Raw genomic sequence first — 245,194 nt, 5'->3', positions numbered from 1 at the left:
ACAGTCAGAAATCACATCTCCTACACAGGGCAGGGAATAGATGCCCATTCCTCGATGTTCACATCATCCCCTCGCAGTCTGGAAGCTGTGGCTGACAAGACCTATTATTTTTCCAGTTATCCAAACTGTCTGCATCGTAACAGCTTCCTACTTCAGTCGAGACAGTCTGAAAAGTTTAATATCATTTCAAATCAGAGTGCCAATAAAACTTGACATTATTAATATGATGTCAAGGGGTTTTCCAACTGCTTAGGGAAAAACAACGTGTCCCATTAAACAAAGCTCCCTGCATTGTGAAATATTAAGTGACTTTTCAACGAGTGCCAGCTGGAGCTATTAGTTTTCCTTTGGTGCTGCTGATGTGGAGAGGAGGTCTGGCTGAGAACCTTTTATGAAGACATTAGCTGGATCCATGCAGTCGGGGAGGCTTTTGCTTTCCGAGGGGCCGCGCTCGATCTGGGCAGCGTCTGCCGGGATGAATTATTAAAGGCACTAAATTCGTTTGGAGGGATGCGCCTCCCCCCGTAATGCACTGGTTACACTGGGGAGTCTGCAGCCTCTACTGGGACCTGGAGCCCCGATTTCCATAAATGAGCCCAGCCCTCATCTTCCCCAGCTGTCCCCATGGGAGATGGGGAGTGCAGCTGCTGCTGTCATAGAAGGCCTTGGCTTGGAAGGGATTTTGGAGATGTTTGGTTCTGCCCCCTCATATGGACAGGGGCACCTTCCCCTATCCCAGGCTGCTCCAAACCCTGTCCGGCCTGCCCTTGAACATTTCCAGGGATGGGGCAGCTTCTGGCAGCCTCAGCCCCTGAGCACAGAGCATCCCTTGCTCTGCCCTGGGCTGATGGGGTTGGTTGTGCTGGGGGCACTGACCAGAACAGCCCTGCCTTGGCTCAGTGCTTGTTTTCCAGGCAGGGCTTCCCAGGGAATCCTGCTGCTGCTCCTGGAGGCTGCTCAGGCAGCTCACAGCCGGTGGGAGGCCTGATGTTCCTGCAATCCTTCCTCTGCCTCCCAGTCATTGTGAGAGAAAATCGCTTCATCTCTTTGTCCAGACTAAACATGTTCCGCACACAAAAAGTTGAAACAGATCTTTTTTAGCAAGCCTTTGGTACCACGCCCGGGACCAAGCGGGGATTTGTGTGCTGCAGGCTTTGTGCAGCACATGAAAGCCTCAGCTACACACGATGTTTATACGGGGCACGTGTTGGTGCATGTTCTCAAACACACCCCTGAATGCTGGGCTTGGCTCTGCCTCCACCTCTGGTGTCCCCACTGCTACAGTAAGGAGGGCTTTGATGCCTCACAGGGGAAGTGAAGGTATTTAATTTAACTTTTATGAACTTCTTTGACAATGCAAGAGCGCTGCATATAAAGCTGGGTTTCAGGGAAGTCGAGGCAGTGATGTCCCACTTTCATCTCTGAGAGAGATCCCACATCTGAGCTCAAACCCTCCAGCCCCCAGGGCTCCCAGCCAGCCGTGCTTGTGCCTTCAGGCCATAACTATTTTTGACACTTTTAGCCAATAAAATCTCAACGCCCTGTTCCCATTCTAATGCAGCAGGACCAACAGCTTTGCTGCCTGAGCCATAATGCTGCCAGGAGCCAGGCCAGGGCTGGACAGGAGCCCGCAGCCAGCTCCCTTCCCACGGGAACCACCATCCCAAGGGTACAACCATGTCTGGAGCTGGAACCTGCCCCAGCAGCCCAGCCACTGCCCTGGGGCTGTCCCTCTGCTGGCCGGGGGCTCTGTGCCCAGCCAGGGCAGCAGCACTGGCTCCAGGGGTGGATGCTGCTCAGCTCCCCAGCAAGCCCAGCTCCTGGAAGGACAGCAGGCAGTTTTTAGGCAGCCTTCAAGGGGGAGGAAGCTTCTTGCTGCCTTTTACCTGCTGCACAACCTTCCTTCACCTTCCTTCTTTTAATGTCTTAATCAAGAGGCTGATAAAAGAAGTGATCCATGAAAAGGACGGGTATCTTGACAAGGCACAGAGGCTTGTGGCAGCACTTTCCCCACAGATCAGCATCCTCCACGCGACGGAGAGACAAAAAAGGCAGATTTTTGTACCCTTAAGCTTCCACCACTGCAGTTCAAAAGACCAATCTTTACAGAAAATAAATTTAAAGGAGAATTTTTGATGTATATGATGGTCTCTTGTGGTCGACAGGAGTGCTGCTGGCAGTATATGGAGTTATGCAAAGCCAGAGTTGGGATTACTTAAAAGTGTCTGTAGTTCTTTGATTAACCAGTGTGTATTTTATTTTTTATATGGCACAATCACAGCTCTACATTGATAATATCTTGCTATTATTGTTCGATACGCTGAGCTCCCCCTTTTCCTTCAGCATGAGGCTGCTTTTTAGGGCTCTATTTAAAGAATTCACTCTCTGCATATTAAATGTGTGGGTTTACAGGAGGGTTTGTGCTCTCGGGTGTATTTTGGTGCGATGCTGAGGGCTCTGGGGGCAGGGGAAGGGCCGGGCTGTGCTGTGGGAGCCTCTCTGGGGAAGCGCTGCCAGGGAGGCCCTCAGCATCCTCCTCCCCACGCTCAGGGTGGTGTTGGAGCTGCCACAGCAGGAATGGTGCTGATCTTTGGTGCTCTGCCAGCTTTGCAAGGAGGACTGGAGGGGTTCTGAAGGGCTGCAGAAGCTGAGGGGCCGAGCCAGCCTAATCAAAGCCTACTTAGGATCATTCGCCTTGTCCATCCTCATAATCCTCGTATCCACATACAGAAGCAACCAATGGCCCTCAACCTTCATAAAAGCCAGCACATCCTGAAAATTATCAATGGCGCCCTAACTGGCCTCCCAGCACCATCAAGTATCTCAACATGATGAAACTTTGGGTCTCTATTAGGTGTTTGCTTAATCACTCAAATTGTCACAGGTCTTCTGTTAGCCATGCACTGCACAGCAGACACCAACCTGGCCTTTTCCTCCGTCGCCCACATGTGCTGAGATGTGCAATTCAGCTGACTCATCCAAGGGGTGAGGGCTCTGCTCTCCTGCAGGCCCTGCTCCCTTCACACCCTCTCAGATCTGTGGTGCTCTGCCAGCTTTGCAAGGAAGACTGGGGATGCTCTGAGGGGCTGCAGCAGCTGAGGGGCCGAGGCAGGGGATGTGAGGGCTCTGTGGGCCCTGCTCCCTTCGCACCCTCATAGCTGCTCTCAAGTCTGGCTGAGGCCATGGCGACAGCAGAGACAAGAATAGCTCCCTTGGGAAGGCAGAAGTGAGCAGAACCAGCCCGGGGGTGCACTCGGAGCCTGCTGCAAGGGGAAGTTCAGCAGCTGGAGCCAAACCATAGGAAACTGAGCCTGGGGTTCCTGCCGGGACCTGCTGGGCAGCCCGCTCAGAACCCTGCTCCCAGCTAAGGCTCCTAAACCCTCTAGGGTTTATAGGCTGAAATACAGGCTGAAATGTGGGGCAGGCTGGTTTCCCCGGCTTCCATCCAGGCATTTATTTCTATATTTAGTTTGGATTTTCCTTCTGGCCTTCTGGCTGCCCACACAGCAGTTCCTGAGCATTGCCCGAGCCCTGGCCTGTTGCCATTCCTGTGATCCCTGTGTGATGTGGATGGGGAGGAACAAGCTGTCTGTGAGGTTTCTCAGCCTGTTCTAAGGGGAGAAGGGAGCACTCTGCATCACCAGAGGAAGGGGCATCCTCTGTGTCCATGCTCTGACTTTACACAGTGATGGTGTTAATGAAGGGTGTGACAGCCTTGGCTCCCTACCCTTGGGGCCATCCTGGGAGAGGTGAGAACCTGCCCATGGTGCTCCAAGAAGGAAAAGGAGGATGTGAGATACAGGACCTGGTTGTGTGAAATTTGTTCGGTGCTGTTGGATCAGAAACGAGGGGAAAAGAGATGCTCAGCTCTTTCATTATTTGCCTCCTTTTATAATGCTTCCACTTTAAATAAAAATGAAGGTAGAGAGTAAATTTCACATCCAAAGATGGGTGTCTGCTCCTGAATAGGATCGATTTAGGGTCAGCGCTTCAGCGGCGCAGGATTTGGGTTTCAAAGGTTCCCAGCCACTCCTGCAGTCAGGTTTTTCTAAAGGGCCCAGCGTGATGACATTTACAGCCAGGATTTTCAAAAACAGCGTAGTACTTCAGATGCTGAACTCATGAAAAATCCAGTCATTTAATTTGTTAAATGAGAGCGAAGGTCTCTTCAGATAATCTCGCAGTCATTGTGAGAGCGAGGCAGTTCTGTGGGAAATGCAGCCCGTTCCCAACTGCAGCTCCTTTCGGGAGCAGGCTGCCCTGGCCTGGAGTCACTTTGAAGTGAGCTGGAAATGCAGGGAATGACCTGAGGAGTGCCAAAGGCCACCCGATGGCAGTCAGCTGGGGTTTGCTTGGCTCCTCCTGGGAATTCGGAGGTGTTTGCTCTGTGAGGAGCACACCTGCCCGGTGAAGGAGCCGTGCTGGAGCCCAGGATGGCATTTCCCAATTTCCCCGTGCCTGGCACGGGGACGGGCACTGCGGAGGCTGCCGGAGTGAGCGATGGCTCTCTCAGGGCAGATAAAACTCTGGTGTGACAACTTGCTCCTAAGATTTCAGGCGCATCTTTTCCTGAAGAGACTCCAGCGGGCTGAGCACTGTCTGGGGATGCACAGCTTGGAATTCATGGCTCCCTGCAGCCACAAACTGCCTGCCATGAGGACAGGGCACTTCATCTGCCTGTCCTGCTCTGCGCCCTGGGCTTGGTGATGCCTGGAGCCATTTGCAGTCCTCGGGGCGCAGGAATTCCTGTCCTGACTCCTTGTTTTGGATCTGATCCCAGCTGGGGAGCAGAGTTTCATTGCTTCAGTCCGTGGGCATTGCTCCCTGTGTAGCTGTAATAACCCTGGAATGGGGAAATAACAGCTCCCTGTTATTTGTTCCCTGGCCCCTTTGCCCACGATTGGCTCTGAAAGCCAGAGCAGCACATGCAGACACGGGCCTGGCCACATCGAGGGGCTGTCACCTGTGTGTGTGCACGGGGCTTTGGGAGGGGGCTTCCCTGGACAGGACTGCAGGTGTGGGGTGTGTGCCCACGCAGCTGAGGAGCTGAACCTGTCACTGGCCTTTAACTGCCTGGGAGCTGATTCTCCTCTGTAATAAATGCCTCCTACAATTAACAGTCGGTTGGTGGTTAATTAATGAAGCAATAGCAGCAGAACAGAGCCCTGGCACAGGGCAATGGGCTCCCACCGCCCTTATGCTGAGCTGTCCCCCAAACCAGAACCAAGTGTGGTGTGAGGAGGGCAGAGCAGAGCCCTGTCGTGCCCAGGCTGACCCAAGTCTAACAGCACAGATGGGGTGGATCGTGTCTCCTCCCTTCTCTCCTTCCTCATCCAACCTTCTGCTCTGGCAGGAGAGGGCAGTGCAGTTTGGAGTGATGCCAGAGCTTTCTCAGGGTTTCCTGGGAAGGAGCATGACAGCTGTGCTGGTGATGGAGAACATCCCTTCCCTCGCTGTTCTTCCCTGTCTGCTCTGGGGGCTGTTGTGTTAGAGGTGACTCCAAGCATGTGAACGCCAGCTTCCTTCCCTTTTTTCCTTTTTTTTTTTTTTTGTTTTAAGTCCCATTTTTCTGTCTTGTCAGGTCTATTTAAGCATTTAATGAGGTGAGATAGTACCAATAAATTTAACACAGCACAATAACTCTGATGTGGGCCGCAGCCTAATAAACTCCCATCCTTGGGCCGGGAGGGCCATCCAGATTGCATCTGGAGTGATTGCTTTGCTCAGGTGTTCCCGAGGTTGAGCAAGGACTTTGGAGGCACTGCCACAAAACTGAGGCTGTTCACTGAGAGGTTAGAGCAGGTTTGCTGAGGGCAAAGCTGGTGGTGGTTAATTGGCAGCAGGGCATAGAGGAGAGGTCTTTCTCACATTTCCAGCCCCACTTTGTCCTGTACCCCTTGCACCATCCTGGGCAGAGAGCTCAGGCTCTGCCCGCCTGATGGCTCTGACGCATTCGCCTCTGATGAAATACTCAGGGATTTTTGCACCATGTTGCACAGTGTAGAGAGATTTGTCCTTTGGCTGCTTTGAATGTCTCCTGAATGAGTAACTTGGCAGATTTTTATTTTTTTTATCCCCTTCACTACTTGCAAATCTGTTTGCAAGCAGCTTGCTTTCTCGGGGGAGGACTTGGAACGATCCGCTGGCTCCTGCATCTCGTTTACTGAAGCATCCCTGGCTTTGGCAGTGCCTTCTCTCGTGCTCAGAGCGGGCTTTTCTGGGCGGGGAGAACAGGGAAAGCCGGCCTTAAATTTCATGCAGGGGCATCTGCAAGTTCAAGACTTATTCCGGCACTTTGGCATGTTCATTTGTGGCTAAGGGAAAGTTATTTTGGAGTACGAACTAATTGTCTCTGGCTTTGCACGTGTTTGAGGATTTTAATTGTGTCTGCAGCCTGATATTGCCCATTCATCAGGGCCAAGAGAAGCGATAGCTGAATTATCCTCCTCCATGCAGTCCTACAGCTCGCAGCAGTAGAGAGCAGGAAATTGAAGGGAGTCTGGGGGAAGTGTGTGTGATCTGGAGCCCAGGGCCCTGGCTTGGCAGAGCTTGGCTCGCCTTCGGGAGCGTGGCTTCCCTAAGCTCCCTTGTGCTGAGCTGCCTTCTCCTGGCCCTGTGCTGAGGGACGTTCTGCGAGAGGTTTATTACAGTTTTCAATTCAGCTCTGCTGCAGTACAGTAGAAATAACACAATCCTGCCTTGCCTCCATCTGCTCGGGGGGCTGAGGTGCAGAACAACCTTTAGCTCTGCTGGTGCTCTCACTGCCAGCACTGGGGGATGGATGGATGGATGGATGGATGGATGGATGGATGGATGGATGGATGGATGGATGGATGGATGGATGGATGGATGGATGAGGGATGGATGGATGGATGAGGGATGGATGAGGGATGGATGGATGGATGGATGGATGGATGGATGGATGGATGGATGGATGGATGGATGGATGGATGGATGAGGGATGGATGGATGGATGGATGGATGGATGGATGGATGGATGGATGGATGGATGGATGAGGGATGGATGGATGGATGAGGGATGGATGGATGGATGGATGGATGGATGGATGGATGGATGGATGGATGGATGGATGGATGGATGGATGGATGCTCTGAGGTTCCCTCCCTGTTCCTCTGAGGCCCTGGTGTGGCTGGAGAGGAAATGCTGTGCTTGGACACCACCCTGCTCAGCTCGGTGCTGGTGCTGGGCTGCAGGCTCTGTGCTGCAGGGAGCATCCTGCCAGAACTGGAATGTGCTCCTGATGCACAAAACAACCCTGTGCTGCCTGGTAGCTGTAATCTGTGATGCTGCTTCTACCCTGTCATCTCATCCATGGCCATGGGAAATTAGGGATTGTCCCAAGATTTGGAGCAGAGAAAGGAACAGTGGTGATGGCTGCCCTGGTCACTGAGCTGGGTGGGGGTGGAATAAGGGACAAGGGCAAGGATGCCAAAATTACCTGCAGGATATTGGGTATTGTACACAGAACATCCAAATGTGAATCCAGCACTCAGGTTTATCATCATTATCTGCTCCAAACAAGTCCAGGGATAATTCCCTGCTCAGAGCAGGGAGCCTGGTTGCAGCTCAGTAATGGATTCAGCAGTTCTTTGAACTTGGGGTTGAAAGACAAGAGTCCCTTCAGGTAAGAGACAACTCAGAACACAAAAATGCCTGAACCGCTGGGTTTGGGGGCTGCAGAGGTCATGAACTCTGCTAAATTCTTTCAGCCTCGGGTGCTGGAGCTCCATGAGACAAAGCTGGGGGAGAAGGAAAACATTCCTGGTGCCCCTGTGCCTCCACAGAGCAGCAGCAGCAAATGTTTCCAATTACCCTGTGGAGTTTGCATGTGCTGGGTTATTCTGCTCAGTGCCGGAGGGGCTGGATTCCCTCACTGCTGCGGAGAGCCGGTGAGCCAACAGCCACAACCGTGGAAAAACACAAAATCCAGCTTGGCCTCGCATCACAAAAATAAACTCTACCATGCAGAGGGAAAGTGAGAGATGTGGAGGGCATGGATGGGGACACTGCAGCCCCTCCTGGGTGAGAGGGAGGGTACTGGACAGCGCACTGTGCAGGCAGGGATGGGTGCAGGGGCATGTTCCAGGAGTATTAAACACCTTGTGGGATTTCCTGCCTTTGAAAGTCAAAAAGGATGGAATGGTTTCTTAAACCCAGCTCTGTGCCACGCTGTCTTCTTTGAGAGGATGAAGCAGGGAAGGGTGTGTGGTAGGTTTCCATCATATCACTTAAATCCGCTGCCACCAGGCGAGGGACGTGTTCGGAGAGACCTTGAGGAAAGGCATGGGGAACAGCTTGAAATATCAGGGAAGCTTTAGCACAGAGATGAAAAGCAGCAGGAGAAAGTGGCCGGTGCCCATGGAGCTGTGCAGATGGACAAGAACAATTTTGTGTGTGAAAAATGAGCTGGCTTTGCCTGGGACACAGCAGAGGTGGGAGAGTCCCTGCGTGCTGGAGCAGAACCAGCCCTCGGGATGGAGCTTGTCTCGACCCTCTGCAGCCCACAGCCACAATCAGGCTGCACCCAGACAGCTTCAGCCCTTCCCTTTCGGGTGCCCGAGTGCAGAGCCAGCAGTGGGGAGCACAGACGCTTCTGGAGAGGCAGAGCTCACTGAAGTACCCGGTGGGTGCAGGGGCTGGGCCTGCAGGGGGCTGGGAGCCCAAGGGGATGTCAGATACCCCGAGAGGTGCCCCCTCAGTGCTGATGGAGCCCCAGTGCTGAACACCCTGGCTGTGGGTGAGTGTTTCTTTAAAGCAGCCGCAGTGATCCTTGGCTGCCTGACAACCCCCACGTGGTGGCAATGCCGTATGTTTGGGCTTTAACCCTCCATGGAGTGCTCCAGTTCCCCCACGGTTCGATTTTAGGGTGTTTTTGTTAGATCCAGCTCCAGCAGCTCTCCCCTTGGCCGTGGTTGCTGGGGAGTGCTCTCTCCTCTCCAGCCCTTTGTTGCCGAGGCAAATCAGGAGTGTCTCAGCTCCCTCGCCTTCCCACACGCTGCCAAGTAAATCCCGCAACTTTCTTGGGTGACGACATAAATTTGCAATGGTGTTGTACAAAAGCTCCCTCCGAACCAGAGCTGCCTGGCATCCGTAACAAGCTTATCAAAGGGTTCCTTTGCAGGGAGATCTGAGCCCTCCAGGTTTTGATTCAGAGCAGGTGAAGGCAGAATGTGCTGGAGCCTGATTGAAATGTGCGAGGTCAACAAAATAGAGCCGAGAGTGCACAATAATTGGGGAAGAAGCGGCAGCCTTGCTTTCTGCATGTGTTCCTGTGATCCCTCGGCTGTAATCTCCCATTTCCAAAGGGAAGCCTGTCTTGCATACTTTATCATGGTGCTCATTTGCACAGGAGGGCTCCTTCTGCAGAAAAGGGAGAAAACCCAAGCTAAAACCATCACTGGCTTTATTCCCTGCTGTTCTTGTGCAGGGAGACATCCCAAAGGGCTGTGGGGAGAGGAGCAGCGTGGTTTCCAGCTCTCATTTTATGGCACCCTGCTTCTTTCAGAGTCTGATCTTTTTTTCTGGGATGCTGAGGAAGGGGTTTCTGCGCTCCCTTGGAAGTTGAAAATCCCTGGAAGGATGAGGCCTCAGGGCTGAAATAGCTGGGCTTTTTGGGGCAAAACTATTTGCCAGCCCAGATTCTTGCCTGGTCTTCTCCCTGGAAGAATTTACAGCTTTGGGGATCTCTGGTCTGGAAGAGGTAGGAATGGGTTTATTTTAAGTGTGTGCTTTCCCCAAAGGCTGTAACACTTTGTAGGAAATTCTCTGTTCCTGAACATCTGTGCAAATTAAACCCTTCCTCTGCTTTGGAGAGTGCATTTGAGGGGTTCCCTCTCCTCTGCATTCTGTCTGAGAGGGAAATGGATTAAAAATAAAAAAAAAAAAAAACAAAACCAGGGGAGGGGGAAGAAATCTGTCCCCTTCTCCCTCCCTCCCTCCCATCTGTTGTTTAATCACCAGCTGTTTGTCCTTAAGCTTGGATTACAACCTCTCCAGCAGCCTGCTCGGTGCGGGGCCCTTGCTCCTCACACACAGCATTCCATGAGCACTGCTCCGGGGAGGAGGAAAATCCAGGGAGTTGTGAGCCTGTTGCTTGGTCTGCTGCTGCTGAAACATTAATTTGTTCCCTCTGTGTGCTCCTGCTTGAGATGCCCCTGCTGGAAGTGCCTGTGATGGGGCCCAAGACAGTGCCTCTCACGCTGGGGTTGAAGGGTTTGAGGTCATTGCTCTCCCTCCCACAGGACAAGGGATGAGAATCAGCCCTGACCCGTGTGTGGTGTCCCTTGGTCCCTTGCTGCCCTCCCAGGCTGTGGGAGATGAGAGGGCTCTGGCCTTGTCCAGGTGTTTGTCTCCTGCAAGGAGCTATGGCAGGCACAGGGCTACCAGTGCCCTATCCAGGAAATGGGGAGCCAAGAGTGACGCTGGGATTTCAGGATGGGTGCCAGCTCTGCCTCCATCTAGAAGAGCTGGAGAAGTCAGCAGAAAACCAAGGGATTGCTTAACAAGCTCTTTAGTGCCACTGAACGTGCTGAGCTCATCTGGGGAGGCCGCGGGCGCCAAGTTTGCCGTGCCATGGGCTCAGTGCCGAGGTCAGGAGCCATCAGGCATCCCTCTGCTCCCCATCCTCCTCTGGGGAAAGGCTCATTCAGGGCAAGAGGCATCGCTGTGCTCCCACCTCCTCTCCCCTGCTTGCAGCACGTCCAGCTCCATCCTTGCATTGTCCCCCACTTTGCCAGGCCCGCAGCTCAGAGCCGGCCGGCGGCAGTGACGCAGATCCAGCTGCACCCCAGCTGCCTGGAGCCAGGGCTGCCAGAGCCCGATCACCAGCGCACACACGGGATGGCTGCAGCCAGCAGGCTGATTAGCAAACATCCCCAGCAGCCCCAGCACCCGCACGGAGCCCAGCCCCGCTACAAAGAGCCGCGGGTTGAAAGCGGCGCCGGCTCCCCGGGCACGCGGCGCAGCACCAGCAGCGCCTGCCAGATCATCACTAATGATACCCCCATCAAATGTAAACTATTCTTAGACACCTGTGTCAATCGGGGAGGACAAGAAGAAAGCAGAAACCCAGAGCTGCAGAACACAGCATCCAAAATATTTTTATAGATTAGTGCAAGCTCTTTATTTCCGAGCAGGTGAGGTTCAAAGGAAAGCAGGGCACGGCGAGCGGCCCGGCACACAGCGCTGGGAAAGGATTGATTTAGCTCTGTTTGTACTCCAACAAAAAAACCAAGGGGGGAGGTGGGGCTGAGGATTTTGGGGCACAGCTCGCAGTAGGGGTGTGGTGGGGTTTCTTCCTGGAAAAGCTGGAGATGGGATGGGACACTGCTCCTGTGTCCTGCAGGGGAACCCCAAGCAGGTGTTGGACATGGCATTAGGTATGTTTGGGTGTGGGAGGACAGCAGGAATTCGCTGTCCTGGTTTGAATCACAGCAGAAAGGAGACCTCAGAGCTGGGGGCCAGGGTGAACACTGGCAAGGCTGGTGTATGACCTCAAAAGGGCTGGCTCTGATCACCTCATCCAGCTCCAGTGCTGAAATCAGTCTCTGGAAGAGGGGACCTGCTGTGACCGTGGGGTCACCTGCTTTCACTCCAGGGGAAGTCTGGAAAATGGCTTTGAAATGGGGCTTTTCATCTCAAATTTCCTGGGAAACCCAAGAATGCAGGAGAGAAGAGCTGCTTGGAGTCAGGAAGGCCATACATTCACTGGTTAATGCCTCACCAGCAAAGAGAGCTTCATTACATGGGGCTAATCATTTACAAGCTGTATTTTTAGATGTGTGGCTTTAAGCTCATTACCTCATGCCCCAAGTATGTGGCTCAGCTTCCTGGCTCCAGGGTGGGGTTTCTGGTTGGGTCTTTGTGCCCCTTGACAGCAGAGATTGGTCAGACAGTGAGTGCCAAAGCCAAGCTCGCTCCTTCCTGCCTGGTAACCATCAGTGCCAGACTCTGTCTGGAAAGAAAATTCATTCTGGGAGTGTGGGGATCCCACAGTGCTCGAGCTGCTAACAGCATCTCTCCTTTGGCTTCTGCAGAGGTGGAAAGGCTCTAAATCAGTAGCAACCTCAGCCTTTGCCTTGGAGCTTTTGGGGATGACCCAGGAGAAGCCTTAAAAGCTACCTAGAATAACCTAAAATGGATGGTGACTGCCAATTGTTCCTTGAAGGTGGAAAATGTGCTCCCAACCCATTAAACCCCTGGGACTGGATCTGGGATGGGTCTGTTTTTCTCGGTGTGGTGATGCTGTGCTTTGGTGCCACAGTCAGTGAAGGCAGGAGATGTGGGATCAGGAGAGTTCTTCCCTTACACAGCACCACTTTGGTTTTTCTTTCCTGTTACCTGCAAATGAGGAATGCTGCTCTCCCTAGCTGTGCATTATTCCAGCCATTCCAACCCCCAGCTCCCCTCTCCCTGAACTAATAAGGAATTTTGAGTAGGTTCATGGCCTTGTTTGTTTATATCTGGCCTAGAAAATGCTTTCCCTCCCCCTGCCTCTCTTGCTAAAATGTTTTCAGAGATTTATTCGTAAGCCTGTAAATACAGAGTAAATAGCTTTAATTTAATTTACCAGCCTGCTGTAAGAACTGTATCTGTAAACAGGAATTCCACCAGTCCCTGCTGAGTGAAGAAATGTCTGGGTGCTCCAATATTTTCTGGGGTTCTTTTCCTGTTTGTTCCCCTTCCTAGGGAAGAAGATTTTTCCTCCACCTTGTAGAGGCTCCAGAATCTTTGCCTGTGGGATGCTCTGAGCACAGGGCAGATACTTTGTGCCAAAGGTGACAAATTCCCTCCTGACCCCTGAGGAGGAAAGGCAGCTAGCTGATCCTGAATGGGGCCAGGGCTGGCCCAGTTTGAGGTGCCAGAGCCCCAGAGGGCATCTCCCACCTCCCACCCACCTGCGCTCCAGAAGACGTCATTTCCATATTTTCTCACAACTCTTGGAGTGTTCCTGGTTTCTGGAATGTGCTTGGCAGGCTTTGGAGCCTGGCTCCTTCAATAAACAGTGTCTCTGCGGAGCCGCGAGCGAGGCGCGGGGTTTTATGAATGGGGAATGCTGGTGGCATATGGAGGCAGCGCTGAGCCCAAAATGAACGTGAGAAAAGAGGGAGAGGGTGCGAGCTGCCTGCAGCTCGGCGGCGGCTGGAGGAGCCTGGATGGGTGCCCGGGACCCTGCGGAGCCCGGCAGGAAGGGGCGGCTCTCTGGCACCCAAGCTCTTGGTAAAAGAGGGCTGGTGATGGAACCAGAGTGGAACCTTCTCCTCTCCCATCTCCAGCTCTGCCCACCTCCAGCTCTGCCCCGTCCGCCTCCCCTCCCTCCTGGCACCCAAGCTCTTGGGAAGACAGGGCTGGTGATGGAACCAGAGTGGAACCTTCTCCTCTCCCATCTCCAGCTCTGCCCCATCCACCTCCCCTCCCTCCCGGCCCTCTGGGGGAAGCTGCTCATTCCCAAGGAGCTCTGGATGCTCAGAGCGTGGCCGGGATCCCGGAGCAGGATGGGTGGGAGCGCAGCAGGGCTGGCAGCCTTGGCACATGGGGCAAGACAAACCCACGAAGGAGGCACTGACACAGAGTTTGCTGTGCCCTGTGCCGCCCCCAGAGCTGGGGCTGGCTCTCTCCCAGTCCATCCAGTGCCACTCGTGCTGCTGGGCCCATGGCAGGGCTGCAGTGCTGCTCCGGGTTGGATGCTCCCCGCAGCTGCCTGCGCCTGCTCTGAGCTCCCAGCGAAGAGGTTTGCCAACTGCGATCTCTTATTTTACATCGATTTGTGAGGAGGTTCCCCCACGCACCCCTCCCACCCGCCGCCGCCTCTGACAGCTTATTTAGAGGGGGCTGGTGCCCAGAGGTAGAATTTGCAAACAAATAACTCTCACCCGACATGACAGTGCGGAACAGGCTGCGACAATCCGCCGGCGCTCGCTGACGTGACAGTGACAAGAGGAGTTTTGTGCTCATTAGTTTTCCCAGCATAAAGACTCCACTCTGCCCGGCCTTCGCCGCGTGTCACCGGGAGCAGGCTCCTGCAGCTCCCTCCCAGCTGCTGTGCAGATGCTGGGGCTGCCTGGGGCTCTGGGGCCCCCTTCCCCTCCCCAGGGAGCTGCACTGGTGCTGCTGAGCACCAGCCTGGTCTCTGCAGCTGCACGAGGGTTTTACCCCTGGCTGTGCATTTAGGACATCCATTAGGATGAATCCACCTCTGGTGGAGTAAGGGAGAAGGGAGGGGATGAGGCTGCCCTGCCTCTGGTGCTTAGTGCACATCTGAGATGTTGTTCTTGTCTGTGGGCACAGCAACTTCTGCACTGACTTTCCTTACTTTTAATCTGAAGTATTTGCAGTTACCACGAGTTGTCTTCTGCAGTCTGATCTCCACTGCCTTGTTATGATGGGAGTGTGGGTGGCGGCAGGGGAAGAGAAGGAGTAAATCCTCCCACCCTTGAAACCGCACAAAGGGAATGCAGAGACCCTCCCTGGGTCTGTGAGGGCTCAGTGGGGATGGAGGGACTCCCCAGTTTCATAATTTACTATTTTAACTCTTGGGCAGTCTGTCTGACAATGCATCTGCCCACTTAGGGCCACTTACCTGATGGAAAATCCATTAATTCTGTGATTTCAGTTCTTGGGGGATGGAGGAACCCCTTCTCCACCCTTCTCCTCTCCCAGACTGCAGCAACCAAATGCCTCAGGGGCAGCAGCTGAAGGTCCCCAGCCCAAAACCGCCCATCTCCCCCAGAGCAGCTGCTGAGGACACCTCTCCTGCTGGGGTGCAAGCGGGCTCCCATTTTTCCTAATTAGTCATGATGTCTTGCCCATCACAGGAATAAATAGCAAGCTTTCCCTGAGGGTGTGAGATGAGAAGCACTATTTATCGTTGCTCTCAGAGGAAGCTGACAACATGACAGGTGAAATATCAGGAATAATTAAGAAAAATAAGGGCTTTATGTACTTTATTGCACCACCAGCAGGGATGTATTGCCAGCGACTCGTGCACCCTTTCATGTGCCCCCATCCTTTTCTGGGCTGCACTGCTGTGTTTGTGCAGTGCCTTGTGTCCAGGGCTTGGTCACCACAGGCCATCCCCCCGGGCTGCCCAGTGCTCCCAGGCTCCAGTTTCAGTGGTGGCTTCACCCTGCTCTCAGGGTTCCTGCTCTGAGGTGTGCAAAGCTGGGTCACAAACCAGTCTTTTATAGCTCCTGCTTTCCAGTGAGCTCTTTGTCCAGGAGACAGGAAGGAAAAACCCCAGTAACCTGTGTGTGACTTGGGGGTTTGAGGTTTTTTCCCAAATTTCTGGCCTCAGAAAGTGGCTGAGCCCCTGAGATGTGCTGTGCCAGGGCTGCAGCCGGGCTTGTGCCCTGCCTGGGCTGTGAGCTGGTGCCTGTGCTGAGGAGAACATGAGGAGAACATTCCCCACTTCCATGGGCAGCCCCACGGCAGATGATGCACAGGGGAGGGGAGCAGCTCTGGTGACCTGGTTTTCCATCTCAGCATTACCTTGCCCTGGGAGGGTCCTGGTTTGCTCAGGCTGGTGCTGGGCTCCGTGGGCTCCTCGGGAATTCAGTGCCAGCTGCGTCCCACCCTGCTGGGAGATGTGCTTGGTGATGAGGCCGGACAGCTGGGGAGCTCAGGAACTGTATCTCCTCAAACAATGTGAAAATCTGATTACAGCAAGTGTCACTGGGCATCACTTAACTCTTCCTCTGCAGCCCCAGCCTCGCCTGACAGCCATAATAGATCTCTCGGATGCATCCTACATGGGAATAAAGTGCCCAGTCAAAAGCGCTTAAAATCCCTCAAGTTTCGGGTTTGCTGATCTCATCTCCTCCTGGCTCGGGCGCTCTCGGGGCCACCCAGCCCACACCGAGCCTCATTAGGGCTGTGCAGACACATTCCCAGGCGTGGGCAGTGAGATGTGTCTGGTTTTTGGCACTTGGGAGAGGAGCCATTGTGTGCCACAGCCCTCGTCCCCTCTGGCCATGTGCTCCCAGGGCTCGCTGGCTTTCTCTGAGCCTTGTGAAAGGGACCTTTTGTCAGGGGAGTAGAAATCCAGCAGCAAACAACTCTCAAATTGGGAAACACTGCTCTTGGGGCACTTATATTTAGCTCTCTTGCAGCACTGTCCCTTCAATTTATCCTTGTGCTTTTGTCCCTTTAACCACGGGCACCGGGGTCTGAAAGAGAAAGATGCCGGTGAGGAGCAGCAGCTGCTTCTTGCAGAGGTGAAGGTATTTTTATCACAATGCCCGAGAAAAACGAGCTTGTTTCCTCCACCCTTCAGTCCAAATCAGCCTGTGAAGAGGCTCTAGAGGAAAGAGAAGCCCGTGTATGTCTCTCCACAAAAGCATCGTGGAGACAAAGCCGCGCACAAAGGCTGGAGAGGTGAGTGAGACACACAGGCAGGGCTTTGTCCCAGCTCGGTGGCCTGCTGTGACTCACTGAGAGGCTGAGGTGCTGCCAGGGAGGCAGGAGAGTCATGGATATTAATTTAAAACATGCAGGGTGGCCGGGATCCCAGCCCAGGCAAGGGAGAGGATGAGGGCCGAGTCACAGCGAGCCAGGTCCCTGTCAAACCCAGCCTGGTTTTTGTTCTTTTAAATATTTATGGGGCCCTGTAGCACCTTGTGCTGTGGCCTGCGTTCCCTGAGGCTTTGGAATCAGATAAAATGTCCAGAGCAGGGTTTGCATCTCTGTGAGATGCCACTTCAGAGCCAGTGACCATTGGTCACCCCCTGCTTTGGCTCTCACACTGAGGGTGCCCCAGAGCCCTGGGGAGCTGGGCAGGGTGGGGGTGGCTGCTGGGGCCTCTGCTCCACCTGGAGGGTCCTCGTTGGGATCGGGGTCTGCAAGGAGTGGGACGTGCAGGGACCCAGGAACCACCTTGCCAATGGAACACCCCCATCTCCAGGGGTGCCAGCTTTGTCCCCCTGCTCCCAGAGACAGACACCCTGCAGGAGCAGCCACCTCATCTCCTCTTCACTGGAGCCCTGGCAAGCTCTGGGGAAATGCCCACAGCTCACCAGTCCTGCTGAGGATAAGCTTTCTCCCCACCCTTTCCCTATCTCTAAAACATTTGTTTTTTTTATCAGGAGCTGGCTGGGAGCAAGTCCAACAAGTCTTGAGTTCAACTGTGCGACCTCTCCGCTCCCCAAGCAAATCAGCCCAGATAAGATCTGGACCTCTGAAGCCAATTGTAATTTAATACAGCTTAAATTGCAAACATCCAATAGTGGCAAAGGAAATATGATCAAAGCCATTGATTTTTTGTAGTGACACAGTGTCTTTTTGACTAATTCCCAATAATGAGAAAATTGAAACCTGTTTGCAGATATTAGAAGCCTAAGTGGTCAAGTAAATAATTAGCAAGCCACTCATTTAAGCTCTGAGTATGAAAGACCATTGAGGTCCTTATTTTCAAGTAAAATGCTGAAAGATGCTGAGCATCTTCTTGAAATAAAATGGAGAAAAAAATCACTTCAGGCAGAGAAGATGGATTTCTGCTGGGAGAGCAGGATGCTTACTGTAGAGAACAAACAGCTTTTCCCAAACTGCATCAGTGCAGCACTGCTCATTTTCCATTGTGCTCCCTGCATTTCTGGCCCTGGGTTAATGGTGGAGCACTAACGAGCTGGCCTGGCAGGCATTCCAGGGAAGGGCCAGGTGATGCTGGCAGCAGCCACACACAGGGCATGTTTGGGTGCCAGAGGCAGCACAGGGCTGGGTAAGCAGAGCCCTGAGGTATCCCTCCCCGAGGAGAGCGTCCTGGGCAGGGCACATTTGGCCATTTCCATCCAGGAACGTCGCTGCAGTTGAACGTGTTTGATAAGGGCTGTCTGTGGTGCCACAACAGAGGGGAATTTGAGCGCTGTTAGAGCCCTGCTGACTCCCCCTTCCATCTGGAAAGGGCAAAGTACACCTGGGAAGAGGTTTCAAGAAATAGAAGCAATTTGTTCCCGCTTCCCTGCGAGAGGAGCAGCTCCTGCCTGCGCTGAGCGCGGCATGCCTCGCTCTGTTCCCTCTCTTTGCTGGAGGAAAATCTCTCACCTGGAGACGGGGGCACAGGGAATCCATGGGGCTCGTGCAGCTCTCGGGGCGCTGCTCTGTGTGCTGCAGCTGCGGCAGACGCCAGAATTTAGTGGTGTGTGTAAGAATTATGGCCTGGAGGGCATGAAAGTGAGGTTTCTGGTTTCCCCAGCAGACAAAATACCTGCCTGACTGCAGGCCCTGCAAAGGCTTGGAGCCTTTCAGAGCTGCCAGGCATGTTCGTGGGAAGCTTGCCAACCGCCCTGCGGAGACAACATTCAGGTTTGTCTGGATTTCCACGTGCTCTCAGGTGTCAGGATTTCTGCTGGGTATCTCAGCTGCCGTTCCAAGCGCAGGAACAGAGTGGCCGAAAACCGGGCTGCGGCCGATAATGGTGGCGGCGACGGCGGAGCGGCGCTGCCGAGGGCACGAAGCCACCGATTACTGTTCGTGCCAGGCCCGGGCTCACAGTGGATGTCCTCAAAACAGCCGCGCTCTTCCCCGGCCCTTCAGCCAGGAATGAAAAGCCTTTCATGTTCTGCGGGGGCGGAGAGCACAATTTAAGCTGACCTGGCTCCGGCTGGGATTCGAAAGGTCACTTTGAGTACGGCGCTATCTGAGCCCATTGATTTAAAAAAAAAATAAAATAAAAAAAAAAGAGCCCCGGCGCAGTATGGAGGGGGCAAGCGGGGGAGAGGAAGCGAAAATAGCTCTGGCAACAGTCATTGTTTAAAACCAACAAAGAGGCACTGAAAGGCTCCCCGCTCACTGCCGTCAATAGCCAGGCCAGGGCGAGGGCTGGAGAGGCTGCCCAGGCCAGGAGCCCCTGCCCAGCCCCGCCGAGGGATGCACAGGGGCAGGATCAGGGGTGATGCAGGACTGGGAGGGTAATTCTGCCTGAGGGAGCTGGAAAGGGGCTCACCCTGGAGGAAACGGGGATCAGGGGGGCCCTTGGGGATCTGCTCACAGGGAACAGGGACAGAAGGAGAGGGAACGGCCTCAGGAGAGGCTTACGGTGAACAGCAGCAGGAATTTCCCCATGGAAAGGGGGCTCAGGGCTGCCCAGGGAGGTTTGGAGCTCCCATCCCTGGGGGTGTCCAAGGAAGGACCGGAGGTGGCACTCAGTGCTCTGGGCTGGGGATGGGGCACAGCTGGGACCCCATGGGGGCCTTTTCCACCCTCAGTGATTCTGGGATTCCCTGGACAGGGCACGGGAGGATTGGCAGCTCCCTCCTGGTGGGCAGGGCAGGTGTTCAGACAAACCCAAAGGGAGTCTGAGGAACCAGCCATGGCTGAATCATTGCCTTGAAAGCATCCGAGGCCAGGAAAGGAACGATTTGCCCTAAAGAGCTCAGCCCACTGTCAGCTGCTTTGTGAGCATTAGTGAATAATAAGGAGCAAGAGCAGCATTAGCCCTGGGTCCGTGCACTCATCTGTCACGTAACAAGGGAAGTATTGGCACACTGTCATGTTTCAAACAGTGCTGATCAATGGGTTTAAAAAAACAAACGCTGCAGCCTGGCCCCTGCGTGCCCAGAAGCAGCGCTGGCTGGGTGGGGGGCTGGCAGTGCCAAGGCAGCTCCGGCCCACCCACCGACCCTCCAGCTGGGCAGGGCACAGCCCCTCTGCTCTGCCCACGAGCAGGGAAGGGGTGGTGGTGGAGACCCAGGTGCTGTCTTAGTCTCTGCGGGGCTGAACACATCGGTGCCCAGCTCAGTGCCCTGTGAAATAGGGACAGTGACATCTCAGAGGTGCTCTGGGGTGCTGAGGGGACATCAGGGCACCTCACCGTGGCTCTGCAGCTGCTCTGGCCTGGGCAGGGGTGGAGCTGGCAGTGGGAGAAGCCATGCAAGTGCCATGCTCTGCCTTCTCTCCATCATTAATTGTAGTGGGCAGCCATGGATGTTTCTGTGGCCAAGAGGGAAAAGGGAACACTCAAGCTTTTGACTGGATTAGACAGCAGGGAAAAAGAGGATTTTGCCCTGGCTGGTGGTGAGCAAAGGTGGAGGCAGCACCTCCTGGTCTGGGTGTCTGAGGGAAGAACAATGAAAGAGCAGAGGAGGCTCTTCCAGAGAGCTCACACTGACAGGGGCTTGGGAAAGTGATATTTTCCTATTGACTCAGAGGGGGCTCGGACAAATGGATTGAGGGACGGGAACCCCTCTGCTCCAGACACAAGCCCAGAGGATGCACCCAAGGAGGCAGAGCTTTGCACCAGCAGGAAGGCGCTCAGCACAATCCCTTAATGGATTTATTCCTTCAATTTCCCTCAGCTCTTCCAGGCTTTGGATATAAGCAAGGAAAGCAAGTTTAGGCACAGATTATAAAAGTGATGGATCTACAGAAACAGGAGAGGTTTGAAGGGCTGAAATTTACTGCAGAGCCTGGCCCAGAAATGACCCTCTTCCTCCTCCTCGACATTTTTTGTCTCTTGTGCAGAAAAATGCAGCTGGTCAGTGTGACAAGTGGAAGCTGGAGCTTTGTCATTGCTGTGCGATGCTGAAACAATGATGTATGGCTGGCGATAGATCATGTTGGGTTTCCGGAGAGCAGCGAAGACGAAGGCATGAGACTAATTCATGATGCATGAACACATTGATCTTCCTGGCTCTGGAAATACAATGTAATGAACCCCCGCTAACAGATCATTTTTGTGCCACTGCACTTCACTAATATCTAATGATTTCACCTTGCTCTCAGATAAAATATAATTGTATGGGAGTTCCAGCTTTGTTCTTTAATACTCGCATAGAGTTAACGAATTATGTTTTCCTCTGCAGCTGTCGGCAAGTTGAGACAAGCTTTCAAAAGCCCCGCAATTACCAGGCTAAGATGCATGTTTAAAACCCCGTGTGTGTGTGTGTGTGTGTGTGTGCGTGTGTGTGCTGTGTTTGTGTATAATGGCTCCATGCACGGAGCCTGGTGTGCTGCTGGGGGCTGAGCAGGGCAGGGAGGACACGCAGGATGCTGAGCAGAGGGTGGCAGTGCTCAGGGACTTCTGGGTCTCATCCATCCAGCTCAGGGAATGGCAGGAGCCTTGCAATGGCAACCTGCAAATGCTGCTGTTTGCAGCATCCTGGCTGGTGGCCGGCAAGCCCAGCAATCCCATTGGAAAGCAAAGCTTTTTGTTTATCTCCCCAAGTCCATTTGGAGATCAGCCTGCCCCTGTCTGCCCCCAAATCCCCAGTCAGGCAAAGCCTTTTGCTTAAGAAGATAAGTTTGGGGTCCTTTTGTGAGCACCCCAGTGAGATCTTTGCCCTTCACCTCAGGGAAGGTGCACACTGAGGTTTCCCCTGCTTGTTGTGTGTCCGTGGCAGCCTCTGTGTCTCTCCCAGCCTGTGCTGATGCCCACAGCCTGTCTCTGGTGATGAACAGGAAGGATGCTCCCCAGTGAGGAGGAGGGCAGGAAGAAAGGAGAGGACAGGTAAGCACTGAGTGTCAGCAGAGCCTCCTTGTTATGGTTTGAGGGGTTGGAGACCCTGGTGTGTGTCCTGGAGCAGCACCAAGAACGCTCCTGGGCTCTCAGCTCTGGCCAGCAGCGTGCCAGGGCCGGCCACTTCTCCCTCTGACCCTCTGGCAGTGTTTGCCTTGGCCCCTTACTTACAGTGCTTGTCCCTGCCCCCAGCTTTCCTGGGGCAGGGGGTAAACTCCTGTTTGCTGCCCAGCACCTGCTGCAGCTGGGTCCCAGCCCTGGCTGTGCCTTTGGAGCCCACGCCAGGAGCGAGCCGGAGCGCAGATGGGAGCTGAAGGTGAAGATGTTTGCGAATTCTTCAAAGCGAGCCCGGCTGGTACAAAAGGAGTCAGTGAAAACCTAACTGCTCCTGACAGGGAGAGCTGCAGTAATGCTGAACCTCATTTGAAATTCCCTCTAGGCTAAGTAAGGCTCTTCCTTTCATGTGCGGAGTTTGGATCCCTTCTGGGAGACCTTTCCTCTGCACCGCGCTCCGTACGTGCGGTGTTGACAGATGATTAAGATGTGAAATCTCTGAAATCAGAGGAACAGCCCCAGTTTTGCATTGTGTGCTCAGGTGTTTATTCACACTGGTGTAATCACCTCAGTCTCACTCTCTGGCTCAGGACCTGCTGCAGCAGTGAGGTACAGAAGGAAAGCCAGTCCTTTACTGGTAGTGGTGCGTTTATAGTGGATAGTCTTACTGGGTTTGCTGGTGTCCTTAGAGGTCACTTGATGAGGCTCACTTTGTCCAGATGAGGAGCAGAATGTTTTAGCAGACTCAAACCCCGCACTGTGATTTGGGGAACCAGCGACTGCTGCTTCTGCACCTCTTGGATGTTTCCAAACCCCAGGGTCAGACAGCACCACTGGGATGGAGCTGGGTTTTTGGGAATTTAGGCGAGGCAGACAACACCCATGAGACATCATGTGGTGGGGAAGATAAGGCCTTTGATGGGATCAAAAGGGGGGATTTTTTTTTCCTCCCGGCAGCTTATATAAAACAAACAAACAAAAAACCCCAAACGATTTGCTGTGGTGCCTGTCTGGAGCGTGGGGCTGGGCTGGCAGTGCCAGCGTGTCCCTGGCTGCTCCCAGCAGATGCTGACACTGAAACCTGAGTGCTGGGATGGTGAGAGGAGCTGGCCCAGCCCTGCTGCAGGACACAGGCTGGGCTCACGCGTGGGCTGTGCTGAACCAGTGTTGGTGGTGCTGGAGCCCTCCTCACACAGGGCTGTGGCTTCCCTGGCACTTGTTTTGATGTCTTCCTTCCTCCCCTCCCTGTGATCTCAGTGTCTTGACTTTTCCAGGCACTTTTCTCCTATAAGAATATTAAACACACTTAAAAAACACTTAAATGCTAATGTGAAACCTGAAAAGAGGATGTCAAATGTGCGAGGCACTCTGAAGACATGATGTCTCTGTAGAAGGGTTTGACCCCAGTAATCTAATTTGCTTTACATTTAAAATGATACTTCATTCTCCTATTATAAGGCTCTGTGTCATTGGCTCATAAAGATTACCATTTCTTGTCTTCCAATTGTAATAAATCCTATTCAAGCACCCTCTTGATTTGAAATTTGTCACGACAACATGCAGAGGGCACAGTTCCTGCAGTTTATGGCGCGGGTGCATTAGATCCTCATCTGCAGGAAGGATGATGCAAGAGCACAAAATGATTTGTCCCTTTCCTTTCTCAATTAGATACGTGTTTAACAAAAAAAATTTAAAAATCTGAATTATAGCTCACTCCTCATTCTGCAGCAGTAAAAATGGGCTGGCAGGGGAGCCAGGCTGGCTGGATTGGCCCTGCTTTCCCCTTACACTGGGGAGTAATCTGGTTTCTTTAACACCATCTGAAAATATTTCATCCTGTTTCAGCAGACTGGGGAGCTTTAACCTTTCTGGTTGTGCTTGTTGGAGATGAGAGGAAAGTGTTTGGAGCCTACACCTTGTCAGGCACTAAATGCCACAGCAGCAGCTCCTTGTGCCAAAACACAAGGCTGGATCTGGGGCAAAAATGAGACTTTTGGGTAAACTCAGGTGTCCCAGGGGTGGAAACGCCCCTGCCCCATATCGGGGGAGTCAGAGCATCATCTCTCACCCCAGCTTGGTGTGAGCAGAGCTGGAGCCAGCCTCTCCTCTTTAGGGCAGGGACAGCAACACATCAGCCCTCAGTGCCATGGAAATATTCCTTTTTTTTGGGAGGTCTTGAATAAATCCATGCAAGACACTTTGCTCAGGGAGAACTTTTATACTTTTAGTATCTGTTGTTCCTTAGGGTTTGGGGTTTTTTTATTTTTTTAACAAAGGTTTTAGTTGAGCAAAGAATCCCATCTGTATGGCTTTTTTATTAAAAGATAAAAAGCTGGAGTTCACAGGAGTTAGCATTAAGTCACAGTCCGCAGCAATCCGAGGTACTCGCTGGCTGGGGACTCTCTCTGTTTATTTCAAATACCCCTTTATCATCCTGTTGAAAGAGCCCTGTGCTCTGTAAAGCTCAGCCAATTGAAAAAAGAATCAGATAATGAAGACTGATGCTGCACTGATGACAGCCCCTCAGATCTTCAATAGGATGGCTCCAAAATCAAAAGACTTTTGCGTTTTATTGTCACACTCGTGGCTCAAAAATAATTAAATGGAATCTTTTGGCTCTAGAAACAAAAATGAAAAATTTAAAACAGCCCCCCACACCTGCAGGAAAGGGGCTAATGGGGATATCCAGCGGGCATTGGGCTGGATTCTGTGTGAATTTGCAGATTGTGCAGATTCTGTGTGAAAATGTGGCAATGGCAGCACATGTGTGGTGGAACAGAGGTGACACCACCGCGCTGGGTGACAGGAATGGCACCAACCCCAGAGCTCCCAGCCTGATGGAGCTGGAGAACCCCACGTTCCCTTGCCCTTGGCACCGCTCTGAGCTTCAGCTTCCCTTCCACCTCTGGAAACTTTGAACAAATTCGTTGCTCATTGCAGTGGAAGGCAGATAAATAAAATATATTGGGAGCGATTTGTGCTGTAACTAAACCCTGAATTTATAGAGGGAGAGCGTGGCCAACGACAACTTTGTCACAGCACATGAAAGCCTGGAAATCGGGCTTTGCACTTTTACCTGATCTCAAAAGAGGCATCTCCAGACTCCCCAGGCTGGGCACGGGTTTGGGGAGCAGCTCTGTGCTCACATTGGGGGTCCTGCTGGAGGAAGGGACACGGCACACCCGGCCCAGATGGATTTCAGGCAAGGCATTAAACCCGAAATGCTATAACTTGATTATTTCTTCTGCGGGGTCCTTTTGACAAAACTCCTCCATTTTCAAAGAGGTACACAGGATTTAGCCCCGCGTCGCTTTCATGTGAATTGTGTGGCTAAAGTTCCATGCAGCTCTTTGAAAATTTCAGAGCCGGCGCTTTCCCCAAGATCGACAACTGTTTTATTTCTCTTGACAGAAAATGGTGAGAGAACAAACACTGCCAGGGTGGGGGAAGCAGTTTGGTCGTGGGCTCTGCAGCACCTTTAATGTGAGCCTCAAAGAGCCACACAGGAATGGCAACTCTGCTGTACCTGCACGAGTTCTGAGGGATTGTCATTTCCTGGGAGGGAAAACTTGGGTGGCTTTGGGTTCTTTTTCCCTTCTTACATATAGGGATGTAGAGAACAGCACTTTGGGTCCCTCTGTCTATACATGAAACCAAGGAAAGGGAACTGATTGATCATTGGTTTTGTAGCCCCATCTGAAAACATTTTCTACCATAAATTCTTCTGCAGTGGATGTGATTGGTGCCAGTTATTTGTAATCCTTGGGTGATGCTGTGTCCCCTAAGACCATTCCCAATGGTGGCAGAGGCAGGACTGGCACCAGCTTGCACCAGGATTGCTCCAATCCCTGGCCCAGTGTGTTGGCAGCAGCTGCTGCTCATCCATGGATCTAAGGCTTCATCCTGCTTCCAAATGCCACGCCAAGCATGTCCAAGCCACTGTCCTGTGCTGTGCCACAGGGAGATAGAGCACAAATCGCCTTGATCCTTCTCCTGCCTTTCTCTCTGCGTCTGAAACTGTGGGGCTTGGCTCTGTCTCTGGAAATATACCACAGATTGGAATTCTCATTTTTAAGTTCATTTCTGCTCTGATTTAAAGGCTGAATTAACAAACAATGGCTTATTTGGTTTAAAATGCAAAAACACCATCTGGTCTTTGAGATGTGCTAAGCCGCAGCGGGGGGAGCCAGAATGACACATGGGAAGGGTCTCCAAGTGGCACGGGTGAGGCTCCCAGGAGGAATTCCTGCCGCTCCTGACCCGTGTCAAGGCAAGGAAAGCTGATCTTTGGAGTGGGCATTGCTGCAGCTGCAGCTGGTAGCCTGGGGACAGCTCCATTTCAGGGGATGCTGCGCTTCAGCCTCGCTGCTGGCAGCTCAGAGCAGCGTCCTGGGAGCTCTCCTCTGTCCCTGGCTCCTCTCCTCGCCCCAATGCAAAGTTCTGGAGGGGCTTCCACAGGCATTGCTGGCCCTTGGGTTTTCCCTGGGCCACAGGCTTAATGAAGCCTTGCTCCAGAGCTGGCACAGGGCTTTCCATCCCTGGCATCCCTGGCACAAGTGATTCTCAGGAGTGAGTGCCCACTCGGCCAGCGGGACTCAGGGATGACCTCATCCCGTAAAACCCTCGATTGCACCCCGCGTGCCCGTGGCTCAGGTCAGTCTCTGTGGTCCTTCATGCCCAGCCCTGTGCCCACCCTCCCCGTGCCACTCCCGGCTCCGTGCTGTCCCTGGCTGCTGGTGATTTGATTTAATGCAGCTTTCAATCACTGCCAGCGGGCCTCGCGCTGCAGCGGCATCACTGCTAAACACTCTGTGACAAATAATGTGAGGCTAAGCTTCCAGGACAGAGGAAATCGCTTTCCTCTCGAAATGAGAGCTGATGCATAATGGAAGGCACTAAGACGTCTCCAGCAGGAGCATCGGCAGTTTGAGCCCGTCCCGAGTCCCCGTCCGTCTGCCGACGAGACGCGGGAGGTGAGGGCAGTCATTTCCTAGAGTTCAGCATTTGCAATTTGCATTCTATAATCTCCCGGCCATTTACCAGCGGATAATTTGTCATGGTTTGCTTTAGCTGTTGTGATATTGATATTTATTATGCAAATTGTATTTCCTACTACTTATTGTCCTCACCCTCGGAATCCTTGAATTATTATAAACCTGTTTAGTTAATAGGGGTTGTCTCTGCATTGATGCCTGAGCGCAGCGGGTCGCAGTGTGGGATATCCTGCAGGGGGGCTGCCCTGGGTATTTGGGGACAGGCACACACATTTAGGGATGCCTGGTTATGGGATGGCACAGCGGCCTCTGGAGCTGCTCTGCTGGGTTTGCTGGGGCTGGAGTCCTTCTGGAGAGGAGGGAATTTAGGGTCCCAGTGTAAAACAAATGCTTTCTCACTAACTGGGGTGAAGCTGGCTTAGTTATGGGATTGTGATGGTTATGGTGGCACAAAACTCTACTTGTTGAGCAGAAAACAGATGTTTGGCATGACTATGGAGCAGAAAAGCTTGTCATCATGGGAGACAGAGAGTGGCATGGGGAGATGGTGATGCCTGAAACCAAGTCCCCAGCAGAAGCATTTTGGTTTTTCTTGATTGTGAAACCAGCCTGGTTTCACATTCCAAAGGGTGAAAGCTCTCTCCAGCCCCACAGTGTGACTCAGTGCTTGCCCTGGGCGGTTTTAACCTCAAGCTTGGCAGAATCTGGGATGATGAAGTTGAACTGACAATTCACCTGCCTCAGGTTAACTTGGAATAACCTAATTAATAAGGTTGGGAATATTCGACATCCTCTGCGTTTGCTCCATTAACGCTTGCATGGACCCGTTGTCAGCGATTCCATGGTTCCATTGCTGGTGCCGTGGGTGGGGGGAAAGCTTGGACCCTTCCCGGGCGGGGTGAATCCCCCAGCGACCCCGGCCGCTCCGTTTGCCGTGTGTTACGGTTCAGCTGAGCACTCGGGGGGACGGCAGGGCGCAGTTCCGGGGCTTTACTCGCCCGTTGGCTCCGTTTAAATCCGGTGCGTGGGTGAGAAATCCGCAGAAAAGGTGGCTTGGTTGCCGGGCTGCGGTTACCGAGCCCCGACCGCCGCCGCCGGGGGGCTCGTGGGCTCCGGCCGCTCCGCTCCCCCGGAGCCGCCGAGGCTCAACACCGCCTCCAGCGGCGCGGGGCCCGCTCGGCGGGGAGCGGCACGGGGAGGGGACACGGTCCCACCGGGAGGGTGCACCGGGGCAGAGAGGGGGCACAGACGCTGGGGGACCGCACGCTGCTGAACGCGGGGATGCCGGGGGGGACACTGCGGGGATGCCGGGGGGGACACTGCGGGACGGAGAGCGCTGGCGGGGGGGCCCGCGGGAGGAAGGATGCTGGGGTGGAAGCAGCTTTGTGGGGTACAAAAGGGGTGAAAGCTGCGGGTGGGGCCCGGCGGTGCGGGGCCCAGGGGCGGTGCGGGGGCGGTGCGGGCCCGGGGCGGTGCGGGGTGCGGGGGCACGGCCCCGCCTGGCGCTCCCCGCCCGCCCGTGCGGGGGTCGGGCCGGCCGCGCTCGGTGCCGCCCGTAGCCAGTTCGGGGGTCGGCCCGGCCGCGCTCGGTGCCGCCCGTGGCCCGTTCGGCGCTCTCCGTTCGGGGGTCGGCCCGGCCGCGCTCGGTGCCGCCCGTGCCCCGTTCGGCGCTCTCCGTTCGGGGGTCGGGCCGGCCGCGCTCGGTGCCGCCCGTGGCCAGTTCGGGGGTCGGGCCGGCCGCGCTCGGTGCCGCCCGTGCCCCGTTCGGCGCTCTCCGTTCGGGGGTCGGCCCGGCCGCGCTCGGTGCCGCCCGTGGCCCGCTCGGCGCTCTCCGTTCGGGGGCCGGCCCGGCCGCGCTCGGTGCCGCCCGTGGCCCGCTCGGCGCGGGGCGGAGCGTGCCGCCGTGTCCCCGCCCCGTGACGCGCCATCTCCCGCGGGCGGCGCGCGGCGGCGGCAGAGCGAGGCAGGTGCCGGCGATGGCGGGTCGCGCCCAGCCCAGCGGCCCCGCGGGCAGCGGCGGCGGCGCTCCGGGGCTCCTCCCGCTGCTGCTGCTGCTCCTGTCCGCCGCCGCCATCATCCCCCGAGGTAGGAGGGACGCGGCCCCGCGCACGGGGCTCCGCGCGGACGGGCGGTACCGGGCGGGCGGCGCGCGGAGGGGGGTTCGCGCTCGGGGACCGCGGCGGCGCTCGGGCGGCCCCGGTTGCGGCGGGTGCGGGGCGAGCCCGCCCGCCCTCCTCCGGCCCGGGCCGTGCCCGGAGCGCTCGGTGGTCCCGGGGAAGCGCCCCCGGCGGCGGGAGCGGCGGGCGGGCTCACCCGCGCGTGGCGGCGCGGGCAGCCGCTGCCGGTTTCCATGGAAGCGGCTTCTCCTCTGCCCCGGGGGGTCATCAGCGGCCCCGCAATTAAAAACTAATTGCTTTGCGCGCCCCCTCTATCTCCCCCCTCTCCGCCCCCCCGGTGTTTGCGGCGGCGCGGGGATGCTGCACCCCTGCGGGAGCGGGGAACCTGTTGGAATCTGAGTGGAACTTGCGCGGCGCGTCGCTCTCCCTCTTCCTCTCTCTCTCCGTCTTCCTCGCTTCCCACCCTCTCTCTCCTTGCTCTCCCCTCTCCCCCGGTGCCCCCTGCCGCAGCCGCGCCCCCCGCCCAGCCGGGCGCGCTCGGGGCGATCGCTCGGGGCTCGGGCGCTGCGGCTGGAACGGGCGCTGGTTCAGCGTGGCTAACGAGGCTCCCCGAGCGGGGCCGGTTGGGTTCTCTCCGCGGCACCCTCGAGGTGCGGTGCCCCCCGGCTTTGGGCGATCCCCCCACCCCGCCTGGCTTCGCTCCCCGCCGAGCCTGGAGCCGCAGCAGCGACCGGGCTCGTGTCCGGTGGCTTCGGTTCGAGCATCCCCCGTTAACGCCGCTCACGTTTCCAGTACGTCCGTGGGGCGGCACGGTGCCACACGACCGTAGGAGCGGTGCTGTGTCCGGGATGTTTGGGAAGAACAAGAGGCCATTGAACGATCTGTTGAATCCCGCTCGTAGGAAAGGGGGGACGAAGGGGCCGCCAGCCCGGCGAACAAAGAGCTTTATTCACGGCCTGTGTACATGTCCATGCTTCCCCGCTCTTCCCGGGCGCCCTTTTTGGTGGGGTGGTGGTGGGGGGAGAGCGCCGGGGTCGTTTGCAGCTTGTTCTCCCCGCGACCGGGGCCGGGGCCGTGCCCGCCCGCCGGCTCCGACCGGGGCTGCGCCTCCCGGCTGCGCTGGCAGCCCCAAGGGCGGCTCTGCCCCGCTCCTTCGGCCCGAGCCCGTGCCGGGGAGCCGGGGCGAAGGAAGGGAGCCAGCGCGGCGGCTCTTAGGAAACGCTCCGCTCCGGCTCCCCGCGCCCGGGCTTCTGCGGGCGCTGTGCTGTAGATTGCCAGGTGTCTCGTCACAAGGTGCTGTTTGTGTGTTCGGTGCTTCTCGCTGCCTGGTGAGCTTCCCGCCGGTGTGACCTGGGGGACCAGGTTGGGAATACGAGCCCGGCTCCTGGCCGGCCGCCTTCATCCTTTGTTTTGCTGTCTTGCTCACCTCAGTTCTCTAAGAGCAGTTTTTAGCTGGAGGCCAGTGATCCCCGGCAGGCTCAGCCTGTTCGCGGCTGCCCAGCCAACGGGTGGAACTGTGATTTGGGGTCGCGGAGCTGCTGAAGGGAAGCAAAAGCTGGGCTGGATGCTGGCTCGCAGTGGCTGTGCCTGACCCGAGCACCGGGGTGAGAAGCACCGCGCGGCATGCGCTGAGGTTGTGGTAAGACGGATATTTTGTGGTTGCGGTGCTGTGTTGTGAATTGCAGGATAAGATCCCAGACTGTCTGCATTTAGGTGAAATTTCCTTACAGTTGAGGACCTTTTTTTCCCTTTTTCCCCCCGTTCTCCCCCTTTTCCAAGCTAACAGTGTTAGCTCCAGCGTTCTGCAAAGAGCGAATTAGTGTGAGGCAGCAGCGTCAGCGCAGAGTGCTGTGGCTGTGGCTCCCGCACGGCTGCCACCCGAGGCACAGCGGTGCCGGCGCTGTGTCACCGCCGTGGTGGCACCCCGTGATGCGGAGCGTGGCTCAGGGTTCTGCTGCCTGCTCTCACCGAGGCGGCTGGAACAGCAATAGGCAGCAGTGAGGCTGGGTTTGGGATGAGCCGTGCAATCGGGTGGATCCGTGTGTGTCCGTGGTTCCTCTCCAGCCACTCCCGTTGCTCTGCGGTTCGTGGAGCTCCTGATGCCCCTGTGCAGCAGGGCGAGGGCTGAGGAGCGCTCTCGGCTCACTCTGAGGCGCTTGGGCAGCGCTGGGCTGGAGCTCGGAGTCTGTCTGTGCTGGCACTCGGCACTTCAGGGACAGCAACTTAACAGCAGGAGCCTCAGGAGGTGTTTGGAGACGGTGTTGGCGTGGAGCCGTGACCCGGCCGTGGCACGGAGCTGCCAGGGCTGCTTGTGGCTGCAGCCTCCGTGTCTGCCGACACCAGACCGGCCCGGGAGAAGCCCCGTGAAGGCAGGGAGCGCTCCCAGCGCGGCTGCGCTGAGCCAGGCTCCTTTGTAAACACAGCGTGAGTTTCCAAGGAGCCTTTGTATGCAAGCGAGGCGAGGCTGCTCGTCCCTGGCCTTCAGCAACACGCGCTGCGTTCTGCATGCGACGCAAACACCGGCGGGGAAGGGGCTGGGGAATAAAGCGATCCATCTGGGTTGCAGCTTGGGCTCATTTGTCTTGCGTGTAGGCAGTTGAGCCCAGGTTTATAAGCACGACAATCTGGTTTGAAACCACTGCCAAGGAGGCTCCTGAGGATGGCGAGGCGAGGAGATCGGTCGGCTCCGTGCGTGCTCGGCTCTGAGGAGGGGGTGGCTGTCGGCACCTTCTGCAGGATGGACATCCCCGGGTGGACGCTGTTGGATGGACACCGCTGGGATGGGCGCTGCCGGTGTCCCTTGGCACGGGTGGCCGCTGCTGGGGGCAGAGGTGGCTGCGGTGACAGGAGGCCGGAGAAGAGCCGCGCTCCCCGGGGACCCCCCGGCCGTGCTGCCGATGCTGCGCTGCCGTCGCCTTTGTTTGCCTTGCGCTGTCTTTCCTGGTGTGTAAATAAAGGAGGCTCTGTAATCAAACAGCGCTGGCTCCGTCGGCCGGGCGCTTGGCGAGCCTTCCCCGGCCCTGCCAGCGCCGGTGGGGCCGTGCCTGTGCCATCAGCGGTGAGCTCTGTGCCCTACTGCTGCCTGGAAAATGGGTCAGCTCCTTAACCCTGCGTCTGCCCGGAGTCAAACCTGTGTTCCAGCCTGGATACACCCTCTGCTTGAATGGACCATCCGAGCGCTCCTCAGAAAAAGCAAAGCCACCTTCCTGCGTGTAGGCAGAGTTTTCTGGATGTTTCTCTTGAATGGCTGTTTTTCTAGGGATTATTGTCAGACTTTGTATAGGGGTTTTGACAACCTGTTCCTCTTCTGGGTGTTGGTGGCACTTCTGTCAGGAAAGCAGGGGCTCCCTCCTGTATCCAAACATTTCGGTTCCTGTCTGCGGTTCCAGATGTGAGCAGGCTCCAGGAGAGGAGCGTGAGGCTGCAGCCTTCCCTGGAGCTGAGCCAGGCAGTGAATGCTTAACACAGTGCATTGAGAGCACAAGCAAAGCTGGACACACAGCCAGGGTCTACCGAGAAATTGGATGCTACATGTTGAAAAAAATGAGTTGTGCTTGTTCCTCCGGGGGACATTGTGAGGTGCAAACCCACCGGCGCTAAATAAAGGGACGCTGTGGAAACCTGCCACGAAGGAGAGACTCTAGGTGGAATGTTGTAATTAGGAGTGGTATGTACTTGTTTAAGTTCCATAAATCAGTCTCTTTCCCGGGCTGTAATTGCCGGCTGCAGGAGCAGCTGCCGTGCGGTTCCTGGGGAGCTCCGCCACGAAGGCTTTGAAGGTCGCCCAGCGTGGGCTCGGCGTGCTGGGGAGCAGGGCGGGCTGGGCTGAGCGCAAGGGAAGCGCCACGAGGCTCCATTCGCTCTCGGCCCTGGTAATTGGGAGCACAGCGAGCTGTGGGCCGGCCCTGCCCCATGAGATGAGCTGTGGTTCAGCCCCGAGCTGCATTTAGTTATTGCAGTTTTTAATTTGCCGTACCGTGGCTGCAGGCGACTCCTCTGCTGGCCCTGCCCATGCGTGACCTCCACCCGCCTGCTGTCAGCCTCTTTTGCTGTGGAAACAGTTTTTCTTCTTCCCGGTGTCCTCGGTACCTGTTGAACCTCTCGGTTTTCCTGCTGTGTTGCGCATCAGGCTCTCACATCTTTGCAGGGCGTTGGGTTGGGTGTTGGGGAGCCCTGCAAACCACTGTACGCTGCTGGATGAGGCTCTGGAAACCCGAGTTTCGTGTCAGTGTGTTTCACCCATCCCAGATTCCAGCGAGGAATGCAGATCCCCAAGGAGATTTGCCTCTCGGGGTTTCTCAGAGCCATTGCTGAGCCCACACCACACGCTCACCCGCAGTGTGTGGCTGGTGGCTGCTTGCATTTGAAACGCTTGCCTGGGACGTACCAGGGACATTTGCTGCCCTCCACTCCTGGTTATTTTAGACCAACAATGTCCCTCTGTAGGACTGGGCTGGCTATTTTTACCCTGTGGTGTGGTTTTAATTTACTGTGTTCTTCTGTGGTTTAAAAACTTGAGCATTACAAAGACTCTGCCCTTACCAAATTCTCAAGGTGAATCAGTAGAATATTTGATACCCCATTAAGTTCCAGTCTGAAGGATCAAAGAGATACTTAGGCACATCTTTGCTCAGAGATATAAAACTTTTGTGGGCTGTAGCTTAACTGGAAAATGTCTTTAGTTTTGCTTTTTTAGGTATTTTTTTGTCCCTGGAAGTGCTGGAGCTCCTTGGTGTTGTTGTTTCTGACAGTCTCATAGACTGGTGCTGCCTGCTGGCAGCTCTGTGCTGGCTTTGCTTTGGTCCTGCCCCAGTGACACAGCTCAGGTCCCCCTCCCCTCCTAGGGCAGTTCCAGTCAGATGCCAGCATTGGAAGGGGAATAGTCTCTTTACAGTGAACGACTGCCAATGGGTTTTAAAGCCCAGGTGTGCATTTGGCAGTGGGAAAAAGTTGTGTTGGAAACTCTGCTCCTCTGCCAATCCCAGCTGTGAAGTTTGCCCTCAGCAGTTACACTCCTGGCTGAGCCTTCCCTAGGAAATGTCCCATTTTCTGGAGCCCTTGGCCATGGGGGATGGAGATGTCTGCCTGCAGATCAGGGAGATGCCAGTGAGCCATCAGAGCCAAGGCTGCCCACAGGGTCACGCTGCCTCTTGAAGTTGTGCTCAGCCTGGAGCAGTTGGGTGTATAAACCCCTGGGTTCAGGTTACGTCTGGAATAAACTGCTCTGATCTCGTGGTGTCCTCTTTTAGCAGTTAGTGAGCCTGCACCTGATTTATGATCTCCTCCAAGGTCTGCTTGCAGAATGGAAATGTCACTGCATGCCCCACGCTGTCAGCAGGGCTCTGGCTGGAGCTCTTCCCTTCGCAGGGACGCCCTTGGGTGCTGGTCCTGAATGTGGTGACTCTTGGACTGAGAGCCCTCAACATTTGGTACAGGAACAGGGCAGCAATGCTTTTATGGAGATGAAATTCTCATGGAGAGCAGGGACCACACTGGGTAAGCTCCATCAAGGCTGGTCTGGGAGTGCTGTGCTGGGGTGGGGGGCCCGGTGGGGTCCTGTCACCCGGGGCTGTGTGACACCTCATCTGCGAGGTGGGAGCACCCCAGAGCCCGCTCCCACCCTGCTCCGGCAGTGTAGATCCCCTCTCCAGAGTGTGACAGGAAGAGAGAAATATGAAGCAGCAAAGTGACATTCCCTCCCTCCCCTTCTCCCCCCGTGCAGCAATAGAAATACGAGCCTGAGTCTGCAGCGTCAAAAGAGAGATCAGAGTAATCGGATCAAGCATGAGGAACTGCTTGTTGCTGCTTCCCTGTTTTTAAATGAGGCTGCCTGGCAGCTTCCCTGGCAGAGCACTTTCAACATGACTCGTGTTCAGCTTTGGAGCTGGGGTTGCAGCAAAGTCGGGCTCCGTGAGGATTGGGCTGGAAAGGGAACTTTGTGCGTAGCCTCTGGGCTAACACACAGAAATAAAGGCTCCCTGTGCCCCCACGGCCCTGGTTCTGTAGCCGAGCAGAGGCACATCTGTCCCCAGTTCTGCAGAGAGAGCGCTCTCGCTTTGTGCATTTATCGCAGTGATGCTGCTCTGGGGTGTGCTCCGTGATGCCAGTACATCCCTGACCTTGGGGAAGCACAGTGACTGTCTCCAGAGCCATTTCTGCCTCGCTGCCCTGGTGTGGCACGGGATAGCTCTGTCTGTGGAGAGGTGTTGCAATGGTGCAGCTGGGTCAAACCAGGGGGGAGAGCTGCTGGCCCAGCTGCAAAGGCTTCTCTTCATGCAGTGTCTGTGTGCTGGCTGGGTGCAGGTGGACGTCCGTCCATCCATCCATCCATCCATCCATCCATCCATCCATCCGTCCGTCCGTCCGTCCGTCCATCTGTCCATCCATCCATCCACCCCAGTCTTTGATGCTGGCACTGCTCCAAGCACCTGGTTGTTCACCTGCACTGCTGCAGTGCCTGTGCTCACAGAAACCCTGCATTGCTCTATGGAGTCTGGCTGTGAGGTTGTTCTGCTAATCCTGACTGGTTTCCCAGTAATGACAACCTGAAATATCCACATGTAGAGAGCTGTTGCTGTAGCTGGGTCTGTTTTGCATTCTCATTCTGAGCTATTTGGCTCGGAAACATGATTGGACCCCTTTGCCTGTGCTCCCATTGCCTGTTTGACGTCTTCATTCCTGTTGGCTGATGCAGACATGGTGTTGGAAGCCTGGTGGAAGCAGGGAAGCTCCCAAGGGTTACTGCTGCTGCTTTTCCCACTCTGTATGGAATTAGGTGCCGTTTTCAGCTGTTTGAGGACAGGCCTTGCCATGCACTCACGGGCTCTTTGAGCAGAAAGCACGCTGTGCTGGTTTGGGTGTCAGAGCTCTTACAAAGCCCTTGTGCCAGATCTCTGCCTTGCTGGGGAGGGCTGTGGCTGACGGGGCTCTGTGAGATCCCAGGGCTGCTGTCCCTGCTGTGGTTCCCCGTGACAGCCTGGCTGGGCTCTTCCTGCACTGGGGAAGCTGCTGACAACCATCAAAGCCCCGAATGCCTGTCATCATCAGCCCTCAGCTTTGTCAGGCGGAGCTGCTGGGGACGCTTGGTTTGTCAGGACTCCTCGGAGCCAGCCAGGCTTCCCAGGGTGGGCTCAGCAGGAGCAAACACAGCCAAACCCCTGCTTGCCTTGGGAAGAGTTGTCGTGGCGTTGGCTTGACAGCAGCTCTGGTTCTGCAGGCGCATCCGTTCCTTTGCCACTCTCATTTGTGCAGTCGGGAGGAGCAGCGTGTGGCTCCCCAGTTTGCAGGAGGATTCCTGTCCTGGAGGGTGAGAGGCACAACAGATCTCTGTCTGGATCAGAGCTCTGTGACAGCCCTGTGCTTGTGGGGACTCGTGCTGGGATATGGAGCAGGAGCTGTGTAACCTGCTGCTGCTCCTTGTCCACAGTCACTGTCCAGGTGGATGCAGGGGGGTTCTCTTGGTGCACAGAATGTGAGCGTGATTTCTCCTTTGGCTCTGTGGCACCCCTGTGCCATGCAGCTGCTTGTGGGGACTCACTGGGATGGAGCAGGAGCTGTGGAACCCGCTCCTGATTCTTGTCCACAGTCACTGTCCAGGTGGATGCAGGGGGGTTCTCTTGGTGCACAGAATGTGAGCGTGATTTCTCCTTGGGCACTTTGCTGCCCTTCATTTGCTGTGATTTTACAGGCTGCTCGGGATGAAGACGTGCATCATTCAGAGTCTGTCTGCAGGGTCAGGGCACACCGTGGCTTTTCCTGCCCTGCCGCAGTCACAGCCTGGTTTTCCTCAGCTCCCGGTCTGTGGGTGGCTCCAGAGGAGACGTTACTCATCCCTGAGTAGGCAGAAGCACCGAGAGCGAGTCCCACGCTGAGGTTGCTGAGCTCTGGCCACACAAACAGCTTTTCCTTCGATTTAAAGGTCTTACAGCCCTAATCGTTCCCTGGAATCTTTACCAGAAGGCGCAGGTTTAATCAACTCCCCGAATCCATAACTGCCAGGTATTGCTTCCTCAGCACGAGGAGCAGAGCCGTGCCTCTCCCTGGGAAGGGTGAAGATTAAAGTGGGATAGACGGGAGATTAACAGTGTTCCCCTCAGACACCGCCAGGGAACGGGGAGACGCTCCGAGAGGAGGAATAAAGGAAATTCTTGGAGGCAAATCACTTACTGCTCTGTAGGGATCCGCGGAGCCTTGTAAACAGAGCCTTTACAGCAAACCCAGTGCTCTGGCTCTTAAATCACTCTGGGAGAATTTTGGATGCACAGTTAAAGGATGCTCCTCCAGGCTCTCATTAGCAAATTGGATCCAAAATTTTCGTGTTAACACAACATGATGTGTGTGGAATGCAGCTCAGGAAGGTCGGTCCGGCTGTTGGGTCTGGGATGCTCTGTTTTCTGTTGAGGTTGGGTGGGTCTATTGATCTCATTGCTGTTTTGGAAGGGGGAGGTTTAGCAGAGTCCCATTAAATGGAATTTCAGTGTTTCCTTCAGAATAACTCGTTCTAAGTTCCTACAAGAGTAAATGTCTTGTGGACAACGTGTTGTACTCACAAGCCACTGCTTCTTCCTCTCCTTCCCCTCGTGCACTGCATCCCTCTGAATCTGACTTCTTTGGACAAGGCAGGAGAAGGAAATGAAAATAGCTCTCCATGGCTGATGGGGCCTGTGGGGTGTGAAAATCCTGTCTGAAGGTAGGGAGTGACTGAAATGATCCTGCAGGAAACAAATGAGGATTAATAAGCTATTTTCAGCCTGGCCATTTGCTTCTTCCCAGGGAGAGCCCGGTGGAGTGACCAGTCCAGTGGGTGTCCTGAGGGAGAGGGGATTTTGTGCCGCAATAATTAATGTGGATGTTGGTGGGTGTGCATGCACAAGGAGGATATTGGAGGAAAGTGGTTTTGGGATTCTCCTCCTCCTGGATTTCACTGCCCAAGGAGCAAATCTTGCTGAAAGCTGTCCCTGAATCCTCTGGGGAACCTTTGGAAATGCAGCTCCTCGTTGCTTCATGTAAAATGTCTTTGTAGCAGTTGAGGATGCTGGCGTCCATTAAAGACACAATCCAAAGCCATGTGAGAGCTTTAATAACTTGGTATTTTTGTTGTGCCAAAAAATCCAATTACATACGGAATCACTTTTCCTTTGTAAAGGTCTGGGAAAGTGTTTGCCTGAACTGCTGTGGAAGCGGCATTTCAGTGAACCAGCTGAAAAGTCACTTTTGTCACTTTAATGGGTGTAATAAAACGGTCCATCCTGGGGGAGTGAGGGAGGGCGACAGAAAAGCCTCTCTGAAATTGGGATCTTTTAATTTTAAATTGGTTCCTCGGATTTACAAGGATTTCAAAGGCAGATGGAGAGGGAAGAGCTCTGGGTAGCTGTGGAAGCAGCTCGTCCCTGTTTTTCTGAGAAATGTACAGATCCCATGGATGGAGTGTTTAGGAAATGGACATGAAATACACACGTATATACAGGAAATGCACAAGGCCAAGCATGGGAGGGTGTGGATGGCTGGGGGCTTGTGGCTTTGGCAGGCAGGGTGGCCCTGGGGGCTCAGCTTGTGCTATCAGTGATCCTGGAGTGCCATCACTGCTTGTTTCCCACCCAATGTGGTTCCGTTTGTCTGGTCTCCTCCTGGAGTGACTTTTTTCAGCCTTCATTTGTCCAGATTATCAGCATGCAGAGGAGAGCTGCCTGGTATTTACATGATTTAGTTGTAAATATGGTTAAGTGTTGATAGATATTGTTGTCATAAGTGCTTACAGCTCCTGGACTGATTACTGAATTTCTTATGTGGAAATGTGTACAAGCTCGGCGTGCGAGCAGCTTCCCAGGGGAAGTGTGAGGAAGGAGCCTGTGGTTTCCGTGTGGAAATCAAAGCCCAGATGTGGCTGCAGTGGGTGAATTTATGGGGGAAGTGCTGTCGGGTTTGGCTGGCAGCAACTGGGGCTCCGAGGCTGTGATGGAGGGAGAATAAAAGGCTCTTGTTGCCTGTTTTTGGGAACAGATGCTGCTCTGTGGAACAACTATTCGGGGCTGATATGCATAGGGAACATCTGTAGGGTTATACACCAGGGCTCCGGCTGAGGGATGTTCATCCCCGCCACTGGGCTGATGGAACAAATGTGTTATTTGCTGGTAGTTTTATTTTTAATTGACCGATAGGCTGTGCTTGAGCCGCCCTTGTTTAACAGTCTTATTTCCAGAATGCTTTACATCCCTGCTCAGAGCCCTGAATTAGCAGACGAGTGTTTCTGGAAGCGTCTCTCTGAACGCAGAAAGCCTGGATTTGGCAGAATCCTCTCCAGGGGGGTGAGGATTGCGGAGGGCTCTGTGATCCCGATCACGGTCCTGAGAACCTGTGCATCCTTTGTGTTTGCCTGCAGAAAGGCAGATTTGCGGGGTGGTTTGGAGTTGTGAGGTCGGAGCAGTTACTGGGATAAAGCACGGGAGGAGAGGCCAGCTGTGCTGTGCTGTGCGTGGAGGGGATTTGTGGATGCGATGTTCAGCTCAGCGCTGAATTTAGGGCAGAGATAAAAGCCTCTCCCCACCCCGGAGTGCTTCTGTGCGTAATGCCAGCACTCAAATCCTCGCTGTGCTTGGGCTGCGGGAGAGAGCCCGGAGCTGCATCCCGAATGCTGCGTGCGGAGCGTGAGAGGCAGCACGTCCTGCCCGCCCTCCCCGGTGTGCTCCTCGCTTCAGAGCTGCTTTTGGGCAAGCTGCAAGGACCCGTGCGTGTTCCCTGCCAGGCAAGAGCTGTCCCTTTGGAGGGAGCTGGGACAGCGTGCCCGGATCCGCTCTGGCACCCGGTCTGCCTGCCGTCCCCTCCATCCAGGACTGTTCTGCCTTAAAGGGGGAAAATCCCCCAAAAACCCTTGTGGGATCAGGAGGGAAGGGAGAAGAGGAGCCCCAAGTACTTAGTATGGGCAGTGCGAGCTTTGCGGAGTCACACATCCAGATGGATTACATGAGGAACTTGACATCTTGTTTAAAAACAAATCATTCATTATGTAGCAGTGAATAATCAAGCATTACAGTTTCATCTCTGGAGGTTCCTTTTTTGGTTGGAATTTTGATAGTTCAGTAATTAAAAGCTGTAAGCTATTACACTGTCTACATGTTGATCAATTGGTAATTAAAAAGTTGATGATAGATATGGTATTTCATGGGACTGCTTGGTTACGGTCAGATTTCCTTCGTGTGTTTTGAAAATTGTCGTTTAACTTAACACTTAAACGTTTTTCAATATTCATGGGCTGTTTTACTTGATTTTTATAAATGCCTTTTAATGATCACAATTTGCATATGGTAATTTAGAATCAGGGAATCGTTTAGGTTAGAAAAGCCCTGTAAGATCATGGAGTCCAGCCATTAACCCTGCACTGCCGAGGCCACCGCCAAATCCTGTCCCCAAGTGCCACATCCACACGGCTTTTAAATCCCTCCAGGGGTGCTGACCCCCTCTAGGCAGGGCTTTAAGGGGAGGAATTTTACCAATATCCAACCTGAACCTCCCCTGGTGCAGGATCTGCTGAGCCCCCACGGCTGAGGCGCTTTGGGGTGAGCTGGATAACACGATCAGGGATAAAGCAGTCCAAAATGAAGGAAAACTGGGCTGGTAATGGCCTCCGTGATGGAAGATTCATTGCTTCAGGAGTCTAATCTGAGACCAAAATGAAGCCCAAACCTGACAGTCTTCAGAGCATAATGCAAGATTTACTGCTCTGCCACGCTCAAGAGATTAAAAATAAAAACAGCCATCCTCCAAACCACCCTTCCCGTGCCTGCAAAACTTAGGGAAAACCAGGGGGTTTTGCTTCTTTTGAGTGAAAAACCCCAAAATAACCCCAAACAGAATGGGCTCATCCCTACTGCACGCCTGAGGAGGTGCTTGGTTTGGGTTGTGCCTCCTTCGTGGTGATGCATCCCTGGCACTGGACTGGTCCAAGGAGCCAGAAAGCCAAACCCCCAAACAGCAGATCCTTCCAAAGGGTGAACTCCATCCCAGTCCTCACCCCTGGTCCCTGGGATGTCCTTCTGAATCCAGGACAGAGTGATCTGCATCCTCCGGCTGGTTCAATGCCTCTAGTGGCTTCACCTGCTCGCTGGGCACAGGGACAGTGTTGGGGTGACCAGTTCTGCTGGAGATGCTTCACATCTGTCCTGGAAAGCCCTTGGTTTAAAAACCACTTTGTCCTGAGACACTTGTTGCTTTGTGACAGCTGGTTCCAGTAATTTGTTTTTATAGGGCAGTTTGTAGTAAATGAATGACACGTTGAATATTTTAGCGAGATTTTAGATTATCTAAAGAATGTTTTCCGGTTTACTAATTGGTAGATAATGCTGAATACATTGATGCTGACATGAGCAAATGGATGTAAAGTGATTTTGAGGCGAGGCTCATTAGAAGATGCTCTGATTCAGTCACCAGGAGATGTCAGCTCGTGGCCGCGTGCTCGGACCCCGCCGTTCAGGGCTGCTCTAATTGCAGGGACGTGGGGCTCTGCCCACAGCCCGGTGACAGGTGCTGCAGCTGCCCTGGGAGAAGGCAGCAAGGCAGTGATTAGTGATCCTGAGGGGCTCCTTTTGGCCTCCGTGCCATCCTCAGCCGGCCAGGGCTGGGTTTGGAATCAGATTTCTCTGGAAAGCACCAAAGGGAAGCAAACCAAGGGTGGCTGGGCATGACTGAAGGTGTGCCCAGGTGAGTTTCTGGGGCAGGCACTGTATTCAGAGGGATTCCCAAAGGCCTCATTCTCATGGTGGTACTCACAGAATACACTGCAATGTGCAGGGAATTCCTTGGTGATCAGATCCTCAGAGTGCTCCTGGCAAGCAGTGACAGTCCAAAAGCACCTTGCTTTAACCCCAGAGAGAAGGTGGGTGTTGTTGTCTCCTCAGGTAATAAATCCCTACAGTGTCTGGTGCTCCACGTCCCATTTATTGTACAGAGCAGGAGATTTTTCACTCCCACAGATTAGGATCTGCCTTTTTTTGGGTCTTCCATCAACAAAATTAACTTTTCCCTTTCTCTGTGCATCTATGAAGGATGTTGCTTTGCTCTCTTGCAGGCAGTGTCTGAAGTTCTGATTTCACAAAGCTGGATTTGCTCAAATCTCTTGTTTTCATTCCCTGCAAACAAAGGAGGGGCAGTTGGTGCCTGTGCAGCTGCAGCCCAGTGTTAACCCTTTGTCCTTCAGGCTTTGTTTCGTGTGAGAAATCATGGGAAGGTTTTACCAAATGTGGTAATTCTATGGGAAAAGCCCCTTATTTCATGTGTTTGGGAATGCTCAGAAGTTAAGGGATTTCTGTAAGGTGATTGAGTCTCAAAATGCAGCCAAGTACAGTGGGCAGCAAGACTGGGAGAGTCTAAGAATATTTGGGCAAAATACCCAAACCATCCAACCCAACCAACCAAAACACATTTCTTACTAGTCTGAGGAGAAATGGAGCATTTGGGGTTAACTTTTCTGGGAGTGAGTCCTCAATTTCCCCAGGCTGATCTCTGCAGACACATGGAGGATGAAAGCTGCTGTGGGAGGAAAATGAGGGAGCAAAGTCCTTTACCAAAGCCGCTTTCCAGGCAGAGGATGATCAGGAAAAGCTCTTCCAAAGGGGGGAAAAAACCTCAAAAAACCCCAGGCAATGAAGTTTCAGCTTTCCCCTGTCACCACAGGCTTGCCAGGGGCATTCAGATGGTGGCTGGTGCCTTGCTGAATTTTCACTAATGTCTAAAATTAATCAAAATGAGCGTTATCCATTTAGTGCATAATCCCTTCTGTAGGCTGTGTGTAGGCATAATCAAGGGATGCCAAATGTATTCCATTACCTGGGATATTTGGGGATATTTTTATTCTACTCAAAGTAATCTGCAAGATCTGATACGAAGAGACACAAAAGGTTAGTTGAAAGCAGACAAGAACCGAATCATTGACTTGAGGAGGAACTGCATTGTGCAAGCTGTAATGCTCCTTCTTATTCATTACTGCAATTATAATTATGGAACCCAAAGTATTTAATTGGCCTCCCAGACTCTTCACACTGAATAGATTGCATTGTTACCATTTAAAAAAAATATCCTCTTATGCATTGCAAATACATGTGCGTGTTGCTCTCTGGCTCTCAAGAGGTTTCTTTGTTTATGTGATGAGCGATTAACTGAATTAGGGATCTCTGCTGTGCTGTGTCAAACCAGAATCCAGCGGAAGGAGAATGCTTGCCGGATGTCAGGTGGTGGTGGAAGCTCTGGAAACAGAACTTGGTGCGTTGAGAGCACCAAGCCCCAGTGGAGCGAGGGCTGTTAGGAGTTGTCAGGAGTACAGAATTCCGGAGGTAGGGTTGCTCCTTGGGGCTGCTCTGGTCTCAGGGCAGTGGGGCTGCTGTGCCCCTGCTCCAAGGTGATCCTGCCGTGCCTCGGCCAGGAGGAGCTGGCTCAGGTTGGCTGGGTTTGTGTGGCTCTGTGTGCGGAACAAACAGCCGCGTGTAATTGCCAGGCAGTAATTCCATCCGTGGGCTCTCCGAGCGCGGGCAGAGCCTGTTTGCTCTCCGTTAACAGCGGAAAGGTGAGGAGAGGTTTGTTTTCCCGCCCTCATCCCGCGTCCCTCGTGCCTCCCAGGCAGCGTTTATCGTCCTTTCCCGGTCCTTTAGTGCTCTCACAAATGGAAGGGCAGTGAGTTTGGGTACGCAGCCCATCCAAGCCGCTCTTTAATGGAGCGTTCCGCCGGAATTGCCGCTCCTCTGCTCTGCTCCTGCTGCCTGAGCCAGGCGGAGGGACGGGGCTGGAACCGTCACACACAGAGATGCTGTGTGTAACACTTGGCAGAAGGACCTGAAATTGGATTACAAGCTCCTATTCCAGCAAGTAAACGTCCACGGTGTTTTTTATAGCTTATCTCTATTCATCTCTGTTTGCAGGCTCTGCTTGCCAAGCGTTAATGTAAACACTCTATTTTGAGACGTCGGTCCATTTGCCTTCTGGAAATCCTTCTTTTATAGGGTGGTAGTAAAGTCTGTGCATAAAACCAGAATAGCTCTGTGGTCATAACTGCACTGATGCAGCGTGGCTGGTGGTGCTGGCCACCTTACCTGGGGTCCTGGCCTTGCAGGTGGGGCGGCCAGGGCAGGGAGATCAGCTCTGTGTGTGTATAGATATATGTGTATGTATACATAGATATGATTTTCTGTCTCCCCAGCGAGGCTGCAGATCTCTGGTAGTTGAATTTGAAAGAATTAAATTGACTTTCAACTTATTGGACTCGCTTCCAGTACTCTGCTAGAACAAATTCTGCAGAGTTGGTGCTCGGTGCAGAATGGATGATGGTTTGAACTCTTCAGGGGATTTAGGGAATGGTTTTATTGTATTGTTGGTTTGGCTGAAAAAATCATAATGGAAACATCACCCGAAAGAGATTAAAAAGAGAAAATGAACCAATCTTGTGTGTCCAGCCAAGCAGTTGCGTATTCTGGTGGTGTAATATGTTGCACAATATTTTGGAAGAAACTGTAAATTCTGGGAAACATGGCCTGGAAAATGTGCGAAGAATCCCGGCATTCTGTGAATGTGCAATCTGTGCAGCTCTCCCAGGGAACTGGGTGTCAAGTACTTAGGAATATTTACTGGTTCAGAGCCTTCTCGTGTTTATTTTGGGCTGCTTTGTGATTGGAAAAAAGCGTGAGGATTGAGATACTTCCCTGCCTCCTTGGAGAGGACAGACAGCAGTGAATGAGGAGATGAAGGCGGAACTTCCCAGCGGAGAGCTGTTTGTATGGGAATGAAATGGAAATGCGCCTTCCTAGCGTCAGGAAACCTGTAAATAAAACCTGCTTTCTTCCTCTCTGTTTGCTCCAGTTTCCCGAAAACTTGTTTACATATTAAAGGGTGTTAAACTGTCTTCCTTTGTGGCCGGTCTCACTTAGAGCTGGGCTGAAGGAATGGGAATGAAAGGCTCCCATCGCTGCTCTGGATAGTGGGACCAGCCTGGTGGCAGTGTCTGGGAATGGATTGGGCAGGACAAAGAAAAGGTTGTTTTTGTGTTCTGGCATTGCCGTGAGGTCAGGGAGGGAAGGGAGGTACAGGAGAAGCTTCCTAAACGCATCTGGGGTGGGGGGCAATCACTGAACAGGGCACCTTCCTGCTGCCCTCTGCCTGTCCACGGTGAGAATTGAGGCTGTGACTGGTGTTGGTGTGACTGTGGGGTCTGCAGGAACTTGCTCTGCTTTAAGAATTTTGCCCCTTTGACCACAAGAAAGGAGGGCTGAGAGGAAGGAAGGAAGGACATCCCTAGAGGTGTTGCAGACCTAGGCTGGACAGGGCTTGCAGCAGCCTGGAAGGGCAGGGAGTTTGGAACAGGGTGGTCTTTAGGGTCCCTTTGAACCCAAGCCATTCCTGATCCTGTGCCACAGTAAAACCATGGAATTACATCAAATTTGAGACCCAGTTGTGACGATTTCTGAGAAGACTCGTGGTCAGGCAGGAGCCAGTGACTGAAGGATGCTCAGGTGATGTTAGGAGGGGAAGCAAACTGCTCAATCACTGTTCAATAAACACATTTTTACTGCTCTGTAGTTTTGATGTTCCTTGGGCTCAGTTGAGGCCTGGCTCTGCAGCACCTCTGGCTCTCAGCCACCAGGGACCTTGGCACCAGGTGTGCTCTGCGTGCCACTGTGAGCCTTGGGTGCCACCAGCCTCCTGCTGACAAATGGCAACTCTTGCTTAATTTTTATCCCCAATTATGTGGCTCCAGGACCCATTTTTCAGGTGGAATGTTGGAGCCATTAAGAAGAAATAAGCAAACTCTGCTGCATTCCATCATTCTTGGCAGGTACCCAGTGGTCTGTAGCTGTAATGTATGTGCATTTCTATGCAGGTATTTTTCATAAGCCTTGTGCCTGGCACTGTCTGAGGCTTTGTTTGCTGGCTTCACCCAGGGCAGGGATGGGTGCTGAGTGAATCCACAGCCTGGGGCTGCTGTAGAACTGGTGAGGAGCCTGGCTGTCCTTCCCCTCTGCTCTGGGACACAATTCTGTGTGAGCAGGCAGGATTTCTGCTCTGGGACACAATTCCTCCATTTGCAGGGGATCCTGTAACATTCCTGGCAGCTTTGCACGTGTTTATCTGTCCTGGCACTTTTGTGTGCCTGAGTTCTGCAGTTATTGTGTCTAAACCTCCCTTGCTGGAGAGGTGTGTGCAGTGAAATTGCTCACTGGGATTTGTCAGGTGTGTGCAGATTGCTGGGCCAGCCCAGAGCTCCCCAGCTCCAGCCTGAGCCAGAGAGGAACACAATTCAGCCCAACCCATTCAAGATAATGTGATTTGCCGCAAAAGTCTGTATTTTTAGGATGTTTACTACAGAGGTCTGAAATTACGTGGGCAATTTGTTGCCCTTGACAAGAGAAAATGTATCTCTGGTGAAATTTCATACTAAAAGCTATCTTTTAATGGACCTTTTCTTGCGGAGCCCGGAGCTGTAATGGCAGTGCCTGCTGTAAATCACCGGGCTCCGGGGACAGGAGCCGGGCTCAGGGGGCTGGCTCTGCTCCCTGGGGAGGGTTCTGGCTCTCAGACACACCTGGGCTCTCCGTGGTCTGTGGGGAGGGAGAGGAGCCCTCCTGGGCCGGGCTGGGGCTCCTGGGGTGTCCAACCTGTGCGGGGCAGCATCCCCAGCACACCTGGGGCACATCCCCAGCACACCTGGGCTGTGCAGGGCAGGGCAGCATCCCCAGCACACCTGGGCTGTTCCCCCAGCCCCATCCAGCCCCCTGTGTCCCGCTGGAGGCTCCCAGGGGATGCTCAGCTGCTGCCATGGGCAGCTGTCGGAGCACAGAAATGTGAAAAAGCAAAGAGCTCTCACATCCCAGGGACTTGCTGGGACAGCTCAGACGCACTGGCTTGGCAGCCCTAGGCATTAATGCTGGGTTTTGTTGACCCACCTGTTTGGGGGAGGTTTTTAATTGCCTTTTTGGTGGCCGGCCAGCGGGACAATGCCTGTGCATGTTCCTGCCCCTCTGTTTGGTTCCCCCAGCTTGAACACAGAGCGAGCATTAAATTGCCTTCTCAGCAGCGTGGCAGCCTCTGCAAGGGGCGCCTGCGCTCCCCTGCCCCGGCCGTGTCTCACACCCTGGGCTGCCCGGAGGTTCAGTGTGAAGGGGAAAAGCTCAGCAGAGGCCTCAGGAGCAGCTGGCAGCCGGGATCCTGCAGCACTGCTCGGCCAGCTCCCAAGGGAAGGGAAGGAAAAGAAAGGGAAATGTCAAGGAAATTTCAAGGAAAGGAAAGGAAATTTCAAGGAAAGGAAATTTCACAGAAATTTCAAGGAAAGGAAAGGAAATTTCAAGGGAAGGAAATTTCAAGGAAAGGAAAGGAAATTTCAAGGGAAGGAAATTTCAAGGAAAGGAAAGGAAATTTCAAGGGAAGGAAATTGAAAGGAAAGGAAAGGAAATTTCAAGGAAAGGAAATTTCAAGGAAATTTCAAGGAAAGGAAAGGAAAAGGAAAGGGATCTCTGTTACCTGCTGGCATCTTTGGACACAGTCTCCTGAGTGGGAGCTGTGGAGTGCTGAGGTGTGTTTATTTGGGAGCTGTGGAATCCTGGGGTGTGTTTATGTGAGAACTGGGAGCTGTGGGGTCCTGGGGTGTGTGTGTTTGGGTTCTGTGGGGTTCTGGAGTGTGTGTATTTGGAAATGGGGAGCTGTGGGGTTCTGGGGTGTGTGTGTTTGGGTTCTGTGCAGTCCTGGGGTGTGTGTATTTGGGTACTGTGCAGTCCTGGGGTGTGTGTGTTTGGGTTCTGTGCAGTCCTGTGTTGTGTGTGCTCCCCTGTGTGTGAGCAGCAGTGCCCTGCCAGGTGGCTGAGCCGTTCCTGCCCAAGGCTCTGCAGACCCCAGCCTCAGCCCGTGGCTCTGTGCACCCAGCCAGGCTGCAGGAGCTGACTCTGCTGGTGCGTGTTCCCGTGCCCTGACCCCAGGTGCCCTTTTGTCTCTTTCTCAGTTGACATTTTTTGTGTTTTGTAACCTGTCCTTTGCCCCCAGAGCTGGCATCAGAGCGGTTCCAGGTGTGGCTGCCTGTGCTGGCCCCATTTAGGGACAGGGGTGTGATGTCCATGGACTCTGGGGACATCCCAGGGTTTGCTGGGTCCCCTCCCCTGCCCTGGCTCCTTCCTCTGCAGCCAAGCCCCACCAAGCCCTGGGGTGCTCTGGCAGGGGTTTCAGTCTCACTGATGGGATGCTTTCATGGTTATGGGGGTGTTTGTGCAGCAAAAACCTCTGGATCCTGTTGTTCCAGCTGAGCTGAAGGGATGGGTTCCTGGTTATGGGATGGGTTCCTGGTTATGGGGGTGTCCCTGACTTTGGGGGGCTCTGAGGGCGGGTATGGCAGGTGTGCAGCACACCTGGGCTGTGGGCTGGAGCAGGGCTGTGGCAGCCAGGGCTGGGGCTGCCAGCACACTCAGGTTTCCTTGATGCAGGCAGAGGATAACTCTGACCTTCCTCTGAGGGCTGTTAAGGATTAATGTTTGCACAGGGCTTTGAGTATGTCAGGCTTTATGTAAATAGCAGTTATGGCTCTTTTATTAATTCCCTCCCCCAGGTAAATAACCCGAGCTGTGTGAGGCCAGGGGAGGCAGCGGGGCTGGGGCAGCACCAGGTCCCTGCCAGGGAGGCTCTGTGCATCCTCTGCTGCCCAAACAGGACCCAGGGAGGCTCTGTGCATCTTGTACTGCCCAAACAGGACCCAGGGAGGCTGTGAGGATCCTTTACTGCCCAAACAGGACCCAGGGAGGCTCTGTGCATCCTCTGTTACTCAAACAGGACCCAGGGAGGTTCTGTGGATTCTTTACTGCCCAAACAGGACCCAGGGGGTCTCTGTGCATCCTCTGTTACCCAAACAGGACCCAGGGAGGCTCTGTGCATCCTCTGTTACTCAAACAGGACCCAGGGAGGTTCTGTGGATTCTTTACTGCCCGAACAGGACCCAGGGAGGCTCTGTGCATCCTCTGTTACCCAAACGGGACCCAGGGAGGCTCTGTGCATCCTCTGCTGCCCAAACAGGACCCAGGGAGGCTCTGTGCATCTTGTACTGCCCAAACAGGACCCAGGGAGGCTGTGAGGATCCTTTAGTGCCCAAACAGGACCCAGGGAGGCTGTGCTGGAGCCCAGAGGTGCTGTTTGCAGCCCTGCCCAGCTGTGTGGCTCAGTCCTGTCCCCGGGAATGCACCAAGGGACATTTCCATCACCCCTCACATCACCCCCTCCATCCCCTCTTTACAGCCCAGAATTATTCTGGGGCTTCACAGAAATGGTTGTGTCCCTGCAGAACAGTAGCTCCAGGTGTGAATGTCCTTCCATTTTGTGCTGCAGCGTTCTTGTGCAGGAGACAATCCACATCCATCCGTGGTGTTTTGGACTCCACGTTCCATGAATTTGTCACTTGGTTTGCTCTTGATGCGAGGTGTTTAAAGAGGAGGATTAGTCTCTGGGGCTCAGCTCCTCTGCCCTTGTGTTTGTAATCAGGCAAATCATCATTAGCAGAGATCTCAGTGCAGGCTTGGGTGTGAGGCTCACAGAGGTGTTTCCCTGCTCAGTTCAGGAGCTCATTTCCAAAACTTAGTGCTGTGCCTAAAACCACGGAGGGTGGGAACTGGCTCCTTGCCAGTTAGTTACTTAAGTTTGAGAGATCTTCGCATTCAAATTACTTATCTGGAGTGCTGGCAGGCTAATAAATTCCAGGGAACTGTTCTAAATATTGTCAATCTCCAATGTAATCCTATTAAAATAATTGAGTATTTTCAGGGTAAAGAATTCCCTCATCCTCTGTCCCCAACACACATGAGAACACACGAGAGGCAGCCTGGAGTGTCCTGTGCCCACCATGGAGCTGACAGAGCTGGGATTGCCAGCAGCCAGGGCTTGGAGAGGCACAGCACTGTCCCAAAGCCATCTGCCCTCCAGTTCTGTGCATTTCTGTGGCTGTCAGAGGGTTTTGTCCTCTCTCCCTGTCTGGTCTGGCCCGGTGCACGCTGCTATCAGCGGGAGGCTGTTGTTATCTGCTGGGGTTTGTTCTTGGAATGCAGGGAATGCCAGAGTGTCCTGCAGCATGCCCGGGGTGTGCAGGCACAGGGGAGGCTGCGGGGCTGGCTCTGACCCTCCCAGCAGGCTCACAGTGGAATGGGTGCTGGCAGTGCCTGCCCTGTGTCCCCAGAGCGCAGCTGGGTGCCATCCCTGGGTGCCATCCCTGGGTCCCATCCCTGGGTCCCATCCCTGGGTGCCGTCCCTGGGTGCCATCCCTGGGTGCCGTCCCTGGGTGCCATCCCTGGGTGCCGTCCCTGGGTCCCATCCCTGGGTGCCGTCCCTGGGTGCCATCCCTGGGTGCCATCCCTGGGTGCCATCTCTGGGTGCCGTCCCTGGGTGCCGTCCCTGGGTCTCATCCCTGGCTCTCATCCCTGGGTGCCATCCCTGGGTGCCATCTCTGGGTCCCATCCCTGGCTGCCATCCCTGGGTCCCATCCCTGGGTGCCATCTCTGGGTGCCATCTCTGGGTGCCATCTCTGGGTGCCATCTCTGGGTGCCATCCCTGGGTGCCATCCCTGGGTCCTGCTCTTTCAGCCGGGCTGGGGCAGTGCACCTTCCTGGAGCAGCCCCCAGAACATCAAACGCAGCCCCTGCTGCTCTTTCAGAGGAGACAGTTCCTCCAGTTTGCCTTTTGATAATCTTCAAATGGAGGCCTGACCTGAATTTACAGCGTGGAGGGAGAAAACGAGAGGGAAAATATCTCCCGACAGCTCTTAAGGTGTCTTTGACAGCAGTAAACTGAAGAAAATAAGCACAAGTTCTTCCCTTCCCCTTTGCTTTTGTAGGTCACTTGAGGGAAAATCTGAGCAAATCAGAGAACTTCAAAAACAACCTCCAGCCCAATTGCATCCCCAGCAGCCAAACCCCCTCCCACAGCCCACAAACTCGCATTCTCCTTGGCACCTCCTGTGAAAACCAGCTTGGAATAACTCGCCACAAGGAGGACATGAAGTTCCTCGGCTTGGCAAAGTAAACAGGTCTATTTTTGTTTGCACAGGGTTTTGCAGTGCAGCGCCCTGGCAGAGCTGCCCTGGGTCCTTGCCTTGCCCGGATTTACCCAGTTTGGAGGGCGAGGCTGTTGGGAAGGGAAGGTTTGGGGGCTGCATTGGTGCCTCCTGTCACCCAAACCCTCGTGATGCCAAGGTGCCACATGTGCCACAGACACTGGTTTGTGTTCTGCAGAGCAGCAGCAGCCCCGGGGCTCTGTCCCTGTGCTCTGTGATGTGCTCCGTGTCACCCCTGGGCATGGCTTACCCTGGGTTCTGTAGCCATGATATCTTCTGAAAAATCCTTTCCTTGGGAGTTTTCCTCCTGAGAAGCTGGGAGGCCTCAGGAACAAAATGCAAACAATGGTTATCTGCTGCTGTGGGATGCAACGGGTGCATCTGGGATTGGTCTCATGTGGTTGTTCCTAATTAATGGCCAATCACAGTCCGGCTGTCCGGACCGTCTCGATCGGTCACAAACCTTTGTTTTTCATTCTTTTTCTGTTCTTAGCTGGCCTTCTGATGAAATCCTTTCTTCTATTCGTTTAGTATATATAATATATAATATAGTATAATAATATAATATAATATAATATAATATAATATAATATAATATAATATAATATAATATAATATCATATCATATCATATCATATCATATCATATCAATAATATATATGATATATATCATATATATGATATATAATATATGTCATATATATTATATATATGAGATATATATGTCATATATATCTCATATATATATGATATAAAATATATATATGATATTATTTATATAGATAATATAATATATATAAAAATATATAATATAACATCTCATAAAATAGTGAATCAACTCAATGGAGTTAGCATTGTCTTCTCTCCCCTCATCCTGGGAGCCCTGAAGCACCACCCCAGGGTTCCCCTGGTTGCTGCTCTGGGTGAGGCAGGAGCAGGCATGATGCCGTGGCTCGCTGTGCCTGCCCGTGCAGTGCCTGGTGATGGTCTGGGGGCTGCAGGTGGGTCCTGATCTGGCCTGGGGGTGCAGCATTTTCCTCTCATTTTCTCAGCTCCCCACATCCCTTGCCCTTACAAAGCAAGATGGAGTTTATTGTCTAATCACCAAAGCTGCCGAGTCAGGACTTGTGTCCAGGGCGATCGTTGTCGGTGCCAAGAAACAGAACTGAGCAAAATTAAACCCAGACCTGATTAGTGACCTACTTACAGGATGGAGAAGGTGCTGGGATTCGGGCTGAAGCGAATTCAAATTCCCCGTTTCATTGTATTTCCTTGATTAATAATAAGTGAGTGAAATATCAGTCAAGATTTTTTTTAAAGCAAGGAAGCAGCTTTAAAACATTACATTTATTTTACCTTGGGAGAACTTAATTAGCTGTCAACAGCACAACACATGAGTGGTGACTTTTGAATGAAATTATGAAATCTCTGCTCCTGAGGCATTTTTCTCCCTCCTTCCAAGGCAGAGGGAAACACAACAGATATGTTTAGGTAAAAGCTAAGTAATTTTTAGGAGAATGCTTTTTCCTTCACTGTTTTCTTGTATTAATTACAGAAATGTATAACCCTTCAGTTCTGGTTTGAATGTGAGCAACCAGCACAACCAGGTTATTAAATCAGGTTGTGAATTCGAGACCAGGGTCATGTGGTTCTCTGTTTGATGGGCTAATTTCTTAAGTGATTGAACTTCTATCATTCCACTGGATACCATGGTAATTTACTTATTTCACAAATGTGATAAATAAGCCACAGCCAGCAAATCACTCAAATGGTCCTAATTTAGAGCTGCTGGCTTTTGCTGACACATGATGGGAGCGTGGCAGGGCTATCAGGGAAATGGATGTGCTGAGGAGCCAAGGAGAGCGAGGTGGCCTGGAATTAAAATACCAGGAACCATCAAAACCCAGCCAGGTGTCCCAGCAGGGGCAGCTGCCTCTCCTGGGGGGTTTGGTGTGCCTCAGCAGAGCTCCAAGTGTGGCTTTATTTGTGGCAGAGCTTTTCTCAGGGGCTGTGAGCGGCGAAGGAAGATGGATGGATGGAGATTACAGGCAATGGAGTGTCCCAATAACTCTCCTTCCTAAAGCTTCAGAAATCCAGAAGTCATTTGAATGTACCTAAAGCTGGGATTTCAGGAGGGCCTGAGAACAGCAAGAGGAGGATCCCCAATATTGCGATCCTAGGGAAAAATCTGCAAAAAGGTTTGGGGAAATCCTGAGCAGCGAATTGTGTGTATGAGAGTGACACTGAGAGTGGTCATCGGTGTGAATTGCGTGTTTGCAATGAAGTTGCAAAGTGAAGTATCCACATACTTAGGAAACGTAAATGAAATTGACCGAGGAGCGTTCCTGGAACAAATTTGCATTTCAAAGGGCTCCGGTGGGACAGAGCTGTGCTGTTTGTGGCACTGGCTGCAGTGGGCACAGGCGTCCCCCGGGCTTTGGGATGTTTTCCTGTTAAATGTGGGTTAACTGTGGATGGCAGGGATTGGTGAACCTGGATGAAATCCCACCCTTCACCTTTGCCCCTTTGTGCACCCACGGGGACGGGCGTTCACTGAGCCTGTTTGCAGTCAGAGAGATAAAAAAGGATGGTTCTGCCAAAACATTTAATACACAACGTCAGGATGTTCTTTCAGTCCAGCTCTCACCTTCAGCGTCCCTGTCACCAGTCCCCATGGACCCTGTGATTGAGATTCCCTGCTCTTCCAGGAGACAGGAGAGGAAGGACGGAGAGCTGCCCACGTTTTTGTGGCAACTCGTGACAAACAATTTCAAACCTGGCAGCTGCAACAAAATTGTTGGCTGTACCCTGCCGCCACTCTGGGGCTCAGGAATGTGTTTTTGTAGCAGATGGAGCTATTAGTTAGCTGTGCTATCTTGAAGAATTGCTTTCCCAGGTAATCAGCTCTGCTCATTTAGGATGTCGTTTCCCCACCTCGATATGTCAGCGGAGGAAGCAGGAGTGATTAATCACTGCGGCTTGGACGCTGCACAGCAGTCGCGGCGCGGAGGGAGCGTTCTGCGAGCACCAATGCCACAGGGAGCCCAAAGTGCTCTGATGCAAGGCAAACAAGATGGAAAAGATGACCGTGATGCTTCCTGATGGCTGCGCGGCACCCTGAGAGTTTCTGTGGCAACCTGAGGATTTGCAATTCATGGGGAGCCCGGAGCCAGACGCGGCTGGGCTGGGCTGGGAGCTGTGGCATTGCTGGCAGGGCCCCCGGGCCGGAGACGGACGGACAGACGGACGCGTGGACGCCTGCCACGCTCCCTGCAGCTCCGGCCCAGGGTCTCGAAAGGTTCATTAGGAGTCAGCTGTTGATCCCCGCCAGACTCTGCCTCGGTTCGAGCTGGGTTTGCTGGACCGAGCAGCAGAAATTCTGTAAAAGCAGCACATTTTTATTCTTCCAGCTTTAAAGGCTGAAAATGAGATTTTGTTTTTTCAATTACTGATATTCTTAAATTACCAGCAAAGAAGGTTAATCCTTTTTTTTATATATTATTATTATTTTTTTCTGGCAGATCTCAGGCTTAATCCTGCTGGTGGCTGCCTCTGTTTTCATTTCACCCCTTTGAAAGCAATTTGGGATATTTTGCAAGACTTAGTGTTGCCATGTGCCGTATAAACATAAGATGCAAAATAGGGCGGGCTGGGATTTGGGATAGAGGGGCTATCAGCTTTAGCTCTGAAGTGTGACCAAGGAATTTAAACTTGTTGTTGGGCAGCCTCGTCCTGTGAGGAACATGCAGGATTTTCAGCCTCATCCCTCCTTGTAGCAGCCTTTTACCACTCACCTTCCCTGCTGGGCTGAGCACTCCATGGCTTTGTGCTCCTCATGGAGTCCTTTCCTCATGGAGAGGGATTCTCCAGGGCTGGATGTCCTTGAAGGAGAAGGCCAAAGGGACTCATGGGCTCAGTGCATCAGAAAATGGCTGTGGAGGGGTTTGTTGGCTGCTGGGCTGAGTTAGGACAAGCTCAGGTGTGTGGAAGGCAGCAAAGCAAAGCTGTGGTACAGGGAATTCCTGGCAGCTTGGCTTTGCCAAGCCAGCACCTCAAAGGAGCACTGGAACCCCACCAGCTTTGTGACCATGGGCTTTAATCCCCTTTCAGACTGGGCTGTGCAGCCAGTGGTGAACCTGCATCATAAAAATTACAGCAGCGTTAAACCTTGCGCCGTGAGCTTTATGGTGCACGCGTGGTCCCGCAGGAATTCGCTGTGGGAGCTGCTCAGGGCCTTTTGTGTGCCCAGAGCAGCTGCTGCCAGCCCTGTGAGTGTGTGTAGTGCCCATCATTGCTGCTGCTGCCAGCCCTGTGAGCGTGCAGAGTGCCCATCATTGCTGCTGCTGCCAGCCCTGTGAGCATGCAGAGTGCCCATCATTGCTGCTGCCAGCCCTGTGAGCGTGCAGAGTGCCCATCATTGCTGCTGCCAGCCCTGTGAGCGTGCAGAGTGCCCATCATTGCTGCTGCCAGCCCTGTGAGCGTGCAGAGTGCCCATCATTGCTGCTGCCAGCCCTGTGAGCATGCAGAGTGCCCATCATTGCTGCTGCCAGCCCTGTGAGCGTGCAGAGTGCCCATCATTGCTGCTGCCAGCCCTGTGAGCATGCAGAGTGCCCATCATTGCTGCTGCCAGCCCTGTGAGCATGCAGAGTGCCCATCATTGCTGCTGCCAGCCCTGTGAGCGTGCAGAGTGCCCATCATTGCTGCTGCTGCCAGCCCTGTGAGCGTGCAGAGTGCCCATCATTGCTGCTGCTGCCCTGTGAGAGTGTGGAGTGCCCATCATTGCTGCTGCTGCCAGCCCTGTGAGCATGTGGAGTGCCCATCATTGCTGCTGCTGCCCTGTGAGCGTGCAGAGTGCCCATCATTGCTGCTGCCAGCCCTGTGAGCGTGCGGAGTGCCCATCATTGCTGCTGCTGCCAGCCCTGTGAGCATGCAGAGTGCCCATCATTGCTGCTGCTGCCAGCCCTGTGAGCGTGCGGAGTGCCCACCATTGCTGCTGCCAGCCCTGTGAGCGTGCGGAGTGCCCACCATTGCTGCTGCCAGCCCTGTGAGCGTGCGGAGTGCCCACCATTGCTGCTGCCAGCCCTGTGAGCATGCAGAGTGCCCATCATTGCTGCTGCTGCCATGTGAGCGTGCAGAGTGCCCATCGTTGCTGCTGCCTTTGGGAGGAACTCCCTGAGGAGCTCCCCAGCCTCCTCTGGAGCTCCTTGGCGTGCTCTGGATGTGCTTTGGGCTCTGTCGTGGGCAGCTGAGCTCGGTGATGCTGCCCCATCCCAGCCTGTCCCTCTCTCCGTTCGCACTGATGGGCACACAGAGCTGTCCCTGCCTTTCCTGCAGCTCATCCTGAGGGCCTCACAAACCTCCTCCAAGGCACTTTCCCTGATTCTGACACCCCACTTCGTTCAGGACCAGCTGGGTGAGGCGTCCCAGGAATGCAGAGCCCCAGGCAGGCTGGGCTGGGCTGGGCTGTGCCAGCCTCCTCCAGGTGCCCTGGGCTGTGAGTGAGGATATTCACCTCATCTTCTTCCCACCTGGCTCAGTCATGGCTCCTTCTGAAAGATCTTCCTGTTTATTTTCAAAGCACCCCGTGCCTGTAGCAGAATTTTGAAGTTAATTGCCTGGATGCAGACAGCACGGAAGGCGGAGTGTTACAAGGAGATAGCTGGAGATAGAGAGGCTGAGAAAATAACCTCAGGGCATCTGCCTGTGAGCAGGCATGTAAAAATACTAATTTTTGAACTTTTGACTTCAAATGGCTTGTGTAAAAATGTTTAAGTATTTTTTTTCCTCTCAGATTTGATCTTTTTGAGTCACAAGACCTTTTTGTGGTTGGCAGGGCTCCTGTAACATATTTCTTTTTAAATGATCTCTGAAGTTGTTGAGTACACGGGTATGAAAGTGCCTGATGGAAAGCTGTACAATTTGTTCAGGCAGGAGCACAGAATGAGTTTCTTTTCAGTGGAAACTGAGTTGGCTTTTTGAAGCTCCTCTCGCTGCTGGAGAAGAGGTTTTCTATGTGAGGGCTCAGCTCCTGCTTTGTGGCTCTTGCCAGCGAGCCTGTGAGCAGCCCTGTGTGGATGGAGGCGCCCTCGGGGTGCGCGCTGACAGGTACAATTTGGGGCAGCCAAACTGCAGAGTTTCCCAGAACAAAGAAAAGAGAGAAGCAGGGTGTGGGGCTGGCTGGCTGGAGGTGTTCCCGTGGCAGGGCTCTGTCTGTGCCCGTCTGGTGGCACCGTGGCGGGCGAGCTCCCTGCCCCTGGTGCTGTCCTGTTGGGCTGAGCAGGAGCATCCCAGAGCACAGCTCTGTCCCAGGCTGCAGCTGGCTCACAAACGCCTCAGCTGCTGCTCCTGGTGCTTCCCACACTGGGAATGGTCCCCAGAATCCCAATAACGGGGACGGAGCTCAAAGCCTTTCAGACAGGCACGTACATCAGTGAAAACCCAGATCACTGACCATGATGGCAGAGCTGCACCTGCCCCTGTCCCCTGCCCTTGGCAGACATCCTGTGGGCTGCAGAGCTTGTGCGTGCTGGGTGCTGAAGGTGGCTCTGGGGACTCTGTTCCCCTGAGTCTGACTCTGGTGCTGTCTTGTGTGTCTGTGCTCACACGGGGTCTTGGATGAGGGAGGAGATGAGGATCTGACTCCATGTTTCAGAAGGCTTGTTATATTATTTTATTATATATATTACATTCAAACTATACTAAAAGAATAGAAGAAAGGATTTCATCAGAAGGCTGGCTAAGAATAGAAAAAGAATGGTAACAAAGCATCTGTCTCGGACAGAGAGTCTGAGCCAGCTGACTGTGATTGGCCATTAATTAGAAACAAACCAACATGGGCCAATCCCAGATGCACCTGTTGCATTCCACAGCAGCAGATAACCACTGTTTACATTTTGTTCCTGAGGCCTCTCAGCTTCTCAGGAGGAAAAATTCTAAGGAAAGGATTTTTCATGAAAAGTTGTCTGCAACAGTCTTGAGGCTGGAACATCAGTGTGCCTGCCTGTGTCCTTCACCAGCCACTTCGGGGTAAGGAGCTTGGAGCTGAGAAACACAGCAGAGTGCTCCTGGGCTGTTTCATAAATCCATGGAAGTTGTGTTTCAGTCTTGGTCTCATTCTCTGGGAAATGGTGTTGCATGCACCAAAGGAGTTTTTGCTGCTCTCGACTCTGGTTTTGACCTAATACAGCAAAAGGACAAGGAGAAGAGAGCAGGAAAATGAGATGGAAAATGGAAAAGGAGGTGTCTTGCTTGCACGTGGTCCTTGGCAGGCTCCCCTTGGTGACAGGCTCTCACCCCTGTCCCTGCAGCCCTGCCAGCCCTCCCATCACAGCTGAGCACATGGCACAGCGTTTTGCTGAGTCTGGGCCTTAATGAGGGGCCATGTTGGGAATAGAGTTGTGCTCCCATGGAGTTCATGGTGGAGTGTACCTTTAATGTGAAGTGACACTTGTCAAAACAAATGAGCGAGATTTTTATTGCATGTTCACTCGCTTGTAAAATTCGCTAGTCTGCAGTGGCTCTTAATCACCACCACGAATTAGCCAGGTCCTCCTGCAGTTCAATTACTGGTGTGTCATGTTTAAATTCTCCCTTGATGAACTGATGGTGAGATTATACGCACGGCTTCATAATAGGTATCGGGCAAGGTACAAACACAGGAGGGGAGCGCAGATGGTGCCAAGCGCTCGGTGGGCAGCAGGGCGAGGGGTGGTGGCTCTGAGGGACGCGGGGACAGCCCTGGGTCACACGGCCAGCTGGGTCAGGGCAGGCATCTGGCCTGCAGCAGGGTGTGGGAACGTAAAATTTGCTGGGTGGTTGGTCAATGATTTATCATCATGGTTTGTATTTTTGTTTGGTTTTTAGCGGGGGGGGCAGTTCTGGGGTTTGTTCTGTGTTTGTTTGGGGGGGTTGTAGAGGTATGATGGTGTTTGATTGTTGTTTTTTATAGTGGGAAATGTAGAGGAAGGTTAATTGAAAGTGTATTGGTGACACGTGATTTGGATAATGTAGGGATATATGGTTTAATTATTTGATGAAAAAAAAATAGATGCGTAAAATGGAATTTAAATATTAGTTCCTAGTAAATGGTAAAATAGAAATGGCATGTTGAGGTGTCAGAAGGGGCAGACACTGGTGGCCCTGCCATGCCCAGCATTCCTTCAGGTGCCTCTGTGTTCCATCATCACCAGCGTTGGGCTCTTGCTGCTGCTGGCACCGTGCTGTGCCATGCTGGTTTCTGACAGTGCCCACGGCCAGTTTTGTACAAAATCACGGGGCAGGGCCTGCCCACAGGTGCAGGTTGGGGAGGCTGGGCTCTCCCTTGCCGTTGCTCACGGCTCTCCCATCCCGAACGCTCCCGCGCCGTTCCACGGAGCCCTGCTCGTGCCAATTGTTCCATTGCTGGCTGGGGCACGGTGGTCAAACAGAGTGGCAGGTGGAGCAATAGACAGCATTGAGTGCAGTCGAACTGCAGCTGGCTGGAGATGCACTCCCTCCCCCAGGCTGTCTGGGGCTGGAGCTGCCTTCCCCTGGCTCTGCGCAGCCCGGGGAGCTGCGGGCTCTGCACGCCCAGCCCGCCCTGTCCTCACCTCTGCCCAAAATGAAATCCTCAATTACCAGGGAGCCGGTGACTGGGTCACAGTGCTGCGCCTTGTCAGGGAGACAAATGGAGCCCGTTGGGCTGGCAGGGGCTGTGCTGGAGAGACTGGCACGGTTCCTCCCCGTTCCAGAGGCACTCCGAGGCAGCGCAGCCTTCCAGATGTTGTGTGCAGCTGCTGCCTTTACACTAAAATTACGTACAAAGAGGCAAACTCATTGCCTCGTCTCTTATCTGTGCTCTGGAAATTCTCTGCTTACCTTGATAATGTGGTTTTCTAAGGAGCCACCTTGGTAATGACCAGAGGAGATGAGATGAGATGCAAGCAGTTGTAATTGGAGAGGAAATAACATTTAAGAAGTGGGAAATTGAAGATGCTTTCCTGATGCTGAGCAGGTCTAACTGATCTCTGTGAAGTTGCCATAGAAAATTGAAATTAGGGTGTTGAGTCCAGGGCTCCAAACTCCACACTGAGCTGTTAGAGCAAGGTGAAGCTGGCATGGAGTGAGTGTTGCCACATGTCTGAGCAAAGGGTGGTCAATGCCCTGCAAGCCTGGCCCCTCTGCTGCAGTTTGATTACCCAGGAGATGTTCTCCTGTGCCTGTGCTCCACTCAGGGCTAGCAAGGATCCAGATGCACGCATCCGTCAGCCTGGCTGCTGAAATTAGAGGTAACAAATTACTGATAATTAGGGCTGTTTTTTTGTTTTACCATTGCAAAAAGTGAATTTATAAAAGCCAATTTATTTTTATCTCTGGCCTCGGGAACTCCAAAGCAGTTGTGCTTATTCCTAATTGCTTGTTTTATGGGTGAAAATGAAGCTGGGATGTAAACGACGGCGCGGGGGGGCTGGGATGGAGCTGCTGCCACGCTCAAACCACGAGGAGGGAAAGCGGCACTGAGGATTGCCCAATACTCCACAAATTCCACTTTTTATTAAGTTTAACAATGCAACCATTTCCAACCATCCCAGAACTAAATATAGTAATGAAATTTTATTTGAAGTCAGGAACATTATCGAGATATGACTTGATGTGTGTGAGATACTGCACATCACCGGAGTGCTACAGATTGTGTTAAATGGCCCTGAAATAATCTTCAGGAAAGAAAATCGTTTTCTATTCTCCTTGACACAAAGTGTTTGTCACAGATACGCGTTCTTATCCACGTCTTGTTAGTGAAATCATTATACTTTTCATTACAACTTTTATGCAAATATGCTGGTTTTCCTTGATTAGGTTTACATGAATAAGCTGTAATTGTAGGCTGAGGTGATATTAATGCTCAACAATTAAATATGTAATTACTGTGTGTAATTGTGGTGTGAGGGATGGGTGGCAGCCCCGGTGCTGTGCTGGCACAGGGTTTGGGGTCTGGGCTGGGGTCCTGCCCACGTGTCCAGCATCCAAAATACATGGAGAAAGGGAGCTTGAGACCATGGGAATGTGCTTGCAGCATCCTGCTGCTGCCCAGGATAAAGGGCTGGATAGCTCTCACTTGTCTCACTTGCCTTCCTCCTTTTGCCCACCTAAACACGTGCAGCCTTTGAAGTGTGATATTTAAGGGAACTTTTTTCCCAGCAGCTGCTTGTATCTGCTATAATTCCTGTTAATCTCTGTGTGCGCAGGGCTCGCCGGAGCAGCGGGTGGTTCCCCTCTCTGTGGCACTCTGCCGTGTTTGCAGTTGGTGCTGCAGAGGAAATACAGAAAAAAAACCAAAAAGGAAAACACAAAGGGAGAATACTGACCTATGGGTACCTGCTGAAATTGTCCTTTTGGCAAGCAGTGAAATGTGCCTCTAATGGAGAGAGCCTCCCGATGCTGGGGATACCCACGTGCCCCTGTGAGCATCCCACAGGCTCTGCTGGTGATTTGGGGCATCCCACAGCTCTTTTGGTGATTTGGAGCATCCCACAGGATCTGTTGTTGATTTGGGGCGTCCCACAGCTCTTTTGGTGATTTGGGGCATCCTGCAGGCTCTGTTGGTGATTTGGGGCATCCCACAGCTCTGTTGGTGATTTGGGGCATCCCACAGCTCTGTTGGTGATTTGGGGCATCCCACAGGCTGTGTTGGTGATTTGGAGCACCCCACAGGCTCTGTTGGTGATTTGGGGCATCCCAGAGGCTCTGTTGGTGATTTGGAGCATCCCACAGGCTGTGTTGGTGATTTGGGGCATCCCACAGTGTCTGTTGGTGATTTGGGGCATCCCACAGTGTCTGTTGGTGATTTGGGGCATCCCACAGGCTGTGTTGATGATTTGGAGCATCCCACACGCTGTATTGGTGATTTGGGGCATCCCACAGCTCTGTTGGTGATTTGGGGCATCCCAGAGGCTGTGTTGGTGATTTGGAGCATCCCACAGGCTCTGTTGGTGATTTGGGGCATCCCACAGCTCTGTTGGTGATTTGGGGCATCCCACAGGCTGTGTTGGTGATTTGGAGCATCCCACAGCTCTGTTGGTGATTTGGGGCATCCCACAGGCTGTGTTGGTGATTTGGAGCACCCCACAGGCTCTGTTGGTGATTTGCGGTGTCCCACAGGCTCTGTTGGTGATTTGGGGCATCCCACAGGCTCTGTTGGTGATTTGGGGCATCCCACAGGCTGTGTTGGTGATTTGGGGTGTCCCACAGGCTCTGTTGGTGATTTGGGGTCCCCGTGCTGGGAGAGGTTTCAGTGTCAGCCGCCACAGGGCTCTGCTCCTGGAGGTGACCGTGAGCACTGAAATGATGTCTTGGCAAAGGCAGCTATTAAAATGTCTTTGCTGGGTTTTTTTGTTTTTTTTTTTTTTTCTTTTTGCAATCAAGAGTTCCCACGACTCCAATCCCTTTATTTTTGGTTCTGAGTGGATTTTTCTGTTGTTTCTGTCCGATAAGGCGGCGAGGCTCCTCGGGTGGCCCCTTTTTGGGGGTGCAGCCCCCCTTCCCCGTGCTGACTGAGCTGGGACCCAGCGCGCCAGAGCACAGCTCGCTATCTGCAGCCTGAAGAATGAGTTATTGTGCCGCCAAGAATTGTTTGAAGAATTAAAATTGACCCATTTCCTTCAGGCACGGGCAAGTTAATACTCCGGAGTGTTAACATGGTAGGAGTGATTTGAGGAGCATTATTCGTCAAATCCCTGTGCTCATATGTATGTAGGTATAAATAAAAAGGCCTCAAAGGTTGTTTCAGCATTTATTAACCTCTCCTCCTCTTCAGGGGCTTTACTTGGCCAAGGCTCTATTTGGTTGTGTGTTTTTTATCTGAGTTTGTGGAGCTGGAGGAGCAGCTAACCAACACCTCCCTGGGCTGAAACTTGTCTTTGTCCAGGGTTTTATATCCACTACATTTGTGCTAATTTTGTTTTCCTGGCTTTTTCTAGGTAAGTGAACCCGTTCAGAGGTGGGATTTGGAGGTGTTGGGCTCGGACAGCAGGTGTCAGCCAGCAGAAGCTTCATTAGTAAGTCTAGAAATGTAAAAACATGTAAAAAAATGCTCCAACAGCTTTTGGATAATTTCTGGGATTCTCGTGTTTGGATGAAGAAAGGAGGACTCAGAACTCTTCCTCTCACAACACAGTAGGGAGAGCCCAAACAGCCTCTCCTGCCTTGTGATTTCTGTTTCTGATTTTCTGTAGTATGTTTGGGAGTGTAACTCTTCAAGGAGTAATTTTTAAGTGCAGCTGGATTCCTGGGCTTGGGAGCGTTCTCCAGCCTCATGTTGAAAGGGAGCGTGAGGAGGTGGGAGGCAGCAGGGGTGGTTTGTTGTTTTTTTAAATAATGCTTAATCTAGAATTAAATTCAGAGGAGTGCCTGGAGAAAATGAGATCTCTCTGATCAGATGCTCAGAGTACTTTTTGTCTTCTCTAATAAGCAAGAAAAGCTAGTAGAGGGAATTACACGCTGGAAGAGGAATTTTAATAGCAACAGATATGCAAAAAGGGAGGTATCTCAGGTGAATAGGAGGTGGTGAGCAGGAGATCCTTTCCCAGCTCCAGGAACACGAGTTTTTGTGGCTCAGACACAGAGCAGGACTTCCCCAGCAGAGCCAGAGGAGAGGAACAGCTCCATTTGGTTTCCAATGGTGTGGGGAGACTCTCTCCAAAAATGAGCAGGAGGAAGCAGCATCCCCAAGGCACCCAGCCTGGGGACGTGCAGGGTCTGTGGCAGTGACTCTGTTTTTCCCCTTCAAGCCCCCTGCTCCTTTGGCCGAGGGAAGGCATTTCACCTTGGGACCCTTCCTGGCTGTTTGTGTGCTGCCTTTACCAAGGTGCCACCGCCCCAGGCAGCTGAGTGCAGAGGGGAAAATGGAAGAGCCTCCTTTTCCTGAGCGTGGGCACGCTGCAGGAAAACACAACCATCCATCTCATGGTGGGCACAGATGCTCCCAGTGTCTTTTTGCCTGTGAGTGTGGTTAAATGACACGGGATTCTGCTGCAGGTGCCATTCAGGGTCGCTTATTCGGCAGTGCTGTAACTAATTCCAATTAAAGCAGAAAGCTGTTCCCATTTTTTAAAGAAAGAGGGACTTTAAAGGTTTAATTTGCTGCAGTGAGCTGCGGCTCGTGGCCTGGCCATGCAGGAGATGTTCCTTGCTCCAGCAGTGCCCTCCTGAGCGGGGCAGCCCCAGGCTGCATGCCAGCATTCAGAGGAATGGGGATGGAGGCTTTGAGCAGAATGCTGACCTGGGGAGAAGGGACAAACAGGAGCAGGAGCAGGACAAATTGCATTCCCAGGCAGGACCCACTCAGCCCACGAGCCCCGAGTGCTGTGGGAATCCCTTGCGGAGCAGCAGCACCCGTGCTTGTGTTCAAACACGGAGATAAACGCTTCCATCTGAATTCAGCATTTCGGGGCTTTTTCATGGAGTTGCTAATTATTGAACATAACTGCTTATTCATAATTTCTCTTCTCCTGCCTGATAGCCCTAATCCCGTATTTGTGCTGCTGTCATTCCCATGGCAACAGACTGGTGTCTGAGGCAGAAGATGATTAAATACCGAGCAGCACATTAAAATAATGGGCAGGTTCTGGCTTAGAGACTTTCGCATGGGGGCAAACTTCAAAAAAGAGAACACTTTCACAAAAAGCAATTTACTTTGCCAGTAATGTTCTCTATTCCCCCGGCTCTCAGCGGAGAGAGCTGTTTGAGGAGCAGCCCATCTCCTGCTCCTCCCGTTTGCGGAGAAATCCTCAGCTTATGTTTGTGTCATCAGTCTGTTGCCATGGCAGCCTTGTCACAAATGTATCGTGACCTCACAACGGGATGGCAAAGGAGGAGAATGTGGGCCGGGAGATGACATTAGGAATGATCTGCAGCAGGGAAAAAACAGCCCCGGGCCTCGGGAGATGCAGCAGAACAAAACACAGGGAAGGAGCCGGGGCTGGGTGCATTTGCCTGGTCACAGTGCAGGCACCCACCCCATCCCATTATCCCATCCTACCCCGTCCCATTATCCCATCCCATCCCCTCCCATCCCGTCCCATCCCATCCCATTATCCCATCCCGTCCCATCCCATCCCGTCCCATCCCATCCCATCCATCGCATCCCACCCCACCCCATCCCATCCCATTATCCCATCCCACCCCATCCCATTATCCCATCCTATCCCGTCCCATTATCCCATCCTATCCCATCCCGTCCCATCCCATCCCATTATCCCATCCCGTCCCATCCCGTCCCATCCCGTCCCATCCCGTCCCATCCCATCCCATCCCATCCCACCCCACCCCATCCCATCCCATTATCCCATCCCATTATCCCATCCCATTATCCCATCCCATTATCCCATCCCATCCCACCCCATCCCATCCCATCCCATCCCATCCCATCCCATCCCACCCCGACCCTGGTGTGCAGCAGCTCTGCTCCTGAGCCATTTAAAGCCCCAGCTTTGCTGTTTCCCTGTCGGCTCCAGCACTGTCAGGTACCCAAAGGAGGAGCAGGCCCTTCCCTCCAGCCTGTGGTTCAAACAGCTGGGCTGGGAGTGGAGGGCAGAAGTGTCAGGTGTTTATCTTTTTGGGATTTCTGTGTCAGATGGGGACAAGGGAGGAGCAGAGCCCTGGCTTGCTGCAGCACTGCTGCTCTGTGGGGGGAAGGTGTGTTTGCGGGGGTCTGGAGTGACAGGTGTCAAGGTGATGCCTTTTGATGCCTTTCAGAAATCAGACTTTCCCTAATGAGAGCTGCAGCTAAAATGTGAAAGAGGATTAGGCAAGGATTAATAAAGGGAAGGCAGACAAGAGATTTGATTATCTGTCACAGAGATACTGGCTGGGTGGCGTGTGGTGGCAGTGAGGTGGAACAGAAGATTCTGCACACCTGAGCTATCGATCAGTGGGTGCTGCAGTTGATGGTGCTTTTTGCTCATTTGTGCTGACCCCAGAGTGCTGCAATTCACTTCCCAAAGCAGAGGGTTTCCCCGGGAGGGACTGCTGCTCCTTCCTGCCCCGCGGCAGGTGAGGGCTGTGGGGTGGGAGATGCCCAGGACCCCTTGGTGCCAGGTCCAGCAGCCCTGGAGCTCGGGGCAGGTGCTGCTGAGACCCTGCCTGGAGCTCAACCCCCTCCTGAACATCAAACCAAGGTGATAAAAACAGAGAGGCTGCTCCAGAGAGCTGCTGCTGCTCCAATATTATCTCCCTGTGCAGGTGCTCCAGGCGATGGAGCCGCATGCAGGAGTGCCACTCTCTGCATATTTCATGTATTTTTAATAAAATCCTGTAGAGCACTAATAAGATCTTGGTGCAGCTGGGGCTCCAGACAGAGCCAGGGGCCAGGCAGTGCTCTGGGGGTGTGTGTGTGTCGTGCACAGCTCTGCCCACCCTGGCCAAGGGCTGCCCTGGCTCTGGCCTCCCCTCACCGGGCTCACAGGGCAGGTGGAAGATGGGGACAGGAGCCTGATGTGGGGCCAGGCAGCCCAACGAGGGCAGGGTGCACTTGGCTGCCTTGGAAAAGCCTCTGGAGGGGATTTCTGGTGCTGTGCTGGGGCAGACTAGAGGAGCAGCATCTCCTCGCTGTTCATCCCTTGGGTTTCCTGCAGGGAATAAGACGAGGGCTGGACTGATTTGCAGAGTGTGTGCTTCAGCACTTCCTTTCTCTCTCAAGCAATTTCCCTGTCCTCTGGCTTCTTAAGAGCTTAAGGATCATTTTCCTCTTGCAGCTGGTAATGGGAGAGGAGATGAGCATGGATCTCTGCGACCCATAAAGCGTAAAGTCCTGCCTGCCCCTGAAACCTGCGCGGCTTTATTTGCCTTGCCGTGGCTCCTCACATGTGCTGGGGTTTAACAAACACGAGTTTCCCTCTGGAGACACGCTTACAAGGAGGCTGCAAGGAGCAGCATTGTTCTCAGAGCATCTTTTCTCAGCCTTGGCAAGTGTGTGACTTCAAAAAGGAGCAGCAGCAGCTCAGCTCAGGCTCTTTGCTCCTCCTGGGCTCGTTTGCAGCCTGAGTTTGTTTTTGGCTGCATGCTGCAGTGCCTCAGGGACAGCTCTGTGCAGGGAGAGTGCCCTGACAGCTCCTGCCCACGGCTGGATCCTGGTTCCTGTGCTGTGAGGGTGTTTTGGTTCAGGGCCGTGCGGGCTCACCAGCCCTGGGCAGGGCAGGAGCGAGCTGAGCTGGCAGCACAGCATCCTGTGGAAGTAGGGCATCCCTCCCTCCATCCATCCATCCATCCCTCCCTCCTTCCATCCATCCCTCCATCCATCCATCTGTCCATCATCCATCCATCCATCCATCCATCCATCCATCCATCCATCCATCCATCCATCCATCCCTCCATCCATCCATCCATCCATCCATCCATCCATCCATGCATCCATCCATCCCTCTTCCATCCATCCATCCATCCATCCATCCCTCTTCCATCCATCCCTCTTCCATCCATCCATCCATCCATCCATCCATCCATCCATCCATCCATCCATCCCTCCATCCATCCCTCTTCCATCCATCCATCCATCCATCCATCCATCCATCCATCCATCCATCCATCCATCCATCCATCCCTCTTCCATCCATCCCTCTTCCATCCATCCATCCATCATCCATCCATCCATCCATCCCTCTTCCATCCATCCCTCTTCCATCCATCCATCCATCCATCCATCCATCCCTCTTCCATCCATCCCTCTTCCATCCATCCATCCATCCATCCATCCATCCATCCATCCATCCCTCCATCCATCCCTCTTCCATCCATCCATCCATCCATCCATCCATCCATCCATCCATCCATCCATCCATCCATCCATCCATCCATCCATCCATCCATCCATCCCCCCATCCCCCCATCCATCCCCCCATCCCCCCATCCATCCCTCCATCCATCCATCCATCCATCCATCCATCCATCCATCCATCCATCCATCCATCCATCCATCCATCCATCCATCCATCCATCCATCCCTGCTGTTGAGTAACAGCAGCTCCCCTCCCTCCCCAGCCAGCCCTCTGCCTCCTGGGGAATTCATGGCCGAGTTCACTGCGAGTCTATATTTGGCTGAAATATTGAAAAATGCATTTGCTGTCAATGGGTTCCTTTAATATAAAAGGAGGAAGATTTATGGGAAGAGGAGTGCTGGCATCACAAGTGCCTTTTGTCTTTAGTTCTTTACTCAGTTCCATCCCACCCTGGGCCTGTTTGAGCCAGCTGTGTTGTTGGGGAAGGTGAGGATGTGAGGCCATCAGGTAATTTGGATTTCCACCTCTGGGAGATCGTGGGAACACAGGGCAGCACTTACAGAAAACTCACTCACACTCTCAGAGTGTAAAACTCACTCTCACTTATAGAAGACTTTGAGGCTTGTTCCTTTTGGTGCTCTGCCCATTTTTAGCCTTGAGCTTTTTCAGTTGAGGGTGGAGGGGTGGAACCAGGGAGGTGTGACCTGGGGAGCAGCAATTCTTGGCTTTGACTCGGCTCCTTTCCTGCTTGTGCCCAAATGTGTGACGCTGCTTTAAAAAGATGCATAGCTGCCTCTGAAGGATGGAATCCAAAGCTGGTGAAGCTCACGGCTCCCACCTGGGGATGGAAGGTGTTGTTGGCAGTCGGGGCAGCTCTGCAGAGCGTGGGTGTGAGCGAGGTGTGGTGATAAACAGTTGCTGGAGCCGAGGTGCAGAACGGTGTGCAATGAACAGAGGGCAGAGCCAGCAGAGCTGTGCCCCGGCCATGGGCTGAGCACAGACAGTCCCCACATCATCCCCCTGCTGCCCCTTGCAGCTGAGAGCCTTTGCCAGCATGATGCTGATCCCTGGGCTCCAGGAAAAGCCAGAGCTGCGAGGAAGGGCAAAATTAACTTGACTTCTAGAGCCAGTGAGTTGTAGGTGAAGATCTTTCTAGAAAGAAATGTTTAGGGAAGCACTGAGGTTTGCAGCACAGCATTCAGTGTAAGGTCACTGCAGTGGGTTCCATGGTTTGCAGCACAGCATTCAGTGTCAGATTGCAGTGGGTTCCATGGTTTGCAGCTGAGTATTCAGTGTCAGATTGCAGTGGGTTCCTTGGTTTGCAGCACAGCATTCAGTGTCAGATTGCAGTGGGGTCCATGGTTTGCCCCTCAATATTCAGTGTAAGGTCATTGCAGTGGGGTCTATGGTGTGCAGCTGAATATTCAGTGTAAGGTCATTGCAGTGGGGTCCATGGTTTGCACCTGAATATTCAGTGTAAGGTCATTGCAGTGGGGTCCATGGTTTGCAGCAGAGTATTCAGTGTCAGATTGCAGTGGGTTCCATGGTTTGCAGCAGAGTATTCAGTGTAAATTCATTGCAGTGGGGTCCATGGAATGTGTGGCAGGAGGCAGAGGGCACCAGGGCACACGGGGCTGTGGCTCCTGCACAGGAACTAATACACCTCATGGGAAATGGCGTTGGTTCTGTTCTCTCTGATGAATTCTCTGCACTGTGTGGCTAATTGCGCTCAATTACTCGCGCCTGGTGCAGGTGGGTTCAGGGTTTCCAGGCAGGGATGTACATTGATTTCTTTTGCAGGCCTGGAGACAAAAGTCATTCATAAAGGAGGAGGAACTTTGCTCTGCTGTCAGTGTGGGGGGGTTTGCATTTCTGCTCTGTATTGTTGGCAGCTTTTGCATTGATTCAGTTTGAAAACTGAATGAGAAATTAACGTGTTCTGGTGTGGACACATTTCAGCTAAATTATTAAATGAAGTGGTGACTCTTCTCCCTGCATTAAACCAAGAGGAAAACTATAATTAACCATTTCATTGACTGAGGAGGAGTGGCAAAATTGATGTGAGACATTGACCTCATAGATTTTTCTTGCCTGTGCTGTGAAAGTGAGGGTGAGCTTTTAGGAACGAGAGTGGTGAGTCAGCTTTGTTCCCAGAAATACAAATTATTTCAGTTCATTATTGCACCTTTTCTGCTTTATCTCTGCTTCCCCTGGGAAGGATCTGCTTCTGCCTTACCCTGCCAGGATTTGGGAATCCCATCACTCTGGGGCCTGATGTTATCCCTGTGCTCCTGGTGCTCCTTGCTGGCAGGGAAGAGGCACAGCCTGTGCTTGGGATGTCTGTCTGTCTTACAAAGCACCTGTTCCACTTGTTTAGCATAACTGGCTTTCCAGGAAAAATCCAGCAGGTCTGGGGCACAGCACAGGTCGCTTGGTGCCAGCCCTGGGCTGCTGGCAGGTTCTGGCTGTGCTGGGCACCATCCAGCACCACCTGTGCCAGGTGTGCCAAGGGTGATGGGAGGAGCTTCCCTGGCACAGCTGGTGCAGCCCTGGCCCTGCGCCGTGGGGCTCACAGCTGGGGAATTGCCACCCTGGTTTTTTAACATTTTCTAAGCCTTCTGATGTTGACATTCTTGTAGTGAACTTTCTCACACGCTTCCTGTAAATAACTAATTGTTTTGCATTCCTTTATGGAGGAGGAGAGAGTTGATGGGCTGTTGGTCTGTCCAGTGTCATTGGAGAGGTGGCACTGCCACCCTCCAATCCACTGTCTCTTTTGGAAATCTATGAATGTTAGAGTCAAAAGATAAACTTCCCCTTTTTCATTTGCCTTCAGAGCAGCGGTGTGCGCTTGCGTTCTTTGGTGTCCTGCAGTGGCAGGGAATGGCTGGGCAGGTGCCAGCCCTGGCTCGGGGGGAGCAGCCCTGCCCTGAGGGGTGCAGGGTGAGAGGTTGTGGCAGGAGCCAGAGTTGCACCTTTATTGTGCTCCATTGAGCAGATGGCCAGGGGAGCACTGACCCTGGCTGACCCCGTGTCCCAGGGCTGGAATATCTGCATTCTGGGCTGGGATTAGGCAGAGATTACGCAGGAAATCCATGGGAGAGGGAGGGCTGCCAGCTGTGTGCCCAGGGGACCGTGCCGTGGTGGTTGGAGAGCAGGGGGTGCTCTGTGCAGCGCAGGATAATGTGCTTTTCTGAAACGTGGGAGCACGGGGCTCTGTAAAGCTCTGCACGATGGGAGCTGCAGGCTGCCTTCCCCTCTCTGTGAGTGCTGCCATGGTGCAGTGCTGGAGACAGGGAAACACAGAATTTCATCAGGAATACCCAACCACAGGAAAACACGGGCATTTCATCCAGAATAGCCAAATACAGGAAAACACAGGCATTTCACCCAGAATACCCAAATACAGGAAAATACGGGCATTTCATCCAGAATAGCCAAATACAGGAAAACACAGACATTTCACCCAGAATACCCAAATACAGGAAAACACGGGCATTTCATCCAGAATAGCCAAATACAGGAAAACACGGGCATTTCACCCAGAATAGCCAAGTTAGTCCTCTAATACAGGGTTTTATTGGGTACATAGCAGTGCTTCTCTCGCACCAGTGATGGACTCTTAGTTCCCATGTAATACCTTTAAATATCCCAACTGTGCATCTAAATATGTAAAGCACAGAATCCCACAATGGCTCAGGCTGGACAGGACTTGAGAGCTCGTCTCATTCCACACCCCTGCCATGGTTGGGGACATTTTCCCCTGTCCCAGGCTGCTCCAAGCCCTGTCCAGGCTGGCCCCGGACACCTGAGGGATGGGGCAGCCTGTGCCAGGGCCTCTCCACCCTCACTGTTATAGCTGGGTGTCTTTAGGAATAGCTGAGTTATTGCCTCTGCTGATTGCGTGCTTTAATTTCCATTAAGAATTGTTGGAGACTTCGTGGGGCACGTGGTGTTTGGTGTGAGGTGTGTGGGAGGGACGCTCCTGCGTGAGGAGTGAACAAGGGGATGCTTTTTGCCCTGGTTTGTTTTTGCTCCCTTTTGAGCCAGCCCAGCACACCTGGGGAGCTGCTGGAGCCCCTCACTGCAGTGCACAGCTCTGCCACTTGTGAGGGGCTCCCGAGGGAGCAGAGGGCTCGGTTCTGCAGCCTGGAGCTGCTCAAAGTCTCCTGTGGCACTGGGGTCTGTTAAGTGTGTTCACATGTCTCTGTCTTACATGTGGCAGCTCCTTGAACCTTATCAATTTTTAATGGTGCTCTACAGTAATAAGAATATATGATCACTCACTGGGCAGAGGAGGCTGAAATCCCAGCAAATGCAGGTTTTCTGTGAGCTTCTGAGAGCAATATAGCAGGAGGCATTTAAGGCGTGCTGGTGGAAGAAGGTGAGCTATCCATCACCTGCACAATCTTGGATTTGAGTCTTCTATTTAGATTAAACACGTTAAGAAAGATGGATGGTAAACATATTTCAGCAGCATTGTCCCCAAACCAGAGAGGAATATAAAGAGTCTGGGAGAAGGATTCAATTACACTGCAAATAGCTGGGTAGGAAGGGAGCTCGTGGGGCAGGGGGATGTGGATTTATGGAGTTCTGTGATAAAAACGCCACTTTTATTAAACCCTCCCGTTGCCATCACACCTGGGCTGCGTGCAGACCCACCTGGAGCTGCTGCAGGGGTGTTTGTGCACTGCTGGTGTGTGTGTGTGATGGTTTATGTGCATCCCAGCCCCTCCAGCTTCCTTTGGGCTGCCTGTGTTATTGCTGGGAAACCTTCTGTGCCTTTGGGAGGTTGGTGGCTGATAGGTGATATTGGCATTCCCTGCCTTGAGTACACAGAACCGGGAGAGGGAGAAGCCTGACCCAGCCCTTGGCAGTGCCCGTGCTGCTCACAGGCTCACAGGGTGTATTCCTGAGCTCAGGATCACAGGGTGTATTCCTGTACCGTTCTGGTGCAATCAGCCCAGGAATTGGGACTCTGCTGCTTGTACCCACAAAGAAATGAGTTTATTCTTGTGCTTGCAAAGGCCAGGGCATCACGGTGCCTGTGTCACAGGGCTTCCTCGCACAATTACTTGGTGCCCAGGACAAGCAGCAGCAGTGAACTGTGTGTCGTGCCCCAGTGAGAGGTTCAGAGGGGCATTGCCATTGTAAACCCCTTTTCCTGCAGCCTTCCTCGAGGTGTGCAATTACCTGCAAGGTGTTTTCTTCTCTTGAGCTGGAGCTTTGTTCTTGTCCCCCCAGCCTGTGCTTGGCAATTAAGGAGCTGTGTGCTGCCTGTGCTTTGATCTCCGCCTGCCTCTGCAGCCCTGCTGTTGCTGGGGTTGGTTCAGAGAGGGGAATGTTGGCCACTGCTGTGGCCAGGGGCTCTCGTGGCGTTTTGCTGGCAGTGTTTCAGTGCTGCTGTGTGCTCACCGTGCTCCTTCTATGGGAAACAGGCCCCCAGATCCTGCTGGGGTGCAGCCGTGCAGGGAAGAGTTAACGCGTTTGTGTTCTCCTCGTTGGAAATAGGGGATTTTTCTCCCCACATTCTTTGTTCAGCTGCTTTGCCCTTGCTGGGGCTGCTGTGAGGATCCAGAGCTGAATGCTGGGTGAGACCTGAGTTAAGATGCAGGGGAAGGGTGAGCAGCCAGAGTGGCTGTGATTCACCCCAGGGCCCAGCAGGACACGGTTCTGTGCTCGAGCCCTCCCTGCAGTGCAAACATCTCCCATCAGCTGTAGGACAAGGGGCCCCACTGGATTGCTGGAACCTGTTCTGCCTCCTCTGGGGCTCTTCCACTTGGCTGTTTAACACAAAGCAGCTCAGGAGCTGGAAGCCCCAACCCACACTCGTGTTCCCCTGGGATTTCTCCCTCCTGGAGCTTGCCTGGATGCACAGCTCTGCAGCATGGCTTGTCTGTGCCTTGCTCCCTTTCTGAGTTTTAGGCAGGGCTTGTGCAGGTGTTTGTTTGTCGTGGAGGGGCTGGTTTGTGTTTAATGTCCTTATGGCCGTGACTGAGTGCCCAGCAGAGCTGCCTGTGTGTTTGTGTTCCAGCCACCCTGGGCTCACGGGGCCTTCCCGAGGTGCCAACAGCAGCATAACCTCTCTTGAGTGAAAATTCTAATTCATCCGTGTGTCCCCCAGCCTGGGGCAGAGCTGGAGCCATTCAGAGGAGGTGGCCTGGATGATTCTGTAGCCACAGGAACTACCAGAACTCTTCCTGCATTTTTTGTTGTGTCTGTGGCCTGCCAACCATTCAGATTTTTTTCCTCCTTTCAGGTTTGGTGGCCAGCCAACATTTAGGAGGTTTTTTTCACTTCATTGCTCGAGTCTTTTCATTTCACACCATTGCCCCTGTGGTTTGGGAATGTCTGAGTGTGTGCCACGCTTGTGCTGTGAGCCAAGTCCCAAACCTTCCCTCCAGCTCCTGGAGGTGCTGCAGAAAGTTGTGTAGGTCAGCTTGGAATCATCATGCTTGCAAGGAAAAAAATTAAAACTGACTTCAAAGGACAACTCTGACACGGTCAATTAATAATTAAAACAGTTTTTTAATGAGCTGTGCAATTACCTGTGTGTCCCTGGAGATGATAGTTTATGGTATTATTGCTCAGTGCCCTTTCTTTAGTCATGGCAGATGACATCTGTAATTTAAAGCAGGCGAGACATTAAAGTGACAGAACTTTCATTAACCTTGTCTAAAGTTTGTTAATGACAAATGTCTCGTTAAAAAAAAAAAAGGCAATTGTCAAAACAGGAGCCTGGTGCCAGGAGGAGGAGATCCTGTGGCATCGGGGGTGTAGGGATGTCCTGCTGTCCCAGGCTGGGAGCTGCAATGAGTTCAGGTTTAACATCGGACGTGAAATTGTGGCTGAGAATTTGGTTCATCAGATTTAAAACCATGGTTTTGTGGAAGGGCCCTGGAAAAGCGGGGAGGCAGGAGGCCCTGGGCTGGTGGGCTGGATGCTCACTGGGTTGCTCAGTCTGGAATGCTCTCAGTCTGGGATGCTCACTGGGATGCTCAGTCTGGGATGCTCTCAGTCTGGAATGCTCTCAGTCTGGGATGCTCACTGGGATGCTCAGTCTGGGATGCTCGGTCTGGGATGCTCAGTCTGGGATGCTCACTGGGTGCTCACTGGGATGCTCAGTCTGGGATGCTCACTGGGTGCTCCTTCCTCCTGTGGCCGCTGCTGGTCCTGACCAGGCTGTCACCTCCCTGTCCCCAGCTGGAAAAGCCACAGCTCCCAGCCCTCACCTGCCCTGGGACAGATCCTCCTGTAAATGCCTTCTCACCAAATGCCAGTAAATCTGACAGCCTCAACTCTCAGGTGCAAGCTCCAGTGGTCCATTGGATGCCCTGGGGAGTTAATTTGGTTTCCACTGGGGTCCCCATCAAAGAAGAAATTAATGCCAGGCTGCTCAGAAATAGAATTTTTGCATTGTTGTGTCAGTGAAGACACTGCAGGGGAAAAATCATTTTGTTTGGCATTTTTGCAGTTTTTAATATGGAACAGGTAGGAAGTGCCTTGTTAAGTTATTGATTACCTTCAGATGAACTTCCAGGAGTTTATAGCAGCTCACTGTGCCCTCAGACTTTGTTAAACTGGATTAATTTTTGCCTCTGATCCCGTGAGGCTCCCAGAGCTATTAATACTGAGTGCAGCATTTAGGAGCTGTCCTTGTGGCACAGCAGCTTCACATCACGAGAGCCAGGCTTCATCTGCCTGGGAGAAATGTGGTTTCCTTTCCAAATTAACAATGAGGAACGCGAATGCCTGTGTGAGGGTTACACAGCATTTCATGCCTTTGTTTGTTGTGGCAAATTGGATTTAAAGCACTTGCTCCTGCGAGAGGGTTTTATGTGCCCTGAAGAAAGGATTTGCTATAGTAGCTGGGCCCTCCCTCCCCATCACTGTGTGTGCACACAGACACACTCACACACACATATTGTGTTTGGGTGTGTGGACAGAGAAGGCAAATGCAAGATCTGCTTGTTGCAGTGTCCCAGTTTTGTCCCAGTTTTGTCAGAGTTCGGGACGTGGGCTGCTCAAGCAGGGGCAGTCCCTAATCTTGGTGTCTCCTGATTTCAGTGTGGAGTTCCTGTTGGTCTCTCACTGGCATCAGGCTCACCTCTCATCTCGTTTGGGAAGGAAAGAAGACAAGCTGATGTTAGTGCTCATAACCAGGGCAGACTCTCCATTCCATGTCCCTGTCACTGCCCAACAGGAGAAGTTCTGGGGTGAGGGGCCCAGCAGTGTCAGTGTCCTGATGGAAACCCTTTGGTTTCCCACAGAAATTCCCCTGCTCCTGGGCACCAGCGCTGCTTGATAAAGACAGGAGAGAACACAGCAGCTCCTGGGGATTACTGTCATGCACAGAGAAAGGGCAGTGGGGATGCCATCATTGTAAGTGGATTTTCGAGGCACCTCAGGTTATTTACAGCCCTGTCTGCTGCCTGGTGATCCCAGAGATGCTGCTGGAGCCTCTCTGTGCCTCCAAACAGGTCCCTTGTGGCTGCTCTGGCTCTCCTCCCCGGGCAGGGAGTGACCCTTTGTGGGCATTACCCAGTTCAGGTGGTAGCAGAGGTGCTGAAAAGAGAACAGCTATTATGTCTGTTTATCTGAGTAAGACATAATGTGTATTCCCCAGATGGGTGTATCGTGTTGCCAAACTTTTGTCTACAAATTGCTAAAACCGGTTAAGCAGGCACGTTTGCAAATGCACAGGGCCCTAGGGAACACACTTTTGTGTGAAATAGCCCATTAATTTGAACAAAATGTTTTAAATAGTTTTGGATCCTTCTTTCTGAAAGCTCTGCTGCTCCAGCGTGAGGAGTGGCAGCTGACAGATGTGCCAGCACCCCTTTTTCCTTTTTCCTTGTCCTTCTTTATCCAGGATAATGCTGTGTGAGGAGGTGCTGTGTGCCCTGGCAGGATGCTGGATGCTCAGTCTGGGATGCTCAGTCTGGGATGCTCACTGGGTGCTCCTTTGATTTGTGGCTGGCTCTGAATTGACTCTGTGGCAGATGATTCAGCTTTGCCAGTCTTGGAGGAGGCTAAAATAGGAGCAGGTTTGTGTTTAAAGGCAGCAAAACAACCGGTGCCTGGCAAACTTGTGACGGTTGTGGTGCTTCTCGGTGGTTTACAATACAGAAATATCAAACGCTGAGCGGTTCAGGGCTGAGGGTGCTGGGGGGAGCAAGGTTAAGCAGCATCTCACACCTTCCACTTCACATCTCATTATTCATTGCTAGTAGAAGCCCGGACCATCTGTCTCTGCAGAGAGCATTTGGATGTGACAGGCATGGGAGATGTTACAGAACTTTCTCTGGGAGGTGTTTATTTCTGGGGTGCCGTGCCTGTGCAGTGCCCGAGGAGCCCTGCTCTGGGGTGTCAGGATGTCACCCTGAGCTCTCCGGGCCACCAGAGCCGTGGCTGCTGCTTCCCTGCCTCCTAAATTCTCTTCAACTGGCAGACAGCCTCCCAGAAACCCTCTGAGATTTTGCCATGTCTTAGCAGTGCTCCGAGGCCACGGGCTGGGGAGCAGAGTGTCCCGTCAGGATTGCAGCAGTGTCCCTGCTGCAGGTCCTGCCCCATCCCATCCATCCCATCCCATCCCTCGTTTTCCATCAGTTCCCTGCCGTGGGGATGCCTGGATGGGCTGACCCCAGAGATGGGGCTGCAGGGTGTTTCCCTCTGCCCCCCAGCACACACAGCACCCCTGAGAGCACTGCTGCCTTCTTTCCCTACAGTTCTGCTGCAGGGAGACTGAGAATATCAAATATCCCTCTCCCCTGGAGGGAAGGAGCTGCTGTGGGATTTTAGAGTTCTTTTATGTTTTCTTTCAGCAGTGCTGAGGAAAAAGATTTTCTTGGTTCCATCAGTTAAATTGATGCTTGTGACAGACCTAGCAAATACCTTCTTTCCATCTGTTTATTAGGCTTGTGAATTTAAGCAGCAATCAGAAAACCAAACAGAAAGGATGGTGTTGAGTGCAAGGTCCCTCCTGGACAGTTTTCAGTCATCTTGGTGGCTGTGGTGCCGTCCAGGGCGTGTTTCCTCTCTGGAGAAGAAGATCAGTGGAGCACAGTTGGTTTTTGGGGGCTGTGTTAGTTATGAGCTGCAGTTCTGGCTGTGTCTGCAGTGAGCCCAGGGCTGCTGCCAGAGCAGGGCACTCAGTGGGCACTGCTGGCACCGTGTCCCCCAGGCTGCCTGTGCCACTGTCAGAGAGGACAGGGATCCCTGCAAGTGCTGAATAATTGAGGGCCAGGAGTGCAGGGGCCGGGCGTTAAGGCTGGCTACTTAAGGAAGGGATGATGGATTCCTGCAGAATCCTTTTTTCTCACTTTTTGAAGGCGTTTTAGGGAGAGATTCTTCCTGAGGGGATTGAGGTCATCTCTCTTTCCTGTTCAGGGCCCGGTGAATTGGCTCTGGGACACTTTATCTCGGGAATGACACGGTGTTCAGTCAGGGCAGCGTGCGCGCGCGAGCGCCGCTCGGTTTGTGAGCATCAGCAGAATCAGAGATGGAAATGCCTCCGCGCCGGTGGTGGTTTAGTCATGGAATGTAAAGAATTTTCAACACTAAATGCACCGGCTTTTGAAGTTTCTTTATCCTCTGCAGAGTTTTAACTTAGATGGCAATGGGATATCAGTATTCATTTTATAGAATTTTTTCCGGAAAATATTTTTCTTATTTGTGCCAGCCTGGTGTTGTTTGCATTCGGTTCTTCCGTTATCAATAACTGTAGAAGCAATCCGAGCAGAGTTTGCAGAAATTGCTTTGTCTGTGCTTTGCTCCTCCAGTATTTATTGGCTGACACTCTAATGTGATTATTTCTCTGTGTCCCTGCTAAAGACACAGCTTGGAAAGATGCTACCCGAGATGCCAAATCTGCACTTTTCTTTGTATGAATTTGTGAGAGAACAACTGTTTATTACAGGCACCTGATTTGAAAATTATTCCTTTGGAAGATGAAGGTTAAGCAGCGTTGGATTTATATTTGTCACAGATAGGTCTCAGCTCTATGGCAGAACAGTAGGAGTGTTGAAATCCTGGGATGATTTCATGTGGTTGTGCTGACAGGAGATGGTAGGGCAGGAAAGTTTTTACAGGACAAGAAAGAAGTTGCTGAACTTGGCATCTGCAATAATCTCAATTGGCAATACGTGCCTTGGAGCAGAATATTTGGCCACTGAGCTGGAAAATTGTTATCAGTTGTGGCAAGGCTATTTTTAGGCTGTAACATCTGTGGAACACCATTTCCTCAAACTTTCACTATCTTTTGACAAGTCAGCCAGATGTGACTCACTTGAGCATATTGGGTGGAGAGGAAAAAACAATGTGTTGTGTTTACCAGAAATGCAAACATGACCTTTTCAGGATGAAGGCAGTCTTTATTCTCCCATGGAAGAGGCAATAAGAAAAGATGGATTTTCATCATCAGTATTAAACCTCTTTACAGTGCAGTATTGTGGTCCAGTGCTCTCACAGAAATCACGTTGAGGAGGGTTTTGCCAAAACCCAATTTTCTCTCCTTGTTTTGGAGCAGAAAGGGGAGGGAGCCAGTGATGGTGTCCTGATTCTTGCCCCACAAGTCACCTTCTGTCCCAAGGCTTGGGGTTGGCAGTGCCTTGAGAAGCTTTTCTCACCTGGAGATGGGTCTGGCCCTTCCCAGAGCATCACCACACCTTGAGAAGCTTTTCTCACCTGGAGATGGGTCTGGCCTTTCCCAGAGCATCACCAGCTCCATGTGGGAGCAGGTCAGTGATGGTGTCCTGATTCTTGCCCCACAAGTCACCTCCTGTCCCCCTGCTTTGCCACCCGAGGTGCTGCCCCTGGCACGGGGAGCCTGACTGCAGGGCTCACACACAGCTCTGCCTTCCAGTGCACTGCTGATTCTGTCATCATGAGCAGATTTGTGCAGGTAACTGCCAGGATTTGCCAGGCTGAGTTAACTCACAGCGCTGTACTCACGGCTTGGTGCTGGAGCCCAAAGAGGAGGGCGGCCCCAGCACCAGGGGTGGCACTTTGGGAAGGTTTGGGGTGGTTTCTGTAGCCCAGGAATCACGTTTGTACCGTCTAAACCACACTGGAATTGCCATGGGAGGCTGCAGGAGCCCAGGGGTGCATTTTCCTGCTGGAGCAGCCCTCAGCAGTCAGGACATCTCATCCAAACACGGCCAAAGCAATGAGCCCCAAGGAGGTGTCACCTGCCAGGCTCCGGCACGGGCGCTACAGCAGCAGGCAGACCTTGACATTTGATGTCTCTGAAACAGGTTTTGGCTTAAATTCAGTTGTTTACTACTGCAGTCAGGAGCAGATTTGTTAGACAGGGCTAATTACATGTGCTTGTTCCAAAATCATTTGGAAACTGTAACATTTGTTGCTTTTCAAGCGCTTTAAAATATGCAAATATTTCATGCAATGAAGAGAGCTGATTTTTGCAAGAAGCCGCAAATGGTGTTCCAGCCAAATGTGATTTTAGAGGTGGCCCAAAGCAAATCCATGGGGTCCCCTGAAAGGAGCAGGGAGGAGGAGGACGGGGAAGGTTCCTTGGTTGGTGCCAGTGCCTAATCACAGGTGAGAACTGAGCAGGTGGAGAGTTTGTTTGCTCCCTTGGACTGGAATTTGTTAAACAAGGAGTGGGAAGATGACCAGGAGCCATTCCCAGCTCCAGATGAAGGGATGTGCAGGGGGTTTCTCACGGGGGTGCTTCTCATGGTGCTGCTGTGCATCAGCCAAGAGGGGCTGGCCCTGCCTTCAGCAGCACTTTCAGGCTCTGACCCCTCAGATCTGAGGATTCCTGGGATCACAGTGTTTTAAATATCGCTGGGTTTCTGACTGAGTGTTTGGCTCGTGCTGCTCAGACATTCTGCTGTGTTGGTGGGATCCAAGGCTCCCTTCCCCAGGGAGTGGAAGCTCAGCCTGGCCCTCTCTGCTCATCTTGAACAGTTTTACAGAAAACCAGTGGATCTGGGGCTTTTCAGTGTTCTGCTGAAGGTCCAGCCTCCCCAAACCACCTAACTAGATGAGACCCTGATTGTGTATCATGGAAGCAGGGTTGGAAAGTATTTCCTTTAGGTAAGTCCAACCATGCAAAAGCTATTGGAATGTCCAGAGACACCAATTCCTCCCATATTTTAAGTGTGGATAATTTTATAAAAGCCCTCTTATTTTGTTTGTGTCTTTGCTGGAAACCATGTCTATCTGCCAACCCTTTGGAAATGTCATGATGTAATTATTTTAACAGGCAGTCTGTGCTCCTTTATTTGGGGGATATTAACCTTTCTAAACAAAAGAAATGTTAATATACATGGGAGACGCAGCTAATGGGATTTCATTTTTCTTATTAGAACAGACTGGAGTTCTCTTTTTAAATTATTGTAAAAGAATTCAGCAAGTCGAGTAATTGCCTTCAGCTAATCCACGACGGCAAATTTGAATGTGAATATCCAGATCATTCTGTGTGGATGGGAAAAAGTAATGTGATTTTCTTGTTTTTTATTTGCTTTGGCTAAACAGTGCTGAAGGATGATATAAATTCATTGAATTCGAAACAAAGAACATGCTAATTATTAATGCGCCGAGTTGTGATGCGCTGCGAACATGCTGTTTAATTTGCAAGGCCTGTGGTGGCCCGCTTATATTTCATTGCATATTGATTCAAAGTGTGTGTTTGTATGTGGTTTGGTGGTTTTCCCTGATAGCCAGGGAATTTCAGCTGGATTTATGGGCTTTTCCCCCCGGTGGGAGCACGTTTTCAGATCGGGGCACGGCCGCACCGGCTGTGCAGGTCTGGGCACAAATGGATAATACTTTATAGGCCTTGGTGCAGGTTGACTGGATTAATTCAAAGATTAATTTCTCTGTGTGCAGCCTGTCCTCAAGGCCGCCTCCTGCTCACCAAACAGCCCCCGGGCTCGCCGTGGCCTTTCTGGGGCAAGCACTGTTGCTTTTACGAGCTGATGCTGCGATTAAAGCCGCTCCTTCCCCGGCGTGCCTTGCAGTCGGAACGCGTCGGGATAAATATCCCAGACTCTGCAGGGTTTATCTTCCAATCTCGATTTTAAAGGGATACTTCCAAGCTCTCTAATCGCTGGCTTTATCTGCAGCCAACTGGTGTGGTTAGCAGCGCTCTGGAGCTGCCTCCGCGGGGCTCGCGGGAGCCGCGCGCCGTGCGCGCCTACGGAGCGGAGCGCGCCGTGACCCCCGGTGGATCAAGGAGGATGAGTGGAAAGCCGGGCTGATTGCACGTCTGGAAGAATATTTGTGCCTGATTTATGTTCTAATTTTAGCGTTGGGCTTTCTTCACGATAGCAAAATGTCACATTAGCATGGAACTTTCCATCTAATGCGCCGAGAACAAACATCGGGGCTGAGGCCGTCGCTTGGGCTTCCCTGAGTGTCAGGATCCAATGGCTTTGCTACAGCAGAGTCTGGGTTAAAGTAGTGCTTCTGTGTGCAGTTTTGTAGGGAATCCTACAAAGCTCAGAAGTGCTCAGGGAGATCTGCCTGGGGTAGTTAATCCTGGTGTTACAGTGTCAGGATGCTCGTTAGAGGCTGGAATAAAGCAGCCTCCAAAGCCTGATGACTCCCAAACCCTGGCAGTGTTGAAGTACACAGGTGGGGGAATTCCTTCTTGGCACTTCTGGTTTGCGTTGGATTTTGGCTGTAAATCAGAGGGAAATTTTCCTCCGGTGAAAATTGGTGTCGTGGACCCCTCAGTGCCACCCTGTCAGACCCCAGGCTCACCAGAGTGTCAGCTGCAGTGACTCCCCCGAGTGCTGCTGGTGGGAAGCTTCCAAGATCTCATCTTCTGCAGTGTTGGAGGCTGCTCCTCAACCAGTGATATGAAGGAATTAATAATTCATCTTGTGTCTGTAGGAGGAAAATGAGTCTTAAATTTGATTAGTAAATGACAGGTTTCAGCCTGGTAATTTGCAGCCTTTATTAACAAACTTGTAGAACTTATCAATAACATTGTAAGCCGCTTTATTTTGGGCACCTTTATTGTAGCTGGTGTCATTTTTCCCAGGAAAGAAGTGCTGGTATTCCTATCTTGAGCCAAGCTCATTAAGGCTCCCAGGACTGTTCCACTTGTACGTGGTGCCTCTTGCCAGTTATATGCCACAGATGAGTCACAAGCCTGTTTTGACTCCTGGTGGTTCTCCGCCTGCTTTGCCAAATCCCCCAAGATTTCTTTTTGAGATGATCCTCAGTGGTTAACCACAACTTAGAGCCTGTCCACAGATTTTATGTGGGATTTTTGGGTTTCTCTCAAGCGGCGGTATGAGACACGCTGCGAAGAAAATAGTAGCCATATGTAGTCTAGTCTTGTCGAAGTTGTGAGAAGCTGTGGAGTGACTCTTCCAAGTTCTGTTGGAGTTTCCTTGGCTCTGCAGTGCTGATGTGCTGGAAGCACTGCGCTGAGTCACTGACAGGGACTTAAAAGTCTCTTGAATCTCCTAAAAGCCCCAAGACAACTTGAGGAGCAGTTTGTTTTTCTCGGTGTTTGTTTTATTGCCTTTGCACCGTGCTGGGAGGTCACGAACCAGACCCTGCTCAGATGGGGAATGGCTTTGGTTAAATGTGCGGCACTGTGGGTGTCAGGAGGATTTCAGCGAGGAGGAGGAGGGTTCTGGGGCTGTTTGGGAGGCTGTGGGCATGCTGGCACAGCCTCTCTCTGAGCTGGTTTGCTATGCAAATTGGCAGCTGAGCGTTGCGTGGCGCCCGCTTGGGATGATGCTCTTAAAAGTTGTGCAGCTTTTGTAGATAAACACGAAGACATCCGCTTTCAACTTCACATTCTTTAACCTTGTTTTATTCCTTGCCTGGTGCTGACACTTTCAAGGCAGATGAAAATCAGACTAAATTTAGCAGGGAGCAGAGCCCCCATCCCTCCTTCTCCCCCACCCTCCCCATTCCACGCGTAGCATCCGTATCCTTTTGATTAGTTTTGCCCTTGGTTTCTGCTTCAGATGTGAAGTTTTGCAAAGTGATGCTGAAGAGAAGCCTGGGTTTTTTATGAAGTGAGCCCTTGGCGTGCCATGTCTTCAGTCCTTTGCAGAAGTGAACCTGGAGACTCTGTTTCCCCTTTTTGGGCTGTGCCCAGCTCCCTTCCTGTCTTGGCACTTGTGCCCTCAGAGAGGTGGATTTTCTGTGTCTCTTGGTGCAGGATGGAGCTCTGATCTGGAGAAATTCGTGGCTGGTGCTGGTGAGCATCAGTGTTGACAGAGTGTGTGCGTGCTGGTCCTCGCTGCTCCTCCGAGAACCCTCCTCAGACATTCCTCAACTCATTTAGTCCCATAGTCTCATTTAGTCCCTGTTTGAGCAGAGATTAATTATTTTGCTGTGTTGTGATGGCTTTTCGAAGCCGAGCCCTCGGGGGAAGGAATTTTTTAAGGCAGTTGAGCCTCAAGATTTAATTTGAACTCCTGTCTCTGCATTTGGACAAGCAGATTAATTGACCCTTGGTAGGTGTGGGCTCTGCTCCAAATGAGCAAATCCCAGCTGCTTCCCCTGTGCCTGTGCAGATAATGGCTGGGGTGTGTGAGGGGGGACACAAACCCCATTTGTGAGCATGGGCACAGCCCAGCTGAGCTGCCCACAGGGGAATGTGCCCCTTGTGCTGTGGGCTGGGATCTGCCAGGTGCCAGCAGGTTTTTGGGTGAGCAAAAACGCTCCCAGCAATTCTCTTCGTAAATAACAGCACTTTGCATATTCCCTTCTGCTTTTTACTTACGAAAAACAACTATCTGTGCCCTTTAGTTCTGAAACTGAAGGGGTGTGTGTGCTGTTTCCAATTGGGAATGAAACTCGAGTTTCCCCAGCCCAAATCACATTTCTTCAGTGCTGTTTAGATGAAAATTACAAGTTGTGTATATTCTCTTACACAGTTGATGTGTTTTGTAGCTACACACTGATAAGGTTCACGAGCCAAACATAACAGTGGCTCTGCAGTATGATAAATTGGCCCTGGTTTTTAGGTCCTCTACTACCTTTGTTCTCAGTAATCAAATTAAAGTAATCTCTTATTGCAGTATGGCAGAACCTGCACATGCAGCTGTTTTTTATGGTAGCTGCAGGTCCTAAGGTAAGTTAAAGTTATTTCAGTTGTTACTTATCTTTGGAATGACGATCATGACAAATGGCCAGTGTAATTTCTTTCCTTAGTAGATGGATAGAAAGGGAAGATATTGCACAGGCTGCTCACTGAATTCATAAATTTTTAGACTGGAAACACTGAATTGGATATTGAAACACTTAACGTGACAAGGAGACAGAGAATTGTTTTCTGATCTTGTTGGTGCCATAAAGTGAAATTCGGTGAACTTCGTCGGCAGCTTCTTGTTGCAGTGTAAGTCAGGTGGGAGGAGAAATAATGCATGAAATAAAGATGGCTGGGGTTTGTTCTGCCTCTCCTGCCATGGCAAGGGGCATCCTGTGACATTCACTCGCATCCTGTGTGTTTTGGGGCTGTAGGTGAGGGTGCTGGTAGAGCTCAGGGTGTTTCTGGGCAGGGCACACACACTGGGACACCACCAGCCCTTGGGTCAAGCAAATACCAAAGTGCTATCTGAGTCTTCTCTCCAGCAATGTCTCCTTCAGCTGCGTGTTTGTGGTTCAAAAGGGTGACAGTGTTTGGTTTAAGGTACAGACCATGCAGAGAAAGGCTTCCTTTGCTGTCTCTTGGCTAACTGCTGTGGACAGGAGCTGCAGAGAGGACATCCAGAGACCAGAGTGACTTGGCACGAAGCTGCAGGGAGATGTCTCAAGGCTTGCCAGCAGTGCTGATGGGAATGAGCTCCTTCCCCCAGCGCTGGGCTGGCTCCGTGCTCCCCTGCCTGGCTGCCCTCCTTCCTTCCAAAGTGCCAGGAGATGTGGTCAGCACGGATCCAGCTTCTCCCACCGCGCTCCTGCCTGCGTGCTGCCTTGACTTGCAGCCAGGCAGTGCTGCTGTGAGCCCCATGGCTTTGCTGATGTGCCGCTTTTTCTGCATGAAAGGAGGTTTTATTTAGCATGATGTTAATTGGGTGCTGCCCTTCAAAGTATGTCGTGTGATCCCTTAGGTGTGGGGCTGGATGGGAGAGGAGCAGCTCCCTGGCTGCATCTGCAGCTAAGCTTACACTTGCATTTGTAAGAGGGAAGGGAAATTTGGCTTCAGATTTTGCCAGCTATAAAGAAAATATTTTGATACAAGCTCGTGAGTCATCGGAGGTAAAAGGGAGGAAGTCTGAGCACTGGAGCTGCCTGTGGCTTCCCAGGGAGCTGAGTGTGGAATGCAGGACTGAGCTCTGAGAGCAGCTCGGTCACACTGCGGTGCCCCAGAGCAGGGGACATGTGGCACCTGTGGGCTCCCCACTGTCCTTCCAGTGGCACCTGTGGGCTCCCCATTGTGTTTCCAGTGGCACCCGTGGGGTCCCCACTGTCCTTCCAGTGGCACCCGTGGGCTCCCCATTGTGTTTCCAGTGGCACCCATGGGCTCCCCATTGTCCTTCCAGTGGCACCTGTGGGGTCCCCATTGTGTTTCCAGTGGCACCTGTGGGCTCCCCATTGTCCTTCCAGTGGCACCCGTGGGGCTCCCCATTGTGTTTCCAGTGGCACCTATGGGGTCCCCATTGTCCTTCCAGTGGCACCCGTGGGGCTCCCCATTGTGTTTCCAGTGGCACCTATGGGGTCCCCACTGTCCTTCCAGTGGCACCTGTGGGCTCCCCACTGTCCTTCCAGTGGCACCTGTGGGCTCCCCATTGTGTTTCCAGTGGCACCCGTGGGGTCCCCACTGTCCTTCCAGTGGCACCTGTGGGGTCCCCACTGTCCTTCCAGTGGCACCCGTGGGGTCCCCACTGTCCTTCCAGTGGCACCCGTGGGGTTCCCCGTTGTCCTTCCAGTGAGTGGGGCTGCAGCACGAGCTCTGGGCTAACCCTGAGCCCTGTGGATCAATGCTGAGCATCTCCTGGTCATACCTGGGGCAGGCTCCCTCCCTGTGCAATAGCCAGGTGCTCTCCCTGAGGATGAGTGACCACCCTGCAGTCCCCTCCTGGTCTGCACAGGTGTGGCCTTCAGAAACCATGGCCTGTGGGGTCCTCCCATCATCATTTGTCACCATGTGAACTGAGCAGGCATTGCCATGGGTGGGCTGCCACCAAAGGACACGAACGGGGATAACCCTGAGGGTTTCTGCACTGTTCAATGTCTGGGAATGCTCCTCACTGGTGCCTGGAGTGCCTGTGAGACAGGGAAGTGTCAGGGGAAGTGCCTGGGCCACTAATAGCTTTTTTTGGTGCTAGCTGGAGAGTATTGACCTCAGAGAGAAGCTGAGCAGGAGCTCAGGCGCTGGAGAGCCTGGCCAGCATGAGAAGCCTCTCCCAATTGTCCTCCTTGATGTACCAGTGTTTAAACGACGCTAATTTTCTGTTCGCCTTTCATTTGTTGCATGGCTGCTCAGAAAAGATAACTTTTTCCTTTTCCCTGGGCTTCTGGCCGTTGAAAAGAAGCCGTGTGTGGTGCAAGGCGGCTGCAGGAGAAGCGGCTGCTGGGATAAATGGAGGGGAGGGCTGCAAGTGCAGGCAGCTCGGTGGGGAGGCAGGAAAGGCGAGGCTATCGCACGGGCACCAGGTGCTGCCGTCCCTGCCAGGCTCCATCTGACAGCACACAAACTCGCTCCCCCCAGCACAGCATCCTGATTATTAATTTGGAGCCGGATCGGCGTGCAGTGATGTGGTGGCGTGCAGACAAACAGAGCGCTTTGGTCTTGCAGGGGCTGGCTGCTCGGCATAATTGCGGCTTTAAACAAATTCAGTGGCCGGAAAGCTGTAAAACATTTGCAGGAGAGAGCACGCCTTGAATATTCATCTTCTCCGGGTGTCACCGAGTGACATCTAAGAGTAACTGGGCAGATATGGGTGCCAGGCAAAATAGAGAGTGGGGAGTCTTGCTCGCTGATTTGTATTCTGGATGTAAATCTTAAATTAGTTTGAGATTTTAAAGTGGGTTTTTAAATGCCAGGCACATAAGAGGCGGAATTGATATTAATATTAATAGGCTTAAAAAGATATTTAATGCAATATTTGTATAATTTAATTTCTTCATAATCAAGTCAGAAAAGTATCAACTGACCACAGTCTCAGAGACCTCCACTGTGCCATCCCTGTGATGGGTGGAGTGTGACCTTGGGTACCTGGGGCTGCCCTCGGGTTTGGGCTGACCCACACCCCAAATGTCACTTATTTGGCAGTGGTGGAGGGGTCCATATGGTGGCAGAGGCACCACGTTGGTGCCCTGGCCTCGGGGCTGGCGCTCTCCCCGTGCCAGAGCACGGAGGCAGTGCTGGGAAGGCTCAGTCCCTCGGCAGGGAGCCTTGCTCCAAGCAAACAAGAACTTGGAAGAAGTACCAGTGGCATCCTGCAGATATAAATAAAATGAGGCCAGTTGCAGGAGGAGGAGGAGATGGGGAGAGACTGAAATATTAATGAAGATATAAAGCACTGCACCTACACTGAGAGCAGTGCGATGTTCTTGCTCATCTATTCATGTTGAGCTGGCTGGAGCTTTAAATTTTAAAGCCTGGGTGGAGAAGAGGGGCAAGGTTAGGCAGCTCGTTAAGGCTGTGGTGGTGCTCCCAGGCAGCTGAATGGCTCTGAGGGGAGGGAGCCTTCCATCCCAGGGGTCTGACAATTTGGCAATATTTGGCAATATTTGGCAATGTCCCTATGGCTGAGCCTGCCTGGTGGGCATCGGGGTCTGGTGAGGGTTGGTGCAGCTGGAGGCTGGGCTGGTGGGTGGGATGTCTCTGCTGCTGGAAACCTGTCTGTGCCAGTGCCGGGGAGTGAGGGCACGGCACCCTACATAGGCTGTGCAGCTGCAAACCTCAGGGAGCCAGAGATGGGTGGGTTAATGCTCCCTGCCCGGGTGCCACGGGGATCCCTGGGCTGGCAGAACCAGCAGCAAGGTGTTCTGCAGAGAGTGCTGTGGGGCAGCCACCCCTCGGGGACAGTTTGGGGTGGTTTTACAGTTTGGGGCTGGCTGTGCGGTAGGTGCCATGGCATGGTGAGAGCTCTCCATCACCCTGCAGGAGAGATGCGCAGGCTCCTCGCTGGCAGCTGCTGCAGGTACCTCTGCCTGTTTTCCTGTCTGTCTTCTCTTCAGCAAGGAGTCTGCCTCCACCTACAGGAAGCAGAAAGCAAGAAAAGCCCCCAGAGTCACAGAGCACTCTGTTAGCCCTTCCAGGGGAGCAGCTCATCCCTCTCCATGCAGCATGGGCCCTGCTCCTGGAGCTGCTGTGGCAGCCTGAAGGCTCCATGCCTCTCAGACAGCTTTTAATTCCCTGTTCCTCGTGCCCAGGCCTCAACAAGGAAACGCTGACAAGCCAATAATTGAATTTTGGTTGCGTTAGCGAGGCTTCTGCTGGGGCTTGTGCTGAAAGACAGAGCAGACCTTTCTGAGCAGAGCAGTGATGGTGCAGGAAGGTTTGGGGAATCACAGCTTTGAGTGTGGAGCCAATGGCACAGGAGCAGATTGGTGCCCACGTTGGCACTCCAGGCAGGCTGGGCAGGGGCTCAGGGGATGGAAAGGGCTGGAACTTCCATTCCTTCCCATTCCATGGACCTGGCAGTGCCTGCGCTGGGGCTGAGGCACACCATACCCATCCAGTCCTGTTCTGTATTCAGCTTTGTTTGCCTTCTCCCTGCATGTGAATGCGGAAGAGAAAATAAACAGAGCTTGGGTGGCTTCTCCAGGGCCTCCTCAGAGGGAACCTTTCTGTTCCTGTTTCACTCCCAAAATGATGAGTGGCTCTGTAATTTCTCCTGTCCCACTGCTGCCTTGGAGCCATCACTCCTGTTTGGGTGCTCGGTGTTTGGTTCTCATTTGAATTTTTGGGTGGTTTCCAGTATAAGAGACTGTCTGGGACATCCTGGTATGGAGGACTTGTAGGATGGGGCACAGTGGGCACTTTCAGATCTCAGTGTTGCTGTTGTGGGCACTCCCACGGGACAACAGGACAAAAACCTGGAACAGCATCCTGTGGGCAGGCACAGTCCTTGGTGCTCCAGCTCTTTGGAGCAGTGCTCTCAGGTGCTGGGGCAGGATCAGGAGGGCTCTGGATGGCAGGGAGGGGATGCCCACCGTGGCCAGGTCCAGGCAGCCCCCTTGTGCTGCAGGAGTGACCTGTGTCTGTGCAACAGCCACACTCCAGTCCATTGTCACACTGCTGGAACCATGTTTGTGTGTGTTGGGAGGGTGTGCCACGTTTGAGTGATGTCTGGCTGAGAGAAATTCCAACCTCTGCATTTTCTGTGCAGGATACCTGACAGTAAAGCTGTGGGATGACCTTTATCTTTATGAGCTGGGAGAATTAAGGAGTTCTGTATTTTAGTTTAATTAAGCTATAAGGCATAACAGATGGTGCTTTTCTGGGTGATTATTGAATGTCTCTGCTTTGACTGAGAAGTGCAGTAACACCGTGCTGATAAATGCATTGTGATTTGAAATATCTGAGCTCTTAGGGAACACGTGTTGGTGGCCGTGTGTCCTCGCTGCCTGCTGGGCACCTGCCCCTCAGGGTTTCACCGTGTGGGTGCTGATATTTTCCATCCTGTTTGGCCAAGGTGCTTGGCTGGCACTGGCCAAGCTGGCACCTCCTGTGCCCTGGCTGTGAGAGCAGAGTCACCTGCTCCCCCCTGCATCCGTCAGCACTTCCCAAATAGGAGATTCTGCAGGGAAATGTTCTTGTTGTACCAACTGCCCTGAGCAGAGGCAGGTCTGTGCTGTGTTCTTCTAATAAAATTGACAAACAAATTACCCTAGAATTTCCAAAATTACCCTAGAATTTCCAAAATTACACGGATTCAAAGAAGCCCCGAGCCCCAGCGTTCAATCTGCAGGAACATCTCTCTGTAGGGATCACCAGCCTGGTGAGACGGCGTTGGCGGAGCACAGCAAGGAGGGACTGAGGAAGGCACTGGGCTGGAAACCCAGAGCAGCTCCTGTGTCTGCACATCAGGTACACCCAGGGCTCTGGAGATGCTGCTGTTCCAATATTTGCATATACATAACCAGGTCAGGCATTAAAGATGCATTGTAGCACGGCTGCTGTGCAGGACTCGGGAAGCTGAGAGCTGAGGTCGTGGCAGGTTGATTTGCTGTTTGATTTTTTTTTCCCCCTCTATTACATGAAAACTTTGCATGAATTTGTCTATGCTGGGTGTTCCTCTGCGCGCTGGCAGCTGCCATAGTTACTTCAGATGTTAGAAAGCAGCAGAAGCAAGGAGGAGTGTGGAATTAATTGAGCAAATGTGACCAGTCTGAGGCTGTTGGAACAGGGTTCAGGCACTGAATCACAGAATGGCTTGGGGTGGAAGGGGCTTGAGACATCATCTCATTCCAGCCTCTGCCACGGGCAGGGATGCCACCACTGTCCCAGGCTGCTCCAAGCCCTGTCCAACCTGACCATGGACACTTCCAGGGATCCATCTAACCCTGTCCTCTGGCAGTTTCTTCCACTGGTGCATTGTCATCATACCCTTTTCTTTCCCCCGACTTGTCAGGCATGGGAATTGCTCACAGCCTCACCCTGAACTTGTGCTTCCTCAGTATTTCAGATCACTGACTAATATGCCTCAATTTTTCTCATTAATGGAGTATTTGAAATGATCAAAATGAAATAGATTCACTTCCTGGCTGTAAAGTTGTTACAAGGATGATCTATGAGAAGTTTTTAACAAAGCTGTAGTCGTTTTTGGAGAAAACCTCCCATTTGTCTTGATCTTGTGCTGTTACAAGATGATCTGGGATCATCCTTCAGATGGTGAACTTTGAAAACCAGCAGTTCTGCAGGAAAGCCCCAAGTTGTGGTTTCAAAGGGCCTTGTCCCTTCCTGACCTTCCTTCCCTCGGGTTTGGTGAGCCAGTTCCCTTTTCCCCCATCGCAGGGGGGTTACCCTGGTGGGCCACCCTGTCCCTGGCACACACAGAGGGTCCCACGCTGAGGCGGGACCCCCGTGGGCACAGCAGAGCCCCCATGCCCGGAGCTGCCATCCCGGGTGCTGCATTTCGCACAGCACAATGAGAGCCCTGGGCTGGCCCGGTGCCATTTTCGGAGACAATGCCCTGCCTAAATAGCCTGGATCGGGCCGAGAAGAGTAATTGCAGCTATGAAATAATTCCGCAATTACCGCTGTAATTAAGGGCAGTTTGTTAATGAAGGCGCAGGGTGAGCGATGGCTGCGGGGCGCCGCGTCCCGGGCGGGAGGGACGCAGCTGTGGCGGGCAGGACGGAGCAAACGCCACGCAAACCCACACTCCGCGCCGTGATGGAGTGCCATCATTACCCCTGCCCTGCGGGAGCCGGCCAGACAAGGAAAAATAAACTGAAAATGTGATGGTGGCTGCCCGGGGCCCCTTCTCCCGGCCGTTAATGGGATATGCAGATGCCCTCGCCCGGCTGATCCATCGTGCAATTCCCAGCCTCGCCAGCCGTTTGTCAGCAATATCAACTTTGTGCTGCTGAAGGTTTTGTCGCTTTGCTTGTTTTGGGCTTGTTTTTCCACGTCGTGCTTCCTCTTAGAACACAAATCCTCACAGATCTTTCCTTTGTATAGCTTTAAAGAAATTACTGTTAGGAAATGCTGCCCTGCTTGCACGTCTGAATGCAGGGGGAGCGCTGGCTGGAGACCCTGGCACAGCGTGTTTGCAGGGAAGCAATCTTGGAAATACTTTGGTGTGTTGGGCAGGAGTCAAACTAATGGAGCATTTTAAATTGCTGGAGGAGGCAGCTGGCAATGGACACGTTGACCATGGGCTGAGGATCTGTGACGGTTTCCTGAAGCCAGTATCACAGAATCATATGGAATTTAGACTGGAAAATACCTGTAGGATCATTGGCTCCAGCCATTTCCCTAGCACTGCCAACTCCACCAGTAACCTGTGCAGTGATGGCAGTACTGGCATTCTCAGGAAAGTCATTTTCAGGAGCCTCCCTTGTTTTCTGTGTGACCCAAACACTCGGTGTTTGTGGCTCTTGGCTCTTTGTGGGGCTCCTGAGCAGTTTTTCCAGCATGGGAGGCAGGGTGGGATTCAGCCTCTCATTGCCCCTAAGAGGAGCGTGGCTCTCCCAAGGTGACCCTGCTGATGTCTGGGTGCCAGGCTGGCACTGAGCAAGCCAAATTCCTGGTGAATTTCAATTCCAGCTGCTGAAAGGCTTTCCCAGGGATGTCAGGGCCATTGACTTAGACCTGGTGGGAGCAGAGGTGAGGGAGCTTGTGGGAAGGTGGGAATGGGGCAGGTTTCAGGTGTGCTGAAGATTAGGGAGGGTGCTGGTGTTGCTGTGCAGCACCATCACTGCAGGCAGGGCGATGCTCTGTGTTGGGCTGCAGCTGTGGAGGAGGAGTGGTGCCACTTGTCCCCTTTGCTTCATAGCCACAGGGCAGGACAGGGCTGCCAGGGCAGCAGCCAGCCTTGTGCAGAGCAAAGAAAGGCCTCCATTGGTGCAGCTTGTTAGAGGTGGAAGGATGTTTTTGTGCCCAGCGCATCGCTGGGTAGCAGTGCCTCTTGTTTTAAATGGATTTGCAGCCTGCTGAAGAGCCGTGATTTACAACAGCTGCTCAAATATGCACGGCGAGGTCTTGGGGACTGCTGAGGTGTTCATCTGACCATCAGTGGAAAATCATTCCAGCCCCGTGCGCTCCGTTTGCTGAGGCCGAGCTCCACGGGCGGAGGGGAGCCCACAGGGCCCTGTCCCTGCCGCCACCGCTGTGAGCGCCGGTGTGGGTGCGAGGGAGCAGCCTGTCTGCCTTTACACCAGCCTTGTCAAAGGTTTCATAGCTCTCCTGTGTGCTCCGTTTGCTGAGGCCGAGCTCCACGGGCGGAGGGGAGCCCACAGGGCCCTGTCCCTGCCACCATTCGCGGAGCCACCGCTGTGAGCACCGGTGTGGATGCGAGGGAGCAGCCTGTCTGCCTTTACACCAGCCTTGTCAAAGGTTTCATAGATCTCCATAATGAAGATGGATCAGGTTCATTCTCGTTGCCAGTTGCTCTATCAAAATAGCGCTAATTACCGCAGCCGCACGTGCCGCGCGCTGCCATCTTCCTCCTTGGAGCCTACGGCACGTCTCGTGCCGCTCACAATAGATAAAATGAGGCAACTTTTCCCCTTCTATTTTTGGAAAAGTAGTTAGTAAAGGAGAAGGAAATTGATTTTGGTGTCAGAAAGGACATTTCTGACAGGAGCATACTTTGAAATGATTCAAGGCATCTGTTTCTGTTGCAGACACCCAAAGCTGCTGAGAGCGGTACCTAAATTAAACTGTTTAAGATGTCAGCTCTGGGTACGAAGGCAATTTACATCCCGGTAGCACGGTTGGAATTTTTATCGTGTAATGAACTTTCTCACTCAGTTTACGAACAAAGCCTCTCCCACGGTAACTATTTTTGTAGAACATGCAGATCCTCAGGTGCAGGATTGATGTTCATGTTGGGAAGGAATGGGGCAGGGTGTGAAGGTGTGAGCAGGCTTGCAGGAGCTTTGCGTGCTGTCTTCATGGTGGCTGGCTTTGGGACATCAGTTTGGTGCCCTTTGTCTTAATATCTTGGTTTTCACGTGATTAAACACTGGGGAGAAGCATTCCTCCTTCTGCCAGTGGTCTCCCCTATCCTCTGTGGTCTGCAAAGGGTCTGCAGCAGGATCACCTTTCAAGGTGAGCGTTAAATTAATATGGAAGACTTCTAGAGCTCTACAATTACAAGGTCTTTTACTTTCCCCACTTCAGAGCAGATCTGGCAGTTTATTGCCAGAGCCTTGGCTCCCAGCCTGGCTGACCTTGGATCTCTGCCTTTTAACTATCAGCGGGGTTTCTTGTGTGCTGTTGTGGCCTTTTATGCAAAGAACAAGCCCCTGTTGTGGTCACCAGCTTTGCTGAAGCATTTGTGATGCTTGGAGGATGCCAGCAGAGGTGGGAGGCTTGATTTTCCCTTTCACGTGCCTCTCTCATCAGCACTTACTGTGCCCATGAGGTGGTTGGCAATGTAGGAGACCCTTTTTGGTATAGATATTTACCTTTTTAAGGTTTTCTTGATGAACTGAGGCAGATGAGGAGCCCAAGGGAAAGCGCAGGCTGTGTTTGCCTCTGACAATCTGGGACTTCAGGGTCTGGTTGCTTCAGCACCTTTCATATTCCCAGTTCTGACACCTTTGGCAAATGGTCTAGAAATGACAGCAAGGCTGATCCAATCCCCTCAGAATCAGCTTTGTGTCCCTGCTTTATGTACTTGAGTTCCAGCCTTGGCTGCTCAAGCAAAGCATCTGGTTGGCATTGAAAATCCAGTGTTTAGTCTCAGAAAGGGGTGTTACATTTGTTTGGGGCGTGCCAGCATCTCTGCACTGACACAATTTTGGTATTCCTTCACCCAGAGTTAATTTTCACTCAAATTGAGTTGTCTGCTTAAGGGGAGAATCAACACCCAGCTGCCAACATGAGCAGCGTATTGAAGGGGTCACGGGTGCCATGTCATTATCATTTGTATTAGTTTATATTGGCTGAAAGGATGAAAGGGGAAACAAGAATATTGACTTATGTTACTTCATATTGAATTAGCATCCCTTTGCAAAGGGCTTCGGGCTTAACTTGGAGCTGTGAATAGTTCCTGTTCAGCAGAGGTAGGGAGGTTTTGGAGCAGGGATGGATCTGTCCCTTCCCACTGCCTCTTCCTGCCTTTTGCAGGGTATCTTGAGCTCAGTGAGACCTTGCCGTGCTGTAACTGAGTGCAGTTTGTTTAAGCTTTGACTTCAAACAGTGGATTACCTTTTATCACATTATATAATGAATTATTGATCCAGTGATGGTGAATATTCCGGGGAAGGCAGCTGATGGAGGCTGCCCTCGGCCGAGCAGTCTCTCCTGTCCCGGGCTCGCGCTGCCGCGTCTCAGACCAAGCGCAGCTCCTTGGGCGCCGTCCTTGGAACCTGGCTCCAAGGGCACAGATCCTCAGCCGCCCTCAGGCCGCCACAGCTCTCCCACATCAGCATCACTGCTGGAAGGGAGAGGTGAGGCATGAGCCCTGCAGCTGGTGAAGGTGTGGGTGGGCAGCATTTCAGTGTGGATGGGGAGACCTCTGCAGAATGGCACCCTAGGTCAGCTCTGGAGCTTCCTAGGGCCTTTGCTCCTTGGAAAGGCAGGTTTTTGTCTGTGTTTGCTGATGCCAGAGGAGCTGTAGTTTGTGTTTATTGAGTTGCTGGCGTTGAGGTGATACAGTGTGCTGGCACTGTGTGCTGCTCTGGATCTCTGCCTCACCTGGCCTCTGTAGGTGAGCAGACCTTGAGGGACCAGTTCTGACTGCAGGACCTGTTCCCTGGGGCGCTGGGGCAGCTGGCAGAGACTGGAGCACGCATGTCCATTGTCCTCCCGGTGCGGAGGACAGAGATAAAGCACAAACACGAGCAGTGCTGCTGCAGGCTGCCCGGACAAGGTGTTGGGGAGCTGTTTGCACCAAGCGAGGCGCACGGCGCACGGAGAGGAGCGCTGGGCTCTGCTCGCCATCTGTGGGTGCAGCAGATAGCGTCGCTGGGAACAGAAAGGGTTTTCAGTCTGCGAGATGAGCTGCTGATTGTTTTGCTCCACGCAGGCTCCGCGGGGCCGCTGCTGGTCTTTGGCATTCCGGCAGCACGGCCCTGCCTGCATCAATCGATCCCCGCCCGCCGTATTGACAGGCAGCCCCGATAGTTCTCATCTGAAGAAGTGCAGCATGGATAATTAAGCAATGCACTCTGCAAGTTGGTGATCAGCTTCTCGTGGAGGACCAGTAATGAATAAAAAGTACATTAAGTAAATTAAACTCTTGATGCCTGCAGGTCTGTAACTGCAGAGTTGCCTTTCTGAAATTCATTACAGTTTATAGGAGTTCTGTTAATCAAGAGACTCCTGCAGAAAACATTCTGGGAATTAAAGTTTATTTTATTCCTGTGTTGTTTAGGACAGAGACAAGTGGTGTTGCTGCTGATCTCTCTGAATACTGAGCTGGGCTCTGAACCTGGGCCCACTGGATGTGGAAAAATTTAATTTAAGCAGTTAAATGGTCTCATCCCCCACCCAAATATATATAACTACATATAATGGGATTTTATGCTCTTTGTTGGTGACATCCTGTCTTTGAACAGACAGCCAGGCGGATGGGCTCAGTGTCTGTAAGCCAGCCTCCCTTGTGTTTCTTGGTGTGTGCATGGAGCATCCGGGCTCTGAGCAATGCCTGGGGTCTGTCCCGTGCTGGGTGCCCACGTGTGTTTGGTATGTTTGGATTTCTTCCTCTGGAGCGCTGAATCTCTCTTGTTACATTCTGTAAACCAGAGAGAGCCCAGCCAAGCAGGTGCCCTTCTTAGTGTCCAGATGTAGGAGCGTTCTCCAGTGATATGAACACGCTGCAGAAATCATGTTTGCTCTCTAAACTTTTTTTGCAAGCGGCTGCCAACTGCACGCTTGGATGGGAGCCATTTATTTGTAGCACAGTCAATCTTCCCTTAAAGAAAACCACCAGTGAATTAGCTTTTGCATAGTGTTTCAATCAAAGCATTTGATCCTTGTTTCTGCGAGATAATCCTAAGAACTTCTTATTTGGAGAATAGAGGACCGTGATGGATTTAATTCATAAAGGGAAGCAGCCGTAAGGAATGTAAATGTAAGAGGCTGATAAGGTAGGATTTCCTAGTTGCTATGACAACCCCTGGGTCATGAGCCTGAGAAAATATAAAGTAAGTCCTGGAGCTGTGAAGATGATTATAAAATTTAACTGTCATTCTTCATTTGGAGTTGATGGCAAACATTATTTACTTAAGTTTATCTCCAGGCAGGCGAGGATCCTTTCTTCCTCCCTTAAATCGGAGCCTGGGATCACAAATGAATGCGTTGTGCGCAGCCCACATTAGAAGGCGAAGCCACTATTTATTATTCTAACCAGACAATTTGCAGGGAATATCCCTGTAGATTCGGTCACTCTCGACAGAAGCAGAGCTTTTATCCCGTGTATCCCTGATAAAAGGCTCAGTGCAGGGGGATGTTCCCAGCCGGGGGTGCCGGGATGAGGATGGTTCCCCCACCCCAGGGATGCCCTGATCCCTGTTTTCTTACCCTGGAATCCCGTGTTTGGCTTCCACAGGGGAGGGATTGCTCAAACCCGATGATTTGTGGAGCGTGCGCCCTGTCCTGCTGCCTGGTGGGCTCTTCCCTGCCTGCAGGAGGGAACAGGGATCCACAACAGCCTCTGCATTCCCCTTGTGCATTTCTGGTGCTCCCACCTCAGCCACGGCAACTTGGCTTCATCTTCTGCTCTTTGTTGTTGCTATCCTCCAGTTCCAGCCCCGCAGATGAATCCTTTTGCAGCCCATGAACGCTCTGTGCTCTGCAGGGCTGCAGGAGCGGTCCCAGCTGGGACAGAGCGAAGCATGAATGTCTCAGTGCTGACGTGCCTGGGATGAGCGGCTCCAGGAGCATCTGGGGCTGTGGCAGTGGCAGAGCCCGCAGCTGCCCGTCCCCTGCTGCCCCACATACCCAACTGCTGCACCAAGGTGGGTTTGGTCTCCAACAGCCTCTCCAAAGCTCTGCTCCAGATGGGAACCAGGCAGCTCCTGGCTTTCAACGGCACCTTCTGTGCCGATGGGTTCTCTGCACATTTACAATGGTTTCAGCCATTCCTGGTGTCATATAATTTAAAAAATACATATGTGATGAGCAGTTGTGTGTGTACTCTAAGGGATCAGCTGTGGCCTCCAGCCTCTGAGGGAAGGTGGGAGAAAAATTCATACAATAACTTAAAGGATGTTCCAGCTCCAGCATCAGAACGTGTGACTTGAGCACAGAAATCATTCAGCACCTCCCTCTGAACTTTATTTTACTGCCTTTGGAAGACTTTTCTCTGGCTGCTCAGTGTACTCGAGGGGATGAAAAGGGAAGTCACTGGATTCAAAGAATCCACGTGCAGCAAATGCCTTTTGAGGCTTTTCACTGGCTGTGGGATTTAGTGAGATGCTATTTTCGAGGCTGCTCTCACAATTTCAGTTGGGAAACTCTTTCACCTTTGCAGCTTTCATCCTGAAATGATGCTGGTGCAGGCGAGCCGGCAGATTGTGGTAAGGATCAGAGTTTGTAGCCATTACTGAAGAGAAGTAGCTCTGTGCAAATGGAACAGAGCATTATCACTGTACTGGGCAAACCAGACTCTGTTGCTTTTCCTGGGATGGGAGCTTTGTGAAAGCACTTGCCTAAGTGGAAATTGCAGCAACCCCAGGTTTTAATTTTTGGTAGCCAGAGTAGGCTGAGCCTCAGCAGGAGCTGAGCACTGTCTGGGGAAGGCGTTCATCCTTGCACCTTCTCTGGGCAGGCACTGGGGTGTGGTTGTGTTTCTCCATACAGTATTTAGTCATTCAGGGCCACGTTTCAGGAAGGTACATCAAAAGATCTGGTCCAAAAGGCTTCCCCAGGACAGACCACTGTGCTGGAGCTCTGAAGCACAACAGAGGATGAAACGTTGGAGCGTAACAAGGCTGATGAACACAAAAGAGCATTTTTATTTGGTTTCTCATCAGTTCTTCGCTGGCGTTGCAGTGTCTGTACATCGATTGGAGATTTAGCCCTACTGCCCTTGTTATCCCTAGTTTAAGATGTAAAATGCTTTTTTTTTTGCAAGTGTGGAGGCAAAAGGCTTTTGAGTTAATTAAATCTATGAAGAAATGAGCTGGGAGCTGAGCATTGTAGTCAGCCCTTTCCAACCTGAGCCTGGACCCCATGGCGCTGGCCGCTCGCTGTCAGCGTGCCGATCCCTGCCAGCATTCAGGTAGCATCAGATCCCTCTATAAAATGGAGATTTCAAGCAGCTTGCAGGAGGCTGTGCATGTAAACCTAAGCCAGAAATAGCTGCTCTGACAAAGACTGACAGGTACGTGCCATTCTCTTCATCTGGCACATGCTGTCGGCGGTGCCGCTACGGGAGCTGGCAGCAGCCTTGCAGTGGTGGGTGGCAAACAAAGGCTGCTCTCAGAAATATTTTCCACACAAAGTTAGGATTAAAAGCACAGAGCCGATATGAAATACCTGCGATAACGATATGGATGAAGGGAGGTGCTGGCAACACACAACTAAACTGAAATCTGTAAAATGAGGCTTTTTCTTTTGTACTGAGTTTTCCAGCCTTGCTTTCTCACAGGGTGCATTGCCTGTGATCTCCTCTGCCTCCTGCAATTGATGGAGCGACTGGGATCAATAATTCATGGGCACATGGAACGGCGTTGGCTCTGGAGCTGAGGCTGCTCCGTGGCTCGGGGAGATGCTGGTGCTGCTGGTCAGCCCCAGCCAAGCCCTGCCCGCAGCCCCTGACTCAGCTTTGACTCACCCTGCGAGAACCGGGGGTGGAGAGGAGCGCAGTCATCTGCCAGATCCCCCTCTGGAGCTGCCACAGCCCGATGCCAGCGTGGCTGTTCCCCTCCCACAGCTCCTTACGCTGCCTGGGGCTGCAGGCACGCCGCTCCTCAGCGCTGCAATGGTGCTGGTCCTGATGGCTCAGCAGAGCCCACTCACCGCCCTCCTCCGCCAGCAGAGCCCAGCGAGGGCTGCTACTGCCTCCCCATTTTTGGTGGTAGCAGGAATATGGGGTATTTTTATGGAATCTGCTCGTGAACGCAACCTGGCAGGACCAGGATGGTCTCCCCTTCACTCTGCCTCACACGTGTGCACAGCTGCAGCTTCACTTCGGGTGCTCTCCCACTGCCCAGCCTGGCGTGCACTGACAGATCAAGTTTTCCAGGAGGTGGTGGTGGTTATCTCAGGCCTTGGTCATCCCCAGGCTGAAGGATGGTTTATAGGACAGCGTGAGCCCCTTCTCAAGCTGTTCTGTCAGGCTGGCTGGAGATGTGGGAGCTCTTCTGACCAAAATGAAGTTGGGCAGCAATGGGTGTGGGTGGAATCCCGTGCTGACATTTCAGATACCTTCAGCATCAGAATGCTGAGATAATTGAAATCAGAGATAATTGCAGAGCAGCCATGGTAAATGTCATGGGTGCTGCTCCTGTAAGAGCTGAAGCTGTGCAGGCAAGTGGGCAAAGAGTGCACAAACAATGAAGGTTCTTATGAGTAAGTACAGGAGCTGAAGATCAACCTCTCCTCCCATTGCCAACATCTGTTACTGCCAAAATGTAACGATTGTGTTAAATATGTGGCTTTTCAGGCAAATCCTGTTAAACCTCTTTGTGGTTGTGCACTGTGTTGTAGGAGGTGATGACTCTGTTCCTCTGACTCCTTGGGTGGGAGTCCAGGTTAGCATCCCCAGCTCTAAAGTGGCTTTTGGGGTGCTGCTGGTTTGGGTTTGGCAGTCTGGAGTAGTTAAAAACAGGCAAGGATTGGAAAAGGCACACTGTGATCTCCCCTGAGGGCTCCTCAAGTCCTCCAGGTTTTACTTGGCTTCAACTCCAGTTTTGATCTGACTTTTTTTTTGCAGCAGAGAAATGGAAAGATTTGGAGAGGACAGGTTGTGTTCTTATTATCAAATTTTCTTGGTTTGTATTGTCTTCATGTATAGGAGCTACCATTAAAAATTCCCATTGGAAAGGCCAGTATCACACTGATAGTGCTGGCAGAGCTGGGGACTGGCCTGGCATCCAGCACTCCCGTGGTGACAGAACCCATTTTCCAGTGGAGTTTTGTTTCTCCCTATTTGCCCATTGAGTGGGCTCCAGACCCTCAGCAGGACCAGAACCAGAGCAGCTGTGGCAGCTTTAGGGGGCTGCTGGAAAACCCTGTTGGGAGGTACAAAGGCTGTGTTTAATTTATGGAAAAGAAGGGAGGGTAGCGCATGAGAGTCAGAAATTGGCTGTTCTCTTTGTAAGTGAAAGGTCGCGTTACCGAGCACGGCAGGGTGGATTTGTGAAAAACGAGCTCCTGTTTGCGAGGAATTAGAATGAGTAGCTGATTTTTTTTTATTTTTTTCCCCACTTGTGACCTTTAAAGATGCTGCTCGTAGATTGATAAGCAGGCTGATGCTTTTAGCAACCCAATCCTCCATTTCCCTCTCACAGAAGGACAATCTGTCAAACGCCATGGGTGTCACTCGCAGAAAACCTTCCTCTCTAACCCCCGGGGGAGGCAGGGATGTGGTGGCAGGGCCCGAGCTGACAAACAGGAAAATTCAGCATTGTCTTCAATGAGTAAAGACCTGCATTTCCTGTGGTCTGCAGCCTCTGGCTAAGGACTTTCCCTGTGTCCTTTTCCCAGTCAGTTCTGCTTTCTGCTTTTCCCCTGTCCTTGGCAGGGTTGCAGTGCTCCTGCCTGGTGGTTTGGGAAATTTGGCTTTTCCCCCTGAGCCAGGATAGCTACTAGGTGCATTTTGGGGCTGGGAGGTGATGGTTTGGAGAGCCCCATGTGCACTGCAGGTAGCACACGGTACCTGAGACACCTCAGCGCATCTTACTTGGGTTGTGTTTGTAATGGCTGATGGGCTGATGAATAATGGAAGATGGGCTGAACTCAGAAAAATCATTTTCTTAGAGATGGACAGCAGTTCTGTGTGTCCAGGTGTGCCAGGGCCTCCTGGGGGACGCTGAGGAAGCTCCTGGTGCTGCAGGGAGCTCTGGCTTTGTGAGCTTGGCAGTGTCCCTGAGAGGCTTCACTGTGTTTATTCTCTGTTCCTGGAGTGCTGCTGGCACCGAGGTGCTGCGGCTGCAGACGCCCTGTGGCAGCTCTCTCCTGTGTCTGCTGGGTGCGTGACACAGCTGATCTAGATCCCGACAGGAGCAGGATTCTTCCCGGGTGACAATTTGCTGCAGAGAAACCAGTGCTGTTGTGGTGATGCTGCCTCCCGCTGCCCTTGGTCATCCCTTCCCGTTCAGGCAGAAACTGGAACATGTGGCTTTGCTCCAAACCCTGCTCTGAGTGCTCTAAGCCACGTGAGAGCTGTTAACATGGATAATTCCACCGTGTCGTTTGGCCGCCCATTACTGGGGGATGTTGGTGCACAAGTGATTCTCCTGCTGCAGCTGAGGCTGCTCCTGACCTGTTTCTCTGTTCTAAAAAGATTGTTGTCACTTTGTGATGCTGCAGAGCTCACCCATAAGGTATTTTTCCTTGCTGTAATGTGTTGGTGTTCTGTGAGGAACAGCTGACAGGCTGCCCCATGACTCTGAGCATCCACAGTGCCCACATTGCCCCGAGTTTGGCACACCTGGCCACTACCCTGGCAGGCAGCAGGGTGTTCCTTGACCTGCTCTCTTTGATGATGCTCTGACTGCTCATTCCCCATGGGCAGAAGGTGCCTTCATGGTTTCACTTGGGCAAAGCTTCAGTGCAGGTGCTGAGTTCCTTTCTAGGTGCTGTGTAGGACACAAAAGGTAAAAAAGGTGTGGGTTCCCTGTGAGGGGAGCAGGCCCAGGGCAGTCTCTGTCCCACAGTGTCCCTTTGTGAGTGCCACCCTTACATAAGCATGATGCTGCAGCAGCACGATGGAAATCTCGTCAGGCCGGCCAAGTTCCCTGGTTCGGAGCCAGACATCTGGGATTGGGGTTTTCATGGCATTCTTCAGTAGCATGAGGAGCCTCATAAAGCAGCTTCTCTGGGGTATTGTGCCGAGAGCCGCATTCCCAAGCAATTACAGCCGGGGCTGCAGCAGTAATGAGCCCTCGCTTTGGGAAGGGACAGGAAGACAAAAGGGAAACGTTCAATGGAAGCTGCGAAGCCTTTGAACGTGAATAGCTGTGGGCTTGTTAATTGGGATCGCCATTGGGAGCATTCCCTGTTCCCTCCGGCTCTGGCACTGTGGCCAGGCTCCGGCCGGGAGCGCGGTGGCAGCAAGGGAAGAGGGCTGAGAAGCTGCAGCTCTTTGGGGTTTCTCCATTAATGATTTCTGGCCAGGGGGACGAGGTGCAATTGAGCCTTTTTTGGACCAGCAAAGTGCTGCAAGTGGTGTTCTCAGCTGAGCGAGTCTCAGCATAGCAAAACGCTCGCCTGCTGCTTCAGAAGGTTTTGCTTCTTTGGCACCAGCACCAACCCCAGTAGCTGTGGGGTGGCAGGGGATGGAGAAGCTACTCTGACTGAGCTTGGTGCTCCTGAAGATGCCCAGGAATCTTCAGGATTGAAGATCTGGTCTTTGGGAAGCAGCAGTTGGTGGTGGGTGCAGGCTGGTGCTGGTGACAGGCATTGTGTCAATAGCCGTCCTTGTGGTCGAGCTCCCATTTATTTCCAAATCTGGGATTTGTATTGGAGTGTTTCAAAGCCTCCTAATTTTGAATGTTTCCTCTAAAGTTTGGTGGGTTCCAAACAAGAAGTGAAGTTTGAATAAGAACCAGTTTGGCTTCTGCAGTGAGTTATTGCCAAGGCTGCTCAGAGACGGGCTGTTCGTGTCTGTGTGGGTAACTACCAGAGAACATTTTGTTGGTGTTTGTTTAGAAGACAAACAAAAACCCTCTGAGCTGGAGCGAAAAACTTGTCCCTGGGATTTTGAGTGAGAGAACAGGTGCAGTGTGGATTGTGACTCAGTCTGAGGCATGGCACCAGTACAGTGCCAGTAATAACGAACGTTGTGTGTCCTCGTGTCTGCACAAGGCTCTGCCAGTTCTGGGTGGATGATTGCAAACTCGCAGTTTTCCTAGGGAAAACAATTGGTGCAAGGTTCAGGGAATCACTGCTTCCTATCCTGCAGGCCAGCACTCCCAAACGTTGTGGTTGGCAGTGCAAGGACAGATTCCTGGGCTCGCTGATGCCAGAGAAAACCGCACGTGGTTCCACTCTGCCGTGCGGTTTGCAGTTGAGAGTGACAAGTTTAATTCCTTGTATTGCATTTCGGATGGAAAGGAAGAGTACGGCAGATGAATTTCCTTCTTTTCTGATTCCCTCCCCCCGTTTGATTGCGCTATTGTTTCTTTGGGCACATTAAAATAGAATTTGACTGGAGTCGTTATCCGCTGTCCCCGCGCTGCCGCGTGTAATCCTCTTGCAGAGCCCTCCGCTTTGTGCAGCGCTGTTTGCTAATGAGCAGAATGTAATTCTCTTTTTTTTTTGGAAATTACATGAAACAGCATACCCATAAAACCTCCAGATTCAAGATGGCTTGTTTTGCTCTCATAAGCAGCCCAAACTCCACAGCCGTTCATCGCCCGCGGCTGCCACGGGGCGCCCACGACGAGGATCCAGCCCCAGCTGCGGAGGAACCTGTTGTGCTCCAGGATCCATTCCCGTGCACACTGCTTGGATCCCTGCGCTCAGGGGATGAGAGCAGGATGAGATGCTCCCAAATTAAGTACAGGCAGTAGGAAAAGGAAATTTTCAGGTTGGAGTCACCTGCCTCATTGTGGGTGTTGAGCATATGGTGTCTGTGTCAAAGCATTTTTCCTCAAAACTTGGGTGTTTTATCTCGTCAGCTGAGCTTAATGCATTCCATTCACAGGGTGGTTACCCCAGGGTGATGACTCTAAGGTGAGCTGAGGGAGAAATGTGCTTGCAGGGAGGTGCTGGGGCTCAGGCCTGGGCGAGGTGTTGGTGTCACTTTGGATGCAGAACCCAGTGAGTGCCTGAATCCAGTGATTGATGACACCCATTCTCCAGAGTAGCTGCCTGCCTGCAAACCTTTCAGCAGCACACAGCCCTGGCAGGTTCAGCAAAAAAAAAAAATAATCCCCAGCCCAAAAGCACCTTCACTACAGGATGTGCTCAAGTGGCTCCTCAGCAAAAACCCTTTTAACGTTTATAAACCATTTCTAAAAGCCAGCCTGAACCAGGCTGTCATTTCAGTGCCTTGCTAGAAAAATAGCCGTGAGGAATTGTCCTTCATTTGTGGCTCCAGAATGTGGTGTGTCATCCAGTTTGGTGAGAGCAGCATTTACTGGAAGGTCGCGGTTGCTGGGGCTTGAGGAGGGGTGTTCTGGACAGACTGTGCTCACTTAGAGCGGGTTTTATACAGTGCTTTTAAATGCAAGTGATTAAGGGGAGGATTTCTCTTGCTCTCAGGTGCAAATGCAGCTCCTGATTAAAAGTCAACTGCTGAAATCTGAAATTTTCACAACAGCACTGCTGAGTTATTTATTGTGGAGCATTTCCATTGAAAATGAGCCTTGTTTTAAATATCCTACCCTTGATATGCTGAGTGCAAGAGGGCCAGGCTTACAGTTCGTGAAAACTTGGCAAAAACAAGCAGATCTCTTCAAACTGTTGGGGTTTGAGAAAAGAACTGTGAAGAATGAGTCTAATTGAAACTGTTCTTTCAAGAAATGCTAAGCAAATGTCTGGTAGATTTTCAGCTGCTGTTGGCAACATCTGTAAAAGGTCTCATGTCTCCTGTGACATGGCAGCAGGAGGGTTGGAGCCTGCCTGGCTTTGATGGTTGGAGTGTATTTTTATTTGAAATACACTCGCTGTGTGTACAATAGAGGGAAGGGAGGTAGTTGGTGTGTGCTGGGCTGCTCCACCTGCAGCAGTGCTCAGTGCCAGCCCTGTGCTGCCCCGTGGCCAGGAGGGAGCAGGTTTGTCCAAAATTGCAGCAGAAAAGCAGTGTACCAGGTTTTCCCGGGGGCTCCTCATTGTGCCCAGGAGGACAGGGAAGAGCAGCATTGATGGGAGGGGGAGCAGGATTGAAAAAGCTGGAGTTGGATATGGGCAGTGACCCCCCAGCCCCACACCCCTCCACGGGCTCCTCAGAATGTTCCAGAGCTGCTGTGGGTGGCACTGGGGGGTGGTCGAAGCTTGGCACTTTGTCCCTGGTCGCTGCAGCCCATCCAGTCCTGGCTAAGGCAGGTAAAGCTGCCGTGGGGCCAGGCGTGGCGTGGCGAGAGCTGCAGGGCTTTGAGGCGCTTTGTAATCCCGGGCACATCGAGCAGGAGAGGCTTTATTTAATTCTAATAATGGCAGAGATAATGTTGGCTTTGTGATAGTCCCAGGCACAGCTGTTGTGCAATATCCACGGCGGCGCATGCTGTGAATGGCTAGCAAGGTATCGAGCCCCCAGGATGTTTTCCTTGCTTTTCAGTGCCTGGATGGATTGCATTGCTTTATTGGAAGAGCGCTGACTTTGTGCTTGCAGTAATTAATTCCCTTTTCCGGGCTGGGGGAAGGTTGGCTATAATTTCCTGCATTCTTTTATCATAAGGCCAAAGGAGAAGCTCAGAATAGCGAGCAGAGAGGAACACTGCATACATGCATTTTAAATTTAGTTTCAAGCAGTTAAGAAGATGGATTTTTGGTGGGGTGGCCTCTCTGTATTTGCAGTTTTCAAACAAGGTGACCTGGAGGATTGGTGCTGGCTGTAGTGTCCATTTCCAAAATCCCTGGCCGTACTGCTCTCTCCACCTGTAAATCCATATTCCCCTCTCCTCCAGGGTGCTGCAGTGGGCTGGAGATCAGGAGTTTGTTTCCCTGCTGGTAGTTCTGACACTGCCTGTGGACAGGAGGAGGGTTGTTGGGGGGAGTGCAGGTGTGTGCTGACCAAAATTCATTTGTGTCTGAGCTTGGAAACGTGGCAGAGGAGCGGCACAAAGTGTGTCCTCCTGCTGTCCCCTCTGCCTGCCCTGATCTTAGGATATCCCAGTGCAGGCTGGGCAAGGGCTTCTCATGGGTATGAGAGAGCATGAGAGATGGCAAATATTTGAGAACAAGACGGGCAAAAAGGAATTGTGGAAGAATGAATTTCTTGTGTATTTTCTCTGATTTTGGGGAGGTTTTCCTTAAGTGCATGTCTGGTGTCACCTTTGCTTTGTGGCCATGGAAATGGTTGTGTTCGGACAGGCAGGGAGGGCAGTGACAGGGCTGGGAATGGCCGGGTTCTGGCCAAACCCAGAGGGTAGCCCTTGTGTAGTGTGCAGCCCTGCCCTGGGGATGGATGCACAGCCCAGCCCGGGTTCCCCAGCCCTGCCCTGAGGATGGATGCACAGCCCTGCCCGGGTTCCCCAGCCCTGCCCTGGGGATGGATGTACAGCCCTGCCCTGGGGATGGATGCACAGCCCTGCCCGCTCTCCCCGGAGCCCTCTGCTCCTGTTGCCTTGCCAACACCGTGCAGGAGATGGAGCCGAGCGCGGCTGCAGCGATGCTCGGGGAGAGGAGGAGGAGGAGGAGGAGGAAGAGAGGGAGGAGGAGAGAACCTCACCGCCCCAAAACCAGCCCTCTGCACCCCGGCGGGAGGGAGAATTAATAACGCTGGCAGAGGCATTCAGCGTTCGCTCCTTGCTGCTTCTGAGATTGTACAACAGCATAATTTTTTAATGACGGGTAATGATGAAACATCAATTTCGAATCTGTTTTTCTGACTGGTGCCTGAAGCTGCAGCGTCAGGCTCGGCACAGGGAGCAGGGTGCCCAGATCCCTGCGGATGGAGCCGGTGCCTGCTGATGTTTGCCATGTGGGTATCAAGGAGGAGCACTAAATTGAAAATTGCTTCTAAATGGGCTCGGTTTGACTGTTTGAATGCTTCTCGGGAGAACACAAGAAATGCGGAGATTCTAAAATAGAAGCAGCGCGGCGGTGCCTGGTGCTGTGCCTTGCTGGTGTTTGTCTTTCTTTACAGTTCACGTCCCTTTGGTGGCGGCTCAGAGGCGCCTCACCTGAAAGCAGCGCTGAAATGCCATTTATCTCAGCATTCCAACGTGCAGAACACTGCCACAGGGCTGTGGGTACAGGTGTGGGTCTGCTGGGCAGCCCAGGGCCCTGCTGGGACAGGGACAGGGACAGGGACGCTGTCCCCAGGGAGCAGCACTGGCTCCCTCCTGCCCCACCACAAATTCCCTTGGCTTTGGTGTTACCTTGGGCTCTGCTCTACCTGGCGTTGCACATCCCACCCCTGCCTCTGGGGCTCTCAGGACACCCCAAACGTTGGTGCATGATGGCTGCACACCACCCCTCCTGCCACACGTGGGAACGCGGCAGAAAATGAACATTTCAGCCCAAAAGATAAAAATATGTAATGGGAAGGCTTTTCTTGCTGCAGCTCTCCCTCGGAGCAGACGCTTCAAAGGCAGCAGCGAATGGAAGTCACTCTCTGGAGCTGTCTCGTTCTTTCTCGAGGCAGTGTTTTGATAAATGTTGATGAGTTTCACTGTAAAACTAAATGACATTTATAGCACGATGTATGCTTTACCCATTGCTTAATTATACCTAATGGTGTTGGATGGAAAAGGCATTTACCATTTTACTTTTGTTTAAAATGACAATCTAAACCTCAGAGCCTGTGGGGTTTTGTAGAACGATGACGATTTAATTAAGAACTAAATACAATCTAATTTTAAAAGGCAATTGCAACTTTAAGAAATAAGTGATAAAATTTACAAAGAGCTTTCTGAGAGAGGAGTGCTGGGCTCGGTGTGCCTGCTGTGGGATGGTCTGGGTGCAGGTTTGAGGAAGGTGGGGTGAGGACCATATCCAGACTTGTTTTCTCTCTCATCCTTACTGTATTTGTTTGGTCATATGCTTCACAGTCCTGTTGCTGCACCTGCAGAGGCAGTGAGAGGCATTGGGCTAACGCAGTTTATAAACCCAAGGGTTTTATTTTCGTGTGCACAACACGGTTTCTCTTCCCTTCCTCCCAGCTCTGCCTTTGTCCTGGCAGCCAGCAAAGAAAACAGAGCCTCTATTGAAAACAAGGCTTGAGGAATGAGCGTGGATCAGGCAAGCTGCATCTTTAAAAATAAACACTGGAGCAGAGCTTTGTGCCTTCCACTCAGCTGGCAGAGCACTGACAGCAGGCAGGAATGTGCTCAGGAGCATCTGCCCTTTCTCTTCTTTTCATGGGTTTAGTCAAAACAAATCCCAAAGATGAAGGGAAAAAAATACCAAAATGCATTTTATTTCCCCAAGCCTGGATGAGCCAGCGGGCGGAGGCTGGAGGGGGACGTGCAGGATCTGCAATGAGGAGATTAATGTTTAAAGATATTAGCACTGGTCCTATACTAACATTCATAAATCCGACGGGTGGCAGATTGAGGGCTGATTCCGCATTTTTTCTTCCTCCTCTGTAAAATAATAAATATGGTAAAATAGCTCTCAGAGCTGCCTTTATCGTGGGGATGAATCAGGACAGTTGGTGTTGCAAGAGACTTAAAACTTACAAATATGTTGCCCTTTAGGTGAGCATTCATCATAATGTCTGATCTGGGATCTAGACTAAAGGCTTCTCTTATACCTTTTTATCCTTCCTGGGAAGTGGAAATTGGAAGGAGTCCTGGCTTTGATCGCGACGTTGCTGCTGAGATCCTTTCACGTGTGTTGTGGGGGAGTGTCTGTCCCTGTGGGGGTCTGTTGTTCCTTGAGAAAAGATCTTGTCTGCTGTCTCTGAAAGGACTTGAGTAAAAGAAAGGGAAGGGAAAGACCCCTAAGACAGTGCCCTTCTTCATGGCATGGAGTCCCTACAGGTGCTGGGTGGGCAGGGAAATGAATACCTGTGGGCAGGCAGGGCTCCAGAATCCAGGGCTGTGCCATTCCCATCTGCCCAGGGAGATGAGGAGTGGGCAGGTAACACCTGTGAGCAAAGCCACTCCAAAGCTGGCAATTCCTGGAAAGTGACACCAGCTTTCCTGCCCTGATGGCAAACTGGGAATTAACTTCAAAGGGCAGAAGAAACTCAGCCTGATCTATGGAGGAGAGCTCACCCTCGAGATGGGCTGGCAGCAAACGGGTCACTGTGCAAGCTCCTGGTCATTCCAGCGGGTAAATGTTTCCTCTTCTGCTTCTACACCCCAGTTTTGGGATAACAGCTGGGCAGGTGTTTTCTCAGAGGCTCACAGAGTCACTCCTGTGTGTGACAGGGCAGGGTCAGTGCTGGGATTTAAGGCTGGGTGCATGCTGAGCCAAAGGGTGGGAACAGGCCTGGATACCCCAAAAACCACAGTATTCCCTGGTATTCTTTGTTGGTCCTTTGTTTTGAGGACATTTCTTACAGGTTTGTGCATTTGTTATTAATTTTGCCATTTATTTCTTGCTTATTTCAGTGGTGAGCTAAAGATTTCAGACTTAAATATGCAGGCAGTTGAAAGGAGGTCCTTTTTATAGGGAAGAGACCAGGCTGATGTTGATCAGAATTCATTGTGGGTGCTTTATGGAAATACAGATTTCTTGGGTTTAAAAGAGATTATTAAGCCGCACGTTGTGACAGATGCTACTGACAGTAAAAAATAGAAAGGATGTGAAAAAGTCTGCAAGAAATGGGTTACAGGTATGGATATAAGACATATCTGCTCATTAGAGTAAAACGAAACCCATCATCTGAGTTGAAACAGGATTCCTTGTTCCTGGGAGCCCTGTCGCTGTGACTAACGGGAATCGCTGTTGTGGGCACACCTGGGGCAGGTGCTGTCTGCTCCAGGGACTGAGCTGTGCCAGGGCAGAGCTCGCCAGCAATGGCATCACCCAGAGGGCTGGAGGGGACAAAGGGTGTCTGAGCTGCGGTGCTGGGGTCCCTGGAGGGCCATGGAATGGATGTTCCCCCCCGTGCCCCTGTCCAGCTGCAGGGGGATGGCACCCAGGACAGGGATGTGTGCTGAAGGTGGGCACAGAGCAGATGGAGCTCCCTCCTCACATCCAGGTGCCAGCTCGGGGTGTGAGCAGTGCCCTGCTCCGTGCGAGGCAGGTGGCAGCTGCTGGCCACCGCAGGGCACAAACAGAGGTGACAACGGTGGTGACAAACCTGCAAACATGTAAATTCTCTCCTCCTGTGCTCAGGTTTTGGCAGGGGCTGCTGCAGCTTTACCCCCGTGGCAGAGACAGAAAGGAGTGTGAGGCAGCAGGTGTTGTTGTGGTCAGGGAGATGCACAGAACATGCTCTTTGATTGTGCAAACTGAATATTTGATCTGTGCTTCCTCCTTTTACGCTCCTCACCGGGGTTTAGCTCCCCATAGAGCAAGTCAAGGCAGGGAAAGGAAATTCCACCTGTGTTTGAAACTCAGGTTTAATCAAGGTCTCCTTCCTTGGATCTGGGCTGTGGGTGTCCTTGGTAGCGATGTAGCTGGAAGATAAACGCAGATAAGAATTCTGTATTAGGGCTCCATTAATAATAAACGTGTGTTGATGCTAACTGAGTGTTATTTAAACACACTGAATGGAGGCAGCAGCCTGCTGGGACCGTCTCGTGTAGTCAGAGCTTCTCCCTTGCTGGTGCTGCTGCCAGGCAGCGCTGGGGCATGGCAGTGGTGGATTTTGGGGGGTGTCCTTGGCGGGTGTTGGCTGCCAGTGATGGCTGAGTGCAAGGGGAACACGAGGGGGCACTCACAGCTCGGCCCTTTCCTGCTCTCTTGATCTCCCCTGTTTCTGTCCCTCAGTGTCCCCAAGAGCCCCTGAGAGCCCTCAGCAGCCTCCCCTTCCCAGATCCTCCCCCAGAAGCTGTTCTGGCTCCCTGTGCAGCCGAGGAGCCGCTCACACCCACCGGGGTCCTTGGGGGACGCTTGGATAAACCCCTGACCTTATGGGAGAAGTCTTTAGCAAGTGACCTTTTGCTGTCTAGGCAATGGACCATCAGCTGCTGGAAACACGGCAAGAGAGCAGCTGCCTCTGTTCCTTAGAAATGTTTTAGAAATGTGGAGCACAGAGCGGAGATGTGCAGAGCAGCAGACCGGTGCTGCCGCTCCGAATCCTCCCTCGCCGCGCTCGTCCCTCTGGTCAGTGACAGAGCAGATGGATATTGATCCCCAGTGTCCGCCAGCAGTAACCTTTGAAGGGACAGGCGACGTATGGCCAGGGAGTTTGATCTATCAATATCTGGGTAATAGAAAGACAAGGGTGACATCTAATCCCAGCCCAGGTGACAGATCATAAATCTGCGCCGACGGGGCGATTGGCGGGAGTGTGAGGGGAGGGCAAAGGAGCTGCTGAGTCTGAAACACGCTCTGGCCACAGCCACAGAGGCTGTCATGGCAGAAAAAGAGAATTTTGTTCTTAACATCCAAAGGAATACTTCAATTTGGGCATAACACAGGATTTTTGTTCCTGTACCGTTGTGGTTTCAGCCAGTGGAAAGAATTCCCTGATGCCATTGCATCACATAGACATTCGCTATGTTTAAAGTCAGTGCAGCCTCCAGTGTAATTTCGGAGCTATTGTCATCTTTTATTCTTACTCTTTAAGCCAGAAAAGCCATAAAGGTGGCAATGGCATTTTTTTTCTGCACAAATTTAATATCTGTGCAGAACTCGCTTGAATTTGCCGTATATTTCTGTGAAGTGGCTGTTTCATAGCGTAAACTCGCTCCTCACAATAAGTAATTTTTAGCACCATCTTGCAGGCTGTCTGAGTGTGGGGAGCAGCTCAGGGGAAGTGTGATGGGAGCGGGGAGAGGAGCGGGCGCTGCGAGAGCGCTGAGAAAATCTGTGCCGAGAAGGAGGGGAGGGAGAGGTCCCTGGGACTGCTGGGGCTGCCGCAGCCTGTGACAGGGATGGCATCCGGGTGCCTCTGTCCCTGCAGACGGTGCCAGGGGGACTCAAGGAAATCAGCATTTCGTGAATGCTAATTCCTCCCACCCCTCCTCTTCTCGCTCCTAAATGGAAACTGGGGCTTTGAGCATCGCCAGGGGATCCCAAACCTGGCACAGCAAAGTTGTCTCTGCTGTTAGAGCCCTTCCTCAGAGCAGTTCTCCTCAACCTGGCTGCGTCATAAAGGAAGGATAACACGCATTAAATGTGGAAGTAAAACCCAAATACCAGGTGAGCGTTACCGAATCAATTTGCTGTGGTCTGTGCCTCAGAGGGAGACAGGGAGCTGCCATACCCCATTCCCATCATCACTGAGCAAACCTTGCCCAGTTTGGCTCAGCTGCACCTTGCTTGAAAGTCTCTGTTCCCCTTGAGCTCAGCTAGGAATTTTCATGGGCAAGACTCTCCCCAGTGCTGAGTTGCAGCTGACAGACCTGCACAGAACTAACTCAAAAGGGAGATCTTTCTAGAATTCTATTTGTTTGCCACCATCACTTTTTTTGAAGAGCTCTTTGCCTGGGAATTGGAGTTGCTGAGTCTGTTTCTGGCCATGGAGAAGATGCTGAAGAGGGAATAAGAGCTACTTGAATGCAGAAAAATCTCAGAGAGGCTTGACTCGGGGTCACAAAACTGGTAATTACATCTTATTAGAAGAGAAAGTTGCTGTTGCAAAAGGTTCGTTGTGAACCTTGGTGGAAAACAACATTTTCCTCTGGGGCGAGGGCACTGGCAGAAGAATTGCTCAGGGGTGCCACGTCTGGCTCCAGGCTCCATGGCCTTGGTGGGTTTCTCTTGGAGACTGTGCAGGGGTGGAAGGAGCAGCAGCTGCCTTGTCCTGCTCTGCCTGCAGCCCAGCCTGCCACAGTGAGTGAGAACACCCACGGAGGATGCAGACTGGCTGTGCTGGGGCTGTGGAAGGATGCAGGCTGGCCGTGCTGGGGCCGTGGGAGCTCTGCATTCTTGCCCAGCCTGTTCTGCCCTGCTGCAGGACCCTCCTGCTGCACTAGAGCCACACGTGTGTCCGTGTGCTCCCTTGGTCTCCAGCTGCTGCCCATGAAAAGATGCCACGGAATTAACTCCATCGGCAGCAATTGCCTCTCCCTGCCAGCACAATCAGCGTGGATTGTCTGTTCTTTTCCAAAGTTCAAGTGTGACGACTGCAGCTTTTTAAAGCGGTCTCTCAGGACTGGGAGCCTGCTTGCACGGAGCTCCAGTGGCGTCTCCCAGCGCTGCTGGCAGTTCTCCTCTCCCTCCTAGAGGCAGATCTGCAGGGTGGTTAGTGGCTTTGGGTCCCCTCCTTTTTCCTGTGTCCGATCCGTGACCAGGAGTCTCTGGTTCTCTTCTCTCCCTGGAAAGCAGACTGTGATGTTTGTGTTAAGGGGAAGAGATGAAGCTCTCAGTGATGGATGAGAGAGCAGAGGAGCTGCTCAGCTCAGGGAGGAGAAGGAGCACAAAGGAGACAAAGCTTCTGGGGAGGTGGATGCTCAGTGTTTATAAACCCACTTGTCTCTGCTCTAACCACCACATTTCCTTTTAGGTACTTGAAACTGATAGATGAATGTTGACATTCAAATTGTGTTAATTCTGGGAATGGAGCTTGGTGTCGCTTTTTTCCTTGAGCACGTGGGCAGTTTGTGTATCTGTGCGAGTTGTTTCTCCTGACTCAATCTATTAAGAGGAATTTTGTTTAGGTTTAGGGCTTAGACAGTTCAGGTGTAATGAAAACCCTTCTTCCTTGGAAAGCATTTGTGTCGGGATCCTGCAGGCTGAGCCAGCAGGGCTGCAGCTCACGCTGGGGCACCTGTGGTTAGAAATTCCACAGAAATTGAAGAACCATGCTCCCCAGCACGTATTTTTAATCTTTCCTCTCCTCTCCCTGACGCTTCCCTCTAGCCCAGCGTCCTACAAGCGGAGAAAGAATTGATTTTAAATGTGACCGCTGAATATGAGCCAAGGTCCCTGGGCTGTGTCCAGCTGGGGGGAACTTGTTTGAAACACAATTTACTCGTCTGTGTGTGTCTGCAGCCCTAAGAGGAGAGACTGCAGTGGTCTAAGGCAGGGAGACAAGTGCAGAAATTAATTGTACAGGTTGCAGCCAAAGCGTCCCTCCAGCACTGTCCCCCTCCTCGCCCCCCTTGCAGTAAGTACAAAACAAGGTGTCATTTCTCACCTTCACAGGGAGGTTCAGCAAACGAGGCTGCAGAATTGCTTTGGGTAATGGAGGAAGCACAGTCGTGTTTTCCCTGCAGGCACTGCAGACACCCATTTGGGCGATTCCCTTGCTGTTGACACCGTGCGTGTGTTAGACAGGGGCTCACCCCAGAGATTCCCCCCAGAACGTGGCTTCCTTTCTGTTCTGTTCCACTCCCTCTGGAGCAATCCCTTGGACTCCAAGCCAAGATTTTCAAGGCCCTGAGCCCAGTCCTGGACTGTCTGTCCTGGTGTCTGTCCGTCACACTCTAGGATGAGGATTTGTCCCTTATGTTGGAGTCCCAAAAGGAAGCCTTGGTCTGAATCATGGACACTGTGCTGTCATAATCCCTTCACATTTGATAGATGAAAATCTGTCCATATCATTCTGTTGGGGCTTTCCATTGGATCTGCTTGTGCTGTGCCCCTCCAAAGCATTCCCAGGATTTAATGTTGGTTCTCAACAGTAATTTTCCTTTGCCTCTCTTAGCTCCTGAGATTCCCTGTTGAGTCCATAAATTTCATCTGCCCTCCCCAGCCTGTCCTTTTCCGTTCCAAAATATTGTCAATGCTGTGTGTGTGTGTGTGCTTTAATGCTCCTCAAAATACGTATACACTGACAGTAAATATTTACTGAGAAACTTGCCGAGCTGTTGACAATGAGGATGGGTCTGAGGAGTTCTTGCTTTGTGCTGCGTTTTTATTTAATTTAGTTTGTAATTGCTGCTGCTGGTGGTGGGAATGGCTTTCCTGGGAGCAGAGAGGGGAACGTGCAGCAGCATGAGGAGGGGTGCCCGCCGTGGCTGGGTGCAGCAGAGCAGACAGGGCTGCTCAGACACCCTGGGATGGAGAACAAAGAGGCTGGGGCTGCTCTGAGCCGTGGAGGGGCTCAGCGTGTCCTCGAGTGCTCCCTGCCCACGGTTAACCCGGGTAAAAGCTTCTCCAGAGGGATCTGGTGCTGGGCGGACTCTGCAGCCATCCATCGGCGGGCTCAGTGCTGCAGCATCCCGGTGTGAAAAGCTTCAGTGCCTTGAACTTCAAATAATTTATTTCTAAATTACTTCTACTGTAATTCTTATTAATTCAAATAGTCTTCTAAGCTGATGTAAAATTCAGTAAACGCAAGGAACAGTTTAATGAATTGAAAATAGGATTGAGTCTTTTAAAGTAAATGTAAAAAAATATGCTGGCAATAATTGCTTAGATGGAAATCGAATCTTAATAGCTTTGTTAATGATTTGTAGGGAATATTGCGTTTATGAGAACATATCAAGCTGATCCTTGTGCAAGAACCTTGTTTAGAATGGGTTTGATAAAATTATTCCCCAGAAGCAGTTAGTAATGTTTAATATTTTTGCTTGAACCACTTTGGAGATGTTTGATTTCATTGATGTGGCTGTGCAGGGCTGCTCCAGCACCTCCAGGGCAGCAGGGCACAGGCAGGGCAGGGCTCTGCACAGGGTTTGGGATTTGAGAACAGAATCATTTAGGCTGAAAAAGCCCTCTGAGATTGAGTCCAGCCATTAACATGTGTCCCCAAGGTTCAGGAACACCACATTAAGGGTGCTGGCAGTGTGGTGGGGTGGTTCAATGCTCATGTCCTGATCAGAGGGCTTTGGGCAGGGCCAGCTTCATCCTGGTGCACAGAATGAGGAGCAGGAGCCAGGCAGAGCTCTGGGACAGGCTCTGTGCCCCTCCTGACTGGGGCTGGGGGTCTGTGCTCCAATATGGGCATTACTGTTTGATACTAAATCTTCTTGTTGCTCCTCAAAGCTCATCAGTCTGGAGAATCTGTCTAAAATTTATACTGAGAGGGCAGAAAAATGTGCCCAGACTTCGGCTTTCTGCCCATCAGGTGTGGAGAGGAGTCTGATGCTTTATCAATCCTTCTCTTTCTCTTATGCACCTTTTTGTCAAACGTTTGTTTCCAAGGGATGTCAAATTATAGAGGCAAGTTGGAAAGAAAGATAAATTAAGGAAATGCAGGGTGAGAGAAAAGCTGGGGTTTAAATGTGATCCCCAGATTTCCTGTGTGCAGACTTGATCCCAATCCCATGTTTTTGGGTTTCTGGTGGCTGAGGCAGCTGGGGAGCAGCAGAGGATCCTCTGACCACCCAGCCTGTGCCATCCTGGCTCCATTTGGAGCATTGCTGTCAAAGTCTCAGTACTTGTCCCACTTTGATTCCCAGGGTTATGGAAGGATTGACATGCAAGGCACAGCTCCAGTGCCATCCCCGTGTCCTTTGGTGTTCAGGCCAGATGTCTCAGCGTGCCTTGCCTCATTAGGAGGAGAGTTTTGGGGTGGTGACCTGTAAATGATTACAAGGCTCCCACGGCATAATTGCAGAGGATCCTTTTTCCCCTGCCCCTGGACATTAATAGCACCTGCTGATTACACAGAGTGGGTAAGGACTGGTTCCCTGAAGTCTGCCTGCTGCAAAGGATCAGTGCTTCTTACAGGGAGTTGTTCCTTTGAGTAATTTACCAGGATATTTCTGCTGGGAGAGGAAGGGAATTTTTGGTGTTTCTGTGTGGGGCAGCAGTCCTTCCTCCTCTATTCCCATCTCAGAGCTCCTTTCTCGTTGCTCCTTTACCAGCTGCTTGGGCACCCAGGGTCAGAGCCTCACTGGCTGATGTTCCTCCCTTGGTGGCTGGAGCTTTTCATTCCCCGGTGTCATGTCTGACCTTGAGCCCTGCTTTGCTGTGTCCTGCAGGTCACGGTCAGAACCTGGTGACAGAGGATGTGACCGTGGTGGAGGGAGACGTGGCCACCATCAGCTGCCGCGTCAAGAACAGCGACGACTCCGTGATCCAGCTCCTGAACCCCAACAGGCAGACCATCTACTTCAGAGATTTCAGGCGTAAGTCTATGGCTCCTCCTTTGGTCGTGACTCCTCCTGTGCCTCACTCGCACTCAGGACACGGCATTTGCTGAGATCCCTCCTGTTTGTGCAGTGCTGGGCACTTACGGTTCACTGGCTCTGTGGAGGTAGGTGAGATAGACAATCATCATCTTCCCCTTAATGGAAAACTTCACAGTCCCCTCTAAAAGTCAGAGCATCTTACTTTGCAATGGGAATTGATTGTTGTAATTCAGGGTGAATTGCAATTGAATGCCAAATATTTAGCTGACACAAACAAATTGAGCAGGGCGACACCGAGACAGCGCAGCGTTCTCAGGAGTAATCTCTTCAGACCAAAGACTGAAAATTTCAGGACAATCTGTGCTGCTTTATACCCAAACTGAAATCTCTCATCACTTGCATGTCCAGTGGATATGTCTGTCCTGTGGTGACAGTGCCACAGTAGCTGCAGTGAGACACTTCAAATGGTCTGCATTAGTGTCACTGTGGGGACACGCCTGTCCTCTGCCCAGGAAGCAACAGGACACGAAAAAAGCTTTCAATTCTACTTCTCCCAATTCCTTCTTCCCTTAGGCTGTCCCTGAGTGCCTACACTTGGTCCTGGGGCTGCATAGACGCCATAAGCATTTCACCTACACATCCCTAATAAAACCTGGTAATAAAACTATGTCCAAAGATTTGATGCTGTGCCCTGTGATTGGTTCATGTTGATTATTGAGAACCAAAAGATTTTGTAGGTCCAGCTTGAAGGTAGGAAGCAGCTACTCCAGAGCCCAGGGGTGCTCGCCCTGATGTGCTGCTGCCTGTGGGGATTTGGGGCTGTGGTGTGGTGGGAAGGGGACACTGCCCCTGTCTGTGCAGTCACCAGGCTGTGCTTGCCCCACAGCCCTGAAGGACAGCAGGTTCCAGCTGGTGAACTTCTCCAACAGCGAGCTGCGGGTGTCCCTGACCAACGTGTCCATCTCAGACGAGGGGAGGTACTTCTGCCAGCTCTACACCGACCCGCCGCAGGAGATCTACACCACCATCACGGTGCTGGGTGAGGAGCCCTGCACACACGGGGGCACGGGGGGTTCTGTGCAGCCCTGGGGAGGGGGACTGGGAGCCAGCACTGAGCCCTGAGTGCTGGTGGCCGCAGGAGCAGTGTGGCAGTGACAGCCCCTGCTCTGTCTGAGCGGTTCCTGCCGATTAGCAGCGGCTTTTAAGGCTCCATTAGTGGGAGAACCTGAATCAGGGAGGGTGACTTAATGTAAGATCTCACTTGCTGATTAGTTTAAATCTTTCTTCTTTTGCTTAATGAGATTTGGGTCTTAGGTTTCTCTACGTTGTTAAGTGATGTTTATAAGCAGTTTTACTCTTGCTATTACAGTTATCAACACCTTCAAAGTTTCCGTGCACTTCCAGCACTCACAGGCAAGGGAAGCTCTTCCAGCTCCTGCCTCTAATCGTGCACAGGCAAAAACAGTTCCTTGGATTTGATTTCACTGCTGGCAATGCTGAGAAGGTGTTTGAAAGGAGAACACTCATTTCATTCACCTGTAAGCCAGCACCGCGTGTCTTTCAAGTGGGAGACATAATGCAGGTTTTTGTTGGGTTTTTTTAGAGCATGAATCATGCTTTAGAACTGAGGGAAGAGTCAGTTTTCTTGCCTTGTACTTGAGTTGTTTTTGAGCAGCCTTTGTGGCATGGCCAGAGCGTGTGCTGCCTTTCCCCCCACATCCATAAGGGAGGTGGTTTCTTATCACCTTTGTCATGCTCTAGGGTCAAACCTCAGCTCAGGAAGCAGGCAAGGATGAGGGAGAGGTCTTGGTACTTGCATGGAGAGATTGGGCACTGTGATGCCAGGCATGGCTTGTCTTGCCTGTCCTTTCCATTATTGGCTCCCTAATTAGGGGAGCTAATGAGCCAGGGTGGGGGAGTGGTGCTCGGTGTGGCATTGGCTGCTCCTCCCAGCAACTTGTTCCCCACCAAGAATCTCGTGGCCATCACCAGCCTTTGGCAGGGCTGAAGCTGTGTCAAAGCCTGATTCTGCTGGCCTGCCTGTGGTGCTGCCAGCTCGGGAGGGCACAGGGAGGTGCTGAGGTGTCCCCTTTGCAGCTGGCATTCGGGGGGAGCTGCACGTTGGCTTCGGCACTTTCATGTCTTCTGTGACACAATATGTAGATTTATTCATGCTTAATTGGAACATGTGAAACTCTCAAATATGTAGCTCATTCTGTTCTTTTTAGAGAGAAGCCACAAGTGACTAATTAGTCCATTTGATCATCTGGATGGTATTTATACATATTTGTTCTTCATTAGCTTTAAGACCTGTGAGTCACATCTGAACTGTGCAGTTGCTTAATCACATTGATCAGAGCAAAGTTGAGTTTCCTTTGGAAGTTCTGGGATTTTCTGAAGCCATGACTCTGCCATGAGAGCTCTCGCTGTTCACTTTTTCTTGGGTTTTGCCTCGCTGCTGGTGCTTTCATGGGAAAGAGATTCCCCTGTTCCCATGTCTTAATTTTTAAGCTCATTTGTCCAATTTCTGGGCTGTGCTGCAGTGGCTGTTACCCCTGAAGTTACAGCCTGTTTCTCAGTATTACTGGATGATTTTTCATTGGGTACAATCTCCCAGCTTTGTGTTTTGGGAGACTCCTGACCTAGGGAAGATGTGTGCTTGGGCAAAGGACGTGGCACTTAGTTCCACCCCAAAGGATGTGGCACTTGTGGCCAGGCACAGATCCAGCTCCCCCTTCCTTTGGGGTGGTTTTGGGGTGGTTTGTGGGGGTGTGATGGGCGCAGAGCTCTTCCCAAGGGACGCTGTTCCACTCCAGGCTTGTGCTCGGTGGCTTTTCGAGCATCTTAAATGAGGTTGATGTTTGCTGGCCTGCTTCCATGCTCACGGCTGAGCCTTGGAGCTGAACAGCAGGAGAGAAAAATTGCCGTGGAGGTTAGAGGCTTGGTAAGTAATGCAGTGCCAAGTGTCAGCTTTTGTGTTTCCTCTCCTTGTCAGAGAAGTCAGGAAATGTGCACGGAGTCAAGCTGGATTTTTAAATAGCAGCACACACCCGAGCAGCACGGGAGGCTGCGGCTCTCCCTGGAACCGTGCCTGCCTGGCAGAGGGAACAGAAAGTTACAACCCTGATAAGTAATAATTTGTGAGACTGCGGTGATTATTAGGTGGAGAGTGAAAGTGCTCACTCCAATTACTGCAAAACCACCTATCAAAGGGTTTGATTGATTGAAAGATCAAATAAATGCTGGTTGCTTGTTTCCTGCGGTAGATTTTACTGGTTTTCCTCAAGGTTTTGTCCTGTGTTAGTGATCAAAAGACGTTTTTTTTCATCTGGTTTGTGTTGTGTTTCCCATTCCAGTGCCACCACGCAATTTGGTAATTGATATCGAGAAAGAAACGGCCGTGGAGGGAGAGGAGATTGAGCTGAACTGCACTGCCATGGCCAGCAGACCAGCCACCACCATCAGATGGTTCAAAGGCAACAAGGAGCTAACGGGTAGATGTGTCCTCTCAGTCCCTTGCTTTGTTCAGGGAGCTGAAGTGATTTATGTAACGCTGGGTGTTTGTTCTCTGCTGCCAGTTAAGGGGAAAAAAAAGTAAGAAAAGTAGAGCGAGCTTCTTTGAGCACCAGCTGAGGAACAAAGGACTGTGTGGGCAGACAGATTATTCCCTAACGCGGGGGGCTGAACTCCATTTGGTCCTCTGCCCACCTGCCAGCCTCGAGTGGCGGGTTCTGGAGTCCTGCTGTAACTGCAGGTGACCTTGAGGAGCCCAGGGCTGTGCTCTGAATTCATTTCTGCATGGCTTGTGTAGCTTTCTGCCCTGTTTCAGCTACGAGAGGGATCGTCTGCGCTTTGGGCTGGAAGGATTTGCAATTCACCTTCACGTCTAGCTCTCCCTTGTTTGTAGAGCGTTTTCCCTGCGTTCAGTTGAATATTCATCCAAGATGGGTTTCTCTGACTCCCTGAAGTCTGGTGGCTCCCAGTACTTGCACATTCAAGTCACTGACTCTGATTGCATGTGACACGCTGTTAGTTTAAGTCTGCATGTAGATGTGAGCTTGGTTGACAACACCTTTGTGCTTTACCCAGTCTGAGACGCTGACGGACTCTCTGCAGAAGTCCAGACTCATTACTTCAAACCCACTCCCCTGCAAGGACAGGATAAAATCCTCTGTTTAAGCCCAGCACTTCAGAGCATTTGAGCAGGCCACATGCTGGCAGGATGCTGGCACAGGTGGGATGCAAACCTGGCCCAGTGGTGCCCCGCTGTGTCCCAGCACCGTGGTGTGCAGGAGTTAATGATCCTGTTCTGGTTCCCTTCACCATGCCAGTGGGCAGCAGGACAAAGCGTCTGTCCCTTTCTGCCTGACCTGTGCAGCTTCTTGATTGAGTTTTCTGTTAGCAGTCAAATCCCAGCTTTGAGTTCCCTGGGAAGATTGCTGAGCTTCATGTAATACCTCCTTGCCCTGCTCAGTCTTCAGATTTTTTTTTTAACAAAGTAGAGACTGAAACATTTGGCTCTGAGTTTGTGAATCACAGGAAGTGTGGCTTTGCCCATGGGAAAGCTTTTCCTCCAAATATCAAGGGGTGTCTGCATGTGTCACCTGTTTCACTCTCATATATTATACAGCAATATTTGGTGTCTGGAAGAGCTCTGCTACAGAAGTTACTCTTAGCAATTTTGCCTGTGAATTCTTAAATAAAGAGGCACAGATCAGAGCGGGGCTGCACTGTCAGCAGGCGCTTGCTGAGTTCCTGGAGAAATCCTTTTTCTGCTGTCTTGTCTCGTCTCGTTTTGTCTTGTCTTCCTGCTTGTTTCCATCTCGGCATCCCTCAGGCAGCCAGTCCCGAGCTGGGCTCCCCTCCCTCAAACAGAGCGCTGCTGAAAATGCTCCCACCTACCCATGCTGCTTTTAATTAATCTAATCTGTTAAATCGCTTTTGTGGCTGACTGTTGATTCAGGAGTGGGAGGGGATTTGTAGCTCATTGGTTTGAGAGTTTGGGGATTTGGGGATGGCGGTAATCATTGCAGTAACATCGCCTGGCCGGAGGCTGACGGGGAGGACGGGATGGGTGTCCAGAGGGGAGGTGGACAGGAGGGAGGTGGACAGGAGGGAGGCGGCCTGGCTGCAGGGCGTCCCCCTGCCCTCACTGCCCTGTCCCTGTGCTCCCCGGCCAGGCAAGTCGGAGGTGGAGCGGTGGTCGGACATGTACACGGTGACCAGCCAGCTCCTGCTGAAGGTGGGGCGCGAGGACGACGGCGTGCCCGTCATCTGCCTGGTGGATCACCCTGCCGTCAAGGACCTGCAGACACAGCGTTACCTGGAAGTCATGTGTGAGTAGCAGAACCTTTCATTCTCTTCATGTGTAACACTGTGTGCTTGGGAGTTCAGCAACCATTCCCTACATGTTCAGATTCCAACACCAATATGGATTATATCGTGTTACACAGAAATCGTAAACGCAATGTAAGGTAACACTTCACGGGTGAAGCCACGACTTTCCCGGCCCTCTCTGATACCATAAATACTTTGTTCTCTGATGAAATAACTCTCTGGACGTAGAATTTGCATCAAAGGTTTCTGGCTGGGCTTTATAATTGTCAGAACAGATTAAATCTGAGTATTTTTCTTCTAGCAACTTACTTACCTCTGAAAAGTGCTTCTCCCCCTCCAAAGCAACTGGCCACCATGGCGAGTTTACTGGCAAAAACTCCTGTACTGCTCCTGACATGTTCATTGTTAATAATGCATCTCACTTCCCTTAGGAGCTGCTCCGCTGTACATGACAGCAGCAAGCAGGTACCTGGAAATAGCTGTGGTCCCAAATGCACCCGGTGGAGATTTTGGAGTGTGTACATGCATCCCTATGTTCTGAAACATCTCCCAAAAGCAAAGTGGGATGGTCCCTACAGCGAGGCCGTGTGCTTGGAAAGCCAGGCCCTGAGACGATTCAAAGCCCTTGTTTTTGTAGGGTCCCTTCAACTACATCACACTGAAAGGAGGAGAGGAAGTTTGGTATTAATTTATTTCATCTGCTTCATTATGTAGTTTCATTATGAACATCTTGGTTACAATTCTCGTATCTCCGAAAGTAGCGGGAAGTAATGTTCCTGTAATGAGGAAAACAGGAATGATCAGATACTGCCTAAATTGACAGATACGAGATTTCTTGCGACTGTGCTAATGTGTAATTCATTTATGCAAACTTAATGTCCATTAACATTTCTTGCAGAGCTCCATTAGCTTTAATAATACATTAGCACCTTTGTGAGGCGTGATCAAATACTTAACGGGGAAGAGCAAGAAATGCCATCTACCCTGTTGTGTGAGGGGATTGGAACTCACTGGGCTGGAAGAGCGTTGGACAACCTTGAGGCTTCCTCTCAGAAATCTCTGCAATCCTGGTGATTTGGTGGAATAGGAGAGTGCCACTGTTTCGGGGGAATTAAGTGAACATTTCATCTCTTTTTTCCTCAAATCAATCCCTCCTTGGCCACTTTGGTTTGCAGCCTTAGGGGTTGCCTGTGCAATGAGGGCAAAGCACCCCTAAAGCACAGTTCTTTGTTCAGCTCCTGCACTGGAGGCCCTGCTGCTGAAATCTGCATTTCCTTGGGCTGTTTGTGGGAATGAGGCCTTCTCAGGAGGGAGCAGGGATGAGCAGGAGAGGAGAGTTCAGACTGATTTGGTTTTACGTTCTGATTTAAACTCTGAGCTTGTTAAAAGTAATTATGTCCCAATGTGGGGACTTGACCCCGTTAGCCCAGTCTGTTCCTTGAGTGGGCAGAGCAGATGGCCAGAGAGGAGCCCCAGCCCAAGAACTTGTCCTGCATTGTGACCTTGTGGCTCGATGGGCTGGAGCATGGCCAGACACCTGCATTTCATACCTGCTGCAGGGCTGTAGCTTGAAGAAAAGGCAGTTTCAGAGCAAGCTCTTACCCTGGAGCTTCTGCTGTCTGACAGTGATGAGTTGTTGGCCAGTGGGAGAGTGTGGGCAGCAGGAAGAGCCTCTTGTCCTTGCACACAGGCGTCCCCATCAGTGCTCCCACAGAGCTCTGCCCTGGGGCTCCTGCACTGACACCTTCTCAGCTGATTTTGGACGTGGGATGTGCAGCAGAGGATGCTTCTCCAGCTGCTGTCTGTGCCTCCACTGTCCATGGCGTGTCCTTGCAGGCACCCAGCTCCCAGGTCTGCAGAGACACTGGGAATCCCTGGCTCGTTCCGTGTGGATGTGGCTGCTTTCCCTGCAGCAGGTCCTTACCTGGGCTGCCTGTTCCCCTCTCCCTGCAGCAGGTCACTTACCTGGGCTGCCTGTTCCCCTCTCCCTGCAGCAGGTCACTTACCTGGGCTGCCTGTTCCCCTCTCCCTGCAGCAGGTCCTTACCTGGCCTGCCTGTTCCACTCTCTGCTCTGATTTTCCTCTCCCCACAAATCCTGCCCGCTCCCCTCTCGGGCGCAGCGGATCCTCCCCTTCAGAACATCAGCAGGGCACAAGAAAATGTTTTTCTCAGCAGATGTCGTATTTCTCTGCACTTAATGTATCCAACTGGAGCATGAAATGTGTTGGGGAAGGACAGGAGGATGATGGATGGAGCCTGCTCAGATAATGAGGTATTTTTTGTCTGACTAAATTTCAGAGTAGGGAGATATTTTTTCTGAGATGCAACTAAAAAGTTGTGGGGTTTGTTTTCCAAGAAAAAGAGCAGAAAACAACAATGCTGGGTGTTAACTTGTCCTATTTATGGAGTAAGCCATTTGCTGCATATCTGCCCTGGCACAGCATGGCCCATGGTGAAGTTGGAGGTGACTGCCTTCACGTGGCTGCAGGGTGTGTTACTGGAAGGAAATCTCTGTGAACAAGCAGTGTGACACGTGTGAAACCCTCCCCGAGCACCCCTCAAAAGCAAGGCAGGGCTGGAGTGAGAGTGGCGCACTCACAGTGGCCACAGCACTCCCATGCTGGGAGCACCCCCAGCCCTGGCAGGGACAGTGGCACTGGAGGGGAAATGTCCCCAGCTCTGCTGCAGCCACCGTGTTTCCGTGGATCTGATGGGAGACCAGTGCCTTGGGTGTAATTTTAGAAAGGAAATGAAGCAACAAAATGCATTAAAATGTCGTTAAGGAGCTGAATGGAACCAGATATTCTGGGAGACGTGCGAGTTGAGCCCTTGTGGTGCGTTTGCTGCTCTCATTATGTGACACTGGAAGCGAGCGTCGGACCTGGATTTTGGCCTTTTCTCTGGGCTGGCTTTTTGTCCTTTTCTGAAGTTATAATTACCCGTGCATTCATTTTTGTAGTACCTACATGTGTACCTTTAAAGCCTGCCCCAGTGGAGTCTTGTTGCAGCCTCTGCTGTTGCGATAGGAGAACTTTTTGTGCCCAATTATGTTTAAAATCAGCCGCATACGTTTGCTGCCGCATCTCCAGTAATCCTTACATTTCCGTCCAGTACAAATATTAATTGCATAGTTTGCAGTGAAGTTATTAACATCAATGTAATTTATCATCTGGAGATCGCTAAAAGCGAATAAATGAGTTGTTTTGTTCAGCGAGGTGTTGACCCCTTCAGAAACTTTGATTTAAAGCTGTTTTTTTTCTTTTAGTGAATATGAAAAGCACCACAATCAGCCGAGTGTTCAGTTATTTGATTTTCTGGGGCATTAGCCACTCTTGTTTGTGACATTTCCCAGTTGGGTGCTCGTTTGTGAGCTCATTAATAAGGTTTTCTCGGAGGAATGTTGTTGGGAGCACGGAGCGTGTGGGGCGACCGGGGCTCTGCCATTTGCAGGCATTAAGCAGCAGAGTGTGCTTAAATATTAAAAGAGAAGTGTTTATCCCCAAAATGCCTGTCGGGCTCTGGCATTCCTTTTCCTGCAACAAGCAACATGATTAAATTGCTTTCGTTAAGGGTGAATTTTGCAGAGTCGTGTTTGGGGTTGACAAGGCTCTTCCAGACAAGCTGTGATCTGCCAGTCCTGCTCATTCCTTATTTTAGACACGGGATCTATTTATTGAATAGATTTCTGTATTTTGGCTGAAAATCAGCAGTGCAGCCTCTCGTCCTTGTCAGAGGTGAGGAGCAGGCAGGGGATTGCCAGGCTGGGCTGGCTTTGACGCAGAGTGCATTCCTGATGAGCAGCCCCGCTGGATTTTGGAATAGAGGTGGCTGTTGTTTACACCTGAGGATCAGTGTTAACTTTGCTGACTCCTTTTAATATTGAAAAACACATTTTTCCTGCTCTTCCCTGAGTGAGATCAGAGACTCCCTCAAGTCAGTTTTTTGAGCAGCTCTCTTTGGCGCAGGGATGAGGAGCTGGATGAAGCGATGCCCACCTGAAGGGAGATGTGCTGAGCATTATCTGGGAAGTGCTGAGGCTGGGTTTACCTGCGTTGGGCAGGAACACGGCTTGGCCGCAGATGCCGCTCCCAGGGATGCCATCTGCCGTCAGGTTTGCCAGGAGGTACGTCAGCAGCTCGTGCAGGGATCAGAGAACGGATTTTAAGCTTGGACCCGGCCGCTCCCCGCCTGGCAGGGGCCGGAGCCTGCCCGGCTGAAGCCGTGGCAGAGCCCAGGCTGGCGGCTCCTCTGCCGGCCTGGCGCTGCCAAAAGCACCTCGTGCCGCTCTCCCAGCGCTTGGGAAGGGCCTTGTGGCTGTTTGCAGCCTCGCAGGGAGCGTGTCCTCGGGCAGGGTGCGCGGGTTGTCCCCAGGGATGGTCAGTGAGGGTCCCACAGCCGAGCCCTGAGCATCCCTGGGAGCTGCGCCTGCCAAACCTGCCTGGTGCGGGCTGGGGCAGGGAGCTGCCTGCCTGGGCTGGCCTGATGAAAGGAAACGGGTGGAAATAATGGGCTTAGGCTTTTGTAAGGCCCCGAACTCGGTGTAATGTTTTATCTCGGCTGATTAATGACATCTAAGCATTATCGATGAAGTGCATGTTTAAATGGATTAAGAAATCACTAACTGGCAGATCTCAAAGGATAGTCATTAGGGAGTAATCAGCAGTGCTGGTATTTTTAGAGGGAACGCAGGGGCCTGGGTGCTTGGCCTGATGCTGTTCAGTTGAAGCATTTGAAGTTCTTAAAAAGTCACTGTTAATAATCTTTGCTGATGGCACAAAAATGGGGCGAGCAGCTAAAAAAGGAAGAACTGGGACAAATGCAGAATAACTGGAGTGGTTTGGTAAGCTCCCAAGCACGGAGCTTGAGAGCTGTGAAAGTCAATGGGTTCTGGCTTCGGTGGCCAGTGGCATCCTGAAGGGAGATGAGGGTTTTGGGGTGCGTGGTCCCTCTGGGGCTGCAGACCCCAGCAGACCCCAGTGCACGGGCACGCGCCGTGCCTGTTGTGAGAGAAATCTCATTAAACGCAGAATGGCTTTGTAATAAGTTTTTCAAATTGGCTGCTGCTACAGTGTAACCTTTAGACGACTGGTATTTAACCTTGTATATCACTCTGAGCTTTTGAATGAATTTAGCTTAATAAAGGTGCCTTATTAAATTACGAGGCTGTTTTTTTTAAGCTGCTAGAAAGAGGCGTAGTAGGAAATAGCTGTGGGTTGTTGGGTCTAATTGGCTGCCACGGAGCATGCAGGGCCTCGGGTGCACAGATGCAAGTGTTTATTTTTATGTAACAATCCAGTGGTGTGATGCTGTGAAGTTCCAAGTTGAGGATTTTCGGGCACTGGTGAAAGCTGCCACTTCTTGCCTGGTGTCCTGTGTTACCGTGCGAGGTGGTCATCACCCCACGTCAAAGAGCTGCAGACATCACTGCTGGAACTGTAAGAGGCAGGAGCAGACAGCTGGAGCATCCTTGGAGCCATCAGAGCTCTGTCCGTGTGCTGCTAAATGTCACAGGAGCCGGGCTGGGGTCCCAGGGCGCTCGGCATTTCACAAACCTGCGCTCTGAGTCCATAATCTGCAGGAAATACACTGACTTGCTGTGAGGCAGGTGTGAGCACTGGAAGTGGAATTTAAGATTGTCTAAAGGCACGTCCTTAAACAAAGGGAGAAAGGCACCACTGCCCCTCCAGATTCTTGAGTGAAATTTTTTTTCATGTTGTGAGCCTGATGCCAGCCGGTCCTGTGGAGTGTCCAGCCATCCCTCTGCATCCTTCAGGCTCGGGTACATTTTCCTAAGTGCCCTCTGTAACTCCCAGCGTGCTGACAAGTCCTTTGCTGTGGTAACTGTGTTGGGAAGTTCTTGGCTTGAGCAGTGCTGATAAACCCAGATTCCTGTTGCAGGTGACCCCTCCACAGTGCCTGGATCCAAATGGGACGGGTCCACCTCACTGCCTCTGTTGGTTTGATGCCGCTCCTGGGGCTGGGAGGTGGCAGAGGAAGGGCTCACCCAGCTGGGTGGGAGCTCATGGAGCTGGCAGTTTGTGCTCAGTACAGCGAGCCTGGGTGTATTCCTCCTCATTTCCATCAGTAATTGTCATTAGTAAACAGCTCATTAGAAATACTAAACTCACCTAATGGGAGGGAGATGCAGTGGGAGAGGCAAACAGCAAAGGGAAGTGTTTCAGTCCCTGTGTGCTGAGTAAACTGGGCTGGGATGTTTGCTGCTCCTTCCACAGCACGGATATGACACCATCCACGTTCCTGGCACTGGCACGGGCTGGTGCTGCTGCTGCAGAGCACACCAGAAGTGGGGAGCAGATGCTGTGGGGTGGGAGTTGTGGACGGGAGCAGTGCCGAGGATGTGCAGGTGATTTATTTGCTGCATTACACCAGGTGAACTTGTCCTCCCGTGTTCCTTGTGCAGAGCTCTTGCCACTCCAGGGCACACCAAAGCTGCCCCACGTCCTGTGGGACTGGGACTTGTCCCCTCAGCCAGTGACACCCCAAGATGCTGCCAGCACCCCCAGCCCACAGGGACACCCCAGCTCCAGAGCTGCAGGAAGCATCTGTAACAGGGATTAGCTGATGACATGTTGTGGTAGAGTCATCTCGGGAGAGGATTTACTTGTGTAGCTTATTCCATTACTGAAAATTATGAGAGTTTAAATTGGTTAAATCCTGACACGCAGGTTTTTTTTCCTAATCTCTATTATTCCATAGGAGGCATGTTAATGAGTTAAACACAGTTAATAAAATGCAGCCAGCCAATATTTTGGGTAGCAGTTACTCTCAAAGGAAATAGAAACATTTAAATGGTTTCAACCTTTATGCATACTGATTTTTTTCCTTCCTTTGTTCCTTACAGTTGAGTAAATTCCTGAAAAATATCTATGGCTTAATGGCACTTGTAGCCTTGAATTGATTTCCTGCACTGATAATGTTTTAGCTACAGCTCAGATTGCGTTTTTAATCTCTGTTTCAGTCATGGGAGGTAATGAATTTTTTAATTGTGGACTCTAGGTTTGTGGTTTGGCTCTTTTTTTCCTGCAGGGTCTTACTAAAGTGTTGTTGAGTTGGCTCCCTAACTATCCATGCTTTAATTCTCTGTTTATTGTAGGATTTAGAGGAGCTTCATCCGGATGAAGTGCAGCCTCCTGTTGTTTACAGAGGCAGCGGTGGCTGTGGCTCTGTTTGTGTCTCTAACCAGCATCTCTTGTCCAGCCCAGTTGGCACTCGTGGACCTGGGGGCTGTGGTGCAGGAGTCGCTGGTACCCCGCAGAACCCTTCCATCGCGGGCACCAGGGGTCTCTCCAGCTTCTCCTCAGCACGATGGCAGAGCAGTTCCTTTTAGCTGGAGGAGCTCCTTTTAGGGAGGAGCTGTGCACCAGGAGCCCTTCCAGGGCAGCGCGGGGCCGTGGGGACTCGCGGTGCCACCAGCCCCGAGCGGGCACGGGTTAGGGTTAGGGTTAGGGGCTCACCTGCCGTGTTTTGTGTCCTGCAGATAAGCCTCAAGTGCGGGTGTCTCAGAATTACCCCTTGCAAGGCCTGACGAGAGAAGGGGAGCCGCTGGAGCTGACGTGCACCGCCTTTGGAAAGCCACAGTAAGTTGGGCCCTTCCCAGGGTGGGCCGGTGGTGACGGGACGCTGCGCGGCCGCTGTTGTGTTGCCATTCTCTGCTGTGAAGACAGTGTCCCAGAGGGAAGGACAGAGATGCCTCCTGCACCCAGACAGCTGCTGGCCTTGCATTTATTGCTGTGCACCTCATGGCCAAGGAATTTCCACTGGAAGGCTCCTAGGAGAGCTCCTCCTGGCCACCATGCAGCAGCCTTCGGGTGCAGCAGGACAAGGCTCCCAGCTGGACACCTCTTCCCCCAGGGAATGGCTGGGGTGGCATTAATCTGCAGTTAATCGTGGGTTTGGTTAATCTGCAAGAGCAAGGCTGGGGAGTTGTGGCCCCTGGAGGTGCCAGTGCACGGACACCACGCAGCACCACAGCACTGGCCCTTGGGGAAGTGGGATGGATCCCCAGGTAAGGCAGTCCATCCTTCTGCTCGTACTGACTGTGTGATGGTTTTGCTCCCCCTTGGTGCCTCGTGTGGTTTTTATAGAATACCAGTTTTATTCTCTCTCCTCTTCTTGCCAAGCCCTTGAGGCTTTCTTAGGCAGTTGAAGAAATTTATGCATCAGGAAAATCCTGGCAAGGGAGGGTAGATTTTCTCACACTTTCATTGCTGTTCTAATTTAAGTTTTGTCGGCTTTATTTTTTTTTTTTTCCAAAATACTTTCTCTTCCACTTGGATTTATGGCTGTCAAGTATTTACTATCCTTCCTTATTTTCCTCATGTCCATGAGATTTCTGCAAACATCCCTGAGATCTGTCAGTGCCTCCCTGGCAGCGTGCCCAGGGCTGGGCGTGGGGAGCTGGAGCCCGTCCAGCTGGGCGCTGTGGGCAGGGCAGGCACCAGGGGCTGCCCTCATCCTCCTGCTAGCCTGCATCCCCATCCACAGTATTTCTTGATTCCCAAAGTCCTTGCTTGGTTCCCAGTTTGTTCTGCTGGGCGCGAGGCCAGTCCCTTCCCGTGCATCAGAGGCTGGCACGTCCCTGCTGAATTCTGAATCCCGTTTAGTAGCGATTCCCTGCTCAGAGCCTGCCAAGCCCCTCTGCATTCCCGCTCCCCCGGGTACCTGCAGCGCCTCCCATTTGCTGTCACCTGGGAATCTAATGAACAGGCTTCTCTGCATTTTCTCCTTGCAGGCTATGAGTAAGACATTCCCATGTTAAATAGGACAGACACATCTCCCTGGCAGCTTGCTGCTGCACGTTTCGTGGTGCTGGCGATGTGCTGGGAATTGGCTTCTCTAGGTCACTTCACCTGGGTCTCCCAAAGCTAAGAAAACACACAGTAAAATAATGAGCTGGGTTTGGCTCCATCTTTTTAAGAGAAAGAGGTTTCATGAAATCTTTTACAGGGGTTTTAGATGAAGGGGGAGGTTTCTCCAGTTAAGCAAAGTAATTTCTCTGCAAAATTTGGCAGCCTAAATATTGGGGGAAGGAAGCTCAGAGGGAAAAAAGACTAGAGAGGATAAATTTCTATTTGGTATTAATACAGATATTTTGTTAGATTAGACACAACCCCCTAAAACTATGACAGAAGTGGGAAGATGCTGAAATGGTCACTTGTGAGGCATCCAGGGACTCTTCTCAGAGCAGCAGCTACTGTGTCGTGTACCAGCTGGGGACTCCACAGCACAAAGAGCCCCTCAAAAACTGTACCCAGGAGTATTCAAACCCTTCCCACCCCTACTGAAGTTAAACTGCATTGGGGCTGTCTCAGGAGCTCCTGCTGCCCACACTGTGCCTTGTGTGCTGATTCCATGGCAGCAAGGGACAGAGCACCAAGCCCATGTCCAAAACCAGTCAGCCAATGCCCAGCTGAGTTTGCTTGGTGCTGGATCCATGGCTGGGGTGCTGAAGCATCAGGAGCTTCTGCACCATGGCTGTCATGTACTGTTTGTACCCAGGGAAGAGCCTGAGCCCTGGGATGCCTCCAGCAGCATGAGGTCCCGCTTGCCAGCCTTGGAGCCAGGCAGGCTGAGCAGTGCTGTGCTGCAGGAAACTCCCCTTTAACAGCAGTTGAGTGGCCTGAACAGTGCTGGAATTTTCTTGTTAAGAAAGAGCTGATCTGTCCCCCCACTGCTGCTTAAAGGCCTAATGATAAGAGATGCTAAACACCCCACAAAGTGAAAAGACCCTTCCCAAAGCCCTTCAGCGCTTCGAATCTTTACCATCTCTAACAACCCAGGCTCATTTCATCCCCTGAATGCCGCAGACCCCTGCCCACGTGGGTTCCATCAGTGTGGGGTGCAGGAGGGGCTGCCAGGCGGGCTGGGGGCAGGAGAGGGGCTGGAACTCCCTCAGTGCACAGCACAGCCCCTGCCGAGGTCACCGGGGCCCTGGCAGCCTGTGGAAGGGTTCAAACTTGACAAAACCTTGCTTGTTCTGCTGTGCAGCTCTGCCCTCAGAGCACCCCGTGGATCAACACTGAGTCTGTAGCCTCAGAGCTTTCAGGTTTGCTGAGTAAGCGAATGATTAACCACTAATGAACTTTCTTCCTGCTTGCATTAGTGTTTTCAGAAAATTTAAGCTCTGGATACAGTTTCCTGTTGGGTTTAAATAAATTTAAATTGAGGAAGCCCTACAGCATCTGGGCTTGAGTAGTGCAAAAAAGTATGTGTTGTTTCTTTACAGTTTTTCTTGGTTTGGGCTTTCTGTCTGTGGATGAACTTTTGAAGATGCCATCTTGACCATAGGAAAATAGTAATGTGACTGTTTCTTTTTCTCCCTCCTCTGTAGGCCTACGGACATGAGGTGGTTAAGAGTAGATGATGAGATGCCTCAACACGTTGTAGTGTCTGGTTCAAACCTTCTCATTAGTAACCTAAACAAAACAGATAATGGTACATACCGCTGTGAGGCTTCCAACGCGGTGGGGAAATCACATGCGGATTACATGCTGTTTGTATACGGTACGTGAGAAAAACCACCGTTCTTCTAGACTCCTTTACACCTGATTGCACCATGCCCTGCTCGGGAAGCTGTCACAGAACTTTACATTTGCTCGATGCCAGGTTTGCAGGCGGCTCCTGAGCCCAGCGCTGTGCTGGGCTGGCAGGGGCTGGGGAGGCGCTGGGTGCTGCGGGGCGCTCGGCGTGGGCATCGGGCACAGAGCCTGTGCCAGCTCTGGGAGCTCCCAAGTGAAGCCGAAGGAAAGCCAGAGCAGGGGCGTGGGGAGAACTGTGCGGTTCTCCTTGGGCTTGTCACTGATTTCTGTCCTTCTGGTAACGCCTCCTCCAGAGGCCTCAGCAATGGTCCGAGGGGTTCTGAGCCTTTCCCTAGCCAGTTAATCAGGCAGCGTCCCCAAATAATTACAAACCAGTAAATAAACGGGAGGAATGAGGTGCCCTCAGCCTGTCTGTGTGGCTGGGCAGACACTAAAACATGCCTCAGCATCTTTTAAAGCGCTGTTAAGTACCTGCTTTAATTCTTCCTTTCCTCTGTGCTACTTTGGCATTGCTGTGAGCCTCATGCTCCTGCCGTGAGGTGTTGCATGGAATGGAGATTCAGGAGGCACTGGCAGGGCAATCCCCCAGTTAATGATGAGCTGCTCCTTGGGCTGCATATTTAAACTCTCAGTCAAGGGCGGTTGTGTGTGGCTGGGCTGAGTTCCTGGTGGGTCTTGGTCATTTCTGACCTGAACAATGCTACAGTTCCACTCAGGTGGGACAGAAACTTGGTCTGAAGTTTGTTCCATGCAACAGCCACCTGAAGCTCTGCAGTCTGAGCTCTCTGGTAGTTGATCCAGTCAAAGAGTGGAGAGCCTCCCATGCCTCTCCAAATGCCAGCTCTGCAGGAGTGGTTTTAAGCCCAGTCTTAGAAACTCACCTAAAGACTCAAGGCAGTGACAGCTTTGAGCTTATACAGAACTCATGTACCCCATCATATAGGTAATTTTTCTAGTGCCTCTCGCTCCACAAGACTCCAATTTACAAAATGAAGTCAGATAAGCATTTATGATTGGTAATTTGCATGCTCACTATGTAAAAAGCCCGCTTGTTTACATCAGTGTTGAAAGAAACAGCCAGTGTTGCAGAGAGCAGAGCAGTTGGAACAGGACACAGGCAGTTCCCCACGAGATGGAAATCATGAAAGCTGCTGCCAGAAAGCAGCTGTGGGGTGGGTGCAGTTCTGTGCACCCATCCTGGGCCAAGGCAGGGCTGGGGGCACCTCCCCAGCATTACTGCCCTGAGGTTTAGAGCTGGTGGGGAATCTCACATAATTACTCTGCATTTTGCATGTGAGCAAGAATAGACAGCGCTAGACTTCCTTGGGGTTGCTTCCTCTTGGGATTAAATCCCCAGGAGGAGAGCCAGGATGGCATTACTTGGAAGGAGATGCAGGTTCCCAGGGGATGGAGACTGTGGGTTCCAGCTTAGGCATCTGGCAGATGTGTGTCCGTGTAGAGGAGGGCTGCTCATGGGCACAGGAGGGTTTTACACACCCCATCACCCCCAGTGCTGCCCGTTTGGGACCATCCTGCTGGGCCATCCACTCTGGACAGCACAGGGAATCCTTTTAGCCCTTGATTTTAAAGGGAGGAGTCCAGAGTGGATGGGCTGTGGCCATCAGTGAAGCCTCCTGGCGCAGAGCTGCTGCTGAGGGCAGGTTCAGCATGGGGGTCTCAGCCCCTCAGTGGTGGGGCACCTACACCTCTGGCCCGTGGCTCCTTTCACGCCAAAGCAGCCTGTTCCCTGCAGCATTGGGGCAGTGCCATTGCAAGGCACATCCCTGCAGGCCCGGGGTTTGATGTGGCTCCAGCAGCTGAGCTGTGCCAGCTCCTCCCCAGCTGCCCACGTGGGATGGGGGTGTATCATCACATGGACACACGCTGGACACACGCTCATTTCTAAAGTTCATTTTATGCTTTTTGTCCCCGTGGGCGTGGGCAGGTACATTGCTAGAAACCTCCAGCTCCATTAGCACTCCAGATTTTTTGGGGTTTTTTTGGTTTTATGGAGGAAAAGCCCACGGCACAGCCAGACCAGGCTGGTCAGTGTGAGTCTGGGGGCCTCCCCAAGCATTGGGAGGATCCCCACTCTCCCAGGATACGTGTGGGTCAGCAGTGAGAGAGAAGCCCAGGGGCTGAGATCCTTGGGATGCAGAGGAGAGACAGTGACTGCTCACAGCACAGCAAACTATGGGGTGATGTTCCTTAACTCTTGGGAAGTTGGATGGAATATAATAATGGTGCAGTATATAATTAAAGTTCAGATATCTTAATTAGGGGATCCAAGGGAGCTCGCTCAGAGATAAAAGAGTAGCAGATGTGTTAGTGAGGAACAGCTGACGTGCTACGGAGGAAACCTAAAATCAAAAGCCCATGAAAGGTTTCATGCTCTATTATTGCCAAATGAATCCGTAGTTCAAAGTCTTTCTGACTACTAAGTGCATTCAGTTTGATCATCTGGGCATTGATACATATTTTTTCTTTTACATCTTCTCATATCTACCTTCTCCTGCCCGATAGTTTTGATAAGGATGTGTCCCTGTGTGTAACATCAATCCCGTGACGAGGAGCAGGGTTTGAATCTCAACAGGTCCAGTCCATCTGAGAAATGGTCACAGAGAGAAACATCTCATTAACGATGCCCTAGTAGCAAAAACAAGAGTGTGCAACTGAAATTGTCAGAAAAATATTGATTTTTTTTTTTTTAATTAAAATATCTTGGTGGAATTCCTCATACCTGGACATTGATATTCAGCAATGGTGTTGTTCGTTTCTCTGTATCCCTCACCACCTTTGAAGTAGTTTTTAACATCCTGCTGCCGTGTGTTTATAGAGGAAGAGCAGAGAGGTTCAGGGCCCTGGGAAGACAGTGAGATCTGTTGGTGTGCTGTTAATGCTCGGGCTGTGAAGCACAGCAGGGCCTCTCACACAACCCTCCCACCCGGGTTTGCAAATGCATCCGTAGGCAACCACCAAAGCACCACCGTGTCTCTCCTTGTATGTGCAAACTGGTCTTTTTGTTGTGGAAAGCGTGCAGTTTATTTTCCTTATGCCTCTCCCATTCCATTCTCTCTCTCATTGACTAATTTATGCTGGGTTTTATTTATTTTTTTTAGCACTGTAGAAGGCAGAAAGGGGGGAGAGGCTGGGGCCAGGTTCTCCAGCCTGGGTAAGTGTGGGCGGAGGATCTGGCCCCGCTGTCCCTGCTGGGCTCCCCCCTGGGATTTAGCCAGGGAGGGGTCCCCATCCCCATGCTGCTTCTTAGCATCCTTGTTTTCCTCTGATCATAATTGACCGCTGTTGTGTTCTGCTTGTTTTTTTTCTTAATTTGCTTTTTTATTATTTTCCTTTTTATATTTTATCCAGATCCCCCCACAACTATCCCTCCTCCCACAACAACCACCACCACTACCACCACCATCCCTACCACCATCACAGGTATGGTACCTTCATAACCATTGGAAATGTCCTGAATGTTTATTGTCTTTTATGTATATAAGCAGAGCATGAAGCCTGGGGAAAAACAACAAACCAATCACTTGCAGTATTTTTTTTTTCCCCCTCAAATACGCCCACCCACAGCACGAGCCCTGGTCCGGCAGCTCGGCGTGTCAGACAGTCCTTGCTGTGGGTGTGGGCGTTCCTGAAATGTGGGAATTGCCATGGCAGGAAAAGTGATTCATTCAGTTACTGGTGGCCAGCACTGGGTACTTCACATGCAGGTGCCAAAAGCCTCAGAGCTCCCTTAGCACGGGCAGTCGTTTCAGCCTCCGTCCCGTCAGTACCAATTTCTGAGCAATTTATAGAAAGTTTGGTCTCTGGCAGTTCAATTCGCCTGATGTGCCTCAAGATGCTTTTTCTCATGCCAAGATGTTGGTATTTCTTTGTGATAAGCTTCTCCCTCCCTCTCCCAGAAAAGGGAATTCCACCAGTTGTTTTTATTGTGTGAATGCCATCCATAGGCCCCTTCTTGAGGAGCTGCCTTTCAGCTTGTGAGATTTTCCGTGTCTTGCGAGAAAAGATGAATAAAAACAACCAGCAAGATCATGACACCTCTGTGACACATCCTCATACCTCCTCACAGACCTGACTCACCAGGAAAACCCTCCTGATTTATTTGTAACCATTCGCATTGTCATTTCTCTGACCTTTCCTATTCCAACCGCTGCTTTTGCTTTTGCTTGCTGCTTTTTGTGGGTTTTTGTTTTGTTTGTTTGTTTTTTTTTTTTTATTTGAGGCAGAGGTGACAAACGGCAGGTGAGGATGGACCATTGAATAGCTAATGGCACAACGTTTACTGTTGCTGTAAAGCACCCCTTGTGTAAATGCCTTCACGTTTTATTTGCTTTTATGACGCTGCTCAGCTGACTCTCACCACCCTGCCCAGGGCGTTCCGTGGCTTCTTTTCCTCCCGAGGTTTTTGCAGCCAAGGCCGGCCCCGCTGGCACGGACGCGCCGGCGAAGCCTCTCTGCACCAGCACCAGCAGCCTGCCAGCCCTCGCCGTGCTCTGCTTCCTCCCTGCAGGTGCCTGCCGCGCTCCGGGCACCCGTTCCGGGCTGCCTCTCCCTCCTGCCCTGGCGTTGCTTCCTGGCCTTAACCCGCTTTTGTTTCAGAGGAGGTTTGAGGCTTTCCCGCAGCCTCCCTGAGAGCTGTTGGCAGAGAAGCTCGGCCGTGCCCCACGGGCTGTACCTGGACGTGCTCGCAGGTTTCTTTCTCTGACGGTAATTGCTCGTGCTTCCAGTGAGTTTTGGAAGGCTGAATGGACCCATGTGTCTTGATGCTTGGATACCACCTTCAGTTGATCTTGGTGCCTGCAAACCTTAATGACTGGGACTGTTTTGTTTTTGGGAGCTGGGTTGTTATCAGCCTGTCGTTTTAGGGATTGCCCCAGCACTGCCCTCCAAAGCTGGTGCTGTGTCAGGTCCCACAGCAGTGCTTGGTTCTTCCCAATGAACAGCAGTTTGGTTGTTTGCTGTCCTGCTGCAGCTTGGCTGTGGATGCTCGGTAGCCTTTGGGCTTTCCTTCACACAGCTTTCCAGGTTTTTTATACTAAAAATAAGGGGAGAGATGATTCTCGCAGTCGGAAATGGCCGTGTCATCAGCCTGGCAGAGGTCCCTTGGGGTAAGGAGCACGTCGCTGTCCAGCATTGCTCTCTCACCTTGGTTTGCAGTGGTGGAGGATCTCAGACTCTGGTGGCACAACCCAGTGGGTCTCCATTGCCTCCTTGGTGCTTTTCTGTGTTGCCTTTGAACTGCTGAGGAGGCTGGAACAGTAATGATGTGATATTGCTCCCTGATTCCAGCAGTTCCTGCTCGCGATTTGTCGGAAGAAGATTTACTGATGCTGATAAGGGAAATGACTATTTTCTTCCCTGGCACTGAGTCTTCTTGACATGTGTCTCACCATGCTGTGCCCATGAGTTCAGTGTGCTTTTCCCACCCAGAGCAGCCGAGGCTTCTCCTCCCTCTGTCGTGCAGAGATCTCTGTGTGTGTGTCCTCTCCAGTCAGCGCTCAGGAGTGTGGAGCCACACCAGCTTCTGCCCTTCAGTAGTTAAGAGACTTTGTGGCTGGAAAAAATTAGGTCAAATTAACATAATCTCTAGAATTACATAGCAGAGTAGTGTTGGAACACTTTTCAAAGCCTTGAGAGACACCTGATACCTTAATTCCCAAATGCTCCAGCATTCTTCCTGTCTGACAGAGGAGAGCTGGGAGAGAGCAGGGTGTTCTCTGAGCTGCTGGCAATCCAGGCATCTGGAGCCAGCCCAGTGGAATCCAGTCCTTAGGATGAGGTGGGTTTGAAATCTGCTTCGTTTTGCTTTTGTCCCCCTACTTTTAGTATAACCCTGACGTAGTTCGTGTCCCCTGGAACCATGGAGTAGTTCTGAAAAACAATTGTCTTGCTTTAATTGAATAAAACATGGGGAAAGAGGCTGCACTGAAGCAGTTTCTATCAGGTGACCCTAGAAAATTCTGCCCTTGGAGTTGTCCTTTTGATTTATTGGTTCAGGGAGTTTCTGGGGGAGCTCTTGGAAAGCTGACCTGATGCTTTCTCCAGCGAAGGACAAGCTGAGCAGTGAAGTTTCCAGACACCACGACCTTTAGAGCTTTCCCTCTGTCACTTCAGTGTAGGTGCTTGAAAAGATTTCCTGCGTGACAGCTTGATCTTTTCCACGTATCCTGCAGCAGCATTGATATTCCAGCCATCCTTTAGTGTTTCAGCCCTTATCACTCCCGAGCCCTTTTTTATCAGTTAAATTGTCCTTGTGGCTTTCTTCATTAAGATGTACAATACGATACAGCAGAGCAAACAGCATCATTTGAATTGCCCTGGAGTGGCTCCTGGAAATGCTGGGCTCGGGCAGCCGTCGTTTCCTGGGAAATAAAGGTCCTTAATCACAGCCCAGCCCTCACCTCGGGTTCCCCTGGCTGTGCCAGCCTCCCCAGGCACTGGCACGCCCCCTCCCAGGACCAGGGTGCCATTCAGAGCTGCACATTGCATGTCCCACTCTCTCTCCACAGGTGGAATTGCACAGGTGTCTTGGCAGCGGTTTTGGTGAGCACCTGGGGGTGACACGTGCAGGTTGCCAGTGTTGCCAGCCCTGCAGGTGATGCTGCTCTGTAAAGGCACTGCTCTCCATCCTCAGCAGCAGGCTGGGGGCTCCTGATGTCCCCCCCAGAATGCCCATTTAGAGCATATTTTAAATCCCACTAGTCCCTTGGAGTAGCAGGTCTGGGTGGAGGTGTTTGTGTATCTCAGAGAGCTGTGACATTGCAGGCAGTGATTTTCACTTGAGAATGCCCAGAGCTGTTCCAGCCCCTTCAGTGAATGCGTGTGGAAAGGACCAAGCCCATCCTGTGGAAACAGGAACAGGAGTTCCTTCCTGAGGCTCAGGATTTGGGTGAGCCAAGAGCCAGCTCTCTTTGGCTTGGAGGAGTGCAGGAACCAGTGAGTTGTGGAGCTGAGAATTGATGCCGAGTTGGAGTATCAGCTCTCAAGCAGGGGCACGTGGTGGTGGAGCTCTCCTGTCACCCACAGGGCAGGCACTGTCTCCTGAGAAGCACACCTTTGTGTCATCCCAGCTGCTTTAAAAATAATGGCACGTGGAAATGTGAACTCTGGGAGCAAAAATAAGCTGCAGGTTTTCAGAGCATTTCACATGTCGAAAATTTATTTTATCCTCAGTAGGAGTTTGTCCTTTCCTAATTACAGCCGGTGGTGTGAGAAGCTGCAGTTGCAGGGGTGTATTCCAGCAGTAATCCCAGTGGCTGGTGGGCAGGCAGAATGCAGTCCCAGTCATCCTGTTCTCAGGTTTCCTTGTTCTAGGTCTGTGGGAGGCAGAGAGGCAGAGTGAGGATGTTTAAAGCCCAACTGTGTGCTGTCAGGATGGTGACATGGGCTCAGGCACGGCCACGTCTGCCTGGGACTGACCTGATCATGGAATTTGATTACAAAACACTTTTATTCCGCAGTCAGCTCGGAGTGGCCGGCGTCAGCGTGGCTGCCTGGACTCTGTCACAGTCTCTGCCTTTTCTGGGGGTGTGGAGGTGCCCACGCTGCCCACGGGAGATCAGCAGGAGCAGGAGGCTCCCGGTCTGCTCTCGGCATTCCCAGCCTGGTGTTGAGCTGTGACATGCTCGGCTGCTTGGTGCCGCTGGGCAGGGACGCAGCCCAGGGATTTGTTCCCCCAAATTATTTATTATTTAACTTCTGCTTTCTCTTGAAGGTTCTGCCTGTCCCTGGTAAAATGTCAAGTTAATTTAAAGATGATTCTTGGCCTTTCTGACATTTTCATCCAGGATGTGTCTGCATTAAAGGGGCTAAAGGCAGAGCTGACAGGCCTGGGACAGAAAATAAAATGAAATAAAATTCACTCTTTCAGTCCCATGTCCAGCCAGTAGCAGGCAGGACCTGTCATACGTGGCCTTACTTTTGGTGTACATAAGCAGTGCACAAACCATCATTTTGCTGAGCAGAAGCGTGGGTTGTGTGCAAGCTTGGGCTTGAAACCAAACCCAAATCCTCCCAAATCTGTGTGGAGAAACATGCAAAAGCATGGCTGGAGCCACTGTGCTAATTTCAGACTATTTTTGTTCTGGTCACACACAACATCCATACAGATTGTGATGATTTTTGTGAAACATCTGGTCTGCTAATCAAGCTGTCCCCAGGGCCCATCACAGGGCACTCGGTGCCAACCTGGAGCCCTGTACAGAGCAGATCAGGGGCTCGGGAATGCAGGGGACATCTCCATCGGTCCTTGGAGGAGCGTGTGGTGAGGGAGAGGATGGCTGAGCTGAAGGAGGGGACGGATGGGTCACTGCACTCAGGTTTGAGCCCCATCACCCCATTGCTGTGGGATGTGACACCTGTGCTGGTGTCCCGCAGAAGTTTCATCCAGAGGAACACTGGCAGGGTTTTGCAGGCGTTTTCATCGGCCCCAAGGAGCTGAACCAAAGCAGGATCCGTGTGCAGTGCTGCATGGTGTCCCTCAGGCTGCTCGAGGCAGCAGTGTGCAGGAACTCACCCTCGCCCCGGTCAGTGCATGTGAAGCAGTCTGGAAAATCGGGAAGAATAAGAGCTCCACGCGTCAGGGATCAGATTGGCTTTTGGTTTCAGTTCAGAAAGCAATTTAAAAAGCAATATATTGAATGGATATCTATACTTGCTAAAGCCTCTTTAAATTTAAAAGGCAGCAGCGTGTTTTGCCGTGATTTTGTGGATGTGCTGCTGCGATTCTGTGTGTGCTCCTCAGCCCAGCACCAGGTACCTCTGCGAGGCTGCAGCACTGCGGCTGCAGCATTCAACCAGGGGAATTTAATTTTGCTGCTGGGGTTTTAATATTCCTCCATCGTGCTTGTTCTGTTTGAGGCTGTGGACTAATTACAGCCAAGTTTAAAGGGCCTGGTCTGTCACACTCTGCAAACAGTTTGAAGTTGGAGAGAATCCATTTGAGAGAACGAGGAGGCTCAGCAGTGGAGCTCATAACTCTGAGAAATGTGGCCCAGCTGCCTCCATGCAGTAATTTTATAAATATGTGTGTGTATATGTGTGTGTGCCCTTGCGTAGCTGCCTAATGGGGTGGTAAGTGCCTCGAGCTTGGGTGTCATATGAGTTGTCCTAGCTGGCAGATATTTATTTCTTACAGCCAGTGCTACACAGAAATCCCAATAAAGTGAAATTTGCAGCTTTGTAGAAGCCAATGGTTACTCCTTTGGGTACCTTCTGTAACTATAAACCTGGCCTCTGAGGAGCTTTTGTACATGAAGATTTTGGAAGGCCTTGACATTGCTCTGCTTTTCCTGAACAGTGTGTTTAGTTCTTTTCCTGATTGGCATTGGGAAGAGAAGCCTTGATATTAAGGTAGAAAATCACAGGTCTGTTTGGTTATGTGATTTGCATGTTCTCTTGGCTTTGCTGCACTGAGTAAACTGGCCCCTTCTTCATCACCAGCTTTCCATTTTAAATGATAGCCATCAGCCTTGGGTGATGGTGTAGCATGTTGATGGCCTGGGACCAGAACGGTGCTTTTTGCTGATGGCAGAGCCTTTCCTTGGCTTTGATCAACATTAGCTAAATCAGGAGTGTATCAAAGACTTCTTGTTGGTCAGCATTTGAGAAGAGATGGTTTTTGTTGCAGGACATGGGGCAGAAGGCTGATTTCTGGGGTGCTGTGTGCCTGCTCTGACATGGAAGTGTGGCTGTTCTTAAAAGTAAAGCAGAAGCTGGGGGCACAACCTCAGGATTCAGAAAAGCCCCTTTGAAGTTAGCCAGTCCAGCCTGAAGTTACAGGTTGTGTGAGCAGCAGCATTGCAGGGCTGGGGTGTCCCTTCCCAGGTGTCCCTTCCTGGATGTCCCTTCCCAGGTGTCCCTTCCCACGTGTCCATTCCCAGGTGTCCCTTCCTGGATGTCCCTTCCCAGGTGTCCCTTCCCACGTGTCCATTCCCAGGTGTCCCTTCCTGGGGTGTCCCTTCCGGGTGTCCCTTCCCAGGTGTCCCTTCCCAGGTGTCCCTTCTGGGTGTCCATTCCCAGGTGTCCCTTCCTGGGTGTCCATTCCTAGAGTGTCCCTTCCCAGGTGTCCCTTCCCAGGTGTCCCTTCCCGGGTGTCCCTTCCCACGTGTCCATTCCCGGGTGTCCCTTCCCGGGTGTCCCTTCCTGGGTGTCCCTTCCCTGGTGTCCCTTCCCAGGTGTCCCTTCCTGGGTGTCCCTTCCTGGGTGTCCCTTCCCTGGTGTCCCTTCCTGGATGTCCCTTCCCACGTGTCCATTCCCGGGTGTCCCTTCCCGGGTGTCCCTTCCTGGGTGTCCCTTCCTGGGTGTCCCTTCCCTGGTGTCCATTCCTAGAGTGTCCCTTCCCAGGTGTCCCTTCCTGGATGTCCCTTCCCAGGTGTCCCTTCCTGGGTGTCCCTTCCCTGGTGTCCCTTCCTGGATGTCCCTTCCCAGGTGTCCCTTCCCAGGTGTCCCTTCCTAGGTGTCCCTTCCCAGGTGTCCCTTCCTGGATGTCCCTTCCTGGATGTCCCTTCCCAGGTGTCCCTTCCCAGGTGTCCCTTCCCAGGTGTCCATTCCCAGGTGTCCCTTCCCAGGTGTCCCTTCCTGGGTGTCCCTTCCCAGGTGTCCCTTCCTGGATGTCCCTTCCCAGGTGTCCCCTCCCAGGTGTCCCTTCCCAGGTGTCCCTTCCTGGATGTCCCTTCCCAGGTGTCCATTCCCAGGTGAGGAGCGGCAGTGGCGGGGCTGGGACACACCTGGATTTACAGGAATGCCCTGATCTGGTACCAAAGCAGCAGTGACAGCTTTCTCTCCTCTGCCACGTGGTGATGTAGAACCACACCAGTGTCAGCACGTTCGTGTCTCTAGCAGGGGTCTCTCCCTGCAGAGCCCTGGTGTGTGCTGCCCTCCTTCCCACAGAGCACTGGGGCTGGACAGGACTCCCCGAAAGCTCACTCTAAACTTTAACCGGTCTGTGTTTCCTACTGCAACCATCCAAACCATTTGCTAATCATAACTTTGTCATTCCAGCTGCAGCCAACATGTTGTTTGACGTGGATATTTGTTCGCACTTACAACCGCTTGAGAACTTTATTTTGTGTAACCTGTCGGTCTCTGTCCCCGGACGGGGAAGCGAGATGCACTGTCCAGTTTGCACTGTTTCTTGACTAATAATCTCTTCCAGCACATCAATACAAGTTTGCTTCCAGCAGATTCTCTATTTATTGTAAAAGCTGACATAACTCTTTTTATTTCAGGAAGACAGTAAATTGAGACTATTTATAGATGCCAAGATGCTATCTCAGGAATTAATACTCAGTTTTACAACCCCTTCTAAACAATGGCTTCCCCCCCACCTCCACCACCATTTCCCCTTCCACCATTTGCTTGGTTAAAACAAATGGGGATTGCTACCCAAAACCAAAGCAAAGCCCTGCTCTTGGTCTCCTCGTGGCTTTGGAAGGTTTCCCCTGCAGCCCCCAGGGCTCCCGCAGGAGAACAAGGGCTGGCCTCCTTGAGGGTGCCTTAGATTTGGTTGCCAAGATGAGAACAGCCTACATTGGCAGTGGAAACAGGCTAATGATGGCTTGATAATCTGTTTTGAGAATCTTGGTGCAGTTTGTTAAACTGTGCAGGGTTTATTTGTTTTGCTTCCATAATTAAAGCATGTAGACCTTGTATCTGTAACTATTATGTATTCCTTGTATGATTCTTGTCTTTGCTGCTGCTTCAGGAATTCAGCCCTGGGCTGTCCTCAGCTAAATTGCCAAGACACGGGTCCTGTTGTTTCCACTGCTGCCTCTGCCAGCACAGGGCCCTGTCCCTGGGTCCTGGGCCAGCATGTCACGGGGAAAGGCCGCTGTGAATTGTCTGTTGTGCTGCAAAACCCAAGCTCCAGGCTGCTGTGCAGGCCTCAGGTGCAGCGCTGCTCACCCCCGGTGTTACCCACCCAAACACTGCCCGCCCCAGCCAGGCAGGGCTTGGTCTGGGATTCGTTTCAGTTCTGGGGAGCCAGCCCCCTCCAGCCACTGACCCCGGCCACAGAGTGCCTCCAGATGCAAAGCAAACAGCCTCCAACAGCTGAATTAGCCAGTAAATTGGGCAATGTGGTTACATTTGGTTTAGACCTGTTGGTGGAAATAACTGTCGGTAAAAGCCAAAAGATTTGGTCAGTCTTTTAAAACTGCCTGTTGCAAACTCCTGGAGGAGACAAGGCCTCTCTCCATTGGCAAGGCAGTGCTCCCCAGGATATTTCCAGTGAGATGTCGTCCATATGAAGTAGAATCAGCTTCAGACTAACCAGGAAAGAACATCTAGGATATTTTAATTACGCATAGCTGTTCAACCAGCTACCTGCTGCAGCAGAGGGACTGGTAATGTTTGTCCACTGTTGCCAGTTCTAGAACACCTTTTATGCTGATAAAAACGGTTCATGCTGCAGGTGGTGGCTGGGAGGCTGGAGGAGAGGCAGGAGCAGACTGTCCCCTGGCCAGGGGTGCTCAGAGAGGCAGTGTTTGAGTGTGTAACAGCGACGTGCCGAGCCTCAGCTCCTCATCCTGCTCTGGAGCTTCTGTTTTGTCCCCACCAACCAAACCGTTGGTGTCGGTGTTCTCCCCTGTCTCCTGTTCCCCTGACTTTGCAACCACCAGTAATTGTTCTGGCAAGGACCTGGAAAAAGAGAAAAATTTACTGTTTTCCTCAGGCTCATAGCTTTTGAACTGGAGGCATGTCTTCTAAACAGTGCAACTCACTTCAAATGCTTTTTGCCTTTCATTTTATTATTGCTTGTCACGCAATGTTCTTTGAAAGCTTGCTCATATATTATCTGTTCCATTTTTTCCATTTTCCCTTTTTTTGCATGCTGTTCCTCCTGTTTCTTCCCTTCCTCCAATCCTCTGTTCCCGTGTGTAGACACAACGGCGACGACAGAACCAGCAGTTCACGGTTGGTATCACATTCCTGTTTATCTTATTTCTCAGCGCTGCTGAGTGGCAAGACAAGCCTGGGAAGGGGAGGCCAAAAAGGGAACTGGAGTCTTCAAGGGAAAACTGTGTTCCAGGTGGACTCATCTCATAAATACAACATGGGTTCTAAGGCTGGAAAGTCTGTCTGCTCTTGTCATTTCTGCTGTGAGCTCCCCAGCTGATCATCCTGCTGCCAGGCACACACAAGCCCCATGGAAATGGCATCTAGGTCCAAGCAATGCCAATTGGTTCTCCAGCCATTGACTGAGAGAATCACTTCACACATGAAAAAGAAATTAAATTTTTTCTTTCTTTAGGGTTTTTGTTTGGTGGGGGTTTTTTGGGGTTTTTTTGGTTTTTTTTTTTTTGTTAGATTTTTGAGCATTTTCCTTGGATTTTGAGTTAGTTTTTAAGGCAGAGTATCCAGCGGGTCTGCTGGCACAGGGCAGCACTGGGATTCTGGGATGCTCCACAGAGGAGCGCTCGCCTCCAAGGTCGGCAGGGAAGTTTGCGTTATTACACTGCAGAAGGAGATGGGGAAAACAAATAGCAACACTTTCCTCTCAGCATAGCAGTCTAGCAAAGTAACCCTTCTCGTCTGCTCGAGGCAGTCTAGCTAACAGCTTGACAGCTTCCTGAGCTCCCTCCATTCCCCGGCGAGCCTACGTACGCTGCAGGCTGGAAGTTGAGCATCCCATTTTTTTTGGCACGAGCTTACTTTTCAGCTGAAGAACCAAAACCTCTGACAATTTTTAATTACAGCTAATCCATGTTGGACTTCGTTGTTCTGGTTTCTTTTGACTCTGATAAATTAGCTGATTTTTTACTGACAGAAATCCCTAGCACAGAGCACCCGTTCTCCTGCCTGCTCCCCTCGAGGCGATGCTTGGGTGAGGTCAGAGGCAGGACTGAGTGAAGCAATCATTCCATAGCAATGTGCCATATCAAATGGAGGAGCTTACACTTTTATCCCAAATAACTTACCTACCTGGATGCATTTTCCCACTCGGCATAAAGATCAGAAATCTTGGGGCACACTTGTGTTTTGTCTGTGTGTCAATCCCCCTGTGTGTGTTAGATGTCAAGAGCCATCGTTGCTGATTTTGTAGCTACATGTCTGTGGCTAGATGTTTATCCCTAAATTTGAAAAGGATCAGGTAGCCCCAGTGATGGCACAACTCCCAGCATCCTCTCTGGGTGTTGTTTCTGCATCAGGAAAGGCTCAGTGTAGGCATGTGTTAGACTCTGCAGTGAGGACAAGCTAGGCAGATGCTCACTGGCAAACCCCTGCGCCACTTTCAAAGCAATTCCTGATGTCTTTCCTTATTTTTCTTTGTTCTGAGGAAGCCATAAAAAGCCTGTTCTTAACTCAGGGCTTCCCCCCTCCATGGGGAGGATCAGTGCCGGGGAGGTGGCCAGCTGAAATGACAACCTATCCCAGTCAAACGAGCTGCCACAAACTTTCCTGCCTTAAAACCAGCCAGTTTGTTCTGAATTCCCCTGTGCTTGCCCTTGTGGGGTGCTTTTCCCATGAAGACTCTGGATTTCTTTCCAAGCTTGTGTTGCTGGAGTGTGTATGGAGTATACCAGGTGTTTCTGTATGTTGGCCATTTGTTCTTTCTGATGTCCGATGGGAGTGAGCATGTCTGTGAATGACTAGAAATGCATGGGCATGAATACAGCCAAATGGATTTTCTCCAAAAACGATTTAAAATTAATTGGGGGAAGAAAAAAGAAAATCAACCAACCAAAAAAAAAAAAAACAACAAAAAAGCAAAACCAAAAACCAACCCAAAAAAGAGCTTGCTAGCAAAGAAAATGGAATGTAAGGAGCCAGCATAATGCTTCAATCGGGGAAAGAGGGTTTTGAGCCATTTGAAGTTTTGGAGTGTATCCTAGAGGACTGGGGGGAAGGAGTCCTGTGTGTGTGTGCATGTCCCAGCAGTAGCCAAGGCCCTGCCATTCCCGTTTCCTCACGGGATGGAGTTGACGGCAGCGATGCATGAGTGACCTAACGCACGAACGTTGTTAACCCTTTTGTTGAAAAATGAGAGCTTAACTGTGAATTTTCTGATGCACTTTCTCCTTTCTCTGCACTGTTCATTGCCAGAGCTCCAATAACAGCATGGTCATGGCCGGCAGGAAGGCTTGTGCTTCCGCTGCACCCCACGAGCTGGGGTTTCCCAGCCTCAGCCCTCCTCCCTCCCGTGTGCCCCGTGGCGTCAGGGTGCCCGTGGGGCTGGAATCACAGCTCCCACTGCTTGAGCTGGAGTACAGGCAGAACTCGGTGGAGTTCGGAGTGTGACAGCCCGGAGTGTCTGCACCACTCACTCTGGGCAGAAAGCACTTTTTCTGCCATGCCCTTTCAATTTTCCACCATGCCCCTCTCCCCACCATAACCAGTGTGCCAGTTTTTAATGCCCTGGCCCCTGTTGGCCCTCAGTGGCCAGGGAGCTCACACCTCACAAAGTTCTGGCCTTTGGGGAGCCCCTCAGGTGAGATGCCCAGCTCATGTTTGCCCCCTGTACAAGCAGGACATCTCCAAGCAGCCATGACCTTAAACACACTGACCTTGTGTCCATTTTTTTCCAAATTCTGCCCTTACCCTGTTGTAAGCAGAGAGCTCTAAATGCTCAGAGTAATTCCCCAGGATGTGGGTGCTGCCCACACAGGGCTTTGTGCTTGAGGCCCTGTCCATCCATCTGTCTGCCCAGCAATGGGGGGCTCAGGGCTGCTCCCCCTTCCCCTGGCAAGGCAAGAACCAGGCAATGGTTCAGCAGAGGCAGAATTTCTGCTCATTCCTGTGGAAAGATAGGGTTTTGAGCCATTTGGAAAAGCCTCCTCTGAAGCTGGCAAAGCAGGAAGCCTGGAGTGAAGGTTTAAAATAAGGAAAACACCCTGGTCACAAATGAAGAGTGGTAAGAAAATACTTGGCCCATAATGCAGCAGGTAAATTATTTTACAGGCTGGAAATCCTTCCCTGAAGCCTGTGTGGGTTTTTAATTGTGGCCCTAGCATGCTTGGTACAAGAATAGGTAGCACTATTGTGTTACACTCTTGTTCCTTTTTCTGATAGCCCTCAGTCCCAGAAAATGCTTGGCTGAAGCCAAAGCCAGGCTGCACCAGAGCACCGGCCACGTGTACATCCTGCCAGGTGCCACAGCAAAGGGCTTTCTGCACTGCCATCACCAAGCAGCTCTGCCAGTCCCACTGCCTCCTTCTCTCTTGGAAATGCCCTACTTAAAAGTGCAGCAAATAGTGAATGCGCTCCTCAGTCTGTTTTACAGCTCCCATCCTTGGGGCGGTGAATAAAACATCACAGCGCTGCCTGCTCTGCGCAGCGCCGCATGAAACGGAATCCCTAATTGCTTATTTAGGGCCTGAGATGGGAGAGAAATTGGCTTTTCCTGAAGAAGTGGGTGTAGCATGGGAGCCCACAGGAGCCTAAACGTACCCAGGGTGCCCGGTGCTTGTGTGAGCACCTTGTGTGATGCACTCACCGAGCCGGCTCTGCCCGCCGGGGATTTATCATTCCCAGGGAAATGGAGCAGAGTGAAAAGTTCCCTTTCATTTCTGTGACAGCGGCAGCGGCAGGCTTTGAGTTCATCCCCTCAGAAGTGAAAAGAAGGGGCTTTAGTAGCCAGTATGAAAGTTTAATGAGAAAAATCAAGAAGTAATTTACCACCTATTTAAATGCCTCACAACAGGTTTTAACACCGGCCGGTGGCATTTGTGAGTGTCCCAGGTGCAGGGAGAAGCGAAATTGTGGAATTGTTGCAAATTTTATTCTGAAAAGGACTTTTTTTTTTCCTTCATAAAAAATGCAGCGTTGCCCTTTTTCATCAGTGAGAAAATGTAGTTCCTTGAAAAGGAACTCTCTACAGAATCAATTTTTGGAGAGAGAAAAGTTGAAGGGCTCCTCTGCCAAGTGCAGCTTTGCATGGTCAATGGTTCTGTGAGTCAACTGTCGTATTTATAGATCATTTATAGGAAAAAACCTCCTGAAAATCTGAAAAGGACTCCCTGAAACCCAAGAGTGGCACACAAGCCTATTTCCTGCTATTAATCTAAATGGCTTCCCACTTCAGGAGGTAATACCAACGTAGCTTCCTGATGATTTGATGCATTTAAAAACTAATCACTGAAAATAAGTTTCATTTTTAAAGGGCAGTGTATATATAAAAATACACATATTGCTGCTTTGCAGTGGGGCCAAGTCTGCACATTGACCATACTGCACTCACAGCTTGGCTATTTAACAGAGTCAGCTCTGGTAGCAGTCTGAGCTGATGATCCCAGGTTCCCCAGGGATCTCTTCATGGGAATTTTTTTCCTTTGCTCACGCATTTGCTTTTAGTGGCCAGCAGCAAGAGTGAGTCCTGCAAGTCGCAGCCCGCAGGGTAACATTTCCCCAGCCCACATTTCAGTGAGTCTGGGTGGCTCCTGGCCCCGGTTTGCCCTGGCACTGGTGCTGAGATGTCCACCTCTGGAGATGCTCTGCCTGCAGAGCCCAGCACTTCCTCAGACCCCCAGAGCAGGCAGCACTAAGGCCCTCACGGACAGTGCTGCCTGTGGTGGCCATGGCCACGTGCCTCCCTGGTTGCTTTAGAGCTTTGAGGACAGATGCTTTTCCCATAAATCCATCACATTTGGGCCAATGAAAAAAAGCCGGTGTGTCCCATATTTTGGCAGAGGACACAGCCCACAGCCTGCAAACGGGCCATGACATGCACTGCGCAATATTCATATTCTGTCATTGGTAAATGTCCTGACTTGTCACCATGACCAAAACTAATTGGATTGGTTGCAAAATTGGAGGCAAGTTTTCCATTGCTCTCTGTATGCAGGACTGAAATCGGCCTTGACTAAATTGGGAAATTGTCCCCAAAAGGCAGAGTGTGGGGCTCTGCATGCTGTTATGATGGTCTCAATACCACGTTCCGTGTGCCAACAGTGTAGAGCGAGGAGCATTTCTGTCTGTAATGAAGGCCACGATTGCACTGCTGTCACACGATGGCTCTGCCCGCACCGGCAGACGGTGGCAAGTGACTGACGCATTCTCTTTTTCCCCCTCAAGAAATTCATCCTCAGTTCTTAAGTGTGTTGTTTTTTGTCGCTTGAGAAACGCAGAGAAAAACGAGTCTGTTTTTACTTGTAAGGCTTTACTCAGTTGCCCAATTCGGCCGAGGAGCTGGACTATGGGGATCTCTCAGGTAAGGGCTAGTCTGTAGGTAACCCGCTGCTCTCCTTTGCTAGACACTGGTTCCACTCTGGTTTCTGCATCTTGGCCATGTTGCATTGTGCAGTCGCTATGGCGCAGCCATTCCCCCCACGCTCCTGCAGCTTGGAAGCGCGCTCCTTTCTGTTGGGGTTCTCCTCTTTTTTTTATTTAATTTTTTTATTTTGGCACCCATTTCTGTGTGGCATCCTCGGGGCAGGAGGCGCAGGGCACCAAGGCCAACCCTTGTGGTTCCCTCCTGGCTGGGATTTTTTGAACATTGAATTGGAGACCGGTTGAGTTGAGTCTTTGTTTGTAAAACACTTGACTCTGCCGTGTTGTGTGAAACCCCCCTTTAAACAGGTGGCCAGCACTAACCCTTGGCTGCTCGGGGATTCCTCATCATTCCAGCATCAGATTGGCAGTAAAAAGGAGGTGGTTGTTTCATCAGTGAGGCCAAGCCAAGTAAATGGTTCAAGCCTCTTTTTATCCACACTGGTCTGAAAGGGGCATCAATGCATCCTCATGGCTGCTCTTTGCCAATTAGTGCTGATTGGGATTAAAGCATAACAGCATCTTCAGTGGATGCAGTTGGGTGCATTCAGAGCAGAGACTCTACCAGTGGTACAAACCTAAATCTTTGTTTTTCATGTTTTCTTATAGAAATGCACCTATTTTTTTTTTCTTTTGCCCCCCCTTGCAGAGCATCCCTGCAGACTCCTGGTACCTGCTGGGCTCTGTGGCTGCTCCAGCACAGGGTGCACAGTCCTGGCCATAGGGCAGGAGCAGCCACTTGTCCCCCTGGGAGGAGCCCAGCCCAGGGACTTGGAGCCCAGTGCTGTTCCTCTCAGGGGTTCAGCATGGAGCAAAAAAATACTCCAAAAACCCTGAGTCCTCATCTTACTCCATCAAATGGTTCCCTTCACCCAAGCAAATCAGGATTGTCTCATCCCATAAGCCACTACAGGTGTGCTGTGGCCAAGAGGTCAGAAATGATGGATTCATTCTGGATGTTTACTAACACTGAGCAATGCTAACAATTATTATTGCAGGCCTGGGACAGATCCCATAGGTAAGATGCACCAGGGCTGTGGTGAACATCCCTGAGTGGATGGGGAAAATTTTTTTGTCTTAAGTTCTTTTACTTTTAAAGTTCTATTTTTTAAGGAAAAATACACTTTTTGGTGAATGAAGAGAAGAACCTGAAACAATTCCTCAAGGGAATTTCCCAGAGTGGGTGCTTGCTCCCCAGCCTGTGCTGCTCAGAGGGGCTCACACCTTTCCCGGAGCACACAGCTCAGTGTAGTCCTTTTTCTGAGTCTGGAATGGAAACCAAAAATTGCCCCCCCCTCTACAGAACGCAGCTCAGGCAGAGCTACTGCCCACAGTGAGCACCTATCATGTGCTGCCAAGCAGCCTTTCTGGAGCATCTGGTTTGGCTGCTGGTTTTTTCCCTAAGAATTTCAAAATTTTGCTTGTTGCCCTTTGGGTTACTCCTGCTGCCCAAAGGGTGATGATCATTCCTGGTCAGCATCATACTGGGTCAGGTATGGGGGAGGCACTAGAGAGAGCCCCAGGCCCTTGTCTGCTGCAGACAGAGTGGTCTCTGCCCCATGGCTTCAGAGACTGAAACCAGGTCACGTTTTTGGCCCGGGGTCAGCACATGGGGGCTCTCAGATGGGTGGTCCAGGTGAGTGCTGGAGTTGAGCTCTCCATTGGGAACGCTGCCCTCTGCTCCAGCTGGATTAACCACCCTGGGGGATGCAGGGCACGGACCCACCCTGGGAGCCTTGGGCACCACCCTGGGGGATGCAGGGCACAGACCCATCCCCATGGGGACCCTGGGCACCACCCTGGGGGATGCAGGGCACAGACCCATCCCCACGGGGGACCCTGGGCATCACCCTGAGGGATGCAGGTGGTCCCACCCCCATGGGGACCCTGGGCACCACCCTGGGCAATGCATGGGTGCCCCATGGGTGACCCTGGGCACCACCCTGGGGGACACAGGTGGTCCCACCCCCACGGGGACCCTGGCGTGGCGGGCGGGGGCTGCTGCCGTGTTTGCTCAGTGTGCTGTTCCTTCCAGGTACATCTGTCCCACCCACAGCTTCAGCCGAGGCTCTGCCGACTGAGCAATTAAGTAATGCATCCCTTGCCTTCCGCCCTTCAGGTAGCCTGAGTCCAGAGCCATCCTCTCTCCTGGGCTGAGCTCTGTGTGTCCGTGCCTCTCTCTCGCAGTCCTCCTCTTGTTCCTCACGTCCTGAGCCCTTAGGGTACGGAGAGGGCTGGCCTGGCACCTCTCAGTTCCTCACTCCAGCCTGGCACAGACCGGCAGGCAGGGTTCCTGCAGCACTGGGCACTGAGGGGGCAAACCTGAGCCTATGTGCGTGTGTGCTGTGCACACCTGTGCGTGCAGGTGCACACACACAGACACTGCCGTGGGCTCTGGGCACGGCGCTCCAGGGACCCCTGCCCACACTCCCCAGGCTCTCCTGGCTCTGCTCCAGAGCACCAGCACCTCCTGTGAACCGGGGAATGGTTCCCTGACCGAAAACCATCAGCCTGCCTTTGCAGAGGGGATGCTGGTGGAGCGATGGCATCGGCTGCGCACGGGGCTCCCTTCTCCAGAGAGGAGTCCGTGGAAACAGCCGTGCAGCTCTGAGCTCTGCCACGGTGAGCACATTTATTCAAACAAAGCGCGTTATTTTTTATGAAGCGATCTTGAAATGGGTCGCTGAAGGGGAGCTTATTGATTGAAGAAGGATGAACTCCTCAAATTTCTCTGGTTTAAATTAGACCAAATTCAATTACGATACGACAGGCAGGTTAACGCTGCTCTTTAACAGCCCCTCAATAAATTCGAGGAGGGGTAGCCTGCTCCATGCCACGCTGTGGGAATGAATAACATTATTGCTCATCCTGTCATGGGCAGGCAGTGATTTCTGTCCTCCCATGTCGTGGCTAAGTGCTTTATAGTGCTCACAGAGTAACGGCAGCCTGCTCTTCCACCAGCACCCCCTGCCAAGTCCAACCTCTAGTGCTGCTCCATCATTTCAAAAACTTCATTCCACAAAAGAATTGACCCCAGATTCATTTGGGAGGTGTCAGTGCAGTCCTGATGTTTTCTACCTCCAGGGAAAAGGAATAATTGGCTCACCAGGTTTTCAGGAGTGCTCAAATGACTTAAGGCCATTAAACACCCAAATTGTGACCTGTGGGATCTTCAGGCATACTGATGGGATAATCATTTAACAAACGAAACTGTAATCAGATTTACAAGCGGTCACTTGTTTAGGAATTCTTCAAAGCTGTTGGCATAGGTTTCCTTTCCCCTGCTGCGATGCAGATGTTACCTGCACATCTGGGAAGCTCAGGAGCTTCAGTGGGGTTGGTATATATGAGCTTGCTCCTGCCCACAAGTTCAGCCCACACTGCCCAATGTCAGGAGCTTGACCTTAATTTTCACCCAGAAATAGAAGGTAAATTTTTGTGCAAGTGCAACAGTAAATCCTGATGTGCCAAAAATAATGTCTTAACTCCATTTTCATAAAAATCTCCCTGTGTTCTCTGCTTTTACAGCAGAAACGGACATAGAGGAAGGTCAGGGCTGTACAGAGATACCCCAAATGTTGCGGTTGGGCTAAGGTGAAGCTGGAGGGAGGTGAGGAGGAAGGACAGGAGTCAGCAGCCCCACACAGCCGGGGTTCCACATCCCAGCAGGACAGGCTGCGTGTCCCAGTGCTGCCTTTGCTCCACACCCTGGCTCCGAGCTGGGGAGAGCCGTAAGCGGCTGGGGAGCGAGCAGAGCAGGGCAGGAGCTGCTGGCAGCAGTGTCAGTGTCAGCAGCGGTGCCAGCCGCCCTGCAGAGGTGGGGCCAGCTCCTCCGGCTGCAGGAGGCTCTGGGAGGAAGGAGCTGCTGCCTCCAGGTGCTCGAGGATGCTGGTGTGTGCTCCTGGCACCAAGGTGAGCCCAGAGCCGCCGCCTGAGCCTCGCGGGACGCGCTGCTGAGAGCGAGGGGAGCGCTAAAGGTAAACCTGCAGTGGTTTGACCCAAATCGGTCTCAGGCTGTTAGTGAGGGTAGAAAGGAGATTTAAATACAGGCAGCCCGGGCCAACCCAGTCTTGCCTTTACTCTTGGGATGCTGCTGCTGACGGAAAGAGTGGAATATTCATAGATACATCTATATTTAAAGCCTCATTAAAGTGGAATTGAGTGGAACCTATTCATTGAGAAGTTGGGAGCAGAGAAGTCTTCCCTGTGCTAAACCTCAGTGTAAGCACTGACCCAGACTGTCAGAGTGCTGCTCTTACCATCACCAACATTTTTCTTGAGAGCCCACAGAAAGCTGATTTTAGCACTTACATTGGCAGAAATGTTAGAAACCTGGAGATCATTAGAACATTCGCTTTCTAAGAGTTCCCCCAAAGCCCCCATAGCTGAGAGCCTGCAGGTGTGAATCACAGATGATGATTATCGATACTTAGATGGACAATCTCCAGCTCAGCATCTGCTCCGTACTGCTCCTAACCTCTGGAATTAGTTCCTTCGTTCTGTGATGAGTAGGAAGCAGTCCCAAACCCCTTTCTCTCCTGTCTGTGTGCTGTTTGCTGAGCCGCACTTTTTGTTTAAAGGAAAACTTCAAGGTTGCCATTCCAGCAGTGTAATCACTATTTTGTTGATTACATGAGCAGTTGGTAAAAATAATCAGCAAAAATAAATTTAAAGCTGCCCAAGTCTCTTGCTGGCACCCCTAGAAGAGGCTCTGGAGCACTGCTGCTGCTGTACAGTGATCTGCACCATGGGCACACGGGCCCAGTACTGCATCCCCTGAAACCCTGGTGTCCCCTGTTGTGGGGTGCAGCAGTGCCAATCCCCTGGGGAAGCAGCACAGCACTTGGAAAGACAAATTGATTTTTTTTTCCTGCATGAGTTCAGCTCTGGAAAGTGGATTGTACCATTACCTCTGCAGTTTTCCTTTAAGGTGCTTTGGTGCCAAGCAAAGCATCGACCCAAAAACGGTTCAGCCAAGGTGCACCGTAGCTGCAGAGTAGCCCTGAGGGGGCATGTTGCTGACAACATGCTGTGGTGTCTGTTCATTCCCTGCGCTTCCCTCCTTCTTTCTGCCCCACCCACAAAAATTCACAAGCAAACCCAAAACAAAAGCCTAATAGGCAAATTCCTGATGATTCGCTGGAGAGGCCAGGATTCAGCTTGCTCCAATATATATTAACATCCTAATGGGAAAGCTCTGCATGTATACATTTACTGCGCCCTGACAAGAGGGAATTAAATGTCAGAAGGATTTGTAGCATCTGTAATTGAATTGGTGCTGAGAAAAGCAAATCTTGAGGAAGAATAACATATTAGGATTAGCAAATAATGTGGCATTTTGTCAGTTCCTGCCATCTCAACTGTTCCCTCTTCAGCAATAAAGTTGTGATTTCTGGTTTAATCAGAGATAGGAGGCAGGAATAGCTTGGGTGAATTGGAGACAGCATTTAAAGCAGATTCCGGTTGTTAAGGTCAAGTCTCTCGTTGGCTTTGGGGAATTATTCCTTGTTCCATAGACCTGACACTTTGTTAATTACCGAAGAAATAGCGAGGGACAGGAGGATGTGGAGGGGCTGTTGCTGTGCTGGTGGCACACAGACAGGTTTGCTGGGAGCATTGTGGGAATCACTGGCTGTGGGTTTGGGCTTTGCTGTGCCTGCAGGCAGAGCTCTTGGTGCTGGGTCATGCTCCAGAGCATGCAGGGTTTGATGAGGGGCTGGAGGCAAGGAGAGGAGATGCTGCAGCGGGAATGTTTTAGGCTGTGTGTGAGCTTGAAGAGGTATTTAGCCACGTGTATAACAGCATGAACTTGGGGCTGGCACCTTGCAGGGGTCTTCCTTGAGAGGAACAATTGAGAAAAATGGCCCTGCACGTCTCAGCAGAGGAACTGACACTTAACAAACTCTGCTGAGCAAACCTGGCAAGGCTGTAGGCCAAAGTCCCTTCTCAGGGGAGCCCTCGCTCCCTGCTCTTGGCACGATGTCAGGCAAAGGAAGACAGGAGGGATGTGTCAGGCACGGGGCTCTGGCACAGCCCCATCCCTGCGGCACCGGGTCGGTGGGACAGCGCGGAGGCTGCCGCCGCCAGCACGAGCGCACGGCTTCGTCTTTCCAGAACCTTAATTTATGGTGATGAAGAAAAAATGCCTCTTGATGCAAAATCCTGCTGGAAGCACATTACAGAGCCGTAACTCAGCATGTTTATGCCCCTCAGCTGTTCCAGATGTCAACAAGGCACTCATCGCCCAGGCTGGGATGCTGCTGGCTGCTCCGAATGCACCCGAGCGGAACTGGGCGAAAGTTTCTAAAAAAATAAGAAAAAAATGGAGTGAAGCATGCCTGAAGCAGCTGCTCCAGCAGATGAGCCAGTTCAGTTGCTTTGCAGAGAGCCGGTTCATGGATCAGCCAAGCTGGAGTGGCAGAGGGAAGGCTGTGTCGGAGTGGGGGCTCCCAGGATGCCCAGTGTGACTGGTGTTCCCCACCCTGGGCATCAGCAGATCCTGTCCCTGGGCACGGGATCAGCTCAGCACCCCATGGGTGTCCATGGGCACCTTTCCCTCAGCATGCAGGGATGTTCAGCTGCTCGCCACACAGCAGATGCTGGGAAGTGATCACAGCATGATCTGCTCCCACTGGAGATGAGACAGAAGGTCCTCCTTTGCTGTGCTTTTGGTTTGCAGGAAAATAATCTTTTTTGGCTGCAGTTTCTACCTTATCAGCCAAGCTGCTGGAAGGGTCTCCACAGTGTCTCTCACCACGCCCCAGCTCATCCCAGCATCTCTCTGCCCACACTGGGGCTTCTGCTCTCAGAGGTTACTCGAAAGTGGCTTTTATTCTTAAATTGTTTTAATTAAAAGACGCTTTATGGTGCTCTTGGTCCCTAGTTATTTACTTGGGTCCCTCAGTCCTTAATCTTGGAGCAGAATTGGAAATATCGATAGAAAGCGTAAATCCCAGCTGCTGCTCGAAAGCTTTGTATCAGGTCTCAGCTCAAAAGAGCCCCATTACCTTTAGCTGTCACGGATCTGTACGCTTGATCGATAAACTTCAAATATTATTAGAGGTGGAGGCTTCAGAGATTTGCTCTGTTCTTTGGAGGGAGACGGAGATAAATCTTTCTTAAAAATTGACTTGCATTTGCTCTCTCAGTCGTCCTGGCAAAACGCATTTCTCCGAGGTGTCCAGGCAGGCGCAGGCAGGGCAGATTTATGGGCCATGTGCTTCTTGTAGTGAAAGATTTAAATGGTAAATCCTTCACATATGACTTCACAAATCATGTAAAGTTAAAAGATTTTTACCGTTTCTGTTGCTGCTGTGCTTAAATTGTAAGGTATGGCCAGTAAATCATTTTAATAGAGGTGTCGCGCTTGACTCACTAAAAAAAAGAGACAATGGTTTAGCTTCTATTCCAAAATGTTAATGTATTAATCAGCGGGAGAATAATTGTTTTTTACTGCGTTATAAATCTCAGTTGCCATTAGGATTGCAGCGAGGGTTGATGTAGCTGCGTTCTTAAATTAAAATTGTTTACACTGCTATACATTCATTTTACATGGCCATAGCTCATCCGGGGTTCATTCCGGAGCTGTTCCTCCGCCACATCAGTCATCCCTCTCCCAGGTGACGGCGTCCCGAGGGAGAGGCGCTTCTGAAAGGAAACTAATTGTGTGGTGAGGAGTTAAATAAACGCAGTAAAGCAGTCGGAGGCTCTGTACAGTTACTGCTTACTGTTGGCCCTGGACTGGGTGTTAGCTTTTGGGTCAGGAGTGCGATGTCCTTATCGGTTGCATTGGACAGGAAAGATGGAGGTTCATGGTGGAACCCAGTTCAGTCACGGCAGAGGATGTTTGTAAACACATTTTCCATGCTGGCTGGGTGGCGTTTTGGGCAAGGAGTGTTTTGGGAAGTTGAAATGTTTTCAACAGGGCACTCGTTAATGCCATTTCTCAGAGCTGACGATTAATATTCCCGTATGGTACTGCTCTTCTCCATGCCCCATCCGCCAAGAAGGCTGAGGAGCACTATAGGGAAATTTCCCAAAATAGATCCCCACCAACAACTCCATGTGCCCTTCCTCCCCTCTCCCAGCTGTCTCCCACGTGCGTAGTCATAGTGCTGCTGCTTTTAGCGGAAAACACCTCGCGAGTCGAGCCGCCAGATCAGTTCGGCTCCGGACAAAGCTCCTCTGCCCGAACTCATCTGTCTAGTTAGCTCCATGCTTCACCCCTGCTCCTCTGGAGAGCCCGAGGGCAGCTCTCCCCGTCCTGAGAGCAGCTGCAGCCAGAGCCTGCCAAGAGCATTGCAGTGAGTCCCCAGTTCTTATTCCTCTTCTGATCTCAACAGATTCCCGCGCAGGTGAGGACGGCGCCATACGCAGCGTGGACCATGCCGTGGTTGGTGGCGTCGTGGCCGTCGTCGTCTTTGCAATGCTTTGCCTGCTCATCATTTTAGGGCGATATTTTGCCAGACATAAAGGTAAGACAGAGAGCAGAGCTGGAGGATGAAAGGCCAGGTTCGTGTGGCCCCTCAGTCGTGGTGTTGTCATGTCTGACGGGACACATGCCCCACTTTCTCTCCCAGCAGCACTTTCTGTTTCCTTTGTCAGTCGCTCCCTCAGCACCACACCGAGGCCCCGAAGGAGTCACGCAGCCTCCGCTTCCCTTGCAGGTACATACTTCACTCACGAAGCCAAAGGAGCAGATGATGCGGCCGACGCAGACACAGCCATCATCAACGCAGAGGGGGGACAAAACAACTCCGAGGAAAAGAAAGAGTACTTCATCTAGAGCAGCCTTGGTTCCCATGAGGTGTCCAACTGTGGACGGTTACTACTGGCCCTATTTAAACGCTACAAAGACAAAGTGATCTTGGAAGTTGCAACCAGCTTGTGTCTTTTTTTTTTTAAGGAAAAAAAAAAAGCAAATGGGTGGAGAGCGGTGAGGCCGGGAAGGTCTGGGATTTGCTGTGTAAAAATATTCCTCGTAAAGTACACTCTGCTGTTTGACACCTCAGTTCGTTTGGGTTTTCTTTTTTTGGCCAAGTCCAGCTTGGATTTAGTTTAGTGAAGTCATTTGCAGAAGATTCTGTGCCTTGTTTAATTTCTGTTCGTTCGGGTCGGGGGGAGGCTGGGAAGAAGAGGGGCTTCTGTGCGTTAGTTCCCTTCGGGTTTCTGTGGCTCTTCGTTTCCCCTTTCCTGTTTCTGGAGTTGCCAGCTGGGACCCCGTGGAGTAGGTGCGTTTCTCTGAAGGTGTTTCCCCTTTTTTCTCTTCACCAGTTTCCGTTCAGAACTCGAGCTCATCGGAGGAGAACCAGCACATTTTAGATGCGTAGTTTGCAGTTCAGTGTGCCCATGTCCCGTCCCCCTGTTGCCGTCAGGGCTCGGATGACACCCCCAAGCCCCCTTTTGTGGCTGTTTCAGGTGCTTTCGATGGTGCAGCTGGGAGATGGGCTGGAGCTCGGCAGAGGCGCCGCTCGGCCGTGGGGATGCGGGAGCAGGGTCCCTGCTGGGCAGGCAGAGCCCTCCCGGGTGCGGGGGCTTCTCCTCATCCTCTCCCGCTTGGCGGCCGTGGAGGCAGCAGGTAAAGCCCCTCTGACGTGTGAGCCCAGGCCCGGAGAGCGGCTGGATGAACAAAACTGCCTTTTTTTTCTACCTGCTGAGTAAAACGCGGGAATTCGTGTTGAAACGAGCGTGCTAATGACCACTAAAGCCATAGGTGCACAGGAGACTCTGGCTCAATTGGGATTGTAAGCGACAGGTAGCAAACTGCAGCGGGAAGACGGTATAAAGTTATATATGCTGACTTTTTTTTGGTGAGTAATCATGGATTTCGAGCGATACTTTTTTATTGTGTTTATGTGGCAAATGTATCTGATTTATTTAAGGAAAGCATTAATCTTAGTGTCAGGTTTGGGGATTTTTTTACGGGTTTTGGGGCGGGGGGGGGCCATTTCCGTGCGTTTGTTTTTTAATTGCTGTTTTTGGGCAGAACCATTACAATGTGGGATTCCTTTGGGAACGGGGCGGCCTGGGGCACCAAGCAGGCCCGTTTTCCCCGGCAGTATTCCGTCTTTCCCCTCTCTCACGGGCGGAACCTCGAGAAGCAAACACCCCGTTTTTCCGAGCAGCTTTTGCCGAGCGCAGCTCTTGTCTGAGCCCTCAGCACCATTGCCAAACCCCATCGCGGTGAGAAGCAGCCAGGCTGGAGCCGGGGGCTCCGCGGCACGGGACGGGCATCCTGGCCTTGAGCAGCCCATATTTGTTTGGAAGTGTACCGTAGTGCAGTGTTACCGATGTAACTTTGACTTACAATGTTGACATGTCTCAGGTTCATGTGTTTGATTGGTGTTTTCCGTCTCAGGTAGATTGCAAAATTTCGGCCCCACGCATTGGAAAAATAAAAAAAAAAAAAAAAAACCACGCATAAAAACAGGAGAAAAAACAGGAAATTATTAATTTTAGTTGTATATCGGTTTATGTATTTTTTCTTCAGTATACAGTGCACTGTTGAAATGTATTGTTGAGTATTACTTTGTACAGCTTTAGATCATTAGGACTTTGAAGCGTGAAGAAAGAACAACCTTGTTTAAAGGAGGATCACAAATGAAGAACGCAGAACTGATGATAAACAACCTTGTTCTTTATTTACCCGGCCTTTTTATTTTTTCCCCTTAGGCCAGTTCTGTTTTAAGGTGTCCATGGAAGATGTTACAGTGTAAGAAAATACATATCCATCTGTTCCCATTCACATTTTGTATTGGTTCATGTATCCCATTTTTACAAAGGAAAAGAAGTACTATAAAATATCTGTCTTCTTAATAAAAAAAAGTTAATGTTACAAAACTAGACCTTGTTTTGCACTCTTTATCCCAGCTGTTACAGAGTCCACTATCTGAGCTCCACCTGCAACATGGGCAGGAGGAGCTGGGGCTGAGCAGGTCACGCTCAGCACCAGGACAAAAGGAGTTAAACCTGATGTATTGAACCTGCATATAATGCGGAGCAGATTTCATAAGTTTCTTGTTTATAATTGCTAAATTATTTTCTTTGAGGAGCAGTGCCTTGGAGGAAGTTGATCTGACACTGATATTCCAACTTTCCCAAGCTGCAGTAGGTCAGTACACAAGTTCTTAATGGCAGACAGATATTTAAATCCTGCCTTGTAAGGTAAGGTAAGGTAAGGTAAGGTAAGGCAAGGTAAGGTAAATAAGGTAAGGTAAGGTAAGGCAAGGTAAATAAGGTAAGGTAATCCTCCCTTGAAATATGTGACCTCCTTCAGCCCATTGTTGTCTCCCATTCAGCCCTGGCACTGCCGGATTTCCTGGCGTCTGTCTGTGGAACACCTGGCATTTCCAGGCTGTGGCTCCGGGGTCTGTTTGCCCCCGACACGTGGATCCAGCCGCCGGTGCTGCTGGAAGGATCCGTCCGGCTCCGCTCGGCCTCGGGCAGCGGCAGCAGCACCGACATTCCTCCTCTCCTCCTCCGGCCTCCCCTCCACCACAGCCCCCCAAACCAGGCAGCTGCGGCACTGAAATTAGAATCATTAATCTTTTATGTTTTGCACAAAGGATGAGGAGGAAGACAATTGCTTTTTGAGGAGATCACACGGAGAACAACCGTGCAGAACGAGCACGCTTGGCCCCCAGAGGGGCTGCGTGGACCCGGGGGTGTGTGCCCACACCAGGGCCACTGTCCAGCTCCTGAGCACTCGAGGCATCTCGTGGTTATGTCACAAATAAGGTTTTTCTGAGCGAAATTGTGACACAGGGAAAAACCATAGGGCAGAGCCAAAAATGCTGCTCGTTCTTTTCTTACCTGAAATGAGCAGAGCAGCTTTGATGGTTTCCATGGCTATTCAATTATTTCAGTGCAGAAGAGGTTTGTGCCAGCTCACGATGGTTTTCTCCAGCACTAATTGTGTCTCACACTTGTGGTGTGTGTAATTTATCCTCTCAGGGGTCCACATCTTTCAGGGTTTTAAGGTTATTTAGTGGTGCTTTTCTTCCCATTGAACCTAAACACTCTGCTCCTTTGCTTTTCTGGCCCTATACAGACATTACAAATAGGTGGCAGAAAACTGTACCTGTAGCATGCAGGATCAGGGACCTGGTGAAACCCTTTGCATTAACTTCTCAGACACTGAGACACAAAGAACTTGGATGGGGAAAGCTGGAGAGAGTAACAATTGAGCAGCAAGGTTTAGTGACCCCTATATCTTGTGTCCAGCTGCAGAAACATGCTCCCCATCCATGACCCCACAGCTGCTGAGCCTGGTCCATTACACAGAGCTGAGAACGCTGCCAGGGTTTTATGAAAATGAAGAAAATCATCATTACTTCAAATAAAAATGTAATCTTTGCCCTGAATTTCACATTTTCACAAGTTACAGAAGTCATTTGGTCCTAATTGCAAAATTATTTTATTAGGTCAGTTACACAGTTCTTAATTTTCTTCACTTTTTAACCAAATACAGGGAGGAATTGTTTTAACTGGGTGTCTGAGTCTGACCTGTGTAATTACAGCCTGTTCTGCCAGGCTGAAGTTACTGAAAACCTTACGCCACATAAAGTAATTAGCCATAAATGACACTTAAACTCCCATCAGGTGAGGCGTACCTGGATCCTGGGCTGGGTGATTGAAATACACGGGAGCAGGGACGAGGCGTGAGCTGGCAGCATCGATCCGTGCTGGGCAGTCAGTTCTCATCAGAGGGTCCTGACAAGGGGCTAATAGCTTTTTCTGACGATCCAATCCCATTTTTGAGGCAGCGGCTGGTGCTGTGCCACCTGGGATAACACCTGCTCCAGGTGGCATCGATCGGGCAGGGGCACGTGTGACACCACCAGCTTTATCTGGTTGTGTCATTTCAGTGAAGGGAAAACCTGAATTCCATCTAAACCCAACACCTGGCTTAAAAATTTACATCTTAATTAGTGTAACCAGGAAAATAATTTCAGTCCACTGACCACTAAGGGTTTAAACTGGGCTTGTCCTGTTTCCCGAGTGAGCTGTGATCCCTGCAGCACTTGGAGGTCTCTCCTGGAAACCTGTGCACAGGTGAGCAGGGCAGGGGATTCTGCAGAGCTCTGCACACCCTGCAGCTGGCCTGCAAGCTGAGCAGCTCCTTGGTCTGTTTCGCTTAAATAAACAGGCTTTGTGTAAACAAACAGGTTTCAGGAAGAAAAATAAGCTTTAGCCAAACTAACAAACACTATGTGAATAAATAAACTTTAGTTGAATAAGCAAACTTGAGTGCAGTAAAGAGCTTGAGTTAAATAAGCAAACTCTGTTGAGGTCCAGCTGTGCCAGCAGGATGAGAGCTCAGCAATGCTGCCCAGCACGGGCTCCCCTGAGAGCTGCTGTGCCTGGGGACACCCCCAGTGCTCTCGGGGCGTCTCCCTGCCCCGGGCCAGGTCAGTTCCCTACGGACTGATGGGTGCCTCACACCCGGTGCCTGCACAGCTCTCCATCTGTTCTCCCTGTCAGCCCGGGCTGAGCTGCACCAGTATCAGCTCTAACCCTGTGTGTGCCTCTGCCTATCTGCCCACAGCCTGCTCTCCTGCAGCAGTTCTTATCCTGTTCTGCAGGCTGGCAGCAGCCCTGTAAGTCGCAGACCTGGAGAGGTGTGGGCAGCATAGGAATAATGCCTGTAGATGGAACAGGGATGCAGAACGTAGATAGGAGAGGGTAGGGAGGGATGCCACTCAACACTCCCTCAGCTCTGCAATCCAAGGTGAGCAGGGCTTGGGCACTGGACAGCCTGAGTGGGGTTTGGGGGACACCCTGCACCCCAGAAGGTGGGAAAATGGAGCCCTTCGGAAGAGTGAAGGGATTCAGCAGCCCTGGGATGTCTCGATTCTGTCTTAAGACACAGCTGTGAGCCAGACCCACATCTGCCTCCTGACACTCTCCCTGTGGTGGCTGGCAGAGTTGCTCTAAGCTGTTCTTTGCCCTGTCCCCAGAGAAACCCTGGAAATCCTATTTTCCTGCTTTGTGTCCCAGCAGTACCAGCGCTGACCCAAGTCCTCAGGTGCTGACTCTCAGCATCCTTTGGGGTGGGTGGGATGCCCTCCTCTTCCTCATGCAGCTGCCCCAAAGTGGGAATCTCTGGCTGCAGTGGCACCTGTGCAGTGGGAGGTGCTTGGTGCCGTGTCACACCTGGGCTGCTGAGCCCTAATCCAGGTTAAGCACCTGCGGGAGCAGCCCCATTCCTATGGTATTCCTGCGGGAGCAGCCCCATTCCTCCCGGGGTTCCTGCAGGATGCCTGCAGCAGGCAGGTGAGCGGGGCTGGCAGCACCTCACCTGCCGGAGCACACCCGGAGCAGAGCAGGGAGATGCGAGGGCTGCCAGGAGCAAAGGGAATATTTGATCAGACGCCCTCCTGTGTGCTCTGTTCTGGCTCTCAGCCTCCCTCGGGGACGGCGCCTCGCTGCTTCCCAGCACCTCAGCTGCGACAGGCTGGCAGCAGCTCCTCACAGCGGGGCCTGCCCGGGCATCTCAATGAGATGGAGAAGGGAATCTTCAGCCTGTGACTCTCCATGTTCTTTTCCGCACCCTGCACCTTTGTTCCCTTCTCTGCTCCAGCTCCTCTCCGCTGTTTCCATGCCCACGGTCAGCTTTCTGTTCTCTGTACCTGGTCCCTGTGTCTGTCACAGGATAGGAGATGCTGCCCCATGCCCCGCACTGCTTGCTCAGACCTTATCCTTCCTCAGATATGCCCCTTGTCCATGCTGTGCTCTGGGCATTCAGGTTTCTTCCACATAACCTGCTCCAAGCCAGGGGCACACGGTGCCCAGAGCATCCTGCAGTGGTGACTGGGACCTGCTGTGGCTCCTTCCCACAGCCAGCAGCCTGCAGCCCTTCCCTGCAGCCCTGAGCATCCCTTCCCCACTGCTCCTGTCCACAGTCAGCCCCATTATCCCTGGTAATTTTCCCTTCTCCGGGTAATGCTGCTGAGCAGGGACAGGGAGCGTGGCAGTGTTTTTCTGTGACTAAGAAAAGGTGTGTGCATGGCCTTGATTGCAAATGAAAAATTAAGGCCCCGTGTCTCGCATTCATTCCTACTTGATTACACACCAGTACATAAACAAATCTTCACCCAGTTGCCTGAGGGGTGTCAATGATCCACCTTTGCTTCGCCCGCCTCTCCTCCAGCAAATCTATAACGCATTTAATCTTTGCCACTCGCTCTCCTCAGTTTTTAAATGCCTAATTTGCTGCCAGGAGCGGCTCCAGCTCTCCCTGTGCTGCTGCCTTCGCTGCCTGGTGTTTGCCTGATTGCTGGCTGGAGCACCAGGGGCACCCAGGGCAGGCACAGGGGCAGCAGCCCTGCCCAAGCTGTCCCTGGGCTGTGCCAGGTTGGCAGCTGCTTTAGAGCAAACCCCAAACCCCGCAGGTCTGCAGGCTGAGGGACGGGAAATCAAACCTGTGGTGGGCTGGCAAGGCCCAGGTTTGGGAGCTGGGTCACGGGAGAGTTTAGCAGGCAGCTCTCAGTGAGGCAGAGGGAAATGAGGAGCAGGGAGCAGGGTTTGCTGAGGTTCTTGGAGCATTTGTGTGTTCAATCCTTGGAGCATCAGCTTCTCCTGCTGAGACTGGCAGGGGCACAAACAGACCATGCCAACTGTCCCCATTAGCTCTGGAGGAGCTGCCGTCCCCTACCACCAGCTGCTGGACTGGTCACTGTGCCCAGCACCGGCGCTGCTGGGGCGGGGGACAGGGGCTGCCAGCCCATGGACAGGGTGAGGCAGCTCTGCCTCTGCTCCTCTCCTCAGGGCTCTGTGTGAGAGCTGCACTCCTGAGGGGAGCCTGCTTGGAGCAAAACCAGTTCAGATTATCAAACTCCCCATAAATCTTGCAGCACATCTTCTTGTGTCTGGGTGTGTGTATATGTGCTGCTTTCTTTTTATTTAATGCTCTATTGAGGTCTGAGGCTTTTCCTTCCACTGGCTTTTATCTAGTCATGACTCCTACAATATTTAATCTCTATCAGAAACTGTAAGCCCTGTATTTATTTTATGGGTCAGTTGTTCATCCTTTTCCCTTGATGTTCTCTCTGGCAGTGGAGAGTGTGGAAGGTGGGAAAAGAGAGAAAAGGGGAGGGGGGGGAAGAAAGCCCTGCTTGTTTGTGCCCGTCAACGTTTGTCCAAATGACAGGCCGACAAATCAGAGCTCTGGAGGCTAATGGCAGGCAGGGAGCAAACGGGAGCATGGAAGGGATGCTGGAAATTTCCATCCCCGGCAGATCACAGCCCTGTCTGGGCAGGCTCTGTGCTCCCCCCCGGCTGTCCCAGGAGGAGATTGGCTCTGCCAGGAGCTCCTGCAGCCTCGCTGAGGCCAGCCCAGGGTCCTGCGCAGCTGGGGCTGCAGGTGGCACCGAGGGCACCCACAGCCCCCATGTGAGACAGAGAGGTGACACACCTGCCAGTCTCATTGCCACTGCACTATCTGGAAAGTCTGCTCATAGCTGAGATGAATAAAAGATTAGAGTTACAGGGGACAACAACACCAAAGGTTAAGGCGATCCACTGAATTTCCTGTATTTGCTGCAGAGATATAAACGGGAGGAGGTAAGTGCTGCCTGGGCATCCCAAATCGGCTTTAAAGATCCACCTGCAGCCTCCAGCCCTCCCCGGGGTGCCGAGGAAGGAGCAGCACCCTCCCATGGACCCTGGCTGGTCCAGGGCAGTCTGAGTGAACAAAGGCACCAGAGCCTTGCCATGGGCACTCAGATAAAGGTTTACCATGGGGGATTTGGGTGAAACATGAATTGCCTCTGGGAATTGGGCTGCAAACGTGGTGCTTTGCCAGGGCTTTACCTGGGGAGAGCAGGGCCCCTGCCATGGCCACAGGCAGCTCCAGGGAGAGGAAAGGTGTCTCCCCTGCAACAGGTGGGATTGGGGTGCGCAGAGTGTGGGTGCTGCTCCTCAGGCAGAACAGACAATTCTTGGCCCTGGGCTCCTCATTTCCTTGTAGGAGATGCAGGGTGGCATAGCACGAGCTGGAAGAACACTCCAAGTGTTGTCTGGAGACAACTGGCCCAGATACGGCACAGAGACAACATTTAAAACCTCATTTAAGTGAACACAATGAGAGGGCTCTTGGGTAGAAGGAGAATTAATTAATCTCATTCCTACGTAGATACTTTTAATTAAATGGAAGTGCGTGGTCTTTATTTAAAAAAAAAAGAAAGACATGGAGAAGAGCTGGTGCCTTTGTGCGAGCCTGCAAAAGGAGGATGGGGAGCAAGATTATTCCTTTTTTGAGTGTTTTCAAGAGGAGTGAGCATCAGATCAGGAGAGGTCTGTATTGTCAGAGTGCGCACTGAACATTTTCTTTCATCTGGGAGGGCGGCAGACGCATTTTCCTTGTCAGCTGCTCCAGAAGGTTCTTGCAAGCTCCTGCAGCCCTGTCCTTGCTTGGTGTCACAGTGATGGGAACAGCATGGAAGCCTGTCCAGAGCAGGGCAGGGTGCTCACAGCCAGGATGGAAACCTGCCTTATCTGTTATCACGTTACCTCAGGCACCCATCAGAGTGCTCAAAGGACTGTATTTTCTAACCTAAAGCTGGTCAGAGCACGCTGCAACTTTCCTGAGGATGAGGTGTGATTTCAGTAGAGAAATGGGCTTGTTCTGTGTGTGGAGCTGCTGGAATGAATTTGCCCTACCAAAGAGGCACCTGCTGTGATGTGGGGCACAAATATTAGGGGACATTGACATGGAGCACAGTCTGGACCTCAGATCCAGAGATTTGAGTTATTCCTGTTGTTCATTGCTGCCTGTTCCCTTCTCCATGTCCTTGCCGCCCAATGAAGGGTTCCTGCAGGTGTGAGGGCATTGGCACAGAGGGAGCTTTCAGCAGCCAGGGCCTGCCCTGCCGTGTGATACACACACAGGTTTTCAGGCCCACTCCGTGCCATTCCCTGCTCCTTGCCGTGGGTACAGCAGCGCCCTGAACTGAGCACTGGGGCTGCTGGGCCTGCCTGCAAGGCATTTTGCTGTTGCTCAGCTGAGTGCTGGGGTTTTGTTCCCAGTTTTAGGGACTCGCCGCCACAGACACTGAGATTAAGGAATGTTCTTGGCTTTTCCCCAGTAAAAATAGTGTTGCTTTATTATCCTGTCATGTTTTGGTGAAAGGTGGGAACACAGGTCTCTGCGGTCGCCCCTGGAGTGACAGGATGCTAATGAATTGAGAAATGGCTGCGGACGGGCTGCCCACATCACATCTTCATTAGCATCCCTCTCCCAGAGAGTGCTGTGATTAACACTGTCACCACCGACGGGACAGGAATGGATAACCAGGGTCCCTCTGGCACAGCAGCTGTGTCCTGAGCTCAGCAGTGGAGCAGGGACCCCCGGAGAGCCCCAGCCGCGGTTTGGATCCTGCCACGGATCTCTACCAGGGCTTGTTCAGCAGCTGCTGTCGCTCTGTCTGCAGCTGGAATGTCCTTCACGGCTTGGCTTGGAGGGTGGGGAAAGCAGAGACTGCTGCCCTGGGGAAAGCTCAGGAGCTGGGAGCTGCTCTGTTCATCCATAAAACATCTGCGCTGCCCCAGATGTGAGCAGGGCCAGGGGTCCATAAAACATCTGCACTGCCCCAGATGTGAGTGGGGCCAGGGGTCCATAAAACATCTGCACTGCCCCAGATGTGAGTGGGGCCAGGGGTCCATAAAACATCTGCACTGCCCCAGATGTGAGCAGGGCCAGGGGTCCATAAAACATCTGCACTGCCCCAGATGTGAGCGGGGCCAGGAGGAGCTGCCTGGGCTGTAGGAAGGTCATTGCCAAGGCAGAGACCTGTGGGGCAGTTTGTGTCTGGGACTGGCAGGGGGGAAATGCAGCTTCCCCAGCCAGCCTCATCCCTCTGGCTGCCCAGCAGCACCAGAGCTCAGAACCACCAGCAGCTGGTGAGAGAAGGCAACCCTGCCATCCCTCACACCTCCTGCCCGTCCCACAGCCACAGTGCTCAGCACAGGGACCTGGAACAGGTCTCTCATTTCCACACGGAGCTTTGTACAGGCTGACTGAGTCAAACACTCTGAACTGCTGTGCAGACCAAGTCTGCATGTGGGACCCATTCATGAGGCCAGGGCAGTGGAGTCACTTTTCTTGTGCCACCACCTGCTCCTTTGAAGTGCCCTGGGTAGGGAAGAAGGCTGAAGCTGTATAAAACTGAGGAACTCGTAGAGGTCAAAAGAATAAATTATAGTAATTTTTAGGGTTTTGTGGGTTGTTTATCTCCCCTGTTTTCAAGTCAATCTAATCAAATGCGGATTTGCCACAATCACAGCTCATGCTAACCTTCACCTGGAGGGTATTAATATGCATGACGCTTGTTAAGTGTTTGCTTAATTTTTATTTATGGAAACTAGACTCTGTGAAGTGTAGCTGAGCTGGCTGGAGAGCACGTGTGCAGGGCGTGCTGAGGTGGGAAGGCAGCAGGGAGCTGGGGGCCTGGAGGAGGGTGGTCCTGCAGCCCCTCGTGGGCAGCAGGTCAGGGCTGATCTCTCACTGGACTCAGGAGCTGGCAGGGGGAGCCCGCTCATCGCCAGAAATGCTTGACCCCAGCCTGGCTGCCTGTTTAATGCTCTGAACCTTGTGTGCCATTTTTCTCATCTCTTGGAGATGTGCTCACAGGTCACTTCACAGCAATAGTGTTGTGTCCTGGAAGAGAGACGGGGAAGAGGAGTCTCGGTGGTGGGGGATTTTCCTGCAAATAGCTCTTATTTTTAGCCTGGCTTTTGGGAAGTCAAAAGGGAAGGAAAGGACAGGGTGTATTTTTAGCGTGCATTCTTGCCAAAGCTGATCTGAGGTCTGCAGGCTGAAGGACACGGTTCTCCAGGGCCCAATTCCTCAGTGCCCTCCCGTGCTGGGGTGCAGCGAGCATCACATCAGTGCTGGTGGCAAACACAGCCCCTGTGGCCGTGTTGTGGGGAGTCCGTGGGGACAGCACAGGCTGGGGTGTGACCAGAGGCCGTGGCTGCATTTGCAGGGCGTGGAGAGACTCCTCCAAAGGACATAAAGGATGATCAGGGCTCAGCGCCATCACAGCGTTCCACCTTGGGCTCAAGAGAGGAGTTTGGGGCTCAGGGTGGCCACAGACCATGTGGGGATCTGGGAAGATGAATAATCAGTGAACCGAACGGGGACTGAGCCTGCAAGGAACCAGGTGATTGAAAATGGATGAAAGGTTCTGCTGCCCCCTCCTTTAAATCAGAGATCTTCCCAAAGCCTGCCCCTGTGCATGGCAGCCAGCCCTTGGCACGTGGAGGGATTGATCCAGGCTGTAATGGGCTCCCTCTCTGCCCTGCCTCTGCAGCGAGTCTATAAATAATCATTTACCATTGCCCTCTGATCCGCAGGCTTTATTGAAATCTGCAGCACTGGATGTTTTTACAGCGACCTGGGTGTGTTCCCGCAGTCAATCCCAATCTCAGCATTGATTACAGCATCAATATTTGCCGGGGCTGCTGTTGTGGTGCCTCAGAGCGGGCCGAGGGCGGTGGCCGTGCCCGAGCATCCCATCCCGGTGGGCCCACGGTGCCCACAGCAGCGGCTGATGCCAGCCCCAGCTCCCCAAACGGGAGCCAGCCGTCTCCTGGAAACCCTTAACGCATCCCTAATGTGCGTATTTATGTGTCTGAATTAAAAAAGAACGGGAAAAAAAGCCTTAACCTTGGGGAGGGGGGAGCTCGGGGATGGCAGAAAGGTTGCAATGATTAAAGAAAGCTCGGAGCATTCGAGCAATATTAAATCTGACGGGCATAATGACGACTGAGATCTGATAGAACAGAGAGAAGGCTGCAAAGAAAGGGCTGGTATTTTTCCCTGATGTAACATAATGGTCACATTTTTCTTTCACAATGGTTTTTCTGAGATAAAGAACAAATTATACTGATTTGATTGCTACTTAGAAATACTTAAAATTGAAAAAGACAGCAGGTGGGCATGGTTAGGAAGGAGGGTTATTTTAGCATAACAGATGCATGCATAAAGCATTGCAGAGCCAATTTTTTAATCATGAGACCCCCCCCAAAAAGGCCTTTGGAATGTTTCTGTGCTGAGTAGGGAGGTGAGGAGGAGTGTGGGGGCACTGGGGGATGGAGGAGAACGTTCCTCTGCTGCTGCCCCATACACCCCAGCCCTTGCACCAGCTGGGGCATGTCCTATGGGAAATAAATCAGACGAGGGGCATTTTCTTATGGAGAAGGGGATGATTCCCAGGGCAGGGGGCTGCTGGTGCCTGGGATGGCTGCACCAGGAGATGGCACAGCCCTGGGTGCCAGGCTGGAGGGACAAAGCCTCCTCAAGCACAGCTCTGGTAGGGTGTGCTCTTCAACAAACACACGTGGGCATTTTTAATTATTCCCACAATTAAAAATGACTTGTTTACTCAGATTTATGCAGCGCTAATAAATATGCCTTGGAAAATACTTAAGTAACTAGGGTTTGCTAATAAAAACACCATATATAAAGCAAGTGCGTTGCTTGGTTAATCAATTAATTCTCATTTAATTACTGAGAATTGCTACCGGTGACTGGCCACGGCTCCTGTTTGCTCGCAGAGCGGACGTGTTTGTCTGCAGCTGCAGATAGATGGTGTCAGGGAGGGCAGCCTGCGCCTCTGCAGGGCTGTCCCTGCTGCAGGGCAGTGCCAGGGGGGCTCCCAGTCCCAGAGGAACCCGCGGTGGCTCTGAGGTGCCAGCCCAGGGGTGTGGGTGGGCAGCAGGGCTGGGCCTGCGCGGCTGGAGGCACCATGCACGGCCAAAGCAGCCAGGGGGAGTTCCCTTCATTCTGTCAGAACAAATCTTCTGTTCCCTTATGGCTCTTCATTTCAAATTTAAAAGCGGTTCAGGCCTGGGTGACCATTTACAGCAGTTTCCAAACCAAGCTCCATCCTTCATTTTCTCGTTTCCATGAGCAGGGTGAGACAGCAAGCTACGACAGAAGCAAACCTGTTAATTCCAAAATTCTGTTTCCATGACACCAAGAAAGTTTCATTTGGTGATAAAGTGTATTTTATGTTTCCTTTCTAATGATATTTTGAAAACATCTTGGACTTTCCTGGGGTTCTCCTGAGCTCCCTGCCCGTGATCATCACTGCAATGGGGAGAAATAGCCCCCCTTGCTGCAGAGGAGAAGCTATGCAGGTTCTGTGCTGACCTCAGGACTAATTTTCAGACAAAAAAGACTATTTGATTATCTAACCTGCCCCCTTGTTAAATATTAAACATGTAATTCAATCAGACCAGCTGCTTTTGAGCTTCTGTTTGGCTAAGGGAGGAGGGTGGTTTATAAAGGAGACCCTGTAGCCTGGAATGCCTGGGCTGTGCTGCAAGGCTCAGCAGCTCTCCAGCCCCGCTCAGGGCTTTGCCTTCCAGGGTTTGTTGCACCAGCCAGAGAGGGAACAAGCCGGGAAAAGTGGGCAGAACAAGCAGATATCACCCTGGCTGGGAGGAGAGAGGGCAGGGAGCTGCTGGCGCGGGACAATGCTCCTGGCATGAGCAGCCAGACTCCATGTGTGTGTCTCTCCTGTTCCCTTCTCCCTCTTCTCCTTCCCCTAATCCTGCCTGTCCTGCAGCATCCACTGGGGCCTCCTGTGAAAGCAGGGATTTGTCTGGCTTTTGTGTTTAATCCCAAATCTGTCAAGCCCTGTTGAATTTGATGGTCCCTGAAAGGTCTGGTGTTAAACAAATAGGTGGTGACCAGAGCCTTGGATGGGAATCAGGTGGAAGCCCAATCCTAGAGCGATGTTTTTCCCTAAGCCAGGGGAGTGTGGGAGGAGGAGAGCTGGGAGCAGCGCTGTGCTGCTGCCTGCCCTGCTGGGATGGGTGTCTGGCAGCCCCGTGCAGCCCCTGATGGGCCAGTGCTGCTGCATTTCCATCCCTCCTGCCACGGAGGGGTCCCCAGCGGGACCAGAGCAATGCTGGGGTGCACTCTGCCCACACTCTGAACACCCTGCTCCTCAAATTGCATCACCCCAGAGAGATTCAGGAAGGCACAAGTGTCTCGTGCGCCTCATCCCCATCCTGGCAGTGAGGGGCACTGGGACACAGGCAGGCGAGTGCCTGTCTCACTGGAGTGATGCTTAATCCTTCTTGTTCCTCTCCTTCCTTCCCGCTGCAGCCCACCGGGCGAGGATGGTGCTTTTCATTAAGTGAATATTACTGGTCATGTAATTGAAATTCAGCTTTAAGGTTGAAACTCCAAAGCAATGAGCCTTGAAGGAAAATGCAAAGCTCACCTTCGCTCCCACCTTGTTCCTGCCTCCCCGAGCAGGAGCAGCCACGTGCCCCAGGAACAGCCCTGGCTTTGCCTGCAGTGCTCCTGTGCCAAGGCTGGTTGGTGCTTTTATTTTAATCTCTCTTTGCCCTTTTTCATCACACACTGCTCCCCTGGAAGTTCATAGGCTTAGCTTGAAATAGTGGCACTTTCTTTTCCTTTTTCTCCTCAAAATAGCAATAATTACCAGGATCCAGCTGCCCCTGTCAGTGTCACTGTGGGCACAGCCAGACCATGCCAGGGTCTGCACTTTCTGGCACAGCCAGGGAATGGCAATGGCTGGAGCCTTGCCTTGCTCCCCAGCTGCTGCCGCAATTCCCAGAGACGAGCAGAAATGAAGATGTATCTGCTCCCATCCGCAGATAAACCAGGCGCTTTTGGTAAATTAAAGTAATTCATTGTGCATCTCCAGACAAATATGTGTGCGCGCCTTGTTATTAATTCAGGCTCTGTTTTTCATTGGCTTTTTTCTGCAGCTAATTACCTGTCAGAGAGGGTTCTCTGCTGGTCCCTGTGCCGAGGGGCTGCTTGTGAGGGAGCCACGGGGAGGTGCAGGGTGTACCCAGGTGATGGGGGCAGGAAGGGGCAGGCTGGGCTGGAATACTGGAAATTCCCCATCTGTGTTTCCACAGGGCTTCTTTTGAGGGACTACAGGTGGGAAAGGTGAGGAAAGAGTGTCCTGACCGCCCCAGTGCTTGCCAGGAAGGTGGAGGAGGTTTGGATTTGTAGTAAGAAGCTGCTGACCAGCTGAGCTTCTTTTCTGTTTTCTTTTTTTTTCCACAAACCTGTTGAGGTCCAGGTTTCTGCTGGAAAAGCCACCTGCTCAGCTGAATCCTGGCTCCATCAGGAGGCTCTGCTGTGTTTTCTCTGCCCTGTGTGTGCTGCTTTACGTGGGGCTGACAAAGGATGAGTGTGAGTGGCTGTTGTGAGGCACAAGTGGGTACGTGAGACGTTATTATAAGCACATTAGCAGAATGAATTATTTATACATTTATAAGAAATTATCGATCCGCTGGGTCCTAATCATGCAGTTACTCATCAAATGATCTATTTCTCACACATTAACCCTTTGCAACCCACCACACAAGGATCTTGTGCATAAACTCTGACAGGTGGAAGTTAATGTTTTTCCTGGGTTTTGCCTCGGGCCTTTGGGATAACCACAGTGGGAATTTGTGACTCCTGCAGGCACGCAGATGCTGGAAGGTGAGCAGTCAGCATCCAGGGGGTGAGAAAACTCATGAGACAGGAATGTGCCAGGCCTGAGTGATGCTGGGTCAGTGGGATGGTTCCTGTGGCTGTGGGATGGGGCAGCCCCCAACGGGGCGAGCACCTGAAGCCCCCCTTGCCCTGCCCTGCCCCTCCTGCCCCTGCTGCCCTGCCCTGCCCTCCACAACCACTCTCACGTCCTCCATGCCAAGCTCACTCTGAGTCTGCTGATGGAAACAGCTCTGGAGCCAGCCTCCAGAGACCCCATGAGCTTTGTGTTGCTTTCAGCAGAATAATGCAATTCCTTATATTTTATTAACCATAGTAACACCGGTCTCCAGCCGTTGCTGTATCCCCATCCACATTTTTTTTCCAGCTTTCCAATTATTTCAGCTCCCTGCACCTTGCTGACAGAAAATACATTGCAGTGCACTTTCTTTGGGGCGCAGTGGGCCTGGCAGTGCCCGGCCCAGGGGCATGGAGGGCAGTGGGTGCTCCCCACGCCCACTGTGACCCTCCCCGTGATCCCCCCACACCCCAGCAGTGCCTCCCAGTCCCTGCACGTCCCTCACACCCACCTCAGGCCGCGTTAGAAATTGCACAAACTGCTGGGGAGATTTATTCTCCATAAAAAATGTGTGACTGTTATGCCAAGTTGTTGCATTTTTCTGTCTTTGCTTTAATGGGTGCTAAAACTGATTGACTCTCTGGCTTCAGACAACTCCACGGCGCATTCATTGGGGCAGGATTGATTTTTTTTTTGGCCCCCCACTTTTTTAACAGAGCAGCCACCTGACGACTTCAAGTTACGAACTTTGAGCTAAATTATGAACCTTTTAGTTTTGCATTACGAGGAGTATCTGAAACCTGATTTGCTACATCAAACCACATTAGTTGTGTTATGTTATTTTCTAAAAACACATTTCGGAGAAATAACTCCAATCTGTGTTGCATTTTATAGACCAAAATAATTGAATGGCGGCTGTTTGTAATTTTAGCAATCTCTTAACCTTAATCATATTTAATGGCTTTTCTCTTCAGGCTAACAGGAGGAAAAAAACATATTTCAGCTCCATCATGGAGCAGCACTACAGTAATGCACTCCCGGCTCCGGCAGGCACTGTAAATTCCTGCTTTCTGAATTGTTGGTTCAGGACAATCATTCAGCAGGGAATTACTTTCTCCTCTATGAAATAAATGAGATGTTAAACTAGTTTTCTGCTTCCTGCGGTAGGAGCAGGGCAGCTTTCAGACCCGGGGAGGGCAAAACCCAGCACCCAACCCAGCTGGTCAGGGGATCAGGGCAGGGGCATCAGTGGGCACGGCCAGGCAGGGGAATGGATCAGGGAAAATCCTGGGCAGGAGCGTCGCTGGGCTGGGATGCTGGGCTGGGATGCTGGGCTGGGATGGGGATGCTGGGCTGGGATGGGGATGCTGGGCTGGGATGCTGGGCTGGGATGCTGAGTTGGGATGCAGATGCTGGGCCAGGATGAGGATGCTGAGCAGGGATGCTGAGCTGGGATGGAGATGCTGGGCTGGGATGGGGATGCTGGGCTGGGATGGGGATGCTGGACTGGGATGCTGGGCTGGGATGCTGAGTTGGGATGCGGATGCTGGGCCAGGATGAGGATGCTGAGCAGGGATGCTGGGCCCAGTGCTCCCCCTGCACCCACCCGCTGGCTCTGGCATTGCTGGTGGCCCTGGGAGCAGCGATGCTGCCAGGAAATACCCTCGTGTCCCATTATAAACGGGGATGGCCATTCTCAATCCCCCAAGGGTTTGAATTTGGGGTTATTTGCGTGGTTTTTACACAGGTGGCTGAATCAGAAACACTTCTATAGCATTGCTGATCAAAATTCCAGTTGCTTTGGTGATTGCAATAGGTCTCAGGGCACAGGGCAGGTGTGGCTGCAGAGGCACTGCCTGGTCCCTGCTGGGCTGGGCTGGATCCCTGCCCCTGCCTGCCCCACCCCTGCTCCGGCTCCATCGGCTCCTCTGCCCAGGGCTGTGGTGCCACCGGCAGGAATGAACAGCACCAGGCACAGGGAAGGAGGTTAATTCCTGCCCACAGGAGCTCTGCTCCTTCGGAACTCTCTCCCATTGTACCCATGAAAATAGGTTGGTGTAATTAGGGCTACCGGCCGGGCAGCAAAGGAGAGGCACGATGGTGATTAACTCGGAGAGGTCACCTTCCCTCAGCCTGTCAGGAAAGGAAAAATCCCTCTTTTTCTGGCCCCCCCAGACATGCTGGAACTATCTGAGTGACAGGGTATTGTCCATAACAATACTCAGAGTTTTGTATGAGATGGAAACCTTCAAAGACTGAAAGAAATTCCCCCAAATCTCTGGCTTCTGTCAGGTGGAATATCGATGCTGTTTTAACAGGGCCCTTTTTATGCCATTTCTACAGATGGATTTTTTACAAAATAGTGTAAAAAGTATTTAAAAGGCAGATTCCTCCCTTGTGCCCTCCCTGGTTCTGGGTCCCACCAGAGCAAGCTTCTAAAAAGGTCCTTGATATATTTTGCAGTGATGGCTCCTGCAGTCAGGAGAAGTCAGCGGACAGATGTGTCCTCCTAAGCTCTGGCAGATGCCTGCAGACCAAGGCTGAAGTGGGATCTGGGAGGGATGGAGAGCTCCCAAACCAGGTGCCTCAGCTGTGGGACATTCTCCTCTCCTGAAGGCTCTGAGCCCATCATGCATGGGAGTTCAGCCAGTGACTGATATAAGGGGTAGCAAGGCTGAGGGGGATAAACCCCAAAAGTTCAATTTTCCCCTAAAAGGCTGACAATTCTGAATCTGGCTGATGTGTTTGAAAATCTTCAGGGAAGTCAAGCACAAAGTTCCTCAACCAAGAATGCCACCCCTTCATGCTTGGCAGCGTCTGAGGCTGGGGGAAAATGATAATTGCCTCTTCATTCTCCTCGGTGGCATCAGGAAACATTAAAATTGAGTTGGTTGGTCCCACGGGAGCTCCATCCATCAGCAGCGTGGTGTGAGAGCACGATGGAGAGTTTCTCCCAGTGCAGGCAAAAGGCATTATTAAAGAAACTAATCACTGAAAAAAATAGTACAAATAACCTGCTTGTCTGGCGAGCCTGATGGCGTTATTTTCGTGTTCTCCTGCATAAGGAGCGCAGCCTGGGCTGCCTGGGTCTGCCTCTCCGGGGTGGTGATGGGTTTACAGGTCTCTGCTCACCACTCCTCACGGAGCCCGTAAATCCGGGTGTGGGTGACTGAGCCAGGCTCCAGCTCCCCGTTGGGCTGGGGTGTTAATTAAACACTCGCTTAGGACGATGCAGAGCGGCAATCCCTCAGCCCCTAACGCGCTGCCAAGGGTGCTGGGCTCCATCACGCACTGCCCAGGGTGTACAAAGCCTTTGGCACCCTTTCCCACGGGACTGTCCCGGAGAAATTGGCTGCTCGTGGCTTGGATGGGTTGTGTTGGCTGAGCAGAAACCTGGCTGGGTGGCTGGGCCACAAGGGGAGTGGGGCTATACCCAAAATCACCCCACTTCCCTTTAAAAACCAGAGATACAGCCCTGAATGAAGCACAGCCTGTGTTTTCCCCTGTTAAATTAAATGATGTCTGAAATGTGTTGTGACCTTGACCCTTGGGCTGCATTTAACCTTAAACAGCACAAAAATTTGGCTTTTTTTTCAATCTACATATCAGTCTTTCTTCCTCTCAGAAGACAAAATATTAACTCTGTCTGCTTTGAGCTGTTGTGATTCAAGCAAGCTGCAGCTAATGCACAGGGATGGAAGGCAGGCACGACTTCCAAACTGTTTTCTCTTAAGCAGCCCATTACACATTAACCTGCAAAGCTGTGTTTTAAGGGAGCCTTGTTCATCACCTCAGAAAAGTCGAATTAACATAATATCTGGAAAAGAACAATGGGGATAGAAACTGTTAGTCATTGTTGATGGAACAGGTAAGTTTCATGGCATGATCTGCTGAATATTCATACCATATTGTTTTTGACATTTAAGAACTCAATTATCAGCTGACTAATCAGTCTTTTACAGGACATTATTTTTGTGATGGAAAATGCAGCACTGCTAAGCCTTGGGGGAAACACTGCTCAGAGAGATCTTGGATCTTGTTTTATTCTGAAGGCAGGGTTTTTCTTTATTAAATGGACTAATTCAGCCCTTCCACCAGCCAGTGGCTTGGAGCCCTGTGGCAGGGCGGGCAGATTTTACCCAGCTCTGTGTGGCACTGGGACTGGAGCCATCCTTCCCACCAGAGACGCTTGGGGCATCAGGGAGGGGAAGGGAGCGGCCCCTGGGCTGGTCAGGAGCTCCAGCACAGCAGGGCTGCCACGTGCTGGAGAACCTCAAAATGTAATGTCTGTCTCTGAAAGCAAGAAAGGGCTGGGAACAGTCTAAGCCTTAAAAAAGATACCCAAATCTTGTCCTTTCCCTTCCTTTCTCTCTTTTTTTTTTCTTTTTTGGAAGGCATTTTGGAAATCTAGTGATAGTCTTTGTGTAATTTACCTCTTGCATAGAACAGCTCAGGGACCAGCTTTCCACTTGATAGATTATTTTGACATATTTACTCATAGCTGTGTCTGTCTCAGCAGCATCCCCATAAAAACCTCAAACTTTAAATTAATACGTGGGGACTGGGATTTTTCTTGCCTGCAGTTGAACAGTCTCTTAACACACTCTCCTCTCTCTGGCTTTTAGTTATATTTAGGTCTAAAAGCATAACGACAAGGAAGCACTGAGTGCATTTGTTTTTTGGAGCAAAAACGGAGCTGTTTTTGCTCAGGGTTTGGTGTTGGGGATCTGCCCTTGGCCATCCTGACCAGCAGCTCCTCTGCCAGCCTGGGCACAGAGCGGGGCAGGGGCACCAGTGACTGATATTCCCCACCAGTTCCCCACAGGTTTGGTGTTGGGGACCTGCCCTTGGCCATCCTGACCAGCACACGGCGCCAGCAGCGCTGCTCCTCTGCCAGCCTGGGGCACAGAGCGGGGCAGGGGGACCGGGGCAATTCCCCACAGGTTTGGTGTAATCTGTGGGTGAAAGGCAGCCCATTATTCCGCCTTGGTGGGACGTGGCAGTTATTAATAACCCCATTAAGAGCCGTGCGCTCGCCCTGCTCGGGCGGGCGGTGCTGGAGTGATTGCTGGCACAGGAGGGCTCCCCCAGCCTCCCCAGCCAACAAGATGTTGTGCTGCTGAACGTTGTTTTTCTGTTTTGGTAACGAGCAGCGCTCGGGGTGCTGTGGGTCAGATCAATAGCAGCTCTGGCCCCTCCATCACCCCTGCGGAGAGCGGGGAAGGACAGCGCTGAAGGATTTCTTACCAGGTTTTAAAACAAGCGCTTTCCCTTGCACTCGTGTTTATCACACGCTTCAGAGGGGGTTTCAATTTATTTTTTATTTTTTATTTTTTATTTTTTATTTTATTTTGCAGAGAAGCTTTGCTCCCCTGGCACCCAGCCTGGGCAGGGCTGTCCTGGGGGTGCCCCTGGGTGCTGGGGTGCCCCTGCCATGCAGCTCTGCCCTGGGGCTCTGGGCACGGAGCTGCTGTGCTCTGCTGGACCCACGCTGCCTGTGGCACCAGATCAGGCTGTTTGGGCTGCTTTGGATCAGTTTGCAGAGGGCTGCAGGTAGCTCAGAGCTCTGGAACTCGCAGATGCCCATGGTCGGGTTGTGGGGGCTGCTCACCCACACAGGAGCTGCTGCTGGACATGGACAGAGGTGACACATCAATGCAGAGCCCAGAGAAGGAGCCAGAAGCAGCTGGGAAGCCTGGGCAGCTCCTCCACAGCTCCTGCAGGCCTGCCCCTCTGTGCAGTGGGGCACAGCTGGCACATTTAGTGGCATCCAGGGCTGGGGGCTGCTGGGCTGGGATGTGGGGCACAGCAGCCTCTCATTAGGAGCCCGGCAGGACTTGGTGTTCACTGCTTTTCTTTCAAAGGAAGGAAAAACAGAGCATTGCATCTTGGGGGTTTTGTTTGGGAGGAGAATACGAAGAATTGTAATTCTTTTTAAAGCCGGTGTTATATCTGCATCCACGTAGACGTGCACCCGCTCCTTTATCTCACATGGGGATAATGATGCCTGGTTCCACACAGCCTGAATAATTCATCAGCATTCACAAACACTCAGTGCCCGGCCTGTGACGGCCTTCTCTGTGTAGTGGAAACAGTCCCAGGGAAATGTTAGGAATAATCCCATATCTTGGGTCACGGGTGGGTTTAGGGTTCAGTTCAAAGGCTGAGAGCTGCTGGCAGGGCAGGGTTGGCAGCAGTGGCTGGGGCTGCAGTGCTGCCTCTGCCCCTCTGCCCCATGGGCACAATCAGCCCCTCTGTCATGGGGCTCAGTTTCCCACTTTCTTATCAGCAGTGAATGTTTTGGTGTTTGTGCAGCCGCTGAGTGATCTCAGTGTGCCCAGAAAGCAGGTACAGGTAACTGGGACAGGTGCTGCAGCCAGTTGTGCTCTGTGCCACACCATGGGATTTGGGTCTCACCTCACCTCTATCAGATAACTTTTCAAAACAAAACTCCGTTTTATTTCCTGTAAACAGAGCACTGCTCAGGTCCAGCTCTCTTTTCTCTTTGCAGAGAGGAAAATTGGCACATTTCCCCCTGCAAATACATTTATTGTGCTGTACGGGATCAAAACACCATTTAATCCTGAAGATTAAAACCTTATGTTGTTGGGGGATTCCTGCGTGGAGCACTTATTTCCTTTACACTTGTTTTCTTTCTTTCCTGATGGATACAGCTGTCTGTTCTCCTGTCACCAGCCAGACCCCTCATAGCTGTGCCAGGGCTATTACTCCATCACGTTGCCACTCTGCAGAAAGCAGGTATTAAGCAAAACGACATTCTCGGAAGCAGAAACCGCTATTGTTAGCAAAACAATTCCTGCGAAGCCATTTCCTGCAGGCTGCAGCTGGGTGGGAGGGTGGTTTGTGCTCTGGTGTCACCCTGGGGCTGCTCCTGAGCCCAGATGGTGCAGAGGGGCATGGAGCAGCTCCATGCCCAGCCCCTGCATTGGTGCTCTCTGCAGGATGCTTTCCCCACTGTGCGCACTTGGGAGGCCGCTTTGCTGCTGTCCAGGATTTATCTGAAATCAGTCACCAAGCACTGGTTGGCATCCCCTAGCACCCCTGAATGTTCCTGTGAATCAAACCTGGGCAGGGAAAAAGGAAATACAGTCGGTAGTATGGGAAAGGTGGGGTTTGTTGGGCAACATTTTCCTGACTGCAGCAGCAGAGAACGCTGAGGCTCACAGTAAACAAGCCCAGGTTCCTGGGGTGGCAGAACGCCAGACCTGGAGATTCACTGCTCGTTTTTTCAACAACAACAATTAGCTTCTCCAGCTAATGAGGGGTTTCATAAGCAACCATGAATAATAGTGCTTAGGGACTCTTGGCAAAAATCGCTGTTTTGACTCAGGCAGCCAGCATCTCTCCGAAATCCAAGCAGAGGCTCCTCACACAGCAGCTCGGGGGGTCGTGAGGGGCATCTCCAAAGGGTCCCTGGGGGAAGCAATGATCCAGCTCTGCAGGGGCAGTCAGGGCTATTGGAATACGATGGCAGCACTGGAGAGACCCTTGGACTGCATTGACGGGAAGGGGAGAGACATCAATTCCACCCCTTTGAATTAATGAACTCCAGTCTGAAACCTGCAGCCTGGGCAAAAGCTGTATGGATTTCACCCACTTGCTGCTCAAAGAGGATTCCTGTGCCCCTGGGTGCCCCCAGGGCTCTGGGGTTCCCTCTGCATCCCTCCCTCTGCCCCAGAGCCAGGCTCCCTGCCCTCCTCTGCTCCAGGGGAGGCTCTGCAATGCTCCCCAGCTTTGCCAGGAGGGGCAGCCCAAGGGAAGGGTCTCCCTCTGAAGGGGCTCCTTGCCCCCCATGTCCTGGAGCCCCTCTGGCCCCTGGCAGGGCGGGCCCAGGGCCCTGCCCAGCTGCAGGATGAGCACAGGGACATTCTCACAGTTTGGGCTGGTCACACAGGCTGGACACAAACCCCAACTCCTGCTAAGTGCTGCCTTCGCCAGCTCTAATCTTCAGCCTCTTCCTCAGCGTGAGGCAGGCTCAGCTTTCCAATTTTAATTTTATTCATACAGCTGCTATTACTCCATCTGGATCACACGGGATGAATACTAATGGCCCTCTGGATTGTTTTAAGTGCAGATCTGAACCAGATACTTGCCTTCATTTTGTCAGGAGCTGTAGCATCACACTGAGATTTGTGGAGTTTCCTCCTAATGGATCCCTCCTGGTGCCAGCATCAGACGCGGTGTTTGTGTGTGGGTGAGGGCAGAGGGAACCTGCCAGAGCCAGGAAGGGAGACGTGGGCAGCCTTCCCTCTGCACTGGAGTGTAGATTCACTTTATATGTGTGTTTTTTGTGTATATATATATATATATAAAATACATGTAGGCTGCCCTATCTGGGGACACCCAGGGAAGCTCTCGCCCTGCGGTGAGGTCCTGGCTCTCCCCACGGGCACAGCAGCTCCCCTGCCCCATCTCTCATTCTGCTGCTTGAGAGGATGCCCCAGGTCTGCTCTGAGGGCACTCCAACCTTCCGCTGCATCCGAGGTGGGAATTATTCCATTTAGCAAAGAGGATTAATGTTTCATAACAAAGGGTAATTTATTCAATTGTATGCAAAAAAGGTAGCGGTAACGCACGTACGAGGCTCACTTTATTTCTGGCTATTGCACGGGAAGTTTAAATCCTGTGGAAACATTGGTAACGCCGTTGTGCCCCTCAACCATCCTGTACTGGAAATCTTCCCTTTGCCATCTCAGGGTCCTGCCCAGCCCCTCTAGCCAGGCTCTAACAGACAGCGAGGAGAGGAGGCCCTGAACAAGCAGAGCTGGCTGATATTGCTTCTCCAGGCCAGAATAAGGCAGTGAGCCCCATCCCAGGCCCGTGCAGGGCCCTGGGGCTGTGCTCCTGCTGTGGATGGTTCTGATGGCACTGATGGCATCCCGCATCTCTGCAGCACCTCAGGAGCTATTTACAGCATCCCCAGACCTTTGTGTGGCGTGGACTCTTGAAATAAGCAACCAGTGAGAGCTTTTACCTTCCAGGGAGGCTGTAAAGCCTCCATATCTGCATTGATCCAGCCCTGGGGATTTGCATTAATTACCTCTTCCCCGGTGACTTTCAGCTCTGGGCTGAACCTGTGGCAGGGCACACAGCCCTGACACCAGCCCTGTCACAGGAGCAGAGAGCAGCTCGTGGGACGGGGACAGCCAGGGCTCCAGGCCCACACAGCAAATCCTCCAGCGCTGCACATCCCCACACGCACGGCAGGTCATCCATCTGAGCCGCAGCAAGAGGCTCAGCAGGCTGCTCCTGACAGAAAACAAGGCTTGAGCAGAATAAGTCACTGTGCCATGCTGCTGGCTGCTGTTTTGGCCAAAGATAAAAACAGAGGTGTGAAAGCACTTTTATTTCCTTCCCCTGCCCACCGGCCAATTCTGTTTTCACCAAAACAAACCTTGACAGTCCCTTTGCTGGAGGGACAAGGGGGCTCCTTCCCCACCAGGCTCCAGCCTGTGGCTGCCCAGGGAGTTGCTGCTGCTACCCTGCTCCTGCAAGCAGGGCTCCAGCTTGTGCCATTTCTTGTGTTCCAAACCCTGCCTCTGTGCCAAGAGCTGCTGCTCATCCTCCTCGCTGCAGGGCTGTGAGGGACCAGGGCTCTTCACACTGATTCTGCAGGAGGGCTCTGTGGGGACACAGCCCTCATCCCTGCTCCACTGGCCGTGGCATCAAAGAGAATAGCAGATAAATTGTGGCTGGAGACGATGAAGGGGAGGCAGCCTCTGGGATTTGCTCTGCTCCAGGACTGTGCCATGCAGTCATTAATGATCTAGAGAAGCAATAAGCTGTGAAGGAACAGAATTTGCGATGACACACAGCTGTGTCAAGTAGGCAAGTGTAAAGAAGCTGGAGAAATTTTAAGGACATCTACCAGTGGCTGGTGAGCGAGTGCCTGGCTCGGAGATGATGTTTGCCTTGCCCAACACAAAATGATGAACAGAGACTGCAATTACCTGAGGTGTTGTCAAGAATGTCTGTGCCCTGATTAGCCCTGTCAGCTCAGAACGATGATGCACAGAGGAAGCCCTGCACCCATATCCAAAAAGCCAAGAAATACAGTTCCCTCCGAAGTGTACAGCAGGGAAAATCCAGCCCTGGAATCAGGAGGCTCTAATGCTCACCTGAGCATCACCGTTTAGTTCTGACACACCTCAGAGAGGATACAAGAGAAATAAAAATTACAGCAATGCTTTCCTGGATCAGATGAAACTCGCTGGGATTGGAACTGGGGATTCCAAAGCGCTTAGCAGAGATCACACGAGAAATCTGGGGTGGTCTGGCCCCCAGGCAGGCTCCTCAGCTCTGCTGATGGCATCCTGGGGCAGGGCATGGCAAGGAGTGGTAATTCTCCCAGCCCAGCACTGCTCTGCTTTTCCCCCTTAACAGCTGAAGTGATTAGAGTGAAACTTTGACTTGATGAGTGATCGTTGTGGCGGTGGCAGCTGAGTGTAGCCCCTTCATTTCCTTGGTTTGTCTTTAAAAGAACATTGGCAGCATTTCATCCCAATTTAATGCTCAAGCTCTCTGTTCCATATTCATTTCTCTCTCCCTTCTTCCCCTCCCTCCTGCTTAAAAGAATCAAGCTATTGTTTTATTTTTGTTCACGTGTACAAAGCAGGGACTTGTGAGGTGGCTGTTCCTCTCGGTACATGTCACCCGGGGGACACCGGCTGTGCTTTGCCATGGAGGGAACAGGGACAAAGCTGCAGCAAGCCCTAATTACAGCATAATGTGCAAAAGCTGCACCGTATTTCTCTCCCCTAGGTTCCAGCTCAGTGGAGTCCTTTACTCCTCGGGCTCTGATGCGTTGGAAGCTTATTCAGCATTATTTCTGTTAATTAGTGGCATTAGAGCAGTTTCAGGAAATCCTGGATGAGCTCAGAGCTGTTGCTGCTGAACAATTTATTGCCACCTTTCTTTCTCCCAGGGCTGCAGGCCAGGGCCTGTGCTCTGCAGGCAGAAACACAAGAGAGCCCCGAGGCACAGCGTTCCAGGCTGGAGAGGGCAGGGGGAGCACTGAGGGCAGGGCAGCCCAAAGCACGGGCACTGATGTGCAAATCGTCTGTGGCACCCGTGCCACCAATGTGCAAGCCATCTGTGCCACCAGTGTGCAAATCATCTGTGCCACCAATGTGCAAGCCATCTGTGCCACCAGTGTGCAAATCATCTGTGCCACCAATGTGCAAATCATCTGTGTCACCACTGTGCAAACCATCTGTGTCACCAGTGTGCAAATCATCTGTGCCACCAGTGTGCAAACCATCTGTGTCACCAGTGTGCAAACTATCTGTGCTACCCGTGTCACCACTAGTGCAAGCCACCTGTGCCACCCATGTCACCAACATGCAAATCATCTGCGTCACCAGCATGCAAATCGTCTGTGCCACCCAATTCACCAGTGTGCGAATGATCTGTGCCGCCCGTGTCACCACTGGTACCAGCCACCTGTGCCACCCATGTCCCCACTGTGCAAGCCACCTGTGTCCCCCGTGTCACTGCTCATCCCGGGACAGGAGCGAGGCCCCTGCAGCCTCTCCGTGCCTCCCGCTCCCCTGAGCCCCTCGGGGAGCTGAGTTCTGCTGGTGCCCACCCTGCAGCTGCCTTTCCTCTGCTCACTGAGTCCTGGCAGTATCGACCCTGGCGCTCAATCACCTCCCACCTTTCCTCTGCCTTGCAAACACCGGGCAAAATATTTATAGCAGGGATCTGCAAGCTCCCAGCTCCTGCTGGGGATGCAGCTCACGTGCCACGTATTCCAACAACAAGGACTTATTAAATAATAACTGACATTTACCTAGCTGCCTCTTGTCCTCAGGGCCCCCAGGACTTGGCAAACTTTAATTAATAGTTGTTTTAATAGTTAAATAACCTTTATAACTGCATTTCATTTATTCCAGGCCCGTCAGAAATAAAGTCATAATGATCTGAGTCAAGTGATAAAACACAACATCTGGTTTAATGTTTGCAGGTTATTTAATGAACTGAGGAACCTGGCAGAAGAACTAGATATTTATTTCTTCTTCTTCTTCTTGAAAGAAATGGGGTTTGTAGTGAGATAGAGCTTGAAGCTGGCCTCCTGTTTTTTCCAGCGGCAGGTTCAGCTGCAGGACCCCGTGGGAGCAGGGTGCCAGGGCATGACCACAGACAGAACACCCTGATTTATCTGGGAGTGCATTCTCTCCCTCTGTTCTCACATGGCCCTGGGCACAGGATGAGCAGCTCCAACACAGCACGCGCTTCACCAGCCACGGAGCTCCCGTGTCTGCAGAATCCAGGGCAAGGATGGCAGCCGTCCCAGAGCATCCTTCCCCAGAGCGGCTTCCAGGACAGGCAGTGCCACCTCCAGAGGCTCCTGGAGCCTGCTCCAGAGGGCTGGCCAGCCCCCACACCTGAGCCCCTGACGTGGCTCCCACCTCTCGCCCTCTGGGCTGCAGCAGGCCTGTCCCCCGTCCCAGCTCAGCCTCCTCCCTGCAGCTCCGTGCTACCTGCTCTCCCTCAACTTGTGACACGTTTCCTCTTCTCTCTCTGCAGCCTGTTACGAGCATCTTGACTAATGTTGCTCAACGCAGCTCACTCTGTGGATCCCAGAGCACCGTCTGCACAATAAAATTACATTCCTCGGGCATATTTTGGGTACTCGTGCTCCCCCCGTAATGTTACCTATTAATTGCACAGAGAAAATATTCCAGAAACTTACTTGTGCCCTTGAGCTACATTCATGTTTATTTCCATAACTCTTTGATACAATATTTGTCTTTGCCTGACTTAGTTTGCCAAAAGGAAAGGGAGAAGGAGGAGAAGCATATGAGGGATTTGGATTGCCTCACATCTGCCTTTCTTTAAGCAGCCCATATGGGAAAACATATTCTTCTGCACAGAATTTGTTAAAGGTTTCATAAAACGCATTGCGTACACATTTAGCACAGAACCCAGCAATATTTATATTTAAAATGGGTCCAAACAGATCCATTTGGAGAGCGTTTGGAAGATGTAGGGTGGCAGTGCACATTGCGAATGTAATAGTCTCGTTAGCTGGCTCAGCTTGTGGGATCTGCTCCGGGAGCTGGTGGGAGAAGCAGCTCCCACTGTGGTAAGTGTAAAAATCATAATGTATGCAATGCTGAGAGCATATTTCATCTGTGACGCTCCGAGGAGGCGACTTTATCCACGTTCCCCTTTCAGACAGAGCAGCTGAGTAAACGGGAGCCAACACGAGTGGACACTCCATCTCTTTCCCTGGTGTCGATAAATCACGAGAGCCAACCTGCAGCCCCTCGTTCCTGCTGGTGCACAGCTACTCACTGATCATCCCACCCATTTCCTGCAGTAACTCATGGAATTCAGGTTTCAGGGGCTAGCCAGAACCGATCAGCCCCGTGGGCAGAGGGAGGAGAAGCCAGAACCCAGCTCCCTGGACCAGGGGTGCACCCAGAGCAGTTCCTGCAGGGCCAGCACAGGTGGGGAGCACTGGGAGGGAGTACAGGCTGGTCCCAAAGAGCAGATCGTGGGTGTCTGTGCCATGATTCCAGCTGGGATCGGCCCAGTTATGGTTTATTTTATAGGGATGAGATTTAAAGCCACGTTGGTCTCTCCGTGCCCCCTGCGCAGGGTGTTCCCTGCTCCCAAGCAAGGCTGGGGTGCGAGGTCCTGCCTATAGCAGCAGCAGCAGAGGCTGACAAGCACTAATCACGTCCCATTAGCTGCTTTCGGCCCTGGCTGGGCTGGTTTGGTCTGGTTTGTCTGAATCTTCATTAGCCAAGCTGGAATTGGCAGCAGGGCGTGTGGTGCAGCAGCCCCTGCGCGCCGTCCGGGCCATCCCGAGCGCGCACGGCCCTGCCTGCCTGCAGCTGATTCCATTCGCCTTGGCAATCTTCTGCTATGCACTTAAGTAAACAAAGATCAAGCTACTCACAGCCTTAATTAGGCTGCACATAAATAAGAGATTACTGGATTAGCCAGGAGGATACGTGGGAGAGCAACAATCACAGCAGGCACAGCGCGCTCGCGGTGTTTCCTTTGCCGCGCATCCCTGCGGGTCTCCCCTGGCCCTCCCTGCCCCACGCTGCCTTTCTGCTCCCTGCCAGAGCTGCGGGGACGCAGGGTGCGGGTGGGGAGGCACCGGAGGCGAGGCTGGAGCTGCTCACTCAGCACCTGCAGCACCCAGCATCTCCTGTCCTGCTCCACCAGGGCTGGGTGGCCAAAGCTGCGCTCGACCAGCTCACGCCAAGTCTTGGGGAAGGGGGAATTTCTGCTGCTTGCCCCTAAAGGGTCTCATTCTAAGCCTGGTTCCCCGGGCATGGTGCAGGATGGAGGATGAGGAGGGACCATCCCAGCTCCCCCCAGAGCTGCTGCTCTGGGCTGCCTCATTTCCCTCTCGCTCCAGCAGAGGATCGTGGGGAGACGTCCCCAAAAGGCATAAAATATTACCACAAGATGCTTTTTCAGCCAAGGTGCTGACACAGCACCATCCGTGTTTCTTAACCAGGAGCGATGTCTGAGTTATCTCAACCTAGAGCCTGAAATATACATTATAGGCTGTGTCTTTCTGTGCTTTATTTGGGCTGTAAAGTGATATCTTATTATTTCTCCCTCCTGGGCATCCTTTAATGAATCTAGATTTGAAAGTGAAATATTTATTGTATTTCGGGAGTTTAAGCATGGAAGGAGAGGAGGAGGAATATGCAAATTTGCCAGAAAGCATTAAAAAAGGTCTTTACTAAGAAAAGAAGGTGCAAGTGTGAATCTATTGAGCCTCAGAAGAGATGTCCCAAAAAGTAGTGTAATGGGGATGTGGGGAGCAGGACTCCCCAAGGAACTACCCCATTCTAGCTCCTCTCAAGCACTCTGGGAATGGGAAGTTAGACCTGGAGTTAGAGTTGTGTCTCATTGTTCTTAGTCCTCAACCTGGCCACTGCAGACCTTTGGAAAGATGCAGAAGAAAATGTTTTTCTGCAAAAAAGCCAGAAACAAAGCAATAAAGCCAAGTGTATTGGCACAGGTAAATGCAGATTTCGTGCAAAAGTTGCCAGAGCCTCAGCTTCATTGGAATCCACACATTTGTTTTAAAAAAGAATTATTCTGCCATCTTCCACAGCCAAAATGAAGAAAGCTATTAATGGATTATGGTTCTGTGAGTTCAGACCATTGTGGTGTTAGTATTTCATGGAGCAGAGACAGAGTACTCGTATGGGAACAGCACCATTGGCTTCAGCTGTTGCAAACAATATGGGGCAGAAATAATTGAACTAAAAAGAAATTACAGCTATTTGTGGCAACTCTGCTGCACGGAAAGGAGGCTGCAGGTGCCGAGTCAGGCATGTGCTTTAAAAAATTGGGATAAAAATCACTGGGCTTGATGCTGGAGAGATTTTTGGTGGAGAGGGAGCCGCTCTGTCAGCATTATGTACAGGCAGGGAGGATGGAAGAGGAGGCCTTGCCTATATGGGGAATTGTGCTGGGTTCAGGCGGGCTGGTATGAATCTCTGTTTGTGCTTTTAAGTCTCAGATGTATCGTGCAGCCACCGCAGCTTAACAAGTTGCTGTTTGTCAGCTGTGCTGTAAGTCACCGTGGGCGTGCTCGGCGCCCAGCTCGGGGATGCCATAAAGCTCGGCAGATTGTGCCTTTCATCTGTTCTTATTCCAGTCCTTTTAGCTTAAACTAGTTCCTAATCATTACAAAAACCCCAAACGGGGCTTGTTCCCAGCAAAACAGCCATCTGGGCAGTTTTCTTGCATCCTCGCGGAGCTGTGCTGGGAGTTGCATTGCTCCAGCACTCGCCTGTGCCCCAGCCATTCCTTCTCACTCTCCCCATTGCTCTCTGCAGCTCAGGGACACCCCAGCCTTGGGGACAGCACGGTGGCTTTGGGTCAGAGCCCGGCTGGCACCACCTGCACCCCTCCATGGCCCTGCTCATCCCACCTTTGGGCAGAAAACGGAGAGCAGGGAGGGATGCGGCAGCAGCATGGAAATGCTTCAGCCATGCTGGGCTGCAGAGTGGCAATATTTCATTCTGAAACAGATTTTTCACTGGAAATTTGTTAAATGGTGGATGTCAGCTGGGAAACTCAATGTTTTGATGGCTGGAATTGCCTGTTGGAAGTGGAACTTCTTTCACAGTGATGGGGAAGGGCCTGACTCCCAGCTCAGAGCACACACATATATGTTCTACCACGTAAAATACCATATGTAATATACAGTGCATCTGCTTCTGTGTATGTGACATATTTGCCCTGTGAGTGTGGCTGATTTACAGTGGAAAGGGCTGCCCACAGCCTGGGTTTGAAGGGAGCAGTCTGTCTGTCACCCAGAGAAATGGAGCTCTGTGGTGAGATGCTGAGCCCTCGTCCCCAGAGAGCCAACAATACCCTGGTGTGCCAGAGCAGGTCACCTGCAGCTGGTACGGGTATCTGCATCATGGTGGCACCTGAGGGTCTTGGCCCAAGCGCACAAAAAACCCTGGAGCACCTGTGCCAGCACCCACATGAGTCACTCCACACTCCTCCACTTCTCCAAAGTGAAGTGAACTGATAAAACAGAAATTTTCTGGTTTTCCAAAGAATTTTCAGCTGTCTCTGGCTAATTTCCCCCTCCCAGAGTGGCACAGTTTCACAGTAAATTCATCACTGCAGCAGCTCCTGGCACCATCTCTGTTCCAGCTCCCTGGCAACCCCTGTCCCTACGGACCCCTCACAGGAGATGTGCCCCTGTCCCAGAGCACACCCAGCTTGCTGATGTGCAGTTCCTGAGCAGCTGGACACGAGGAAGCAGAAGGACATGTTAAAGGCTGATCTTTGGGCAGATGAGATTAAAAAAACATTAATTGGTGTGGGACCCACATGCTGGAATGAAAGGAGGGAAGGTGACCTGGTCCCTGCCAGCTCCCTGAGTGGTGTCAGGAGTTGAGAGGCCTCTGAGCCCCTGCACAGGAGGGGTCCCCCCACCCCAGCCCAACGCTGCTGCCGGGGAAGGAGCTGTTTGGAGCTGTTTGGAGCTGTTTGGAGCTGTTTGCTGCTGTCAAGTGAAGAAACTCTGTCTGTGGCTTTGTTACTTGACATGATGGAAGCTCCTGGGAGACAGGGGAATTGAAGACAACGCTTTTTTTCTTTATTTTCTGGGCAGAGATAGAGAGAAAGCGTGTGAGGGCTCCCAGCAGTGTAAGTCTGGATACTCCTGTGGTCGATAACAGCCCTTAACCTTTCTCCTTCCTGCTGCGAGTCCCCTTGGGACTGTTTGCATTCAGGACTGGCTCTGTGAGGCAGCCAGGAGCAGGAGGCTGTCACAGCCCTGTGTCCCCTCTCTCCTGGCAGCCTGGCAGCCTGGAGCCGTCCAAAGGCAGCCACCAAAGGCAGCCTGGAGCCGTCCTGGCTCTGGTGCCAGCAAAGCGTTTGTTGTGCAAACCTCCCCTCTCCATGGAAGGGAGAAGCGATGTTGTTTTGATTCCAGCAGATGACAATCCGCCGTAAAATACACTGGAGAGCTTGGTCAGGTGTGCGTTATCTTCCAGACATCTGGATGGTGCTTTGGCTCTTCCCCCCAAAGAATCCAAACTTCCCCTGCTGCAGTGAATCCGCTGGAGCTGGAGCTGGACGGGGCTCTCCCCATCTCACCCCTGGTTTGTGGGGACCTCAGCACAGCCCTGCTGCTAAAGGCAGGCCCTGGGAGCTGCTGAGTGCCCTGGGAGATGCTGAGTGCCCTCGGGAGCCACTGAGTGCCCTGGGGAGATACTGAGTGCCCTGGGGAGCTGCTGAGTGCCCTGGGGAGATGCTGAGTGCCCTGGAGAGATGCTGAGTGCCCTGGGCAGATGCTGAGTGCCCTGGGAGCTGCTGAGTGCCCCGGGGAGCCACTGAGTGCCCTGGGGAGGTACTGAGTGCCCTGGGGAGCTGCTGAGTGCCCTGGGGAGCTGCTGAGTGCCCTGGGGAGATGCTGAGTGCCCTGGGGAGCTGCTGAGTGCCCCGGGGAGATGCTGAGTGCCCTGGGGAGATGCTGAGTGCCCTGGGGAGCTGCTGAGTGCCCCGGGGAGATGCTGAGTGCCCTGGGCAGATCCTGAGTGCCCTGGGGAGATACTGAGTGCCCTCTGGAGCCACTGAGTGCCCTGGAGAGATGCTGAGTGCCCTGGGCAGATGCTGAGTGCCCTAGACAGATCCTGAGTGCCCTCTGGAGCCGCTGAGTGCCCTGGGGAGCCACTGAGTGCCCCGGCCCTGTGGCTCCCCTCTCCTCCCCTGCTCTGCTCCGGAGCCACTCACGGTGCCGTATCCATCTCAATGTCATTTTCTTTGAGATGTGAGCTGGAACAAATCCGGAGCAGCTGCTCCATCTCTAAGTGTCCTTCAGGGATCCCTTCAGCAGACACTTTGCAGGATATAATGATGACATTCTAACGAGCGCTAATGCACACGTTGTCATCTTTCTGTATTTACACTTCCCACAGGAGGCATCGTTCCAAGAAGGAAAAGTGAGAGACGGAAACTTTGCTGCAGAAACTTCAGCGGGGCTGGGGAATCTGCCTGGGAGAGAGGAGCTGTGGGCTGGGAGCTGTGACTGTGCCAGCAGCTCTGGCCACAGAGAGAGGCACAACCCGCACAGGCCTGTCCTGGGAAAGGATGGGAGAAGATCAGAGCAAAGAATGAGAAGCAATTCCTATCCTCACTTGCTGCACCTGCTGTTGTGGACTGGTGGAATGTGTTATGGAGATTTGTTTACCAAAGGGTGGTTTCTTCATTGGATACTGGTGATGGGGTTTGGTTTCAAGGACCAATCGGGTGCACCTGTATCATGACTGTCTGTAAGGGCAATGGGTTTATTAATAAGCGTAATAAAGTGATTGATCAGCCTTCTGGAATCATGGAGTCAGTGCTAATTATTGTCCCCTTCAGGGACACCACGACACGGTGACAGCAAGGGGCAGTGGAATGGGCACAGAGGGGTGGCCAGGAGAGGACAGACACCAAGCAGGAGCCCCCAGTCCCTGCAGTTAGATTTCACCAGGATGTCAGGAAAAAGAGGGGAACGAGGATTGTTTTGGGGTACAGGTGACAGCAGAGCCTACACCACTGCAGACCTCACCAGCTCCCGTCTAATGATTTCACTGGGAACCAGGGCATTCCATATTCCCCCTGGAACATGTGGGCCTTCCCTCTGCTTTGCCCCCGAAGATGCCACACAGAACAAATTCATGGCCCTTGGTTAGCCACAGCATCAGACCAAACCATAATGGCTTCAGGGAGCAGCACTGTCCCGAGGCTGCCAGTGGCAAAAGGACTCTCGAGTCACTAAAGCAGTGAAACTTCCCTCATCCAGGAGGAAACAAGAGGAATCAGCTCTTTTCCCCCCAGGAATGTTAAATACAAGCGTATGGACATGTGTGCCTATAGATAAATAAATAGAGAACCCACCAAAGGGAGTGGAATGAGCCTCTGTGTCCGTGTGGCCTTTCAGCTGGAATGGATAAGGTCATCACTGTCCTCTGCTCGCTGATCTTACTGGGAGGAAGATTATATCAAATAAATAATAAATCAAAAGATTTCTGTTCCCATTTCTCCTCAGGCCCCGCTGTCCCCACGGCCTTACCTGGACTGGAGTGAGGACCTGGCCAGTATGATAAACAGGAATAAATGGCTCTGCTTGTGGGGGGAATTCTGCTGGCAAATTTCCGAGCCAGATTAAAAAGTAAATGAGATTTCTTCTGGAGAGTTATTTTCAAGGGTTTTGTCTGCTGATGTTCTCATGCAAGATTGCAGCTTTGCCAAGGGGAGAAGAGAACAAAAGGGGAGGATAAAGAACCGAGGTTGCAATTATCCAACAGAACGAGGTTCTCCAGTGAAAGCACCTAATCAGGAAAGTCTCAAATTTGCTTAAAATACAAAGTGTGGTACAACATTTATTTATAATCTGCCTCACCTGCTCAGATAAAACTGTTTCTAAAGCCAGGCAATTGCAGGAGACAAGCTGTAAAATGGAACAAATGGAATCAAATCGGATATTAATAACAGAGGAATGAAATAATAACAGAAGTGGGTCTTTGAGCAGAGCACAATTGCTGTGTTCCAGCAAACACGGGTGGAGCTGCTGGGAATGCCCACAGGTGTGGGCAGGTGAGCATGCTGCAGGAGAGGCTGGGCCCAGGTGTGGGCAGGTGGGTAACGAGGGGAGAGCTCAGCCTGCCTTCCTGGGGCAGGTGAAGTCATTTGTGTCCTGGAGAGGCTCTCCAGAGCTGCATGCAATGGATGCTCCTCCAAAGCCTTCAGCTGGGACCCTGGGTGAGTCTCTGGGTGTTTATTTCTCAATTACTTCAGCAGAAATGTCATTGGTTTGGTTGTTTGGCCAATGGTTTGGTTCTTTGGTCAGTGGTTTAGTTCTTTGGTCAGTGGTTTGGCTGTTTGGTTATTGGTTTAATTGTCTGGTCATTGGTTTGGTTGTTTGGTTATTGGCTTGGTTATGTGGCGCAGGACTCCAGTCCATGAACACACTTCATGTGCCCTTGAACTGCTCAAGGAGTGGCAAAAACAAGGCAGGGAAGGTGTCAGCTGCAGAGTGAGGAGGTTTTGGCCATGTCAAGGAGCTCTTGCTCCAGCCAGACGTGTGAGTAGGTGCTCTGGCATTGAGAAAGTTGGTTGCACGGGTGTTGTTCCAGGATTTGTGTCTCTGTGTTCTATAACAAGTTCTTTGCCTCTCTGCAAGGTCATTGAAACACAGGCTGGGGAAATGTATCTCCACTTGAACATTTAAAAACTCTTTGTTACTGTCCTTTGCTGTTGGGGAAAGCAGACAAAGGTGCTGGGTTTGGTGCCCCTCAGTGAGAGGTTTGAGTCAGAACAGGTGATTCTCGTTACCCACCAGGTGATTCTCGTTACCCACCAGGTGATTCTCGTTACCCACCAGGTGATTCTCGTTACTCACCAGGCGATTCTCGTTACCCCACAGGTGATTCTCGTTACCCCACAGGTGATTCTCGTTACCCCATAGGTGATTCTCGTTACCCCACAGATTATTCTCGTTGCCCCACAGGTGATTCTCGTTACCCCACAGGTGATTCTCGTTACCCCACAGGTGATTCTCGTTACCCCACAGGTGATTCTCGTTACCCCACAGGTGATTCTCGTTACCCCATAGGTGATTCTCGTTACCCCACAGGTGATTCTCGTTGCCCCACGGGTGATTCTCGTTACCCCACAGGTGATTCTCGTTACCCCACAGGTGATTCTCGTTGCCCCACGGGTGATTCTCGTTACCCCACGGGTGATTCTCGTTACCCCATAGGTGATTCTCGTTACCCCACAGGTGATTCTCGTTACCCCATAGGTGATTCTCGTTACCCCACAGGTGATTCTCGTTACCCCACAGGTGATTCTCGTTACCCCACAGGTGATTCTCGTTACCCCACAGGTGATTCTCGTTACCCCATAGGTGATTCTCGTTACCCACCAGGTGATTCTCGTTACCCACCAGGTGATTCTCGTTACCCCATAGGTGATTCTCGTTACCCCACAGGTGATTCTCGTTACCCCATAGGTGATTCTCGTTACCCCACAGGTGATTCTCGTTGCCCCACGGGTGATTCTCGTTACTCACAATCACTGCCCAGGCAGGGCCTGCTGGAGAGGGTGGTCTGGGAGGCTTGAAGCGTTTTGCACATGAACAGCGAGTCTAATCACAAACACCTGTGTGTGAGCTGCTGTCCAGGGAGCAGCTTGCTGATCTCTCCTGCAGCCTGTGCTCCCAAATGCTCCAAGAAAACCCGGAATGAATAGGAAAGCCCTTCCTGCCCCTGTTCCTGCAGCAGGTGAGGGGCAGGGGCTGTGCCTGGCCGTGCTCCGTACTGCAGCTGGCAGCACACTCTGCCCCAGCTGCCCTGGTGCTGCTGCCAGGGGTCAGAGCAAGGGGAGCAGGGCCAGGCTCCCCCCGTGCCGTGGCCATGCCCAGGACCCCTCCCCATGCTCAGGGCAGGGCAGGTGGGCATCACCCGTGCTGGGGGCGTGGGGTCTGCAGTGCGCCTCAAGGCTCCTGTGCTGGCTTTCTGCTCTCTGATGTTGCTGTGCAAGTGATAAATCTGCATGGGAAGGCTGGAGAAGCTGCAAAGCAGCTGTGGGCAGCTCCTGGCCAGTGAGAGTGGGCAGGGCAGAGCTGGGGGTGCCCGGGGTCCCCCGGAGGTGACACGGGGTGCACACAGGTCTCTGTACGTGCCAGGCTCTCCCAGGGATGCTGCACCAGTGCCAGCATCGCCCTGCATGCCAGCTGCCCTTAACCCAGCTCTGCCCTTCACTCTGTGCGCTGGGCAGCTGCTGGGCTGGCAGCGGTGACACACTCGGGCTGGCTCCCGTAATTGGGGTCAGTCACAGAGAAAACCCTGTCACAGCAGAAAGGGCTGCTCAGCTGCTGGGCTGGCACGGACGGCGGTGCCTGGGGACGGGGACACGGCCGCGCTGCCCTCCCCGTCCCTGCTGCTCCTTCCCTGCTTTCTGTGCACACAGCTCCCCTCCGCTCGCTCTGCCCCACAGCAGGGCAGGTTTGCCCTGCCCCAGATGTGCTCATCCCGCCCCACCTCTGGCCGGGCTCCTGGAGCAGCCCTCCCTCCCCTGTGGGGAGCAGGGTTTGGGTGCTCTGAAATAAACAAACAAACAAACAAACAAGCAGATAGATCATTGCTGCTCCTCCCTGCTCCCAGCCCGTCAGCTGAAGGAGCCAGGGACCTTTCATGGAGATAAATGCAGTGCAAGGGGTAATTAAAGTGACTGATTTCTGCACGGCAGGAGCTCCCCAAGGCTGCAGTGCTGTGGTGCCCTTGGGTTGGAGCAGGGGGGGAGCCAGGGGTGCTCCATGGCATGGCACGAGCTGGGGACAGCCAGCCCTGTCACCTCTGTCAGAGGGGCTCAGACGGGCCTGCCAGCAGCATCTCAGCTCACAGATAATCACCATCTCATTTCCCTGCTAGCCTGCTCCAGCAGGACCTTCCCTGTCTCCTTCCTCCCCTTCTCTGTCACGGAAGGGACGGGGAGGGAAAGGTTCACAGCTCGGAGCAGGAGGAAAGAGATGAAATTGCACAACCCTTTTATTGGCAAGGGGGGGCCTACAAATCTGCCAGGAGTAAGAAGACCCTGGTAAAGGCAGGAGGAGCAGGATGGCCCTTCAGGATCTGGGGCACACATTGAGCCTTTGCATTTGTAAACAGCAGCTTGTCCAAAGAGCTGGATCGTGGCAAAGGGGGCACCCAGTCCAGAGCCACCACAGCCACATGTGCTCCCAAATGCCCTCTGCCTCTGCTCTGCCCAGCTTCCTTGCACCACTTACCGTGAGGGACAGCGTGTCTGGCCTTGTTTGTGAAGCATAAACATTTTGTGCCACTGTTAATCACTGCCCTGCACCTTTAGTCTAAAGCCTCATCCAAAGCGGCAAGCGGGGGCTCATTTAGGTTTCTGGTTTGTAGCAATAATACCCTTTTAATATGCTAAATGAGAACACAAATGAACCTTCCTTAGGCTTATGAGTTGTTGAGAACATCCCTGCAGGACTGAAGGTCACTGCATTGGCAGATTGCTGCTGCCCTGCCAGGCCCATCCATCGCTCAGGGCTGGCACCCAGGTGGCACCGGGGATGCCCAAGCTGGCAGGCAGAGCACAGCTCAGTCTGATGGGGGGACTGAGGGTTTCTGAGTGCCAGCTCCCTCCAGCTCTCCCCAGACCTGCAGGCACTGCCAGTCCTGCCCAGATCCTGGGCTTTGGTCGGGGCTTTTTCCATTCCTCAGCAGCAGACACGTCTCTTCTGATGCTATCGTGCATTCCTCTCTCTTTCCCTTTCTGCTCTTCCTAGGAGCTGGTGTCCTGGTGATCTATGAGTTGTTTGGAGAAGCAGCAAACACTACTTATGCATTATATACATGTCTTGTCTGTTCCACTTGATAATGCCATTCTTTAATATGCTCAGCAGTGGCTTTTGGGCTGCCTCTCTCCCCTCGCCCCTAAAAGCTGCCTGGCACACACTCAGGCCTTCTTCTTCATCAAATAATTTAGGGGATTTTATGTCTAACTTTGTTTCCTAACATCCTTGTGCGTGGAGAGGAAGGAACCAAACAAAGCCTGTGCCTCAGAGCCGGCAGCATTTCCGTTCTCTGCAGAGACAGAGCGGCTCCGAGGTGTGGTCAGAGATGAAGGGAGAGGAGACAGTGACGGATTAGAGCTGTGTCTCGGTGTGGGTGGAGGGGGAACTGCCTCCCCTGTGCTTGGTGTAGGAGCTGCCTGTCATGTTCTGTGTGTATATTTGTATATTATATATATATATATACATGTGTGTGTGAATAGTGATGCCCCATCACACCCGGACCCCAGCACCACAGAGGCAGCAGGAGAGGAGGGGAGCACTGCAGCCCCATCAGGGTGTGCTGTGAGTGCTGGACGCCCGGGAATGATGTGGGCTCTCCTGGAGATGGAGAGCCATTTAAAAAGGGGGATAGAGCTTTTTCAGTCCTCTTTTTCCAGCTGAGAGGAGAGCATCTGTCACCACTAGTCTGATTCATGAAAATCACTCTGACCTCTCATATGGAGAGTCTCAGCTCTCCGAAGCCAGGGGAATGGTGGCCTCATCCCTGAACTCAGTTATTTTACCTGTTCTCTCTCCAGATACTCTAAATAAAGCACTCGATGTGCTGCACTCACAGCGGCCCTGACTTCACTCACAGTCAATGACAGCTTGTTCTTTTTGATTCCCATGCAAAAATTCCCTCTGTCCCTTGCTTTCTGTTTGCTCATCTCCTGCATTCTGTAGGTGTGGGGACCTTGGTCCCACTGCTGCCTGCACGGGGAAGGGCAGGGGGAGTCCTGGGTGCCAGCTCCATCCTCAGGATGCTGCAGAATAAATCCTGCATCCCTCCACACACACCATCCTCCTCTCAGCATGATGCTGAGAGGGAGAGGAGAAAGTACATGATAGATAAGCTTTAAAAAGGAGTCCAGGGTCACAGCTTTGTCTATAAAAAGTAAATAATGTGAAGAGCAGAGACCCATCTCCCAGCTGGCACATGCAAGGAGCTGAGAACGTGCTTTGCCTTGTGATGGGGAGCTCCCTTGGGACCTTGGACCTGCCAGTGAATGAGAGACCCATGGGGCGAGTGTCTGATGCACAGCCTGGGGCAGCAAAACAGCCTCAGAGCCAGAACCACTGACACACAGAGGCTTGAGGGCTGTTCAGACATTTGCCTCTTGCACAGAATTTCCTCTTCTTGTGTTTCCATGGGGAGCACAGCGCTCTGATGGCTCGTTCCAAAGGATGGAAAGCTCCCCCAGTTGTGAGCAGGGAGGGTGACCAGATACCAGGGGAAGCACGGAATGGTCTGGAGGAGAGGGTGCTGGTGGGAGCAGGCGTGCATGGAGCGCTGCATGGGAGCAGCAGTGCATGCGCTGTGCCCACCTGGCGAGACCAGCGGGCTGCTGTGGCACAGCTGCCAGTGGCACAGGGGGAAAGGGTGTCGGTGGTGGCTGGGCATGCTGAGACAGCAGCCCAGCCTCGCAGCATCCCCAGTGCCTGAGTCAGCAGCAGAGCACAACTTGACCTTGCGTGGAAGCGATGTCAAACAAATCTTTGTGCTCGTCACACTTGGCTTGAGGCACGCGAGCACAGCTCCCCTCAGATCAATCTGCTGCCCTGGCCTGGCCGTGTGAGCCTGGGGCGGAGACACGTGGGGCTCATGGTGTGGAGAACTATGGGGCTCGTGGTGGGGAGCAGCGTGGGGTTCGTGGTGGGGAGCACTATGGGGCTCATTGTGGGGAGCAGTGTGGGGCTCATGGTGGGGAGCAGCGTGGGGCTCATTGTGGGGAGCAGCGTGGGGCTCGTGGTGCAGAGCAGCGTGGGGTTCGTGGTGGGGAGCACTATGGGGCTCATTGTGGGGAGCAGTGTGGGGCTCGTGGTGGGGAGCAGTGTGGGGCTCATTGTGTGGAGCAGTGTGGGGCCCGTGGTGCAGAGCAGCGTGGGGCCCGTGGTGGGGAGCACTATGGGGCTCATTGTGGGGAGCAGTGTGGGGCTCGTGGTGGGGAGCAGCGTGGGGCTCGTGGTGGGGAGCAGCATGGGGCTCATGGTGTGGAGCAGTGTGGGGCTCGTGGTGCAGAGCAGCGTGGGGTTCGTGGTGGGGAGCAGCGTGGGGCCCGTGGTGGGGAGCAGTGTGGGGCTCATTGTGGGGAGCAGTGTGGGGCCCGTGGTGCTGCAGCCGCCTCCCCCTGGTGCCCAGAGCCCCGGGCTGTGATGGGGTTGCCGAGAGGCTTCACTGAGCAGCACCCCCCGCACGATCCGCTGGTCACACGAGCCTGGGCAATCACATCCAGCATCATAATTACAGCCTGGAATGTCCTTGGAGAGTCTGCAGGGGCTGCAAGGAAAGGGGAAGAACAGAGAAAATGTCTTCTTGCTGGGGCGACACCTTGCACCCCCACAAATGGCTTTGGTGTGTGAGGAAGGGACAGAGACGGAAGGAAACCCCACTCTTGAGCTTCCCAGTGTGAAAATGAAGCATTTCTAGGGAAATGAGGGAAGCTGCTGTCAAACCTATGGAGTGGAACAAAGGTGTGAGCCCCTGCATGCCAGTGTTCCTATGCTGGGGACTGTCCTTCAGCCTCACTGTGGTTTGGCAGCACCGCCTGCCTCCTTCCCCTGCTGCTTGGGGCAGGGAGGGGGCTTAACAGGGGTTTTTGTGCAAAGGCATAATTATACTTCCCTGATTAATCTTCAGGCAGAATCGAGTGCTTGCCATCAATCTTTGAAACAAACATGTCTATTTATATTTTAATTATCTTTCTTCTTTCCTAAAGTTCAGGTTGATTTGAGCTTCTCCTACATATTTATCATCAGAGCAATTCTCTCCCTGCCTTTCCTGGTGCCTGGCACGTGAGAGCACGGTGCCTGCTGGCAAGGGGTGGCCACAGGGTCACCCCAGTGTGCCAAACCAAAGCTCGTATTGTGAGTGTTTGGTCATGGCATGCCCCAGCCTGGCAGAGGGAGCCCATCCCCAGTGGCACCATGGGCTGGGAGAGAGGGTCCGTCTCCAAGGGAGCTGAATTTCGGAGCGCTCGCTTTCCCCAGGCAACAGCTCCAGCCATTCTTTCATTTGCAGCGAGGCGCTGTAATTTGTAAACATTAATAACCATTATTACTATTAAAAGGAAAGAAAGCGAGTAGCCCTGTAACTAATTACTTTAAGTGTTTTCAACGAGCCGCAGTTCGGTTCCTTTGTGAAACCTCCTGCTGCGCAGACCAGATTGTCATTATGATCGGATCTATCCTTGGACCTATTAATTTTGCCCGGAATAACAGCTGAACAGATGGGGGGAGAGGGCTGCTCTGATTGCCGTAATTCCTTCCAAAGCCCGTGTGCTCCCCACGGCCGGGCCGGCCCCTGCAGCGCTCCCAGGTCCCGTTATGGCCCGAGGCGCCGATCGGTGACCGGGGCAGGCGCTGCTTCCCAGCCTTGAGCCCTCTCCAGGCCGTGGAGCCTCGTCCAAACATCAATGGGAATCACCGACCCTGGTGCCGCGTTCCCTTTCTGCTGCAGCAGATGAACGTGGCAGCTGCCTGGAAATGTCTGGGGTTGGTCAGGGAGGCTAAACTTTAAGAATTTCCCTGAAGCAGAGCTTGTTCCTCAATTGTTAGGTTGTTTGGGTGTTTTTCTCCTTCTGAGTCTCTCCAGCTTGTTCTCCTTCTTCCTTTCCCTGAGCTTTTCACAGGGGAAGACACATCCATCATCAAGTGCCAGCGCAGGAGGGACACAGTCTTTTCCAAAGGACCATTAGGTGATGAAATACGCTCCCCTGCCCTGGTGGGTGCCCACGTGCTGCGTAAATGAAGCTTTTTAACTGAATGTGGCGGTGGGTTTTCACATGGGAGAAATTGTTCTAGTATTTACTGCTATTAAATTAATTTCTCAGTAGAGGATTTTAGACTCTTGTAATTCATGAGGATATTTTCAGTCCTGTTTACTGTCTGGTGCTTAAAAAAAATTGTCTCAAGCGTTTGTTTGCCGAATATAACGCTGTTATTACATTAGCTTTCCCTCGCAAGAGAGACAGGGGTTCATTAATGTTGATGTGAATCTTATTGTATCTCGGAGCTCTCTGAGCAGCGGGTAATTTTTCATAACATATGTGTGGCAATATTCAGGCACAGAATGATGAGTGGAAAATGGTTGTAGCCTGGCGCCGGTACACACCCCGAGCGGCTGCGGCTCTGCACGGCACCGCTGGGAGATGCTCAGAGTCCTCTGCTCCCTCTCCCTCTCAGTACATATATTACAGTGTGTAAAGTGCAGGGAATAGTCAAGCATGGGAATCTCGAGAGGTTTAACAAGGCTGGTGCTGCGCCAGGGCCAGGGCAACCTGCTGGTCTCCATACAGCCTGGGAATGAGGGGATGGAGAGCAGTCCTGCCAAGAAAAACTCGGGGGAGCTGCTGGATGAGAGGCAGGACAGGAGCTGGACGTGTGCACAGCCCAGAAACCAGAAACCCCCTGAGCCCTGTCCTGGGCTCATCCCACAGCCTGGGCACCGGGTGATGGCCCAGAGCAGCTGCGGCTGCCCCATCCCTGGGGAATCCAAGGCCGGGTTGGAGCAACCTGGGATAGTGGAAGGTGTCCCTGCTGTGGCAGAGGGTGGAATGGGATGAGCTTTAAGGTCCCTCTCACTCAAACCACCCTATGATTATATATTTTATATATTTATTTTATATTTTTATATATTTATATATTATATATAAAGTATATATTTTATATATAAATATATATATTTATGTTTATATGGCGCCCAGCTGCAAATGGGACTCATGCCTCCAAGCAGAAGTGCCTTCGTGTCCGGGCATGGACTGCATAGGAGAGGGCTCAAGCGGAGAAATATCTCTTGTTCTCAAAGAATGAATACCCAAACGGTGAAAGAGACACAGCCCGAGGTGGGATGGGGGGGGAAAGAAAAGGAAAAAACGGCTTCATTTGAAATGTTATGAATATCTCTTAGTCCTAATGCCTTCCCTCCGAATGGCTGCATTCAGCAGCGGAAATTGGCAGCAGTCAGGCTCACAAGTGTTCGAAAGAGATTTACTTGGACAGATGAAAGAAAACCATTTTCTTCTAAACGCCGGTGCCCTGAGCAAGGTTCTCTGCCCGCGCACGGGGCCGGGGAAATGCGCGGCTCCTCTGCCGCTGAAACATCGCTGAAACATCCCTGAAACATCGCTGAAACATCGCTGAAACATCGCCGGGACATCCCTGAAACATCGCTGGAACATCCCTGGAACATCGCTGGAACATCCCTGAAACATCGCTGGAACATCGCTGGAACATCGCCGGAACGTCCTGTCCGGGACGGAGCGGCTGCGGCCCAGCCCGGCCGAGGTGTCGTTTTCATGTGCCGCTAATGAAAAGCTCCGCTCTGGTTTCTTCATCGGGCCGGTGTTTAGTGCCGGGTTTTGATCAACAAAATGATGCTATTCGGGGCTTCTTCCCTTGTGCTTTGAAGTGGGAAGGCGAGGAGGCGGGGAGGGGAGCACGGAGAGCCTGTGAAGATCCAACCCACCGCACTCCAAAGCCAAAACCGTAATTATGATCCCCTGGGAACAGAGCTCCTCTCCAGCCCCATCAAAGCCGCACCGCAGCCTGCAGATGAAAGCCCGGCTTTGAGCTCCCTGCTTTTAACACCTCGTTTGTTTTTAAGCTCTGTTGTTCCCAAATGAACAAACGGTTTGTCTGCGGTGCCCAAAATAACCAAAATCGCTAAAATACGGGCTGCCGTAGCCTTGGAGCGGTCCTTGCTGTGCTGCAGTGCTCCGGTCACGCTTGCTCCACTGCTGCTGCTGAGCAGTAGCTCTTTTCCAAGGCGGTTCTGTAGCTCCAGACAACCAAAAATCAGAGCGTTCTAATGTATAAAGTAGAAATAGTAAAACAAACAGTCACAAGCAGCAGATGTTGCAAAGTGTGATTAACAGCCAGTGGGTTTCTGGCCGGTTTGGGGGTTTCTCCCCACCCTCCATCCCACGGGGCAGGGCTGCCCGCTGAACAGCGGGGATCGCAGGGAGCTGGAGCGGGCAGAGAGGGACCTGCAGGCCGGCTCTGCCAAACAGGGCGGTCTCTGCCTGCCCTCCTTCCCCTCCTCTTCCCAAACTTCCCAGGCAGGCAGAGGCAGACGTGGCACTGCCGCCCAGCTGATGCTTACTCTGAGATTGAAAGATGATTTCCCTCTCTCTCCTGTCCCTCTCTGGAGAAGGAACATGTCATGCCTCTGCCAGCGACAGGCAGCTCAAAATGATATTTTCAGGAAAAAACCAGCCCTTTGGCTTTCCTTCCCCGTGCTTTGGCATTCAGGCCGACTGCCTGGGTTTATCTTCCCTCCTTGCGCTCAGGAGGCTTTCAAGTAGCATTTCAATTAAGATTTTAAACTGGCAAGATGCAAGTTAGATCAGAGCAGAGCTTGATCTTCGCAGCTCCCCTCCGCTCCCCGTTTGATTCTGGGAAATGTCGCTGTTTGTGCTCCCGTGTCGGGGATGCTGCGAGCGAGCAGCGGCGCGGTGGGAGCGCTCCCCGGGGAGATCTGAGGGGGAAGAACACGTTTTCCTCCAAAACCTCCCCCAGAAAATCGGCTCCAGCGAGCAGTGGCTTCAGAATAGAAACTGGGCTGTGAAATTTGTCAGTTCGTCATTTGTGTCTGGAATTAAATCACTGTGTAGTTGTAGATAACTGTTTAGGGTGATCCCTCATCCACTGATAATGTATCTGTAATCTCTATTTTTTCCCCCACTTTTATGTTTTTGGGAGAAATTTGCTTTCTCATGCGTGCGCTCCCCCTTGCACAAGGACTGTTGAGCACCCAGAGCTTTGAGGAAAATGCAGAGGATAAACAGTGGTAAACATGCAGAGCTCCACCCAACGCCTCCCAGCCCTCCTGCACCTGTCAGAGCAGCAGCTGGATGGAAATGCTTCCCCAGCAGAGCCTCCCGAGCGCGCAGGGACTGCGAGACCCACACCTGGAGGCAGAGTTGCCTTTTTTTCACCGGAGTCTCTTCTTTCCAGCTTCTCCGGCTGAGTGGGGCCTGGAAGTTTCTTCTCTCTGCTGTTTGCTTAGAGGGAACAGTGATTTAAAATAGCAGCCAGAAAGCTCCAGGGGCCGGGTGGCTAATTAGTCGTGGCAAATGATGGCCACCCATCAATGCGATATAACCACCCGCAAATGATGAGTTAATGGGGGCAGGTCGCTGTCACGCCAGCGCGGGGCTCCCTGGCACAGGGTCACACCCGTTCTCCTCGAGCATTGAGAATCCTGCTTTTCCAGCTATCAATGTCTTGAATTTAAAGTGCCTGAGACAGGGCAGCTTGGAGCCTCTTGTAAGGACTCCCAGAAGCTGGACCAGTTTGACCTCGTGGTCGTGCGGACATCTCTGCCTTCGCCGCCTCTTTTCTACCATCTCTGCAGGAATACATAGTCATATTCATTTCCAGGGCAGGAAAAATGAGGAGCCGTGCAAAAATCAATGTTCAGCGAAGGACAGTGACTGGAGGGCTGAGGGGGAGGAGGATGCTGCTCCTGCTTTCTGAAAGGTTATTTTAGCTAAAGACAATGAAAAAGTGCTCCAGGAGAAGAGCAGCTCCTGCAAAGTCCACCTGATCCTCGTGGTGTTTCATAACTCAATTGCAGCAGCGCGTGAACCTCTGCAAGGAATATTATTCTTGTTAGGGTAGTGAGTTCCCATTTCACAGGCCGTGCTGGCACAGCCTGAAGCCTTGGTGCTGTTGCTGTAACCCAGGCAGAATCCCAGCAGGGCTGTGTTTGCTCTGTCTCTGGGTGTCTTGGGGAGAGCAGGAGACACAACCCAGGCTCAGAGGGATCCCTCTGCCTCGGGGATGTCCCAAAGGATTGCCCCCTCTGGCATAAGGGCAATGGGAAGGAAATCATAGACCGAGAGAACTGTTTGGGTTGTAAATTACCATTAAGATCGAGTCTAACCATTAGCCCAGCACCGCAATGTCCCCACGAAGCATGTTCCCAGCTCCTCTGCCCTTCTCTGGACACAATCCAGCACCACAGTGTCTTTCTTGTTGTGAGAGGTCCCAAACTGCCCCCAGCACTCAAGGCATGGCCTCAGCAGGGCTGAGCACACGGTTACAGTCACTGTCCTGCTCCTGATGGCCACAATATTGCTGGCACAAGCCAAAATGCCAATGGCTTCTTGCCCCCCTGGGCACATGCTGGCTCATTTTCAGCTATCAACCAACAATGGTCTCGTTTGAACTTTACCTACACAATACAAATTTAATAGTTTCCCTGGAATGTGCTGTTCATCTTGTCACAACATGGGGGTGTTTGGGAAGGCTTCAGAGCTGGTTTAATTAGCAAAGTTACTTGGGAGGGCATTTTGCATTATCTCCCTGCTTTTCTCTCTCCTCGTGCTCTGTAATTTATGTCAGTGGCAAGGCGTGAGCTGCGCAGCACACAATAAACAGAGCGGGCTCAAAGCAGCGCTTCAAAGGACACGGGAGGGAGGGCGCTGGCAGGCAGTTTATGAGCTGTCATCTTCTGTACCACCCCGCAAAAACAGATAAATAACGGAGAGCAGATCTGTCCCGGCCGTGCTGCGGGGCTGTGCCGTGTCCTGTCCCACAGGGCTGGGCTGGGGGGCACCTCTGGGCAGAGGGGATGTGGCTCGGGGGCACGCTGCCAGGGATGCTCAGAGGAACATTGCTGAGCAACGCCGGGATCCCGAGGGAAAGTTTTCCCCACTGGGCAGTGGCAGTCCTGTTAAGGGCTTCGTGTCCTCTTTGCAGCGAAAGCTGCTTGTGCGTTCACACTGGAGCCACGCAGCAGCTCTGCTGGGGCTTTCCGTCTGTCTTTCTGTCTCTGTCCCAGGAACTCCATACGCCACTGCCCGTCTGGCTGGAAGCCCAGGGCAGCAACGAGAAGATTTCCACTGCCTTCAGTCTGTCTTGGATCAGATCCAGGGTGGGAGCAGGATTAAGATATCCACTCCCTCCCTGATGGCCTGGACAATGGCCAATGCCAGTGGCGCACTTAGCGTGGCCCCTCCTGCCCTGAGCCATCCTGACTGCTCAGCTCCTCCAAGCCCACATCCCTCAGAGAAAGCCAAAAGTTGTGCCACAGCTATGCCACAGATGGCCTGTGTGTCTGCCTGGCTGAGGACAGACCTTCTTTGGGGCAGGGATCATCCGTGTGTGTTTCCAACACAGCAGTCTGCTCTGAACATAAACAATAACAAGGGACAAGGTTTTTCTGCTGCAATGGTGTGAAAAAAAAAACCCCAGATTAACTTTCCCACTCCTTTTCTTTCTCTCTCTGCATCTGAGAGCAAGGAACACAATTTATTGCAGTCCTATCAAATTAGAGCTGTAGCTCAGGCTTTCAGTGGTCAATTATGCTCTGCAGAGCAGTGCTGGGTGTGCTGGCAGAGCTTTGTTCCACCAACGCCTCCCCGCAGGGCTGGCTCTGAGCTGCGTGGGCAGGGCACAGAGAGCCCTGAGCGCTGCCAGCGCCCCATCCCACCGTGCCGGGGGTCCCTGGCCATCCCCAGGTGTGCCTGGCATCCAGAGGGAAACACGTCAGGAAAACGGGGGGCGTGAGGCTGCGCTCGAGTTTGGCCAGCGGCGTTTTGAGGGCAATTAAATTTTGAGCTGAACCTGCGCCAACTTCAGTGGGTTCCAGCAGATTTGTTTCTACCAGGGAGTGAAACGCACTGGATTGAAAGGGGGAAAAAATGTTCCCACCAAACAATTGAGGCCTTTGCCCCCTGCAGCTCCCCTTTCACACCCATCAGAGCCTCCAAAGGCTCCCTGGGAGCTGCTCCCCCGCGCCCGCGCCCGCTCCAGCTCCACTCGCCCCTCGCCTGCTGAAGGCTCTTCCACAAGGGCAGAGCTCAACCCGCTGCTTCTCCAGGGCAAGCTGGCTCCTGTTAGCAAAAGCAGGTTGGCAGAGGTGATGTTCCTAAGGAAAACGGTTCTGTTTTTGCGCTAACAAAAGCGAGTTGTGTTTGACGGAGGATGCGCCTTGGCGAGGCCTCGCTGTCAGTCAGACCCGAGGCACACAACGCGCAGCGAGCACGCGACCTGCCACCCTGCACCAGTGCCAGCCCCTGTTTATGAGGAGCTGTCGCTGCGCTGCTTCCAGCCCTCGCAAAAAAAGGAATTTAAAAAAAGAAAAAGAAATCCAGGTTCTGAAGGGCATATCTTAAAGATTGCAGAGAGTCATCTAGTTATGTAAAAATAAAGTATGAATTTTAATGTGAGGCATTAACATGAGCTCTTTTAGGAATAACTACAGGACTTCATGATGAACGTATTAGAGCCCTGCTCCAGCACAGGTGCCTGCCAGTCTTCATAAATCAGCTTCAACAAGTTAATTCTTCATAAAGGAAGAGGAATGTGAATTTCAGGGATGGATGAATGGGCACATAATAAAAGAAGGTGCATGACTTAGAGCACAGGTCCTGGCAGGTGGGAAGAGGAGGGCTGTGTCACACAACACAGGAGAGGATAAGAGTTGGGGGAGAGGTGTTTTATATCCCAACAAAGGGCAGCAGGTTGCAAAAGTGGCTCTGACCTATTGCTTCTGTCATGATGGTTCCTGGAGACACCAGGGATGGCTGGGTGCTGTTAGGGTGCCAGGGATGCTCAGTGCAGAAGGCAGGGCGCTGCTGGCCATCTGAAGGCTGCTGTGGGGCAGACAGCAGGCCCAGGGCGATGCTGTGGCTCTGTCCTCGGGCAGTGTTTGTCACAGAGCTGCTCTCAGGGAGGAGAGCGCCCGTCCTCCCCGCACGTGGGGATGCTTCTCACACTGAGCCTGTTCAAAAGGTCGCTGAGATGTTCCCTGTGAACAGAGCTTGCTGCTGAGCCAGGCTGCTTTTATTTGTTGTTGATTTTATTGATGTTATTGACTTTTCCACGGGGCACTTTGGGGACATTTGCACGATCGCATGTGCAGGCGCTGCAAATTGCTTGATGGCACAATGCTTAACTGGCGCTCTGCACGGGCGCCAGAGACTCATTTTTATTAAGAATCTGTGCTAGTTGTTGCTTTTGTGTTTATGATAAAACGTACAATGCAGTCCTCAGTGCTGCCGTCCCGCTGTGGCCACGGGCTAAGGCAGAGTGATGAGGTGTCACACCAGCGCTTCCCAGACAGCAGAGCCAGACCCAGCACTCAGGCTGGCTGCAGGAGCTCCTGCTCTCTGTCAGCATCCCAACAGGGCGGCAGCACGGCCAGCCCAGCCCCAGAGCACGGCTGCTGCTGCTGCTGGGCTGCTCCCAAGCTCAGCTCCTGCAGGCAACGCTTGAGCCTTGCAGGGATTTGTGTAATTGCCCCATGGCAGCTCCCAGGGGTGAAGGAGGTCAGGTGCACCTGGAAATTTCAGAGTTTCTAAGCCAAGGTCACAGTTACCTCAAAGGCTGGGCATCTGCTGGTGCTGGACCAGCTGCTCCAGAGCAGTGACCTGGCCACCAGGAAGGTGATGGAGTCAGAGGTTTCACTGGGAGGAGAGGGGGATTCAGACACAGACCCTCCTGACTGCAGCCTCTCCCTGAGGCATTCCTTCGTGTCCTTGCTGCCCCTGCCCTCTGCATCCCTGCTGTCCATTTCTCCAGGGCAGCCAGCATCATGGCTTTAAGTGTTTTAACCAGAGCTTTTATAGCTTGAGCTCTGGAAATGTGATGTTAACACAGCTACGCAGACAAACACCATTAATATTTCAACATGTGGGTGAGGACAGGGAGAACATCCTTTCCTCCGTAAATAAAACAGGATCGCCTGTTTTCTGCTCCAAGACTTGTCGCCTGCCTGAGACAGTAATATTTTAAAGTTGATTGGATCTTAAAATTGTAAGAGGTCCCCAGTGGCCCAACTTTAGCTGGCATTATCAGCTCAGCCATTGTCTTATGAAGCAATCTCCTCTTGAACCATCCTGTGCTCCCTCATCCTTTAAACACGTGCAGCGGAAGCAGCTCGATTCTCTCCGGCTGGGCTGGACGGAGATGGTGAGGAATGAAGATGAATATCCTCCTGCCTGTGACCTTGGCAGCAGCCAGCCTTGTCCTTGGCACTCGGAGCACCTCCCAAGGTTCCTGTTTGCTTTTCCTCATCCTCCAGGGACAGGTTGACAGTGCTGTCCTTCAGGCTGAAAAACACGTCAGAGGGAAGGGCTGGGGGAGCAGGAGGGAGCCAGGGACATCCTGCAGGGCACGAGGGCCAGGCTGGACCCTGCCCTGGGCAGGGAGGGATGGGGGCAGCTCACTGCCATGGGCTCTGCTCCTGGGGGAAGCACCAGCACCAAGGAGCACCTGGCCCTGCAGCATCGCGGTGAACAGCAGCCTCCCAACGTCCCAGGGCAGTGTGATGGCGTGATTCTCGCTGTCCTGATGGATTAAAACCTGGTCCTGCTGTGGGGGGGACAAAGCAGGGAGTCCTGGGGGAAGGTGAGATGGGAGCCAGGAGCTGCTGTGGTGCTTCAGGCAAGAAAGATGATTTTAGTTTTAGAAGAAAGACTTGGGCATTTCGCCGCAGCGTTTAAGGAGGTTTACACGCTGGAGTTGTAAGGATGAATTCTAGAAAATGGCGATACACAGCTCTGGAGGTCAGTAAGAAGAGAAGCAAAGGCATGAGGTGTGCTGGCAGGATTGGCTGAGGGAGAGCTGGCACTGCCATGCCTTCCCAGAGAGAGGGAAATCCTGATGGTGTGTCGCTGGGCAGAGGGACAGGGAAAGGCAAAATGATCCTTAGTGGTTAGGAATGAAAGAAAGACAAATTCAGGCAAGAAATACAGGACAAATTCTTAGCAGCCTGGTCATAAAACATGGGAACAGTTTACCTAGGGATGGCAGTGCAGCTTCCCAGAGTCTTTAAATCAACACCAGATACCACACAATCTCCAGGCAGAGAGCATCTGCAATCTTCTGAAGGCTTCCTTTGGGCTACACACCCTCTGCTCTTAATGAGGGTGGGTTTAAAAAATTAAAAATCCTACTAGTTGATTTGCCTTTGCAGTGAATTTCCCCATTGATTTCCATCTCAGTCCCATGAAACCAGGACTGTGTGTCTGCTGTTCTTATTTCCAGCTTCAGATAATTCCTCCAAAATGCCCTCTTGTACAAATTGAGCCCAATACGTGTGTGCTGTGGTAGCTAGGAGACTGGCAGGAACGGTGCTCGCCGTGATTATCCAAAGCAGTTGTCATGTTATTCTCATTGCTAATGGTATATAATTATGTATTAAGGCTCTCTCCAGGTAGAGCATCTTGGGGCAATTAGAGCACGGAGCAGAGGGCACGGAAAGGACCTCGAGACAAGTCACTTTGTCCCTCTGGAAAGGGAAATAATTGTCCCAGAACATATTGTTCGCATTTTTGCTGCCTGACATGAAAGCAGATCCATTGCAGTGAGCTGGGACATGGCGTGGTCAGAACCAGCAGAGCAGGATCCTTTCTCCATGGTGCCTGCAGTGCATGCAGCGCTGCTGCTCGGAGCCACGCAGGAGTGCATTCCCCTCCTGTCCCTTCCTTATCACCTTTGTCCTGGCTGGGGGATTCGCCTCTCCCTGCTCTGCCCACCCTGATGACCCAGGCTGGCCCTGTCCAGGCTGCCCCGGGTGAGCCTGGGCTGGGAACAGGATTCTCTGTGCCGTGCTGTTCTCCAGGGGCTGTGGGGCTCTGGGTTTGCTCCTCAGCTGGCACCTGCCACGGGGCCCAGCCAGCCTGACCCCTGCAGGGGCTCACGGACCAAAAACATCATCCCAAAAACATCATCCCAAAACATCACAAAAACATCATCCCAAAATCTGCACTGCTGCCCTGGACACGGACCAGAGGTGGGGGAGAAGGCCGGAGTGACAGCACCAAGCGTGTGCCACCAGTCGTGGGGAATCGGAGAGGGGGACTCTGTGCTGAACATGCCGTGAGTCCTGGGCTTGCACAGATTCCTACAGGGGGATTCGGCCAGGGCTTCTTGTCCCCCCTGGAAACAAACAAACAATCAAATACCTGCAGGAAACTCTCCTTCCCCCTGGAAACAAGGGATTATTAGAGAGGTACCTTGTACCCTTCAGAGCTCCCTCTGACTGCCGGAGCAGTGAAAACACCCAGGCTGCCCAAGGGAAGCCCGGCTCTGTGCAGCATCCCCGCCCCGGCCCGGCTCCAGCCCCGCTCCCTCCGCAGCCGCTCCTCCTGCCGCAGCTCCGCTCGCAGCTCCGGTGCTCGGGAGACACCACAAGACCAATGCGGGAACGGCAGCCCAGAACGGGCTGGGGGCGGCTCTGGGTGTTACCGAGCAGCGGGTGGAGTGTCCGAACCTGCCCAGGGAAAGGCAAGGGCACTGCAGGTACACCTGGCAATGAGCATCCCACCGCCCCGGGGCTCCTGCTGCAAAAGGCAGCTCCTGCCGGGGCTGCTGGGGAGCAGAGCACTGAACGTGGAAGCATGCAACAGGTTGGAGGGCTGGTGGGGACATTGAGGGATAGAGACATCCAGAGCCAGCAGTGAGGACAGCGGGGGAGTGCTCCACAGTGCTGCCCAGCCCTCGGGACACGCTGGGGGCTCACTGCAGACACCACTGCAGGTGTCTCCCCTCCTGAAAGGGCTGGGCTCTGCCTGTGGATGGCACTGGGGATCCCGAGCCACCCTCTCTGTCGTTGTGAGGAGCTCTATTCTGGCTGGCAGAAACAATGAGAACAAACACGCAGAGCGCTGGCTGGCGATGAAAGTTTCTCTGAACCAACAGAGATTTGCTTCAAAGGGGCCTATGAAGAGGTTCCATTTAATTATGAGACAGAAAGTGCCACATAACTAATATGTATGCACACAAATATATACCCATGCATGCAGCCATCCCCCCAAGAGTGGGCACTGCAGAGAGCCAGGCTCATCCTTGGTGCTCCAGCCCTGGCAGCTCATGGCCCAGACTCTGCACTGGAGTCACGTCGCAGCCAAAGGGACATGAAACCCAGTTTTATTTTTAACTTGGCTGGAGGGAAAGTGGAAGGAATAACTTACAGTGGAAGAAGTAGATGAGGACCCTGGAGATCTCAGCTCAGTTCTTGGCTCTGCTACAAATTCCCCGTGCGACCTTAAGGAGGTCACTTCATCTCTCGGTGCTTCATTTCCCTTCTGCAAAGTTTGGAGAGCGTGATCCTCCCTCCGGCCTTGTCTGTTGGGGCGGGAGCAGACACCAATTTCATTGCCTTGCAAGTGCAGGGCAGGAGAGCTCTCTGTCTGGGGAAGGTGCTGGGCAGCTTCCCAAGCTGTGCCCTCACACAGGCTGCGTGGATTTTCAGAACAGAGTTCCTCCAGATTTCCCAGGAAAGGGGTGTTGAGCCTGGTCTTGGGAAAGCAGAGGGATTTGCATCTGTAGCCTGCCCTGAGTGCCAGAGCTGAGGGGTCAGTAGGTGCCACTTGACTCACCAGATGATTGTTTTCTTTCCCAAAACACGGCGTCTGCTGGGCCCTCTCACACCATTATCCCCCATTTATGCCCCTCAGCTGCAGTTAGTGCTGGGGAATGGCTGTCCCTGGCCGTCACCTCTCCCTCCCTGGCAGCTGACTGGCAGCCCGTGCCCCGCACAGCTCCAGCAGGGGATGGAACATTGCAGCAGCACCGGCAATTTATGGCCATTTGGATCCCATCCATCAGCGGGGAGCAGGCGGAGACACAAATCCCCAATTCCAGAGGGACCCCCGTGCCCACGGCCTGGGAGGCCGCGCTCACACCAGCCCCGCTTTGCCCCTTTCCCTCCCTTTGCTCTGCCCACCCTGTCCTGCTCTCTGTCCCGCTGGAGGGACAGTCCTGGGTCTGCCCTGTCCCCGTGGGGGCTGCGGCAACTCGTGACAAGTTGTGTTTCACGGGGTAATCTTGCACGTCCTTGTTTTGTCATTTAGGGCACTTAAAGTGTCACAGAGATTTCACTACCCTAAAAGCTTATCTGTCAGCAGGAGAGAGTTATTCCAGTAAAAGGGTATCATCAGCGGCAGTGGGAGGAAAAAAAGAGACAAAAATCGTGTCTGAAGGTTTTCTATTCCGGGCTCTCTGCAGCGACCTTGAGGCGCTGCAGCTGCACCCGGCGGCGCCCAGGGCCAGTGGGCAGCGCTGGCAGCGGTGCCAGGGTGGGCTCAGAGTGTGCCCAGCACATCCCTGCCATCCCTGGGCAGCCAGCTCCGCCCCAGCACACCGGGCAATGCTGCTCGAGGCCACTGCCTCATCCCTGCCTTCCCAAGGCGTGTGCTGTGCGAGCTGCAGCTCCCAGAGGGCAGAAGCTGCTCTGGCCCTTTGTGGTGGCGCCAGCAGCTGCGCCTGGAGCAGGAGCACTTCTCTAAAGAGAGAGAATGGGAGCAGACCACATTGAAGGTGGGCAGAAGTGTAGCATGAACTGTTGTTTTTCGTGATTTCTGTGGTTTGCACCCAAACAGTGCAGTGTGGATTGATGGAGAGGTGCAGGGAAGGGCAGAGAAAAGATGAAGGAGGGAGGAAGGGAAGGAGGGAGGGATAACCGGCTGCTCTTTTTGCCATCGTGGGAGGCTCAAATGGCTCATGTCTGGAAGGAGTTTCCACACGGGAAACTCTCCGTGCTGGCAGGACTGGAGCGGTGGGGACTCCTGTTCCCAACGGGAGCACAAACCCAGGTGGCGCCGCAGGTTTAATGCGCTGTTAAACACCTCCACAAGTCGTAAAGGGTGGAGCCAAGGGCTCCCGGCACACTCTGTATTTGCCTTGGAGGGATTTTTTTAACTACCCCATCCAAAAAGAGAGTTATTTGCCTCCCTGTATCTGGAACCTCCACGCTGTGTGATGCTGAGGAGCTTTCAGAGCACGGAAAACAGCTGCTGTGAGTGCTCCTACAGAAGGGAACGGTGCTAAGCCAGGGGGTCCTTGCTGTTCCTCCCCCCAGCCCCTGCTGCAGGAGGGAACTTTGTTTCCAGCCCAAAATAACACCCGCTTTGGTGGGGTTTATCTGTGCTCTGCCAAGTGCGTGACAAATTTGTACTAAAATGGAACCTCAAACGATGCCAGCACAGAGAACCACGAATGCTATTGCATAACACAGGAGACGAGATAAAAATCCTCCATACGGCACCGTTACTTCAGAAGCAAGAATAAACAATATTTAAAAATGTATAAATGCAGGTGGCATATTTTCCTTAAAAAATGTTTCGAGAAAAACAAAAGCATCTTAACAAGGAATAAAATATGAAAAGCAGAAGTAGGTCAGAAAGAAGTCAAAGGAAGGAAGGAAAACTAACAACATGGAAATGAAAGACAAAGTGAATTCTGGTGGCACGTGGCCGTGATGTGGGTCTGGGGAGCTGCTGGGACAAGAGTGAACCGTGCATCCTCAGCTCCAACACATCCCAGGGCCCCAGCAGCCCCACAGGGATGCACCCAGGCATCTCTGCAGGTGCTGCCTGTGGTGGACAACCCTGTGTAGGGACGTCCCTCAGCTCTGCCCTGCTCCAAGCCTGCCCAACCTCTCTGGAATTGCCAACTTACCTGGGAGTTGGTGACACAGGAGAGAGACATTTCACAGACTCATTTATTTGCCCCATTAACCATTTTAACGGCCTCTCTGCAATAACAGTCATTCCCAGGGCTGGCAGAGCAGGTGTTCCAACAATCAGCAGGATTGAGAAGCCCTGGATGGCCGTTATTATTAATGCCCATAATAAAAACATGCCTGGGAGCTGCACGCCCGCGCTCCATTGCACCCTCCGCTTCGTGGGCCGGCAGCTCCCGCTCCAGGACAGCCCAGGGGAGCAGCAGCAGCGTGGGCAGCACCAAAGAAAGGCTGTCCAAAACCACCATCTTTCAACTGACCTCTTTTATTGTGTCGTGAAAGACTGCACCCAAAAGCAGGTGCAAGGAGTATCAAACAGCGTGTTTTACCTGAACATCCGAGCCCGGCGCTGCCGAGGCCCAGCGTGCCCATTCCCCGCTCAAACTGAAAAGCAGCAGCAACTCAGGCTTCTGTCTGCATTGAACAGCTGGTAAGAAACAAGGTAACCCAGGGGGCAGCTTCCCAAGAGACTGGCAAACAAAAGAAAACCAGGAGACGCATCTAGTGTGTGCTACGGGCTGGTGTGGCGGGAGGGGAAATCAGCTGGCAGCTTTGTCACTTTCCCCATTCTCAATCAGTTTCCTTTTCTTCTCATCCGTTTTCCTCTTGAAGATGTGGTCTCTGTAGAACTGGAGTTCTTTGATGCTTTCCCTGATGTCATCAAGTGCTCTGAAAGAGAATTAAGGAGGGTTTCAAAGAGCCGGGGTACATCTCCAGCTATGCCCACATCCTAATGCCGCTGAAAACTTCCAGGCTGCAGGAAACCAAACTGATGCACAGGAAGGTGCATCTGTCAGGCATGAAAATAACACTCATTGTCTCAGGGAAGCAATAAAAGTCCAGTGGTGCCAAGGTGGCAGGGAGTAACTCACAGCTGATTAGTTTATGTCAGCCTGGGACACAGCTGCTGGAAACCAGCATTGGCTGTCAGAAACAATTCCACCCGAGGGAAGAGCCAGGGCTCCAGAGAGCTGCCCAGCTCCAGCCAGGGCACGCTCAGGGCTCAGCTCCCTGCAGCAGCACATCAACCACGGCTTCAGCCAGGACCCCTGTGGCAGCCAGCCCTCCTCCTCCTCCTGCGTGTGCACCAGAGCCTCCTTCTGCCCAGCATGGGCACATCAGAGTGGAGCCACAGAGGCTCCCTGGCTCCTTCCTGCCACCTCTCTGGCATATTCCAAGCTCAGGAAATAGGCACGAGCAGGACTCTCACTCCTCCATTCACAGTTCTGAAATTTTTGTGTTTCTGTGACCACCTCTGCCCAAAAAAAGGGCAGATGACCCCCATTAAGTGACTGTTTGCATGGTCAACAAACATGCACTTTGAAGAGCAGAGTGAAACAGAAGGGCTGAGGAAACTTCTGGTTCTCTGGGTTTTAATAATCCCTTTCCCTACGCTATCTAGGCTTTGGACGGGAGAATTCAAACATCTGACAGGGTGCAGAAGCCATCTCCACCTGCATCAGCCCCAGGATGCTGGAATTCACATATCCTGCTCAGGAAGAGCAGAGTTCTCTGCAGGACCAGCCCTGCTGTCAGAGACGGAGGCACAGAGCTCACCTGTGAGAAGCAGCCTTCTTTGGTGCAAACTCGTATTCCTCCGGATACCAGCGCCTGTGAGCACAAGAATTGCCACTTAGAAAGAAAGCTGGGATCCAAAGGCACACCTGGTGGCTGCTGCGGGTTTGTTACACCTGGTGAAGGAACCCTGGTTCCACTGACACCCAGAGAAGCCACGGCCCTGCCAGTCCCCCTGCTTGATCTGCAGAGCCCCAGCACCACAAATGGGCACCCCAGGGGTACCTCTCAAACCACTTAACTGGGGGAACGCTCACCTGCAAAGCTCCTTGACAGTGCTCACATCAATGATCCTGTAATGAAGGTGCCTCATGAACTGTGGCATGTATTTGTCAAGGAATTTCTTATCTGCATGAACAGAGTTACCTACAAAGACACAAACAAGATGTTTCTTCAAACAGAGGAAAACAGAACAACATGGAAACGAGCGGCAGGCGGAGCGAGCTGGGAGAGATCACAGGGGAAGAAAAGCCATTCACAAGCAGCTCATTTATCCCATTTTCTAGCAAATATGATTGTAAAGGTTTGTCAGATTTTCATTGCAGGATCACATGGGGTTTAACACTAATACCTCTAGTAATTCCTCTGTTACTACTCCCACAATTTGTGTCACGCAGATAAATATCACAGAATTGTGCCAACATCGGGTTTTTCACCAAGTGAAAGTGGCCATTGGTATTAATTCCACTCAGCATATATGATCTGTCCCAAGATCATATATTAAATATATGAAATTCTGGGTAACAGGATACCTGGAAGATCCTTATTCAGCCTTTGGCTGCATAGCCAGGGAGGAACAGAGCACAGAAGAGGAACCCATGCCTGCTCCACGTGCCAGGGGGTGCTGGGAGTGCAGGATGGATGGATGATGTGCAGACAGAAGGTGCCTCACCTGCGAGAGGACAGAGCCCTGGGGGTGTCTGCTGCCGCACGAAGGACAGGAACTCGTACTCTGCCTGCTGCAGCGAGATTTTACTCTCCTTCACCGCCTTAGTAAGGCCAGACTGCAAAACAGAGCCAAGCCATAAATCAGAAACACCCTGTCACAGACACTGCCAGGAACGCTCCAGTTCTCAGGTAAATGTTTAACTCTGCAGTGAAAGGTCAGCCCTTGGAGTGCTGCTGGTCCCCCAGGTGCCTCCTGGACTCTGCATCTCAGTCCCTGGGGCACCCCCAGCCTCTGCTCTCCCCAGGGACCTCCTGCTTGGGAAGGAAATCCGAGGCAGGTAAATAGTGCTGACAGCACTGACCTTCCTGCGTGGTTTGGGACGTTTTCCTTCCCTTTTTTTGATTCCTTTGCTCAGAGCTCTTTCCAGTTACCAAGATGTGAGGCGTTGTTGATCCACCTGCACATCCTTGAGCCAGCAGAGCGCTACCTCCCCACACATCCCTGCTCCAGGAGAGGCCCTCACCTCCCCAGCAGGGAGCAGCAGCTACCAGTGAACACAAATAAACAGGATCCTGCCTTCAGGCTTCATCAAGATTCCTATAAATCAGAAAAGTTCCTCCCTGTTTTTTTTTTTTTTCAATTGCTAAATGTCAAATCCTCTCCAAGTGTTCTCAGTGATTTATTTCCATCTGGCTACGCTATATATTTCCACGACTGTGCAGCAAAAATCTACTTGACAGATCCAAGTGGTGGTTAAAAAATTCATTATGTGGCAGCATTTTCATCTATATTCTAATTGCTTCTCTTCTCTTAGTCAATTAAAAATAAGTAGCTCCTCAGGAGCAGCAAGGACGCATGCTTCCATCTCCAGTTCACTCCTGAGCCGAGGCTGAGCTGGAATCCTCGACTGGGGCAGGGAGAAGCACCCATCACAGTAAATTAATATTCATTTCTCAAACTCTTCTAATTCTTCCCAGGGAGAGCAAGATGCCGAAGGGGAGGAGAGGGGGGTTATGGATGTCTTAAAACTTCAGCCCTTAATTGAAAACTAACTTGAATTTCAATTCATCATCAGGGACTGGAAAATCCATTTGCTCTCTTGCTGCTGGCAAAGAGGAACCTTTGTTTGGTGGCCTAAAGAACTAAAAATAATCTCTTGCTGCAAAAGTGAAGCTTTCAGTTAAAAAATCCACAAGGCCTACAGGGCTGAGGGGACAGGCAAAAGCCTGGAGTCCTGTAAACATGCACCAGAGTCCACAGGGAGAAATCTGCCTTTGACTGGCTCTGGACTGTTCTGCACCAATCCTGCACCTGCTCTTATTCAGGCATTCAAGCTTGACCTCCCCCTTCCCCACTGGAATGATTTTGAATTGTTTTATGCAAGACCCCATCTGGAGGAGCTGTCAGAATTTGAACCCAGCCCAGCCTGCACCAGGGCTCCCACAGAGGCAGGAGGTGGCCAGCAGCTCTGTGTGGGGACCAAGGAACCAAACCCCAATTGTCCCCCTGGGAGAAAGGAGGCTGAGCCCCTGCCCTGCGAGATGTGAGCCAGAGGCACATCCCTGAGTGACAGATCCTGTTCTGCCCCTCTGCCTGCTCCAGCCCTCCCAGGGGAGCTCACTGCTGCTGCTGGGCTGATGCTTCCAGCTCCCAGACCAGGGAGCAGCTTCCAGCACTCCTCCAACTTATCAGAAACCAGGCTGCAAAGCACAGGCTGCTTCAGGCAAGCTGGAAGCTGCAGGCTAAGGATCCCTGAGAGCAGCCTGAACCCTGCCACAGATGACTCGTGAGACCTTGGGCAAAACACTCCACACAGGCTCCTCAATACAAAATAAGAGAGACACTGTCTCCTGTCTTTGAACCCCTCTCTGTGGCTGCGAACTGCTCAGCACAGGAATTGTCCCTGCTGAGGCAGCTGCACTGCTGCTGATCTATCAGAATTAATCGCTCAGAACTACACGTGCTGCAGCTGATCACTCAGGATTTACACGTCCTGCATCTGATCTCTCAGAATTACACGTTCTACAGCTCATCTCTCAGCATTACTCGCCCTGCAGCTCATCTCTCAGCAGCACTTGTGCTGCAGCTCATCTCTCAGCATTACTCATGCTGCAGCCGAACTCTCAGCATCACTCGTGCTGCAGCCGAACTCTCAGCATTACTCGTGCTGCAGCTCATCTCTCAGCATTACTCGTGCTGCAGCCGAACTCTCAGCATTACTCGCCCTGCAGCTCATCTCTCAGCATTACTCGCGCTGCAGCTCATCTCTCGGAATCACCCGTCGCTCCCAGGGCGGCCGAGGCCGAGCAGGGTTTTTACCTTCCCGTGATGCTCCTTGCACCACTCGGACATGCTCTCCAGCAGCTCGTCGGGCTGGTTGATGATCAGGTTCGGGCCCTGGCGGGGAAGGGAAGCACAAGGTAATGGCACAAGAAGTTTAGGGGCCCGTGGAAGTTGGGTGCCGAGCGCAGGCGGAGGCGGGCAGCGCCGGCTGCAGGCACACCGCGCACCGTGACGCAGCCCCGCGCTCCGGTGCGCTCCCACGCTCCCGGTGCGAGCGGCGATCCCGGCGCGGCCGGAGCCGGGACCCCGGCGTTACTTTGCTCCAGCATCGCCGGCACTGCCCGCGGGGCCCGCGCGGCTCACCTCGGCCAGCACGTTGAGGTCGCAGTCGGTGATCAGACACGCCATCTCCAGGATCTGGTCCTTCTCCACGTCCAGGCCCGTCATCTGCCAGGGGCGAGCGGCAGCGTCAGCGCGCCCGGGGCCCGCGCCCCCCGTCCCGTCCGCTGCTTCCCCGCGCCCCCCGCCGCCCCGCGCCGCCGCCCCGCACCTCCAGGTCCACCCAGACCATGCGCTGCCCCATGTCGCCGCCGGCCATGGCCGCCGCCCTCCGCCGGCCCCGCCACAACCGCCCGGCGCAGATCCGCAGGCGGCCCAGGCCGGCGCGGCCGCCGCCCAGCATCGCCGCCGCACTACAGCTCCCGGCGACCCCCGCGCCGCCGCCTACGCGCCATAGGGGGGGGGTGCGCCGCAAGGGCTGCTGGGAGATGTAGTCCACGGTGGCCAGGGGCGCTCCTGCCGTTACCGGTGCCACGGAGCAGCTCCGCTGCCCCGGCCTCAAAGGCGGAGGTTCACCCAGGGGCTTTCCCCAGGGAGACTTTTAATGTTCTTCAAAACAATACTGTATTTTAAATGGACAACGGGGAATGGGTTCATATTGAAAGAGAGTAGGTGCGGATTACATATTAGGAAAAGATTCTTTACTGTGAGAGTGCTTAGGAACTGTAACAAGTTACGCACAGAAATTGTGGATGCTCCATCACTGGAAGCGTTCAAGGCCAGGCTGGATGGGGCTCTGAGCAGCCTGGCTGGTGAAAGGTGTCCCTGCCTCTGGCAGGGGGTTGGAGTGAGGTGATCTTTAATGTACCTACCAACCCAAACCAAAATGTGATTCTGTGACTGTATAAAAACCATGAGGAATGTTACAGATGTCGGGCAGCATCTGTCCCACCTCAACTCTGCTTAAAATGCCAGACCCTTCCATCTGACACAGATGTTCCTTTCTCCTAAAAAAATACTAACAGCACTTATCTGTGACAAATGTCAGTGTGGTGGTTTCTCCACGGCTTCCCTACCCCGTGAAAAGCCCTGAAGTGTGCGTTAACACATTTAATACTGAGACCGGAGTTTGGCAGGACTGCACTGCTGGTATTTTTACAAACACTAAAAGGTGACTTCACTGGGGGGGTTTTGGGGGGTGGGAGGTTTGTACATGTTCTCAGTGAGAAACAGGTCACGTTTGCTTCGCCCTCGAGTCCCTCAGTGGCGCGCCGAGTGCCACTTGGCCTCTCTGTAGCTGTCCCTGCGGTGCTCGTAGCTCCAGCCGTCGCGGTGCCTGTCCTCGTAGTGCTCCTCGCGGCCCCGGTAGTGGTGCTCGCCCTCGTGGCCCCTCTCCTCGAAGCCGTAGTCGTCGTGCTTGCCGCGCCCGTACTCGGGGCCGCCGTCCCCGAAGCGCTCGCGGCCGAAGTGGCGCCCGTCGGGGCCGTAGGGGTGGGCGCCCAGGCGGGCCTTGCGCGGCCCCTCCAGGCGCCGCGGCCCCGGGGAGCCGGGCAGGCCGTGGAACGAGTGCGGGTAGCCGGGAGGGGCAAAGCCGGGCTGCTCCCCGTACTTGCCCCCAAACTGGGGCTGCTGCCGGGCCACGCTGTTCATCTGGAGGGGAAACACAGACAGGGGGCTCGGTGTGGCACGCTCACTGCCTGGGGGAGTGCCTGAACCAAACCCCGGGCTGGCCTCCAACCCACAGTGCTCACACCAGAACCTTTACACTGCCCAGAGCCTCCTCCAGCCCACACTGCTCACACCAGACCCTTACATCGCCCAGAGCCCTCCCAGCTGGCCCCTTCTGTGCCAGGAGCTTTACATCATCTGCAAGTGCCATTCCGGCCCTCCAGCCGTGTATTCCCACCAGCTGTGAGTGAGCACGTACCACCGCTTGTCTCTGCAGGCTCGACGGGTACCCCGGTGCGCCCATGCCATCTGGAACCCTCTCATACCTGCAGCGAAAACACAGCAGCAGTGTCAGCCTTAAACACACAACAGGGCATCTACATCCCACTGGTGCTCCCTCCACGGGAAGGAAACACCAAACTGCCCTTGGAAGTAGGCAGGAACACAGCAAACCATGCAATGTCTGCCTCCACTGCACACTCCTGTGCTGGCCACACTCGTACCTGCTGCAGTTGGATGCTGGATGAGGCATCCCAGGAAGGCTGGTGCCAGGAGCTCCGAGCTGGGAACAGGATGGATTGATATCCTGGGCTGCATGACTGCTCCCTGCGGAGAGACAAATAATTCAGGAGACGCACAAACACCAGTTAAGGAAATGAGGTGTGAAGTGAACTTGCAGAAAATCAACACATTTTGAATTGGCTCTCAAGTTTCATCAGTGATCTGCAAAAGCACTGCAATCTTAGTTCCCACCAGAAAGGGCAGAGATATTGTAGCCAATGTGCCTCATGTAACCACGATCAGACGAGATTTTTGCTGCTCGTATAATTTAGAGCAGATCTTGGAGGTGCTGCAGGAACATCCAATAAAAACCCACAGAGAAGGCTCAGCCAAGGGGTTACACTGGCCATGAGGGACAGGAGGTCCAGGTCCCTGGTCGAAGCACCGGGACAGGAGGATGTGAGGGAAGCAGAGCCGGCAGGTGAGGGACCCCTTGGTGAGAGGCTCCTGCAATTTACCCGTGACTGCTGCAGGCTAGGGCAGCTGACATCAGTTCACGTCCCCCTGCAAAGGGGGTGAAGGTGTCTCCGGTACCTGATCGGAACTGGATGCGCATGGGCCGCCCGTACAGCTTAATCCCGTTGAGCAGCCGCAGCCCGTACGGCACCGACTCCTCGTGCTTGAAATTGACGAAGGCGAACTGCTTGGGCCGTCCATCCCGGTCCTTCGGGATCTTCACGGTGATCACGGGCCCCGCCTGGCACCGGGGGCGAAGGCGTTAGGCAAACACCAGGAGGCAGCGGCCGCCGCCGCCGCGCACGTGCGCCCCGCCGAACCCTGTCCCGCGGCGGCCGCCGTAGCCCCGCCGGCCATGGCGGCCGCGGCCCCCCCGCCGCGCCCTCCCCCGGTACACGCAGCGCGGGCGCCGGGCGGTACCTGGTGGAAGAGCTCGAAGATGAGCTCCTCGGTGACCTTGGGGTCCAGGTTCCCCACGAAGAGCGTCCGGTTCGCCTCGGCTGCCGCTGCCCCCATGGCCGCGCCGAGATCTGAGCGCGCGCGCCCCCAGCCGCTGCTCCCCCCCTGCCCCGCGCGGCGCTTCGCGTGACGTCACCGTCACGTGCGTGCGGGGGCCGCCCCTTCCGGCAGGGGCGGGGCCACGGGGACGGGGCAATGGGAACGGGACTGGGAACGGGGCAACAGGAACGGGGCAATGGGAACAGGAACGGGGGAACGGGAACGGGGCAAAGGGAACGGGGCAATGGGAACAGGAACGGGGGAACGGGACCAGGGAAACGGGAACGGGGCCATGGGAACAGGAACGGGGGAACGGGGCAACAGGAACGGGGCAATGGGAACAGGAACGGGGGAACGGGAACGGGGCAAAGGGAACGGGGCAATGGGAACAGGAACGGGGGAACGGGAACGGGGCAAAGGGAACGGGGCAATGGGAACAGGAACGGGGGAACGGGAACGGGGCAGCAGGAACGGGGCAATGGGAACAGGAACGGGGGAACGGGACCAGGGAAACGGGAACGGGGCCATGGGAACAGGAACGGGGGAACGGGGCAACAGGAACGGGGCAATGGGAACAGGAACGGGGGAACGGGACCAGGGAAACGGGAACGGGGCAAAGGGAACGGGAACAGGGCAATGGCAGCGAGAACGGGGCCATGGCAGCAGGGCAACGGGAAAGGGAACGTGGACAGGACCGGGGCCTCGTCACCACCGGCTGCTGTGGGCGCAGGACCCGGGCGGGACGGGCCCCGGGGATCCCCTGTAATTAACGAATGATGGGCAATGAGCCCCGCTTGCCGCGGGACAGTCGTTGATGCCGCACGTGCGGCGGCCCCGCTGTCGCGACAGCGCGTCCCTGTCAGGAGCTGCGCCCGGTCCCGCCTGGCCGCCGGTGCCGGGTTTGTCCGGTTTGTCTCCCCGTTATGGGCACGCTGCCGTGGAACGGAACGGTGTGATCGGCCGGGGAAAGCCGGGCTGCGGGCTAAACCCGCGGATGGGATGGGGGAGCGGGGCAGAGCCCGGGGGGTTGCGGGGGGACACGGGGGGTAACGCCGGGGCTCCTCCCGGGCTCGGTGCCATGGAGCGGCCGGGCCGTGCCCGCACGGCCTTCCCAGGGATTTCACTCCTCCGAGCATCCTCAGCTCTCCCCAGGCACCGCAGCCCCCTGGGCATCCCAGAAGATGCTGGATGTGAAACGGGCGTTCTCCATCTGGAAACATTTTGAGAGGGGCAGTTGAGCCTTCATTTTTCATTAGATCCCCTCGCGTTGCAGCAGATCCGATTTCCTTGTTAATTGGGTGCTGTTCATTTTCTCCACTTCATTACTCGCCGCCGCACCTAGAATTTATATCCATTTGGTTTAATCGCATTCGCCTGGTTAAATTCCAAACAGTCACTCGTTCAGAAAGGGAATTATTACCTTGCTTTGCCAGGACTTCCACTTTGCCTTAATTTCCCTGGAGCCCCGTTTACCTCGCTATGCCCGTTTTCCCTGCCTGGGTCCCCTCGGGCCTGGCTGGGAGCAGGTGATGCCCGTGCCATCGTGGCTCCTTCCGTGTGACATTGTGACCATCCTGGCCATTGTGGCTCATTCCACATGCCGTCCTGGCCGTCTGGCTCGTTCCATGTGCCATTGTGGCCATCGTGGCTCATTCCACGTGCCACAGCCCTGGCCAGAGGCGGGAAGGAGCGGGTGGGCTCAGGCATTGCCTGGCACAGCCTCACCCAACCCAGGCTTGAGAAATCACAGTGAGAGAACAGGAGCCCCGTCAGGTGCTTCAGAGATGCTCCTGGAGTCCTGGTGTGTTTGTTTGTGCCGCTGTTTTCTGCCCTTTTTGCTCTTAAAAGGAGCAAAGTCCAAAACCAGGAAACTTTTGCTTTGGGAGGAAAAGCCCATTCTTTGGCTGCCCTCTTTCACTCTTAATGAGCAGGCATTTGGAAATATTGCTGAGATTTCATATAATTCACTTGCCAGTTTCAACTATATAGAAGATGGGGGCGGTGTACTTATTCAGGGAGTTTGGAGGTTTTTTTGCTTCACCTTCTTCCTCAGTTTCTCCTGCTTCTCAGCCCACCTCTCCCTGGCAAGACAATGCAAAAGTAAATAGATGAAGACTCATTCTGTGGATATTTAGCATCTGTGCCTGCGGGCTCCTGCCTGTGCCTGGTTGGTGAGGGCAGTAGGACACCAGCCTCAGTGTCCCCTTCCAGCTCACATACACATTTCACCACTGGCTCCCAGTGGAAGGCTCCTGCTTTCCACTCCCAGCTCTGGCAGTTCTGCTCGGTGTAGTTCGAGGTGATGATCTCCTGGAAGTGCTCACAAGCAGGAGCTGGTGCATGGTGGGGCACCAGCTTTTCCCCACAGTAATCGCTCCGGAGCCGCCCGGAGGGGACAGGGACGGGGACAGGGGCAGGGACAGGAACGGGGACAGGGACAGGGACCGGCGGGCACCGCTCCTCGCCATCCCCGCCGCACAGAGGCAGCAGAGCCCCGCGCTTCAGCATCGCGCGTCCCGCAGCATCTCGTCCTCCTCCCACTCGCCCAGCTGGAGCCGAAATGATCAAACGGTTTTAGGCTCATTACCGGCTCCAAATCTGTGTAATTGGCCCTTGCTTTTTTAAGGATCCACCGTTAGAAGTGACAGCAGAGGAGCTGCGGCGCCATCGCCAAACGAGCGGGTGTGAGTGGAGAGCCAAGGTGTGTTTGCTTTACAAACCCTCACCCAGCCGGGCCCGCCGCTGCCAAACCCTCTGCTGAGCGTGTCAGGCGGGAAAAGGACGTCAGCTAGAAAGATGAACGTGGCAAAGAGGTTTTCTTCTGACAGCAAAGCCAGCAATCAATGCTCCCTGCTACTGCAGCCCTGGGACACGGGGCTCTGTGAGAGCCCTGCTGGCCAGGCGAGCTGGCCCAGGGGCGTTTGCCAGTGCTGTGCTTTGCTTTCCATCCTCAGAGCCTGATTTTGTCACTGAATGGCACGATCTGGGGATTAAAGCACAAACTGTCAGCGCCCAGAGGCCTCTGAGCAGGAGTGGCAGAGCATCTCAGAGCTGGAGAGACTTACTGCCCTCCCTGCCAGCCTGGCACTGCCAGCCTGGGAATCACAGAATCCTGGCATGTCCTGGGACTGCCTGCCATGGCAGGGACATCTCCCACTGTCCCAGCCTGCCCCAAGCCCCATCCAGCCTGGCCTTGGGCACTGCCAGGGATCCAGGGGCACCCACAGCCTCTGTGGGCAGCCTGTGCCAGGGCCTGCCACCCTCACAGGGAAAGATTTCTTCCTAATGTCTGATCTAAACCTGCTCTGTCAGTGTGAAGCCTTTGTCCCATGCCCTGTCACTCCAGGCTGTAAGTAGCAGAAACTCCAAACAGGCTCCCTTCAGGCACCAGAAGGCCACGATTAGGTCAGCCCAAAGAGCCACCCCCAGGCTCGTGGCAGTGCCCAGAATGGCTCTGAGGCTGCAGCTTCCCATCCCCATGAGAGCCTGGCTCCAGACATCTGATTTCCATTTCCCCCCGTACTCCTATTTCAATCAAAGTGTGTGATTAGGGCTGCACGAGCTCCATTGTCATCTCCACCTAAGTGCTGCTCTGATGGGTGGAAACAGCATCTCAGTGTTTACAGGGAGCAATGCAGGGCTCTGCTTTGCTGGATATCGCACAAAATCTGCCACTGCAGGCAGGGACAATCACACACAAACGAGCAGCGCCTGCAGAAGGCTGGGGAGGGAGGAGGGGAGCCCCCCCAGCCTACGGGGGAGCACCTTGGCCCCGTCCCCTCACCTGTGCAGCAGCTGGGAGGTTCTAAAGGGCACAGGGAGCTGGAGCGGGGTATTTGGGTGTTTGCAGCACCTCGAGGCTTTGGATGAGGCTGTACGTGGTCTCTGCATGGGCACAGCCCCTGTTGGTGTCCCCGAGGAGGTTTGGGAGCAGCCAGCTCGTGCAGTGGAGCACTGGCCTGGGGAGATGCTGTGGTAAGGATGGGTGTCCTTTGAGTGGGTGCTGGTGCTTTTGTGGGGGTTGGTGGAAGGTGGCTGATTGTTTCAGTTGTTGCAGAAGACATTTTGAGTCTTCCCCTGTAATTCTGAGGTCAGAAATGTTGTGCCTGCCAGAGTCAGGGGAATCCACCCACTGCCGTGCCCTTTCCTCCCAGGGCTGGACGTTCGGCCGAGTCTCTGTCGCATGGGCATCAGTGGGATCTTCGTTAAGGGATGTGTAATTAACACCTGGCCGTGCTGCTGGCCCCTGCCCAGGCCTGGCTCCCCAAGGCTCTGCCCACAGAGGCAGCGGGAGCAGCCCAGTGCCAGGAACAAAAGGCATCTCCTCTCCGCGTGCTGTAGAGGACCCCAAACAAAAGGTTCCCGTTCCCTGCGCCCCTCTCCCTGCTTCTCACTCTCCTTTCTGTGCTCCCACTCTTCAACAAGGATTTAAGCCCTTCTTTTCTCTGGGCTGCAACAAGAAAGTAGCAATTAACTGTTATAAGGCTGTTTTATAGTCCTGTGCAAACCCTTTCCATCCACTCTGCTTTAAATGGGTACATCTTTTATTCCCAGTTTTCGGGAGTGTAAAACTTTACAGCGTTTGCTGCAAACCTTCATACTTTGCTTTGCAGTTTATTGCTCCCTCTGCGGATATATCTCACTCATAAATATGGCTTCCAGCTCCCAGCACTTGACTAGGAGCTGCAGTGCCTCGGAGTGGTTCCATTAATGGGACTTTGCCTGCATATCACGGTGTGATTCATCCCAAACCTCTGTGTCTCCTCTGCCCGAAGGTGCAGAGCTCTGCAGAGGAGCCCTGGCAGCAGCAGGTCGCTCAGCCGGGGCATTCCAGCCCCAGATGCATGTCCTATGGCTCTGGGGGGTGTGGAAGGGGCTGTGGAGAGCTCAGGGTGAGCTGGGCTGGTTCTGGGCACTGCCATCGTGGAGCCTTGGAGCCAAGGCTGTCCTGGGTGCAGAGTTTGCTCTCCTATGGGTTGTTTGCAGGGTATTTGTAAAAAACTTTCTTTACCTATGGTTTGCATGGAGTCTCTCTGCTTTTCCTGTTCTAAGAGCCAAAAAATAAAGAGGTCAGATGTTGAGGTTCCTGTGGGTTTAGGTCTGACGCGGCTGTGTTGTTTCTAACCACCCCATAGTTTTTATTTCCATGGGAACATTGAGGAGCTCTTTTACCCTCCTGCCCATTTTCTGGAATGCTTTGGAGAAGTGCTGTGCTTGACACAGGCTCAGGTGTCCATGACCAGAGCCAGTCAGGCTTGTGGACACCAATGCCAGTGCCTTTGTTCTTTGGCAGAGCAGGGCTCAGTGTGCTGCTGGTCCTGCAGGGCTCTGGGAAGGGGACACCAGGCACCCCTGCACGGGTGGTGGCCCTAAGGGAGGAGTGGGGGCTCCTGCTGCAGCCCCCAGCCTGCTGCCCTTATTCTGGGGCTGTCCTGACACAAAGGCTTGGGAAAGGTGTGGGATATTGAGTGCAGCTTTCAGACCCTACATGGTAATTTCCTTGCATTATAGCGATGGCAGCTTTAAACCGCCCTCCTCCCATCCCTTTAACAGAACAGAAAAGCGTTCAGGGCCGGTTTGTTTGAGTCCAGAATGGCAGTGATTACAGCAGCGTGGTGCATTTGGGGTAAATGCAGGGACACCAGGGTGGGAACAACCCCTGCTGAAAGGGTGACACGGGCTGGGGGCTGCTGTTTGTCCCTCCTGCGTGTGCCCTGCCCATCACCAAAGCGGGGTGCTTTGTCTCATCCCTTTGAGCACCCAGCACTGCACTAAAGCTGCTTTTTCAGGGAAGAAGGAGAGGTATTGCTAAGAGCCTTGGCTGCCGGTGCCCATCCCCAGAGGCAGGCCGGGTGCCCTCAGCCCCGGCCTGCAGCAGGGCAGGGCGGGCACACGCTGGCAGCCCGCGCTGGCGGATGCTTTATGGGACCATTTGCCAGTACCTGCTCCAAATGTCAGAGCCAGGCAGGGGAACAGGTGGGCTCTGTGCGTCTCTGGGGCCCCACTAATTCACAGGCCATAAATTAATGACAGGAACAGGGACAAAGTCCTATTCTGGGTGCAGGTGAGTGAGCAATTCCCTTCTGGCAGGCGGAGGGAGGGAGACCTGCCGCTGTCAGGCTGCCTTTGATTGTATTGTCTGAGCCAGACTTAAAGGTAGCCCGTGCTCCAGACCAGCTTTGCTCCTGCTCGGGGCTCTGGAGGCAGTGGCAAGGCTCGCTTAAAATAATGAGCACCTCTGCTAATTACCTGAGGCTGCCTCTTTGAACCGCAGGCTGTCGCTTACATCATCCCACAAAGGAGCCGAAGGTTCCCTTCAGTCCCACAGGGATGGGACGTGTTCAGAGCTGATGGCATCAGGCCTTGAGGAACGGGTGTGAGCTGCTGGCACCCACACAGACCCGGGGCTGGTGCCAGGCTGGCAGGAGTGGGGCGTGCCCAGCTCCCTGCCGGTGCTCACCCCTGTCCCACCGGCCTCCAGGAGGGAGGGCATGGGTCTGGGGGCGCTTTCCTAGGGAACAGGGCCAAGAGTAGTGGGGGGAAAGAGAAAATCACATGAGTGGTACCGTATTAAACAAGCTGTACAAGAAGCTGTCCTCCACGGACCCTGTATCAGCACGGTTTTGGTTTTGTCTGTGCCATCTTTATAGAATTCCCGAGGGATTGTGACCCGGGAGCAGCGATCAGGTGCCAGCAGCAGGGCTGGTGTGAGCTGTGCCGGGCTCTCTCTTGCCTCTAGGAAGCACTCTGACCTCAGGGAAAGCAGGAGGAGCGCTCCGAGCAGAGCTGCGAGAGCGCGCAGCATCCTTGGGCCGGGCACAGTGCCTTTTCTGGAGAGCCTTGGCTTGGCAGTGGGCAAGAAGTGAGGTCGAGGGATTCCAGCGTGGCAGAGCTCGGGATCGACAGCTGTCTGTCAGCTCGAGGGAGAAGGTTCTGGGAAATGCCTCGTGGGGATACACCAGCCTGGTCCCGGACCTGGGAACCCCTGCCCGTGCTGAGGTTCCCTCCAAAATGGGAGCAAGGTGAATGCCAGCCCTGGAGGATGTGCTTAGACACAGGAGCGTGGTGCCTGGAGAGGCTGGATCGTTCAGGACAAACCATCACTCTGGGCTCACCCTGCAGAGGGGCAGGAGAGACGAGGTTCCCTGTGCTGAGGTGCAGGCGGCTGCGCCCTGGCCCGACGAGCCCATGCAGATGGCAGGAGATAAACGACACCATCTCCGTACTGTAGTGGCTCGGCCGTAATTCCTGAAAGACATTTATTGGAGGCAGCCTTCCCTTTTTCGGGGCTGTGGCTCCTCGGGCAGGGGGAATTGCAGTGGGGAAGGTGGAAAGCGCAACCCGGCGTTACTGATGAGACCGGTGCCCAAACCCCCATCCATTCCTCTCCTCCAATTTTCTCCTCTGACAATTTATAGGTTGGTTTGATGCTTGAATAGCTGAGTCTCTCTAGTAATATGTATTCTCTGTAAGTATTCCCCGCTGTGGCATATCCTAAGAGAACTCCATCAAATAATTATCTTCCCTTTTATTTATTCACAGTCTTTTCACTCGATCTGCATCACGATAAAATATTCCAATGGCTTCCTCTTAGCACTGAGCCTTCTCCAGATTGTAAAGTGTATTTATGTACAGTATTAAATCCACCCTGCGCCGCTCTTTATCTCGCCTCTCTGCCCGTTCTGTGCTGCCGTTGTGCTGGCCCTGGCCATCCCTGTGTCCCCCTGTGCCTCCTGCCCGCAGCCCGGGCCAGGAGGGGTCTGCAGGTGCCCGAGGCCCGGCTGCAGCCGTGGGCAGGGATGGAGGGGGCAGCCCCACAAGCAGGGACCCCTGCTGCCCTCCCTCCCGGCGCCTCCAGCCGGGCTGTGCCTGCCTGGCAGGGCCGGGCTGCCACAGGAGGACGTGACTGCAGGGCAGCCGAGCGCAATCAGAGCAGGGAAGAAACCAATAACCTCCCCTGCCCGCCCTGGAGGGCAGCGCTGCTCTTCTCCAAGCAATCCGTGTCTCCCTGCGGAGCCAAGGTGCTCTGGGGAAGGATGAATCCCTAAAAAGGGCAGCTTTTCCTGCAGAAAGGCTGTTTCAGGGGACGGTGTGCAGAGTCAGAGTGTAGGTTTCCATGCTGATGAGCGTTCAGAGCAGACCTCAGAGAAGGTGCAGGCTCTGACCTGTGCCAAGGGACATCCTTCCTCCATGGATAGCAGGTCCATGTTTGCAGCTGGGCTTGCTGCAGGCTTTGGAAATATCCCTCCAACACCAGTGTACCCTCCTTGTCTTTCTGAGGATTTCTGCGTGCTGCACAGCAGCCCAACAGGGAATGCTTGGTGTTGGGCTTCCCTGCTTGCTGCTCTAACAGACCCCATGAGGACCAGTGGCCTCTCCATGCCCAGATGCACAGGAGGCATCTTGGCATCCGTGCAGGTGATCCCTGGGTGTTCTGGACTGGAGGGGCTCTTGTGGTCACATTCCCAGTCTGTAGAAGTGCCATGGATTCTGTTAGGCCAGAAGAGCTTTCCTTGCTCTGAGGTGAGCCAGTAAAAGCAAGTTTAACTGTATTTTTAGGTTTGTTTATGCTGCTCTGCCCACAGGAGCATTTCCTGGGAGCCACGAGGCAGTGGCAGCAGCAGCACTTCTGCCATGCTGTGTCACCATGACGCAGGAACAGCAGTTACTTGGTTGGTCACAGAGGAATAGTGGTGACCTTTCACAGTTGTGACTTTTCTTCCCAGCTTTGCCCACAGTCAGCTTAGCTGGCAGGCAGATGGGCCAGGGAAAGGGGTGCATGCCAGGGGAGATGAGCAGTCATGGTGAGGATGAAAACCATGGTGCTCCAACTCACTTGGCTCGGGTGCCTCTTTGGAGTGGCATCCCCTCCACTCCTGGAGAGCCAAGTTCCCCAGCAAGGGTTAACAGAGTGTATAAAATTGATTGCGATTTTAGTAATTCAGTATAATCACAGTCTACCAGCAGGTTGCTTTTCCAGCAGGAGGGTTTGGAATTATTTTCTGGAGTTTGCAATATAGAACTTAAATTAAGCCTCAGAAGTCAGAGGAGCTCTGCTGCATCTCTAATGTGGTGCTAAATTCTCAGCAGCACATTCCCTGTATTAAAGCCTTTGCTGGCAATTAGGTTCATTAACTATCACAATACCTTATTTATTACTCGGCATGCCATATGGTTTCCCAGCTAAAGAATGGCACCCGTTCTAGCACAGACCATTTGGCATCATAAAGATGTTAACAAATAATGTTATGGCTCTCAAGGGCAAAAGGGCTCGCCGGGCTGCAGGTCTGCACGGCAGGAGAGAATATGAAAACATTTTTCTTCTATGGCAAAATAAAGAATTCCTCGAGACAGAAGTATTCAAAGACTATCCCGCTTGCATCACGCAAATGGGAGTTTTATACATGCCCATAATGGTTCTGTCAATATTTGCAGCAGGCAGCGTGCTCACTCATCTCCTTTCCTTCCCTCGCTCCCTCCGAGCACCGGCAGGAAGGACCCACCTCCATCTGATCCTGCTGCATTTATGCCTCCTGACTTTTATTTCCTCTGATGGCTCCGGCTCGTTGGTGTGTGCAGCTCTTGGGGACAGGATTAATTATCCAGCACCATCCTTGCCACTGCCCAAGCTCCAGCACTGGGCACTGCACCAAGGCACCCGGGGTGCATCGATTGCTGCTCTGCAGAGGAGGGAGCCTGTGCATCTCTGTGTCTGTAGGAGGGAAAGCCTCACCAGCAGAAACTGCTCAGTGGGACCCCAAAGACAGACCATGAAGTTGGGTGTTCTGACCCTGAAAAGGGGAAAATCCTAGTTGTAGTTAGTTCAGTGCTCTTGGGAGGAGATCAGGAGCTGTTACAGCCAGGCTGCGAGTGTTACACCAGGTACACCACACTCTGTTCCTATTTTCAGCAGGATTAGGATTACAAGAGCCAGGGACAGCATTTCAGGTCACAGGGACTTGGACTGTCTCCTCTTGGGTACTGTGTGGCCAGCAAGGAAAAGGTATTTCTCCATTCCTGTTCTGGGAGTGGATTCTCCCAGAATAAACACATCCAAAGGGTGATTTTGGCAAAGCGCAACTTAAATCAGAGTAGTACTTGAAGACACGGATTAAACCAGACTTTGTGATCCTGTTACAGTATCCTGTGACAACCTCTGAATTTCCAGAAATGGGTCAGAAAGACAGCTTTCAGGCACAGGTAGCACCGCTGCCAAATTTCCTAGGCAGTGCTTGCCTGGTGCCAGGTGAGGTTGTTTCCTGGGTTCTGCTCTTCATTGATTCCTGGGTGAGTTTCTGATTTGCAGGAAGACAATTCCTCCAGCCTGTGAGCTGAGGAATGGCTCTGGGCTCCTGCACGTGGGCTCTGTGCACAGGTAGCCCAGGTATCTGCAGCAGCACAGGGCCAGCTCCCCAATTCCCAGCCAATGATCAGGTGGGTCAGGGCAGCCCCAGGGCTCGGTGCCCTCCTGCCCAGAGTAGCACTCTTGGATGAGTGCCACGGTGATGACCACTTCAGCATGCTTTGGTACAGAGCACCTGCCCTTTCTTTGGGCAGAGGTGGCGCTGGGTGTGTTTGGCTGTGTGAGCAGCCTGGCTGTGCCCTGCTCTGTCACTCCAGAGCTGCCTGTGTCCTGCTGGGGCTGCTCTTCCCGGGGAGGGATGTGGCAAAAGCTGTAGTGCTGTGAAACCCACGGGCTTTAATGGCAGCTGGGATTATTTCCCATCACCTCAGCTGACCTCTCGGGCAGCGTGGGTGAAGTGTTCTACCTGCCAGCTCACACAGTGCTGCACCCCCTGGCATTGCAGGCATTTCCTTGGGAGCCCCTCTGGTTTATTCTTCATGGCACACAGTGCGGTGACACAGTCAGAGCTGGTCCTGAGAACAGAGATGCTCCTTGGGAGGATGAGTGTGGCGCAGATGGAGCTGGGTCCCCAGACAGTCTCTGTGACACCCATCCCCTTTCTGCTGGCCTCAGTGCCTCTCTCCAGAGTCTGCCAGCTCCCTTACCTACTACCAGTGCCTTTGAGTTTTCACTATTCCATGTCCTCCTTTCAGCTTTTTCATGAGAGCTGTGATTTGGTTTTCTCCCTCTCATTTCTCTTGAGGAGATATTCCAAAACGTGCCCCCTCAGAAGCCCCTGGGCTGGAATATCTCACCCCACCTCCCCAAGCACTTTTGCTCCCTGCCTGCCCTCTTGGTCCCTCTGGGCAGCTGCAAGGACCCTTGGCCATCTGCTGATGCCATACCCAGTTTTGTAGGTAGCACAGCAACACTGTACCTTTCAGGGGAACTCTTTGTGAGTGGAGAACTGCTTTCCAAATGGCAGAGAGAAATGGAATTCTGTTCCATTTGTGGTGGAATTGGCATTTCCCAGCCAAAGGATGCAGCACCTGAGGCAGCAGAGGCACACCGTGAGGAAGAATAGCTGGGTTCCAAAGGGAGTCACTACCTGGAGAGGAGCAGGGGCTGGTGGCAGCAGCTGTGACACGGTGACAGCCATGTCACACACTCTGCTGCCTCCCCCCTCTGCATCCCTGCCACTGCCAGGGACACGTGGAGCCTCTGGCCCTGGGCAGATAGGTCTTATCCAGGAATGACTTTGCAGGAGTGTTTACTTTCATTCCTGGGAGGCTGATCGAGCTGTTCCAGCTAGGAATGTGCCCTGGCCCAAGGGGGACCTGCCAAGCTCCCTCCAGCATGAGCACTGCAGGTCCAAGGGCACTGGAGCCCTGTGAGCCTGAGCCCCGCTGCCAGCCCGGCCCCACCACACAGAAATGGGAATCCTGTGTGACCAGGCTGGAACACACCAATTCCTCATGACCTTTGGGAAGGATTCATCAATATCCACCCTCAAAGGGCAGATTGCGAGCTGCCTTGCTGCACCAATGTTATCTGATTTGGTCACTGAGGAATCTGTGACCAGATAAGATACCAGGGCTTTATTGTATCTTCTGGCAATTATTAAGGAAATAAAATCAGTTAATATCTAACCTTGAACCTAGACCAAAACATTTAGCCTCAGACTTCGTTCTGCCTCTCTTGTACATTCAGGAGTTGTACAGTTTAGAGGGCTGTTAGGAATGATGGAAGAGATGAACAGGAATTTAATCTGAGCCTAAAATACCATCATTATGCAGCTCGAGCATCTCAGAAATGAGGTCTGTGCCATGTGTGATGCAGCCACTCGATCTTTTTGTCCTGGTGCAAGAAAGGGGAGGAGGAGGAGGAGCCCCTTTGGCAGAAGTTTCCCCAGCTGTGAAGGCATTTTGAGTGAATATTTAATGCAGAGATATGTTAAGAGCAGGGAAAGGAGGGGGGAGTCCTCCATGAGTGTGGGCTTTTGTTTGTCCTGTCAGAAGCAGTAACGTGTTCTCTGTGCACACACAGAGCACATAAATACATATAAATATCCTCTCCCCTGGAAAAGGGAGAGCAGAGGATTGTGCAGCTGGAAATGGGAGATGGAGAGATGGAATGAGGGCTGGAGCTGTTCACTGAGCCTCTGGGATTCGGGATGTGGCTTGCTCCCTCCACAAATGAACTTGAGCATCATGAGGGCACAGAAACTGCCTGCTTCCAGCGAGACTGGGGGTGCTGCTTGTGGTCCTGGATCACTTTTTGGTTCTGAACTCTAAAGCCATTCAGGGGCTCCTGGAAACCATCCTGTTAAAGGAAGGGAGTTCTAAGTGTTGATCTTATGCTCGGAAAAGCATGCAATGAGTGTTTAGCTCACCTGGAATTCTTATTAGTGTCTAAACTTGGATGTGATCCTACTGGAGAAGGAACTGGGTGGAGGTGCAGCCCTGTGCCCCACTCCTGAGGGGACTAACCAGCATGAAGGGTGTCTGGACAGGCTAACATCTCCTTCCCCAGTGCTGCATCCTTCCTGGGGAGAGTCAAAATCAAAGGGAGACAAGAAAAGCTGGATGAAACTGGAACACAATCCCTCACTAGAGTATCCCCTGTTTTGAGAGGCAGAACAAGCCCCCAGAAGTGCTTTGCCGAGGTCCTGGTGTAGATTCTGCTCTATTTAAAGGACTTTTTTCTGGGATGAACTTTACTGAACACACACGCAGCCTCCACAGCACCATAAAGTCGGGGCTGACATTTAATGCCTCGGCACATTTCTTCCCTTGTCCCGTGCAAGACATCAAGTATGTCAGGTTAAGAGAAGAGAAAAAGAGGAAAAATAATTACACAGTAAATTAAACAAGGCCACCCCCTCCCACTTATTAGGGCTTCATAAGCTGCTACCTCTGGCTGGAGCTCTCTCGAATAAATACGTACCGAGGGTAACACTGAAAATAGGTCCTGTGCTGATGGTTGGGTCACAGCCTGCTAGAGGGAGACATTTTTATTTAATTACAAGCCCAGCAGCGTGTTGCTGGGGGGGAATACATAAACACAGCGCTCGAAGCCCGGCTGTAAAGTTAGTGCTCCTTCGCTGAGTCACTGTGGCTAAATTCCCCTTTGTGTGGGGGATTTAGGGGAGGAATGTGGGAAGGCTGGCCCAGGCTGCCGCCCTCCTGAATCACTGCTCAGCTCATCCTGCAGCCCCGGCAGGCTCAGGGCCCTAAGCCACTAATTAGCCTCATTGTCTTAGGGCTGCAGCATCTGTAACCTAGCACGGGGAGGGGGGAGGACGGAGGGACAAAGCTCCATGAGCTGCATCTCCTGGCACTTGCGTTCTGTGCGTCACAACATACCTCTCAACAGCCCCAGAGGGATACTGATCCACTCCTTCCGTGGGATGGCATTGATTCCGTGATGCCCGTGTGCCAGCGAGGTTGGGACTTGGAGCAGCGCTCGTGAGCAGGAAGGGGTTTGTGCACAGAGCATTGGGTGCAGCGGCCTCGCTGGGAGCTGTGGATGTGTGCAGTGTCACACTGGGAGCCGTGGATGAGCAGTGTCACACTGGGAGCCGTGGATGTGAGCAGAGTCACACTGGGAGCTGTGGCTGGGTGCAGTGTCACCCTGGGAGCTGTGGATGAGCAGTGTCACACTGGGAGCTGTGGATGAGCAGTGTCACACTGGGAGCTGTGGCTGGGTGCAGTGTCACACTGGGAGCTGTGGATGAGCAGAGTCACACTGGGAGCCGTGGATGTGAGCAGAGTCACACTGGGAGCTGTGGATGTGAGCAGAGTCACACTGGGAGCCGTGGCTGGGTGCAGTGTCACACTGGGAGCTGTGGCTGTGAGCAGTGTCACACTGGGAGCTGTGGCTGGGTGCAGTGTCACACTGGGAGCTGTGGCTGTGAGCAGTGTCACACTGGGAGCTGTGGCTGGGTGCAGTGTCACACTGGGAGCTGTGGCTGGGTGCAGTGTCACACTGGGAGCTGTGGATGAGCAGTGTCACACTGGGAGCCGTGGCTGGGTGCAGAGTCACACTGGGAGCCGTGGATGAGCAGAGTCACACTGGGAGCTGTGGCTGGGTGCAGTGTCACACTGGGAGCCGTGGCTGGGTGCAGTGTCACACTGGGAGCTGTGGATGAGCAGAGTCACACTGGGAGCCGTGGCTGGGTGCAGTGTCACACTGGGAGCCGTGGCTGGGTGCAGTGTCACCCTGGGAGCTGTGGATGTGAGCAGAGTCACACTGGAAGCCGTGGCTGGGTGCAGTGTCACACTGGGAGCCGTGGCTGGGTGCAGTGTCACTCTGGGAGCTGTGGCTGGGTGCAGAGTCACACTGGGAGCCGTGGCTGGGTGCAGTGTCACACTGGGAGCCGTGGATGTGAGCAGTGTCACACTGGGAGCCATGGCTCGGTGCAGTGTCACACTGGGAGCTGTGGATGTGTGCAGAGTCACTCTGGGAGCTGTGGCTGGGTGCAGTGTCACACTGGGAGCCGTGGATGTGAGCAGTGTCACACTGGGAGCCATGGCTCGGTGCAGTGTCACACTGGGAGCTGTGGATGTGTGCAGAGTCACTCTGGGAGCTGTGGCTGGGTGCAGAGTCACACTGGGAGCTGTGGCTGGGTGCAGTGTCACACTGGGAGCTGTGGATGTGTGCAGAGTCACACTGGGAGCTGTGGATGTGAGCAGTGTCACCCTGGGAGATGTGCATGTGTGCAGAGTCACACTGGGAGCTGTGCATGTGAGCAGAGTCACACTGGGAGCCATGGCTGGGTGCAGTGTCACACTGGGAGCCGTGGCTGGGTGCAGTGTCGCACTGGGAGCTGTGGCTGTGAGCAGAGTCACACTGGGAGCTGTGGCTGTGAGCAGAGTCACACTGGGAGCCATGGCTGGGTGCAGTGTCACACTGGGAGCCGTGGCTGGGTGCAGTGTCACACTGGGAGCCGTGGCTGGGTGCAGTGTCGCACTGGGAGCTGTGGCTGTGAGCAGTGTCACCCTGGGAGATGTGCATGTGTGCAGAGTCACACTGGGAGCTGTGGCTGGGTGCAGTGTCACACTGGGAGCCGTGGCTGGGTGCAGTGTCACACTGGGAGCCGTGGCTGGGTGCAGTGTCACACTGGGAGCCGTGGCTGGGTGCAGTGTCACACTGGGAGCTGTGGCTGTGAGCAGAGTCACACTGGGAGCTGTGCATGTGTGCAGTGTCACACTGGGAGCTGTGGCTGGGTGCAGTGTCACACTGGGAGCTGTGCATGTGAGCAGAGTCACACTGGCTGCCCGCTCACGTGGCAGTGACACGCTGATCCTCGTCGCTGCTGCCGTGCCTCTGTCGCGTGCTCGAGTGTGCCCGGGTGGCATCCCACATCAGCAGGGCCAGGAGGCTGACAGGCGTGTTGGGAAGGGCCGACAGGGTTTCTGCAGTGTGACAGCCCACACATGTCCAGTCAGCTCTGTCTGACCTCTCAGGCTGTGCAGTTCTCCTTTCCCACAAGAGCAGGCAGCTCCTGTGCAGCTCCATTGGGCTGACTACAGCTGACTCCAAAATAACTTACTTTGGGATCAAGTCAGTGTGGAGAGCCCCGATCCCACCACCCCAGGCCACAGCCCCCCATCCAGTTGTGTCCTCGGCGTGGCTCTCAGGTTCCCCTTGTGCAGCAGGCAGGGCACAATGAGGGGCCTGTTCCTGGCCCCTCCACTCCCCGGGCTGCCACAACGCACGCGGGTCCGGTGTCCGCGCTCGGACGGAGCCTGGTGCTCATCGGTGGGGTTCAGAGGAAGCTTAATGCACCGTGGCTGCACACTGAGCAGCTTTCCCGGGGCTTCCGCCCTCCCCCTTGCAAACAGCTTTCTGCATTTAGGCTTTTTTTTTTAAATAAAGTCTAACACGTTTAATCATCTTTTCATAAGCTGTCAGCTTGCCGCGCGCCAAAGCAGAGCAGCGCGCTCTGCCCCGGCTCCCGGCAAAGCAAATATGCCTGGAGAAATCCTGCTCCTGGGAGCGAGCACGCAGGGCTCAGGAGCTGTGAACTCTCCTCTGGGTCTGGGGTGAGATCAACAATCAGTTTTTGCAAGTTATGGATTTTTCACTGAATTTGAAACAGATCTTATTTTGCACAGCATCTTTGCTCCAGTGTTTCGTAATTCAGCTCTGCATCAGCAGCGCTGGAAAACTCAGTATACTGGAAAACTCCAAATACATCAAAAGCAGAACACAGCTAGTCCTAGGAAAACATGGGAATGTGCCTGTCCCCCACCCTGTAGGTTCTCTGCAGGAGCAGGGGGAACAGGGGGTGGGCACTGCTGAAGTCAGGGCCTAGAAAGCCAGAGAAGTCAGAGCTGTGTCCTTGCGTGCCTGTCTGGGGGGGAATGGGGAGATTATGTGCCTAACAGCACTGGAGGAGTGTGTGTGATGGAAAAGGGCAGTTGCCTGCAGAGAGTGGAAGAAGCTGCTGGTTTGGGCATAATGGAGAGGAGCTGTTCCTCTTCCCTTTCCATTCATACAGGGGTGGATGATGCTGGGGCACCTTCTGGCTGAAGTTGTCTTCCAGGATGTTTTTGGTGGACTAAGCATCCTGAAAAAGGAATTTCCTTTCTTACTGTAATTGTGGAGACTGCTTGGTTTTACTCTCCGTGCACTAGCTGCCTCTTGGAGAAGCATCCCAAGGCTGTCCTTGCCATCATCCCTTGAAATGCAGGCTGCTGCATTGCCCAGTCCTTGTCTTCCCACAGAGCTGGCACTGCTGGCCAGGATATTCCCACTGGGGAAGCAAACATTCACATCTCCCTGTCCAAGTACCTGATAAGGTTGAGGGCTAGAAGTGGATCTGAATGGATCCCTCATTTTCCTGGGGAGGATGCCCATGCTTCACCTGGTCCTCCTCACACAGAAAGCCCTTCCTGAGGAACCAGCGGCTCAGGGGTTTAATGCTGGAGGTTAATAATAATCACACCAGGCAGCACATCATTGCACCGTATCTGGTTGAGAGATTTACAAGTGAAACTCGTGGTGGAGGAAGAAATTGCCTCAATCACTCGGAGTAATGGCACATGGAGAGGCACTTGGGCGTGACTGCTACTTAACACGGAGCCCAGCTTGGCTTCATTTAGCTGCTGGTGCCTTTCTAATAAACACGTTACACTACAAGGTGGGGATTAAGATCAGAAAAGTAAATAAATTAGAAACTGATGGGGAGAGATGGGAGGGAAATGGAAGGTACCGGGAGGAGTGACAAGGGATTGACTCCCATGCCAGGACATGGGGAAATGACCCTGAAGGCCATGGCTGTAGCTTTCCAAGCATCTCTGTGGGCCTCACCTGTGGCCTGCAGGTGCTGGGCAGCCCCACGGCCGGGGTATGTGGGGTGTCCCTGCTCAGGGCCACCAGGCTGGTCCCTGCCTTCAGCAAACGGTGGCTGTGGGAAGTTGATGTCTTAAACAATTCAGTAGCTTTTACTATATGTATTAGAGGAGCAACAAAAAGTGCAACGCACCAGTTGACAGGAAGGACTGGGGGGTTAATTTTCAGGATGCTGCCTGGGAATTTAGCCGTGGGATTTCCATTATTGCTAATGGGACTCATGCAGCTTAATTTCATGTGAGCTACACTAAAAACATACCTCTAACTGCCTGCAAAATTTCAGTCTTGAAATCAAGCCTTTTAAAAGTTAGAGAAGGGTAAACAAACACCTGAAACCACAGTGCCTCACTATTTCCCCCTTTCAGCTGTTTGGATTTTAAAGTCTGGAAGAGGGAGGAACTCAAGCAGTTTGAGACAATTAAAAACCCCCATCCTGCAGGCACGCTGGCTGCCTGTGCGGTGCATCCCTGCTCTCTGCCAATTACAGCAGCAGAGTTATAACCCCCGAAAAAATAGGAGTGAGCTGATGCCTTACCCTTAACTATAGTACGGCGAGCACGGCGTTATCACACGCGTCTAATAACCCGCACAGCGCCGCCGCGCATCGCGAGGCCTCCGTTATTAGGCTGTTCTCGTTAAATGACTGCTATCATCTGGTCCCAAAGTACATTAAATCCCATTATAATTATAAACACACTTCCCCATAACGTTCTCCTTAGATTACATTTGCGCTGCTTTACCCCAAGGGTATCTTTGTACTAATGCCGTCCGCGTTTGTTGTTTTAGCTGAAGACACCGGGCCCTGCGCTGGCTGTGTTGTGCCACGGGTGCGGCAGGGAGGGAGGGAAGGAGGGAGAGCTGTGCGGCTGCCACCCTGCCCCGAGGATTACAGCGGTCTCTGGGTGCGCTGAGCGTGGGCACCGCCGAGGAGCTGAGCACGTCCTCGCTCCAGGATGCTCAGGGCACGCAGAGCTCGCTCGGTGGGCGGCCCGCTGCTCGTGCCGCTGCCTGGCGCTCCTGTCGGTGTCACGGTGCGGCCGGCGGCTCCCCGTGGGTTTCGCTCCCTTCCCGAAGGCGACCCTTGCGGCAGAGCCCCATGGCCCGTCCTGGGGAGCGGGCACCCGCCACATCCCCACATACGAGCGGTGCCGTCACGGCGTCACTATTTTATCGCGGGGGGGGGGGG

At 52.6% G+C, this 245,194-nt stretch overlaps 4 protein-coding genes across 12 annotated transcripts; 2 read left to right on the top strand and 2 right to left on the bottom strand.

Annotated features, from left to right (window-relative positions):
- The first annotated feature begins 28,491 nt into the window (after positions 1-28,491).
- Positions 28,492-162,822, top strand: CADM1 (cell adhesion molecule 1). Of its 9 annotated transcripts, none has more exons than XM_063178274.1 (13): positions 28,492-28,600; positions 117,709-117,855; positions 118,745-118,897; positions 121,215-121,352; positions 123,039-123,194; positions 130,695-130,794; positions 133,548-133,720; positions 137,125-137,196; positions 146,656-146,688; positions 151,868-151,921; positions 154,016-154,099; positions 160,323-160,454; positions 160,647-162,822. In XM_063178274.1, exons 1-13 carry the CDS (start codon positions 28,492-28,494, stop codon positions 160,763-160,765), a joined length of 1,470 nt encoding a protein of 489 aa, XP_063034344.1. In that variant the 3' UTR covers positions 160,766-162,822. The 9 variants fall into 9 exon arrangements, with proteins under 9 accessions (XP_063034344.1, XP_063034346.1, XP_063034347.1 ...); XM_063178275.1 differs by lacking the exon at positions 28,492-28,600 and adding an exon at positions 34,080-34,128; XM_063178276.1 differs by lacking the exon at positions 137,125-137,196.
- A 39,415-nt stretch (positions 162,823-202,237) lies between these two features.
- Positions 202,238-202,774, top strand: LOC134430541 (uncharacterized). The gene has a single exon (XM_063178296.1). It carries the CDS (start codon positions 202,238-202,240, stop codon positions 202,772-202,774), a length of 537 nt encoding a protein of 178 aa, XP_063034366.1.
- A 15,570-nt stretch (positions 202,775-218,344) lies between these two features.
- On the bottom strand, positions 218,345-223,524 carry REXO2 (RNA exonuclease 2). The gene is made up of 7 exons (XM_063178289.1): positions 223,393-223,524; positions 223,206-223,289; positions 222,879-222,956; positions 220,563-220,674; positions 219,928-220,036; positions 219,653-219,706; positions 218,345-218,764 (listed from the first exon to the last, which is right to left on the bottom strand). The coding sequence occupies exons 1-7, from the start codon at positions 223,522-223,524 to the stop codon at positions 218,635-218,637; spliced, it is 699 nt and encodes a 232-aa protein (XP_063034359.1). The 3' UTR covers positions 218,345-218,634.
- Positions 223,525-223,686: 162 nt separating this feature from the next.
- On the bottom strand, positions 223,687-226,343 carry RBM7 (RNA binding motif protein 7). The gene is made up of 5 exons (XM_063178287.1): positions 226,227-226,343; positions 225,885-226,047; positions 225,293-225,395; positions 225,049-225,115; positions 223,687-224,771 (listed from the first exon to the last, which is right to left on the bottom strand). Exons 1-5 carry the CDS (start codon positions 226,320-226,322, stop codon positions 224,382-224,384), a joined length of 819 nt encoding a protein of 272 aa, XP_063034357.1. The 5' UTR covers positions 226,323-226,343; the 3' UTR covers positions 223,687-224,381.
- Between the last annotated feature and the right edge of the window lie 18,851 nt (positions 226,344-245,194).

Source organism: Melospiza melodia, chromosome 29, assembly GCF_035770615.1.
Source record: "Melospiza melodia melodia isolate bMelMel2 chromosome 29, bMelMel2.pri, whole genome shotgun sequence".
Taxonomy (NCBI): domain Eukaryota; kingdom Metazoa; phylum Chordata; class Aves; order Passeriformes; family Passerellidae; genus Melospiza; species Melospiza melodia.
This window is presented reverse-complemented; position numbering and strand designations above follow the sequence as displayed.

Coding starts and splice junctions, on each gene's coding strand:
- REXO2 (XM_063178289.1), bottom strand. CDS start 223,524: ATGCTGGGCGGCGGCCGCGCCGGCCTGGGCCGCCTGCGGATCTGCGCC. Junction 222,957..223,205: donor ACCTCAACGTGCTGGCCGAG/GTGAGCCGCGCG, acceptor CTTCCCCGCCAG/GGCCCGAACCTGATCATCAA. Junction 220,037..220,562: donor AGGGCTCTGTCCTCTCGCAG/GTGAGGCACCTT, acceptor GTGTCTTTGTAG/GTAACTCTGTTCATGCAGAT.
- CADM1 (XM_063178274.1), top strand. CDS start 28,492: ATGGCGGGTCGCGCCCAGCCCAGCGGCCCCGCGGGCAGCGGCGGCGGC. Junction 118,898..121,214: donor CACCACCATCACGGTGCTGG/GTGAGGAGCCCT, acceptor TTCCCATTCCAG/TGCCACCACGCAATTTGGTA. Junction 133,721..137,124: donor TTACATGCTGTTTGTATACG/GTACGTGAGAAA, acceptor TATTTTATCCAG/ATCCCCCCACAACTATCCCT.
- RBM7 (XM_063178287.1), bottom strand. CDS start 226,322: ATGGGGGCAGCGGCAGCCGAGGCGAACCGGACGCTCTTCGTGGGGAAC. Junction 225,396..225,884: donor GCGCATCCAGTTCCGATCAG/GTACCGGAGACA, acceptor GTCTCTCCGCAG/GGAGCAGTCATGCAGCCCAG. Junction 224,772..225,048: donor GCCTGCAGAGACAAGCGGTG/GTACGTGCTCAC, acceptor TTTCCCCTCCAG/ATGAACAGCGTGGCCCGGCA.
- LOC134430541 (XM_063178296.1), top strand. CDS start 202,238: ATGGGGCTCGTGGTGGGGAGCAGCGTGGGGTTCGTGGTGGGGAGCACT.